Here is a 238,926-nt window from a genome sequence, read left to right as displayed (position 1 = left end):
CTTATTTATTTGACAGAGAGACAGCCAACGAGAGAGGGAACACAAGCAGGGGGAGTGGGAGAGGAAGAAGCAGGCTCCCAGCGGAGGAGCCCGATGTGGGACTCGATCCCATAACGCTGGGATCACGCGCTGAGCAGGAGGCAGACGCCCAACGCCTCTGCCACCCAGGCGCCGCAAAGATTAAAATATTTGAGAAAATTTATAATACTATCTGAACCAGGAAAAAAAATCAGCATGAAGGTGGTGAAATGCAAACTCCTAACCATTCTTATTTAGAGCGTTTTCAACGTGCACACTACCCGAGTCATTTTACATCCGAAACTCATTTAATTCTCACAATTTTGTGACGTAGTTAGTGCCATTAAACCCATTTTGCAAATGAGAAAACTGTGTTTGAGTAATTTGAAATTTAGTAGCTGAGTAATTGGTCTACTTGCCTGAAGTTACATTCTAAGTAAACCAATTTCAAAGTATCCTACTTGACCCCTATTTGATGCTGCCTACAACTAAACAAGCTACTATGGAAAATATTGCTACATTTGACTACTAGAAATTGAGAACTTATGCCCAAGGAAAACGGACAAAATCAATAGGCAAACACATGGGAAAAAATACTTGCCACAAACCTGATATTAAAAGAAGGATTAGCATTTAAGTATAAATTGATTTTTAAAAAATAGGAAAATGGGCAAAAGATATATATTTTTTTAATTGCAGAAGACAGGGGCACCTGGGTGGCTCAGTCAGTTAAGTGTCTGCCTTCGGCTCAGGTAACAATCCTGGGTTTCTTGGATGGAGCTCCACAGCAGGGAACCTGCTTCTCCCTCCCTCAAGAGCGCAAGCAGGGGGAGAGGCAGAGGGGGAGGGGGAAGCAGGTTCCCCGCTAAATAAGGAGCCAGACGCCGGCAGATCCCAGAACTCCTGGACCACATCCAGAGCCGAAGGCAGACACCCAACCATCTGAGCCACCTAGGCGCCCCTCAAATAAATAAATAAAATCTTAAAAAAAATAAATTACAGAAAACCATGGAAAATGAAAGAAATGAGGACTTTCCTAAGGAAAAAAAAAACTTTTAATCCAAAAAATGCAAATGAAACACTTGTAAATAATTATATCAGCGCAAGGGAAGATTCATTCATTTATTTATTGAACACCTTCTGGGTGCCTACTATGTGCCAAGCATTGTTCTAGACTTGTGATTAACCAGTGACAGACAGAAGTTTCTATCCTAGAAGGAAAACAAATAATAAGTTATTAAAAACAAATGAGATGATTTCAGATAGTCCTAAGTACCATGAGGAAAGTAATACAGGGTAATGTGACAGGGAGGGCCTTGGGGATAATGAGGGGTTTTGTTTTGTTTTTAAGATTTTATTTTTAAGTAATCTCTATTCTCACCATGGGGCTCAAATTCACAACCCCAAGATCAAGAGTCACATGTTCTGCCCACTTAGCCAGGTAGGTGTCCCAAATGGGAGCTTTTTTAGATTGGGTATGAGGGAAAGTTTCTCTAAGCCAGTGATACTTGACTGAAACCTGAAAAATAAGAAAGAGCAAGTCATGCAAAGATCTGAGATCAGGGGAATGATAGACAAAGACAGAAAAAGACTTAGCAAATTGCAGGGACAGAAACAAGACTCTTGTGGTTGGAGGACAGTGGGGAGAAGGAAGAGAAGTGCTTTATTTTGTTTTTACTCAAGGTTGTAAAAACAACTTGTTTTACTTTTGATTCTGATTTTACATTTAAGTGAAAGTCCTCAGATATCACTAATTTAGTTGCAAGTTTCAAAATTTCAAGAATATATATCCATATCCATACCCAACCTTCCTGACTTTTAGCTCTACTAAAAAAAGGGAAAGAAGTAGAGACGAGGGAATGGTTTTATATTTTTTATATTTTTATATTTTTAGTACCCAGTATACCTTCAGTTCAGGTCATGATCTCAGGGTCCTGGGATTGAACCCCATGTTGGGGCTCCCTGCTCAGTGGGAAGTCTGCTTCTCCCTCTCCCTTTGCTGGTCCCACCTCATGCTCTCTCTCTCTCTCAAGTAAATAAATAAAATCTTTGAAAAAAAAAGTCTAAAAAAAAAAAAGAAAGATGAATAGAAATTAGCTAACTAAGAAATAGTGGAGCGGGATGGGAGTAAGGGGGAGGGTGCCAAGATAGTAGAATGGGAAGGAATCCTGATAGAGAGAATAACATGTAGGGAGGTCTGAAGATCATTGTAGGAAAGAAAAGATAGTGTGCCTGGAGCCAAGAGAGAACTATTACAGTCTTACAGAAACTAAAGAAACATGACATTTAAATGCAGCACATAGGGGCGCCTGGGTGGCACAGCGGTTAAGCATCTGCCTTCGGCTCAGGGCGTGATCCCGGCGTTATGGGATCGAGCCCCACATCAGGCTCCTCCGCTATGAGCCTGCTTCTTCCTCTCCCACTCCCCCTGCTTGTGTTCCCTCTCTCGCTATCTCTATCTCTGTCGAATAAATAAATAAAATCTTTAAAAAAAAATAAAAATAAATGCAGCACATAAACATATAATCAGGATTTGATCTGATTTTGGGGGAAAAGTGGTTGCTATCTAGGACAGCTTTGAGACAATAAGTAACATTTGTATGTTAAATAATAGTATTCAGTCAATTTCAATTTCCTGTATTTGATAATTGTACTGAGACTAAATAAGAGAATTTCTTTGTTTCTAGGCACAGTCATGATACCTGCAATCTACTTTCAAAAGATTTAACAACAAAAAATAATAATTGGAATATAATATAAATATTGTATGTAGTATATGTAAAGAAAGATAAAGCAAATGTGACAAAATGTTAACAATGTCTAAATCTAGGTGAAGAAATGGGAATTCCTGCAACTTTTCTAAGGATCTAAATTTTTTTTTAAATAGAGAATTCCATTAACATTTCACTCTGGTCAGGGTGCCTGGCTGGCACAGTCGGTAGAGCATGTGACTCTTTTTTTTTTTTTTAAAGATTTTATTTATTTATTTGACAGAGAGAGACAGCCAGTGAGAGGGAACACAAGCAGGGGGAGTGGGAGAGGAAGAAGCAGGCTCCCAGCGTAGGAGCCTGATGTGGGGCTCGATCCCAGAACGCCAGGATCGCGCCCTGAGCCAAAGGCAGACGCTTAACGACTGAGCCACCCAGGCGCCCCAGAGCATGTGACTCTTGATCTCAGCGTTGTAAGCATGAGCCCCATGTTGCGAGTAGAGATTACTTAAAAATAAAATCTTTAAAAAAATTTACTCTGGCTAAGATATCAGAAACTCAATTTCAGGATTCTCATGGCGTCCAGTTATATGAACATATTCTTTAGGAATATTGAGGTAACTACAATAGAAATATATAAAAATGGTTCCCTCTGGAAAAAAAAGACTAGGGTTCAAAAAAAGTTAAGAAGACGCTCTATGGTTTTTTTAAATATACTTTAAAAACAAAGAAAATAAGAATATTACTGATGCAATCATAAATATGGCTGATTTAATGGGAAGTAATGGAGGCAGCAATCATACAGAAGCATTGGACTTGGAGTTCAAAGACATGGATTCTAGTCTTTTAGTCTTCCAACAAAACCTACTACCTATGTATTGTTGGTTAATAAATCTCTTTGAACTACAATTCTCGTTAATTTGGCATACCAGATTAATTTTATTTCACAAAGCAGTTGGGAAGAACAAATGAAATAAGTATGTGTCACTAAACTACGAAATACTATATAGGTACAACATAAATGCAACCTAATTTTAAAAAACTATGATTATCTTCCCTTATTGCCTATAAAAAATGTTTAAGTAATCCAGATAGTATGCACTCCATTTTCAGCTTGTGTTTTCACTCACAACAATCCTGAAGTAAGATTTAAAACCTCTTCACTCCTTCCAAAAATATTCCACTCCGGTGAGAGGTATCGATCTTACTAAAAATATTTTGAGGGGAAGCCAGGGGCTTTGTACCACACATCCCATAGCAAACAAGGGCATCAACTTTCTCTCAAGAGGCCTCCTCTCCCTAGTCTTTTCTCATGTAAAATGTTGTGGTTTGGGAGCAAACAGTCAAGAAAGAATTATTGAGATGACTTCAGTGCAAGAAGGGTGGTTTTACTAAAGCAGGGGGCAAACAGAGCTCTCTGGGGTTGTAAGGAGTGGCTGATTATACAGTTTCAAGCTGGGAGGGGTTTAGGGATAGGGTAAGTCTCTAAGGAATTTGGAAGCAAGGTTTCCAGGACCTTGAAGGGCTAGCCATTGTTAGGAAAAGGTCATTTAATACTGTCTAGTAAAACCTTAGTCATGAGACCCTTTCAGACGTATATTGGTGTGCCGCATGTTTTGAGGATGATTGCTAAACATAAATACATATATCTTGGGGGGGATAAAGGAAGTTTCCAAAAGGATTTTTACAGTGTCTTAGAGGTTGGGCTAATGTCAGACTAAGGTTGCCTGAGGCAGCTAAACTCCTTGAGGAAGGTACTTGTCAATGGGCTGTGAGTTCTAAGAAAGTTTAATTTTTGCTCTTTTCCCTTTGATCTCCACATCATTTTCTACTAAGACCAGCCAGCTTGGGCTTCACATTCTTTGTTTATCTTCTCTGGCTTCTCTTCCCCCACCCCCCAACTCTTCCTCCTAACTCTCAATCTCTTCTGTGCTTTATGTGAAACATTGAGTTTTTCCATGTATTTATTTCCAAAAAGGACCCTCTATTACCCTACCTTTGAAGGCAGCAGAGAATTATAAATAATAGATTTTTTTTCTTGCATACTTAAATTACCGGGTCTATTAGAGAACTTTCATATCTGTTCTGGTGATTAATCCTATGCCAAAGCCATGACAGCGCCCACACGGTACGCGCAGAAACCGGACAGCAGCCACAAGGGAACAGTCCTTTGGGCGCAGGCGCGTAAGGACCGCTAAGTCCCACCCAACCGGGTAGTTCCCTCCCCCTGAACCTGTGGACCGGAAATCGTTTAGCGGAAGAGGCGGCCTGGAAGAGGGAAGTCACACTTTTCTCGGGAAGGCCTGGGGAGACTTTCGCTCCGCTGCGCTCCATAGCGGCCCAAAGGGGTGAAGGGTCAGTTAGCGAGTTGTAGGTCATGGCGCTGGCCGCTCGCCTCTGGCGCTTTCTCCCTTGGGCACGTGGCGTCTTTCCGGGACCTTGGCTCTTGAGGGGTGTTGCTGGCAGCCGCGGACTGTGCTGTACTTGGAGACTCCGCGGCTTGGAGGTACCCCCGCCGCCCTGACTCCCGCTCTCCTCACTACTGGCTGGGCTCCGGGACCCCTGCTTCAGCTAGGCTACTCCCTATCACTCTGGGGAATGTGGTGAACTGAGGAAGGTACTCAGGCCAGGTGTTCCTGGAGCTCTCCAGGTGACTGCTTCGGACAGGTCTTCTCCCTTTCGCAAGGCTGCTTTCTTCTCTGAAAACTGGGGTCGGAGGAGGAATGAGCTCCCCCCTCACTCCTTCTCCGGGAATCCTGCCCGTCTTTCCTGTGTGAAAACAGAGAACTTTGGCGGGGGCGGGGGGACTTGACCGCTGTGAAAATGTTTACTTTTGGCGATACTGTACAGCACCCGAGGCTCTATTAGACTTTGAAAAGTTTGTGGTGTGATTTTGAAAATTACTACGACTTAGAAGCAGAGAGTTTGTAGTATTTAGGTTTAAAATTTTTTGAGTCCTTTGTATTATCTGCATAATGTTAACAAAGGATGTTGGATTGTCATCCCAGTTTTGGCTTTTCTATTAGACCGTTCGTGGGCCTTGGTTGGTTTATTTATCTATGAAAGGCGATTAGAGAGTGATTGTTGGCGATAGTGCATACGATACGTATTATTTGAACTAGGTGTTTAATTATTTTGAACTCTAAAATACATGTTTTTGACTGCCTGCTATGTTCAGGGTTATCGGGGGCAGTAGGGAACAGGTAATGAAAGACTAGCTTGATTGCGATCCTCCAAAATGCTTATAGTCAGATGGGGAGATGTTAGAAGATACAGGCAGAGGGATGGGAGGAGTTTTTCTTTTTCCTAAACCTTTCTCTCAGCGTGATGTCAATAAGTTGAGTTGGAGATATTTTCCAGAAGTTTGTTGAGATTGGGGGCTACTGCTGAGTAACAGGTTTCATTTTTCTGTCTCTTTCTATATGTAATCTGTGTTACAAAACACTTCTCTGAACATTTATTTTTCAACAGATTTGTACTGAGTGCTTACTGTGAACAAGGCTCAGTTCTAAGCTCTGGAGATCTAATGAACCTGAGAAATTGAAAGTTTTCCTCGTTGATCTTACAGATTAGAAGGAAAGGTAGTCAGTTGAGTAAATGTAATTAACGCAAAGTGTTGGGAAAAGAGAAGCAAAGTTATACCCAACCTTATTTTGAAGGGAGGAAAGGGAAAAGTGTGAGCAGTTAGAAATGAGATATAAAGAATGATTGGAGGTTAATGAGTAATGGGGAAGATGAGGACAAAAGAATATTCCAGTAGAGAGAGTAGCATGATACAGCCCTTGAGGTAAGAAAAAGTGGTATTTTTGAGGACCTGAAATTATGAGTGGAGCCTGAAATGGGAAAATAAACTGATACAAACTGAGGCTGAAAAATCAGGCAAGTACCATTTTATTAGTTATCTATTACTGCACAGGGAGCACAAGCAGGGGCAGTGGGAAAGGAAGAAGCAGGCTCCCAGCGGAGGAGCCTGATGTGGGGCTCAATTCCAGAACGCTGGGATCACGCCCTGAGCTGAAGACAGATGCTTAACGACTGAGCCACCCAGGCGCCCCATAAGTTTGGGGTTTGTTTTAGATTCCACAATGAGATCATACTGCATTTGTCTTTCTTGTCTGACATATTTCACTTAGCGTAATGCCCTCAAGGTCTCTTCATGTTGTCAAAAATGACAAGATTACATTCTTTTTATGGCTGAAAAATATTCCATTGTGTGTGTGTATATATATCACATTTGTTTTATACATTCATGGACACTCATGTTGCTTCCATGCCTTGGCAACTGTAAATAATGCTGCAGTGAACATGGGGGTGCATATATCTTTTTGAGTGTTTTTGTTTCCTTTGGATAAACACCCAGTAGAATTGCTGGCCATATGGTAGTTCTAGTTTTTATTTTTTGATTAACCTCCATGCCATTTTCTGTAGTGGCTGCACCAATTTACATTCCCACCAGCAGCATACAAGGATTTCTCTTCTCCGCATCTTCACCAACACTTACTATTTCTTGTCTTTTTGACAATACCATTCTAACAAGTGTGAGATGATACCTCATTGTGGTTTTGACTTGCATTTCCCTTATGAGTACCTTTTCATGTACCTGTTGGCTATCTCTGTGTCTCTGGAGAAATGTCTCTTCTGATACTCTGCCCATTTTTTAATTGGACTGGTTTTTTAAATTGTTTTGGCTATTGAATTGTGAGAATTATTTATATATTTTGGAGGTTAATCCCTTATCAGATATGTGATGTGCCAATTTTTTCTTCAGTTTGGTAGGCTGCCTTTACATTTTGCTGATAGTTTCATTTCCTGTGCACAAACTTTTCAGTTTGATGGAATCCCACTTGTTTATTTTTACTCTTGTTGCCTTTGCCTTTGGTGTCAAATCTAAAAAATCATTGCCAAGATCATCGTCGAGGAGCTTACCCCCTTATGTTTTCTTCTAGGAGTTTATGGTTTTAGATTTGATGTTCGAAGGTTTTTTAGTCCCTTTTGAGTTAATTTTTGTGTATACTGTAATACAATGGTTCAGTTTTATTTTTTTTCACATGGCTGTCCAGTTTTCTGAACACCACTTATTGAAGAGACTGTTTTTTCCTCGTTGTATATTCTTGGCTCTCATATTTTAAATTAGCTGGCCCATATATGCATGAGTTTATTTCTGAACTCACTATTTTGTTCCATTGATCTATGTGTGCGAATACTGTACTGTTCTGATTACATTAGCTTTGTTATATATTTTTAAATCAGGAAGCATGGGGCCTCCTGCTTTGTTCTTTGTCAAGGTTGCTTTGGCTATTTGGGGTCTTTTGTGGTTCCATACAAACTTTAGGATTGTTCGTTCTGTGTCTGTGAAAAGTGCAGTTGGAATTTGAAAATGCCATTGAATCTGCAGATTGCTTCAGGTAGTATGGACAGTGTTACAGTATTCTTCCAGTCCATTAGCATGGAATATCTTTCCGTTCATTTGTGTTTTCAGTTTCTTTCATCAGTGTCTTAAAGTTTTTAGTGCACAGGTCTTTTATCAGATTCTTGGTTAAATTTATATCTAGTAGTTTATTCTTTTTGATATAACTATAAATGGGATTGTTTTCTTAATTTCTCTGATAGTTCATTATTAGTATATAGAAATACAACAGATTTTTGTGTATTGATTTTGTATCCTGCTACTTTACTCAATTTGTTTATTATTTCCAAAAGTTTTTGGGTGAGGTCTTCAGGGTTTTCTGAATGTAATACCATGTTACTGCAAATTTACTTCTTCCTTTCTGATTTGGATATCTTTTCCTTTTTCTTTTCTTTTCCTTCTTTTTATTTTTTTTTAATTCCTAATTGCTCTAGCTCTAGGATTTCTGATACCATGTTGAATAAAAGTGAGGGTGGGCATTCTTGTCTTGATTCTCATTTTTAGAGGAAAAGCTTTTTTTTTTTTTTTTTTTTTTAAAGATTTTATTTATTTATTTGACGGAGATAGAGACAGCCAGCGAGAGAGGGAACACAAGCAGGGGGAGTGGGAGAGGAAGAAGCAGGCTCACAGCAGAGGAGCCTGACGTGGGGCTCGATCCCATAACGCCGGGATCATGCCCTGAGCCGAAGGCAGACGCTCAACCGCTGTGCCACCCAGGCGCCCCTAGAGGAAAAGCTTTTTATGATACTAGCTGTAGACTTGTCATGTATTGCTTTTATTTATTTATTTTTTTAAAAGATTTTATTTATTCTTTTGACAGAGAGAGCACTGGCAGGGAGAGGGAGAAGCAGGCTCCCCACTGAGCAAGGAGTCAGATACGGGGCTCCATCCCAGGACCCTGGGATCATGCCCTAAACTGAAGGCAGACGCTTAACCGGCTGAGCCACCCAGGCGCCCCATGTATTGCCTTTATTATGTTGAGATATGTTCCCTCTATATCCGCTTTATTGAAAATTTTATCATGAATGGGTGTTGAGTTTTTGTTAGATGCTTTTTCTTTTTCTTTTTTTTTTTTTTTTAAAGATTTCATTTATTTATTCAACAGAGACAGAGACAGCCAGCGAGAGAGGGAACACAAGCAGGGCGAGTGGGAGAGGAAGAAGCAGGCTCACAGCAGAAGAGCCTGATGTGGGGCTCGATCCCACAACGCAGGGATCACGCCCTGAGCTGAAGGCAGACGCCCAACCGCGGTGCCACCCAGGCGCCCCTGTTAGATGCTTTTTCTAATCTATTGAGATAATCTTGTCATTTGGGGCCTTCATTTTGCTGTGTCACCTTGATTGGTTTGCAGATTTTTGAATCATCCTTGCAGTACCCTAGAATAAATCCCATTTGATCATGATGTGTGATATTTTCAATGGATTCTTAAAAATTTTAATTTTAGTATAGTTAACATACAGTGTTATATTCATTTCAGGTGTACAATATAGTGATTCAACAATTTCGTATATTACTAAGTGCTTATAGAGATTAAGTGTACACTTATGCCCTTCACCTATTTTACCCATCTCTCCACCCACCTCCCTTCTGGTAACCATCTGTTTTGTTGTTTGTTTGTGTTGTTTCTTAAATTCCACATGAGTGAAATTGTATGGTGTTTGTGTTTTTTTGACTCATTTTGCTTCCATTATACTCTCTAGATCCATTAATATTGTAAATTTCAAGACTTCATTATTTTTTATGGCTAAATAGTATTACATTGTGTATATATACCACATCTTTATTCCTTCATATCGATGCACTCTTGGGTTGCTTCCTTATTTAGGCTATTGTAATAATGCTACAATAAACATACATGTGCATTTATTCTTTTTGATTTAGTGTTTTTGTATTCTTTGGGTAAATACCCAGTAGTGTGATAGCTGGATCACAGGGTAATTCCATTTAAAAATTTTTGAGGGGCACCTGGGTGGCACAGCGGTTAAGCGTCTGCCTTCGGCTCAGGGCGTGATCCCGGCGTTGTGGGATCGAGCCCCACATCAGGCTCCCCTGCTATGAGCCTGCTTCTTCCTCTCCCACTCCCCCTGCTTGTGTTCCCTCTCTCGCTGGCTGTCTCTATCTCTGTCAAATAAATAAATAAATAAAATCTTAAAAAAAAAAATTTTTTTTTGAGGAAACCCCCATACTGTTTTTTTACAGTGGCTGCACCAGTTTACATTCCCACCAAGAGTGCATGAAAGTTCCTTTTTCTCCACATCCTTGCCAAGCCTTGTTGCTTGTGTTTTTTATTTTAGCCATTCTGATAGACATGAGGTGATATCTCATTGTGGTTTTGATTTGCATTTTCCTGATGCTGACTGATGTTGAGCATCTTTTCATGTGTCTGTTGGCCATCTGTATGTCTTTGGAGAAGCGTCTGTTTGTGTCTTCTGCCCATTTTTAAATTGGATTATTTGTTTTTTGGGTGTTGAGTTGTATAACGTCTTTATTTATTTTGGATACTAACCCGTTATCAGATACGTCATTTGAAAATACCTTCTCCCGTTCGTTAGGTTGTTTTTTAGTTTAGTCGTTTGTTTCCTTTGCCTTGCAGAAGTTTTATTTTGATTTAGTCCCAATAGTTTATTTTTGCTTTTGTTTCCTTTGCTTCAGGATTCATATCCAGAAAACCGTTGCTAAGGCTGATGTCAGAGAAATTACTGCCTATGCTGTCTTCTAAGATTTTTACGGTTTCAGGTCTCACATTTAGGTCCTTAGTCCATTTTGAGGTTTTGTTTTTTTTTGTTTGTATGGTGTAAGAAAATGGTCCAGTTTCATTCTTTTGCATGTAGCTGTCTAGTTTTCCCAACACCATTTGTTGAAGAGACTTTTTTCCCATTGCATATTCTTGCTTCCATTGTCATAGATTAATTGACCATGTCATTGTAGGTTTATTTCTGGGCTCTCTGTTTTGTTCCATTGATCTATGTGTCTGTTTTTCTGCCAGTACCATAGTGTTTTAATTACTACAGTTTTGTAAGATATCTTGAAATCTTGAATTGTGATACCTCCAGTTTTGTTTTTCTTTTGCAAGATTGCTTTGGCTATCTGGGGTCTTTTGAGGTTCTATATAAATTTTAGGATTGTTTTTTCTAGTTCTGGGAAAAATACTGTTGATATTTTTGTTAGGGATTGCATTAAATCTGTAGCCTGCCTGGGGTAGTATTGGCATTTTAACAATATTTGTTCTTCCAATCCATGAGCATGGAATGTCTTTCCATTTGTTTGTGTGTCTTCAATTTCTTTCATCAGTGTTTTATAGTTTTCAGAGGACAGGTCTTTTACCTCCTCGGTTAAGTTTATTTCTAGGTATTTAATTATTTTTGGTGCAATTGTAAATGGGATTGTTTTCTTCCTTTCTCTTTCTGCTGCTACATTGTTAGTGTATAGAAGAGCAACAGATTTCTTTACGTTGATTTTGTATCTTGTGAATTCACTGAATTCATGTATCATTTCTGGTAGCTTTTTCATTGGCGACTTTAGGGGTTTTCTACATATAGTATTCTGTCATCTGCAGTTAGTAAAAGTTTTACTTCTTCTGTACCAATTTGGATGTCTTTTATTCCTTTGTCTGATTGCTGTGGCTAGGACTTCCAGTACTATACTGAATAAAAGTGGTGAGAGTGGACATCCTTATCTTGTTTCTTACCTTAGAGGAGAAGCTCTCAATTTTTCTCCATTGAGAATTGATATTAGCTGTGTTTCTCATATATGGCCTTTATTATGTTGAGGTATGTTCCCTGTATACCTACTTTTTTTGAGGGCTTTTATCATGAATGAATGTTGTACTTTGTCAAGTGCTTTTTCTGAGTCTATTGAAATGATCATACAGTTTTTATCCTTCCTCTTATTGATGTGATGTATCATTTTGGTTGATTTGTGAATATTGAACCCACCCTTGCATCCCTGGATAAATTTCACTTGGTGAAATTTGATTTCATTCAATAATGATTCATGGTGAATCATTATTTTTAATGCATTTTGGATTTGGATTGCTAATATTTTGTTGAGGATTTTTGCATCTATGTTCACCAGAGATTTTAGCCTGGAGTTCTATTTGGTAGTTTCTTCCCTCCCCCCAAGATTTTATTTATTTATTTGACAGAGACAGCAAGAGAGAGAGCACAAGCAGGGGGAGCAGGAGAGGGAGAGAGAGAAGCAGGCTCTCCAACGAACAGGAAGTCCTATGTGGGGCTCGATCCCAGGACCCTGAGATCATGACCCGAGCCTAAGGCAGACACTTAACGGCTGAGTCACCAGGGGCACCTCTTTGGTAGTGTCTTTATCTGGTTTTGGTATCAGGGTAATAATTCTGGCCTCAGAAAATGAATTTGGAAGTTTTCCATTCTCTTCTGTTTTTGCAAAAGTCTGAGAAGAATAGGTATTAACTCTTCTAAATGTTGGGTAGAATTCACCAATGAAGCATCTGGTCTTGGACTTTTGTTTTTTGGGGAGTTTTTTGATCAGTGATTCAATTTCATTGCTGATAATCCATCTGTTCAAATTTTCTGTTTCATCCCAATTCGGTTTTGAGAGATTACATCCATTTCTTCTGGGTTGTCCAATTCGTTGGTGTATTATTTTTCATAATATTCTCTTATAATTCTTTGTATTTCTAAGTTGTCAGTTGTTATTTCTCCTATTTTGTTTTTGATTTTATTTGGCTCCCTCCATCCCTCCCTCCTTCTCTCTCTCTCTCTCTCTCTCTCTCACTGTGTCTAAAAGTTTATCAATTTTGTTGATCTTTCAGAGAACCAGCTCCTGGTTTCATTGATCTATTCAATTTTTTTTTTTTTGTTTCTGTATAATTTATTTCTGCTCTAATGTTTACTGTGTCCTTCCTTCTGCTGGATTTGGGTTTTGTTTGTTCTTGTTTTTCTAGCTCCTTTAGATATAAGGTTAGGTTGTTTACTTGAGATTTTTCTTGATTTTTGAGGTAGGTCTTTATTGCTATAAACTTCCCTCTTAGAACTGCTTTTGCTGCACTCCAAAGATTTTGGACTGTTGTGTTTTCATTTGTCCCCTTGTATTTTTTTTATTTCTTCTTTGAGTCCCTGGTTGACCTATTCATTGTTTAGTAGCGTGTTATTTAACCTTCATGCATTTGTGCTCTTTCCAGTTTTTGTGTTGTTGTTGTTTTGATGGTTGAGTTCTAGTTTCATAACATTGTGGTCAGAAAAGATGCATGGTAATGACTTCAGTCTTTTTTTTGGTTTCTTCCAGAGGAAATTGTTTGACATGTAGCTGTAGATTTGGTGTGTCCATGAGAGGATGGGTGTTCAGGATTCTCCTACATTGCCATCTTGAACCAGAACCATTAGGGGCCATTTTAGAGGCTGCTTACCACAACCAGATTCAGAAAACCATATAAACAATGTTAAGTATTTCTGATTTTATTCTAAAGGTTATAGGAAACCATGAAAAAGTTTTAAACAGGGACATTATTTAATCAAACTAATGTTAAAAAAAAAAACAACAACATTGCCTAGGGTCAAAAATGGATAGGTTTGAGTGGATGCTATAGACCAGATAAGCGATGATTGGTATAGCACAGTGAGAAATCTGGTGGTTTGAACTTTAGTGGTAATCACAGAAATGGAAATAAGTGGATGCATTCAAAGTACATCAATGATGTAAACTTAGTGGACCTAAAAGATAGCTTTGATGTGGGAGTTGTAAGGAAGGAGTCAAGGAAGATCTCACGTTTCTGGCTAGAGCAGCAGGATGGATGGTGATGCTGTTTACTGGAATAGGACTACAGAAGCAATTAGGGGGGTGGCAAAGAAGGTGATGAGATGTTTTGGACTAGTTATGGTGACCGATGAGATAGTCAAGTTGTCATGTAGAATAGACAGTAGTTGGGTAGTTCTTCTGGTGTTCTGAGGTCTGAGCTGGAGATAAAGATTCAGGGGACGTTATCATATGGTTGTAAATGATAACATGGTAGAAGTTGATAGTACTTTATAGTAAGACAAGAAGAATGCCTAGTACTTACCATGGAGGAATTCCAATATTTAAGAGGAGGTGGAGCTGACAGGAAGTTAGGAGGAAAACTGGGATATGGTAGGGATACATTCCTTCCCATCTAGTGATGAGTTTGTATTTTGGAATTCCTTCTAGCTTGAACTTAGTATAATCAGTGTTGAAGAAAAGACCTATCCAAGAGATAGCTTATTTCTTTGGTTTAACAAATATTTTTTGAGAATTATTTATGTGAAAGGCATTGTAGAGTATTGGAGGTGCAGAGTAAAATGGCACATACTAGCTCTCTCAGACAGTTTGACAAGTTGTTAGTATCTTCAGGGGTCACTGAGTCCTGATTCTTTTAATTGATTTTTTTAGTTCTAGAAACATGAGTTTTATCTATTTTCTCATGGATGAGCAGAAAGCTGCTTTACATTAACCAAACTAGTCTGAGTCCCACTGGAAAACTGTCACTTTATTAATTTACAGTAAGAAATACAAATGTCAGCTACCCAACAGTGCATTTTCTCCCCTCTCAGAAAGCCAGAATATTGTTTATTGAGCATAATACCAGTAAAGGAAGTTGAACACTGTGAATGTGTAGTTTTCTCAAGCTATAATAGTCTGTGCAAGCTTTTCAGCCATGTGATATACCTGCCATAAAAATAAGGAACCAGGAGACTTACTGATGATATCTTAAGTCTTTTGCTTCTAAGTACCACCACCTTACATCCACACCCCCATACCTCTGCTCCTAATCCCATCTTGCTTCTCCTTGGTAAATATGAACAAACTCAGAAAATTAAATGTTAAAATTGTGATTATGTCAAAATCAGTTTTCTTATTTTGCTGTTGATTCATTTTGAATCCAGTTGTATGTAATATCTTGAATATTCATGCTCAAGAAAGTAAAGCACTCAGCAAATTGGAATATGTTAGATTTCTCATGCCTACCCTAGATCCTTATGAGAAGTTAAAATATGGGTCAGATTTGAGTCCTGAGAGAGAGCCCAGGATGGCTACAAGGTTTTTTGTTTGCTTGTTTGTTTTTTTAACCTAATAGAAGAATAGAGTTGCCCTTTACCATGAAAGGGAAACTTGTGAGGTGGGTAGAGTTAAGGGAAACAGTATCTGTTTTAGCTAATAAACATGAGATGCCTGTTGTACTTCATGTGGAGATAGATGTTGATTAAGCTGCTGGATATATGATTCTGAAGTTTAGAGGAGTCACCCAGGCTTCGTATTACATTTGTGTGTTTTTGACACGCTGATGGTATTTAAAGATGAGATCACCAAAGTGATACAAGTAGAGAAAAGAAGGCCCAAAACACACCTGGCCAGGGAGGAACCAACCAAAGAAAAGGAGCAGTTGTTGAAACCGGAGAAAATGAATGATAGTAGTGTTCCAAAACCCAAGTGAAAAGTGTTTCAAGAGTGAGAGAACATAGCAAGTGCTGAGGAAAGGGGCTGGATGTATTACAAAGAAGCATGAGGAAAAGGGGGGAGGGTTTGCAGATATCTTTATCTTGATTGTGATGATAGTGATGGTTTCATGGGTTTATATGCATGCCTTAATGAATTGTACATGTTACGTATGCACAGTTTATAGTATGTCACTTATAGCTCAGTAAAGCTGTTTTTTTTTCTTAAGAGATTTTATTTGGAAGAGAGTGCCTGTGCACAAGTTGGGGGAGGGGCAGAGGAAGAGGGAGAGGCAGACTCCCCTGCTGAGCAGGGAGCCCAGTCCTGGCCAGATCCCAGAAACCTGGGATCATAACCTGAGCCAAAGGCAGACACTTAACCGACTGAGCCATCCAGGTGCCCCTCAGTAAAGCTGTTATAAAAAATTAAACATCCAGGGGTGTTAGGGCGGCTCAGTCGGTTAAGTGTCTGCCTTCAGGTCATGATCCCGGAGTGCCTGCATCGAGTCTTGCTTTGGGCTCCCAGCTCAGTGGGGAATCTGCTTCTCCCTCTGCCCCTCCCCCTGCTCATGCTCTATCTTTCTCTCTCTCACAGATAAATAAAATCTTTAAAAAAAAATTAAACATCCATTTATAGCTTAAAAAAAAGGAAGTGATCAGCTGTCAAATACTGTTGATAGGTCAAGAAAGCTGAGAATTCAGAATTGACTATGGGAAATAGCTGTGTCCTTGGTTACCTTAACTGGAATACCATCAGTGGTGTTGTGGGGGATAAAAGTGATTTGTGTGAGTTCAAGAGTAGGAAGAGAGGAAGTAGAGACAGAGTACCCATAACTTTTTAGAAGTTTTGCTGAAAAGAGAAGTTAGAAAACGAGACTAAGGGGAGAAGTGAATTCAAGAGGAAGCTGTTTGTTTTTAAGAGAAAACTAATGACTTACAAAGATAGTATGGCTTGTTTTTATACCAGTGGGAATCAATCAACGGAAATGGAGAAAATGATACTGTCTTATGAAAAAAAAAAGGCTGTTGTAGGAAAGAATTGGTGGAGTGATACCCATATACTCCTTTGCCATCGATCTTGAGAATTCTGGCCATAATAATGAAAATTAATTTACAAATCTGTTTGGATATGCTCTTCATTTTATTCATTGTTTATTTCAAAACTATGGGTTTTGTAGATCACTTTTGAAGATATCTTTAAATCCATGTTTTTAGGTGTGGTAATCACCATATTTGATATTTTTCATCTTGTCTGTTCTTAGGATTGGTACTTATTATATATTAGTATCTCATATTTTATAATTTCATAGTTATAATATCCATGCCTCCTCAAATAAAATGTAGATCTTACAGTCCAGCCCTTAGCATGACTGTGATTTTTAGATAAATTACTGTTGTTACCCTTAGCCATTGTTAAGAATCTTTTTTTAACAGGATATGCTCTCCCTGTAATGTAACTATGTGAAATAGTTTTACTGGAGAATTTGATGAAGTAAATTTTGAGCTTCCAGTATTCTTAGGATTGATTGCTTTGGGGGTAGGAGAACGTTGTAATTTTTTTTAAGGTAATTTTTGCTTGGAGTTCCTTCACATTTTGTATTTGATAACTCTGATCATAATTGTTTCCATAGGTGATGGGAAATCTAGGAACTTTCAAAAGAAGCCTTTTATTCTCAGCTGTACCTTATCTGGGTTTTGAAGCATATCAAGTATTTTCCCAGGCTGCGGTGGTTCATGCCACAGCCAAAGGTAAGGCTAAGCTAAACATTTGGACTACTTAAAGTGTGTTTGTTATATTTTGTTAATAACTTTGAGTTATTTTTGAATAAGTAATGAAACTTTGTTCTAGGCTCTATTCTCTATTCGTCATTGAGTTTGATTTTATATATAATATATATATTATATCTGTGTGTGTATATCTCTTTGTGAATATATATATTCATATATATATATCTGTGTATATGTAATTTCTTCTAGCAACTAGAGCTCCTTCAGTGAGAAATACTCTGTTAAATACTTTGTAGTTTTGTGGGACCCTTGGGCTAAGAATTTTTTTTTACATTTTTAAGGGGGTTAGGAATTAGGGGGAGAGGGATATACCCAGAGACTATATCTGGCCCTTATGACACAATAATTCTTTTGTTTCTTTTGTTTCCTTAATTCCAAGGTATTACACTCTTGCTATAGTTAAGAAAGGCCTAATTACCTTGAGGTAAAAGTATTTTATTTACAAATAAAATGCAGTTTAGTACTAAATATCAAATAACTGATTGAAGAGTAGAAAAATTCTATCAGATTTCTTATTTGGTATACTATAGATAAATATATATCAAGACTTGACATATTTAAAAGAAACCAGTTGTGTGTGTTGACAGAGGCAAAATTTCAGTATATTAGATATATTAGTATATTAGTGTATTAATTTATGGATTAAGCTTTTTTGTTTTTTATAGTCCCCACCTTTTAAGCATTAAGAAGTGTTTGGGGAAAGAGGCAGAAATTTTATTTTTAATAGATGTTCGTATTAAAGTTGTGATAGGTGAATTTGAGAATATTAGCTAAAAATTACTAGTTATTGATTTCAATTTCCCATGAAAAGAGCAGATAAGGGGCACCTGGGTGACTCAGTCAGTTAAGTGACTGCCTTTGGCTCAGGTCATGATCCCAGGGTCCTGGGATTGAGTCCCGCATACCGTTCCCTGCTCTGCGGAGAGCCTTCTCTCCCTCTGCCTCTTTCTCTGTCTCTCATGAATAAAATAAAAATAAAATCTTAAAAAAAATAAATAGGAGAGCAGATAATTGAGAATTGCTGTGTTTTTGTTTTATCTTTCCTTTTTGTTCTTAAATGTATAATTTTTATGACGGATAAAGCAGAGGACTTGGTTCCCTAGACTCTTCATCTAACTTCATTTCTCACAGTAACCTTGTAAAGTAGTAAGGACAAACTATATTATGACATGATAATAATTTTTTTAAATGTATCAGAGATGTGCCCATTGGTTGCAGTTTTAATATTTTTCTGTGTGTGTGTGTGTGTGTGTGTTCTATTCTAGGTGTTTTTGTTTTGTTTTTGTTTGTTTTTTATTTTTATTTTTTATTTTTAAAGTAAGCTCTATAGCCAACATGGGCTGGAACTCAGGACCCGATCAAGAGTCAGGAGCTCTACTGGCTGAGCCAGCCAGGCTCCACCCATTATAGTATTAACTTTTGAAAAAGAAGCTCACAGTTTAACTTTTTCAAAGTCAAAGTGTCAGAGCAGAGATTAGAACTCTAATCAGTGTTGTTTTTTTTTTTTTTTGGTTTTTTTTTTTTGGTGTCACACTTAGTTTCAATGTGCTTTAGCACCCTTTCCTTACAGAAATGAGTGCAAAGATGTAGTGCCTTCCCTGAGGCATTTTGAAAGGCAAAGCTGAAATTAACTTTTTTTTTTTTTTAAGATTTTATTTATTTATTTGTTTGACAGACAGCCAGTGAGAGAGGGAACACAAGCAGGGGGAGTGGGAGATGAAGAAGCAGGCTCCCAGCGGAGGGGCCCGATGCGGGGCTCGATCCCAGGGACCCGGGATCACGCCCTGAGCCAAAGGCAGACGCTCAAAGACTGAGCCACCCAGGCGCCCCAAAGCTGAAATTAACTTTAGGTTTAATGGTAATAGTCCATTTTTTCAAAAGTACCTTTATTTAAAATTACTGCAGGTTCACTAAATTAAAAAACATTTTAAGGTGCTGGATCCTTGTGGGGGCCGCACAAGCTGGGCGTGGTTTTGCGCAGTGGCAGTAGCAAGCTGGGTGGGGGGTGGGGGTGCAGTGTGTTAAACCTTCAACTGTTTCTTTTCTTTGCACTTCAAAGAACTTTGATGCGGCTTTCCTCCATTCCCTTCCTACACCTCTTGAGCCAGCCGCTATGAGCTGGGCTGGGGGAGTCCTGTGGGCAAGCCTGAGACTAGGCCCTGTAGGAGCTAGTGTCTTTTGCCTAGGGATGGCCCTGCGTCCCTGCCAGGTGGCATGCACCGCCCTCAGGGACCGTTGGTCCTTCATCCCTGTCTCCAAGATGGCAACTGTCAGGTGCAAACGTATTAAGAATTTCACTTCAGGGGCACCTGGGTGGCACAGCGGTTAAGCGTCTGCCTTCGGCTCAGGGCGTGATCCCGGCGTTATGGGATCGAGCCCCACATCAGGCTCTTCTGCTATGAGCCTGCTTCTTCCTCTCCCACTCCCCCTGCTTGTGTTCCCTCTCTCACTGGCTGTCTCTATCTCTGTCAAATAAATAAATAAAATCTTTAAAAAAAAAAAAAAGAATTTCACTTCAGAGAATACCATTTATCACAATAAGATCTCTATTATAGGAACTGGCTCAGTTGGCATGGCATGTGCTATCAGCATGTTATTAAAAGGCTTAAGTGATGAACTTGCCTTTGTGGATGTTGATGAAGGCAAACTAAAGGGTGAGACAGTGAATCTTCAACATGACAGCTCTTTCATGAAAATCCCAGATATCATTTCCAGCAAAGATTACCATGTCACTGCAAACTCCAACCTAGTGATTATCACAGCAGGTGCACACCCAGGAAAAGGAGAAACACGCCTTGATGTAGTCAAGAAAATGTGTCCATCTTTAAATTAATGATTTCCAACATTACCCAGTATAGTCCCCAGTGCAAAATGATAATTGTTTCCAATCCAGTGGATATCTTAATGTAGCTTGGAAGTTGAGTGTGTTTCCCCAAAACTGTGTTACTGGAAGTGGCTGTAATCTGGACGCTGCCTGTTTCCGTTATTTTGTTGGCCAAAGACTTTGTATCCACTCAGAAAGCTGTCATGGATGGATCCTTGGAGAACATGGAGACTCAAATATACCTGTGTGGAGTGGAGTTAACATTGCTGGTATCCCCTTGAAGGATCTGAATTCAGATATAGGAATGGATGAAGATCCTGAGCACTGGGGAAATGTCTACAAAGAAGTGATAACTACTGTGGCTATGAGATGGTTAAAATGAAATGTTATACTGATTGGGCTGTTGGCCTATCTGTAGCTGATTTAAGAGAAAGCATTTTGAAGAATCTTAGGAGAGTACATCCAGTTTCCATGATAACTAAGGGCCTCTGTGGAATAAATGAAGAAGTATTCCTTAGTGTTCCTTGTATCCTGAGAGAGAATGGTATTGCAAACCTTATTAAGATACAGCTGACCCCTGAAGAGGAGGTTCGTTTGAGAAAGAGTGCAGAAAAACTTAGGGAAATTCAGAAGGAGATCAAGCTTTAAAGTTTAGAGCTACCATCCTGAAGTTATTAAAGGAGAGATAGTAGTCATAGGATTGTATATTAAACTTTTGAATAAACTTGAATTTGTGTGTGTGTGTGTGTAGTTGCTATTTGGTCTAAATGTATGATATATGTGTTTAACGTGTTACAGAAATTCTTGTTCTTTTCTTCCAGTATATGCTAATTCTTTCATTCTGGCTGGCTTATACATATGTTCATTTATATGCTGTTTAAAAAAAAAGTTATAACTTCCTCTACAAATGTAAACATAAAAGTTTATACAAAAAACTCTAAATGTTAGTTCCAGTCCTAACTCCAAATGAAACCTAAAATATAGAGATCATATTTTTTTTACCTTGGAAAATGATCCATGTTTCTATAAAACTATAATTTCATCAGTCCTTACAAGTTTTACTTTGTCATATATATCTCTGCTATTTGCTATATTGCGATCTTTATTTTTCATATTTTTTAGGAAATGGTCTTCAGGTAATTCCGTTCATCAAAACTGCTTACTTCTCTTTAGGCCTGCTTCATGCTCATTGAGAACAATATTTTCATTGAGGAAAATATTTTTTCCTTTTTCATTTACTGGGATACAATCATCTTTTGATTCATGTTTTTTAGAAATTAAGCACATTTATATATATATATATATATACACACACACATATTTTTTTTTTTAAAGAAAGCTCAGCAAGGTTGCTTGATTCAAGACAAACTTTATTTTTTAAACAGGATTTTTTTTTAAAGATTTTATTTATTTATTTGAGAGAGAGCTCAAGTAGGGGGAGTGGTAGGCAGAAGGAGAGGGAGAAGTAGGCTTCCCTCTGATCAGGGAACCCGACGTGGGGCTTGATCCCAGGACCCGGAGATCAACTGACTGAGCCACCCAGGCGCCCCAAGGGCATACATAAGTTTTGACATTTCAGTTGGATGGGGTTGTGGGGCTCTTTTTAAAAATGGTAACTTCTATATTTACCACAGGATAGGGCAAATACCCACTTGTTGGCTGTAATTGAAGAACTCCAGTAGAAAGTTTTTCATTATTTCTTTAAAATAGACAAAATTTAAAGCCCTTTAAGATATGCTAATACAGTCACAGTACTCGTGTGTGTGTGTGTGTGTGTGTGTGTGTGTGTGTGTGTATGTGAAAGTTCACTTGTAAAATGTCTAAAAGATAATTACAAGCGGCCCATCTTAAATAAAGGTCTTTCATATAATCAATTTCAGTTGTCTCTTTTCATATACTTGCACTGATTCCTCTTTGGTGAATCTACAGAACCGAGGTCAGTGCTCCTTCATCTGTATTCCTTTGTGCTACTACAGGGCATCTTTAGAGGCACTACTTCCAGTACTGCTGAGACACAGTATTGTTGGTATGAAAAATTTGCCTGAAATTTTGATGATATTGTTGCTACTTAGAGCCTTCTAGCATCTAGAAAAATCCTAGAGTATCTGGAGAATCTAGATACTTGTTTTCTACTTTGTAATTTCTGTAGGGAGAAATTTCCAGAAATAGAACTATTTTGCTTACTTTGAGGAGTAGAGTATTTCTTTTTGTCCAGATATATCTTACATGGCTAAGAAAAACGAGAAGACCAAAGTTTACTAACTTATGTCATATCAGTGATATTTTTTAAAAGTCCGAGAGTTATGATTTTGTGCATATTCATTTTAGGCTAAATTTAGATTTTATTGTACAGTTGAATTAATATTTCTGTTCATCTTGGGGTATTCATTATTAAGTTGAAAAGTAATTTACTTTAAAAGTTTAGTTCACTTTAACAATATGGTCTCTTTATGTCAGTAACATAGCTTATTTTTAAATATTTTCAGGAACAGTACAGAGCATTAGACAAGTAAAAAACCCACATAGCTGATTTGCAGATATGAGTGATCTACATGTTCCTAACCTAGTGCCTGTGTGTGTTTGTAGTATCAGAGTCAGTGCATTTGTTCCTTGTAAATTGCACACTGTATGATTTTAGAAATTTCTGTTTAAGAATCAAGGAAAAAAATATGTATTTAAAGCCTGGATATTATAGCTTATGGTACTATACTGTATAATAAAAAAATAGATTTAAGAAGTTAAGAAAGAGTAGTACACACAAAAAGGATTTAAACTATTTTAAATTATTCATTTAATTTCTTTTTTTTAAAAGATTTTATTTATTTATTTATTTATTTATTTTTTAAGATTTTATTTATTTATTTGACAGAGATAGAGACAGCCAGCGAGAGAGGGAACACAAGCAGGGGGAGTGGGAGAGGAAGAAGCAGGCTCACAGCAGAGGAGCCTGATGTGGGGCTCGATCCCATAACGCCGGGATCACGCCCTGAGCCGAAGGCAGACGCTTAACCGCTGTGCCACCAAGGCGCCCCTATTCATTTAATTTCTATATTTTTCTTTTAATTACATGGGTAATTATATGTAGCATTTCTACATCATATTAAGGACAGTAATCTCTATCGGTCTTCTGAGAAAGTCTGAGAAAAATCAATGAATAGAATTAAATGTAACTTCGTTATTTACACATACCATGTATACATTCAAAATACCAGATCAGTATATTTAATATTATATAAGTTTTCTGTCACAGCAGCTTTCACAAATTACCACAAACTTAGTAACTTAAAACAGCATAAATTTATTACCTTACAGTTCTATAGTTCAGAAGTCCAAAGTGGGTCCCACTGGATTAAAATCAACAAGTTGGGAAGGCTATGTTCCACTCTTTAGGGGAGAATCTCGTTCCTTGTTTTCAGTTTCTAAAGGTTTTCCACATTCCTTGGCTAAAGACCCCTTTCCTCCATATTCCAGGGTAGTAATCATTTCACTCTGGCCTTGTTTTCATTGTTATACCTCCTCTGACTTCTTCTTCTGCCTTCCTCTTCCACTTTAAAGGACTCTTGTGATTATATTGGGTCCCCTGGCTAATCCAGGATCATTTCCTGTTTTAAGATTAGCTGATAAACAGCCTTAATTCTAGTTACAAACTTAATTCCCCTTTGCCATGTAATCTGTACGTTTTCACAGGTTCTCGGGATTAAGATATAGACATTTTTAGGGCCATTATTCTGCCTACCACAAATAATCTTCAGGTTGTTGGGACACGTGGCTGGCTCAGTTGGTGGCGACTCTTGATCTGGGTTGTAAGTTTGAGCCCCAGGTTGAGTGTAGAGATAACTTAAAAAAAATAAAATCTTAAAAAAAAATTTTTCAGGTTGTTATAACCTTAATTTGGAGAGTCAGCCACTGATAAAAATGTACAATAAAATGGAAGCAAACTTAAGAAAATCAACCAGCCATATGAATATTGAACTATGGCACCAACCACATTGAAGTAGGATTAAAGAAGAATTTACTCTTGTCATTTAATTTTTCCAAAACTAGTTTTTATTTTTTTTTTATTTTTTTTTTTTTAAAGATTTTATTTATTTATGTGACAGAGAGACAGCCAGCGAGAGAGGGAACACAGCAGGGGAGAGGGAGAGGAAGAAGCAGGCTCCCAGCCGAGGAGCCCGATGTGGGACTCGATCCCGGAACGCCGGGATCACGCCCTGAGCCGAAGGCAGAAGCTCAACGACTGCGCTACCCAGGCGCCCCCCCAAAACTAGTTTTTAAATTACATTATGATGTTAACTTAGTAAAAAATACATAGTTATGTCAAATTCAGGAGATTTTTTTTTTCTAGTCTAGGTTTTAATTTTTCAAAAATTAAAAATTCAACCTCAAATACACTTATCAATTAAAGTGTACTAAGGTAAATAATAAACTTAAATGAATATATTGAAATGTTGGCTTATATGTAATATAAGTGCTAAGTAATACAGTACCCTTACAGAAGACAAATATGTATGTTCCTTATTGTAATAATTGGAATATTGTGAAATTCAAGCTTACTGTTTTTTTTCAGGAACTTGTCAACTTTTTTTTAGAGCATTACATTGTCTATAAGGTTTATATATTTTGTAGTAATGTTAATTACAAGTTATTGAATTCGTTGGAGCAGAGTGCCAGTGAGGTAAATTTCAGATTCTCTGTGTAGTTAAATTCATCTAAGTTTTTGATGACAAAATTTTTTTTAAAGATTTTATTTATTTATTTATTTATGTGAGTGAGAGAGAGAGCGTGCCTGCATGAGCGGGGGTGGGGGGGGGAGGAGTAGAGGGAGAGGGGAGAAGCTGAGCAGGGAGTTCGACCGGGACATGAGGCCTGATCCCAGGACCCTGAGATCATGACCTGAGCCAAAGGCAGACACTTAACCGACTGAGCCACCCAGGCACACCTTGATGACACATGTGACTCTTTCATAACAGTGTCTGTATAAGTTAGGTCATAAATAGAATCTAGTGAAACAGTGTGGTGCAGTCCATGCAAATTAATAATTTTCAGTGCTGGAAGTGGATGTTCTGTCATCATTTTCTGCAGTGGATGGCACTTCGCTACAATAACAAAGTGTTTGTGTGTTTGGAGGGTAAGAGTACCATAAATTCCTCACTTGAAATTGCTTTCTTCATTTTTAAAAATATATCATATTTCATTAGTTCCACAATAAATTTTCTATTTTTTTAAATTTCTCTGGTTTCAATAAATCACTTACTGTGATAGCTTCATCCTTATCTCCACTACACTTACATCTAGATTCTTCAGATTTTCTGATCCTTCTTTATAGGTGATTTTTATATCTAATTTCTTTTGCTTGTATTTGAAAATGTTTGTTTCTTAGAACTGTTGTCATTTGGCTTGGGAAGACCTACTTTATTGTGTCTTTTTTTCATTTTTAGTCTTCAGAGTTGAAGAAATTCTCGAACAAGCAGACTACCTATATGAGAGTGGAGAAACAGAAAAACTTTATCAGTTGCTGACCCAGTACAAGGAAAGGTAGGCAATGTATGATAAGCCTGGGTTCAACATTTTTCTTGTTTAACAATTAAAATGATTCTTGGTGCTTGAAATTTTCATAATTTTTAAAAGTTTTTACTGCAAAATAATATTTTTTAGAGTTTAATTTATAGTATGCTTCTTACAGTAAATGATTCACAGGTGCTACATGTATCTCATTGATTTAGAAAAGATGATTCTCCTTACTCATTCTAGTAGAATGTTGAAGTATTTTTTCCATTTCGTTATTTTGCTTCAGATCATAGGAGCTAGTCGTTGAATATATGGTTATCTATATTGTATATCTCTCATTTTTTAAAGAATTTCTTATTGACATAAGATGTAAATGAATTAGGATGTTTGTATGGCATCACTGAATAGTATCTGTGTATCACTTTAGAAGCAGTTTTTTAGAGAAACTAAAAATACCTCCTTTTTCTGTTTTTAGTACTAGATTTCATGTTTAGTCCAGAGTATCAGTATGCAGTCAGTTTTTTGGGAGGATGCAGGTGGAAGGAGATTCGGCCCTATAAAATAGGTTTAATAGGGCTAATTTGGCAGTTCCAGATCACAAATCTACCTATTCCTAAACTAAAAATATTGAGTCATTTTCAGCTATCTTTCTTAGATTCCTAAGACCAGTTCTGTCTTCATGACCCATCGATTTTACTTTCTAAATACCTGTAGAATCCACTCTTTCTTTTCCATTTTTCCCTTAATTACTTGTAATGTCATGTTTGGCATTTTATAGTCATTTCAATAATTACTTGAAAAGTAAGCCGTAAGATAGTTACTCCATCTTTATTTAATTATAAATATACTATTGCTACCTTTAGTTTCAAAATTTTATGTGAATACCATTTTTTGTTAAATATATAATGGGCTTAAAGGCAAACATTTAATAAAAAGGATAAAAAGGAGTTTTAATGTTTTTTATTTTATTTTTATTTTTTAAAAGATTTTATTTATTTATTCGACAGAGATAGAGACAGCCAGCGAGAGAGGGAACACAAGCAGGGGGAGTGGGAGAGGAAGAAGCAGGCTCATAGTGGAAGAGCCTGATGTGGGGCTTGATCCCACAACGCCGGGATCACGCCCTGAGCTGAAGGCAGATGCTTAACCTCTGTGCCACCCAGGCGCCCCAGGAGTTTTAATGTTTTTAAAAATATTACTAACACTTAATTGTGGTTACTATTGTGTTTATTAACCATTTCTGATTTTATATAAGTTTGTTCATATGGAAATTCTTCAGGTCCAGTGCCCTTACGTGAAATATTCCCATGCGGGGCGCCTGGGTAGCACAGTCGTTAAGCTTCTGCCTTCGGCTCAGGGCGTGATCCCGGCGTTCCGGGATGGAGTCCCACATCAGGCTCTTCTGCTATGAGCCTGCTTCTTCCTCTCCCACTCCCCTGCTGTGTTCCCTCTCTCGCTGGCTGTCTCTCTGTCACATAAATAAATAAATCTTTAAAAAAAAAAAAAAAGAAATATTCCCATGCATCATGGCATGGATGACACATTCAAACATAAGATTTGAGATTCTGTTATATTCAATCATTTATTTATTAACACATATTTACCTATTGTGTGCCAGTTACTGTATTTGGAGCTAGGGATATAGCAGTTTTGTTTTATAGAGCATGACCTGCTCTCTAAAGGTTATGGATTTTATAGTACTGTCTGAACCAGTTAGTGAGTTGTCTGAAGTGTCTCAAGCCTTAAGTTATATGTGAATTTTCTAGTGCAAGTGTTTAGAGAATTCAAATACAAAGACATTTTCTAAGGAAGTTAGTATTTATTTATTTTTATTTTTTAAAGATTTTATGTATTTATTTGACAGAGACAGCGAGAGAGGGAACACATGCAGAGGGGAGCTGGAGAGGGAGAAGTAGGCTCCCTGGCTCCATCCCAGGACACTGGATCGTGACCTGAGCCAAAGGCAGACACTTAATGACTGAGCCACCTAGGCGCCCCTATTTATTTATTTTTTAAAAGGTTTAGAGAGAGCGAGACTGAGAGAGCACGAGCAGTGGTTGGGGAGCAGCAGCAGAAGAGGGAGAAGCAGGTTCCCCACTGAGCAGGGAGCTCAATGCTGGGCTCCATCCCAGAACCCTGGGATCCTGACCTGAGCTGAAGGCAGACATTTAACTGACTGAGCCAGCCAGGTACCCCAGGAAGTTAGTATTTTAGATAACATAGGAGAGTTAATATTTATGTATAATATTGGATATTTTGTAGAAAATTTTAGCAAATAAAATTTTTGTGTGAAAATATGGCATTGTGAATAATGGCTTTTGATACTGCTATATCTTCGCTGACCTGGAAGACCATATGTATTCATTAGTGATGTGACCTTTAACAGTTGTTAAATGTGAGCTTAAATGGTTATTTTAATTTATTTCAAATTAGTGAAGATGCAGAGTTACTGTGGCGACTGGCACGGGCATCACGTGATACAGCTCAGCTTAGCGGGACCTCAGAAGAAGAGAAAAAACTCTTGGTCTATGAAGCCCTAGAGTATGCGAAAAGAGCACTAGAAAAAAATGAATCCAGTTTTGCAGCTCATAAGGTGAGGTGCTTAAAGTAATGAAACTGTTACCATGTGAGAGGTACATTGCTCTATATTTATTTATTCCTAATTTACAGAGAAAAGAAAATTTGTCTATTTTAAAGAAATAAGAGATTTATTTTTGTAACATTTTTTTGAAAAGGTGTTTTTTTCTTTGCGTTCTTGAACATTTTTTCTAACTTTTTTAGTGTGTCGATAAATTACTTATGTGAATGCTTATTTTTAAACAAAAGTCTTGTTTCATGAATTGCTTGTATCTTTATTCCTAGTAGTATAAGCACTTGACAAATGTTTACTCATTTTCCTCACATTATATTTGTTCTATGAAAGGGTGAGAATAGAGCAGCTGGACAGCTAAGACCTAGTATAACTTTCACATGTAACTCTCCTAGTTCCTGAATTTCATAATTGGTTTAGAATGATGTTTTTCAGTTGGCACTGTGGGGACACATGGGGACATTATTGGTATTTTGGAATAGGACATCACTTTATGATGTTGGACTCTCCTCAGTAGATCTGCCGAGTCATTGTGACAACCAAATTCCATCACCACTTCCAAATGCTCCCTTTAGGGGCTAGTCTCCCTTAACACCCCACTAATATTGGTTTATATTAAAAATAAAACTGATATGGATTCCTTAAATTTGTTGAGATTTGTTTTATGGCCCAGAATATGGTCCATCTTTGTAAATGTTCTTTGTGCACATGAAAAGAATGTTTATTCAGCTATTGTTGGGAGTATTTTATAAATGTCATTCAGGTCAGGTTGGTTGATAGTGTTCAAGTTTTTTGTATCCTTACTGATTTTCTTTTTTTTTTTTTTTTTTAAGATTTTATTTATTTGACAGAGATAGAGACAGCCAGCGAGAGAGGGAACACAAGCAGGGGGAGTGGGAGAGGAAGAAGCAGGCTCATAGCAGAGGAGCCTGACGTGGGGCTCGATCCCATAACGCCGGGATCACGCCCTGAGCCGAAGGCAGACGCTTAACCGCTGTGCCACCCAGGCGCCCTTACTGATTTTCTATCTACTTGTTCTATAAATTATTGAGAGAGGCATGTTGAAATGTCCAAGTATAATTGTAGGTTTGTCTGTTTCTTTGCAGTTTTATTACTTTTTGCAGCATATATTTTAAAGTTTCTGTTAGGAATATAAACATTTAGGATTATTATATTTTCTTGATGCATTAACCTCTTTATCACTCTAAAATGATCCCCTTTATTTTTGAAATACTCTTGGTTTTATCATCCACTTTGTCTGATATTAACATAGCAGCTCTTGTTTTCTTTTGATAAATGTTAGCATGTTATATTCTTCTCTGTCCTTTTACTTATAACAGTGTCTTTATATTTAACATGGACTTGTAAACAGGTGATTAAGTCTTGCTTTTATTTTTACTTATATATTTCACATTACATAAAATTCATCATTGTAATACATATACCTCAGTGGTTTTTCATATTTTCTCTGTGTTGTGCAGCCATCAGCACTAATTCCAGAATATTTCTGTTACCCTCAAAACAAACCCTAAACCTACCAGTTAATCCCACTTCTCCCCTGGCAAGCAGTAATCTACTTTCTGTTTCAATGAATTTTCCTATTCTAGACATTTCATATAAATGGAATTACAGTAGGTGGCCTTTATGTGTCTGGCTTCTTCAAGGTTCATCCATATTGAGTATGTGACAGTACTTCATTTTTTATGACTGAATAATATTCCATTTTATGGATATACCAGTTCTGTTTATCAACTGGTGAACATTTGGGGTGTTTCCACTTCTTGGCTGTTATGAATAAGACTGTTGTGTACAAGTTTTTGTGTGAACATTTGCTTTTACTTCTTTTTTTTTCTTATGGAGGTAATTCACACAGCATAAAAATCACCCATTTTATAAGTGCACAATACGGTGGCATTTCATACATTTATAGTGTTGTACAACCATTACCTCTAGTTCCAGAATATTTTTGTCACCCCAGAAGGAAACCCCATTAAGTCCAATTAAGTAGTCACTCTCTATTCCCTCTTATTCCCCTGACAAGCTGCTAAACTGCTTGCCATGTCTATGGCTATACCTATTCAGGATATTTCATAGAAGTGTAATCATACAGTATGGGATCATTTGTGTTTGACGTCTTTCACTTACCATGTTTTTGAGGTCCATCCATATTGTAGCATGCCTCAGTATTGAATATTTGTTTTTATGGATGGATAACATTCTATTGTATGGATACATCATGTTTTGTTTACCCATTGATTAGTTGATGGACATGTGGGTTATTTCCACACTTTTGGCTATTGTTTATAGTGTAAATAACATACATGTAACATTCATGTACAAGTATTTTTTTAAATACCTGTTTTCAGTTCTTTTGAGTATATATCTAGGAATGGACTTTGCTGGGTCATGTGATTCTATGTAATTCTTTTTTTTTTTTTTTTTTTTAAGATTAATTTTGCGGGGTAGAGAAAGAGAAAGGAAGCAGACTCCCTGCTAAATGCGCAGGGAGCTTGTTGTGGGGTTCGATCTCACCATCCTGAGATCATGACCCGAGCTGAAGGCAGACACTTAACCAACTGAGCCACCCAGGCGCCCCAGTGTAATTCTTTTGGAAGAACTGTCAAATTCTTCATCGAAGCAGCTATATCATTTCATTTTGCCCCGAGCAATGTGAGGGTTCCATACCGCATCCTTGCTATCACTTGTAATTGTCCATTAAAAAAGATTAAATCTAGTGGGTGTGAAGTGGTGTCTTATGGTTTTGATGGACATTTTCCTAATGAATAATGATACTGAGCATCTTTTCATATGCTTATTGGACATTGTATATCTTCTTTGGAGAAATGTCTATTCAAATTCTTTGCTCATTTTTCAACTAGGTTTGTCTTTTTATTGAGTTTTAAGAATATTTTCTGGTTATTAGTCTCTGGTTAGAAACATGATTTGCAAATATTTTCTCCCATTCTATGGATTGTCCTTTTACTTTCTTGATGATGAGCTTTGATGTACAAGTTTTTAATTTTGAGGAAGTCCAGTTTAGTTTTCTTTGATTGCTTGTGCTTTTGGTGTCATATCTAAAAAACAGATTTTCACCTATGTTTCTAAGAGTTTTATATTTTTTATCTCTTACGTTTAGGTCTTTGATCCTTAAAAGAGTTAGCTTTTATACATGGTTGAGATAGGAGTTCAAAGACATTTTTTTGCATGTTGAGATAGGAGTTCAAATTCAGTTTTTTGCATGTAAATATCTAGTTGTCCTAGCACCCTTTGTTGAAAAGACTGTTCTTTCTCCATTTTCATCTTTGATCAAAATCAGTCGAACATAAATGTATAAGTTTATTTTTGAAATCTCAATTCTATTTTATTGGTCTAAGTGTAGACCTGTAGGTCTTTGTGCCAGTATCACAATGTCTTGATTACTATATCTTTGTGCAAAGTTCTGAAATAAGGAACTGTGAGTCTTCTAGCTATTCTTTTTCAAGACTGTTTTGACCATTCTGAGTTCCCTCAATTTCCATACATATTTTAGGATCAGCTTGTAAATTTCTGCAAAGAAGCCAGTTGGATTTTTGATAGGGATTACATTGAATCTGTAGGTTAGTTTGGGGAGTATTGCTATCTTAACAGCATTATGTCTTCCAATCCACAGATGTGTGTTGTCTGTCCATTTATTTAGATCTTTTTCTTCTTTCAACAGTGTTTTGTAATTTTCAGTCTTCAAGTCTTGTACTTCTTTGGTTAAATCTATTCTTTAAGTATTTTATTCTTTTTGATGCTATTGGAATTCTTAATCTCGTTTTCAGATTGTTCATTGCTACTGTATAGGAGTGCAACTAATATTTTATATTAATTTTATATCCTGTAGCTTTGCTGAACTCATTTATTGGTTCTGCTAGTTGTTATGTAGATTATTTAGTTTTTTTCTATATTATGAATGTGTCTATAAATAAACTATCCATACATAGTTTTACTTTTTCTTTTCCAATCTTTTCACCTATTATTTCTTTATCTTGCTCAATATCCCTGGCTAGAATGTCAGTACAGTGTTGAGTAGAAGTGGCAAGAGTCGATATCTTTGTCTTGTTCCTGATTATAGGAGGGTAGCTATAGGCTTTCACCATTTACTATGATGTTAGCTGTGGGTTTTCCATAAATGCTTTTTATCAGATTGAGAAAGTTCCCTTCCATTCCTAGTTGTTGAGTGTATTTATCATGAAAGGGTGTTGGATTTTGTCAGATGCTTTTTTTCTGTGTTTGTTGAGATGATCATGTTGGTCCCCCCACCTTCATTCTATTAATGTGGTATCTTACATTAATTGTTTTTCATATGGTGAACCAACCTTGTATTTTGGGATAAATCCCGCTTGGTCGTGTTGTGTAATTCTTTTCAATTCAGCTTGCCATTAGTTTGTTGAGGAATTTTACATCATAAGAGACACTACTCTTTAGTTCTCTTTTTTCTTTTTCTCTGATTTTATTGAGAAAGAATTGACATAACATTGTTGTGTAAGTTTAAGGCATACAGCATGATGATTTGGTTTGCACATATTGTGAAATGATTACCGCAATAGATTCAGCTGATATCTATCTTCTAACATAGATGCAGTAAAAAGGAAAGAAAGAGAAAAAAAATTTTTTTTTCCTTGTGATGAGAACTCTAGGGTTTATTCTCTTACAAACTTTTTTACATAGCATACATCAGTATTAGGTGTAGTCTTCACCTTGTACATTACATCCATAATACAGTTCACCCTTGAACAAGATGGGGAGACGGGTGCTGATTCCTGTGCAATTGAAAATCTGCATATAACTTTTGACTCCCCAAAAACGCAACTACTAATAATCTGTTAACAGGAAGCTTTAATGATAACATGAAATAATCAGTACATGTTTTGTATGTTGTATGTCTCATATACTGTGTTTTTACAATAAAGTTACAAAAAAGAGAATATTCCAAAAAAAATGATAAGGAAAATAAATCCACAGTACTATATTTCTCAAAAGATATCTGTGTATAAGTGGATCTGCATAGTTTAAATTTGTGTTGTTCAGCTGTATTTATTTATCTTATAACTGGGAGTTTGTACCTCTTGACCACCTTCCTCCAATGCCCCCTCCCCTGCCTCTCTGCCTCTGGTAACCACAAGTCTTATGATTGTTTGTTTGTTTTTTTTTTTTAAGATTCTATATGTAAGTGAGATCATACAGTATTTTTATTGCACTTAGCATAATGCCTTCGGAGTCCATCCATGTTGTTGCAAATGGCAGGATTGCTTTGTTTTTTATGGTTGAATAATATTTAATTTTGTGTGTGTGTGTGTATGTGTACACACAACTAATTTATCTGTCATCTGTTGATCTGTACTTAGGTTGTTTCCATTTTGGCTATTGCAAATGTTGCTATGAACATGGAGGTGTAGGTATTTTTTCAAGTAGGTTTTTTTTTTTTTTTTTGGATAAATTCTCAAGTGGAATTGCTGGATCATATGGTAATTATATTTTTAATTTTTTGAGGATTGGCTATACCAATTGGTATTAGTTATACCAGTTTAGAATCCCAACAGTGCATAAGGATTCCCTTTTCTCCACATCCATGCCAGCATTTACCTCTTTTTGATGATGGATATTTTACCAGGTGTGAGGTGATAACCTCATTGCTGCTTTAATTTGCATTTCCTTAATGACTATTGATGTTGAGCATCTTCTGTTGGCCTTTCCTGTATCTTCTTTGGAGAAATGTCTGTTTAGGTCCTCTGCCCATTTTTAAATTGTGTTATTTGGTGTTTTGCTATTGAATTATATGTAATTGTATGAATTATAATTCAGATATTAACCCTTTATTAGATATATTATTTGCAAATATTTTCTCCATTCGGTAGGCCTTTTCATTTGTTGATGGTTTCTTTTCCTATGCTGAAGTTTTTTAGTTTGATATAGTCCCACTTATTTTTTATTTTGTTGCCCTGTGCTTTAGGTGTCGTATCCAAAAAATCATTACCAAGACCCATGTCAAGAGACTTTATTCCTCTTTTCTTCTAGGAGTTTCATAGTTTCAGGTCTTACATTTAAGCCTTTATCTCATTTTGAGTTAATTTTTGTGAGTGGTATAAAATGTGTCTAGTTTTATTCCTTTACATGTGAAAATTCAATAATCCAGTGCCATTTTTGTAGTTTGTCCTTTCTCAATTCCTAACTCCCTTGTCAAATATTAGCTGACTACATATTCTTGAGTTTATTTCTGGGTTCTCAGTTCTGTTCCATTTGTCTATTTGTTTTTATGTCAGTACCATACCGTTTTAATGACTGTAGCTTTATAGTTTAGCTTCTTCCTTTTTCTCAGGATTTCTTTGGCTATTCTGGGTCTTTTGTGGTTCTAAGTTTTAGGTGTATTCTTTTCTACTTCTGTAAAAAATGCCATTGGTATCTTGATAGGGCATTGACTCTATAGATGGCTTTTGGTAGTATTGCTATTTTAACAGTATTCTTCCAGTGTGTGAACATGGGCTATCTTTTCCATTTATTTATATCTGATTTCTTTCACATGGGGTTATCTTTCCATTTATTTATATCTGATTTCTTTCATCGTTATCTTGCAGTTTTCAGAGTAGAGATCTTTCATCTTCTTATATAAATTTATTCCTATTTGATTTTGATCCTCTTGTAAATGGAAATTGTTTTTCAGAAAATTTGTTGTTAGGTTATAGAATTGCTACTGATATTTGCATGTTAAATTTATATCCTGCAGCTTGACTGAATTCATCGATTAGATCAAACGGCTTTTTTTTTTTTTTGTCTTATGGACTTTCTATATATAAAATTATGTCATGTGCAAATAGAGACATTTCTACCTCTTCCTTTCCAAATCTGATACCTTTTATTTTTTTTCCTTGCCTGATTGCTCTAGGTAGGACTTCAAGTCCTCTGTTGAATAGGAGTGGTAAGAGTGAGCAAGCACCGTTGTCTTGTTCTTTTTTTTAAGATTTTATTTATTTATTTGAGAGAAAGTGAGCAGGCAGGAGCAGACAGTGGGGAGAGGCAGAGGGAGAAGCAGACTCCCAGCTGAGCAGAGAGGCCAACACGGGGCTCGATCCCAGGACCCTGAGATCGTGACCTGAGCCGGAGGCAGCTGCTTAACTGACTGAGCCACCCAGGCGCCCCACCCTTGTCTTGCTCTTGGTCTTAGAGGAAAGATTTCAACTTTCATCATTGAGTATGATCTTAGCTGTGGGTTAATCACATATGGTCTTTATTATGTAGAGATATGTTCCTTCCATCTCTAATTCAACTCGTTGGGAGTTACCATGAATGGATGTCAGGTTTTGTTATATGTTTTTTCTGTATCTATTAAAATGATCATATGATTCTTTTTTTCTATTAATGTGATGCATCACATGATTGATTCATGTATATTGAATTATTCTTGCTTTCCAGGGATAAATCCCACTTGATTGTGGTGAATGATCTTTTTAATGTTCTGCTGAATTCAGTTAGTATTTTATTGAGAATTTTTGCAACTATATTAGGTTTCTTTTATTGTGATGTTTTGTGATGGTTTTGATATCAGTAACACTGGTTGTCACAGAATACTTAAGAAATGTTCATTGTTTTTCTATGTTTTGGAAGAGTTTAGAGAAGCTTGGTGTTAATTTTCTTTAAACATTTGGTAGAATTTGTCAGTGAAGTCATCTGATCCTGGTGTTGGCTTTGCTGGAAGTTCTTTTGCCCACTAACTCTGTAGTACTACTTATTATTCATTTGTCAGATTTTTTGTTTATTCTTAAGTCAATTGGATTGTTGTTTCTAGGAATTTTTTCACGTTTCCTAGGTCGCTTAATCCGTTGCCATACAATTGTTGCTACTATTCCCTTATAATCTTTTTTATTCCTAGCTTTATTATTGAGCTTAGTAGTAATATATGTCCTTTTTGAGTCTTGGTTCTAGTAATTTTTCTCTTTTTTTATGTTTAGCTAAAGGTTTATAAATTTTGTTGATCCTTTCAGAGAATTAATTTGGTTTTGATACTCTTCTCCATTTTTCCTGTATTTTATTTATTTCCACTCTGATCTATATTATTCCATTCCTTCTGCTTACTTTGGGCTAGTTTGCTCTTCTTTTCCTAGTTTCTCAAGGTGAAGTTATTGACTGATAACTTTAAGGTAGCCATTTATAGCTGTAAGTTTCCTTCTGAATACAACTTTGCTGAATCCCATAAGTTTTATTATGTTGTGTTGTTTTTGTTCTTCTTAAGGAATTTTTAAATTCTTCTTGTGATTTATTGGACTCATTGGTTATTTAGGAATGTGCTTTTTTTTTTTTTAAGATTTATTTATTTGAGAGGAAGAGAGAGTGTGAGTGAGTTGGGGAAGGGGCAAAGGGAGAGGGAAAGCGAGAATCTTGAGCAGACTCCCCGCCAAGCACAGAGGGCTCGATCTCAGGACCCCAAGATCATGACCTGACCTGAAACCAGGAGTTGGACACTCCTAGGCTACCCTAGGAATGTGTTTTTAAATTTCCACATAATTGTGAATTATCCAGATTTCCTTCTTTTATTAAATATTTTCATTTCAGTGTGGTCAGAGAACATACTCTAATTTCTTTTAAAATTTGAGACTTTTTTACAGCCTGATATATTGTCTATCCTGGAATATATTCCATGTGAATTGAGAAGAATACATAGTCTGCTCTTGTTGGGTAGTGTTCTGTAGATGTGTGCTAGGTCTTATTGTGTTATAGTATTGTTTGAGTCTTCTATTTGCTGATTTTCTGGCTAGTTGTTCTACCTAGTCTTAGAAGTGGAGTATTGAAATCCCCAACTTTTATAGTTGAATAGTCTCTCTATACCGTCAAGCCTGTCAGTTTTTGCTTTATTTATTCTGGGGCTCTGTTGTTAAGTGTATATTTGTTTATAAGTGTTATATGTTCTTGATACTGTTTTTCTTTGTCTTTCATATAATAATTTTGGTCTTAAAGTTTGTTTTGTCTATTCTTAGATCATTATCTAATTCTAAATAATATCTAATACCACTTCAGCTCTCTCGTGAGTATGGTTTGCATGATAAAACTTCCCTATTTTTACTTTAAACCTATATACCTCTGAATTTAATTGTATTGTAGATAGTATATAGTTGAGTCATGTGTTTTAACACATTTTGCTAATCTTTGCCCTTTAATTGGAGAGTTTAACCCATTCACATGTAACTGACAATAAGAAGTTCTTTTGCAATTTTGCTATTTGTTTTGGATTTTTTGTTTCTCAAGTCCTCCATTAGTGTCCTTTATTTAGTATTAGGCTTATTTTGTTGTACAATTTTAATTCCCTTGTTGTTTCTTGTAGCAAATATTTTGAGTTATACTCTTAGTGGTTATCCCAAGGAATACCATTAACAGGTTCAGACTGGATGTCAACTTAATTTCAGTTGTATACCAGCTTTTCTCTTATGTATCTCTGTTCACATCCCCTTATTCTGACCAAATCAACTGGCATTTTGATCTTGGACTTCCCAGCCTCCAGAAATTGTGAGTAATTTCTCTTGTTTTAGCTACCACCCTAGTATTTTTGTTCTAGTAGCACAGGCAGACTAAGACAGATGTCCATGGTACTGATTTGGCTGTTAATCTTTTTGAGGATCCTTTGTACATCTGCTGCTTTCAAGATCATCTCTTTGTTTTTATCTTTGAGCTTGATAATGCTGTGTCTAGGTTGAATCTCTGAATTGATCTGACTTGGGGTTGTTTGTTTTCATCAAAGTAGAGAAGCCTTTGGCATTTATGTTTTCAAATATTCATTCTACCCCTTTCTCTCTTTTCTCCTCCTGGGACTCCTCTTATGTGTATTTTGGTAGGTCTCTGAGGCAGGTTCATTTTTCTTCATTCTTTTTACTTTCTGTTTCTCATACTGTGTAATATGAATTGACCTATTATCTTCAAGTTAGCTAATTCTTTCTTCTGCCTGTTCACATCCACCATTGGGCCCTCATTTCAATGTTGTGAATTTTTAATTTCATTTATTGAACTTTTCAAGTCCAAAATAACTCTTTGGTTCCATTTTATAATTTCTGTTTATTGATAATTCTCAATTTGATATGATACTGTTCTCATAGAATACTTCAGTTCTTTAGACATCATTTCCTTGTTGAACATACATAAAGTCTAGGATGCCCAACATCTGGGCTTCTTCATGCATAGTTTCTATTGATTTTTTCCTTCTGTGTATGGGTTATACTTTATTTTTTTGCATGCTTTATAATTTTTTTGTTGAAAACTGGACATGTTGACTATTACAATATGGTAAATCTGGAAATCAGATTCCCTCCTTTCCCAGAATTTGTTGTGGCTGCTTTTAGTATTTGTTATTTCTTTTTTTCCTTTTTTTTAAAAGATTTTATTTTTAAGTAATCTCTACATCCAGTATGGTGCTCAAACTCACAACCTTGAAGTCAAGAGTCACATGCTCTACTGACTGAGCCAGCCACGCCCCCTCTCTTTAGTGGTTTTTCTGAATAAATTCTGTAAAGTCTGTATTCTTTGTTGTATATACCCACTGAAGTCTCTGTTTTGTTAGCCTGGTGGTCAGGTAATGATTGAACAGATATTTTATAAAATGTCTGGAACCCAAATGTTTTCCAATCTTGGTCATAGGGCTCTGTGTATGTGTTGGGACATACCTTTAACAGTTAGCTGGGCAGTTTTAAACTGTACCTTAGCTTTCACTTCCTATTTGTGAAGAGCCTTACGGTCAACAGGTGGTAGGGCCTTCTCAGATCTTTCCTAAGCATGTGTGTCTTTTTTGAATTTTCAGGGATATTTTGGAGCTCCCCCCACCAAATTGTTTGCCATTTAATTCAGTAACAAAATAATTCACATTTCACTATGCTTTCAAAGCATGACATTTGAAGTCCATTTTATCTTCCTTTGACATATGCATTGGTAATAAAAAATAAAATGTCATGGTACAGCAGTATGTGTGGCACTCAAAATTCTGTCAGGTTATAACCCTATCAGTGTGATTCACAGGGTATGGAGCAGCAGTGGGAATCAGTTAAAATATCACATATGATCTCTCATCACAATTCAGCCCTGCCATTGTTGAGCAAAAGCAGCCATAGTCAGTGCATAAGTGATGAGCATGACTGTGTTCTAGTAAAGCTTTATTTGTGGGCACTGAAATTTGAATTGAACATAATTTTCATATGTCATAAAATATTCTTTTGGCTTTTCTTTACTGAAGCTTTTCAGAGCCCTTAGGGACATCTCTTTCCCTAACCTTTCTTTCCTCTCCCCACACACTACCCCCCCCACCCCCGCCCCAAGGCCCTTTATCACAAGGGCCTTTTCCAGTTAGGTGAAATATGTACAAGGTCAGTCTGGCAGGGAGCCACCAAACAGATCAGAACAAATAGTTAATTATAGTTCTCCATGAATGAGATCTGTTCTGATCTGGTACCAGGAATGGAGGGCTGTTTTCACAGCTCCAGCTGAGACTGGGAGTGTGGGATGGGACTGGAATAAAATAAAACAGCACAAAGTTCACTGTTCTCACTAGGAATAATCTGTTGCTTTGAATAAGCATTCCCAGGTCACTGCAAGCCTTAGGTTAATTTTGGAATTCAAAAAAAAACATTGTTTCTAACAGTTGAGCATTTTTATTTATTGCTTTGATGGAGGAGAGAATTCGGATTTCTTTACTTGGCTTTTTCACTTACACTCTCAGGCTGTCTTAATTTTAATCCGATTTGGCAATCTGCCTTTCATTTGGGGTGTTTGGACCATTTACATTTAATGTGATTAATGATATTTTTGGTTTTAAATTCCCTATCTTCCTATTTTCTGTTTGCTCATCTGTTCTCATTTTCTTCTTTTTCTGCCTTCTTTTGTATTGATCATGTTTTGGATTACATTTTATTTGATTGACTTAATGACTATAATTGTATTATGTTGTTTTAGTGGTTAAGTTTTATCGTGTACATCTTTAACTTATAGTCCACATCAAGTGATATATACTTCCTGTATTAATAACTGCTCTTTAGGGGCACGTGGGTGGCTTAGTCATTAAGCGTCTGCCTTCGGCTCAGGGCATCATCCTGGCGTTCTTGGATCGAGCCCCACATCAGGCTCCTCCGCTGGGAGCCTGTTTCTTCCTCTCCCACTCCCCCTGGTTGTGTTCCCTCTCTCTCTGGCTGTCTCTCTCTCTGTCAAATAAATAAATAAATCTTTAAAAAAATAAAAATAAATAACTGCTCTTTGTGCTATTATTGTGATACATAATTTTTTTTTTAAATACTTTATTTATTTGAGAGAGACCGAGATAGTGAGAGAGAGCACAAGCGGGAAGGAGGGGGGACAAGCAGACTCCCTGCTGAGCAGGGAGCCCAGCACGGGAGTTGATCTCAGGACCCTGGGATCATGACCTGAGCCGAAGGCAGATGTTTAATCAATGAGCCACCCAGGCACCCCCTGTGATACATCTTTGACATATGTTAAAAATCTCAGAATACTGACAGTCTAATCAAGAAAGAATGTTTAGGATTCATCCGTAAGCTTGTGTTTGCTTTGCATATAGAAGATTGTGAGATATATAAGAGAAAGGTGATGTTATCCGGTGTCATGATATGTGGGAGAAGATTAGAACACCAAATTTGAAATCCTTTGTGACCCCTCTAGTCATTTGGATTTGGGCAGCTGGGGAACTCTCAGTGGAGATTAAGTGAGCATCACCTATAGAGGTGTGTGTGTGCGTGCGCATGTGCTTATGCACATATGTGTGTTTTAAGGTATACTTTTAAATTTTCAATAAAGTTACCAAAATTTTGGTGGAGAATAGATTTAAACAGAAGTTTGTTTTAGTTAAAATCTTTCTGGTTATAATTATTAAAATCCCACACAAATAAGCTCAAACAAAAACAGGGGAGGTGTTTTTTTGGTTTTTTGTCTTTTTTTATAAGAAACTGTCTTTCACAGAACCTAAAGGCAGGGTGCTTTTTGGTTCAGGAAAAACTGGCTTGATTGCTCTGATGTTTCACTGTCTTTCCTCTTTGCTGTTACCTGCAAATCTTTTTCTCTACGGCCTTTTTTTTTTCATTCTAAGTCTTGTGACTTTTTACAGCACTTGAGTTTATGAAGCTTGGATATTTTGGATTTAGTCCTTAGGGATGAAACTCAAATAGTCTCAGTTTAGGTGTATTGTCTTAACTATGACTACAGGGACAAAGTCACAATTGACAAATGTGGCTTATTACTGTAACAGGGCAGATTGGGAGAAGAGGCAGCTTGCAGAAAAGAGGATGAGAAAATGAGTTATTCAATTGCAAATTTTTCTAAATATTTAATCTGGTCAGAAACATGAATCGTTATCTCCCCATTGTGCTGATAACTTTCTTAGACTGTTCTTTACCTTGTATTATAGTTTTCTATAAACATGTCCTGTCCTTGAGTTCAAGGGCCATGTCTACTTTTCTTGGTATATGACAGTATATTTAGTACAGTTTTTATGCTAAGTTTCTGTTGAATGAGAATGACTGTTGAGGAAAAGATACTGTTTTACCTTGTATTGAATGGAATATTGGTGGAGTATTATTCTTACATGTTTTTTTCTTCTGTTTTTAGTGGTATGCCATCTGTATGAGTGATGTTGGAGATTATGAAGGCATCAAGGCTAAAATTGCAAATGCCTACATTATCAAGGAGCATTTTGAGGTACTGATGAATTTTAGAAGGAATTCATTTTTTAAATAAATTCCTGTTTCACTTATCTATTGCTGCATAGCAAACCACCTAAAACTTAGAGGTCTAATGCAGACAGCTTATTTCTCAAGATTTTGTGGGTTAAGTATGTAGTGGTGCTCCTGATCGTTCAGTGTAGCTGAGGTCATTCATACGGCTGCCTTCACCTCTGTCTTCAGCTGGGATGGAATGTACAAGATGGCCTCTTACAGGACTGTTTCTCTCCACTTTTCTTTGCATTATGTAGTAGTCTAGCCCAAGCTTCTTTACGGCTGGCTTCCAAGAATTAGCATTCCAAGATAAAAAATCCCAGTGCGCAAACTTACATTAAGCCTCTGTTTTGCATCACACTTGGTAATATCCTGTGGACCTAAACAATCCTGTGGCCAAGACCAGAGTATGTGGGAGGGAACTCTGCAAGGTCCTATATAGCCCGAGGTGGGGTCTGGTGTAAAATCTAACACAATTGACAAACCACTCCCAATAGTAATAGTACTGTTTACTATTTTTATCTCTGTGTATTTTGTGTTTTAGTATTTCCCCTAAAGTTACTACTTTTATAGTAAGCTCTTCCTTAGATGCCAGATATTCTCCAGGAGTTTGTATATTTTGTGATGTGCCATATACACTACCTCATCGTCCTAAACAAAACTAAACAAAAACTCCCGAAAAACTGCCGCTAGAAATTCAGCATATTTATTTCTCTTTTGATATTGTAGACCATCTCAAAAATACAAAGGAAGAGAATGTGATGGAAACATTCATAGGAAAAATGCTAGATAAGCTATCTAACAGCTTTTCTGAATTTTACGGTTATAGTCTCAATTCCTGTTTTATACAGTGGGTAATAGAAAAGAACACTGGACTGGGAGTCAGGAGACCTAGCTTTTTATTCTGGCATCAGTAGTGTATACATATACATATATATTTTTCAGTTGAATAATATGCAACATTTTTCACATTTTAAGACCTTTGAAATAAGATTGTATTATAATCAGTGGTATCTTATAATAGGCAATGCTTTTTTTCTTTTTAGTGATAGATATAATAATGATGTGTAGTAACTTTCATGGTATCTTAGATTCTGTGGAAATGTCGTAATTTGCTTGGTGGCATTAAATAAATCACCTAAGTTATTCTGTGCCATAGAATGTAGAAATACATGACAAATATCTTCCAATATAAATCATGAAAAATAGCAGAAAATATATCAGTGGAAGCAGAGGCTATAGATTATTTTTTAAAAACCAATGTTTTCAGGCACCTGGGTGTCTCAGTGGGCTAAGCATCTGCCTTCAGCTCAGGTCATGATTCCAGAGTCCTGGGATCAAGCCCCATGTTGGGCTTTCTGCTCAGCGGGGAGTCTGCTTCTCCCTCTGCCTGCTGCTCCCTCTGCTTGTGTTCTCTCTCTCCCTCTGTCAAATTGAATAAATAAAATCTTAAAAAAATAAAAAAAAATAAAAATTAATGTTTTGGAGATTTCAAATGTGTGTAAGTATATTTTAAAAATGATAATATTTAGTATTTACATACTAAAAAGATCATTTATACTATTATTCCTAATTCCATTATTATATCTAAATCCATAAGGAATTACTATCTTTGGATTATTATTGTTGCTGTTTTTAGATTTTAAGTAATTTCTACACCCAACATGGGGCTTGAGCATGGTCCACTGACTGAGCCAGCCAGGTCCCTATCTTTGGATTCTTTTTGAAAACACTTTAACTAATGGCAAGAATTATAAAAGAAAGGGTTTGCTTGAGAGTAGCGCCTCTCAAGAAAATTAAGAAAATTAAATTCCCTAAAGGATACATTACATGCTATGAATTAACTTCTCTCCCTTGCATCTAGAATGGTACTAGCTCCATACCATTCTTGGTAGATTGGAGAAAATAATTATTCATAGAATTCTTTGTAGGGTTTAATTTTCTAGTGGAACTCCAATTAGGAAAGGTTGCTTAGTGTATAAGTTGTGTATACTTTAAAACATATTTTGCTATAAATCAACCACTATTTAATGGAAAAGTAAAATATAGTCAGTGATGATTCTTTTATTAATGAAGCAGGATTTCTGCTAAATCATAGTTGGCTATTAGCCTTATTTTAACTCATTAATCAGTGTCAGTAATAAATTATCTGGTACTTTTGAAAGGTAAAATCATGCTGGTTATAGAAGATATTACTGTGTTAAGTATCTCCTATTACTTGCTCATTTAATTTTTTACCACAACTCTGTAATATAGGTATATTACTCTATTGAGTCTATAAAACAGCAAACTCAGGCATGGCAAGAAGAGAGAACTTGCCAAGGGTGAAAACTTGGAACTGTAATTTGAACCCTGGTAGTCTGACTTCAGAGCCTATACTGGTAACCTACAAATATTTTAAAATGTGTCTCTCAAACATTACTGACTGAAAGTGAAAATGTGGGTTTACAGGAAAACATGAGATAGGAGTTCTCAATTTTTTTAAAAGGGTCTTTTATTTTTAATAGGATTAACATTAATCTGAGATTTTTCTCAGTGGCTTTCAACAAAATAATGGATAAAAGGAGAAACAGTTGCTTTAAAGTTGTTCTGTAGTTTATGCTTTACGTTAATTCACATAGTTCTTTCATATAGTAAATAGAAATTAGGGAGACTTTATCAGTGTATCTTATTATGTTGTACATTATTTTACTAATAAATTCTGCAAATAAGTATTTTTCCTTTGTTAAGTATAGATGGGGAAGTTGAACAAAAATATATATACAGGAAGAAACTCTGTAAAAGTATTTAGTACTTTGTTCTCCTTTTAGGAAAGAATACTATTTAATCCAATATTCATACAGAACTTGCCAGAAAGAACCTTCTTATTTGTCCTCTAATCTAGAAGAAACATTGAGAACTACAGATTACTGTTTTCAAAATTAGATTTAGATTTAAATTTCTTGTTTTTTCTCATATTGATGAATCCTGTTAGTTGCTGAACTTTATAAAAGGCTTAACTCTAATACAAGTCATTAACAGTGTACTGAAATGAATTTAACCACATTGAAGAATGAAGAGGGAAAAAAAGTTGGTGTTGTCATAGATGAACTGAAATGCAGAGTTGCCAAAAAAATTTTTTTAATCATGACTTTTTCAGCAAACATAGTAAAGTACTTATTTGTGTTTAGAAAACAAATAAGATTGACTTTCTCATTTCTTGTTAGAAAGCAATTGAACTGAACCCAAAAGATGCTACCTCAATTCACCTTATGGGTATTTGGTAAGAACCTTTCTTTAAATAAATATTTTAGTGGTAGGTAGTATGATCTTATTTTGTAGTATATAAAACAAGATGTAAAGTTTTTAAAAGTGTTTGGTATTCATGAGTGTTTAATTCATTATATTAACTAGAAGTTGTGATGTATTGTTAGAAAATACTAAATTTGATAGTGATCATATTAACCATTGTTATTCAGATCATTTAGAAATACATATTAAAATGAAAAAGGCATTAAGACTTTTGCTAGACCTTGAAAGTCCCTTTGTTGGGAAAGACTGTTCTTACTTACCAGGCAAACTGAAATTGGATTAATCTAACTATATAGCAGTACAGTTCAGTGCCCTAAGGGGGTCTTTGCATCTTCAAGGTGTGTCAAATACAGTCTGATTCATCTGAGGAATAATATAATATGACTTTCAGTATCTTTCCATCTGTCTAGTGTATAACTTATTTTGCTGGTATGAACATAGACTAATGTGTTTAAATGCTTGCTGATTTAAGAGTGTTTCTTGAGACAGGTTTGCTGCTGTTTTCTTTGGGTGTAGTCTGCAGACCTGAATATTTTATTGTCTTATAAATAAATGGTGTAAACAAGCCTGCATCAGATTCTTAAAAAGGAATTAAATATCCTTCAGGACAAAAGACCATATTAAACTAACAAAACGCTTACTGAGAGCTAATGATAATGGAGAGACAGTGCTAGGGAGGAAACATTAATGTGATACAGTGGCTAATTCAGGGAGTTCAAACCCTAGTCAAAGATGCAGTACTTTCCCCCCTCCCTATATCAGAAAGTTGTCAAGATCTTTGGATGTTAATCATTTGCCTCACTCTTTTAAATAGGCAGACTTAAATTGTTGTTTGCTATTGTTATTTATACATATCATGTTTAGTCATTTTTTTTAACTTCTCTTAGTTTTTCTTACCTAAAAAAATAGGGGTAATGATCCTAACTCATTTAGTTCTTGTAAGGAGTAGATGAGAGATAATCACCGAGCACCTGGAACAGAGTGAAGACTTGGTGATGAATGATACATACTGTGTTATCATTACCAGTACTGTTGGGTACTACTTATATTTAACCACGGAACACATCCTAATTGATGGATCAGTATAAATCAGTCTCTAGGTAATTCAGTGGGAATATTAACCTACTGGATATTATGTATAGTGCAGATTGTTTAAATGTACAACAGAAGAAGATATCTTTTATATCTGTTACGATGGTTTTTTTAAGAGAAAAAAGGTGCAATTGAGATGTATATGTTATTTTATTTCTCTATAGGTGTTATACATTTGCCGAAATGCCTTGGTATCAAAGAAGAATTGCTAAAATGCTGTTTGCAACTCCTCCTAGTTCCACCTATGAGGAGGTAGTGTGCTGTCCTTTGTTAAGTTAGTACTGATTTCTTAACTGCAGTGCCATTCTACAGTGTCCAGATCTGGAGCTCTGAGCAGTGAGGCCTTTGAGCACGTTTCTAACCATCCAGTGCAGCTATCTTATCACAAAGGCTTAATACTTATAATCTATGACTGGTGAGTGTTTGTTTTTTTTTTTTTAGGTGAGTGGCTGATGATTCTGGTATATCGTCAGCTATAATAGCTCATGCCTAAAATCTACCATTGTTTTCTGTTTGGAATCTGCACCATGTAAAAGTCATAAAATAGAATAAGAAATTCACCAGCTGTTACTCAGGATTAGTTTTAAATATGTGTTCTACACACTAACAGTCATTTACCTGGAAAATCATGTATTTGTATAGATAAAGGAAGAGTAATTTTAACTTTTTAAGAAAGCGGGGTTGAAAGGCCCCCGCTAAAATATGAGAAAATATTCTCATATTTTCAAGGCCTTTTGCTTGTCTTGTTGAAAATAAAATTTGAAAGGGATTTCTGGGCAAACATTTGGGGTTAATTTACACCAATAAAATTTTCAGAGTAAGGAAATAAGGCCGTTGAAAAAGCTTTCCTCGTACCTGTGTCATGCTCTGGCAGGTTATGGTGTAGAATTTGATACAAAAATATTTAGTTGAATAATCAGAACACAGTTGGGAAATATATATTGTTATTAAAAAGAATGTAAGGAAAAAAGATATAGTCAGCTCTACTGTAACAAATTAGTTATGTTTCTAGGATATCAGTACATTATAAAAACAGTTTAAATGGGACAAAAAGCTACAGTTTCAGACTCAGTAACATTTTATGTTGGAATTTCAGTAATAAAGGACTTTAAAAAATTTATTGGTACAAACTATCACTGAGTAAATTTAACTTTTGATTTTATCAAGTTTTTGCAGACTTAAGAAGAGAAGGATCAAAATAGCTGAGTTGCATATGATAATGTTCTTTCCTCTCTGCACTTGATGCTGGTTTGGTACAAGTTCTAAACAGCAATTATTACTAGAAGGGTCCATATACTGTAATCTGTGCTCTGATGATTTAATAATGTTCAGTTTTGCTGTGTTAACTTTCACTGTTGATGAATTGACTGTTATTTTTTAAGATGTTTTAATTTACTTCCTGACTTTTGAGGAATTTTTTTTTAATATTGTTATAACCCTTTTCATTATGTTTGGGCTCTTTGTGTTTTTAACAGGCATTAGGCTACTTTCACAGGGCAGAGCAAGGTAACATTTTTCTATTTCACATACTAGTATAGTTAAAATTGTGTGAATGCTTTATATATAATAGGAATTTTTAAAACAAAAATATTACTTATTCTAATATACTTCTTTTTGCCCTAGACATTGTTCAAACAATCTTTAGTTTTTATTCAGTAAAGATCACCAGAGTAAGAAGTAGGCTGCTACTGAATTTAGAGCTACAGTTCTGGAACGGTCCTTCATTTGATATGATCCAACTTTCTTTTTTGAGAGGAGGCTTTGACATGTTAACTGTCTTATTCAAGATTATGCAGCTGATTAGAAACATTTATTTATTTAAATGTTTAATTTTTTGGAGGTATATATAATGTTATAATTGACATGTAATAGTTTCAGGTGTACAGCATAAGGATTCAATATTTGCCTATGTTGTAAAATGATTATAGTAAGTCTAGTTAATATCTGTCGCATTACAGTTTTTTAAGTTGTTTTTCTAAGATTTACCCTTTCTCTTCAAAAAACATTTAAATGAGAAATCTTGTTTTTAAACCAGGCCAGTTTTTGCTTTGTTGCAAATATTGTCATCTTTTATGAAGAGTTTTATGTCACTCTGGCTTTGAAGAAATGGCCAGTCTAAAACTGACACCAGCCCATCCCAAGTTCCTCCTTTTTAATATTAATAGCACAAACTAGAAGAGTAAAGGACATAAGCATATGTTACTAAATACACCAGAAAAACCCATTACAATTCTATTTCTATAAAATTAGAAGAAAGTTAAAGACTATGTATTAGAGAGGCTACTCATATGGACTTGTTTAGATGCTTTTAGAATAGCAGTGTTTTTTTTAAAAAAAACATTTCTTCTATAGAATTGTGCCTGAATGTTAAACTGTGTCATTAAGTAATATATTCTGATTCGCTGTTATGATAACCCCTTGTGATAGTTTTTATATCATGAATATGAATCTGGGATAAAGTTTCCTCAAAGGGATTTAGAAGCATAATTGCAAAGTAAAAATAGGGCCTTAGAGAATTAAGGGTTTGGGGTGTTGAGAAAAACATAGTAACTCCAGTCATCCTCCAGGTTTCACCCTATAGTTAGTTCCTCCAGGCGGTCTTTCTTTATGGACCATATCCGGTTTAGAAGCTACTCCTAGGCTCTTAGTATCTGTTACTTCTCCCATCATGGCCCTTATCACTCCACAGTATGAGTATGTGAGTTGTGAGTATTGTTTACATGTCTAAGACTAAATTCAGGGATGATGCGGACTTTGTCACTGACAGTTTGCTCCTTAATGCTTAGCATAATGCTATCAGATTTGCTGAATGACTGAATTAACAGATGATGAACCCCAAGGAAATCTTAAGTACATCTACAAAACATCTCATAAATATGTTCAAATTAAAGAAGCAAAACAATTTCAGGTTAAGGAGCAAATGGAGCTAACCATAAATTATATCCAGGGAAAAGTATGCTTTAAATATAGAAGGTCCCAAGTTGATAGGAGGAATCTGTAGAAAGAATTAATGAAGTTAGTGAGATAGTCCCATGCTTTCATAGGCTTTTGTTCAGTTTTCTCTGAGCCAAGAATGGTCTCCACTTTTCTGTTAAAATCTGTTTAGCTGCCAAGGCAGCCCAGATGTAACTTCTTAGCTTAGTTTCTCTTTGGTTTCTCATAGTACTTTAAAATGTGTACACTTGTCAAAGCACTCCTTTCATTCTTCTATTACATTTAGTTATGCTTGTCTCTCCTCTTCATAAATTCCAAAAGAACAGAGTCTTCGTTAAATCTGTACCTAAGTATAACCCGTATTCAGTAAATGTTAATCAAACGTATATGTATGTGCACTTGACCCTTAAACAGTGAGGAGGTATAGGGTCCCCACCCCCTGCATAGTTGAAAATCTGCATATAACTAACTTTTTGGCTCCCCTAAAAGTTAACTACTTAAATAGTCTACCATTGACTGGAACTTACTGATAAACAGTTGTTTGAAATGTATTTTGTATGTTCCATGTATTATAGACTATATTCCAACAGTACAGTGAGCTAGAGAAAATAAAATGTTAAGAATAAGAGAAAATATAATTATAGCACTTTACTGTATTTATGGGGAGAAAAAAAAACCCTGCATATATTTGGACCTGCACTGTTCAAAACTATGTTATTCAAGGGTCAGCTGCATGTATATCATGATTTCATTCATTCATACAGCAAGTATGTATTGGGTGCATGTTATGTTCTAGGTACTTAAGATATAGCAGAGAATAAAAGACTTTATTAAAAAAAGGAAAACCCCTGTCCTTACAGATCATACATTCTATCAGGAACCTCAGTTTCTAATCTATTAAATGGAGTATTTTATAAAATTGTATGAAAATGAGAAATGTAATAGAAAGCCTAGCACATAGTAGACACTGAATAAATGGTACTTTACCAATATTTTTTTTGAGATTGGAATAGTTGAACAAAGAAGAATTCTAGGTAGCCTAATCTTATATTGACCACACAAATTTATTATTGGAATTTCGACTGAAGAAATTAAGCCTTTAAAAATAAGAGCCATTCTATTTCATCTGAGATAAATTTTTCTTCCTTATGTACAGTGGATCCAAACTTCTACAGCAAAAACTTGCTTCTTTTAGGAAAGACATATTTGAAATTACACAATAAAAAGCTTGCTGCCTTCTGGCTAATGAAAGCCAAGGACTATCCAGCACACACAGAGGAGGATAAACAGGTAAAATATCTCCAATAAATTAAGGCAGGTAGATTTCTACTGAGGCACTATTAAATAAAGGTGAGTTAAGTACTTCTCTAAAAGCATAATTTGTCTAAATGTATATTGTTGAAAACAGTAGTGTTCATTTCAAATTGAACTCATTAACATTTGTTAATTTCTGTACAGCAGTCATTTAGTTACTGTCAACAGAGGTTACGAATTATTTGCTTCCTTATTCCTGTTTGACATATGTGACGGATCAAATAAGATTTCTAAAATAAAAGGCAAGCCATGTGTATTAATGTGGAAGATTTCTCTAAGAGTCTTACCCAGTCCCTGTTCAGTTTTATTCTGACAATGTGCTATCCTGGTTTTTGGGAATGCTTAGAGACCACAGCCCACTCTATGAACTTACTAGATTTTACAGGTTGTTATGTATGCTATACTGTTTATTTATAACATTTATTTTTCTATTTTAGATACAGACAGAAGCTGCTCAGTTGCTTACAGGTTTCACTGACAAGAATTGAGAATTTTTCAGAGAAGAAAGCACATGAAATATCTAAGAAACATTGCCTTTTCATCAAATTACAAAGATAATACATAAACTATAACTGTTCTACGGCTGTTTTCTCGGTTCTTTAATATGACCATTTAACAAACGAAATATACAAAATTCTAAGTTTCTTCACAGATAACAAAAGAAATAATTACAAAAGATTGGTAGAGACTTCTCCCTGGCTCAGAGGCAGAGATATTGCACATTTAAGACACCAGCAATACAAAGTGGTGTAAGATTTCTTAGGAGGATGGTTCACATTAGAATGGGAGATCAAGAAAATAAAAAGCTTTGTGGAAGAGGTTTCATTGGGGGTGTGCATTTGTCAGACTGGACTGATGCAAAGTGGAGATCTTGCAGAGAAGGTGCAGTGAAAATTAGGAGGTTAGGATGTTGAGGGTTCTTGGTATAAAGTAGTTAAATGATGGATCTTGGAACCAACCTGCATAAGGAAAAAACAAGTCAGGAGAGGACGGAAAATGGAGTGATTTTTTTTTTTTTAATCTGACATAGTCTCACAAGTGGAGGATTGATTTTGTCACTACACAAAGCCCAGATTCTCTTCCCTAATGTGGTGAAAAGAACACAGAACTCAAGGGTGAAACAGAAATGAAGATGTTTTAAATAGGCAGGACAGTATTACTTGAGGCTGGGATGCCACCACTGCAAAACTGTTTTATAAAAAGGATTATCTTGAATGTCAGATAAATCAACAGTGCATGCATAGTGGGTTTTCCCCAGAGGATTTGGGAATTATAATGTTAACAGTGAACTGTGCAGATGTGGTCTGTGTTATCATGTATATTTTTGAACAAGAAGGAAAAAGTCCTGGACTCTATATACCCATCCCAATTGCTAATCTTCTGCTATATTTCACTGTTATGTGTGTATATTTATATATATATACGTGTGTGTGTGTGTGTATGTTTCTAAACTGTTGAAATTGTAGACAATATACTTCATCCCTAAATATTTCAGCCTGTGTTATATCAGAATAAGGACATCCTTCTAAACAAACAAAAACTCATTAGCACAACTAAAAGTTAACAGTAGTTCTTTAAAATCATCTTCTAATACCAGCCATATTCATATTTTCTCACATGTCCCAGGAATGTCTTACACTTTTAAAAACTAGGATCCAGTCATACATTGTATATGATTTTCTGCCTTACTTTTTAAAAATCTAGAAGAGTTCTCCCATCTTTTTTTCTTTTAATCCCACCAATTCATTGACTGAAGAGGCCAGTCCAGTTATCTTAGATCATCCCTCATACCAGATTTGCCTTACCCCACACTTTGAGAACCACTGTTCCATCTTATTTTCAGCAACTCTGATTGTGTGTATTAGATCTTCTTTGCCTAATTTTTTTATCATGTCTCTGATTTTTCTCTTTACCTCTTTCAGTTTCATTTTCTTGGCTCTTTGAATTTGTCTTCCATGTCTCTTATTTTTGATTGTTTTCTTCCTCAGATACATTTTATCTTCACTTTCGAGATGTCTTTTTCTTCCTTTTTTTTTTCCTGATTCCAGTCAGCAGGCATTTCACATTTTCATGTAGTTTGTCCAGTTCTGAGTTTCTGAATTTCTATTTTGATTTTTTTTGATATCTATAGTTATTTACATTTAATTCATATTAGTATATTGTGTTAAAGAATGTTTCTGGTTTGAGCATCCTCTGGAATTTTCTCCTTTTCAATTTTCTCTATGGAGTGACTTTGAGTATTTTCTGGTGGGGGCTGTGTGTGTGTGTGTGTGTGTGTGTGTATGTTTTGAGTTACCAGCAGTACCAGGTAATCAAATGGGTGGTGAAGTGAAGGGTTTGTTTTTTGGATTTGTTCAAGAATAATCTCTGTGAAGTGGTTTTTGTGGAATGAGGTATCTTTCAGTAATAAAACCTTTTATGGGAGGGGTCTGTCTTCTGGTATTTTATAGTGCTTTTAAAAAATTTTTTTGCTTTGAAATCATAGATTCACAGGAAGTTGGTGGAAAAAAAGTAGAGAGGCCCCAGAGGTAAACCTATAACTACAGTACAGTATCAAAACCACATAATTGGTATAGCCCATAGATCTTACTCAGATTTTACTTCTAAATGCTCTCACTTAATGTGTGTTCTACGTATTTTGTTACATGTAGTTTTTTTAAACTGCCGCTATAATCAAGATACAGAACTGTTCTACCAAATCATATAAATTCCTAGTGCTGTCCCTTTATGGTCACACCTATTCACTTTCCCTCCCTGCCACCATCCCTAATCCTGGCAACCACGAATTTCAAGACTGTTATATAAATGGAATCAGATTGTGTGACCTTTTGAAAATTGGCCTTTTTCATTTAACATAATTCCTTTGAGATCCATCTCAATATAGTCAGTAGTTGATTCCTTTGTACTGCTGATTATATTTCACTGTAGTAGTGTACCTGTTTATTTAACCATTCACTGAAGGTCATTTAGGCTGTTTCCAGTCATTGACTCCTACGAACATTGGGTACAGGTTATATCAACACCCAGGAGTGCAGTTGCTGGGTCTTAATTTATAGAGCTGTTATCTTCCCTTTTTTCCCCTTTTAAACTAAGGGATAGCTAGCTCCCTTCTCCAAGATGTGGTACATTCCTAAGATTCTGATTGTGTGTACTCTTTCTCTTCATTTTGACTACCCAGGAGTCTGATTCACCAGGTCTTACACTGGTTCTTGGCATTTCCTCACAGTGAGACCTATTCTGGGAACAAACCCTAGGACCCCATTATTCTCCTTCTTGTGCAGTCCCTACTTAATTGTCTGTGTTCCAAATGTGACTGCTAGTTTGAGATGCTCATTTCCCCACATGCATGTGAACAGAAGTTTGTAGTAGTCTGCCCTTGTATTACAGACATGGGCTATGGGCGATTATAATTACCTTGCCTTGTGGACAGGTTTACTTCCTTTGAGGATTGAGAATAAATCTGGATTTGGAAAGTGGCTACTTTATAAAAAATCTGAAAGCTCTCAGTTAACTTATTAGCAAAATTTTCCCAACGGAGCATTTAATCATAGACTGTGAACTAGCTATGGACTTTGTAAAAATGACTCACTAATCTGTAAAATAAGCATCATGACAACAAAGAAAAAGCAAAAGACACCAACCTTAGAGGAGTTATGAGGATGAAAGAGAATACATAAAGGATATACCGTATCAGTAAGTATTTTTAAATGCGATTATCGGTATTCTCCTTGGTTGAGATTTGGGAGAGAAAATTTGGAATTTAGGAAATGCCACTTTTTGAGTTGTACATTTTTGCTTCTAAATTATTTGAGGGGTATTTTTTGATTTCATGTGTTCACCATACAACCTATTTTGGACTGTGTGTGCCTGGGCATTATTGTACCCTAAATTTATTGGGAAGAAAAAATAAGAAGGAGCGGTGGATTATTTTGGCAAGGGCCATGAATTATTTTAATGAATGCCCTGTTCTAACCCACTGCACTGCCCTCTGAGAATAGTGAACTGTTTTGTCCTACGACTGAAGAGTATACAGTTGGTAAAAAGGAGCCTCATAAACGTAGACGGCTTCTCTGATACGGTCTGGGGTTTTTCCTCAAAACAGTTTACCTTAAGTTTGGTTTTTAAGATCAACGGATTAAGAAAACTGGGGAGTGTTCATAAGACAACCTTTGTTCTCTCATCTACATATTTAAACGAGATTTTTTACTTCTGCAATATCCACTAGAGTTCAACATTCAGACTCAGAAAGTCTGCAATAGGCTGAGAAGGCTTATTAATAAGATAGGAACCACAGCTGACCAGCAAGTCAGTCAGGACTTCCTACATTTCAGAAGATGACCTTACAGCAGCAGTCTGTGTAGCAGAGCATTCACACAGCGACAAGAACTATCATCTCCCCAGGTCACAGCTCAGGACCTCAGAAGGGACATGTAGTTATGGGTTTCCTCTGGGAAATCCAAAGGTATGGTTTATTAAGTATCTGGAGATTTCCCAGTCCAGATGAACTTATCAGTCACGTGTCATTTCTAATAGAAGCAGTATTGCCTAACGGTATGTTGACACATAACCACCCTATCTAGTTGTAAAGATAGGAGGCAGGTGATTAACTGAAGGCTGTGATGTTAAAAGGTTTTATTAACTCTTTGAGCTTCAACTGCCACTTGTAGCTGCTTTCCTGGGAAGACAGACATATCTGATTGATGAGATAGAAATTATGTTGTGCCTGTTACCCATTCACTGGGCTCTGTTCGGTGGTGGTGAGTGAGTGTCACTGAAATGAAATAATATGAATCTGTCTCTAAGCCTCATTCTTTGCCTGTTTCTTCATTTCAGGCATAGTGAGCCTGTCTAGCCCAGCACAGGACAAGGATGGGAAAAGAAGAGAGAAGGTGAGAGGTAGCCCACATCCTTGGTTTCTCTCATTGCCACCTGAGTATATGAATTAAGACATAATAAATCCTGCCTATAGGCCTGGTTTTTTATAATTGGGTTTGAAAGGTGGAAGGCCCTGAGTCCTCCAAAATAGCCTTCTTCAGAAAGCTGTTTGGTTTCCGTGGGTTCCGTGTAGCCTCAACTGGTATACAGTAATTTCTTACCTGACGTGAGGAGGGGGGCCCAGCCCCCTGAAAGCCTCCTGTTTTCGGTCATATGTGCTAAATGGTATTCTCATTCTCACCTCCACTGAATGAATGATGTCCATCAGTAACTTCTGTCATGTCATGGCAGAATTCACTGAGCAGTGATGCTTTCTATGGTATAATTTAAGTAGCCCTTTTGAAGACTGGTCACCCTCTATCACATAATGTCATATACATCAGTATTTGTTTTTAATTCTTTATGCTTCAAGATAGCCCAGGATCAGATTTGGGAAAGGAGTCTATTCAACATAGTGGATCACTGCTTTTATTTCATCTTTACTATGAACTTTGAATAGAAGTGAACACAATCTAATATGTAGAAAAATAAAATTTTGGCAAAACAAAAACTGTTTAGGGAAATTAAATTGTATACTAGTATTTTCCATATGTACTTAGCAGTTAAATATGTTACAGATAACATTGTAAGATGTCAGTGCATGGTTATAAAAAACTTTTTAACTTCCTGAAATTTACACTGCATATTGAAGTGATACAAATGGAAATTGAATTTTTTGTTATTAATAAGGAAGCCCAGTTTGCTAAAATAGCATTAATATCGTTCACATCAGATCTTAATTTTTTATACATCTTGGTAGTTCAGCAAATGCCCTTGGTAATGGAAAATTTAAAAGTTACTAGGACAAAAATAATGATCTATGTAAAAAGGGGGGTGGGGACCAAAAGATTCTTTAATATGCTTATATAACTCAGATCATAAAATTTTCATGAATTTAAGAGGAATGAAGATATATGAACACTAATAGAAAATAGTTTTCATTTGAATGTTCAAATGCTTATACAACTCTTCAGTCCATCTGGTTTTATAAAACCAAAACTCTGAACACAAGAGCAAAAATGTTCACATTACCTTATTTGTTCCTAAGTATCAAACTGCATCAATTTATTATGAATTAAATTTAAAGAACATCACAGATTTAAAAACAAAAGTACATAAGTACCTGATTCTTTTTAACTCCACAAATACCTAGCATCCCAAAGTAACATGTAAACAAACCTCTTTGCTGCTTACTGAATTCTTTCCAACCTCTAGAATAAGCTAAATGGCATCAGATATAGTGTATGACTTACATGTACGTTATTGTTTCATTCATTACTTTGACTGTATTAGTGATGTAGCAAAGAGGGAAATTTTTCAACTACTGTATTTATTTAAAACGAATTGACAGGTTCAAATGCCTGTCTTCAGAAAAGCCAGCAGCATTTTTCATACTCAAAGTAAGATTTGGCCTAAGCCCTTAATACCTTCCTGAACAGCCATGCAACTAAACACCCTCAAGAGGTGTTACATAAGGGAGAAGATCATGAAGCAATTTGTACTTTTTCTTCTGGATACTAGAAACAAGGTAAAGCAAATCCAGATTATTTTTTGAATGAACGGCTGTCATGTTTAATATACTCGGAGCTCTATAAAACTAGAGCCACTATCATATATGCTTATATAGATATATACTTATTTTTAATAAAGTCTCTTGCTTGCTTCAAATTTAAGGATGATCTTTTTCCTGGTCAGTCACTTCAAGGGAACAATAAATAAAGTAGAAAAGGATGAACTGTTTTGCATATTTCTGTGGAAGAACGGAAAACATTTATACTTTTGAGAGGTTCAGAAAATTCACTGTACAGAATGAACAGCTTATATACACTATCTGTGCAATTTTTCTTGGCTGGGGTATTTAAATGCAAGAGCTCCTCCAAGACAAGAAGCCACATTCATTCTTGTCCAAATCCCTCTGTCTCTTCTATTGCAAAAAGAAGTTTTTCCTTTAGTTGTTCATAACTCTTATATGGTGGTAGATCCAAGCGATTAAAACTGAACAAAAACAAAAACAGATGTGTTTTCAATAAAACAAACTCTAAAAAGATTTCTAATACAGTATTTCTTAAAGCACATTTGAAAAACTAAATGGAGAGGAAGATATAAAAATTTTGCCAGAAGTATTCTAACAATACACTATATTAACATATACAGATTTCTTATGGCAAGGCAAGCTACTGAAATGAAGTATTACTCATAAAAATATTTTAACATTTCTCAGAGAAAACTGGAATTACAAGTTGTTACAAATCCCCCTAACTTCTCTTGGGTTTTTAAAAGAGTCCATTTCTTTCATTCACTTAACCAGTTATTAAGAATCTATTAGATATTTTTCTGGGAGCTAGTGATAGAGTGATGAAAAACTACAGTCCCTATCCTCATGGAACTTATATTCTGGGGTGGAGAGTGCCAATAAATATATACTTTTTTTGTCTTTTCATTCCTGCCAGACTCAAAGAATTCCCTGTGCTGAGTTCAACTGGATTGCAGCTGGTGGGGTGGGGGGGTCCAGTCCCCACTCTGTCTCGTGAAGTAGCTCTACTGTAGTTAAAACCATTCTGTATTTTCTTTTCTCATAAGGAAAGTTCATTATCCAGGTTACCTTCTACTACCCCATCTGCCTTTGCCCCAACTCCTGTGTGAGAGTCAGGAAACCTGATAAGAGCCTTTTAAGGCAGCCAATTACAATGGTGTTCTTCTCAGACCATTTTATTCCCTTTGTATGAAAAGTTAAATATATTAAATGGTAGCAATTAAGCAGACTGTGTACCTTCTCCCTTACCCCCACGTCATGCTTCAAGGTACACTGATAGCAGAAAGGTCAAGAAGGTATCTTTCAGTACAGTCCTAGACTAAGACAATCTGTCACTTTCTAATTCTTACATCTTTCACATAAAGCCTTGTCAAATTCTGTCATTCTTTCTACTGAATCTCTAGCCTTCTATCACTGCCAGAGATACTTTCCTCAAAAGACATGCCAGTTTAAAAAAACCTGTGCTGTGCTCACTCTGGCAGCACATATACTAAAATCAGAAAATAGAGGTTAGCATGGCCCCTGCACCAGGATGACACGCAAATTTGTGAAGCATTCCATTAAAAAAAAAAAGCTTTGCTGCTTCTAATTCCTATGGACTGAAGGTGTGGGGGAAGGAAGCCTCCCATGCTGTATAGTATACCCCCTATCAACTAGTTTAATGTTCTCCAAGCATTCCATACGCTTTGCTGTCTTACGACATGTTCTACAGCTCTCATAATGTGGGATACCTTTTCTCACTAAGAATCAGTCCAAATGCTACAACTTCCTTCCAAGAATTCTCCTTGAACATCTTAAAGACTTAATAATTCTCCTTTCCATAAGTTCTTTTTATTTCTATTTTGGCATTTACTTTACTCTGTATTACGACTGACTGGTTTCTCCCATTAGGTTCTAAAACCCACGAGGGGCAGTCTTCCCTACTCTCCTAACATTGATCCATTTAGTAAATGTTGAGTTGAACTACATAAGAAAGTAGATTACTTGAAAATATCCAAAACAGGTTCTGTTTTAAGACATTAGGCCAAAGGATGGAGACATACTAAAATCCATTCATCTTTTATTGAGTACTTACTATGTAGATATCAGAATACTGTTTTTAAGTTTTGGTTTAGCTTTTGTTTTAGTTCCAGCTTTGAGTCAAATTTGCTACTTCTTTCTGTCTATAAAAAGGGAAGACACTAATACCTTTCCAACGGACTAAGGGAATAGTACCCCGTTGGCTTGCTATACCACTGTATATAGTCTAAGGAACCCCTGCTCTCAAAGTCGCCACCTCATTGAGCAAAGCACTGGAGATGACAGAACTCCATCTGAGAATTATCAAGACCACTTTCACCAGACTGTAGCACTGCTTACCTTAGTCACTAAAAACTCGAGCGTCTCTGGATCATCAACTGTATTCCACTGATCGAAGTAAATCCCCACCTCTTCCCTGTTCTCTACCTCAGATATTCCATTCTTCCAAACTTCTATTTTATGATTTGCAGTTTTCTACAGTCTGAATAATTCCTCTCTTGCCTTAACCAAAAATCCAGCTAGTCTGAAACATACCATTTCCCCTGCGGCCAATCATCAAAACTTCTCTGAGGCACACGCAATCTAGCTACGCAACCTTCTTTCTGAACATTTTGCTATCCTCTGTTGACTTCTTGGTCACATTCCTTTCATTCACTGAGAGCTTTGGCACCTGGTTCCTGTCCTCGTCTCATTCACTTGGATGACATGCAACAGCCACACATTCTCATCTCCAGTGATCTGTTCCTTGACCCCAGTTACTGACTTCAAGATAACACCTTGAACCTTGTCATTACCAATAAAGGAAATTTCTAATTGAAAAACTATTCTGTCTTTCCAGCTTCCTTCAATTAAAATGGCAACCTATTAGCCCATTACTTTCTCGCCATCCTAGCCTGTCCTCAGACTTTTCCTATCCTTACTTTGTACTTAATCCACAGCCACCCTTATAACCACTACCTTGCAAATCCTTTTAAATCCCTGTCTCTCCCTCTTTTGAATTTACTAGTCAAAATTCAAACACCGAATGAATTCAGCCTTTTCGTTTTTCATTCCTCGGACCTTAACAGCTGAAAATTACTGGAGGAGAGAATCCTACAACTAGACAGACTGGTGTCACTTTATAAAGATCCAAGTAGGCAATCCAATTTTGTGCAGCATTCTTAGCCATAGTTTGCTAGTAAATACTTGTCTACTCTGACAGCTCTTTCTTCTCAAAAGTTTTTACTTTCTTCATTCTTAGTCAAGTGACCTCACCTTATACTTTGAGAAAACAGAAACCAACTGGTAACTCTATAGTTTAAATCCAACTCTTCCTCTGCTTTCACAACAAGGGAAGTGTTCCTGTTTTTATCGAAGGCCAATTCCTTAGCTTGTACTCAGCATCCCAATTCTTTCTGTCTTTCTTGAACTGTCTGCTTTGGTTATGAACCTCTCCCCTGCCTCAACAGTCTCTCTTGTTGGATTTACCAATTTATTCTAGACTGGTGTTCTCAAATTTTTTTTGGTAATGATCCCTTTTTCACACTTTATGTGTGCATTTATTTTGTTGCACTGTATGAAGTGTATGAAAATTTGTCCCCACATAGATATGTAGTTTCTAGTCATTTTTTTCAGGTAATTGTGGCTATTATTCTTAGATATTGTATTAAGCTTGACAAGGTAACACATAATACGAGTTCTGAAATCATATCAAAGAACTTTTTCTACCTTCTTACATAAAACCCAATGGTTTATCTTGTACTCTGAATGGATTTTTTTTACCCATGCATGATTTTGTAACATCATACATTGGTCGGTCATTTGGAAATAATGGTTCACCGAGTTATAAAGTATTTCCAAATGTTGACACAATTATGTAATAGAAAAAAAAAATCACATTGGTTAAATACCACCAATCTCATCAGAAAAGTTTTGGGAAGCTTTCAAGCTCATGGTGGTTGGTATATGCAAGTTTTCCCAAATTTTAATTTTTATCCGAAACCTTTCATCATTGCTAACAAATGCTTCAGTCGTTTCCCCTGAAGTGATAAACTTACTTCATTGCTTTTCAAGAAAATGTCTGCCAAGTAAACAGTTTGTCAGTCATACTTTCAAGTAAAAAAAGCGTTCCATTAAAAAAGCGTTCCATTAAAAAAGCATTCCATTAAAAAAGCAAGCTGCTTCAGCTTTTAACTCAACTGCCAAAGAGCTTTCCCCTCCAGACAACCACAATTCTCTGGTGTATAGAAGAGCTTTATGCAGGCTTCCCATTTTGTCTTACAGAGTACTGAAAAGATACATACTCAAGCATCAAGATTTACTATTTTTTTTACTGCTTCATAAAGTACAATCTTGAAAGAAAATGGCTTACCCTCCCCCCCCCCTTTTGCTTTAAACTGCAGGTGTGCGATGCTGAAGAATGGAGACGGCATTCTGGTGCCACAGCCTTGATTTTTGCTAAGGCACCAGCATTTTTACCCACCGTTGTTTTTGCACCGTAAGTGCAAGTGTCAAAACAAAAAACAAAAAAGGCAAATAACTGCTTAGTATGAAAATAGTTATGACTTCCTGAAAGAACCATGTACCTCCCAAGCTATCACCATCTTTTGCCTGGATGACTCTAACAGTTCTGTTAACTAATCTCCCTGCCTTCAGTCTTGAATTGAATTCCTCCTTCCTCTGTTGCCACAGTGAATTTTCCTGAATCTCATTAGTTGCTATTTAAGACTACTCAAAGGCTTCTAATTACCCTTAGGGTGAAATTTAAGTTCCTCATAATAGCCTACAAGGCTCTACATAATTTAACCCCTGCCTACTCTTCTAAATTCTTTTTATCCCTGTCTCCCCTCATTGACTAAATACCAGTCACACCAGTCACCTTTCATTTCCTCGAAAAACAATTTCTTACTTCTAGGTCTTTGGAATGCACCTTTCCTGTTCCTTCCTGAAGCATGCTATTTATCAAACTCAAACATTATCCTTCCTGAGAAATCTCCCTGACCACACGATCTAGGAGGATCCCTCTAGTTCTTTTTTACAGCACCCTATTTCTTTTGAAGGACCTTCTTAGTATTCAAATAGTTGACTTGTCATTTGTGTTCCCTTCCCCCAGTGGAGTGCAAACTTCATAAAAGGCAGGGAGCACTTCAATTCTATTTTATACATAGTGATTATTCTAAATAATTGTTTAATCAATGGATACATTTCTTAGTATAGTAACCAAGTAGAAATCATTCCAAAGTTACAGAGTGCTATACTAGTCTGTTCTAAAAACTGAAATTCTAGCTACTTTAATGAACAGAACTTATACTGGGTCTTACATATTTAAAAAAAAAAAAAAAATCTCTGGCCTTCACCTTCCTATTTAGGATTCTTGAACTTACCACGTGTGGCTTCTTGGTAACCAGGTGTCTTTGCCAACTTTTTCAATGCAAAATTTTTGAGGCCCATTACTTCCTAAACCAGGAAAATAAGACAAAATTTATCTGGTTCTTTAAACATTTTGGTTTTGACAACTAGTTATATAATAGAACATGTCACATAGTCTTATGACTAATACAGAATACAGTGTAAATCACTTCTGCCTAGAGAAGCTTCTTACTGCTGCAGAAATCCAGCAATAAGAATTAAATCAGTGGAAAAAGAAGTAGCTCTAAAGAATTTTGCTCCCTTCACAATCACCCTAAGGAGCAAAGCAATGGCCAGACTATGTAAGCAGCTTCCATTTTTGTCTTACAAATGTACTTGATATTAACCATTAATTAGTCTTCTGGTAGATACCCTATAGAGAGCACAGAAGAATAATCCTTAGATTCAAGTCTATTTTGTGTCTAAAGGCCATTATTATCACAAACTCATCTACAGAGAAACTGCAGTAAAACTGCATTTACCCATGAGCTCAGCAAATCCTCCTAGAGGTAAACGGCAGGTTCCAGTGACAAACTGTAATAGTCGCATCCTTACTTCATTGTCTGTCTCCTTCACAAACTGTGTAACAAAATCAAATTTACTTTAATATAAATACTAAATCATCTCTAGTACTTAAAATAGTAGACACTTAAATTATTCTTAAATTTCTTCAAGAATTTATTAAGGTTAGGCATATATTAAGTACACTATGAATCTTCAGTTAATCCTCACAAGTGTACAACTGGTTGGCCACTACTATTATTACATCCATCATTATCGAGAGGAAAATTGGAGGCTTCAAAAGGTCATACCACTAAAAGGTAACAGATGTTGATCAGCTACAATATTATAGCTATCACCTATATAGGGCTCCTGCCAAGCTCTGTGCCATATGCCTTTTGTGTGTTTAGCACGTACAATAATACTTGGAGATACGATACTATCATTAGCATCCCTACTGTATATATAAGCAAACAGGCCTACAGAGATAAAACTTTGTCTTTCGCAAACTGCTAATAAGTGGCAGAACATTTGAACTCAGGTCTTGTTGAGCTCTAACGCAGTTGTCCTGACCTGAGTCAACTACCCTTCTCTCCTATAAGCTTCCAAAAACAAATGAACACTTCCCAATCACCATTCCCAATATCCTGAGACATTTTCTCCCACTAAATACTGTTTTCTCAACTCTTTGGATTATTTGTACTTGAAAACTTAAACTATGCATTTTGTTAAAATACCTGGTACATTTACTATCTTCAAAGAGGGACATAAATGTGTAATGTGGTAGAATAAAGATTTGAATTGGTCTGAGTATCTTGTAATAGAAGGCAAGTGAACTTATGGAGCAGTGTGAGAGTAGAAGTATATCTTAAAAAATAAAATTTATAAAAAGTAAAAATATACTTTAAGCATGAGACAAAAAGTGCTAATCATGCTCAAAAACATTTCTGTATAGAACTGTGCTGAGGTAACGTTTCATCAAGACACAAGAAACAGCTTATTACGTCTGGCATAACCAACCCTTTCCCTAGAAGAGACCCAATCTGGAAAACACAACTATTCACTTGGGTTTACATGACTCTAAGCTCAAGCTGCTCAGGTACACAGATACAGATGTCCAAAGGGAAAGTCAGGAAACATGAAGGAATGAAGAAGCTAGTAAAGATTCGAGAAAGGAAGATTGGAGACACCTGCATACATTCTGTATGTGATGCAATTCAGTTATTTTAGGCCTGAAAATGGATTTATTCCTACTTTTTAATTTTTTATTATTTTTTTGTAAGCTCTATGCCTAACATCGGGCTTGAACTCATGACCCTGAGATGAAGAGTCACATGCTCTACCGACTGAGCCAGCCAGTCATTGCTTGTTCATTTTTTGTAACGGGTAATAGATACACCCAGCACACAGTATAGAATTCAAAGGTAGTAAAAGGTACCACATCAAGAGCAGCTTTCACACCTCATGGCCAATTTTTTCGTCTACCTTTTCAGAGATGGTATATTCATATACAGTTGACCCTTGAACAACACGGGTTAGAGGAGCTGACCCCGTGTGCAGTTGGAATCTCAGGAAAATCCACATACAATTTTTGGCTCCCCAAAATTTAACTAATGGCCTACTGTTTACTGATAACATAAACAACATATATTTTGTATACATAGTATATACTATATTCTTACAGTAAGAAAAGCTAGAGAAAAAGTTACTAAGAAAATCATAAGGAAAATACATTTACAATACGGTTCTGCAAAAAAAAAAAATCAACGTAAGTAGACTGGCACAGTTCAAACCCTTGTTTAAGGGTCAGCTGTATCAGTATACACTTTGAATATATAGAATATAAATTGTCCTTTTAACCAAAAGCATATTATACACACCTTCTTTTTCCCTTTAAAATTGTATTAAAACATCTCATTCTCCAGTATTTTTGTTAATTTGCATTAAAAAAAGTAAAAGAATGATTACAAGGTACAGAATTACAAAACAGGTATATTATAATTTATTTACTCAGTTCCCTCCCAAAATAGACATTTAGGTATTTCAAGTCTCTATCAGTGTAACAATAATGGTGCAATAAATATTCTAGCTAGTAGGTGCCATTTTGCATATGTTGAAGTATATCTAGAAGATAAACTTGCCTTAGTGTCTACATTTCTTTAAAGCATTAATAAATAAATGACACATATCCTTATGAAAAGATTCTACTTCCGGAAAGTCTTTCTCTAGTAATAAACAAAATCCCAGGCTTTGTTTTCACTTTAAAATGAAAGTTCAGCATACGTAAACCAGTAGTCCGTCACTGAATTGCTTTTAAGTCTCAGTTAGTGGATTTTTGTGAAGAATATCCCCCTGGCCTAGAGATTTTAAATTCTCAAACACATAAAATGCAAAATCTAATAAACTGTGCTTCAAGATGAGCATGCAGCATGTGGATGAGACCACCCTATTATAGTTTAAGCTAAAACACCAAAAAAAGAAAGAAAAGGGAGTAAGGGAGAGAAAGAAAAAAGAAAAGGAATTCATTCTTGGGCATTATCCTCTAGATTATTCTAATTCCCTAGCATATTATTGCCTTCAGAGGAATTAAGTATCTGCACTGACTTTCGCATTAAAAAAACATACTACTGGGATGCCTGGGTGGCTCAGAAGGTTAAGAGTCTGACTCTTGATCTCAGCTCAGATCTTGATCTCAGGGTCGTGAGTTTAAGCCCCACACTGGGCTTCCACACCAGGCGTGGAGGCTACTTAAACAAAAAACAAAGAAAACGTACTTCCTCTTTTACTTCTAGAATTAAGTAGAAATTATAAAATACTTTGATACTACTAGAAAAACATGTTAAACCTACAGGTATTACAATTAAACTACTACTTAAAGAAGATTCTATCATTCATTCTCCCATTTAGGAAAACAATCAAAATAAGCAATGGAAACTCCTTTAACAAATGTTCGCATATTCAACTTCTGATTTATAATTCAGAGACTAAAAACCAGGTCCAAAGGCAGACTGAATTTTAAAAATGAACTGTTTTTTAAACCACTGTCTCATGAGAAAACATTTTCTTTGAACCCTCTGTTTCAAGAAAATAAAAGCAACTACCTGCCAAAACCAAATGATTTGCTTGCTGTTTCTTGTATAATGTCGATACACAGTATTTCTCTGCCAGTCTGCCAAGTCAACCTCCTGCATGCCACACAACATAACCTGGGAAATGAACACAGTAGCAGGTCACGGTACAGAGGTAGTGAAGAGAATAACTACATGACTCAAATTTGCTAATGAATACCTATGCACATGCCCAATTATGTGCACAGCTAGATGCATGACAACTAATGATCACAGTAAGCAGATCCAACAAAATTTGTAGCAGTTTAGAATAAGGATTCTTTGGTACTTTGTCTTTTCCATGTTTACTGAACTCAAACTGAAAGCTTTTAAGAGTTACTATTCTTCAAGAAAAATATCAGCTATGCTAAAAGAATCTCTTCCTAAAATATATCCCAAATTAGGTGTCCAAATTATTAGTTTCAAACAAAATTTCTGGTTCTTTTTAATCTACGCTATCTTCTCTATTTAAAGTCAAAAATATACTAATTCCTGTTATTAATTTTTCCAGGCTTTGGGAATAAAATTTTCACATAAGCCCAGTGTATACATATGGGATAAAAGCTATTTTTGGCATAATGAGATAGTCTAATACTTATTTCCTTTCTCAATTAATTTTGAGCTACACTTCATATGCAATAACATGCAGGTGTTCTAAATATAGAGTTAGATGAGTTTTGACATATAAAGATGTAAGATGTAGAATATTCCCACTGAAGTCCCTTTTTGCAGTCAAAAATACCATCTTCGTCTTTGGCTCTACATGATTAATGACATCATCACAGATTAAATTTTTGAGGATGTCATTCATATATATGGTACACGATCAACAATCTTTTCTGTTGTCTCCACCCTCTGCCTCCCTCCATCAACAAAATGTTTATGAGACCCACCCACATTGTTGTGGGTGCCATAATTTCATATTGCTGAGTGGTATTTCATTATATGACTCTACAATAATTTACCTATCCATTTACTTCTTAATGGTCATTTAGAGGTTACTTCAAATTTCTGGCTTTGATGAATAAAGCTGTGATGAACATTTATGGAAAAATCTTTGTATGAAGATCACATATTTTATTTCACTTGAGTAAATACCTAATAGTGGAACTGCTAGGGCATAAGAGGCTGATACATATGTTTAACATTATAAGACACTTTCAACATTATCCCAAAGTGGTATTTCACTTAGCTTTCTTTAATTCTTAATTCTTTAATTTTTAATTCTCATTTCCCCAATAATGAATATGTTTCATGTGCTTACTTGCCATCACAGCTTCCTTTGTGAAATGAGTCTTTGCCCATTCTAGAAAATTTCTTTTTACTGAGTTGTAAGAGTTTATATATGTATATACACATAACAATATATATAAAATGTGTGGCTAATTGTTTTGTGTTCTTCCAAGAAACTTCTGCCCATACTAAGATTTTTCTCCTATTTTCTTTTTCAGCTTTCATATTTACATTTATGTTTTAAATTAATCTTTCTTCATGGGCTAAAGTAGGGGTCAAGGTTAATTTTCTAACATATGGACATCTAGTCGATCCAGCATCATTTGTTTAAAAGATTTTCTCTTTCCCCATTGAAAAATATCAGCACTACTGTTGAAAATCATAGACCCATCTATATATTACCATATGTGGGTCTATTTCTGGACTCTCTTAGTGTTCCACTGATCTGTGTATCCTTTCAAAAATACCACACTATCTCAATTACTATGGCTTAATAATTTTTGAAATCATATAGTAAAGAACATCCTCCAAGTTTGTCCTTTTTCAAAATTAATTGTGGGACACCTGGGTGGCTCAGGTTAAGCGTCTGCCTTCGGCTCAGGTCATGATCCCAGGGTTCTGGGATTGAGCCCTGCATTGGGCTTCTTGCTCAGTAGGGAGCCTGCTTCCCTCTTTGCCTACTGCTCCCGCTACTTGTGCCCCCGCCCCTCTGACAAATAAATAATAATTAAAAAAAAATGTTTCAGCTTATCTAGCACCTTTGCATTTCCTTGTAATTTTTAGAATCAGCCTGTCGATTTCTACAAAAAATTCTTCCAGATGCGGATTGGGATTGCGTTGAATATACATATCAATTTAGAGAGAAATGACATTTTTTAATATTGAGTCTTCTAATACACATGATGTATTTCTTCATTTATTAAAGTCATCTTTAATTTTTCTGAGCAATGTTTTGTGTTTTTAGGTATAGAGCTCTTGCATGCTCTTGGTTAAATTTGTTTATTTTTTGGATGCTTTAGTACATAAAACTTCAAGATTTCAATTTCCAATTGTTGCTGGTACAAAGAAGATATACACTTGATTTTTAAATTACTGGCCTTCTATTCTGTGCTCTTGCTAAATTCACTGTTATTTCTAGTAGTTTTTTTTGGGGGGGAGTTCCTTAGGATTTTCTGGGTTGACAATCATGTTATCATCTATGAGTAAAGGCCATTTTTTACTCCTTTCCAGTCTTTATGATGAAGTTTTTATTTCTCCTTTTGCCTCACTGCACTGGCTAGGCCATCTGGTACAATGGGGAATATAAAGGATGAGAATAGACACCTTTGCACTCTTCCCAACTTCAATATGAAGTATTCATGGTATCACCAATCAGAATGATGTCAGGGTGTATATTTTTTTGTTGATGCCCTTTAACAAACTAAGAAAGTTGCTCTCTATTCCTAATGTGATGAGAGTTTTTACAAGGAATGATTGTTACATCATCTTACTTTAAACAGATTTTAACTTCTAAAGGGCCGTGACTATGTATAAATATTATTTCGAATAATGGTATGCATGGCCATTACTGTGATATTATTCATGGTTAAGAGAGATGATGAATGGCAGTAAAAGAACAACAGACTAGGAATTACAATCAACAAAAAGCCAAACAACAGAAAAGATCTATATTTTCTCACAGCTCTGTACTATGAGCTAAAGGCAAATCAGTAACCAATAAGGGCTTTAGTCTCCTTATGTGTAAAAGGAAATCATCATATGGCCCCACTATTTTACAGGGCAACGGGTGAGACAACTATAAACTCTACCAAGGGCTATATAAAAGTATGTGCCTATTCATATCCTTTTACATCTACTGTCTTAGTTTCATCTGTGCTCTAATGTTGGGCTCTGGCCATAACATCCCTCTTTCACTAAGTGAGCCTCTAAAATAGGAGCTTTTAATGGGGGGTATAGAATATTTAGGTGTATGCATTTTGAAGACACAAAATTATTTAATTTTTTTCAGATTCTTAATGAAGTCTGGGATTTAAAAAAAGATTAATAGCACTCTAAAAAATATCTTCCATTCCATTCTTTTGATGTGTTTCTGCTAATCTGCAGTCAAGCTCTTAAAAGAAAGAGACATTAACTGGATTTTATAGAGTCTACATTATCATCCAGTTTGAGAGTCCTGATTTTCATATACTTGTCAGTTTCCAGAAGGCTAATTTCTATATATGAATATTACTGTATACAATTTATAATGCTAATTTTTTACAGGCACATTTGATTATAGAACAAACCAAGTTTCTTTTTCTTTTTTTTCTTTTTTAAAGATTTTATTGATTTATTGGACAGAGAGAGAGAGACAGCGAGAGAGAGGGAACACCCCAGGAGGGGTGGGAGAGGGAGAAACAGGCTTCCCGCTGCGCAGGGAACCCGATGCGGGGCTTGATCCCAGGACCCTGAGATCATGACCTGAGCCGAAGGCAGACGCTTAATGACTAAGCCACCCAGGTACCCGCAAACCAAGTTTCTTAACAGAGAACTGAAGATAGCTAAAGTTAAGATACTACATCCAAAGAAGGCAGAGAATACCAAGGAATATCCTAACAGCCCTGCCTATGTTCTAATCTATATGGGGAAAGAAGACTTAAAGAATTCACCATAACTAATCATTAGAGAAATACGAAATCAAAACCACAATGGGATATCAACTTATACCCTATTAGGGTTGGCTACTGTAACAAAGCAGAAAATAACAAGTGTGGGCAAAGATGTGGAGAAATTGGAATCCTTGCACACTTTTGGTGGGAATGCAATATATGGTATAGCCACTGCAGAAAATAGTGGTAGTTCCTCAAATAATTAAACACAGAATTACTTTAAGATCCAGCAATACCACTCCTGGGTATATATCCAACATAACTGAGAACGGTGTCTCTAAGAGGTAACTATATATCCATGTTCACAGCAGTATTATTCACAATAACCAAAAGGTAGAAGCAAACCAAATATCCAGTGACTAATGAATGGATAAAGAAAATGTGGTATATACGTACAATGGAATATTATTTAGCCCTAAAAAGGAAAGAAATTCTTACACATGCTACAATATGGATAAACTATGAGGACATTATGTTAAGTGAAATGAGCCAGTCACAGTAAGACAAATACTGCATGAGGTCACTTATAGGAGATAGGAAGAATAGTCAAACTCATAGTAAGAACGGTGGGGTCAGGGAAAGGGAAATGGGGAGCTGTTTAATGGATACACAGTTTCAGTTTTGCAAAATGAAAATCCTCAAAATTGGCTGCACAGTGTGAGTATACTTAACATTACTGAACTGTACACTTAGAAATGTTCAAAATGGTAAATTTTATTATGTGTATTTTACTCTCTCCCATCCCCCCAAAAAGAATTTCTGATATACTTCTAACACGTCTAAATATAGTTAAGACCACTAAGAACTCCTGACCTAAAAAACTGATCTTTCAGGGAAACCCACCATCAAACCAGGATTTCATTAAGCTCCCCAGCTTATTAGTAAGGAAGGTTACACTCTCTCTTCAGAACCCCTAACAGTGGGCACTGATGAATGATTTTGTGCCCATGACATCATCATGGTTCAGAGAACTTAAGACTTATCACCCCATGCTAGGATTTCAATACCCCCTGAACACTGGCATGAATAAGAGGTTTCAAGATTGTGCCACATCATTTAAAAATATATGGACATCCTCCTATAGAAGCACAAAAATAGTTCATTCTCCCAATGACATTTCCTAAATGGCATAATAAAAGAGCCTCACCTCCAGTTCTTTCTCATCAAAGTACTGTAGCCATTGAAGAGGGACGACTTCATTGAAACCATCAAGGAAAGCTTTGGTCTGTTCCTGCACTCCTCGAGAAAAACGCCACTCTGTCATTAAACTGAAAATAAAGACGGTATTTAAAAATAATTTGTTATGTGAGGTGAAAGCTTGGAAACACAAAGTACTTCTGAAATTCTTTCTCTTTTTCCAAATATGCTATATGTATGTAACATATATATGTTGATGCTGTGTATGTAAGCAGTTTAAGAGTTAACACATGGTTCCCCATGAGGAAATCAGTTCCAGCACATCAACAGCTAAAAAGGATGCTTTTCAAAATAGGAAGTTTTTTATTTGTCAGTAGAACAGCCACATTTGGAGCACGCACTTCCTGTGCATGTGTAAACAAATAATTCCAAATATTGTGTGCTGACACAGTAAGGGAAAGGCTACGATCATTCAACAGGTTCTCCTAGCAAACCATTTGCCAAAGATTTGAGATGGCTTAAAGCTGGAGAACTGGTTCTTTACATGCTTATTAGAACACAAAGATTTCCTAACAGAATAGAAAAAATAATGTAAGATGAAAATAAAACATTCAGAGGAGACATATAAAACAGATGTAGAGGAGGGAAGTGTAATAAAGAAGGAAGGATGAGAATCTCTATGGCAATGCAGAATCTCCACCAGGGGCCTCTTACTGATAGTAGGTGGGTCCGGAGGTTCCTGCAAGGAACAGCACAGACTACTGATGAGGAGAAGCCACTGATACCACCAGAAAAAAGGAAAGGCAATTTACCCACATTCCTCCCCTTCCGGGGTTCCAGAGAAAGCTGGTCTTCTCTGCTGAGGCAAACTTTTCATCCTTGCTGCCTCCACAGCTGTTCATCAAGTACTCGCCCTCTTTTGCCCATGCCCTACCTTCCCACCCTCTTCCCATTTGCCCACATGGGTGCTCAGACTATTGCTTTCCGAAACCCTTCCTTCAACCCAGTGTTTCTTTTTAATTATTCTCTCTCCTCTCTTTACCACCACTCCTACTTAAAAAGTACTCTATACTTCACTGTCTAAAAAGTACTCTATACTTCACTGTCTCACCTCCTGTTCACCCAAATTTTAAACCACTGTAATGGTCTGGGATTTTCAACATCTCTCCCAGTGGGAAAAACAAAACAACTTTCTTCACAAATGTCACCAAAGAACTCTAAATGGCCGAGCCCCGTGCCCTCTTCAAAATTACTCCTGTTGCATGAACTTCCTGAACACTGGGCGTCAGCATTCCCAAGCCTCACATAGTTCTTCCCTGGTCAATATCACCATTCCCGATCTAATCCAACTTTGGCTACTCCTTTGTTTCCTTCATTGGTTTCAGTGTTCCAGAAATGTTGGTATCACTGAGATCTCTGCCTTTTTTTCTTTTCTCGCTATTTATACTTAAACATGATATCTATCATCAATTACCTAAGTTTTAACTATCATAGAAAAGCCAGTAATTCTTAAATTCCCAGATCCTGCTTTCCTCCTAAGATATTAAGATATAAAGGTTCTCTCCTTGGATATCCTGCTAACACATGGAACTATTAACCAATCCAGAAACCTCAAATACTTCATTTGCTAGTATTTTCCCCACCATGTGTAATTGGTCACCGAATCTGAACTATTCTATTCTTGTAATATCCTGAAAAATCCATCTCTACTGTGTCCTGTTTCAGGCCATAGATACTGAATTACTAGGAGAATGAAAGAGCCTCTTAACTATGCTCTGATCTCTAACTACTTCTTTCTATACATCCCTTCCAGTTTGTCCTCCATAAAGATGCCAGAATTAGCCTTCCAGGAACAATTCTAATCATCTCATCTTGGTTGTGGTTAGTTTTTGATCACTTTTATATGAGAGCAAAAATCCAGGTTTCTTAGACGTAAGAGTTTCCTTAGACTAATGCACAATCTGGCTACCACTCGAGGTTCCTAGCTAGCCACTATTTCTCACCATGATATACCACTCCCACAGTGCTGAGGTGGTAGATTCACAGGATAAATTAATCCCCTCAATACCTCAATTCCTCTGCTCCTGCTATTTCCTTCCCCCCAAAAGCTCTCCATCTATCAGGCAAGCTTCCATTCATCTTTTCAGACCTAGGAAGAACTTTTTTCCTCAGTCCTCCCAGCAGAATCAATGGCTTCCTTCCCACTTTGGATTCTGACAGCATTTGATTCACCTTTCTACCATTCATTTACTCACAGATTCACTGAGGTCCTACGCTGTACACTAAAAACAAAATATCACAACTAAAAAGTTATGCTTAAGGAAGTTTTGTGTTGCCTTTGTTTGTAGTGGCCCAAACTGGACACAACCTGAATGACACCTATAAGCAAAAATGACTGACGAATTATAGAGTGGATATACCATAATTGATCTAGCTATTAGAAAATTTGTTATATCTATCTTTACTGACATGGAGGATGGAAAAAGGAAGCTAGAGAGTAACATGATATGATCCCATTTTTGAAACAAGTATCAAGAACAACATAAAAATTTGAGACAAAAGTGATACCGAGAATCCAAGCATAAAAGAACATGAAAATGGTAGTACCATTAATAGAGATAGGTCAAGTGAGGCAACAGGAAAAAAAAGAGAGAGAAATTTAATTTTGACATGTTAAATTTAATACAAGTGATTCAGGAGCTGAAGAGTGGGCCAACTATGGCCCATGGGGCCAATCCAGCTTGTTTTGTATACAGCACGTGAACTAAGAATAGTCTTTACTTTTTAAAAATAATGGCAGAGAAAATATTGAAAGAATAGGTCATGCTTTGAAAATTATATGAAATCAAATTTCAGAGTCCATAGTAGTTTTACTGGAACACAGCTACACATAACCGTTCATATTCTGTCTATGTGCTTTCGTGCTATAACAGCAGAGTAGAATAGTTCCAAGAGAGATTGTAGGTGGCTCACATGCCTAAAATATTTACTCTCTGGTTCTGTCCTGGAAAAATATGGATTTACCCTGCTGGCAAATGGAAATTGTATCTAAAGTTCAGATATTACTAACAGAAAACTGAAGCCACGGTAACAGGCTATTTAGAAAAGCACATTAAATAAAGAACTGGGAAGAACATGCACGTTTAAGAAATGGAGATTTAGATAACCATCATTACAGAGAAAGTGAAGAAAATCCATACGGTGCAGGATCACGGAATTCAAGGGAACAAAGAATTTCAAGACAGGCTGTGGCGGGTACTGTGAAAAGAGTAAGTTAAAGAGGAAAAGTGAGCTGGGGGAGGAACTGAGCATCAGACTGCTGGGCACGGCCTGGCCTCCAGCCTGGGCTTCGCTACTACCTGACAGCACCCTGGGTGCTTCATCTAGAAATAAAGAAGCTGCACAGTCTTTGCAAAGCCCTTTTTTTAGCCTCACTGTTCCATAAATTTTGATCTGGACAAAGGCAGAATGCTTACAGCAAGCAGAAGTGGGAAAGTGAAGGTCACTATTTATTGTCTTATTTCAAGAACACTGGTACTGTTGAGAAAAACTTAAATAAATGTACATCAGAGGCAAGAGAAGTTATTTTAGTACATTAGAATTTCTGAGTCCTGTTAGAGCATGTTTATAAACTGAGATGAAGACTCAGTAGAGAGCAAATGACAAAAAAGGGTAAGTGAAAGGAGGAATGAATGTGCAACAGCTTCCCAGAGGAGTGAACATGGGATCAAATTAAGGGCACAGATAGAGGACTCAGTTCTGACACACTCCAGAAGTTCTAGAGATTAAGGTCAATCAGGTGTATCACCTTACCCAATATATTCATCTTTGTTCTCCTCAGTCACCAGGATATTGGAACCTCCCAACTTCAGGTCATGCGAAGTAACCTTTCCCAAAATTTCCATGTCAACAGAAAAGTACATTTCTAAGCCACATTCTTCAATGTTGTTATCTCTGGGTGATATAAATATATATCAACTAATTAACATGATATCTAAATTGGCTTCGAGAAAATGTCTATTGAAAGATAAATCTTCAAACCTTATCCAGATAAGGGAGTTATAAAATTCAGTATCAATAGATTCCAAATCCTTAATAGTCAGTTTTTTACTTAGCATACGCTTGTAGAATGGTAAAGAGAAACCAGTATCAATAAACTTCCCATGAAAAAGTGCCTGCCAAGAGAAATAAAAAATTTTACTTAAAAATCTGTAAAAATAATTTTCTTATTCAGAGCACAATGATAACAGAGAAATCATGAGGCTTCACAGGCCAAAATAAGCACGTAAGTAAGTAACCAGGATGAATCATGAAAACCAAAATATTAAAAATGGTTAAGTATGAAACACAAATTACAGAGTTAAATGACTTCAAACACTTAGTTCTATCACGTCCGATCAGTAATTGTCAATGAGGATGGTAAAAGAACAGTATCAAACCCCCACTCTTTCCGGTATATTTTATAAATTAAATTAACCTAACTGGATGCAGAAATATGGACGGAGCCTCAGGGCTCCTGTGCATGCACCTGGCAAGACCCCTTCTCCACTCCTTTCTGACCACAGTTGCCTAAGAGATTTGCAGGACTGACCCCATTTGCCTTCACTCCTGCTCACAATAGCCAACAAAGGAAGCGCCAGACCCCCTCAGCACCCCGATTCTCACCACCAACTGCCCATCCATCTCAAAATCCAATTCCATTTCTCACACCTCCCCTAACTCCCAAAACCATCTCTATGCTTTGCCTTCCGAAGCTCATGATCCATCATTAACAAAATCCCCCACAGACTCCTTCTTTGAAGATCCTTCAGCATCTTGGTTTAACAAGCATCTAGCATTTTTCTCAAGACTTTGCTTCTGCCCAAGTCCTCCCAAAGGGGTGCTGTTTCTCTCCCATCCCCCTCATGTCACCAGGCCTGGAAGTGGGGCAGGTGTTGCTCCTCATGACTAATTCCTCCTCCCCAAATCTGCCCGTCTTAAAGCTCATGGCTTTATAGAGCCCCGAGTGGCCACGGCCCCACCCCTGCCCCACTTTGCTGCCATCAGCCCTAGATCTCTGAGTTTCTCCTTGTTACTCCCTCAAAATGCTATGTTCTTCTACACTACCGTCATAATTTTAGACATTCCAACATCTACAGTGATGATTCTCTTACTACCCTGACTTTTTAGTCCTTTCAATAACCTTAGTCTCACTTAGCTACACATTCTCGACATCATACCTCAGATACTAGTATTAGCAATAACTGCATTCCTTCACAAACTCAATTTCAACCATCACCTAATTTTCTAGCTCACTGCCTTTTGCCATGGTATCTGCAATTTTTGACCCCAATGAGATCTAAAAAACACATGGAACCTTATTACTGTTTCTCAGCTTCTCAACAAAGCTATTTCTCTCTCTATTCAGTTTTGATTCCATCATCAATCATTAAAATTACTCCCGTGTACACCTTCAAACCCAGCCTCTCCTCAAAGAAATTCTGGCAAAATCCAAAGCCTAGCTAAACACAACCCTTAACCTACTCCAGGCCTGTGCCTGGGTATTGGAACATGCTAGAAATCCATATACAACCATGCTGACTAGTTCATGATCAACAACCTCCAGTGGGAACTTAGTGCTGCCTGATAATCATATTTCCCCACTGCACTCCCTCTCCCAGGTGACTATTATTCCTCAAATACTTTTCCCTACTCCTCACTCTGAGCTAATTATCTTGCTTTCTATTTCACTGAGGAAACAGAAGTCACCAGAAGAGAATTTTTGTGTGTTCCACCACATCTGCTCACTACTAGCACCTGAATCTATATACTCTATTAAGTTATCTATTACTTCTCTGTGTGCCACACATCTCTCCTACTCAAGGTCACTGCTCCCATATTCCCTATCTCTTTGACTTCATCAAATTAATTCTTCTTACTTATCATTATCTGTATGTAAATGTTTTATTCTCCTCCCATTCTAGATACTGCCCAATTTCCCTATCACCCTTTATGGCAAACTTCCTTAAAAGATTTGTTTATATTTGTTGTCTCCATTTCTCCTTCTGTTCTCTCTGGATTTCACTTCCACCAATCAATTGTTCCTCACTACTGCTCCTGAATCTTTCCCCTGGCCAAATCAAATGGTTACTTCTAAGATCTCCTCTTGCTTATCATAGCAGCACTGGACAGGGCTGACCACCTTCCCTAGTCCTCTGGCAACTGTTCTTATTTGATTCTCCGACCCCCTACTCCTCAGCTCTTTTGTTGGTTCCCTCTCATCAACTTGACTGGCAAATGTCCTTAAACTTCTTCTGTCCACGTTACTCCTTAAACAATCACATCGCCCTAACCTAGCTAGATAACCCCTAATCGCCAGACTTATATACCCAACTCCCTATTCTACATCTCCATTTGGATGTCTATAGGTATCTTAAACTTAACAAACCAAATCCAATTTTTCCCCCCAAATCCAAATTCCTGATTTTTCCCAACCCCACAACCCTTAGGAAACAGCAACTGCAACCAAACACACAGGCCATAAATTTTGGCCTCATACTTGACTCACACCGTGCATTTAAGCTCCCCAAAAGTTCTGTTAGCTCTAACTACAGAATATATCCAGAATCCCAACCACTTTTCTCACTACCTCCATTGCTAGACCACTCAAGTTCAAGCCACTATCAACTGTCACCTCGATTGTTGCAAATCATCTCCCTGCTTCCACTGTTACTCTCTTCTGCCCCCAATTACAGTCTCTTCTACACAGCAGCCAGATCATGTTACTTACATCATGTCATTCTCTGCTCAAAACCCATTAGTGAATTTCCTAGAAGTCCCACACGGTACCTTTCAACCCCATCTCCCACCAAATTCTCTCTCATATACTCTGCTCCATGAATGCCATTTTTCAATCAAAGATATAATTCCACTTTGGAGCCTTTTTCTTGCTATTCCTTATGTCTAGAATGTTATTCCCCAAGATATATGCATCATTCAATCCTTGCTTTCACGTTTCTGTTCATGTGTTATCTCCCAGAGAGTCCACCTCTAATCGTGCCATATAAAAAAGCAACACTCCTTTTCCCTCGGCACATACTTATGTGTTATTCTGTCTCCCTCTGATAGAATTCAGAACCCTGAGAGCAGGGACTCTGTCTTTTTATCATGGTCTCATCTCTGTCATACTACGATGCCACAGTAGGCGCTCAATAAATATTTGCTGAGGGGCGCCTGGGTGGCACAGAGGTTAAGTGTCTGCCTTCGGCTCAGGGCGTGATCCCAGTGTTATGGGATCGAGCCCCACATCAGGCTCCTCCGCTGGGAGCCTGCTTCTTCCTCTCCCACTCCCCCTGCTTGTGTTCCCTCTCTCGCTGGCTGTCTCTATCTCTGTCAAATAAATAAATAAAATCTTAAAAAAAAAAAAATAAAAATAAATATTTGCTGAGTGAATAGACAGAAAGTACAAATAAATACAAACACTTCTGAAAAGACAATAGTCCCACAAGAGTTTCTGCAAAGCTCTGAAAATTCCCAAAACATCAGTCAAGTGCAATTGTCATACAATGCAGATTTTCCTTTTACGCAGAAGTAGTCACACCATAATTAAGCTTTAATTTATAAAATGAAAGAACTTTTAAAGACTAAGCAGCTACATCAATGATCCTCATATTCATAATCTTGATTTCATACAGGTACTCAAAAAATATGGTCCTCTCCTTTCTAGGCAAACTTCCTTGGTAACAAAATTTGTGAATATATACAACCAAGGAAAACGTGGATCATGCTTTTAAGTCCTCTCCAAAATACTTTTGAAATAAGCAAGTTTAAATAAATAAATGAATGAATAAATAAATAAAGGAAAATAAGAACTTACCATAGCAATAAAGCGACCAATAAAACAGAAGTATGAAAGATGGTCTGGGTTAATGGTTGATGCTGGATTTATTTGTAGACAATAGTTGTTCTTGCCAGCATACTCAAATAAGCAATACATGGGGTTCAAAACTTCATGTGAAAGCAAGAAAAACCATTCTCTAAAAGAAAATAAGATTATTTTTTAGCATTCATACATACAGGAATTTAAAAACAAATCTTAAATACACTCATGCACACATCATATCTCTGCTCAACAGCCTTTAATAACTCCGCTGCCCAATTCCTCAGCTCTCCTCCAGTTAAGTCTTCCTATGATCTGGCCCTCCACTCAGTTACCTGCAGTTCCTATGATGCCAAACTACAAACTCGGTGCTACTCACAGATAACATGCTTATTTCTATCCCATACTTTTGTTTGGGTACGTCTCCTCAGTGTCAACTCAGCCTATGTAGCTCCCACTTTTGCTTTCAGTCCAATTGAAATTCATCCCACTTCAATTTTTTGAGGGAACTTTCAGCATATTTATTTGTATCAATCACTGAATACTTGGTCATACTGTGATAACAACCACAATATTATTCATTTTCCTGTACGTGACCTGCCCATCCACTAGATGAGAAGCTCCTCAAAAGCAAAGGCCAAGTCTTCATATATATTTTTGTATCCTTAACTCACAGGCATTCTAGGATCTATATGCAACAGGATTTAGTAAGTATTTGCCGGTGATACTGACATACACAGCACTGCTGCTATGGAACAGTTTTAGTTTTATTGCCAACATATTACAAATGGAACTAAAATGAAACACATGAAATCTTTAAATGTAATAAGCATTCTCTAACTTATTACCACCTATTTTGCCTCATTTATCAAAGTCTAATAATGAAATCCAACTAGATAAAAGATTAATAATTCATATTACAAAATAAACCCAATCTGCAAGACTCTCTTAAACATCAATTTCTTCTAAAGCAGGGTTCCAAGCTCAAATGCTTATAGTGATCAGTACACGTGGCTTCCTTCTCTGCTTGGGCCTCACATTCTCTACTTAACCAACAATCCCCCATTCTTCATTGTATCCCTGATAAAAGTTATTCCAATTTTAAGGAAGAATTCTTTCTAAGCAGATAATCATTGTCCTGAGATGACAGCGCAGTGGTGGGCACAGAGTGAAAAAGAGTGTATCTATCCTACAGGGCTGAATCAGCTATGCAGATTCAGCCAATTGATACCATGTCAGAAGGTGGGAACATGGGTTTAGGGTTTTTAAAGAGAAGGCAGAAATCTTGATTCTTAAACATAATCTAGTGATTTTCTTTAATGCTGTCAAGTAATTGAAAAAAAAATTAAAATCACAATGGGAACCATTACTAGGCACCTAAATCTGGCCTGGAAGCCCATTTACAAAAGCTTTTCTAAAGCTTTAAAAGATAATCTCAGAAACTGCCTGATCGAGATAGAGAAGGGAGTCTTTCCCTAAACAAAATCAACTAAGAAATGATAAACACCAATTCACAAAACTAAATCCAGTCCCAAAGTAGTAGTTGAACCAAGTGACTTCCCACTGTAACAAGAACCCCAGGGGAAAGGACTGACAGATCTGTGAGAATGTGTTTAGACACAAAAAAACTAGAAATAAACTTTCTAGTTGCTGCAGATTACTTTTAGCAAACAGCAACCCACAGAAAACTGAATACATTCAAAGGAAGAATGCCTATACATGGTATCTGACCTATATACCCTGACACTAAAAGAAAAGAAGGAAAAATTATAACTAACAAGAGGTGGAAGAGTTCACTTTCAACACATCCTTTTCTATACTCTCAAATAAACTAAAGATATACCAGAGGTTGAAAAAATTATGAGACAACAGATGAGCTAGCAGAGCCTAGAGAAGAAAATGAAGAAAATAGTAAAGCCACTAATGAAGAAAAATCACATTAGAAGCAACAAAATGTAGGGCAGTACTGCATACAGTAACATGAGGATAGGTTTGAGAAAATCAAAACAAAATGGAAAAGCAGAAAGATAAAAATAATCAGGGAAAAGATGACAGACATGTAAAACTGACAAAGAAGATTCCACATACCCATGACTGATGTTCCTGAAGAAAAATGGAACAAATGGAACAGAAAAAATATTCAAAGACATAATAGAAGAAAATTTCCCTTAAATTAAGAAAGATCTTAATATGTTCCTAAGAAAAGATATAAAACAATCAACAATGAAATTAATGAACTTCAAGGAAAAGGACTGTGTGGGCATCCAAAGGGGGAAAAAAAAGTTTCCTACAAGGAGCTGGCCTTCCACTTGACATGCTGTAACATTCAGTGCTAGAAGACAGTGAAGCAATGTCTACAGAGTAGTGGAGAAGCTAGTGTTGCATAAGCAATTTGTATCTAGTGAAGTTATTAATATACAAAAGCAACAGAAATCACATTTTCAAACATGCAAAACTAAAGGATTATACCACCCTTGTGAACCCTTGAATAAACCAAAACAGGAATACATGAATCAAAATTAAGAATTTGGGAATAAGAAAATCATGGTATGGAGTAACTGAATATATGTGTTAAAACCCTCAAAACATAAAACTAGATCCAAAAAGTTAAGGTAACTATGAGTACAGACAAACATATGAATGTTATAAAGTCAGACACTGTAAAAAATAAAACCATATTTCATTTCTAAGGTATATTTTTCTTTTTAATGTCTGAACATTCCTGAAACTGAGATAAACCATAATAGATGTGATATGAACACTTATTGTGATAGGTAGTGTTCCTTTTCTGAAAAAACTTAATAATGCACTGGAAAAGAAAATAGGCTAATTAACCAAACCTCTGATAATCCCACGTATATGCTCCCACCTATCTCTTTCTGCCTGCTGTACTGAAATTGTGATTTTGTAATTCTGTACACCTCTGAAATATTAGTTTAAAAAGATCTGTTCCTATGAAAAGAAGGTTTTATTCTTTTAAAAGATATAAAGGAATGTTCTGCTAAAAAATAAATCATTGTCAAATTAGGTTGGGCAAAGCAAAAATTTTTAAAGTTGTTCATTAAAAAATTAAAAGGATTTCCCACTCATATTGCTTCACATTTTCCACTGTTAACAATGTATTTAATGAATATGAAAAACTATTCTCAAAAGGACTCCGACTGGATTAAAATACAAACATAAAACCAACATACTCTTATAATAGCAAAGATTAAGAAACAACCTTATGCATGCTGATCCATTAATTATGGTATCTACATACAATGTAATATTATGTAGCCATTAAATAAAAGAGAGTATTAGTACCATTAAATAAAGGAGAGTATTATTAGCTCCATATAGGATATGAAAAGATGTCCATGAGATATAAAACGATAAAATGAAGTTGCTATATTGTGCATCCTGTATGATCAATTCTGTTTAAAAAAATAGCAAATATGTACTATATCACACATACATACAAATTTATACATATGCAGAGAAAATGTATAGGATAACCAAGACAGTAATAATAATGCTTACCTCTAGAATTGTACTAATATTTTAATTAAAAAAAAATAACTGGATTGCTACTGAAAAATTTATCTTTTCAAGAATACATCCATCGCATACAATGGAGACATACTTATTTCAAAGCAGATGTGTGTTTTTATTTTACCTTGCTAGACCACCATAATCAAGTCCTTCTTCTCCTCTAAATATTACATACAATCGCCTTCTCAAGTCATAGGGTTTTAATGCCATAATCTAATTAAAAACAAAAACATCATGAACATTTAAAACACTCATATACATTGTTTCTTCCAAAACAATTCAAATTTCATCTGCATTTCCAAATGACACACTTCCTTATCTCATATAACAATGCCTTTAACTCGAGATCAATTACTGTGTTCCACAAACTAGCAGAGATGTACCTTACTCTATTAAGCTTTCTGTGATTCACCTTCTAAAATCTCTTTCCTCTCTTCTACTATTAAATGGTAGTTCAACTTTGGGTTAGTGGAAAGGGAGGAAGAGTGACACAGAAAGCTTTTAAGTTTAGAAAATACTCCTTCCCTTGTCGCTCCCCAAATTTTACCAAAATCTTGTAAAAGGTGACTTGTAAATTTTTCTAACTAGCAACACTTGATGAGAAGCAAAAGAGCTTGCTCTAGGTCCTGCTTATACCACATATTCCATTTCTCAGTAGGAAAGAACTCAGCTAAAGCAAAGAATTTATATAATACATATACCCAATTTTCATAATCCTTAATGGCTTACATTAGGATTCTAGCAAACAAGCTTTACTTTTGGATAACAGTGAATTACTTCCATCACACATGTCAAAACCAAAGCCAAGACCGGCATGTCTGGTTGATGGCACAGCTCACCAGCAGGACTTCACCTCATAGGCAGTCACGCACATCAAACAGACCATGGTTCTCCCCACACCAGAGGACAAAGCAAAATAAAGTCTTTCATGAATCTGGATGTACACTTACTATAAAAAAGCTCAAACAGAGCTTAGAACAAGCTAAGAATTTATTAACTCAAACCAAAAAAAGTTTTGATAATAGCTGCAGTAAGTATCTTGCCCAAATTCCAACAGTTAGTAAAATTAAGCTAGGATTTGAACATCTCTGATTTTGGGGTGCTGCTTGTTTATGTAAAAGTCCCTGTGTACCTATATACATCATTGTAATACTTTCAGGGCGGGGGGAATGATAAAGACTTTTATGAAAAATTCTCCACATCATCAGAAAAAAAGAACTGATAATATTTTGATTTTTTTTTTTAAAGATTTTATTTATTTATTCTACAGAGATAGAGACAGCCAGCAAGAGAGGGAACACAAGCAGGGGGAGTGGGAAAGGAAGAAGCAGGCTCATAGCAGAGGAGCCTGGTGGGGCTCGAACCCATAACGCCGGGATCACGCCCTGAGCCGAAGGCAGACGCTCAACCGCTGTGCCACCCAGGCGCCCCTGATTTTTTTATCTTAAAATATTCTGCAGATGATTCAGGAAAGGCAGACGTATTTTATTCATTCTCCAAATATCTGAAAACCTGCTATGTGTAAGGCACTATTCTAGGTACTGAGCTTAACAGCAGTAAATGAAGTAGTTTGTGCTCCCATGGAGCTTACCTTCCAAATAAAATGGGTCAGATGGCGCTAAGTGTTACTGAAAAGAACACATAAAGGGCTAGAATGAGACTATGAGGGAGGTGAGCAGGGACTCCCATCTTAACTAGTGTGCTCAGACGAGGTCTCTCTGAGATCATAACCTTTAAACTGAAAACTACAGGAGGTAAGAATGAACATTAGGGTTACTGAAGGAATACTTAAATGGAATAGAGTATCCATACTGATTTAATTTTAATTTGATAGTATTATCAAGACTTGTTTGAGTTAACGAATTGTTAGAAAAGTGTCAAAATGTGTCAACTTGTTCCAGAAGCTGTTTAAGCTTCATGTGAAATGGCCATAATGATAAGAGTTATCTCAAAGGGATGTTGTGAGGATGAATTAAATGAAATGATACTTATAAGATGCCAGTGCCAAGAATATGGCAATCAGACAACACATGATGGGGTTAATTATGACTATTATTATAATGGACACTCCGTAAGTGGTAGTCATGGTTTAAAATTTCTAAGTCCTAACTCCCTTTATATATATAAAATATAATCAGACAAGTTGAACTGTTTATTCTGATAAGATCTTCCTTACCTGTTGGAAGGAATCTTCGAACAGTGTCTGCCGGGATACATTGATCTTTACATGACTGGGTAGTGCATTAGACTAAAAACAAAAATAATATCGTGATATCACGTAAGCTGTAGTATAGGCATAGTACAAAGATAAGACTAAATGATTATGAACGTAAGATTTATTTACCACTGTAGTACCTGGCACAAATAACGGAAGTGAGCAAGTTTCCACCTAAAGCTGCGTTCATAGGCAATCTGTGGACCACCTTTAGTTCTAAAGAGAAAAAAAAGGAACCATATATTAATTCAAAATAAAATTGGATATGTAATATTCAATATGAAACTGGAGTATACCAGAGTCCTACAGATGACCACAGGAAAGTTATTTGCTGGGAGAGAAGATACATTTGGTGGGCCAAGAGGCTTGTACAATGATGACAGCACAAAGAGTAAGACTGTATGTATGGGTCTTCTGTAAAGAAGTTACTTAAACGAAACATTAAAGACTATTACTGACTATTAAAAAAAAAAGTCTTTGATAATACTTAAATCTAAGGAGGATAGAAGCTCTAGACAGAAGAGTCAGGGAAGGAAATTCTACCACAATTTAAACCTAATCTCCAACTGAAAGAAACATTGCTGAGATAATATGCAAAGCAAAAGCAACTTCTAAGAACAAGTGACACCCAGGTCACATGGCTCAATGGATCAGTGAGCGAAGAGGCAGAGGGGGTGGCATGGAGGGATAGGTTTGATTCACATTGAGAAGGCCTGCGGCTTCCGCGTTTTGAGGGAGAGCCTAAGATACAAGCACAAAGATCTTTCATGATCTTAGGGAACATTTTGGAATGGATGGAAAATATTCTATTATGTTGTTAAGTTCAAGTGAATTCACTGAACAAATATTTGTGAGATATATAGTATTACCTGATGTTATTCTAGCCAATGAGAGTGTTATTTGTTAATAAAACAGGTAACAAAACCTGTTTTTGTGGAGGTTATATACCAGTGAAGGGGACAGACAAAAAACAGAATAAATAAATAAACTATATATGAAGTGTGTTAAAAGGGGATAAACATTTTATACTCCTGCTCTGCAAAAAGGAATGAGAGAGAGAGAGGAGGTGTAAAAAAGATATGGAGTCGTATGGGGAGAAGTTTAAAATTCTGAAATTGGTGAATGGCGTTGAGTTCACAGACAAATTAATATTTGAGCAAAAACATGGAGGCAAGTCATGCATATACCTGTGGAAAGCGCAGAATAAAAACTAAGACCCAGAGGTGAAAGCCCGGTGCTTGAGGGATAACTAGGGGGCCCATGAAGCTGAAGCACAGTGAATGAGGGGAGAAAACAGAGATGAAACTGAAGAGATAACAGGGGTCACATTCTGTAAGGCCGTGGAGGCCACTGTGAGGACTCTCCTTTTCTCTCTGAGATGGGAAATCACTGAGAAGTTTTTGTGTGAAGGAATGATTTTATACTTTTTTTTTTAAGATTTTATTTATTGATTGATTTGACAGAGAGACAGAGCCAGCGAGACAGGGAACACAAACAGGAGGAGTGGGAGAGGAAGAAGCAGGCTCCCAGCGCTCCCAGCGGAGCAGGGAGCCTGATGCGGGGCTCGATCCCAGGATCCTGGGATCGTGCCCTGAGCCGAATTTAACGACTGAGCCACCCAGGCGCCCAGGAATGACTTTATACTTAATAGAAAAAAAAAAAAAGTCAATCCTATTGCTAAAGGGAGAATAACATTATAGGAGGTGTGGGTAGAAAGCAGAGAGACAGAGGCACCACTCCAGCTGACCACATGGTGACAGTGGACGTGGTGAGACCTAAGTGGATTCTGGACATACTCTGAAGCTGAGGTAGCTAGAAATGTATTGTGTCAAATGCTCCTAAATCAAATGAGACAGGACTGCAACTAATCCCTGAATTAACAATTAACAATGTGGAGGTCACTGATGTCCTTAACAAGTTCAGGGTCAGCGGAATTTCCTTGTAGTCCGATTGAAAAAGAAATTAGAAACAGCTATCTAGAGACAATACTTTCAGGTACTTTTCCTAAAGGGCAACAATAAAAATGAATTTTCACTGAATTAATTTGAAAGGTAAAATGTTGTGGTTTGTTTTTATCTAGGAGAAACAGCAGCTGATAATTCAGTAGAAGAAAAACTGATGATGGAAGATAGAAAGATGATAATTGCTGGAGCAATTAAATGGGAAAGGGGGAAGATCTAGAGTGCCATCAAAGGGACTGGCCTTTGGTAAGAACAATGACAGTTCACCTATAGGATTAAGAAGGAAGACAGATGTTTGAGGTGGGCAGATGTGACAGTAGGAATTTGCAAAAAACAAACAAGCAAACAAATGAAAAACCAAACTCCTTTTATGATTGCTTCTATTTTCTTAGTGATGAAAAGATACCACACCTAAGAGTAAGGATGAAGGTGAGCTCTGTTTTAAGACATTTTTTATCTGGAAAATTCAAAAAATTCATTCTGTAGTAATGTAAAGCAATGGGTATTAGTTATATAGGTTTTCTTTTTTTTTCTTTTTTTTTTTAAAGATTTTATTTATTATTTATTTGACAGAGACAGAGACAGCCAGCGAGAGAGGGAACACAAGCAGGGGGAGTGGGAGAGGAAGAAGCAGGCTCATAGCAGAGGAGCCTGACGTGGGGCTCGATCCCATAACGCCGGGATCACGCCCTGAGCCGAAGGCAGGCGCTTAACCGCTGTGCCACCCAGGCGCCCCACTTATATAGGTTTTCTTGATCCACAAAATACAATGTTGCTAAAATTGAGGCTAAATTTTTATGTCCTCATTAAACAGCATTTAAGAACTTCAGGTTTCCACTTACACAGATGACTTCCCGTTGCGAGGATCTTTGAATGTTGTTGTTCTTGTATTATGATCAACAAAGTACCTAACACCTTCCCGAGTATACCTAATTTCCCAGCCTTCTGGCAGGGGTTCTTCATTCTGTAAGCTAAAAGATAAAGTTACAGTCACAAGGTGAACATTTCCTAGGTACTAAAAACATCCGAATCAAGGTTTACTTGATTCTATCTACAGATATACGTAAGATGACTTAATTAAGGCCTTAGTACACACATACCCTTGAGTTCTGGGATCTTCCCACTGGGTTGTTTTTGTGTTATGATTCACAAAGTACACCCTGTCGGTTGAATCCACTCTTTTTTCTAAAAAATAGAGTGAGCACAGCATTTAATGACTATTTATACTATACATATCTTCAGATATTTTTACCAACAAAATATCAGCTTACCCCAGCCTGGTGGCAAAGGACCATATGGGTCATTTTCTGCAGCTAACATTGAAGCCTGATTGGAGAAAGGGTTGGAGGGAAAAATAAAAACATTACTATAATATAAAAGCAAAAATAAACTAAATACTTGGTAGAACATTTTATAGTAATCTTCTAAAAAATATGATAAAGAAATGTGAATATAGTGATTCCAAGACACAAAGTACATTTAAAAATATCATGAGTTAAGAAGAGTCCATCAGCTGACAAAATCATTAGTTTTTCTAAGATGATTTAGAAATAATATACTGAGATCAGTATTTTAATTTTTAGCCCTTCTATAATAATCTATTAGGAGTGAAATGAGAGAGAAAGAGCATATAGAAAATTGTGGTGTTCAAATGAAAAATACTATTTGTTTAAAAGTACAATCACAGTTCTCCTTAAGACATACCTATAAACAAAACCAACAGTAAAATCCAGTCTCAACTTTATACAAGTAAACTTTTATCTTAATATTAGTATCTTTTATATATTCATAAATAAAAACATTCATGCTTACATATATTATAATCCAGAAATATATTCAGAAGAAAATAAACATTCTACTATCAATTTGAAAAGAATGATAAATAAAAATCATCACACCTGAAAAATTATGTCTTAATGATAAAGTTATGCATCTTGATAAGTATTTTATAACTTTATAATAGATGCTGTTAATTTTACCAATATCCATTTCCCATGCCTTCTTCCTTCACATTCAAACCATTGTTTTGTTCGAGGTAGCCATGTGTCCGTCTAATTCCATTCCCAGCCTTCCTCACAGCTGAGTTGGTAGAATGACCAATTCTAGCCAGTGAGTACTGGCAGAAGTCCCTGGTAAGGATATCCCTTTTCGAGTAAAAAGGCAGGGCTTTCAAGTTAAAAGCCATCTGCTCTTCTCATTCCCCTCTCCCTTTCTTCTTGTCTACACTGGGGAATGAAGTCCAAAGGGCAGCAGCTCTGTATGACCGAGGTAAGCACGAAGCATGGTAACAATGCACAAAGAATCTGGGTACCTAAGGTGGCTTAACTAAGCCAATGTATGTGTCAGCCTGGACTTTTATCCCAGACTTGTGCTATACTTAGATAATTACACCTGAACTTGTTTAAAGATGTTCTATGCAGGAGAACACACTTCTACTGCATCCCTATGACCTAATTCTGCCGTTTCCCCAAGGTTTTCACGCATACAGCTAAGTTGACCAAGAACAAAAGCACACAGTACGTAATTTCTTATTTACTATATACAGCTAAACAACGAAATCTTACTACAGATTTCTGTACAAGTTACCAAAGAACCAGCAATTGGTGGCAACAGGAGTTGCTATGTAAGCTGGGTTGGCCCACTATCTCTCTGCTGGCTACAGATCACCAGGAAAATGGGTCAACCTGCAAATGAGAACTTATTATTTAACCTCTGAAGAAAATGGAGCTGAAAGAGCCAGGTTGAGGCAGGATAATGAAAAAAGTTAAAGTTTTCTTTTTGTGTCTTTCCTAATTCCTCCCAATCTGCTAGCCTCTATGTTTTGGGTTTTCAAGTTGCCTCAAAACACTCTCTAGAGATGCCTGGTACTTAAAATTTGTATTTTCCACTTCCTGTGATCAGACCTATGTAACAAAGGTTTCCCTCTACCCCCAGTCTTCTTGTGGATGTTTGCTTACGGCAACACATGGACCATCAATTGGTCAAATTTCCAGATAGCATTAGATTTTTTGGATAAAACTATCTCCAATTCCAGGAATATCTATGGTAGGCCAAACACATGAAAGTGTTGTTTCTGAGAATCTGGGATGGGAATCCAAACAGCTAAAAAAATGGCAAAACTGGTCTGAAGTAAAATCAGGGGGTAACCAGTTTTGCTTAAAGCAAACAAAATGATTATAATTAAAGGCAGAAAACTGGGAATTAGGAAAGACAAATTATTTCATTAAGAAATTTCACTTACGAAACTGCCACTTTTTAAGACAAAAACCATACTTATGTTAGTAAACTAGAATTAAAAATAAACCTTAAAGTGCGTATGTATATCAGAAATAATTATTATTTATTAAAGATTAAATAAAAAGTACCTTACAGTGCAGTCTGTAACATTTAAAAATCATCAAAGTAGAAAAGAGCAAATGCCTGGAGGAAAGAGTTGTACTGACATCTTACAATCTGCTATTACCGAATAGAGGTATCGCTGGTTGAACTGTTGCATAGCTCCCTGCAACTGGTTCCGCTGAGACTGCCACTGCTCAAAGTTTCGAACAGACTCCATGGTAGGCCGCTGCCAGGTTGTTGTTCTGGTGTTATGATCCACATAATAAACTCTGCCACGATCATCAACTCTTCTTTCCCAACTACCACGAACAAAAGCAGCATTAATAAAAATTAAAAAGAAACTGGAAAGTATTTAGTTAACAGTTTACTCATATAATTTAAAAATCAGAGACACGACAACATAACTTTAAAATTTTGAACGTGTAACTTGCTTTTTTTAGCTAAACTGCCTTCCCATTCTACCACTACATGATTTCTAAGAACTGTCTAAAAAAGGGGCCAAAGACTGAATAGTCTCAGTATTAATCTGACTACCCTCCTTTTTTCTGGTTAAGAAGCTACTGCGTGTTCACTGTATACCTAGCAATCTGCACCTCTAGCCACTGCCCAAGTTCAGGGCTGTAACTCAGCTCTTACAGGTCTTTACCTTCTTGCTGTTATCCAGCTGCTGAACATAAGTGCAGATTCAATCACGTCATTCCACCTATTACAGCTCTCCAGCACAGCATAAAAATGAACCCAATCACCATTTCAGCCTCATCTCCCCTAAGATCTTTCAAGGGACCTACATGAGAGCCAAATCAACTACTTGCTGGTCCCAAGTGTATCATATGTTTCACTTTGTCATCTCTTTGATTGAATATTCCCTCAAAATAAAATGCCCTTTACTATTCTGCCACCAACTGAAGTTCTCCTCATCCTCCCAGGTTCAGATAACCATAAGTCAATTTGTGCCATTAACTTAGTTATGTAGCTTATTTGAGGGACAAGGCAAGCCTGGAGTTCTCCTACTTGCCCCCATCTCAGCTCCATTGCAAACACTTCTCTGTGCCATTAACTCATACAATGATTTAAGAATCCTTTCAGCAACCAATCTCACGAAAGTAACATTTCTTGCTTTGAATTTTCTGGGCTTGGAATGTGTTTTATACTGGTGGACTTTAAGTTACCTCTGTAAGGACAGATATTCTGAATAAGTAGCAAAGACAATAAAGAAAATATTGCAGGTACAGGCAGAGTGGTTTTTTGGATATGTATGTTTGCATGTATGTATGTATGTATTTACTTATTCATTTAAATTTTTTTATTTATTTATTTGAGAGAGAGGAGAGAAAGAGACAGAGCACGAGCCGAGGGGGAGAGGCAGAGGGAGAAGCAGGCTCCCCACTGAGCAGGGAGCCCGATGCAGGGCTTGATCCCAGGACCCCGGGATCATGACCTGAGCCGGAGGCAGACGCTCAAGAGACTGAGCCACCCAGGTGCCCCTCAGAGTGTATGAGAAGAATATAAATAATATAATTCAACTAGCTATCAGCACAATATGTATAAAGAGTTATGAAAGATAAGAACACAAAGGAAAAGGAAGATCTGTTTGTGAATGACTGTGAATGACAGCCTAACAGCATGAATTTATTTAGCATGTAATAGAAATGTTTTTATTCACTTAAGACCCTCTATAATTTTAGCCATAATGTAACACAATTTTACTTGTAGTAATCTTTTAAGATCATAACTTTGAACCACTCTCACCTCTCTTGTATCATTAAATCTCATATAACATAGCTTAGATCACTATCTTTGGAGAACCATACATATACATTTTCCTAAACAGGCCTTTCATTCCTTAAAAACTAATGACAAGCACTAAAACTGAACGAAAATTCCACAAGTAGTCTCAGTTACTCATGCGAGTGTTCGACAATCTCTTGAGGAAGCCCCTTCAGACTAACTGTAGAAGAGATACAATATAACAAATTTCATTTACTGAAGTTATTATTCACAGAAGTAAATGAAGGAAATATAACATGCACAATGAAAGAATCACTTTATTGTAATAAATAAGTTAAAGAAATCACATGTATGATAAAACACAAGTGGAGATGCATAAAGATGCCACATTACCCTGGAGGTAAAGGTTGCGGCCTCTCCCATGTCGTTGTTCGAGTGTTATGATCCACGTAGTAAGTTCTACCATGAGGATCTTTTCTCTGTTCCCACCTTTAATAAAAATCCAAGAACAAAAATAGAAGATAACAAACTAAGACAATCTGAAAAATCATTCCTTCTTATAATCAGGAAAATTACAAGTTTTACTTTAAAAGGTTATATATACACATACATGCAAAGTTTCTTTTCCCAATTATTAGTGCCTTTTAAGTTCTTAATTATTCCCTTTTTCTTTCTTTTAAAGATTTTATTTATTTATTTAACAGAGAGGCGGCAAAAGAAGGAATACAAGCAGGGGGAGTGGGAGAGGGAGAAGCAGGCTTCCCACTGAGCAGGGAGCCCGATGCGGGGCTGGATCCCAGAACGCTGGGATCATGACCTGAGCTGAAGGCAGATACTTAACGACTGAGCCACCCAGGCACCCCTCCCTTTCTACTGACAGTATTGGAAACTCAGTAAACATAGTTAGCAAAGGAGGATAAAGTAATACCTAAAGTTTTAAAAAGTTACTAATTTATAGAATTTATCATTAGAAATTTATCATCAGAAAAGACAAATCTAGGGGCGCCTGGGTGGCTCAGTCGGTTAAGCAGCTGCCTTCCACTCAAGTCATGATCCTGGGGTCCTGGGATTGAGCCCCACACTGGGCTCCCTGATCAGCAGGGAGTCTGCTTCTCCTTCTCCCTCTGTCCTTCCCCTGCTTGTGCTCTCTCCTCAAATAAATAAATAAATCTTAAAAAATAAAAAAAAGACAAGTTTAACCAAAAGCAGAGGAACTTTCAGCTTAATATCACACTCAAGGCACAAAATATTAATGAGGCAATATCCACTTTTGCCTGCAATTTCAAAAATATACATCTAAGAGCAGAAACTGCATTAAAGAAGTATGTGGTGACACTGTTCCACAAAAATTCTTCTATATGTATACAGCGTCTTCTTTTTGTATACAACTATCTCCGTTTTGTTTTTGGTAAAACTCCTGAGTTTATAGACATCTCAATTTCATCTTTTTCTGTTTCATCTCAAAGACTCTCAATCTCTTATTTTCCCCACTCTTGTTTTCTCCTTTGTGATTCCTGTTTCTTCCTCTCCATTCTTTCTGTAATATTGATATAGAAGAAAAATGTTAAATGTAAAATATAAAAACTTGATTATTTCTGAGTTTAACATTTTTGTTTTCAATTGAAAGGAGAATAAATGGAAGTATTTTTCTCTCTCTTAAACCCAGGGACCCAATTTAATTTGATTCCTTTGGGATTAGAGAGGCCTTTCATCATTAAACTTTTCTTTAAGAGTTTAATTTATTTTAGAGCGAGCTCACACAGAGTGGGAGGAGAGGCAGAGGGAGAGAGAATCTCAAGCAGACTTTCCACTGGGCATGAAGCCTGACACAGGGCTCGATCTCATGACCCTGAGATCATGACCTGAACCAAATCCAAGAGTCAGACACTCACCCTAAATTATTTTCTTACACAATGATTATACATATTAAAGCTATTCCCTAAGCAAGGTTTACACATATATACAGACTTACTTAAAAAAGGCATGTAAAAAAAATTAATAGTTTGCTTAAGCTGCATCCAATAAACACAAGTCACAAAATGGTTCAAAAGTAACTACGAACAATAAAAATGTCCAAGTTCACAACTGACTCAGGATCATGTAAGTTGTTAAATTTATCTATTAAAAAATTACTATTGCTCTCTTCCCTTTTGTGGCCATTGCTGAAGCATCAGCAGCTAAAATGAAGTTCAATCCCTTCGTGACTTCTGACCAGAGCAAGAACCGAAAAAGGCATTTCAATGCACCTTCTCACATTTGGAGGAAAATTACGTCTTCCTCTCTTTGCAAAGAGCTGAGACAGAAGTACAATGATCAATCTGTGCCCATCCAAAAGGATGATGAAATAGAGGTTGTGCTAGGACACTACAAAGGTCAGCAAATTAGCAAAGCAGTCCAGGTTTACGGGAAGGAATCCATCTACACTAAATGAAAACAGTGAGCGAAGGTGAATGGCACAACTGCCCATGTGGGCATTCACCCTAGCAAAGTGGTTATCTCTAGACTAAAACTGGACAAAGACTGCAAAAAGGTTCTTGAACGTAAAACCAAATCTCACCAAATTAGGAAAGACAAAGGGCAAATACAAGGAAGAAACAATTGAGAAGATGCAGTAATAAAGTAATCTTACATATGACTTTAAATAAAAAGCTAACTGTTAAAGTAGAAAAAAAAAAACAGTTGTATAAAATCCTATACTGAAACAGTCATGCTACCCTGTACTACAAAAATTAGGTATTTCTTACAAAAAAGCATTTCACTAAAAAAACCCTGAAATTTCAGATTTTATTTGCTTTTATATAATAATAAAAGTTCAAAATGGGCTACTGATTTGTATGAAAGCTTAACAGCCCAAAACAAATACCTTCAAAATGCATGAAGTTTCAAGAACTTCCTGATAATGGTACTTTTGCTATTTTTAGATATTAATTCCTATAATCAGTCTTTGGGTTCTTACTGCAACTCTGTAGCAAAACTTCTAGGTTTCCATCTTTTCTTTATAAATACTCTTTACCATGTTTAATTTAGGTTTAATTCTGATCAAAATTATCTATACTTTCACATAGTTACATACCTTCACAGTTGCATACACCTTCATACATACAGTCTATGTCCCCTTAACTTCATTTTCCATTTTACAAATGCAACATTTTCGACTGTCGTAGCCAATTCTTTCAGTATTTACCTCTTTTCATATTAATAAGCTTACTTTATTATTTTATATTTAATTTCAAACAATATACATTGATTTCTCACTGTGAAAGATGAAGCTGAAGTCTCCTTCCTGCACACATATATACACACACACACTCTGTAACACTTACTCTCCTCTGACCATTCCAAACACACGCAGACATTCTGTGTCCTTCCCCTTACAGTTATGTGATATAAAACCCTCCTGGCAGCTGAGTCATGGAACACTGCATTTCTTTTGTCTCCTTTCCTCCCATTTCCTTATTTTCTATGTATTTATTAATTGAACTCCAAATACTTTTCCAGCTGCATAAATGTCCTGTCCAAATATTCAGGCTCATCAGGTATTATCAATCACAGTTGCCTCCTGATGAGCTGCTGGTCTCGCCCGGCCAACTGTGAAGCTGCGGCACATCTGCCATCTTGGGCTTCCTTTCACCATCATGCTTGGTGATTCCTTTCCCACCCTTTCTATGAAGACACCTAAGATTTGGAGCCCATGTCTTTCGTATTCAGTAGTTAATTTTAGAGAAACAGGAGTCCTGGTAGCTTCCTAAGAAAGAATACATGGGAAATAGACTTTGGAAACTGAGGATGTCTGAAAATGTTTTTATTCTGTGCACACACTCAACAGTGTGGCTGATTACAGACATCTAGAGTGCATTTAATTTCCCTCAACATTAAGTTGCCTAATAGCTTCTTGTGTTGATTCCGAGAAATCTAATGCCATTCTCTTAAGTATGACATCTGCTTCTATTCCCTTTTTAAAATCTCTGGAAATGTTTAAATTTTTTTCTTTCGCCCCAACATACTAAAATTTTCACAACAAAGCATCTTAATACAGATTTATTTTTGCTCATTATCCTGAGTTTTGGTGAGCCCTTTTAATAAGAAAATTCATGCCCTTCATGTTTGTTAAGAGTTTTTATTAAGGATTTCCTCCCATTTTCTCTCTTTCTGGAACTTTTCTTATCAGACCCCTTTGAACTGGTACTCTAAATTTTCTATTTTCTTTCTTTTATTTTATAAACCTATCTTTTTGTTCTATTTTCTGAGAAATTTCTTCACCTTTATTACTCAAGTCTTCCACTGAATCAGATTTCTAAGAGATTTTGGTTCTGGGAGTATTCTGTTTTTACAACACCTCCTTCTTTAATGCAATGTATGTTATATCTACTCTTATGTCTCTGAGAATATTAAAACTGACTGGGACCTTTTTGTTCCTGGGTGCCAATTGTGGGACTGACTGAAGGAGTACAGAACAAGGCTATTTCATTGCAGGACAAATAGGTATCAGTATTTTTAGTCTTTTTATAGGGTGAGGGGTTTCAACAGAAGATAATTTCAATCTGGGTGAAAAGGTAAAATCCTGTTGTCAATATTCTGGGATTTGAGTAGGTAAGAATCCTTGGGTTTGAAAACTCACTTATAACTTTATTCACTTACTAATCTCCTGAAGGTTCACTTATGTCCCAATTTAGCACAGTCTTTGCCCTCAAGTGTGCCTGGTGTTCCCAAGTTAGAGAACTCCAGAGAAAACACCCACAGGCAGGATACTAGTCCTAGCTGCAGGGAGGGGAATTAAGGATTCATTTCTCAAAGTGACTTTCAATCTTGCTGTCATCGTGCCATCTTCACCACTACTTCCTACCATATCTAATGCTGCCAATTCCTGACCCTTTTAGAGTGCCAATGCGGAGACCAGGCTTGTCCCCCTCACAGGCCAGAATTCAGCTCTCCTGGGTTTGCTATGTCAGCTCCACTTAATCATCCTCCAGATGACTACAGCCTCATGAGAACCTGCACAGAAGCACACAGCTAAGCCACTTCCAGATTCCTAATCCCCAGAAACTATTTAAGATGATATGATTTGTTGTTTCAAACTGCTAAATTTGGGAATAATTTGTTACACAGCAATAATATGCAAGGAAATACTATAAAACCATTCAACTCTTGGGGCACCTGGGTGGCTCAGTCGTTAAGCGTCTGCCTTCGGCTCAGGGAGTGATCCCAGGGTCCTGGGATCGAGCCCCACATCGGGCTCCTCCACTGGGAGCTTGCTTCTTCCTCTCCCACTCCCCCTGCTTGCGTTCCCTCTCTTGCTGGCTGTCTCTCTCTCTCTCTGTCAAATAAATAAACATAATCTTTAAAAATAAATAAATAAATAAATAAATAAATAAAACCATTCAACTCTTGATCTCAGTTCTGGTTGTGATCTCAGGGACCTCGTGAGTTCAGCCCCCGTGTTGGACTCCACACTGGGTGTGGATTCTACTTAAAAATAAACCAATGAATAACATAACATAACATAACATAACATAACATAACATAACATAACATAAAATAAAAAAATAAAATAAAAAATAAAATAATAAAATAATAAAATAATAAAATAAAATAAAAATAAAAACATTGAAAAGGCAAACCTACATATTTAGATCAACAAGCTTTATGAAGAGACTGAGGTTTAAATCTGTATTGCTCATCAGTGTATACTAACAGCACAAAGCACAGTGCCTGCAGAGGTGCTTAATAAATATTTACTAAATATTTGTTGAATGTGTGAATCGTACTGACATGGACATATGACCAAGTTTTAGAAAGCACTATGAGGTATTTACCTAAAGGCTACAAAAGCACTTCGGTGGCTCACTCTGTTAAGCATCTGACTCTTGATCTTGGCTCAGGTCATGATCTCAGGGTGGTGAGATTAAGCCCCACACTGGGCTCCGCACTGGGCATGGAGCCTGCTTAGGATTTTCTCTCCCTCTGCCCCACCCACCACTCATACTCTCTCTAAAATACATAAATAAATAAACAGATTTGAAGGGATACATACATCCTGATGTTTATAGCAGCATTATCAACAATACTCAAATTATGGAAAGAGCCCAAATGTCCATCGACTGATGAATGGATAAAGAAGAGACAGTATATTTACACAACAGAATATTACTCAGCCACCAAAAAGAGTGTAATCTTGACATCTGTAACAACGTGGATGGAGTTAGAGGGTATTATGTTAGGTGAAATAAGTCAGTCAGAGAAAAACAAATACCACATGATGTCACTCACATGTGGAACTGAAGAAACAAAACAGACAAACATGGTGGGGGAGCGAAAGAGAGGCAAACCAGACAACACTCTTAATTATAGAGAACAAACTGAGGGTTACTGGGGAGGAGGCTGGGGGGGATGGGTTAAATGGCTGATGGGTATTAAGGTGGGCACTCGTTGTGATGAATGCTGGGTGTTATATGTAAGTGATGAATCACTAAATTCTACACCTGAAACTAATACTACACTGTATGTTAACCGGAATTTAAATAAAAACTTGAAGAAAAAAAAAAAGCAACTGAAAACTCTACACTGTGTAGAGTATGATCCCATTTTCTTAAAATAATTCTATAAGTGTATTCAAAACAGAAATTTACATAGCTACTCGCTAACCTCTTTACCTACTTCTTTCTATCTTTCCTCACAGAACCTGTCACTATATGACATTACTGAATAGGTTGTATGTGCAAGGCCCCAGCAGGTCAGCCTGTTGTTACACATACTTCATAGCAGCAGAGTCTTGGGCTCTCTTGGCCCTCTGAACACCCAGGGCCTAGGGTAAAGTCTGACACAGAGAAGCTCTTAAATACTTACTGCAGGAATAATATATAGACACCATTCTCTGAGTGTTTTTGTATGACTTAAATATTTTACTTGGTCATGTCTTAGCCTGTGATCAGAAACACATTAAAATATTAGGGGGAAAAATAAATATAACCAAGGGTTCCATCTATATAATAGGCTATGAAGCCCTATTCTAGTTTTATCTCAGGTAAACTACAAATATTTCCAATTTAACATTCAACAAATATTCAAGTAAGCTCTCATGTTCCAAGCATAATGTAAGCCACGGATTCTTTTTCAAGGGAGGGGGAGAGGGAGAGAATCTTAATTAGGCTCTATGACCAGCATGGAGCCCAAAGCTGGGCTCGACGTCACGACCCTGAGATCATGACTGAGCTGAAATCAAGAGTCGGACGCTGAACTCACTGAGCCACCCAGGTGCCCCTAGCCACCTATTTTTAATTTTTCGGAAACAGGGGTTCACTTTCAAATTTCAGTGTTTATGCTCCTAACAGAATGTATCTTTCTCAAACTTTTTCTGTAAAGTGCCAGATAGTAAATATTTTAGGCTGTGTGGGTGGAAAGGCAAAATCAATAGTATTATGTAGGTACTTACACGATAAGAGCAAAAACTGTAATGCCCCACCTCATTTTCCTAGCAGCTGGTCCAAGGGGAGGCAACTTGCTGAGCTGTCACTCCAAAGTGAGATTCTACCTCTTGGAGCATGGCAGTTGTCACAACTGAGTCCCCAGTGTGTAGGTGGTAACCAAGGCTTTGGGCAGCAATGATGGAGGAAGGTACTAGTAGGGGGAAGGAGAGGTGCAGAGCAAAGGATGATACTCTGGATTGGTCTGGGTGACTCACAGTGACAGCCTGCTAGAGCTACACCCATGGGTCCTATAAAAGTGGTGGGCTGGAATTGGCAAGAGATCAGAATATCCCAGTAGTGGAAATTCATGAATACTTCCCAGAGGTGCAAATTACTTGGCTGAATGATGAGACTTCGAAATAAAATTCTTTAATTTCAGGGATCTAAGTGCTAATTTATAACTGCCATACATCACTTCAACCATAACATTCTCCTTTCTAGTATTTAGGTATAGTCTCTCTGTCTCATTGGGACATTATACATAAATTTTCAAAACCTACTACTGAACAAAGACCTTGTTTAAAAAAAAGTTAAATGTGGAAGAATTTGGTGAAATATATTACAATAAAAATAAGAGAATTTAGTTACTGGTTGATTAACTACTGGTTTCAAACTTGGATAATGGGATAGATAGTAAGACTTGCCTTTCTCAACCACAAAGAACAGTTACCTCATTCTCTCCTGTACTGCTAACTTCTATGCCCAGAGACTCCTGCCCATCAGAAGCTGACTATCCTTTAAAGTCTCTCCCATTTAAACAAACAAACTTTAAAGTCTCTCCCATTTTATAAAACAAAAACTAACCCTCAATTCTTTTTTTTTTTTTTAAGATTTTATTTATTTATTCGACAGAGATAGAGACAGCCAGCGAGAGAGGGAACACAAGCAGGGGGAGTGGGAGAGGAAGAAGCAGGCTCATAGTGGAAGAGCCTGATGTGGGGCTCGATCCCACAGCGCCGGGATCACACCCTGAGCCGAAGGCAGACGCTTAACCGCTGTGCCACCCAGGCGCCCCTAACCCTCAATTCTCTATCTCCTCCTGCGCATTTCCACCAACCAAACATTCCTTTCTCTTTGTGTTCACAGGTAAAGTTTTACATACTGGTTCTCTTTAAATGTTTGTACACATTTCTACCCTTCCCATTCACTCCATCACACAGCACTCTGAAAACAGCTCTATGTCCCAGAAATTGCTTTGTCAAAGGTCAATAATAAATAATCCCTTTGTTGTTAAAATTCAATCAGTGCCTTTCAGTTATCTTACTTGAATTTTTTAGTAGGTTTTGACCTTGTTAACCATTTCCTCAGAGGAATTTACAAGCCAGGGCCTTTGCTCACTCACTCAAAATCATTTAATCAGGCATTAATTCACTTATTTAACAAAATTTACTGAGTACCGGCTATGTGGCAGGCATGGTTTTGGGCACAAGAAATACAGAAATGGACAAAATACAGCCCTTTCCAGTCCAGTGGAAAGAAAACTGACAAGACACAAATATATGTCACATGATGATTTAAGTGTTATAAAGAAAAATAATACAAGTTATGCTGATTAGAAGAACCCTACTCAAAGATTCCATTTATATTATATTATATTAAGTTCTGCAACAGGGAAAACTAATCTAGAATCTATAGTGGAAAAAAATCAGAACAGTGACTGAAAAAGGTACTTAGAGAATTTCTGGGATGATGGTAATATTCAATATCTTGATAAGGGTTTAAGTTAACCAATGTTTGTGTTTGTCAAAACTCATCAAAATGGTACAGTTAATACTTGTGCATTTCATTCTATGTAAACTTTACCTTAAAAACTTTGAACAAATATTGAACTCTAGTTAATGATATACAAGCTGAAGTACTGAGGGGCAAAATGTACTGATGCCTGCCACTCACTGAACTGCACTTAAAAGTTAGAGATGAAGAGACAGGAGATAAAGCAAACAGTAAAAGGTCAATTACAGAATCTACTAGTAGACATCGAGGTATTCACTGTCAAATTCTCTAAATTTGTCTGCATGTTTATAAATTTTCCTAGCAAAAAGCTGGGGGAAAATAAGGCAGGGTAAGTGGATGGGTGCAGCAGGGCCTGATTTAAACGGGGAATCAGAAAAGGCCTCTGGAGTAAGGTAACATTTGCGCAGAGACCTGAATGAGTCATGCAGATATCAGAGGAATAGCATTCTACACAAAAGTATGGGCAAATGCAAAGATCTCTGAGTGAGATAATGCTTGACATAACACTCCAACGTCATCTCCAGATTGAAATACTCTTCTCTCAGAACACTAGTAATTCCAGGCACTGTGATTCCACTGGTAATTAGCTAAATAGCTGAGCAAGTTACAAAGAGAGGAAACACAGGAACTAAGAAAGATTTCTGAGGAAAGAGAGAAGATGATGTAAATTTGAAAACTGCTAACTCGGGCAGTTACCCAAAGACAGTACTGCCTAAGCCAGAAGAGTTCTACTCTTCTATTATACTACTCACAACTAATTACCAGGATACATCTTATCATCACCCTATGAGACCAGTGTCCACCTTAGTGCTGGCTATTTTAATTTTTCACCTGGATTAGAAGCTTCTAAACTTTTCTTTTTTAAAGCATCTTTTTTTTTTTTAAAGATTATATTTGAGAGAGAGAGAGCACGCATGCGCAAGTAGGGTTGAGGAGCAGAGGGAGAGGGATAAGCAGACTCTAGGCTGAGCGTGGAGCCCCACGCTGGACTCAATTCCAGGATCATGACCTGAGCCGAAACCGAGAGTCGGACGCTTAACCAACTGAACCACCCAGGTACCCCTGCTTCTAAACTTTTTTGATGACAGTTCACAGAATAAGAAATATATTTTACAGAAACATCTCTGTGTGTACTAGACTGCTATTTACCTTATACACACAAACCTGCATCAGAAAAATTAACTTTCTGGAAACAAGTTTACTCTTACTACAACTAACACTCTTCAGCATTTTTTATTCCGGTCTATACCGATTTACTTCAATTATATGTTCAAATGCTGGTCATAATCTGCTAATGGGGGGCAGCCTGCAACTTGAAAATCACTTATCTAGGTTACAAAAGTCTCCTAACACAAAGATCACATATGGTGGCTACAGGCATGCTGAAGCATTTATTTGGCCCCCATAGAATTAAGTTTCTGTGCTTATTATCATTTTAAATCATAATGCCTGCTTCTCGCATTTATAAACCATCCTGGCTGCTATCCTAACTTGTCTCCTTGACTCCTAGAATCTGTCTATACCACTACTAGAATGAATGACCTAACTAAAATGCAAATAGGACAATGCCACAACCCTGCTTAAAATTCATTAACGTTTACTCATGGCTTTCAGGAAAACACTCCCACACTCCTAGAAAAGTATACAAAATTCTTCATAGGACTGTTTCCTCTTTAGTACTACATAGGTCACTTCCTGAAATGCTAAACTCAAGCCATAACAAAATACTATTTCCTGAATTCTACTTACATATTTTTATGGATGCCAGAGATCTGAACATGCAGTTGCCTCTACTGAGAATGAAGCCTTTCACCACTAGTGCCTACATTATTGCTCTGCTAACTCGTAACCCTCTTTTAGAAATCCACTTAAGGGTCATCTCTTTCAGAAAGTATTCTCTGATCTCAATAGTGTAGGCTACGCCCCTAAAAGAATACGTTCCTATCCACAGCCTGCTAAACTTATGTTTAGCCCAGCTTTAACGGTACGGTGTAGTTGTTGCTTACTTATCTTTACCCTCCCATCAGACCATAAGGTTCTTAACACCTTCTTGTATGTACGTGTCACAGTGGCAGACACATGAAACTAGGATAAATGACTAAGCTGCCAAAGGCCGAAAACAAAGGGACAAAGAGAGATTTCTGAGAGAAGGGAAGATACTGTAAGGTCTGAAATGCTGGCAGTCAACAAGTGGGGATTTCCAGAAGTAGCTGAAAATAAGCTCAGAAAAAGGTCTGGCCCGTACATACAGATTTGACAGTTACAGTGATGGGAGAACATGAGCACCAACAGAGGAAGAAAAACACAGAGGAACAAAGGCTAAAAAAGGCTGAAACCACTATTAGACAGTGAGCAAAATCAGACGAAGCAGCAAAGAGCACTGAGAAAAACAGTTCAGAAAATAAGACAGGGCTATGAACATAGTAACTGTGATGCGAAATTGAGGGCAGTAACGTAAGACCTCTAGAAGTGCAGTTTCCACAGCTCGGAGAGGAGACATGCTAAGTGCTGCGAGCTGTGCAGGAAAGCACTGTGTCCATATGTCTATCACAGCACCGTCAAACTGCACTGCATATATGTTTACAAGTCTGAGCCACCAGAAATAAACTTTTTGAAGTCAGAGACAATGAATGATTAACTCATCATCAAAGCCAAGTAAAGAGTCAAAAAAACCTGTTAAGTAAATCTGGGAGAGATGACCAAATGGAATACACACATAGAACAACTCTTTAAAGGAAATCTTGGGAAGTTGAATATTTTCAATGGGAAAATTTAAAGGGGACTAAGAATTATTAAGCAGCAACGAAACCCTGAGTTTGTAACAGAGGTAATCAGCAGAGTTAGGTGACTTTTCCCTAGATGAGAAAAAAGATGGCTATGTTGGGGGCTGGAGAGCAGACCATAAAGGAAGCTAGAGAACTGAGGTAATTATGTAGTGTTATAGTTATTCTTCTCTAGCAGTAAAAATAAACCAAGAATCAAATCAAGTGTGCCTTGCAAATTAACACTAGGCTTTTTTCTTTTCCCTTCACACTGCACATACTTCATTAGTAATTGTTCTCAGTTTTAAAAAGTACTTGGTTTGTGGCAAATAAATTTTATCAATCAGATTCCAACTTTGATTTCAAATTACTAAACAATGGAAAAACTTTATATACACATTCAACAGTCATATTATTAAAAAGTTGCTATTCAAATGTAAGTCAAATTTCTAAAAAATATATTTAACATACCCTGATGGCAAAGTTTCTGCGTTGGTATTTCCAGACTGTTGCCGTACAGGTTCCGCACACCCATCTGGCTGTCTTAATTTGGCTGCCTCAAAAGCAGAATTATTTCCAGAATTAGAGGCAGCAGGGTCTAAAGTACTTCTAGCTTCAGATCCAAGTGCTGCACTGTCAGAAAGAATACACTCATTGTTTTCTGAGGAAGTCAGTATTTCTTGAACTGGAGGATCTTCAACAGTAGTATTAGTGCAATCTGAAGACAAGGCGGTTTCTTCAGATACTACTGCAGTACCCGTGGTGGAAGCATTATCGGTTGGTGCAGATGAAGATGATTCTCCATTAACTAAAAAGAGAAAAATCAGTAAGACGAACTATCAAGCAATGACAAAGCAAACAACTCACCAGTTATACTTACTTAGTACCTAATTCACCCTGAGTAATGTATCAGGTACTGATGAAAATAAAATAAGATAGATTACATTTTTTCTTGCTCACATTTTAAAGATGAACATATAAAATTTAAGAATACAGTTGACCCTGGAACAACACAGTTTTGAACTATGTAGGTCCACGTATATGCAGAGTTTTTTCAATAAATACAGTATAAATCTTTATGATTTTCTTTAATATTTTCTCTTTATCTTACTGTATTATAAGAATACTATATATAATAGATATACAAAATAAGTGTTAATTGACTGTTTACGTTATTGGTAAGGCTTCAAGGTCAACAATAGGCTATCAGTAGTTAAATCTGTAGGGGGACTCCAAAGTTTGTACAAAGACTTTCAAGTGGTAGAGTCTGGGGGGTGGGGTGATGTCAGTGCTCCAAATCCCTTGTTGCTCAAGGGTCAACTGTCTTGTGTGTATACACACACTAATAACCTTAAGGAAGAGAGAAACCAACATGAGTATAACATGTTTTTCCTCCAAAGGATCAATTCTGAAAGTTTGCATGGTTTATATGAAAACTTTAAATGATCCCTTTCGATCTCCCTTTTCATATGCAAATGGAAGCTAATAAAAAAAGGGCAGCTAATATCAAAAATGCCAAAGGGGGAAATACACAGTGGCATTAATTTAGTACTCTAGAGGACTGCCAAAAAGATCCAAAAATTTATTCTACACTTTCTGAAGAAATGACTCAGTACTGGAATCCATTAATACAATTTTCTTAATGTCCATTTTAAATGTGATTGATGAATGTCAATTATGTGTCACTATTAAAGTGAGCCAAATTAAAACTGGAAAGAGAATAGATTATTGACCAAAACCAAAGAAAATTCCACATAAAATTCTAATTGAAATGGGGTAGGGAGACCTAATTAAGAGTAATGGTATCATCAGGTAGATTTTTAAAGAAAGAAAAAGACTTAAATAGTGGAAAGAAAATGTACTACTAAAGGAATCGAACTGCAATTACAAAAAAAACAAGAGAATGAATTAAGTTCTGTCCAAATGTGGAGGAGAGAATGGCTTTGGAGGAAAAAAAAAATACAAGAAATAAAATATTTACAGTTACCCTGTATCAAACACTGTTAGATAACACAGAGAAATGAACAGAGAATGTGCACGAAGAGACTAAATTCTGGTGTTCTGTATATGATGCTCACTTAAAGAGTTATCTCATTTAATATTTACTCTTCAACAGTGCAGAAATTAATTTCCAAAAATAGAAAAGCTTAGTCATTTTTCCAAAGCAAAATAACACTAAATGGGAAAAGAAGAATAACTGAGAAAAGATAATGTAGTCCAAGAAGAAACACTCATAAACCTTTATGCATACTGAAACACAGCACACAAAACAGAAGCTGTTAGAAAAAAGGAAGAAAATGAAATATTAAATAGCACCATTCAGTTGTTCAAGGCAGAAACTTCTTTCCTACAATAATTCAACAGCAAGTGCTCTGAGCCCTTCTCTCCATCTGTACCACTACACTTCCTGGTCCATCATTTCTTGCTTTCAATACTTCCAGCAGGCTCCTAATTTTAGTCTGCCTGCTTTTTCTCTTGTCCAACTACATACAACCCATTCTCCAAATGACAGCCCAAGAAAATCTTTTTCAAAACATGTAACAGATCTTTTCACTCCCCTAATTAAACATACCAGTGAATTCCTACTGCTACCAGAATAAATACCAAACTCTTTAACCATGGCCTATGATAAAGACTACATTAATCTGCTCCACGGCTACCCCAGATTCCTCACAATGGCTTTCCTTCTGTTACCTGAATAGAGCAAACTCCTTCCCACTTCAGAGATGTGCACTTGCGGTTCCCACAGTCTCAGGATATCTCATCATTTAGAGTGCATGCTCAATTACATCTTCAGAAAGCACTTGAGGCAGTGCTTGAGTACCTTATTTAATGCTATTAATGCTATTCTTATGTTTAGTTTCTCATGTTCTCAAATCATTTTATGTATTTGTTTTTATTTCTTTTCATTAAGTTCAGAGTGTGAAAACTTTGTCAGACTTGTTCACTCTTGTATTCCCCAACTGTTACAAAACGCCTGGCATATGAAAACAATAAATATTTGTTGAATCAATAAATTAAAGACAAATCAGAGACGAAGAAATGAACTGAACATACCTCCCTCAAAACTACGAGATTACAGTATTAGTAGAAATATTAGTTAAGCATATGAAGGATTTAATAACACAATAAATTATAGAGTTTCTTACATACATATTCCATCCAAACACTCAAAAAATTTTTAGAAAAACTGACATGTCAAAGACCAAAGGAAAATCCCCAATTATACAATAAGGAGGCCACATTCTAACTACAATAAAACTAGAACAAGCGGGATGCCTGGGTGGTTCAATCGGTTAAGGTCTGTCTTTGGCTCAGGTCATGATCCCAGGGTCCTGGGACTGAGTCCTACATTGGGCTCCCTGCTCAGCGGAAGCCTGCTTCTCCTTCTGCCTGTCATTCCCCCTGCTTGTGCGCTCTCTCTCTCTCTCTGACAAATAAATAAATCAAAAACAAAACAACTAGAAGCAAGCAATACAAAATACAACTTATTAAAATGTTCACGGAGAGTCTGACATAATCTGCTAAACACTTTTTAAAGATTATCCTATTTGGTCTTCAAAGAACAATGCTGAGACAGAGAGCAGCATGATTCCCATTTTACTAGTGAGAAAGCTGATACTTTTATGTCCATAAAAATGACAGTTCTTCCCCAATCCATAATCAATTTGCTTAGACGATAAACTAAATACTGAGTTAAAGAGGAAATAATAATGAAATTATAAACTTTAGGGAAATTAATGGCAATGAAAACACTTGTATCAAATGTTATTGGACAAAGCCAAAGACGTATCCAAGGATGTAGAAATGGTAATAAATGAGCTTAACACTCAATCCCAGAGCCAGACAGGAAAAACAGGAGAAGGAATTAAAAGAACAGTAAAACTGATCAGAATTTCCTAATTTACCTGATAAGAATCAGTTGAGATCTTGTTGAAAGTATAGATCTCAGTTCCCATTCTAGACTTAATGAATTTCTAGGGGAAATCTCTAAGGAAGAGTCTGGGAATCGTATTTTTACAAATGCTTCAGATGAATTCTTACTAGTAAATTTGGAGAAACCATTAAGTATACCTTTTTGAGTTTTATAAAGAAAAACATATGATATGAATAACATAAGAATGCCACAAACCACTTTATATCAATAAGTCTCAAATATATTAACTACGGGGCACCTGGCTGGCTCAGTTGGTAGAGCACGTAACTCTTGATCTCTTGAGCCTCACTTTAAGTGTGGACATTGCTTTAAAAAGAAAAAAAGTCTTAAAAAAAAAAAAAGCTAAGCTTTGAAATATATTAACTAAGTCAACAGAAAGAAAAATTGAAAAGACTCATCATGGGGCACCTGGCTGGCTCAGGCAGTGGGGCATGCGACTCTCTCTCAGGGTTGTGAGTTTGAGCTGCATGTTGGGTAGAGAGATTACTTAAAAATAAAATCTTAAAAAGAAAATTAAAAAGACTCATCACAGTAGAAATGAAAAAGGTGATGAAAGATCTAATATCATCCCACCAAAGAGCACAAGACTCACTTAAGTTTTCTGAAAAAATTCTATGAACCCTTCAATGAACAGATCACTCCCATGTTATTTAAAGTCGTATAGTACATGAGGAAAGAAAAAGAAAAATTGAGTTTCTTTATTTATTCTGTGAGGGTAATATAGCTCTAAGGTTGGAGCTAAATAAATTAAAAGATGGTTCAATATTAGGAAATTAAGTTAGGAAATCAACTATGCTAACACATTAAAAAAAATAGCCATACGACTATTTTCAATACAAAAAAAAAGCATTCAATAAAGCCTTGACAAAACACTTGATAAGCAGAATCACGAGAAATTAGTGAATAATCTAGATTATCCATCAGAAACCCACAGTAAGCATCATATATTAACTTTAAGACATTAGGAGAATTTCCATTAAGGTCAGGAACAAATTAAACCAGAAACAAAACAAGGAAGATCATAATCATCACTCCAAGGCTGTTGATTACTTTGACAATGCATTAAGGCAAGAAAGAAGTGGAAAATATTAGAAATAAAATGATGAAACTCATTCACAGAGAATAAGTTTATTGAGAACACTCACAAGAATCAACTGAGAAACTCTTTGTACTGTTTGACCAAAACATTTTTAACACAATGACCCTATGTAAGTTCAGCATTAAAATTACACTCAAGACCTATCTAAACAAAACCAGAAAACATTACTAAGAGACATTTTAAAACAGAAAATGGATGGAGAGAGACATAAAATATCCCTGGATGGGAAGATTCAGCACCTTTAAAAAAATAGTATTAACTCTCCTTGAAGTGCAAATACTGGTAAGGAAGCAGAGCAAGAGGAATTCTCATTCATTGCTGGTGGGAAAACAAAAGGGTACTGCCACTTTGGAAGATAGTTTTGCAGTTTCTTACAAAAATAACCATAGTCTTATTATATAATAAAGCAGTAATGGTCCTCAGTGCAGTTAAGTCAAAAATTTATGTCCACACGAAAACCTGCACATGAATGTTTATATCAACTATATATATAACTGCCAAAAACTAGAAGAAACCAAGATGCTTCAAGAGGTGAATGGATAAGCAAATTAGGGTATATCCATACAACGGAATATTATTCGGCAATACCAGAAATGAGATATCAAGCCATGAAAAGATATGGAGGAGCCTTAAATGCATATTGCTAAGTGAAAGAAGATTCCAACTACGTGACATTCTTTTTTTTTTTTTTTAAAGATTTTATTTATTTATTTGACATAGAGAGAGACAGCCAGCGAGAGAGGGAGCACAGGCAGGAGGAGTGGGAGAGGAAGAAGCAGGCTCCCAGCGGAGGAGCCTGATGTGGGGCTCGATCCCAGGACCCCGGGACCACGCCCTGAGCCAAAGGCAGACGCTTAACGACTGAGCCACCCAGGCGCCCCCCAACTACGTGACATTCTGAAAAAGGCCAAACTAGAGAGACAGTAAAAAGATGAGTGGTTGGTGGGAGTGTGGGGAAAGGGATAAACAGGTGAAGCACAGGGGATTTGGGGAATGTTAAAACAATTCTGTATGATACTGTACTGGTGGGTACATGACAACATGCATTTCTGTTCTTTTCTTTATTTTTAAAGTAGGCTCCATGCCCAGGGTGGAGCCCAACAGGATTTGATCTAACAACCCTGAGATCAAGACCTGAGCCAAGATCAAGTCAGTGCTCAGTCACACGCTTAACTGAATGAGCCACCCAAGGGCACCAACAACACCCATTTCTTAAATCTCACAGAACCTATATAACACAAAGTGTGAACCTTGATCCCTAACTATGGACTACAGCTGATAATAACATATTTATACTGGTTCATTAACTGTAACAAATATACCACAGTAATGCAAAATGTTAATAATAGGTGAAATTCTGAGTGGGCATTATCTTTGATTGGAGAGATTATTACTGATATGTATGTATCTGTGGTTTTCAACTGGAGACAAATTTGCCCCCCCACTCCAAAGACATTTTACCAATGTCTGGAGCTATGTTTGGGTGTCACAGCTAGGGGAAAGAGAGGATGTTACTGGCATTTAGTGGGTACATGTCAGGAATGTAAAATACATCAGAAAGCCATCCACAACAAAGAATCATCTGGCCCAAGATGTCAACAGTGCTTAAGTTGAGAAATTCTGATGTGTATGTACCCAGCCAGCAACCAGTGTCCTGCAAAATAAACATCTGTCTATGGTAGCTGCAAACTAAACATAGAAAACTTAGAACTTAGAAAATTAAAATGGCACATATATTATATATTACATCAGTACGTGAGCAGTTTGGGGGCTACACATTGTAATTACACAATAATATTTCTGTGGCAAAATGGACAGATACATTAAGCATGAACTATGAATACCTTCACATCAGTTCTAATCATTTTGCCATCAAAGGAGTTTACCAAAACATCCTTTTGGTTTTAAAGATTTTAGGACTCTGAATTATAAGGGATTAAAACATGTTAACATGTTATACACAGAATATGCACACTCCTACCCATACCCATACTCCAACATGAGAACTGATTTTAAAGTTCCTGATTAGAAAAAGGAATACCATTTTGGTGCTAATGCCTTAAAGATTACTTCATTCCTTGAGAAGTACCTGAATTCATCCTCCCACTAAGGGATGACAGATCACACAAAAGACATTGGCACAGTGGTTGCTACCAACAGAGGAGGTTCCGGAAGTCTTTGTAAACTGGCCAATAGAATGATGACAGATGGGACTGTTTTGTCACATGTCACCAACAATTATCAGAGGAGGTAAAAACGCAATCACTAAGTTGGATGAGGGAATATTATTTGAAGCCTATCATAGTATGAAAGATGAATGATACAACTTTGAGACACTGTAAAAATCACATACATCAAAGCAAAGCAGAGGGCACAGAGCTAAGAGAGCTAGAGAGAGATGTCAATTACAGCTCTTCTACCTCCTAGCTCTGATCTCTCTGTGCCTCAGTTTCTCCTGGGAAAAAGCGAAAGATATTAGTATCTACTTCAATTAGTTATGGTGAGAGTTAAATCAGTAAATAGACATATAGTGTTTAGAACAATCACAAATGTTAGAGATTATGATTGTCCTATTTCCTAGCAGTTACTGTGAATGTTGTGGGAATTACTTACAATGGAGCCTTCAATTCTAGTTCCTTATGTGTTTTATTTTCACCCTGAAATTTCGGGCAAGGATAAATAAGAGAAGACTGTGGGAAGTGAATTTGTTCCCAAAGGGAACGGCCTATAAAGAACCTGACAAGCTATGGCGTATAAATAAGAGATCCTGCAACAGGTGGAGCCTCGGTTAGTCCTCCTCCCTTTTGCATCAACGTCTGAATGTACCCAAATACTAAACCATGCAACTAACCAGTGGTCAATAGATACTTTCATCAATCTACTCAAACAGCTAATTATTTTAGGAAGAAAACTAACTTACCAAATTCCATAGAGTTTAAATGTAGGATGATGACAAGAATGAAACAGAGTGGTGATATGAGCCTTTCTGAAATGAGCATTCATCACTCTTTTTTTTTTTTTTAAGATTTTATTTATTTATTTGAGAGAGACAGCCAGCCAGCGAGAGAGGGAACACAAGCAGGGGTGGGGGAGAGAAAGAAGCAGGCTCCCAGTGGAGCAGGGAGCCCGATGCGGGGCTCGATCCCCGGACCCTGGGATCACGCCCTGAGCCAAAGGCAGATGCTTAACAACTGAGCCACCCAGGCGTCCTGAGCATTCATCATTCTCACGCTTTTCATGAATCAGGAGTGAACTTAATAAGTAATTGGCCCTTTATCTAATTACTTCCAAAAGTATTTTGTGGCATAAAGCCTAAGAATCTATCATATAAGTACATGCTTAGTGAAATGTACTGTTACTTCTAACAGAATATATATTTGGAATACCCTCCTAAATAATCTAGAAAAATTCAAATTATTAGAAAATACTTCAGGTATTGTGATCTTTAGATTCCTATCACAGAACTGAAGATTAAGAAAGACTGTACAGTAAGAAGTATAGGTGTAGGTACATAAAGTTTAGTTTTCATTTATAAATCCATTTAAAATTCATTTATAAATTTATAAAATTTCACTTATAAATATAAAAATGAAATTTATGAATTTCATTCATAAATCACCATGCTTACCAGTGTCATTGGTAGGCTCAGATGTAAGTGGTTTTGGAGCTGGTGTATTTTTGGGTCTGGCAGCAACCTGAGTCGGAGATGAAGGTGTGTTGTCTCCATTAACTACATATGAACGGCATGAGTTTTGAACTACAGTGCTTGTGGGTACATGATTATCTATTCCATTAGTACCTTCAACAGCCAACCTTTAAAAAAAAAAAAAAAAGATGGCTTTCTTTAATAAGAAAATCAAGTAACTTTCCATAAGAATTGTCGTAAGAAAGATTTACCAAATTCTTAATACTCAAAGTGATAGGTAGAAAGAGTAATGAACAAATGATATAGCAAGCTTTTATTACATTAAAATTTAAATTACTTTCAGTTCTAAGTGTATCCACACTGGCAGATAGCTGTACACTCAGACACACAAATACATTAAACCAAAGTGAATTCAGTCCCTCAAAGTAATGATCGTCATACATTTTAAATATTTAAGTCTAAGAATAATCTTTAAGATGCTCTAAAAGTATTTTCAAAAAGCTTATGGAACTTTAAAAAATCAATTCCAACCTATTGTAATTTTATTGAATACTGGAAAATAAGCTAAAAAGGTCTTCAAATATTGATTACAAATTATAATGTAGTGGCACTAAGATAATGAGTACATGGTAATCAAAAAAGCTAAATATTATACTGCAGAATTAGAAGAATTTATAGCACATTATATGAACTGCAAATAAATAAATAAATCTACAATTACAAAATCAAACATTTTAAATCTTACTGACAGTGGATAGGGAGTTGGGCAATATCATGTCAAGTTAACAGTGTTTTTTCAAATATACAGGCTACCCTTGTGTCCTCCACAAAGCAGCCTCAATATTTTTAAAAATATATAAATTAGGGGCACCTGGGTGCCTCAGTCGGTTAAGTGTCTGCCTTCAGCTCAGGTCATGGTCCTGGGGTCCTGGGATTGAGCCCCGCATCGGGCTCCCTGCTCTGTGGGGAGCCTGCTTTCTCCCTCTGTCTGTGCTTTCTCTCTCTCTTTCTCTGACAAATAAATAAATAAAATCTTTAAAAAAAATAAAATAAAAATAGGGGCGCCTGGCTGGCTCAGCCATTAAGCATCTGCCTTCAGCTCAGGTTATGATCCCAGGGTCCTGGGACTGAGCCCCGCATCGGGCTCCCGGCTCAGTGGGAAGCCTGCTTCTCCCTCTCACACACTCCTCTTGCTTGTGTTCCCCCTCTTGCTGTCTCTCTCTGTCAAATAAATAAAATCTTAAAAATAAACTAAATAAAATAAAAATAAATAAAATACATAAATCAGATTGTGTCCCTAAGCCCTGCCCATCTATCTCAAATCTATTTCTCTCCAAGTTCCTCCTTGCTCCCCTTGCAGCAGATATACTGTGTATCAGTTTTATTGAATATGAAAACATGCTGTAAAGTCTTCAAATGTTTATTACAAGTTACTATACACAGGCAGTACTATTATAATGATCACAGGATTATCAAAAAAAGGCTAAATATTATATTCTAGAGTTGGAAGAATTTGAAAAGTGTAAATTAACTAAAAATAAACTCAAGGTCTTTGTACTTGTTATGTCCCTCTACCTAGAATAATGCTCTCCTGTCAGAACTCTGCATAGATAGTACATTTTTGGCTTTTTAATTGTAGCTCAAATGGTACTTCTTCAGAGATGATTCCCCTGACATCTCTCTTTAAAACAGGCCCCCTTTCATTCCTGTCACCTTGCCCTATTTCAGTGACTTCATAGTTCTTATCACTATCTCCAATTAGTTAATTTATTTCTTCACTTGTTTACTATCTACCTTTATCCCGCCAGAATGCAATTTCACAGGAACAGGGCCAGTATTCTTAGTGCTTGGACTACTGTCTGGCACCAAACAGGCACATAATAAGTATCTGATGGAAAATGAATAAATGAATGAATTCTACTCTCCCTTCCTTTGTCACCTATATATTTGGAACAAGATGTCTTCAGGAAGTTTGGACAGGTGAAGTCTGAATGAAGCTCCCAAGTGATTCTTCTGATTTGCACAGCCCACCCCAGCCACCCAGTGATCCTGGAGTCTAAGTAAAAGAACTCATCTGAAGTTTTCCTGGTGCTGTAGATCTAATCTTTCATTCAAAATGTCTTACTACATGCAGTAAACAACATTAGGCTTCAGACTGGTGGTGATTCAAGCTCCTTTTCCCATCTAAAATTTTATTTCAAAAATTATAAAAACATATAATTATAGATATAGATATACACCCCACACACACAAAATATCTTAATCCACCTAATTGTCATACCCTTTTAGTTCTTAATTTTCTCACATGGACACTAAATAAATATATTTACTTAAGCCAAATATATATTCAGAAGATATACTTATCTGTTCAAGTGCTCTATAAGAATCAATTAATGTCAATTTAGAAGTAATGATGTTAGTAATTCTGTGTATTAACAGAAGCAACACTTTGTCATACACCAGTATGGTTTTTTTTAAAGTATCCCTTTTTTTTTTTTTTTTTAAAGATTTTATTTATTTGACAGAGAGAGTGAGAGAGCACAAGCAGAGGGAGAGGGAGAAGCACGCTCCCCTATAAGCAGGCAGCCCAATGCAGGGCTTGATCCCAGGACCCTGGGATCATGACCTGAGCCGAAGGCAGACACGTAACTGACTGAGCCACCCAGACACCCCTACACCAGTATGTTTTTTTTTAAAGATTTCTTTATTTCCTTGAGAGAGAGCGCGCACACATGAGTTGGGGGGCGGGGGCAAAGCGAGAGGGAGAGAGAATCTCAAGAATATCAAGACTGACGAGGGGCTCCATCCCACAACCCTGAGATTACGACCTGAGCGGAAACCAAGAGTCAGAAGCTCAACTGACTGAGTCACACAGGCGCCCCCACCAGCATGTTTTTTCAAATGTAACAAGTCAATTTTACAGCAATATATTTTTATATTTTCAGGGATTCATTCCAGTATATTTGATTATATGTTTTTATTACAATTTCAACTGTTCTAAACAGAAAGCTTTTTATTATTTACTTATTTATTAAAGATTATTTATTTGAGAGAGAGAAAGCAAGCAGGGGAAATGGCAGAGGGAGAGGGAGAGGCAGGCTCCCCACTAAGCACAGAGCCCAATGTGGAGCTCAATCCCAGAACCCTGGGATCATGACCTGAGCTGAATGCTTAACCGACTGAGCCACCCAGGTGTCCCCAGAAATTAACTGTTATCAAATGTGAATGCAAGGGAGTTTCTGAGACGGCAGGGTTATTTCTGAGGAAAGACTATAATCCATGGAGCATGTATCTTTTAGTGATCTAAAGGAAGTTGCCAATTCAGATAGCAAAAAGATACCCATCTTCCCACATTATCTGAGTCTATTTACTGATAAAAATATGCCTAAATTCTTAGCACCACACTTGACACACGTTAAGCACCCAATACATGTAAGTACTATGACAATAGTTTATTATTTCTTTTTCGTAGAAGATGAAATATTTCCTTCCTGTTATTAGGATATCTAGTTCTTACTGAAACTCAAGGTCATTTTTGCTTAGAATAAAAATATGCCACATTCTAAGAAGCTATTTCCAATAAAAAATAGTGAAAGACTGATATATGCTACAACATGGATGAACATTATGCTAAGTAAAAACAGCCAGTAATAGAAGGTGACATATTGTATGATTCTTTTCCTAAGAAATGACCAGAACAGGCAAAGCCACTGGGACAGAAAACAGATTAGTGGCTGCCAGGAGCTGCAAGGAGAGAGGAATGAGGAGATACAGTTCATGAGTATAGTCTTTTTTTAAGGGTGATGAGAATTTCTGAAATTAGATAGTGGTGATGGTTATACACAAATCTACTGAAATATATTTTTTAAAAGGGTAACCTTGTGGTATGTGTATTATATCTCAATGAAGTTATTTCTTTAAAAACCACTTTTATAAGAATTCAAACAAATGACATGTTTAGATAGAAACCTTTAAATTCTATGGCAAACTCTAAACTAAGGTTAAAACGTAAAACTTTATATATGGAAAATGTTACATTACCTTGCCACAAATACTAAAATAAAATATTCTACCTGGAAGCTGGTCTTGTTGAAGGATCTCCATTTTCATGTAAGGCATCACCATTTTGCTGTATTTCTACTGAAAAACAAGAAAGCAAGCGAGCAGGTTTTTACACACTTCTTGCTGGGTTATTTTTCCCCTTCAAATTTTAAAAACACATAAAGTTATCTTACTGGTTGGAGATGAGCTGCAGTTTGTTAGATTTTCTTGCTCAATCACCAGTCCATCGAGCACGACTGTTAATTCACCAGTTTGCACTATACCATTCTTATTTTCCAAAGAAAGTTTTAATTGTTCTTTCACTCTTTCCACTAGAAAAAAAAAAATCTTAAGTTAAAAGCTTTTGGCACATACAAAATTATGTGTTAGGAATCAAAACTACACACCAAGAATCACTCTAGTTCAGTACTTGATGGCTATATGTGTAAAGAATTATTTGCACTTTCATCAGTAGACCCTTCTATGCTACATCAGGCTCACTCCCTTTCACACCAAGTTGAAAAACTCCTTGCCCCTCACCCACGCTCTCAATGTCATCTTTAATTGCTCCTCTGCACTGTATAAGGCATAGAGAACAAATAAATATATGCAGATAATAAGCACAACAATTACCTAAACTTGCTCTTCAGCCTATAAGACTTGTGGTTAAGGCAAAATTTCTGCATGGGAGTCAGGTAGTCTGGTTACTGATTCCAGCTCTGGAACTTACTGTTGTACCTTGAGTAAGTAGTCAAACTATATAAAGCCTCAGTTCCAGTCATTATAAAATGGAGATAATAAAGGCATCAAACTAAAAAGGACTGTCATGAGGTCCAAATGCAAAATCACACAGAAAGTTCTTAGCACCACACTTGACACATGTTAAGCACCCAATAAATGAAAGTACTATGACAATAGTTTATTATTTCTTTCTCATAGAAGACCAAATATTTCCTTCCTGTTATTGGGATATCTAGTTCTTACTGAAACTCAAGATCATTGTGCTTTGACTCCTATCTCACAGAAATACATTAAGTTTTTAGCGATCCCTTTACTATCCAAAATGAAGCCAATTACTTCAGTCTGATATTCACTGGCTCTCTGCAGCTTTTGGAACTATGGAACATAGTTCTTTTTAGATTATGTCCTGAACTTTGGTCTTTCCTATATTTAACAAATTTGGGTGTCCCCCCTCCCCCATTTATCAAATGTCCAGACTAAGCATACTAATTATCCAAATACAGAAAAGACAAAAAAAAAAAAATCGGGAACCAGTATAATCACTGGACAGAAATTATTTGCAAAATTTTAAGAACCATATAATAAAAGAAGGCCTTTTAGATTATATACCCCAAACTTTATGCCCTCATAAAACCTCATTTCCACTCCACATCACAAAAATATTAATAAGAACAATTAGAGACTAGGCAAAATACAAAAGTATGGGGGAAAAAACCTACAAAAGCACGAATTTCAGCTTTACCTAGATTCTAATCATCTATACCTGAAGAAAACTACACTGGCCACCATTCTATTTCATTTTTGTGTTCACTCTCTATTTAAAGTATCTGGAATGTGGAGATTCAGTTCTTGTTCCTAAAATATTTAGCTTGAGTAGATTCTTAAAGAATAACCTTTCCAAAATCCCTTTAATCTAGGTCTCTTAGTGGTAAATTCTCTCATTTTTTAATCTGTAAATGGCTGCATTCTCATATTCAAAAGATTCGTTAGCACACTATTTTATATTGATGATAATCTCTCAACTCTTTGAGGATATTTTTCCCACTATCTTCTTCTACTACTACTAAGTCTGCAATTCTAATTTATAAATCCATTCAAATGATCCTTTTCTCTATAGCAGGTTTTTTTTTTTTTTTTTTTGGTTTTTGGTGTCATGCCTTGATGAAAGCATGACTTTATCATCTTGCTTGGGATATAATGGACCTAAGAATTTATTTTTTATCAGTATTCAAACACAGCCATTAACTCTTAAAATATCTCCTCTACTCCATCCTCTATTGCAGGGGTTAGCAAACCGTGGTTACAGGCCAAATCTGGCCTCTTACCTGTTTTTCTGAATAGTTTTATTTGAACACAATCATGTTCATTCATGTACATGTCTTCTATGGCTGCTTTCCCACTATAATGGAAGAGCTGAATACGTACGAGACTGTATGACCTGAAAAGCTTAAATATTTACTATCTTGGCCCTTTACAGGAAACATTTGCCAATCCCTGCTAATAACGGCTTCTTATAATTTATAATCTTTGATGGTGAGTTCATTCTCTGATATTAGACTAAGTCATCTTTGGGCTTTAGTACAGTCAGGGTCTGTTTCTAATTCTGTCAGTGGTTTGAGGGCACCTCCGAGAGTCTAGACTACAGGAGTCCAAGCTCAGCTCCCCTATCTGGTTATCTGAAAGTGCTATCAGCATCATCCACTATTCTACCTCCAGTCTGTAAGATTTTCCTTGTCTTTACTTTTTATTTTTTTGGAAGAAGGGGGCCTTGAAGACCACTTTGCCTCTTTTCAAAAATCAATGCCATAAAAATTTGTTCTATCCAGGACAAAACTGCTCTGCAGTGGGGTGTTGTTTACAGCAGCTAGCCTTTCACAATTCTGAACAAGGAAAATTGGGATATAACATTTCTGAGTCATAAAATTGGGAGGACTATCACATAAATAATTCCCATCTACATGTGTATGTATGTACACTGGCAGAGGGAACGAGAGTATTCTTCTAACAGTATAAACAAACCAACTCAGATATATTCATCTACTCAGTATATAAATGCCTTATGTGTACCAGACACCATACTGAGAAAGCAGGATAAACACTGACCAGCCTAAAGTAAACCTCCCTACCATTACTCCACTTATTTAACAGACTTATCACCAGAATTTGGGGGGCAGAGGGGGTTAGAGGGGACTTGACTAAACTGAAGTCTCCAAAAGAGCAGAAATTGTGTCCATCTAATTGAGTGATGTATCCTCAATACCTTCCAGAAGGTTAAGTGCTTAATAAATGTTTAAAATAAAGTATTAAGACAGGACTGTCCTCAGGGAACTTGTAATTTTACAACTTTTAATTTATAATCTGATTTTTCTTTCCTCTCAGACATTCTTTCTAAGTTTTAATAGGGCAACAGAACAATCTGAGCCTCTGAGAAGCTAGATATATGACTAGATGATTTATCCTTCCATCACCAATTTGTCAAAAACATATACTCTTTCTTTCCCCACAGAAAATAAAAGATCTTCAAAAATCTTGTTTTTTAAGGTTTCACATATTTAGATTTAACTCAGTCAAATTCTGAAGCCATTTTAAAAAACTGCTTGTCCACTGTATTATCTATTGCTAAGTAACAAATTATCCTAAAGTTTAGTCATTAAAAATATCAGTAATCATTTATTACTGCTCAGTTTCTGTGGGCTAAAAATTTGGGAGGGACTAGAAAATCCGCTTAAATGGTAGCTCATATACACAGCTAACAAGCTGGTGCTGAGAGCTGAGAAGAGGCCTCAGCTCCTCTCCATTTAGGTGTTTCTATAGGGCTTCCTGAGTCTTCACAATGGTAACTTCTGACTACATAATCCAAGACACCAAGGCAAATGCTGAAATGTCTTTTCCGACCAAGTTTTGGAGGTCCTATGCTATTACTTCTCTCATGTTCTGTCACAGACCATCTCTGATTCAATGTGGGAGGGACCACACAAGGTGTAAAAACCAGAAGGTAGGAATGCTTGGGGCAGTTTTTGAGGCTGGCCACAATACAGATTATACGACTATAACAAAATTTTAGAAACAAAACAAACTTGTAATGGGTTACAAGTTGTAATAGTCCCAAGAATAACCAGGTGTTCTAAATACCAGGTCTTTCCATTATATCACACTATGAGTCAATGTGCAATAACTCACCAAGTGCCCATCTCCTGGTACGTCACAAAATTAATAAAAATTTATAAAAGAAATAAAAAACAAAGTAATAAATGTGTAAGAAGAAAGTAGATAACTGAAATATAGGGATTGAAAAACATTCTCCAAGCATAAAAAAAATGGGAATTGGATAAACTTTAATGTCAGAAAAAATATTAAACTTCTATCAATCAAACCTAATGAAAAAGTGGTAAATGATTAGAAAAAAAAGAGCTCATATATCAGTGAGAAAACAAAGAACAACCAACAAAAAAAGGTACAAAGAATATAAGACAACCACAAATGAAATACAAATGATCGATAAATGTGACTTTTTTAATTACTAAAGAAATGCTTTGATAAAAACAATCTTCATTTTTAAAATCTATTAGTATGGCAAATATTTACAAATAGGCACTCTCATATGCTTCCTTATGTGTACAAATTAGAGTAATGTTTCAGGAAGGCAATGAGACCACTATGCATAGCTAGAGGCTTCAAACTGCTCACTCCTTCTGACCTAGTAATTTCAATCCTAAAAATCTTTCTGAAGAATAGAAATGCATTTATATCATTGGGTATGAGAATACTATTTGTTCAAAAGCTTGGTTTTAACATATTTTAGTCTGTGCTGATACTAGGTGAATTTTTAAAAAAAACTTAAGACTTAGCAAACTAAACAAATTAGTTTTAGCTAAGTAAGACTAAAGCAAATTTTTAAATAAAATAAAATTTGACTTATGCTCTGTCCTCTGTCATAAATGACACATTTTTCTGCTGTGTTTCCCTACCATTCAATGTAAAGGGATAATTTTCAAATTATCTGATTACTGTGAATCACTTGGGACATAATTCAATTTAAAGTGAACTTAATGGATTTCAAAATGCTTTCCTCAACAAAATTTAAGCTCTTGGTCCTACTAACACCATAAAAAAAAACAAAAACAAAAACAACAAAAAACCCCAGTGTAGTCCCTAGTGTTTGAGTGGCAGTCATCTGATTCCTCCCTCGGGTGTTTAAAGTAGCTCTGTCTCAAAACTGAAATACAAAACGAAGTCCTATATACACTCCGATGTGGTTATTAGCTATACTACTTTTACACTTTTTACCCATCAATGGTGACAAAGATTCCTTCCTTAAACTCCAGTCAGGCTCCTCTGAGCCATCTTCCTGACGAGTCCTCAACCTTGGCCAATAAAAACTGCAAATGCTCAGCAAAGATGATCTCATCCACCACCTCCCCCCTCATTAAAAAACCTGCACACACTAACAGAGTTCGAACAACTCAAGGATGATCGTAGACCCACTTAAAGTGCCTGTCTGAGAAAATTCAGGGCTGCTAAAAAAATTTAATGTTTCTTCCAGTCTACACCAGTAAGAGGACCCTGACTACCCTATCTTAGACCATTTACTAAAAAGAGCTTACAATGGTGAATCTTTCCTCTCTCCCTTTGAGATGTAGGTGACCCTTGAACAATGCAGGATTCAGGGGCACTGACTCCCTGCACAGTTGAAAATCCCCCTATAACTTTCGACTCCCCCCAAATTTAATTATTAATAGCCTATAGATAACCAGAAGCCTTACTGATAAAAGAAACAGTGAACACATAAAATGCTGTATGTGTTATACACTATATTCTTAAAATAAATTAAGCTAGAGAAAAGAAAAATATAACTAAGAAAACCCTAAAGAAGAGAAAATGTATTTATGGTATTGCAGCGTAAAAAATCCAAAAAATATTAAGTGGAACTGCACTGTCCAAACCTGTGTTGTTCAAGGGTCAACTGTATATGTTATCTCCTATAATTCAGGAGTGTCTTTTTCAAGGACCTGAAAGCCACTCCTTGGAAAAGTAACCATCAGCAAGGACACAGCCTAGGACTCACAGTACACCTGGGAGAACAGAATCTTAACTAGCAGAAAAAACTGGCCTAATCCCATTTATACCAACAAACTCTTCCTCATTTCTCACTTCCCTGACTCTACTTAGTTTCCACCCACACCCACCCACCTCTACTTCCTCATTCTCACTTTGAAATGCCCAGTTACCTCTATACAAATACAAGTTGAGTTCAGATCAAGCTGGACCCTCTTCCTTACTGCAACAGTATTATTAGGGATTAAAATCTGTCCTTACCATTTTTACTAATATCAGGCTTTGTTTATCTTTAAGAATAGAGGGATTTTTCCTTTGCAGTTTAAGAAATAGTGGGACTGAAAGAAATATATCTCAGATAGCCGTATCCAAGCCAGATAACATACCACATATTGCTGCAGAGCCAATTAGATAACTTCCATAATTTAGAATGGCATTCAAGTGATCTGAAAGGCTGGAGTGCAAATAAGGGCTTAAATCTACATAAACTTCTGAGACAATGTATCAGAGAACTACATGAGCAAAAGCTTTGGTCATTATCCAACTAGGTTATGAAAAAAAAAGAAAAAAAGAAGGGTAAGGACTGGAAGGCTTGCTGGGATTTAAACGTAAAGAAATGAAAGAATTTCCCTAGTAAGCTGCTGTTGGATATCTTTGGGGAAAATATAAGATGATTTTAGGTTAGTTTAGTTGTGGGTTTTATTTAAGGTGGTAACAACTCATATTACACCACAAAGGCCAAAGAAGTAAATATCTTCAAACTGGGAGATATACCTATTCACATGAATTAAGCCTCCACTCTTACTTCAAATATATCAGGAGAAGGGATAGGAAAATATGAATTTATAAGAAGAAAATGTCAGGGCCTTAAGTACAAGAAGAAATCAGCCTCATAAATTTGAAGAGGGATAACATCCAAGTGCCAAGCCAACAGGCTACATCAAAGGTACCCAAGAATTTTATCAGTTATGAGTGTATTTTAAAATTCTACAAGGCTATCTAGAACTACATTAACTTTATATTATTCTAATTAAAATTAAAAGCTAAGGATCAGAAAACAAGTGTTCTAGTCAAAACTCTGCGATTACTTCTGTTCTTGAGCAAGCCACTTACCTTAAAAGTTACTTAATAAATAAAATGAGTCATTGGAATTAATGCCATAGTATTCTTTTATCTTTAAAGCACTATGATTTACAAGCTTTAATTTTAAAAATTAATTTACTTACCTTCTGTTATAGGCATAGTTATGCTTAAGTCCTAACGCCTGCTACCTCAGAAGCATTTGGAAACAGCATCTTTAAAAAGGTAATTAAATTAAAATGAGGTGCCTCTCATCCAATAATGACTAATGTCCTTTTAAGAGGAGGAAATTCTGATACAGACACATGCACAGAAGGAAGACAATATGAAGATACAAGAAGATGGACATCTATAAGCCAAAATGAGAGAAGTCCTCAAAAGAAACCAACCGTGCTGACACCTTGATTTCAGCCTTTTAGCTGCCAGAATTGTAAGTACACTTTTGTTATTTAAGACATCCAGTCTTTGGTATTTGGGTATGGCAGCCCTGGCAAACTAATATACCTTTCAATTATTTAAAAAAAAGAGAGAAAGAAAAAAAAAGATGGACTGCCTAGGGTGTATAGGATGCTACTACTAGCATTTCTGAAGCCATCAACTTCAGAAATGTATGAATGTTTACAAAATTTTATTTTTCCTCTGAGCATATTCTGCTCAATTATAAGAGATAACTTCAAGTTTACACAATTTATAAAAGTTTCCTTTCAAAGAATATTGACATTCTGACCTTCCTACAAAATTATTTTGGCAGATAAATACAAAAATCTTTGTATTTATAATTATAATCTTTACATGAAGATTATATTATAATCTAATAAAACTGGAAACAATCTAGATAGCAATGATAGAAGCATGGTTAAATAAATTATAGTATATGATAAAATATAGCTAAATTAGCTTGCAAAGAATACCATTGAATGATACAGGGAAATGTGCATAATATTAAGAGAGCTACGCAGAATATAAAGCTGAATAAACTCCGAATTGTTATGCTCATATACACACAAAATTCACCAAACTGTTAGCAGTTATTATCTCTGGGTTGTGAGTTATGAAAAATAATTATGTGTACTAGAAAAGAGGTGCCATGCACAGCCAAAACAAGACCACTCCTTCAAGTTTAGGAAAAGAAGCTATATTGCCTAATTCACAGAAACACAGAAGGTCAAGCAAAATGAGGAGACAGAGGAATATGCTCTAAACAAGAATGAGACAAAACCTCAGAAAAAAACTAAATGAAATGGAGACAACTCATCTACCTGATAAAGAGTTCAAAATAATGGTCATAAAGATGTTCACTGGACTGGAGACAAAGGTGGATGAACTTACTGAAAACTTCAACAAAGATATAGTAAATATAAAGAAGAACGAATGTGGGTTGAAGTATACAAAAACAAACAAAAAAAATACACTAGAGAGAATAAACAGATCAGATAATGCAGAAGAATGAATCAGTGATATGGAAGGAAGGGTAATAGCACCCACGCTAAGAAAAAAGAATTTTTTAAAAATGAGGATAAGTTATGGGATCTCTTGGACAACATCAAGCAAACAAACATTTATATAACAGAAGCCCCAGGAGAAGAGGGAGAAAGGGACAGAAAACTCATTTGAGAAATAATAGCTGAAAACTTCCCTAACCCGGGGAAGGTAACAGACATCAAGGTTCAGGAGGCACAGAGAGTTCCAAAGAAGATGACCCAAGAGGGTCCATACCACAACATAATAATTAATATATCAAAGATAAAAAAATTTAAAAGCAGAAAGAGAGAAGCAACTAATAATGTATACAAGAAAAGCCACAAGGCTATCAGTTGATTTTTCAGAAGAAATTTTATAGACCAGAAGAGAGTGGCATGATATATTCAAAGTGCTGAAAGAAAAAAACCTACAAGCAAGAATACTGTACCTGGCAGTTATTAATCAGAAGAGAAGGGTTTCCCAGACAAACAAAAGTTAAAGAGTTTATCACTAAACTGGCCTAATAAGAAATGTTAAAGGGACTTCTTTAAATGGAAAAGACAAGACCATAATTACAAGTAAGAAAATTATGAATAAAAAGATGTAAAATATGATAATACATACATAAAACATGGAGGAGAGGATGAAAAAAGGAGTTCTTTTAGAATGTGTTTGAATATAAGTGACCATCAATTTAATATACAGACTGCCAAATACTTAGAATCTTATATATGAACCTCACAGTAACCACACACCCAAAAACTAATAGCTACACAAAAAACTGAGAGGAAGAAAGCCAAGCATTATCTAAAGAAAGTCATCAATTGCAAAGAAAGAGAGCTAGAGAAGAAAGGAACAGAGAAGAACTACAAAAACAACCAGAAAACAACAAAATGGCAATAGGAACACACCTATCAATAATTACTTTAAATGTAAATGGCCTAAGTATTCCAGTCAAAAGAAACAGGGTGACAGAATGGATTAAAAAACAAGACCCATCTATATGCTGCTGCAGAGACTTACTTCAGACCTAAAGACATATGCAGACTGAAAGTGAAAGGATGAAAAAAATATTCCATGCAAATGGAAGTGAAAGAAAAAGCCAAGGTAGCAGTGCTTTTATCAGACAAAACAGACTTTAAAAACAAAGTCTGTGAAAGAGAAAAGGACATTACATAATGATAAAGGGAATAATCCAACAGAAGGATATAACAACTATAAATACCTAAGCACCCAAAACTGGAACACCCAAATACATAAAGCAAATATTAACAAACATGAGGGAAAAACTGATAGTAATACAGTAGGGGACTTTAACACCCCATTTACATCAATGGGTCGATCATCCAGGCAGAAAATCAATAAGAAAACAGTATTCAAACGACACGTTAGTCCATCAATTCTAATGGACTGAAAAGATATATACAGACTATTCCATCCAAAAGTAACAGTATACGTTCTTTTCAAGTATATATGGAACATTCTCCAGGATAGATCATGTTAGGCCACAAAACAAGCCTCAATAATTTGAGAAGACTGAGACCATATCACGCATCTTTTTAACAATGGTACAAAACTGAATTACAAAAACAAGCAAACAAAACAAACACAACAAAAAAACCAAACCTGAAACCAAACAAAAAAACCGTGGAGACTAAGCAACATGTTATTATACAACCAACCAATGGCTCAACGAGGAAATCGAAGAGGAAATCAAAAAATACATGGAAAAAAATGAAAATGAAAACAGAACTGTCAGTCCCAAGTTCTGGGATACACCAAAAAAAGTTCTAAGAGGGAAATTTATAGCAATACAGGCCTACCTCAAGAAACAAGAAAAATCTCAAATAAACCACCTATCCTTATACCTAAACAAACTAGAAAAAGAGGAACAAACAAACCACAAAGTTAGCAGAAGAAAAAAAATAATAAAATCAGAGCAGAAATACATGAAAATAGAGACCAAAAACAAACAAACAAACAAACCCAAAAAACAACCACAAACACAACAGAAAAGATCAGTAAAATCAAGTGCTGGTTCTTTGAAAAGATAAAACAAAACTGCCAGCCTCATCAAGGAAAAAAGAGTAAAACCACAAATGAAAAAGAAGTAACAACCAACACCACAAAAATACAAAGGATTATAAGAGACTACTAAAAAAAAAAATTATATGCCAACAAATTAAACAACCTAGAAGAAATGGATAAATTCCTAGAAACACAATCTTACAAAACTGAAAATCAGAACAGACCAATTACTAGTGACAAAATTGAATTGGTAATCAAAAAACTCCCAATAAACAAAATCAAGAACCTACCAAACATTTAATGAAGAGTTAATACCTATTCTCAAACTACTCCAAAAAACAGAAGAGGCGGGAAAACTTCCAAATTCGTTACACAATGCTAGAATTACCCTGATACCAAGACCAAACAAAGACACTATGAAAAAAGAGAACAGGACAGTATCCCTGATGAACACAGATGTAAAAATCCTCAACAAAATATTAGCAAAACTTCATTCAACAAAGCATTAAACGATCATTCATCACCACTTTCAAGTGGGATTTACTCCAGGGATGTAGGGGTGGTTCAACAGTCACAAATCAATGTGATATACCACATTAACAAAATGAAACATAAAAACCGTATGATCATCTCAATAGAAGTAGAAAAAGCATATGACAAAATTCAACATACTTTATAAAAACTATATAGCCAAGAAAAAAGTAGAAACACAGCCACCATCAGACCAGGAAAGATATTATATGCTTATGAGACCTCATTTGTATAACCAAGATGAAATGCATGAATAAAAGCCAAGGCATAGCAGATAATTAAACTTTCACAGCTTCGAAAGAATATTAAAAAAAAAAACAACTGTGTACATAAAAATTAGTATGGCTTTTACATTTTCTTGACCCATAACTCAAGTCCAAAAACTTCATCAAAAACAGATTTTTAAATTGTAAGTGGACTTTTGTTAAAAACAGAAAAAAAAATTTTTTAAGCAACTGATTACTTAAAACATTAGCATTTTAACCTGTAACTCAGCATATCTTTTAGGAATGAGAAAATGTCTAAGGAAATAAGATGAACAGAGGCACTGGTTTGAGTAAAACTGCCTAAATGTCAAATAATATGACATTAGTTTGAATCATAAACTAGAACTCTGGCTTTTAATCTTTGGATCACACAATATTTTGAAAATTTGCTAAACGCAATGAACTCTCACCCCAGAATTATAAAAACAGGTATACCTCCCGATTTTGGCATACAATGATAGGAGATTTACAAATAACTGAAGCTTAAACCATCTTACCCAGAGTAGAAAAATGTAGTATCATGGAAACATATTCATATTAAATTGTTAAATGAAAAAAAGCAGGAGATAAACCAGCAGATACAAAGAAAAAATATGTTTGTATCTATGAACAGGAAAAAGGCAAGAGACCAAGTTATTAGGAGTGGCTATCCTTGGATAGTAGAATTACAAATAATTTATTTTCCTCCATAATTTTGTATATGCTCTGTATTTTCTATAATGTACTAGTTATACAATGAGAAAAAAAATTTAAGAGTTGGAATTTATTTTGTACAAATTATCAACCAAGTTAGAGTAGGCTCAGATTACAATAATTTTTATAAGTTTTAAAGTATATAAAAAGTAAATAATAAATCACTGGTGATCACTGGTAACAGGATACTCATGGATGACTGAGATCATTTTGTAAATCTGTTAGATGGAGAAAGGCCAGAGTATGTATTTATTTCATACAGCACCACAAACTTAAAAGCAATCACAAGCATTAACTAAAGTTCTCTTTTGTAAATACAAAACAATTTTTGCTTTTGGACTTCAAGATACTTTGAAAAGTATCTAAAATAAATTTTTAAAGAAACAAAGATCAGAACAACTTACATTTTCTATTGTGTATTAAGAGAGCTTGTTTCAGATCTATTGTTGCTCTTCCCAACAAAGCATCGGCTTTTAAAGTATAATGACTCCAAACTCGAAATTCCAATGTAGTCTGTGGGGTCACATTTCTGTAAGGGTAAAATTATGACGAAAATACAGGAGTATACAATTACTTCAATAATTTTTAAAAAGCCATGAGTTGAGTTTTGAGAAAAAATATTGTATGAAACAGTAAACTATCTGAATTATAAACAAAAACAATTATTTCTCTTCAACTACATTAGGACGTTAATAACTAGACAAGAATTCTTATAATTACCAAACCAAAACACCGGCAACAGATGAAGAGTCCTGCTGAGATTTCACAATAACACTAGTTCTATTTGAACTCCTAAATATTTAAGACAACTGATGGTGTTACTTTTAATAATTTTACTATACACAAATTTATAACATTATGTTTCAGAAAGGACAAAATTAACAGTGATTTTTCTGTCTTATTTATTTTTACAAGATGGTAACAGAAAATACAGGTGTATGGAATAATTCAATTAATAAACCAAAAAGCAAGAATTACTATGCTTCCTCTCTAAAGAAAACAAAATTAACCAAATATCTTTTCATACTTAAAATTGTCTATTCGCACTAGAAAATAACACTACTTACTTTGAAATTATCCTACAACCACAACAACAGAACAACTACACAAAGCATTGTAAGAAGCATACTCCCCCTTTTGGAAATTCTGCATTCTCTATACAAGGTACTTACACAGTTAGCTGTTCATCCCATTTTGGATTAGAAGAACTACTGGATTTTGCTGTTTTCTTAATTTCTCCATCTACAACTACTTCTGTATATATTGCTGTTCCAAACCAGTTCTTTTTTCTTTTTAGTTTGGCACTAGAAACTAACAGAAACATGATAATCACTAGGGAGTATATGCAGACAAAAAGTAGTACTTTTCTATCAATAAAAATAGAACTGTGGGGGCGCCTGGGTGGCTCAGTCAATTGAGCGTCTGCCTTTGGCTCAGGTCATGATCCCAGAGTCCTGGGATTGAGCCCTGTGTCGGGCTCCCTGCTCAGCGGGAAGAGTTTGCTTCTACCTCTCTCTCTCAAATAAAAAAATAAAATCTTTATTAAAAAAAATGGAACTGTACTTCTTGGGAAACTCAAACTCTCTTCATTGAAGAACGAAGAAACAATATAAAAGGACTATAAATAATGCCTGAGAACCATTTGAATTTTTAACAGTTTTATTGAAATATAGTTCATACACCATGTAATTCACCCATTTAATCTGTACAATTCAATGGTTTTAATATACTCACAGTTGTGCAATCATCACCACAAGCAACTTTAAAAACATATTCATCACCCCAAAAAGAAACCCCACACAAATAGTCACCATACTTCCTCCTAGGCCTTCCCCCTCAGCCCCAGGCAACTACCAATTACTCTCTGTCTCCATAGATTTGCCTATTCTGGATGTTTCATAGAAATGGATTCACACAACATAGGGTCTTTTGTGACTGGCTTCTTTCACTCAGCATGCTTTCAAGGTTCACCCATGTTGTAGCATGTATCATTACTTCATTCCTTTTACTGACAAATAATATTCCCACTGTATGGGTATGCTTTCTTTTACTGTTTCATCAGTTGACAGAGATCTGGGTTGTTTCTACTTTTTGTCTATTGTGCATAATACTGCTCAACATTTGTACACAAGTTTTTGTGTGGACATATTTTTTCATTTCTCTCTGCATATACCTAGGAGTGGAACTGTTCGGTCATATGATAACTCTGTTGAATAATGCCAGACTGTTTTCCAAAGTGGCGGTACCATTTTACATTCCCACCAGCAGGGTATAAGGGCTCCAATTTCTCCACATCCTTGCCAACCATTTGAATTTAATCCTGACCTGCATCAAACGTCAAGAGAATGGTAAGTATTTTAAGATTCAACATACCTACGAACCTCTCTACCAGGTAGTGTTTCATACTTGCCTATTGAAAATTATATAAACTTTGGCAATTAAAAAAAAATCCTTTACCAGGAAAGTTGGTTTCCAAAAAAAGGAAGTATTTGCTTTTTCAAATAAAAACATTAATTTCAAAATGTCATTTGAGAAGTTAATCATAACCCTTCACAAAGTTAATTTTATATCAAATTTACCTGATTTGGAGGAAGACCTGTTTAATTTAGGCTAAACAATTAATTTTAAACAATTTTTACAACTACTAATTCAAATGAGGAGTACAAATTTTCAGGGCAAAGTACTGATTACCAAGCAATCAAGGTCATCTCTATACTCTATTACCTATGAATACTGTGGGTCTGAGAAAGGGGAGTGCCTTGCTCCCTCCATGCCATACCTCTATCACATGTTAAGGATATGAACATAAGCTAATGTAGGCTTCTATTCTACTATGAAAGAATACTAATGTAAATAGTCACATGAACAAATCACTGAAATATGAAGTGATAAATGCTGCAGAAGTAGAAAATCTGAAATACAGTAAAGTCTTCAACTAATTTTTTCTTTCTTTCTTTTTTTTTTTAAGAAAGAGAAAGAGAGGGTGGGGAAAGGGGGAGGGGGAGAGAGAAAAAAATCTTAAGCAGCCTCCAGGCCCAGGGAGCCTGATGTGGGGGACCTGATCCATCTCACAACCCTGAGATCATGACCTGAGCCGAAATCAAGAATTGGACATTTAACTGACTGAGCTACCCAGGTGCCCTAGAGTCTTCAATTAATATCTGAAGAATAGCAAGAGCGACTCAGAAAAATACTGTATTTAAGGACTGGCAACATAAAACAATCAGAGTATTCAATGTTATGCCTGAAGGGCTATACTCAGGGTCATGGCAAAACTCACTCCCATCCTTCTCTGTTTCAAACTGCTCTAAGTTCAACACCACTGGATTGACGCAGAAGGCACAGACATCCCTCTCCCCAAAAATCCCCCAACCAAGATTCTTCACTCCAAATTAGAGTCATTTCCTCAAAATACGCAGGTCTTTCAATACACTAGAAGAAGGGGAAGGCAGTACTGCATGGTGTTAAAATCACAGGGTGTCTTTTCAACAAATGGGGCTGAAAGGACTGGACATCCAAATGCAAAAAAATTAATGTAAGCACAAACCTAACATCGTTCACAATAATTAACTCAAAATGCACCACAGACCTAAATGTAGAACACAAAACTACAAAACTCAGAGAAGATGAGAAAACCTAGCCGACCTTGGTTATAGTGATGCTTTTTAAAATACAACACCAAAGGCACAGTCCATGAAAGAAACAACTGATAAACTGTACTTCATTAATGTTAAAAATTTCTGCTCTGCAAAAGGCAATGTCAAGAGATACAAAGACATACCACAGACTGGGAGAAAATATACACGAAAGACACATTTTATAAAGAACTATTATCCAAAATATACAGAGAACTCTTAAACCTCAACAGTAAGAAAACAACCTCATTTTTTTAGAACATTTTATTTTTTTTGAGAGAGAGAGAGACAGAGAGAGCATGAGCAGGGAGAGGGAGAAGCACACTCCCCACTAAGCAGGGAACCTGACGCAGGGCTTGATCCTAGAGCCCTGGGATCATGACCAGAGCCAAAGGCAGACGCTTAACCAAATGAGCCACCCAGGAGCCCTAAAAACAACCTGATTTTTTTTTTAAAGATTTTATTTATTTATTTGACAGAGATAAAGATACCCAGCGAGAGAGGGAACACACGCAGGGGGAGTGGGAGAGGAAGAAGCAGGCTCATAGCGGAGGGGCCTGATCTGGGGCTCGATCCCATAACGCTGGGATCACGCGCTGAGCCGAAGGCAGACGCTTAACTGCTGTGCCACCCAGGCGCCCCAACAACCTGATTTTTTAAAAATGGGCCAAAGACCTTAACAGACACCTCACCAAAAAAATAAACGGAAAGCAAATAAGCATATGAAAAGCTGTTCAACATCATATACTATCAGAAAATAAAAAAACAAAACATCCATGAGATACCACTACACACCTATTAGAATGGCCAAAATCTCGAACACTAACAATACTATATGCTGGGGACGATGTGGAGGAAAAGGCGCTCTCACTCTTTGCTGGTGGCAATGCAAAATGGTGGTCACTTTGAGAGACAGTTTACCAGTTTCTTACAAACAAAACACAGGCTTACCATAGGATCCAGGAATTGTACTCCCTGGTATTTACCCAAAGAGGTTGAAAACTTATGTCTACACAAAAAACTGCACATGGATATTTACAGCAGTTTTATTTATAACTGCCAAAACTTGAAAGTAACCAAGATGTCCTTTCAGTAGGTGAAATAAATAAACATACTGTGGTGCACCCAGACAGTGGGATGTCATGCAGCACTAAAATGAAGTAAGATATCAAGCCATGGAAAAACCTAGTGCATATTACTAAACGAAAAAGCAGGTTCATCAACTGTAATGAATGCACCACCCTGGTGAGTGATGTTAATAATGGGGGAGGCTGAGCATGTGTGGGGGCAAGGACATGTACCTTCCTCTCAATATTGCTGTGAATCTAAAACTCCTCTAAAAAAATAAAAGTCTTAAAAAAAAAGAACTGGGTTTGACATATCTGTGTTCATATTTTAACTCTGCCACTTACTAGATATCTGACCTTAAGTAAATCAATTAACCTTTCTGATCCTCAATTTTCTCATTTGAAAAATATGAGAACAATAGTATCTGATTCTCAGGAGTGGTGAGTGAACGCATGCAAAGTACTATTATCATCAATGAATGCCTGGCACTCACCAATGGTAACTATTACTCTATTATTACTATATAGTATTGACTCTTCTGAATTAATTGTGGATACATTCAAAATACATCCACTGTATACCTTCTACTGGCAAAGTCTTCAATAATGTTGGTAAGGTAAGGAAAGTCATTTTTAAAAGATACAATTTTTAATTTCACAGAAAATGTATAACATGCTGGCAAAAAATATATATATAACTAAAATGTTACAATTTTAAGTAAATAAAAGATAACCTTATTAATTCAAATAAGAATTCTAATTAGTGAAATAAACAGGATAAACTTCATTCTCCCATTTAATAAGTTGCCTTTGGTGTTACACACAAAATGTCCTCTACTGTAAGATTATTTAAATACCAAAAATCTAACAGAAAAAGAGAGTCCTGTATGTGTGTATGTGTATGTAAAGAGAGAAAATTTAAGAATCCCACTCACAGTAACACCTCCCCTCAAAAAAAAATCTAGTAATAAAATGTATAGCATCCACCTGAAGATAACTATAAAACTTCACTGATGGATATAAAAGACTTGAAGGGAATGACATGAGACATTCCCGGATTTGGAAGTTTTACACTGAAAGATTTCAATTATCTCTAATTTTAACACATTATTTTTAAATAATCTAAATGAGAACACTAACACTGGTTTTGAGGGAGTTTTTTAGGAGGCATGCCAGCAGAGGAAAAGGGAAGGAGACTCTAAAATTCAAATGAAAGGTAAAGAAAATTCAAGAATAGTTAAGGTATATTTTAAAATACCAAGTAATGAGAGATTTTTCCCAATATATTTTTTAAAGTACTGTACAATGGAAAAAAAATAAAGTCCTATAAAATGAAACTAATTAAAATAGTCTGATTGTGATATAAGGACAGAAGTGATGAGAACAGAATAAGATGTTTGTATATGACAATGGCAGCATTTCATATCAATGGGGAAAGAGATTATTCCATAAATGTTGAAGCATTTGAAAAGAACAAAGTTAAATTCATAATTCATAACACTCATACAAAAATATGATGATACATATGATCACAATTTAATTTAAAAAATAGTAAGGTACTTGAAGACACAATAGCTAAAAAATTACAATATAACAGCCCATTCGTTTTTCAATCTCGAGTCTGTTTTCACATGCCTTGCACTTTGTTTCTGACCCTTTCCTGCAGAAAGCCTGAAATCTCAACTATAGATGGTACTCTTCTGTGTGCTACTATGTTTATGTACATGCTTCACTCCAGTATAACACCATATTACGGTAGGTAGCTTTCTCTTTGATCTTTTTCTGTTACAGTTTTCCTGCTTTGCATGATCAATGTTCATATTCTTATTTATTATTGCCAATCAGGTATGGGTTAAGAACAGAAATAGGAATAAAAATACATCAGCTGATAGAGTATCTCAGTTTACAGACCATAACCTGCCAGACTGCAACAGCAGAAGGGCCTTAATCATGGTACTGATTGTTTTAAAAATAAAATAAAAAAAAAAATCAATACCGAAAGAAAGAAAGAAAGAGAGAGAGAGAGAGAGAAAGACAGGAAGGAAGAAAGAAAGAAAAAGAAATCTCAATACAGAGGTCACTGTTCTCTAATATAAGGAGCAACAACTGGGAAGTCCACAAATCTTGTTGCTTTCCTATTATTAACAGAAGGCACTTAACTCTGATTCTCAGTCTTTACTGGTAATATAGTAAATATTTATTCCAAAAGGTATTGTTAAAGCATAAGATTGTGGATTTTAAGGTGCTTTGTATTTAAAAAAAAATTAGATCAACAAAATGAAAGAAAGGTGAAAAGAAGGGAGAAAACCAAGGCACTACAATCTGGAACCATCTAGCATAGGTCCAAGTTCAGTTTCCCAAGAGTATCACTGTATTTCAAAGGAGAAGAGTAACTGATACCTAAAATGATAAATACCATAGTGGCACTACCTTGGCTACTTGCACTTCTCTGGTCTACATGTATTTTCCATTTGGTTCTCTAGACTTCTGGTGATTCCATGAGCTACCTGCTAGCTGTTCAATAGGTTTCTTCTTGGCTCAAATCAGTCAGATCAGGTTTTTGTTATTTCAACTAAGAACTCACACAAAGGTCAAGACTAGGAAGAAAGTTACACATCAGACACGGTAGCCAGAGGTCCTGCACAAATAAGACTGAAAACCAAAAATGTGGCTCTAAGCCTCTTATATAGAGCAAAAGAAGAAATATTAGGAATTATGTAAGTGCTTCTTAAGTAGAGTACACATCAGAATCATCCAGGGAATTGCTTCAAAACATACATCCCCATGGTTCACAGAAGATGAAATACAATATCCCTTAAACCTGGCTCAACCTCACTCATAATGAAAGAAATTTACAATGACACTATCTTAGATACCACTTCTTACCTAACTATCAACAATCCAAAGCTTGATAACATATTTTGATAAAGCTACTGGGAAATAGGCGATCTCTTAGATAGCTGGGAATAGAGAATGGTACAGACCCTATAGAGAGGAATATGGCAATAACTTGTGATATTGCATGTGTTTACTCCCCGACTCGGCAATCTCATTCTAGGAATCTATCCTAACGAAACACGAATGATATTTGCATAAAGCTATTTAATGTAGCACTATTTGTTATAGCAAAAGAGAAGAACCATGATGTCCAACAACAGGAGACTAGTTGAATTAGCTTTGGTATATCTATTCAACAGAGTATTTACTGTGCAGCAACAAAAAGGTATATACCCTACTATAGAGCAAACTTTAGGATATTACTACTGTTAAATGAAGAAAAGTACAGAAAAGTACCTAAGAAGTGGCAGGTTGAGAGGAGATATATGAATACATATACTGTACATATCTGCTTATATTTTCAAAAAGCAATGGGAAAATAAGCCAAAACTAATAAAAGTTTACGTACATTTTTAGATAATGGAGAGAGGTGGAAGGGATGGGATGGACTAACCAGACCTCTTCAAATGTACCTTGATTTAACAATTTTTTTTTAAAGATTTTATTTATTTATTTGACAGGATAGAGACAGCCAGCGAGAGAGGGAACACAAGCAGGGGGAGTAGGAGAGGAAGAAGCAGGCTCATAGCAGAGGAGCCTGACGTGGGGCTCGAACCCATAACGCGGGATCACGCCCTGAGCCGAAGGCAGACGCTTAACCGCTGTGCCACCCAGGCGCCCCTGATTTAACAATTTTAACTCCAGAGCTATATAAATGCTTTCTTTACATGCAATAAACAAAACTAAATAAAAATAAATGAAAGCAATAAACCTAACTGATTATCCAGTTGGTTATAAAACCAAATGGAAAACTACTTTAAGTTACTTTCAAATATAGTATTCTGACTATACATCCTAAGGGTGGGAACTCACAAAGACATCTTAAACTGTAATGAGTGGGCCTGTTGTTTTTAGTAATTTCACTGTTGCCAACCTAGATGTCTAATGTTGTGTGTGTGTGTTTGTGTGTGTGTGTGTGTGTGTGTGTGTGTGTTAAGATAACACAGATATAATTATGTTACGGTCATTTGGAATTCAGATTTTTGGTCTAAGAGAAAAGAGAGAGAAATATAAAGTCAAATAAAGTAAAAATATCTTTTTTCTCCTTTTAGTGGAACATGATATTTAGAGACTACGGCTATTCTGAATTTGAAATATCAGCATGAACTCAGGATTTGTTTTTTGCTTTCTAAGAAAATAAACATTTCCTAGCTCTGGTCACTGAAACTCCTAGAAACAACTGACCTCACAGCAATAAGTACCGCAGGAATTACAGTATCTTTCTTCTTACTCTGGCTTCAATCCCACCCCTCCTGAGGCAAATATAATTTCTAATGTTCTAAGCACAGAGCCACATACACATCCCTCCTTTTTTTATAACCACATGGTTACTATATACTATGTACACTACCCTATACCTTTCACTTAACAATATTATCTTAGAACCTGGCTCCTTTGCATACATATATTTATTTCATTGTCTAACTAGGATTCCATTGCCGTCTTTTGCTATTAAAACTTTCTCCCTTCCTTCCCCCACCCCTCCAATATATATCTTACCTCCAGGAATTTTTCTATCTTACAGATATTTCTATTGTTTATATATAATGAATGAATTATCTGAAGTCTCCTAACCAAGACTCTCCCATCTTCTGCAAATGTTCCTTATTCCTCTAATGCTTTCTGCTGCCAATCTAATTTGAGATGAATTCTGACTCCTCCCGTAAGAGTTAAAAGTGTTACCCTCTGTGAGTTCTCTTACTCTGTTCTCCTGTGTCTGCAGGGCATCTCAGATCCCAAGGTGACTAAAGACACCTTCCTCTAAGTTCTCACTGCATCCAGTTAATAGTCACTCTGCATGGTAATTTTCCGTATAAAACAAACCTGTCTCAACACTATACAGTAAATTCCTGGAGAACTAGGGCCTTGTGTTTTCATACATGTAATTCCACTTATACATTTGCCAATGATTGGATGGGTGAACAGATGAAAAAGGCCTTTAGCATCCTTCCCCATCCTAATAACCATTTAAGGACCAGTTCAAAGATGCTTATTCTAATACCCAAATTCTCCCACCAAAGAGGATATATCTTCTCTGTATCCAGCACAGGTTCAATAAATATTTACTGAATAAATAAAATACTTTTAGAAAGTTTCTACCTTTAAGGTCTGTTGCAACAAATATCTCACAGTATGAATCTAAAAGAAAAGATACTTGAAGAATAAGTTTGCTGAATTAGGTATTAAAAAAATATCATCAGGGAATCACTATTTTATTATGAAAATAACTTACCAGTTACCTGTAACTGTAACCTTCCACTGTGGTTATTACTAGTATCAGACCGTGGTGAAGCAGTGGCCATGTCCCAATATTCAGCTTAAACCTATTAAAAAGTTAATTTATTCATGTGTTAGACAAGAGTGTAACTTGCAATATGATTAAAACTGTTTGAATCAATTAAGAAACCAAACTTAATACAATATTTTCAACTCATCAAAGGACATAGTCACAGCTGTCCTCCATTTAAAATTAAACCTTAGTAGTAAAAGCATTCCAGAAGAATATGGCCAATAACCACATCTCAGTCAACTTGAACAAAATAAATGATGATACTAAGAATCCAGCATTATGTGTTGATTTATTTTTTTATTATGTTCAGTTAACCACTGTACAGTACATCATTAGTTTTTGATGTAGTGCTCAACGATTCATTAGTTGCATATAACACCCAGTGCTCATCACAACATGTGCCCTTCTTAATACCCATCACCCGGCCAAACCAACCCCCACCCCCCTCTACGTGCTGATTTATAAATAAACACACAATTTTTATATGTTATATTATATACTTTATTTATTTATTTACTTGCTAGCTTACTTATCTGAACCACCTAAGTAAATTGTCCCTTCACCTTTTTTTTTTTTTAAAGATTTTATTTATTAATTTGACAGAGACAGCCAGCGAGAGAGGGAGCACAAGCAGGAGGAGCGGGAGAGGAAGAAGCGGCTCCTAGCGGAGGATCCTGATGTGGGGCTTGATCCCATAATGCCAGGATCACGCCCTGAGCTGAAGGCAGACACTTAACGACTGCGCTACCCAGGCGCCCCATCCCTTCATCTTTTAATACTTTAGCGTGTATTTCCTAATAAAAATACTTGCTTAAATAACAACAGAACAATGATCAAATTCAGGAATTTAACTAGTACATTACTATTCTCTATTATATAGCCCACATTCTGAAATTTCTTCAACTGTTCCAAGCAAGGCATTTTATCATAACTTTTTCGCCAAAGTACTTAGTTCAGATTTATATACTGCGTTAGTTATCATGTCCCCAGTAAATTTTACATGTTTCCTTTTATAGATAATTTTTTGCATGTTCTGCTCCATTCCTCCGCTTCGATTTTTACTTTTTAAATAAAATACAAAGCTGAGCTACTTTGGCTTTCTGCAGAAGAAAATATTTAAGACCAAAACTTCTATCCACCGTTAATCTACTGAACGATGAAGTAGAACATTCTGGTCAAGACTGAGAAATACTAATGAATATAATGTTTATCTTGTTTTTCCCTATTTGTACTATTTTCTATGCTCTATTTAGATCCCTCCCCTAAATTCAGGAATCTAATACTCCAGAATCGTTATACTCTCTTATTTGTAGTTGCATATCTTATGTGCCTGTATATATGTATATATGTGTATAAAAAGATAAGATAAATAGTTGTGTACTATTTGGCTAACTAATTCTAGTTAATATATATTCACAGATTGTGAGATCTCATTCAGGCCAATACCATCATCCTGCAGATGAGAAAACTGGTTCAAGGATTACATCACCTGCAAGTACATCAGCTGTCATGTGCATATGAGAAAACCAATGGGAATAGAAGCTTTAGATAATCAATGGACAATGAAGAAAATGAATGGAAATTAAAGGTTTTCAATTTCAAGCAGCTGGTATACTAAATATTTTGAAAGGTCCTTCCGGTTCAGTGTAAAAGATCCTGGATAAATTAAAACCAGTGTAGTTTTCGAACATTGCTATGTTCTAAAGAAGTGCAAAATTATCAAGCTTACACCCACCCCACATCATAGTAGCAAAAAAAAATTTTTTAACTGAGCTGAAATAGGACACTGAGTAGTAGTAAGCAAAACAAAAAAAAACAAAAAAAAAACAAAAAAAATTTAAATTAAGAGTATTGTCCTGGAGGTACAGTGCTGATAGTAGCACTGAGATCAAGAAATAAAGCATTGGGCCTCCTGCAAGGTAAGGAAGCTGAGACTCCACAAGAAGTGAAAGCCCAAATCAGCTGTAAACTGTAACACAGAAGAAGCATATACACACGCTTGCTGGAAAGCACCCCATTTTAAGCCACTGGGATTACCCAATATAACAAGCAACCAATTTTGAGCCTACGGTTAAAAAAAAAAATCAAACTTATAAGAAAACAAGCCACCACAACTGAGCAGAAACAAAAAATAATAGTTTCTGGCCCTACATGGATTTTACATATTATGAAGTATAAATATTTAAAAATTTAGTTTTAGCAATAAAAGATAAAACATGGTCAAGCAAAAAGAAAAATGGCATTGCATATTTGAAAAAGAGTCAGAATTTAACTCTTTTTTAAAAAAAGATTTTATGTATTTATTTGAGAGAAAGAGAGCATGAGCATGGGGGAGAGGTAGAGATAGAAGCAGACTCCTTCCCCACCCTCATCAGGGAGCCTGATGTGGGATTCTATCCCAGAACCCTGGGATCATGACCTCAGCTGAAGGCAGATGCTTAACCGACTGCGTCACCCAGGTGCCCGTTTTAACTCTTTATTTTAGAATAGTTTCAGATTTACAGAAAAGTTGTGAAGATAACAGAGTTCTCATATACCCCAGCTTCTCCCTACTATTAACATCTCACATTAGTATGCCACATTTGTTATAATTAATGAGCCAATATCAATGTTAACTAAATTCCAGTTTTTTCAGATGAGATAGAACTTAAGAGAGAATCAGTAAATTTGAATATAAATCTGAAAAAGTCATTTATAAGTAGTACTGAAATAAAGAGACGGAAAAAAGCAAAGAGAGGCTAAAAGACATGAAGCTTATTGGACACATTATTTCTACTCATACCCCGGAAATGAAAAGAAGAGGTCATACTAGAAGAGAAAATGACTTAATTTTCTAGAAACAATGAAAGACATTTATCCACAATTCTAAGAAATACAGCATATATATGGATGTATATATGCACACATATGTGTGTGTATATATATACACATATACATTCACATATATATGTATGCGTGTGTGTGTATACAAATAAAAAAGAGGTGGGATAAACAAAGACATTCACAGGTGGCCACAGAGCAGTGAAACTGCAGGACACCAAAAAAAGACCATGTTAAAAAGCAGCCAGAGAGGGGCGCCTGGGTGGCACAGCGGTTAAGCGTCTGCCTTCGGCTCAGGGCATGATCCCGGCATTTTGGGATCGAGCCCCACATCAGGCTCCTCCGCTGTGAGCCTGCTTCTTCCTCTCCCACTCCCCCTGCTTGTGTTCCCCTCTCTCGCTGGCTGTCTCTATCTCTGTTAAATAAATAAATAAAATCTTAAAAAAAAAAAAAAAAGCAGCCAGAGAAAAGAGACTACATACAAAACAAGAGAATAATGTGACAGTTAAATTCTTAACAGCATCTTCCTTCCATGAAGGCATGGAAAGCAGAGAACAAGCTTATCTACAAAGAACTGAGACAAAAGTTACTCAACCATCAAAACTTACTTTGGGGAATATGGAAGGCATTAAGACATTGCCAGAAAAACCAATAGAGTTTATCAACAGTAGACCTTTAAGAAAATCTGAAGAACATGTTTCATAAAAGAATAAAATTACCACAGAAGGATGCTCTCTAAGAGGCGAGAAGGGAAAGATGAGTAAAGAAGCTGGTAAGCATACAAGTAAATCTAAATAAATATTGTCTGAATAAAATAGCAACATCTTATTATGGCATTTAAACAAAACCAGTATAAACCATTAATACATGGAACAAAGGAACAGAAGCATATAGGGGATGGGCAGGGCAGGGGAGAAAAGGATAGGAGTTAACTGTGTAAATCCTTGAATTGTTCAGCAGAGGGATTATAATCTGGTTTAATTTTGACTGTACTGCATTCCCAGCAGAATTTCAAGGGTAATCATAAAATAATAGAAATAGAGTATAATTTCCAAGCTAGTGGAGTAGAAAAGAGTCTTAAAAAACCAACAACTCAATCAATCCAAAAAGTCTAGACAGAAAAAAAAAGCATAAATAACCAAAACTATCAGAAAACACAAAGAAAGTCCAAACATAGAAATAATCACAACAAATACATATGGATAAATTCACAAGATAAGAGATACTTACCAAGTAAAGATACTGAGAAGATGAAAGCAAAATATGGAAAAGAACATACTGGACAAATATAAACAATATATAAGCAAATATAAACAGAAAGCTGGGATTAGTGATAAGAGCAGACAAACAGCATTATTAAGGAGAACTAAGAAAATGCTCCAAGGTGCAAATAAGTAAGTAGGCCTAAAACTGTAAATTTGCATGCTTAAAAGAAAATGCTCCCCAACATAGTGACCTCAGCAAAAAAGATGGGGAAGACTATCTCCCTAACAGACTTCCTGGCTGAGGATGGCAGCACTGGTGGGGGAAGCATGTCTGTCCCCAAACCAGTAAGCTGGACTGATCTGGAAGATGTTTCAACCAGCGGCACAGTAATGATGACAGCATGTATAAGGAACCGCCAACTAACCACTGCTCCACAGGCCCCCTGACAACCTAGAATCAACCAGAGCCATCTTCTCAAATTGCTACTCTACGCCGCTTCTCTAGGGAACACAATTTGTGATGTGACAGAAGTCTCCATTAAGGAATTCTTTAGAGGATTAAATATCAGTGCACTGCATTTACCATTTGAACCCAGCAAGCCAGAGAGGTTGAAAGGTTTTGATCTCATGGAGTTTGAGAACCTGCCTCCCTTGCTCGGTGCCCTAAACCTCAATGAAGAGTCTGGTTAACAATATTCCAATGGACTCTCCTGATCAAGCTCAAGATAAAGACAAGGATTCTCATTCTTTTGACTGAGCAAGAAATCGGGATTCTCACAAAACATCCAAACAGACAGCCTGGATGACTATCTACCTAGAAGAGGTGATGATAGCTTTGTAGGCAAACATCATAATCATTATGGAGGCCAGGACTGCTATGATGACTAACAGCAGAGACTATGATTGAGGCTACGACTCAGGATTAAACAGCAGCAGCAGTATATGTGTTAGTGGGTACAATAGGGATAATGACTACAGACGAAGTGGGACCACCCGGAAGACCAATATGATAGACATGATGTTCAGTTGAGAAGCTCTAAAGATGATTATTCTGGGGATGATTACAGATATGATAACAGAGGTCCCTCCCAAAGAACCAAACTGAATCTAAAACTTCAGAGTACTCCTAAGGAAGATGATTCCTTGGCTGGCACCTCCCAGTCTAGTCAAGCAGCTTCTATGTTTGGAGCAGCAAGGCCTATTGACCCAGCTATAAGAGAACAAGAAGTAGAAAAGCAGCTACAGAAGGAACAGGAGAAATCGAATCATCAGCGAGATGAACCCGAACTGGAATGACAGTCTCAGAAGAGATATCCAAAGTGGCAAAGTGAAAAAACTCAGGAACAAGAATGGTCAAGGACAGGAAGTTTCTCATCTCAAACTGGGACCTCAGCCGCATCAGAAGTCAGAGCAGGATGCGCAAAGGAGAGAACCTGAGAAATCTGGAAAAAGAAGTACTCAGTACGGCAGAAGACTGTCACTCTCCAACTTCTAATCTTGCCAAACATAACCAGCTGCTAAAGGTAATTATGTCCCCTCCATTAAAAGTGGATGCTTGGGTGAAGTGAAATGGTAATTCTTATGCTTAATTTCAGAGCTCAAACAGAACAGCAATCTCCTACAAGGGATGCGGGGAAAGTAGCTCCAGCTCAAACATCTCAGGAAGGATCAACCTGGAAAGATAAAAATAAACTAGGTGGGGTGAGTGTCCAAAAGGTAGAAGTGGGAAGTCCAGCATGGCCCAAGATATGAAGGGAACAAAGACAAATGGAAGGAGTCTGAAAGGAAACATGGCAAAAGGATCAAAATTCCAAATCTGGGGGCACCTGGGTGGCTCAGTCAGTTAAGTGTCTTGATTTCATGGTCGTGAGTTTGAGCCCTGTGTTGGGCTCCACACTAGGCTTGGAGCCTGCTTTAAAAAAAAAAAAAAAAAAAAAAAAAAAGTCCAAATCTGCCCCTGAACCAAAGACACCTGAAGAATCCAGCCTGTAAGTTCAATACTGTAAGTATGCCACTCTCCCAGCTGATGGATAAGATTAAAATGAGGCAGATGACCATACAGGATAGGACCTCCACATCCTGTACTTTTTCCTACTCTCTCGCTACCCTGAAACATTCCTGAGCAAATCAAATATCTATCCAGACAGGACAAAATATCCAAACTCACCATCTCTTGGTGAGGGGAAAAAAGCCTCAAGGGATTTTTAGAACTACAGGAAGAAATTTACAAAGCGGCATTGCTGTGGGTGATTTCAACACACTCCAATTTTTCATAGGTCAAATAGATCAAAAAATAAAAATAAAAATAAAATGATGAACAAGCAGGACTTGTTCATCAGAACCTTATACCCAAATATTAGAAAATAAGCATTCTTCTCAAGCATAAATGAAGCATATAGAAAACCAATACATACTGGAACATAATGAAAATCTCACTGTATTTCAAAGAATATGTATAATGTTGTTCCCAGCTGCTAACCATATACAATTAAGTAAAAAAACCAAAAACAAAACAGTAATAGGGGGCACCTAGGTGGCTCAGTTGGTTACAGGTCTGCCTTTGGCTCAGGTCATGATACTGGGGTCCTGGGATTGAACCCTGCATTGGGCTCCCTGCTCAGTGGGGAGTCTGGTTTTTTGTCTCCCTCTGACCCTCCCCCCTTCTTGTGTGCACATGTGTTTGCTCTCCCTCTCGCTAATAAATAAATAAAATCTTAAAAAAAATTAATAATGGAAGATGAATTTTTAAAACACAAATAGAAAAAAGACTTCTAAATATTTCATGGAAATATTAATAACTGAATGATAACGAAGGTACCATATAAAAATTTGTGGGATACAACAAAGTTAACTTAGAGGCAAATCTACAGCCTTAAAGACATACTAGGAAAAGAAGAAATGCTGAAAATTAGTAAGTTAATAGGCTAATTTGTTAAGCTAGAAAGCAATTAAGAGAGTAAACCCTATGAAGTACAGAATAAGAAAGAAAAGAAACTAATAAAGTAGAAGAAAGGTAACAAAGGATTAACAAAAGGGAGCCTGGGTGGCTCAGTCGGTTGAGCATCCAACTCTTGATTACAGCTAGGGTCGTGATCTTGGAGTCGTGGTATTGAGCCCTGCGTTGGGCTGCGTGCTCAGCACAGAGTCTGCTTAGGGTTCTCTCTCTCTCTCTGCCCCTCCCCCTGCTCGCACACATGCTCGCGCTCTCTCTCTGAAATAAAAATTAAAAAAAAAAGGATTAACAAAGTTAGAATTCTTAGAAAACACTGAAACAAATAAATGCCTGGCAAGACTGATGAAGGGTAAATAAAACAAAACAAAATAGGGAGCCCCAAAAGAGACCAAGGTATGTAAGGACATCCTCATGTAGCAGATATAACAATGCAGATCTAAGGAATAAGAGGGACAGCTAAATAGTACTGAAATTACCAATATGGAAAAATTAAATTGGATCCTCACATCCTATACAAAATCAATTCAAGATGGATTAGTGATGTACATATGAAAGACAAACTTTAAAATCTTTAGAAGAAATTAGAGCAGAAAACTACTGTTTTTGTGCCCTGCCAGAAAACGATTTCTTAAACATGCATACCAACCAAAAAAGAAAAGGGTGACTATTTTGACTACGTGCAAACCAAGAACTTCTGTTTATCGTAAAACATAATAAAGCAAATTAAAAAGATAAGCTACAAACTGGAAGATATTTACAAAACACAAAGCTGATTAAAGATTAGTATTTAAACTATATGAGAACTTCTACAAAAAACAGGATAAAAATACAAGTAGACAAATAAGCAAAAAACTTGAACATCAATTTTGTAGAACAAGGAAACTTTTAAGGCCAATTAGTAAATGAAAAGATGCAGATCTCATTATTCATCAGTGAAATACAAGTCAAGACCACATAAGATGTTATTTTTAGACTCACTAGAAAAATAAATAAACTCACTAGAACGATAAAAACTAGAAATGTTGACAGTACCGAATAATGCCCCCCCCCCAAAAAGTAAAGAAGGTGGTGGCTCTTATAGACTGCTACTGGGTGTTTAAATTGGTAAAATCCTCCTGGCAGGTGTTAATATTGGTACAATTGCTGGGAAGCAATTTGGCATTATCACATAAAGTTAAAAATCTGCATGTCCTTCAATGAGCAACTCTAGGTACATAGTATAGAAAATGTTTGTGCTTGTATGCCAAAGGTAAGCACACTTAAAAATAACAACAACAACAACAACAACAACAAAAACAAAGGAAAAATACTCAAATGTCCACTGGCAGAAAAATGGTTAAATGAATTAGGCTAACTCACACAGTGGAACATTATGCAGCAGTGAGAATGAACGAACTATAGCTACAAGCAGCAACATGAATGGGTCTTAGAAACATAATAGTGAATGAAAAAAAAAATACAAATGGAGTACTGAGTATTATCATCTTCCTCTCACTCAGTCCCACCTCTAAGATTTAACATTCTACACTGAAGTCATCAAGAAATGTTTCCAACTCTTAAACACAAAGAAGAAAGAAATGAATTCTTTTGGCAGTTATCATGACCTCATCATTTCCTATGCATTTCCTTGGAAAATACCACAATTCCATGATTGAGAAAGAAATTCAGAAACACGGAGACACTGTGGATCCTGAGTCTCAAATGCTTATACAATCAACAAACAATTGAGTGAAGCCCACTGAAGAAATGCTGCAGTTCAAAGGGCAATCAAATGACAAACTTTCACTCTTCCAAGGAGTACACTGTGAAACTAATTGGAACAGGTCTGCACAAACTAAGAAAACTAGTGTATGGAAATACTTCTGCTATATTTCTATGCTCTGGATAAAGCATTTTATTTTGTATGTGGCGCAATAACCACACAGTCCAAAAATAAGTCTCCACCACTATTTTGTTATAAATTTGCACACTAAATTTTTCTTTGTATTATTTTATGATACTTGAATGTTTTCTTTGGAATGTATAAAGATTTGTAAAACAGGTTTTCCTGATAATAAGATACCATTTGTGGAAAGTTTACAAAGGCTATAAACAACAATTATTAAACTCGAAACAAAAAAATACATTTGTGGTATTATAATTTAAAAAAGAGGAGATAAAAAAATTCAGAATAGCAGTTACTTCAGGAGTTGGGGAAAGACAGGAACATGTGGTTACAGAGGTACTCACAGGTAGCTCTTCAACTGTATTGGTACTGACCTAGGTCCTAAGTGGTTGGTTCCCAAATGTTTGTTTTTTATTATTAACTTCCATATGTTACACATAATCAGGCATGTTCAAATTACAGAATTTTTAAAAAATTTCAAGAGTGCAAGGAAGGTAAGGAAGTAGATAAAATGCAGATCAATAATTCATCAAGTGTGATGTTAAGGCAGTAAGCCTACAGCCTGTGTAGGAAAAGAAGGAAAGGACATAGCTTTCAAACAGATGATGTGATTAGTCTTCCAAGAAAAAGACAATGCTTCCTCTGAACAATGGATGAGGGATCTAAGGAAAGGTAAAGATATTAATTCATTTGGAGGTAGATGAAAAGAAAATTGAGGAACTTTATTAGTCAATTAGAAAGGTAACTGCTGAGAATAAAGAAGATAAATGGGCACAGGATTTGTTATTTTGAGTACATGCTTCTGATAATCAGTAACTGCAAATTTAAACTGCAAAACATGACAGAGATGGTTCAAAAATGGCACCTTTTGCCCTAAAAGGGAAGGAACAGAGCAAATAAAATAATCAAATTCAACATACAATTAGTTCCCACACTTCATTTAATAACAAAGTTGTGTGACACTTAAAATACAATGTACTGCTATATATATATTCTTTAATCTGGCATTACAATAACGCTGTATGAGTAAGTAGGCACTATTCTCATCTTACAGATGAGGACACTGTGCCTCAAAAGTGTTAAAAGTCTACAGTCATATTTTTTATGACAATGTAGGTCTAGAGAGGTATAATTAACTATCAATATATGGAGTTTGAGTGTTAATATAATCTTAGTTAAAAAAGAAGTTGCTCATCACTTACTATGTACCAGGAACTGTGCTAGACACTGGGCATATAAAGATGAGTAAGACACGATTCCTTCTTTCAAGGAGCTCATAGTCTAGTGAGGAGACAAACCTGTAAACAAATAAATGGCTTTCAGTTTTACAGTTACTAAAACAGATGCAAAATGTAAAGTAGTACATCTGGGGCACAAAAGAAAAAGTGGATAAACCAAACTACAGGAATCAGGAAAGGGTTCACAGAAAATAACCAATCATTGAGTGAACTGTGTCTTGATGCATAATTCTTTAAGAGAAAACTACAGAAAGCATGGAGCATTCAAAGAGCTTCTGGAATGGCTGGAAAATGGAAAGTAAGGATAGCGCCAAGTGATAAGGCTAACAGAGTTTATGTGAACCACAGCAGGTAATATGAGGGGAAAACACTCAGGAAATATATGGTTTTGGGACAGCTGAGGGTTAGAAAGGATTCTGAACAACTAAAATTTCCCACTTCACTCTCTGGGTGGATGAAGTTGCCATAACCAGGATAGGGAGCAGAAGAGGAGCAAACTGTAGAGACAATACAGTACAAAGTTTAAGAGCTAACTGCTCAGTCATACTATTTTGATTTCATCTCCTATTCTACCACTTAACAGCTGTGTGACCAAACTATGGCAAAAGGAAAAAACAAAGTCTGAATTTTAACAAACTTTTGAGCAAATTAGTTATTCATCCAAATGAATTTAGGTCATAAACTATGCCCAGAGGATATGCCGAGTTATATATAAGCTGATTTTGTCCAGCTCAAGCCTTTAAAAATGCCATAGAATTGTGTAAAAGTTATTACTCAACTGCAAAGAATAGAGTCCTGAATGTAGATAATTAACTATGCTTCCAGTCCTCCCAGGTGATAGGCCTACTGAATCCCCGCTTAGAAGATGCATCTTAATTGCCTGCTTACTTCGAGATGGGTTTTTTTTTTAAAGACTTTATTTATTTGTCAGAGAGAGAGACAGAGCGCACACGCGCGCGCATGCACACACAGACACAGGGAAAGTGGCAGGCTGAGGGAAAGCAGGCTCCCCGCTGAGCAAGGAGGAGGATGTGTGACTTGATCCCAGGACCCCAGGATCATGACCTGAGCCAAAGGCAGATGCTTAAGCAACTGAGCCACCCAGGCCACAACTTTTACTTTTACTTTTACTTTCAGAAGCAATATTAAGAAAAAAGAACAACAAACCTGATCCATTTTGCATGCTATGCATAGGATCAAGACTTGGAAAAACCCAAAAACTACTGTCACATATCTATCTGCCTGGATCAATTTCACACTTAACTGACTGCCCGTCTGTAAAGTGGGCATGGCAAGGACACAAAAAAGGTGGAAGACAAAGTCCCAACTTCAATACTTAGTCTAGTTTTGAAGACAATATTAATACATAGTAAACATTTCAGTAACAGGACTGTACATAATCAGGTACTAGAGATGTTTCATCTAATGAATGTGGAACACGGAACGTTAGAAAGCTTGCATTTAAGCAAAGCTATTATATCAACTGCACAAAATTTAAAACTTAATGGAAGTGGCCAATATACAGTAGAAAAAAGCAGCTTTCCTGCCCCTAAAATATCCAAGATTTAGCAACTCTAAAGCAGAAAATAAGTATTTCATAAAAGCATAGACTACAAAATAGGCTATTTAATTTTAATTTTAATAATACAGGAATGTTATTTCTATATAGAGATCATTTACNTTAGCAACTCTAAAGCAGAAAATAAGTATTTCATAAAAGCATAGACTACAAAATAGGCTATTTAATTTTAATAATACAGGAATGTTATTTCTATATAGAGATCATTTACAAAAAGATACTGTTGATCATTTTAATTCATTTATAAAATGTGAGAGTAAACGAGAGGGTGACTAACTCATACTGATTTGCCAGAACCATCCACATTTTAGTTCTGCTCCCAGAGAAACCTCTCACTTCGGGGCACACCGGGGTATTTGGTAACGTTAGTAAACAGTATAATGGCTCTAACTGTGTAGGCAGCTTTTTAATCTCAGAGATTTTTCTTACAGAATCCTGTTATAACAATAAAGCATAATCCTGTTAAATTTTAGGTTTCTGAATGACCTAAATATTCAGAAAGGAAAAATCAACCTTACAGGGACTACAACTCATCATCAGGCTTCAATATTGCACCACTGGGACTACATGTTGGGGGAAGGGAAAAGGAAGGAGCAAGAAATTTTTCTGAGNTCAGAAAGGAAAAATCAACCTTACAGGGACTACAACTCATCATCAGGCTTCAATATTGCACCACTGGGACTACATGTTGGGGGAAGGGAAAAGGAAGGAGCAAGAAATTTTCTCAATACCTAGTGTCTTTTAGCCCTCAGAATTGCTTACTTTTACCAAACTCCAAATAATCACCTCTGTGGTCTCCTAAGGATCCAAAGGCACTTCCAACTTCCTGAATAGCTTCTTAATATTCAGGCCCACTGTTTTTCCCCCACACCACACCACCATCCTTACTCTTGTCTCTGCATGTGCGCCAACAAATCCATGGCTTTGTATCCCACTGGCCAATCACATTCCCTGACCAGCAGCACTGACCCCAAAGTTCTACCACCGCACGTTCCCTTTACAATCTGTCCACTTAACTCAGGGTCTCCAGTCCCACCAGCTCTTCTTTGTCCTAGCAGCACCTAGTGGCAATATCATCACTACTCTATGTTTTCCCAGCACTTCGCAGTTTCAAAATTTCACAGACATTTCTGTTTGGGAGAGAAGCTAGCTGATTTCTTAAGTTTACCTGTCCACATTGACCTAAGTATCACTGATTAATCCTCTCAAAAGCAAAACGCAGGAACATCACCCTCCTGATTTTTACAAGTGCCACCGGATCAAAAAAATAATAATAACACTTTTAAACTCTGTCATTTCAGTGACTTATAAAGCACTTGCATTATGTACCAGACAAAGGACAAATAAAGATGGGCATCTACAGGTACTCTAACTTCTGACTATGGTTTGGGTATCTATCTTAATCTAAAAATGCCTATCTAATCACAGGTTCTAATAAACTCACCTTTCCTCCATCTTTCTGTACTTTCAGTCAATTTTAAAGTTACCTTTAGTGACCTATACTACGGCACTTCAGAGAGGGAGCACAGGAAGTTGTTTTTTTTTTTAATGAAAAAAAAAGTATTTATCTTCAAAATGCCAAGTTTCCTAAATCACTATCTCCAACTCTTACTATTTATCTCCACTCAGTTTCAGATTTTCAACAAGAGGAGGTAAATACATTAATTCTCTCCAAACCTTTTGGTTCTGTTTTCACTCATCCTCCAATTTTTACCTCTACTTTCCCAGCAACACAAATCTAGACCTCTTTTCTTGACTTTTTTCTTAGATATATTTCACATTTCCCCTTTTATAAATTTGCTCTCCCTATATTTAAATCTCACTTTCTTGTATACAGTGAGTTTATATTCAACTGTATCTTTTAAGTATTATTCCTCTCAATTACACAGAAAATCTGCTTTACCATGAAATGATCTGAAAATTTTCCTCTCTTTAATGTTATCTGCTGCCACTTCAAACAAGCAAAAATAAATAAAAATCTTACACTGAAATACATCATACACTTCACAATTTTAATTTCCTGATAAGCACTGAATCTTGATAGATCTGTAGATTCCCTTCTTATCGCCAATTTTAACCTTTTCCAAACTATGTGAACTCCTTGCTCTCAAAATTACTCTATGACCAACTACTTCTTTCCCTTCCTCAAATCAACATTCACACTGTTACTGTATATCCTTACTGAGATAGTCAAAAGCCTTGCTGAATTTAACCTGTGCCTCCTCACATTACCATGGCACACACCCTAATGAACTGCTGTCCATTAAATTCCTGCAATTTACTTCCTCATTGCTCTTCACATAAAATTCACTCTGTTGACAAGAAATCATGTCCAATAGCTAGTCAAGATATTTAACTCAATTCTCTTTCTCATTCTAGTTAGTTGTAATCAAGTTACTTCTTGATTCTGGTTACTTCAAATTCCATCTGGTTCCCTGCCTTCAAATCAGCTTTGCATCACACCCAGCAAGACTCCAGTCACAGCACAAATATGATCACAGTAACTTAACTTGCTTTTCTTATCAAGGTGCTTGCCCTCAGTTGATGAGAAATAGTTACAAAATAGCTACCTATCCAAAGCAAAACTAACCACCCATCCTTTCAAACAAAATGTGTTTCTTACAAACTTCCAGCCAGCAAAACTTCTAGGGTCTGCTGGTCTATACAGAAGGTAAATTCCCTCCAAAAAAGGTAATAATTAATAATAGAATTTGGACAGTAGACTAGAGGCTCAACCAGCAATAACGATGACACACGGAAATAAAGGCCAGTCCAGAGGATCAAATAGCAAAGATATTTATATTCTGGGCTGACACAAGTGCCGGTTTTGCTCTTTTCCAAGTCAGAACTCAACAATTAAAAAGAAAAAAAATTACACTTACTGCAAACTTAATATAAGCCTCTAAACATCTAGTAACACAAGTCAAGCCCTGTCAACAACTAAACTGTCACTTATAGAAGCCTTTCAGTCTGTTTGGTGGTCCAATTATTTCTAATGAGGTGCGGGAAGTAACAAACTATTGAAAATAAGAAACTATTCATTTACCAAAGTCTAGTTTGAATTTGGGTTTGAATTTCTACTCCCATATTTACTAAGAGGCAGCGTAATAGTGGTTAAGAGCGTAAATTCTGCAGCCAGACTGCCCAGATGCAAATCCTGGCTCCACCTGACTACTGTGTTCAACTTTTGGCAAGCTTCTTTACCTTACACTGCTTCAGTTTTTATTTTTTTTTTATTTTTTATTTATTTTTTTTTAAAGATTTTATTTATTTATTTATTTGACAGAGAGACAGCCAGCGAGAGAGGGAACACAAGCGGGGGGGTGGGAGAGGAAGAAGCAGGCTCCTAGTGGAGAAGCCTGATGTGGGGCTCGATCCCATAACGCCGGGATCACGCCCTGAGCCGAAGGCAGACGCTTAACGACTGTACCACCCAGGTGCCCCCTGCTTCAGTTTTTAAATCTATAAAATGAAAAAGTACCTACCTTATGAGTTAATGAGTTAATACTGACAAAGCGCTAAGAAAAGTACCTACCACACAATAAACAAACTACATATTGGGCATTTCTTTTAGCAATTTTTCTGAATTAAGTCATTTGGCATATATATATACACCAGGTAATGTGTTAAACAGTAGGAATACAAAAATCATCTGAGATATGCTCTTTGCCCTCAGTGAGTTTATAATTTAGCAGTGGAAACAGACAAGGAAAAATCAGCAGCTTTAAGCTCACTGACGGGGTTGTGCAGAGTACTACAGAAATACAAAAGAGAAGCACCTACATCAAATTTGGTGGGAAGAGATGAAGGAATGTCAAGAAAAGCTCTGAGAGGGGCACCTGGGTGGCACAGCGGTTAAGCGTCTGCCTTCGGCTCAGGGCGTGATCCCGGCGTTATGGGATCGAGCCCCACACACATCAGGCTCCTCCACTATGAGCCTGCTTCTTCCTCTCCCACTCCCCCTGCTTGTGTTCCCTCTCTCGCTGGCTGTCTCTATCTCTGTCAAATAAATAAATAAAATCTTTAAAAAGAAAAGAAAAGCTCTCAGAGATGATAACAGTAAGACAGGTAAAAAGAGAAAACTTACCGACAATATGGATGCCAGCAGGCCCTTAGAAAGGGCAATTTTAATAAGAGTGGTAGGACCAAAAGCCAATGGCTTAAGAAACCTCTGTTTAGATGTTTGACTGTAAAGGAAAAGACAGAGAATTAAAGGGAGGTATTCCTAGGTTTGTTTTTGATGGAAGATGGAAGAGACTTGAACATATTTTCAGACACGAATAAGCTGAAGTCATAGAAGAAATGATGATTACTAAGACAAGATCTCTGAGAAGGCAGGGTTAGTTGAGATTTAACAGAGGTATAGACATAAACAGCCCATGCTGAGGCTAGAAAGAGAAAAGAAATGGGTGAGAATGCAGATTATCTTAAGTGTCTGAGAAAACGTTTAGGAGGTTTTACCTACCAACTCAAAGGAAGCAACCTTTGAGACACTGGGAATACAATGGGCAATAAAAATAGACAACATTACCTGTTTCAACAGGTAGCAATATGGCTAGGTAAGGAATCTGAGACAAAAAGAGCAGAGACTTGGGTCCAGGGGAGTAGCAATACCAATCCTTACAGACATGTGAATTTTTTTCCACTTCATTTTTAATAGTTCATGTTTAGAAGCAATGACACTAGTCCCACATCAGGCTCCTTGCTCGGCAGGGAGCTTGCTTCTTCCTCTGCCTACTGCTCCCCTGCTTGTGCTTGCACGTTCGTTCTGACAAATAAATAAATAATCTTAAAAAAAAAAAAAAACCCAAAGCAATGACACTAATTGGTAGAGCGTTCAGAGCATAGGTTCCAGAAGAGAAAAGGGCATACTATCAAACTACTCACGGTTATTCAAATGCATCAGGTATACATACACTCTCTACCACCTTCATTCATTAAAATTCAGTTAGAGAAAATAAGATAATTGGTATTCTCCAGAAAAGCTCTTTACCCAAAGCTCACTAATGACACATTTTCTAATCCACTACCAGTTTTCCCCAATCTGGCTGCACGTCAGAATCATCTGGGGAACTCTGCTGGGGGGCTCGAGGTGATTGTCACAGAAACATTTAGGTTCTCTCAACCCCAATCTACCTAATTTCTAATCATGATTCAGCTCAAGTGTCATCTCTTCAATCTTTGACTAGTTAGCTGCTACATGTTTCACAGCACTGTAACCATGTTTATTTATCCCCCTTATTACACAGTAAATTTCTTTATTACAACTCATCTTTATAATTCCAGCCCCTAGCCTTACTTACTAAATACTCAATAAATGTATGTTCAATGAAGATTCACAATTAATAAAACATTAACCCTGTAGAATTGGTTAGGGTGGTTAGGTAAAAAAAAAAAAAAAATACCACATAGCACAGAACTAAAACTTTAAGATATTGTAAAGAAAATCCTGTAAGATCTTATAAACCACCTATACCCATTCCATCTTTACCCACTAATTCTGGGCTCCAAGTCCATGTCCACCTTACCAATGTGATTTCATTGCCACAGCTCACAATAACAGCACAATACAAAAATATCCAATACAAAAGTAAAGCATAAATGTTATCTAAAATGCTCATTTGACTTATTAAATACTTAAACATCCAAAAGTATATAAACAAGAGAAAGCCCGCTTCAAGTTTAAACTTGAAAACTTCTTAGCCCTAATTAAATATTCAAAATAATTCAGAAGTCATATGCTAATGTCCAAATTATATATCAATTGGACTCTACAAGTCTGGGGGGGAAGTTGGCTGCTTAGAACACAGTACAAATTTTCCCACAGAAATGTTATAAATGGTGGTAAGATAACAAGACCAAGCCACAAACGCCTACCAGACCCATAATAGCTGAATCACTTGTGCTGTACAAGGAAATCTATTGCTCCATAGAGATGTTTCTGAGCTTCACACACACTTATTTGTGTGCATATGCACTGTTACTGCAAAAATCAAAGCAAAATTCCAAAATAAATTTCTGACACTGAGAAAAAGTCCCGAGAGCATTCTGCATGGTGCCTGGCACACAGTAAATACTCAAAAAATTATAGCTATTTTTACCCAGAATCCTTGATTTTTACCTTTTGTGTTCCTCAAAACAGCTTTATTTTTCTCACTGCATCTGCATTCTAGACTGTAAATTCCAAGAATGCAGGACAAATCTTCACCATTGTATCTACCCTGCCTACCAAAAAGCCTGGCACACAGGAGTGTTTAATACTTGCTTGCTAATGAAGGTTAATTAGTATCAACCAAATCTCAAAAACAATTGCGTAACCCCAAGCTTAAAACCAAATAGCCTTATTTAGTTTTTAGGTGCTCTTTTAAATGAACTGCTGTACTTCTCGAATTGACTTTTTTTTCCCTTTAACATTTTGTCAAAATGAAAAAAAGCGTAAAAAATTCATGTAGAAAATATTCCTCTAAGAGTCACCAGCTTAGAAAAGACTGGTCAAGGCAACAGTCTCACTAAATGGCACAGTGAGACAGGGCATCTGAATTTCTCTGGGCTTTGGTAATCCTATTAAATGATACAGCACAGAACATATTGAGATTTTCTAGCTTACAAATGTTTGTCTAAAAACACTGCATATTTCATGAAAACATAAAAGAGTAGCAATCAACTATAATCTTTGCACCAACCCAACCCACAACTGTTTTCATTTTTATAGTATTATTTTCCTCCAATAAGCTTTTTTTTTTTTTACAAAGTTGCAATTCAAGTATATAAATCATTTGTTTTCTACTCCCCTCCCCCATTTACAGTAAGAGCTGCCTATTTATATAAACTCGACTGAACCCTTGGACAACATCAGAGAAAGCTTACAGTTGTAAAAACAGTAGTAAAAAAGTGTTGCCACTTTTCTAGAAGGCCACAAGATGGGGATATTGCTCCACAAAATGTACCTTTAAAAACTAGATACTTACATACATTATACCAACTTCCCCAAAAATGAACTGAACAGTTTTCCTCTACTGGAAGTAAGGTATATAAAAAATGTTTGCACTTTGTTTACTAGAAAACATTAGTGAGGACAAAAACCTATTCATGAAATTTAGCAGCAATTATTCTAATTAAGCTAAACAGTTATATGGTCCTTAAAAACAAAAGAAAAACACAGGACTTTGGCACTATTACTGTATCTTTTATCATACCAATCCTTCCTTCTCTCCTTGCTCCATCTTCTTTCTCCTCAGGTCATAATAAAAAAGTGAAACACATTTTTGCCTATGCATTGACTAACTTTATTTTTCATAATTATTCTTAATTCTGGGAGATGGTTCTTATTTTTCTGTTTTAAAAGAATTGACACTAAGATTTATTTACATCAACAAAGGAAAACTACACCAAAATGATATCAGTAATGAGAATGAGACAGTGTCTTTTCTAATTTGCTATAATTTCTCGGTTTCTTATAATATGCACTATTATGTTTACAATAGCAAAATACCAAAACTTTCCAAGCAAAACATTTTTGTATTTGATAATTTTTCCCCACGCCTTAGTGGATATCAAATTTCCCACTCCTGTGCTGCATTACTCAATTAACAAAATTCAAATAACACCAAGCATCTTAAAACTTAAGTTCCAAACTTACAGAATCAACTTAACAGTAATAAAAAGGGCTGTGTAAATGCTTCCTAAGCAAAGTCTAAGATGACAGAGTATAACTACCTGGGGCCATCTGCACTACATGAGGTGTCTAAGTGACACAGAAACATAGCCAGTCTTAAACCTGGAATCTGAATCAGGTCTCTGACTCCAAAACTAGTTAAGAATACCATGACCATCTATCGGACTCCTATTATTTATCAGTCACGTTACACAAAAAACCCATCTCAAATATTTTCGGTTACCCTTCAGAGTCGATTATTCCTACTGACAAATGAAGAAAATTAGGTTTTAGGAATTTAAGTTTTTGTGGAGGGCCATAAAACCAGTCAAAGTCAGGATTTTGAACCCAGATCTCCTGGGCTCAAAGTCAACGCTCTTTTTACTATGTTTCACTATAAAAACAATATAAAAAACAAAATGCTAAGCTAAACCTATGCCTTAAACTGAGCATTTTGCTGGATCAATCTGACAGTACTATTCTCTTATGTTATCACTTAAAGATTAAGCAACTTCATAGTAGGGTGGTTTGTGGGGCTTTTAAGCTAGTCATTAAAAATGCTTTTCCTAAAAATTGAGAAAGAACAAGTAATCTAAAAAAGATAATGTATAAAACGTAAACACGCTAACAATGAAAGACGTAAGCTATTGGTATCACGATTCATAAATTCTGAGGAAAACATCCAGGGGGCATAACATTCTTACCTTTGCAAGGATCAACTTAATGTAATTATATTATGTACAATCTCATGTTTCAAAATGACACAAAAATTTCCATAAATAACTGGTTGTTTGTTTCAAAGTATGGTATTTTAATAGCATAATACTTGCTTTCCAGACTTTTTTCCTTTGAATCCAGTAATTTTTTAACATTTGGTATTCTTCAAATACACAGTATCTGCTACATCTCTTCAAATAAGTTTAGAGTCGAAGCTGAGAGGTGATTAAGAGACTTTATTCAGGTACACAAAGCTTCTTAATGTCACGCCAAACCCAGGCCTGCTGATGAGGCCAGTGCTCTTCTGTACTGCACCACTCACTAGGATATCATAACCCAAAGTTAAGTTCATGCCAAAACATTTCCTGATTGTTTAATACATGAAAGATTCTAATTTACTAGCATTTAAGTAGCCATGGAAATTTGCAAATTCTTCAATTCCAAAGTGCCAATTTCTAGTGCAAGAAGAGCATGTTGGAGTAATGTAATATAGAAAACATCTTTTAGAGTCAGACAGACCTAGAGCTAAACTTCAACTCTACTATTTGTTTATATTTAATCTCTGAGTCTCAGTTTTCTTATCTGTAAAATGAGGATACAAAAATGAGTTTTGAGAAGGGGAAAGGAAATGTTAACATTAACTCTAGGAAACTAGAATTGTTTTTAGAATCTGGAATATAGAAGGTGTGCAATGAGTATTCATTTCCTAACACTATCCCATAACCACTCCACTCTAGCCACACTCTCAATACTCTGAGGCAGATACAGTATTTTTCTACCATCCTTCCACAACTGTAGAGGACAGCAGGTTAAGAAAGACAGTAGGTTAAGAAAGGCATTTCAGTCACATGGCCATGCTGCAAAATGCTACACAGCAAAAACCCCCATATCTGGAGTAAGGATCAGACCAAAATAACATTTAAGTACTTGAGAAGAATATGGTACTGCTAAATGTTTTGTTATAAATACACAAAATTTCAGGTTTTTAAAGCTACTCAAGTAACTAATACACAATGTTAATTTACTATTTACAAATATTCTTCCTAAGAATTTAAGCAGGCTACTAAGTACAAATGTTCACTAGATAGCCTCACCCTTAAGATAAATATCAGAATCCAAAATACACAGAAACTGTCCAAAATGAGAAAATCAACTAAACAGCTAAAACTCTACTCCTAGAATAATGTAATTCTCCTCAAGTTTAAAATATGGTAAAAATACAGGACCAGTCATTTATCCACAAATCCAAAACCCAGAAAGCTATAAAGATGTAGTTACTTCATAACTCATTTGGTGGCAAAAACTAAACTGACCTGGACTCATGTAACAGCAAAATCTGACTGATGTGTGGCTTTTTATAAAGCCTTATTTATAACATCTGCCAAAGACAGTACAGGGTGCTGCCACAGATTTCACTAGGGTTTTACCTAACATAATATATGGAGTGCATTACCTTTCTAAATTAAAAAAATAAAATAAATTCTGAAACACATCTGACATCAAGGTATTATGAACACATCCCAGTGAATATTCACTTAATTCTAAGCGCCAGGTTTAAATCACACAATAAATCTATCAATTAGGTATTATTACTACTATTTTACATATGTATTCTTAGTTTACATATGATGAAATTAGGGCTTAATCCAAGGTTAATTTGACCAAGTTCACTTAGCCAATAAAGAAGTGTGGGAACTCAAATATAGGTTTGTCTTACTTTAAGGTCTAAGCAATTAAAAAACCAATACTTTAGAGGAAAATTAAATCACAAAGAAAGTTTAAATAAGTTACTACTACCAAAACTTTTAACTTAAAGAAATTCCTGAGTATACTGTGCGCTTTCCATCCTGGGTATTCAAATCTAAACACTGACACCATATTTCACAGCTCATAAGACAAAGAGAGATGAGTTTATTGTTGTTTTTCTCCCCAAATCACTAGCCACAAAGTCAGTGAAAACAAACACAAAAGCAATACGCTCCTCAAACAAATGCCAACTAATCATTTCCACTCAAATTTGGAAAGAATCATGGATCTGTTTTTTTTTTAACCATTTTTACCAAAATGTACTAAACACAATACAAATATAACATAACAACATAGGTCAAGTTTTTCCAGGAACAGGCCAAACGTAAAGATCTGCTGTTCCACTTTCCAATGTCGTCACAGGACTGGGAAAGGTTTAAGTGACACAGACCCAAGCTGTCACCATCACTGCCCTAAGAAAAGTTAGAGAAAATAAGCATCAACTTTTTTTTCTTGATTGATCCATTTGAAATTTAAATCTTTTCTCACAATGTTTTTCACAAGTCAATGCCCTTAAACTAAGCAATGGCTTTTCCCCAAAAGAGACAGATTATGTCCCCCATCCAACCTACTTTCTACCCAAAGGACCAAATTCTAAAGTAGACACACTTCAATCAGAATCTCTATTTTAAGTAGGTTATGTAGCTAAGTGAAAAGTAATCAGATTATCTGATAATCACAATATCTAATTTAACTGTTTCAGCAGATATTTTTTAAAAAAGAAATACCTTTACTCAAAAGAATTTTTTGTTTTGTAGAGGCCTGGTGGATGCCTCTTGCAGGGTTACTTCTCCTGCCTACTCCTTATATAATCACCCTGTATCAGGTTTCTATAGTTTGTTTGGATCAAGTCCTTGGCAATTATCTTAAGCCTCTTTAAACATCTGAAAGGTTCAGATGTTAAGCTCTCTTTGTTTACATTATACATGTGTGTTTACAGAACACTGAGCTTAAAAAATGGACTCGGAGAACACTAGAACCCCAAATGACTGATTCAGTTTCCACCAGCAGTTCTCAAACTAATATGTATAAAATCATCTGAGATATCTGTTAATAATGAAGATTCCTAAGCTCCACTATCAAGGACTATACCACAGTTCTCAAATATTCAGGAATCTTGCTATTCAACAAATATCCCAGATGACTGTGATGCAGAGGCTGCACAGACTGTTCTATACTGTAATTCATCTAATAACGGTGTGAATAATTTCTAGTTCCCAAATTGCACAGCCAAACCATTACCAGCTGATAGACTGCCAGCCATGTTGAGTCAGTATCCTTCTCAGATTCAATCCTAACCTTCCTGCTTTACAAACTTATTCCAATTAATCCTTACAAAAATTCAGTAAGAAAAATATTCTCCACATTTTACAGAAGAAACTGAAGTAACACTGTTATTAAGCAGCATTGACAGAAGTCAGCTCTGCCTGACTTTAAAGCTACAGCTCTTAACACATGCCAGGATGCCTTTAATTCTTAAACTTTTAGAGTGCAGTGGTCTAGTTTATTGCTTCTATGGTAAAGTATGTCCTGATTTATATAGACCACATTCATTTAACTAGTTCTCCTCCCCACACTAAGCACAAAAAGTAGTACAACTTGACAAGCAGGGGCTAATATATGACTGGAGTATCCTACTTCAGGTTAGGACTCAACAGTTTGCTTCCACCCATTCTATTTAATCATAATTACGGGTATACTAGACAGCTATCAAAAGAACTTGTTTTCCTTAGTTAAATAAAAAAAAGGCTATCACACCTAATGCTAGTACATTTTTAAACTACCCTGTAACTACCATGTAACTTAGGGCAGGGAAGAGTCATAAGGAAACACCCTGGGGTAATTCTATCTGTCCCCTTGTTTGTGCCCTAGCCTTTCCTATTTATATAAATCCTGTTTCTCAGTACATTCAATTACCAAACTCCTCCCCAAAACAGCCAACATGCTATTTTCCAAAATTTGCAAAGATATTTCCACTGAACGTAGGGGTTCATTTCTCAGTATATATGAAATGCTTCAAATCTACCTGTATTCTTTAAATGAAATACACCGATTTATTATTCCACTCAGAAGCTATAATGTAGTAATAATGTAATATTCATCTTCTTCATTCCACAGTTAGTCATAACATTACACAGTAGATAACTTGGAAAAAAAAAAAAAACTACTGAGACTAAGATAAACTGACAAAGGTAAGTGATGAAGATAAAGTGAGAGAAACCCGGCTAAGCAATCAAAGAGTTGACCTGTTCCTGGTAAGGATGAGAACTACCTTATGCCTTACATTTCCTTAAGGAGAGAGAAGTTAAATCCCAGTCTCCACAAGGAAAAAGTATTCTCTTCACAATGACTCCTCTCTCCAGGGAACAGTGGCTCATCCTAACCTTTTTCTAAGACACTGCAAACAGAAAATAGTATTTGTGAGGCACCAGGTTGCTCAAGGCTTGTCAAGGTCAGAATGACTGGCCAATGACCTCTGCTACCCTACGTGTCATATAATCGTAAGGGCAAGGGGGATGGGCCTCTGCCCACCCACAGCCCACTCTACATAGAGTGCTGATTGGGACATTTGTCTCAACCAATTTGTGAGACTTGGGTAAATCACTGCTTCAGAGCAGCCTGGGCTCTGGGTCCTGCACTTTTTTAGACCTCACTGCCCCCAAGAACAAGTCAATCCTGCCCCATTATGGTAGCATACAGGGTGAAACCCCAGAGATTCAAAATTTTCTTTTCTACCCAAGGACAGTGCCAGCTACTTCCATCTATATAATAAGCCAAATATGCTATTATTTGCATTTCAGACTCCACTTTCCCTCTGACAGGCCTAGACTCAAAGTACCAAAAGTACTAGGCAGCTTAAATCGCAGCTTCATAAAGAGTTTTCCAGGTGCCCCATTTTGGTGTAATACAGCTGTTTGGCTTAATCTTGGGCTTCACATACTTGTCTAATCATTTCCCTCGAATCTGGGATGGACCTGTGAATTGCTTTAACCAACAGAATGTGGTCTGGTTGCTTCTTCTTTGCAACAGAATGTGGTCTGGTTGCTTCTTCTTTGGACTGTTGTGAGTCCTAAGCCACTATGTAAGGCCAGCAACACTGCTGGAAAGGCTACTTAGGAGGCGGGGCCCTGAAACTATAAGAAATATGGAGAAAGAGAAAGAAAGAGTAAGAGAAAAAGAGAGAGAAGACCAGCTCCCAGCTGAACTGCAGCTGAATATAGCCTTTAGAGTGACCACCAGCAAAACCCAAACTGTTCAAATGAGTCCAGCCTAGGAGAGCAAAACTATAAGCAAATAAGAGAGTTGTTTTAAGTCACTTAGTCTTAGGGTTGTTACACAGCAATAAATGACCAAAACAATGTTTACTTGGTTCCTTGTGTTTTTGCATAATTTGTTCAAAACCCAGAGAAAAGGAGAGATGTAACTAATCATAACCCCAAACATTCATACAATCTCAGAAAATAAAGTCTTATGCCCTTCTTAATGTTAGTTACCAAACTCTGAGTTCCAAGAGGACAGGCTTCATGTTTGTCCTCTCAGCACTGTACCCCAGCACCCAGCACCTGGCATGTAACAAGTACAGAAGGCTGTGTTAGAACAAACAATAGTTTTAAGGAATGTCAAGACAAATGTTAGTCTTCCTTATAACTTAGGAGTTATCTGGCATATGGTTTTACAAAATATGTTCCAAAAGTTGTTTAATCATGTGTAGCTAAAGTGTATACTAAGAGCTTTTTAACGGCAAATCTTTTTTTTAATGATAAAGTTTTTTTTTTTTTTTAAAGATTTATTTATTTGACACAGAGAGAGACAGCCAGCCAGAGAGGGAACACAAGCAGAGGGAGCGGGAGAGGAAGCAGCAGGCTCCCAGTGGAGCATGGAGCCCGATGCAGGGTTTGATCCCAGGACTCCAGTATCACGCCCTGAGCCAAAGGCAGACACTTAATGACTGAGCCACCCAGGCGCCCCAAAGCTTTCTATGTAATAGTAAAAATCATGAAATATCATGATATATACTTTCAGAAATCATGTCCTGATTTATATGCTCCAAAAATACAAATTTCCATAGACTAGGCTTTTATAACGGGAGAACAAACTTCATCTGTAAAAGCAGCTGAACGAAAAATCAGCAAATTTTCAGAAGGAAATTAATACCTATATTTCACCAATGTGCTTTTTCAGACAAAAAAATCAACTTCTGCTCTTTCCTTGACAGGTGGATAACTATTTTGTGATAAATACTTACAAATTTCAAAATTACCCACCAACAGCCACTGTAATGAGGTTACCATTTTAACACAAAGGAAGAATTAGACAAGTTCAGATCTATACAATACAAAGGTTTAACACAGATTCCAAACAGGTAAATTCAAACTCCTCATATATCACCTTCAGTTAAATTTCCATTGTAGATGAAGAGTTAGAGAAAAACAAACAAACAAACAAAATTACTGACCTAGGAACAAAAATATGGGTTTTAGTTCTAATTCTAATTTTAGCCACTTACTAGTCATATACTTGGAAATTTTTTTCAACTTCTTTGAGCATCAGTGCATTCATCTAAAAAAAAAATGATTATCTCCTGACACACCTGCTCAGCTGTCATGAGAATCAAATGATAAAGTCTATATAGCCATTATGGAAAAATGTCAAACGCTATACAAACATAAGATACGATACTCCTCTTAATGTCAACAAAGAGTAGAAAAATCATCGGTGTATGTGCTTTTGCTAGACATTTTTCCTCCATTAAGTATTAGCAACTGGTTCCTTCAACACTATTATAAAGGCCAATTTATTGGTTTTTCCACTACTTGTTATTACAACACATTTTTAAAAAAGAGTAAAAAAGACCCCAGTCTTTCTAATAATTATGAAATCAAAGTATCTAGAGCTATAAAAGATACTAAATAATAACTTGTTCAGGTTCCCTACTAGGCAGATAATCTTATAGGTGGAGAAAAGTCAATTATTTACTAATCAAATTATGCTTTAACCATACTCGGGAGAGTTAGCTCCTAATCTAATGAAGAAATGCAGTGACTAGGACCCTACACTTCATCTATTTTGTAAAGTTTCCATTTTTACTTGATAAGGCTTCATGAATGAAGTGAAAGGAGTATTCTTAAGTAAGGCATACATGAATATAGAAAATAGAATAAAGATAAAAACTCTTAAGGTTTCTTATTTCACTTCTCCCCCTCCCCCCAAACCCAAACTCAGATACAAAGGAAATAAAAAAGTAAATGATTGGTTTGTTATTGCTATCTGCTCTCCACACACCCAATTCATGTCTCCTCTCACCAGCTCTCCTGCACATGGAAAACAAGAAAGGTACAGAAAGTCCAATGAAAATCAAAAAACCCAAGAATCACAGAGTGTTAAAAACTGAAAGGAACCTCCAGGATTTGTCTTACTGATGAGGTCACTTAAAGTCATTAACCATATGCAACTGATGATAAATCACACCTCTTCTTACCAAAAAGAAAACAACCATTGTCAATCAGCTTCTGATTCCACTTTACCCACTTGCTAACTGTAATACTTAGGGCAAATAATTTAACTTCTTGGGCTAGTTTGTTATATAATAGCAAATAACGTACCATAGTCAAAATTCTCTGTAAACCATACACCACATCACAAATGTAAAGAGATATTGTATTTAAGTGTATATAAGGTATGTCTCTACAGTAGCGGTTATCAGCAAATGGAAGAATTTGAAGATTCTATTGTTTTAAAAAGCCTCCAGTAATTCGGAGAGCTGCTCCTGGCCCAACCCACTGACTACGCATTTACGAGGGAGCTTCAGGTGGGTTCATGGACTTCCCTAAAATTATATCCAGAAAGCACAGGTGCATATGGAAATTTTCCAGGCCAGATTTTTCTTAGTTTCACCAACGATTAGTAATCACCAAAAGGTTAAGAACTACTGCTGTTAAAGTACATATATCTGCTGAAGACATTGCTCAAAATGGTACCATTATTTTTCCAACCTGGATCAGAATCTCAGTTATTTTTACTTTCTTCATTTTCTCTCATCATCATCAAATTCTCTCCATTCAACTTCCTTCCTCCTTTCCATTCCTAATATTACAGCCATAGTTCAGACACTCATTACTTACAACCACAACAATCAAGGTCTCTCTACCTCCAGATTTCTACTTCCAATTCTCACTACACATTGCTGCCAAATTAATCCTCTGAAAACAAAAGTTTAATCATTTCATTCGCAACTCAAAAATCACCTGTAAAACCCCTAACGCCTATTAAATCCAAGGTCATTAGCCTGGCATTAAAAGCAATCATAAACTGGTTCAAACTTTTACTTCAAGTTTTATCACCCCTTATGTTAGTACAAATACTTTATGTTCCATCCGAATATAATACTTGCCTCTCCCCAAATGTATGAACTCTGTGCTCTAATCTCTTAGTCCCTTATCTCTGCTTCCATTACCTTTCTCAGCTTATCAAGTCACAGTCATCCTTCAAAACAAAGATTTCAGAAGCCAGCTCTATGAATTAACCCTTCCTACCTCACCTTGCCAAATAAGATGTGAGCTCTACCCCTTCTGAATTTGAATTCTATACGAAACTTAACTATGTATTAAAAGATAAATTAGGCATTTGTTTATAGTCCTACCTGCCTAACTATTCTGGGAAGGGAGAAACTAATACAATCCTTTATATTCCTCCAAATACCTTGCACAATCATGCAGTGGATGCTTAATAATTGTGCAAGGAAGTAAAAGAAGTTTCAGCCTTCGTGGGGTAAACAGAAAAGATTACCATGTCTTTGAAGGCAGAGAACTAATCTGCGAAAAACTCTATCATGCCAGGCTTCCAAAAAACATAACCCTTAGTGCTTTTTAAGTTCTGGTATTGGATGTCTTAAAAACAGTTTTTAAGGGAAGAACTATTTGAAAACCTTAATAAGCTACATACCAAATAACTATTCTACATACTTAACACTTCTCAATTTGAGTAGCTCCCAACACTTGGCTACTAAGTTTCCAGTTTAAAAAATACTATTTATGAGAAGTGATAATTTGCAGTCACAGCTAATTCACCTACTTTATGGCCAAAAACAAGTCACATGAATAAAATAATGCCTTTATTCTTTTTAAAAGGTGCATTTTGCTTTAACAGTACACAGCGCCTTAGTGAGACCAGTAAAGTGGATTTATACATAAGGATGAATTCTTTCAGAAACCCGCACACATTGTACACCAGGCACTTCAGGTAAAAACACCAAAGGGGGCAAAAAGCGAACTTTGGACATTATTCTTTCCCACTATTACCAGTAGCTTTTAAAAGCAGACACTCAAATCTTTTTGAACATTAGCCTACACTAAAAGATAAAAACTTACCAAGCAGAAAAAGACAGCCACATCAAGCCCCTAGAAAATATTTTATCCTGGAAGAGTAAGAATGTCAAAATAATAGATACTCATTTTTGGTAAGGAAGGTTGCATATAATTACAGGAGCATAGGACGCTCAACTCCAAACGACAGAGTAAAGAAAGGACTGATCATTTAAGGGCTGTAAAAACAATGGGCAAACTACAAAATTAAAACTTTTTTTTTTTAAGATGAAAAGAAAAGGGCCAGGTCACAGACGAGATAAGGACTAGTAAAAACTGCAAGGTCACTGGGACCTACCAGGTCACAAAGGTGGAAATGGGGGTTGTGTTGGGGGGGAACTGCAGAATCAGTAAAGAACCGGGAGTGATAAAAACACGTCAGAAAAAGACGTTTTAAGGCTGGGAGTCCTTGGTTTCGGACGGCGAAACTGCGGCGAAAGTCAGGGCACGGGCAGTAAGTCCATACATTGGTGTTTTTTGGAGAGATGTTAGGGAAAGGAAGAGAAGGTGGACGGAACGCTAAGAGAAGGCTAAGGAAGCTTGAGAACCGCGGCTGCAGAGTCACGGAAACACCTCGCTCCAGTATCATTAGCTCGGGCCTGTGCCAGGGCCAACTCGGGGCAAGACCCGTTGACCCCACCCCATAAAATTCCCGGCCCCTGGGCTGCAGGAGACAGCCAGAGCGGCGCGGACCATCCCCGACGGCCCCTCAGAGGGTCCCGCCCCGGGGCGGACCGTGCCGGGCTACCGGCACCGCCGCGAAGGCTCTGGGCCCGCGCCCCCACCCCACCCGCGCCACCCCCACCCCGGCCGCGCCACCCCCAGCAGACCCCACACCTCCTTCCTCAGGAGCGCGCTGCGTGCTCGCGTCGTCGGCGCCGCGCCGCGAGCGCGCGCCTCCCCACCGACCCCGCACAGTGCGCTGCGCCGCGGCCGCCTAAAACCAACTCCGGACCCGGAATCCGGCTTCCCGCGAGCATGCGCAGCGAGGGCGCCCCGATGATGCTTTTGGAAAACTCCGCTCCTCCGGGTCTTCGGAGCGGTCGAGGAGAAGTGGAGGGCCAGCCAATGGGAGAGGGGGGCGGGGCCCAAACCTGTGGAAGGGGCGGGACCGCCGCTGAGATTTGGGAAGAGGCTTTTCTAAACAGGAGGTGGGTGCTGCTGACTAGACTTTCCGGTTTGCGGTAGAACCAGTGAATGACCTCAAGTAAAGTCCTCGGGGCACCGGCGTTCTTTTTTTGAATGCTTTACAGCAAAAATAGGCTGTTAATAAATACCCCTTGACTTAACTGAGTATCTGACCTAGTACCCATTGCAAGAGTAAATATTGTATTTAACAGATGGCCATACCAGAAGACTTCCACTTTATTTTTGTTAGTAATCAAAACGTTCAGCCCATCTACTCCTATGTAAGTACAATGATAAAACTAATACTAAGCAAGTACATGTGTTAGCGCAACAAAGTCACACTGCAACGCCACGAGAAAGGGTCTGTTATCCCCATTTATACAAACGAGTCAACTAGTTTCTGGAAGTACTGTTGGTTCTGTGTGTTGTTTTAGAAGAAAGGCCACCCTGCAAATAGAAATCAGTGATGACCACATGACACACCAGATGACCTGGTCTTCTACTTCAGAAATGATAAAGGCTGTCAAGCATGGCTTTCTAGAATGTAAGCCCAACCGCCTCAACCAAGCCCCACAAATTACCTACATCCACACCCAAGCTTATTAGTTTTCCTTCTGTCTCAAAGGCTGTGTCCCTACTCATCTCCAAAGCGAACCTCTTTACTGTCCACTCCCTCCTGCGCCTCCCTCAGCATGATCATGTTTTATTTTTTTTCTGTCTTAAATTTTTCTTTGACTTTAAAACCTTTCTAATTCTTTTCCATCCTAATTAAGCTTTTGAAAGAATTGTGTACTAAGAACAGCATCAACACCCCATGAATAATTGTAAGATTAAATAAATAACTCTTTTTAAAAAGATTTTATTTATTTATTTGAGAGGTAGAGTGAGGGAGAGAAAAAAACATGGCGGGGGGAGCAGAGGGAGAGGGAGCTGGATGCCGGGCCTCATCCCAAGACTCCAGAATCTGACCTGAGCCAAAGGCAGACTCCTAACCTGAGCCAACCAGGCACCCCTAAATAAATAACTCTTACTTGAATGAATGTACATTCTCTTCCTCTCCGTTCCGTCAGTTTCTGCACTCTAAAATCAGACCAGAGTTTGATGGCACACCATATCTACTGTGATTATTCTAAAATACGCATCTGAGCATGTAACTTCACTGTTTAAAATCTTTCACTGGCTCTTCAGAGCTTTCAAGAGAAAAATTAACATGATCTTCAAGGCCTCTATACTCTTGCATGCTCAGTTCCTCCGTGTTCAGGGTTCAGAACTGTCTTCAGAGTTCCCTGATTGTGTTCACTGATCTCTGTTTTAATGAGTACTGTTTCCTCTAAACTTCTCCTCACTGTTTTGTTTGTCCACTCCCTTTAAAAATGAATTCAAGAACATGCTTACAAGTGTACTCTCAGATATTACACACACATACCCAGCAGAAGTCCACCTGCCATCTCCAGAATGCCTACAGACCTCCTTCCACTTCCTGCTCACTTTCAGCTCTCCTGAGTCCTCAGTTTCCCCTCAGTTCAGTTCCATTCCGAAGCTCCTAATAGTCACCTAGGCCCCTAAATTGACAGTCAATATTGAGCCGACTTTTCATTATTAAATATTTCTTTGGTTTCAAATGAATACTATTATAAATAAATATCTTTTTATAAATCATTGTCTGTGTCCTTACATACTGTCTTAGTTTAAATCCTTAAAAGTAATCAGAGGAGTGAATAATTTTAGCCCTTTTGAAACATATTGGCAAGTTGCCTTCCAAAAAGAATGAAGGCTTAGGTGTCACATCGCCTGGGGTCAAAATGCAGCTCTGACACCCAGGAAAGCCACATTCAGGCTTTCCTGGGTCCCAGATGCCTTTAGCTTTGTAGGACTCTTCCTCCATAAAATAATATTAAAAATTATATTTATAACTGCATTGATATAAAGACAAACATATTAATATACAGAAAACATTTTCTTCAGCCATTCCCTTCTGATTTTAAAAGAAATTAAAACATTTTTATGGGCCCCAAAAATATGGTAAACCTGAGGCACTGTGCCTACTGACAATTAGATAAGTCAATTTTGCTACCACCTACAAATTATGAGATTTGGCCAAATTCCTTAATCTGACAGTGCCTCAACCAGAAAATTGGTATAATGCTACTACATGATGTAGGGAAAAGCAAATGAATTGCTACAAATAAAATATTTAGAATTATGTGGCACATAATAAATTACTGTTGCTATATTGTTATTATCAATTTTCCTACAGCACTGTTTGAGAGTATATGATTGTCCTCCTTTATGGTGCCCAGGTTGTCATGGTATATTTTCATATGTTCAAGTATGTTATCCTACTGTTGTTAGTCCATTGCTCATTTTCTTATTGGGGTATTCACAAAAAACACAACTTATAGATATTATAGATATTGATCCCAAGTGAAATGATTGGCCTTTTCCATTTTTTGGTTTTTTTCTATTATTCTATGCTTCACAAGTCCTTTCCCATCCTGAGATCATATCATTATCTATCTTTATTTTTTTCTATTTGTTTGGTAATTTCACTTTGTTTCATTAAATAATGTAATCCTTTCAAATTTGTTTTGGAGTGGTGATCTATTTTTTATTTTCTCTAAATAGTCTGTGATCTTCCCCAGCTTGTTTGTTGAAGAATCCTTCTCCAGCTATGATGATTTTAAAATATGCCCACAAATTTGTTCATAATCCTTCCTTTAAAAAGTAGAGACTAATTCCCTCCCAAGTGAATGTGAGTTGTACTTAGTGACTTGCTTCTAATGGATACAATACAGCAGACATGACAGGCTGTCACTTCCAAGAGAAGGTATTAAAAAGGTATTGTGGCTCCTCCCTACTCTCTCTCAGATCACTTGCTCTGGGGAAGGCAGTTACCATGTCATGAGGACATGTCAGGTAACTTTATCAGATGCCCACATGGCAAGGAACAGAATATTCTGCCAAATAACAGCAAGGATCTGAGCCTCCTGCCAATCTCCATGTGATTGAGCCATCTTAGAAGCAGTTTCTCCAGCCCCAGTCAGGCATTTAGATGATGCAGACATTTTGATTTCAACCACATTAGAAAAGTTGAACCAGACCCCCCAACTAAGTCACTCTCAAATATCTGACCCATAGTAACTGTGAGATAATAAATGTTATTGTTTTGAGCCACCAAATTTGGAGGATCATTTGTTACGCAGCAATAGATAACAAATACACTAAGTCAGTGGTTTTCAGCTGGGGACAGTTTTGCATCCCAGGGGACATTTGGCAATGTTGTGAGATATTTTTGATTGTCACAACTGATGGGGAGATAGGGGGAGAGATTTCCATTGCCGTCTTGTGGGTAGAAACCAGTGCACAAGATAGTACACACACATATCCCTGCAGTAATGAAGAATTATGGCAAATATCATGCCAAATGGCACAAATGGCAATATAGTGCCGAAAGTGAGGAACCTCATGCTAATTTGTTTTCCCTGCACCATAGAATTTCCCTCTTTCACATGTACTTATGAAAAAGGTGGGTTTGCTTCATATCCTTTGTTCGTTTAGGTGCTGCTTTGCCTTGTTTTATCCCTGGCTTTCTGCTTTCTACCACTGGATAATAATTTTACTTTTTCAAGGACTTGCTATAAATGGAATCATTTACTGTGTACTTTTTTGTGTCTCGCTTCTGTAGTTAAGCATGTTTTAGAGATTTGTTCCTATTTTTGTGTGTAGCAATGTTCCTTCTTTACTGTTCACTGCTATTCTATTGCATGGATTTGCCAAATTTTTTTAATGTTTGTTCTATTTAACCTTATAAGAAATTGCCAACCTGCTTTCCAAAGTGGTTGCACCATTTCACATTCCTACCAGCAATGTGTGTTCTGGTTGTTCCATTTCCTCTCTAACACTTGGAAATTTTTTTTAAAGATTATTTATTTATTTATTCGACAGAAAGAGAGATAGCCAGCGAGAGAGGGAACACAAGCAGGGGGAGTGGGAGAGGAAGAAGCAGGCTCATAGCGGAAGAGCCTGATGTGGGGCTCGATCCAATAACGCCAGGATCACACCCTGAGCCGAAGGCAGACGCTTAACTGCCGTGCCACCCAGGCTCCCCAACACTTGGAAATTTTAGTCCTTCCTGCTCTTAGCCATTCTAGTGGATGTGTATTGGTAAGTCATTGTGTTTTCTCTTGTATTTCCCTGAGAACTATTGATGTTGAGCATCTTTTCATTTGCTTATGGATCATTTGTATATTTTCTCTTGTAAGGTGTCTGTTCAGATCTTTTCGCCATTTCATATTGTTTTTGTCTATTCTACATATAATTCTATATACCAATCCTTCATGAGATATATATGTGTAAAATCTTTTTTTCCAGATTGTGACTTACTTTGGTGGTCAAACTATATATATAAACTATATGTCTATCCAAGATGAACCCCATTGATCATGGCCTCCTGGTATCAATACTCTTGTAGAGCCCCCTCGTCTATATAACTGACCTGGGTGACCAAGAGGAAATTTTGGAAGTGATGGTATGTAACTTCTGAGGCTAGGTTATAAAAGAGATTGCAGCATCAATCTTGCCCTCCTTGAGCGCTTGTTTTAGAGAAAACCAGTATTTTGAAAGACTCGCACAGAGAGGAACTAAGGCCCATTGATAAACAGCTAACACAACTTGCCAGCTATGGGCTGCACCTTGAAAGTGGCTCCTCCAGCCTCTGACAAGATTTCAGATGACTGTAATCTCATGTGACACTCCAAGCCAGAAATGGCCAGCCACACAAGTCACAGATTCTTGATCCACAAACACTGCGAGAGATAATGGTTTATTTTTGTTTTCAGCCACTATGTTTTGAAGAATTATTTTACACAGAAACAGATAAATTTGCATTTTCATTTTATTAACAATGTCTTTTAAAGAACAGAAGTTTTTGATGAAGTTCAATTGAGCAATTGTTTGTTTTGTGGCTTATGTTTTCTGTGACATCTTTAAGAAATTTTACCTGCTCCAGGATAATGAAGTTTTTTTTAATATTTCTTCTTGAATTTTATAATTTTAGCTTTTATATTTGGGTCTATAATACATTTAAGATAAATCTTTGCATATGGTGTGAGAAAAGAGTCAATGTTTATTTTTTTCCAAATAGATACACAGTTGTTTCAACACCGTTTATTAAAAAGATAATTCTTTCCCCATTGAACTACTTTGGCAATTTTAGTAAAAATTCAATGTCTATCTCAGGACTCTCTACTCCATTTCATTTAACTATATGTCTGTCTTATGCAAATTTCACACTATACTGATTAATTGTAATTTTTAGAAAGTCTTGAAAATCAGGAAGTATAAATATCCCACTTTTGTTCTTTTTTCTCACAATAATTTTGGCTCTTCCAGGTTCTTCGTTAGAGAATCCTTTGAGCCTCATGTTGGGGGTAGAGACTACTAGAAAAATAAATAAAAACTTTAAAAAAAAGGTAAGTTCCCAAAGAAAGATGAACACTTTAAAAGACAGAGCAAATAAGCCCAAAATAAGTCTAAATGTGGCAATAATAAAGATGAAAGCTAAAATAAATGAAACAGAAAATGGACAAATTAATGAAACCAAAGCGTTTGCTTTGAAGAGATCAAACTGAAAGACCTTTAACTAAACTGATGAAATGAAAAAGAAGACATAAAGTAGGACATAAATCCTAATGTTAGGATTAACTCAATAATTTTTTCTTAAAACATACCTTGAGGAGTTTCCTTGGGATTGTGAATACATAGATCAATTTAGGAAGAATTGCCTTTTAACAATATTTAATCTTCCAATCCCCAGGCATAGATCTCAGTTTATGTAGATGGCCTCTAAATTCTCTTAGCAATATTTTGTATTTTTTATAGTATTGGTATTGCATATACTTATCCTTAAGTATTTCATGCTTTTGATGCTATTATAACTGTTAGCTTTTAATTTCATTTTCTAATGTCTCATTCATAGTATATTAAATTGATTTTGAATATTGGCCTTGAACTCTGAGACTTTGGTAATGAATTTATTAGTTCTACTAATACTTTATAGATTTCTTGAGAGTTTCCACATACACAGTCATGTCTTTGCAAATAGTTTTATTTTTTCCTCTTCATGCTGTATGCTTTTATTTCCTTTTCTTGCTTTATTGCACTGACTAGCACACCCAGCACAGGCTGAACAGAAATGGTGAGAAAGGACATCTTTGCCTTTGTCCTGACTTTAAGGAAATCATTCAGTGTTTTACAATTAAGTATGAAGTTATCCATAGATTTTTTTTGTATATGCCCTTTACCAGGTTGAGGAAGTTCCCTTCTTTTCCTGTTTGCTGAGAGTTCTTATGATGAATGAGTGTTAAATTTTATCATATGCTTTAGGAGGGAGCATCTGTTGAGAGGAACTTTTGATGGATTCATCTTGATATGAACCCATCTTGATTTGATGGGTTAAATTGATTGATTTTCAAATGTTTAAACAACCTTACATTCTTGAAATAAACCACCTTGACCATGGTGTATTAAACATTTTACTTATTGCTAGGTTCTATTTGCTAAATTTTAAAAGACTTTAAGGAACCTAAGTTCATTAAGGATATTGGTGTAGTTTTTTTGTTATGTCTTTGTCTGGGTTTGTTATCAGGGTAAGGCTGGCCTAATAAAATAAGCTTGGAAATGTAACCTCCTTATTTACTTTTGAACGAAATTATGTAAGATTTTTATTATTTATTTCTTAAATGTTTGAAAGATTTTACCAGTGAAGCTATCTGGGGCAGGAGTTTTCTTTTTGTGGGAGTTTAAATTATGAATTTAATTTTGTTTGTAGATAAAATGCAACTTAAATTTTCATATCTTCTTGTACTGGTCTTGGTAATTTGTCTTTCAAGATAGTCTTCCATTTCATTTAAGTTGTCAGATTTACTGACCTAAAATTGTTAATAATATTCCCTTATTATTCTTTATTATTATTCTTTAATATTTGTAGGACTGTAGTGATGTCTTATCTTTTATTCCTAATATTAGTACTTTATGTCTTCTTTTTCACTTTATCAGTTTAGTTAAAGGTCTTTCAGTTTGATCTTTTCAAAGCAAAAGCTTTGGTTTCATTAATTTGTCCATTTTCTGTTTCATTTATTTTAGCTTTCATCTTTATTATTGCCACATTTAGATTTATTTTGGGCTTATTTGCTCTGTCTTTTAAAGTGTACACTTTTCTTTGGGAACTTACCTTTTTTTTTTTTAAGTTTTTGTTTATTTCTACCCCCAACATGAGGCCAAACTCACGACCCTGAAATCAAGAGTTGCATGCTCTTCTGACTAAGCCGGCCAGGCACCATGGGCCCTTACTTTTTTTCTAGCATAAGCATTTAGGGCATAAATTTCCTTCTGAGCATTGCTTTAGCTTAATCCCCCAAATTTTGATATATTTTATTTTTGTTAGTCCTACATATTTTCCGATATTTTATGTGATTCCTTCTTTGACCCATGAAGTATTAGGAGGTATGTTGCTTAACTTTCAAATATTTAGGAACTTACCAGATATCTTTTTGTCATTGTTTTCTAATTTAATTCCATGATGGTCAGAGAACATGTTCTATTATTTCCATCTTTTTAAATTATTGATATTTGTTTTATCCCCAGGCTTCTTGGTGAATTTTTCATTTGCACGTAAATAGTATATTTTCTGCTGTTGTGGGGGAAAATGAAAATTGTTCCATAGATGGTTATTAGGTCAAGTTGAATGATAATATTTTTCAAGCCTTCTATAGCTTTAGTGAATTTCACCTTCTTGCTCTATCAATTACTAAGAGAAATATTGAAGTCTCTCACTGTAATTGTGAATGCACCATTTTTACCTTTGCGTTCTGTTAGTTATTTATGTATTTTAAAGGTCTGTTATTAGGTGTATATACATTTAGGATTGTTTTATCTTCTTTATCTTACAAAATTTCCCTCATAATTTGTTAGTCTTATTTGTTTTGAATTAATAATAATATTAATTTATCCACTTCAGGTTTCTTATGATTAGTGTTTGTGTAGTATCTTTTTCCATATTTTACCTTTAATGTATCTGTATCTTTATATTTCAAAGTAGTTTTGTTGTAGACATCATTGGTTGAACCTTGATTTTTTTATCCAGTCAGGACAATCTCTGCCTTTTAATTGGAATGTTTAGACCATTTAAATTTTATGATTATTGATACAATTAGCTTTACATTTATTTGCCTTTTAAAACTTCTTTTATTTTTGTACCATCTCTTCTTGCTTCTTTTTCTTTTTTTTCTGCATTGCAATAGATCAGATGAGTATTTTTTTTTAAGATTTATTTATTCATTTTAGAGAGAGAGACACTAGCGGAAGGGGCAGATGGAGAGGGAGAGAGAATCCCAAGTAGACTCTACACCAAGCACAGAACCCCATGTGGGGCTTGATTCCATGACCATGAAATCATGATGCCACCTGAAACCGAAAGTCAGACGCTTAACCGACTGCCCCACCCAGGTGCCCCTAGATGAGCATTTTTAATGTCTATTTTATCTCCACTACTGACTTATTAGCTATAGCTCTTAGTAGTTTTTTAGTATTTGTTTTAAGGCTTATGGAATGCATCTTTAACTTACACAATCTAATTCCAAATAATATTATACCACTTCGTATTTAATGTAAGAAACTTACAGCAATGTACTTTAACTTCTCCCTTCTTTTTCTTAGTGCTCTTGTCATAAGTTTAAGTTCTACACATTATATCTTCTATAATACATTATTAGCATTTTTACTTTAAAGAATCATTCTTTTAAAAGATAAAAAACATTTTATATTTACCCACATATATATATTTCCAATGATATTCATTTCTTGTGTGGATCCGAATTAGAAGTTGATTTCAATTTCCTTCAGCCTGAAGGTCTTCCTTTTATATTTCTTGTAGTAAAGTTTGACTGATAATAATTATCTCAGATTTTATTTGTCCAAAAAAGTTTTATTTCACTTTCATTTTTTAAGGATTTTTTTGCTAGGTGAAGAATTCTACTTTGATTGGTTTTTTTCCTTTGATTCTTTAAAGATGTTGTACTTTGTCCTTTAGCCTGCAGTTTCTGATAAATCTGAAATAATTTAAAATTTTTGCTTCTCTGTAGTAATACACCTTTTCGTTGTTGTTGGAGGTTTTTTGCTCCTTTTTTGTTGTTATTGTTCCCTTTAAAATTCTTTTTTATCAATAGTTTTGAGCAATTTGATTAGTACATGTCTTTATGTGATTTATTCTCCATGAGATTCATTGAGCTTCTTGGATTTGTGGGTTTATATGTTTTATCATATTTAGAGAAGTTTAGGCTGTTATTTTTTCAAATGCTTTTTTCCTACCTCCTGTTTATCCCTCTTCCTTCTGGGACTCCAATTATGCATATTGTAATTAAACATATATAACATATATTACATTATTACTGTTTAGTTTTTTTTTCTCCATAGGTCCCTGAGGCTCTGTTTTTGTTGTTGATATTTTAATTTGTTTGTTTTTAGAGACTTTTTTCTGTTTGCACTTCAGTTTGAATGGTTTCTATTGCTCTGTTTGAATTTTACTTATCTTTTCTTTTGTATACCTAATCTACTATTAAGACCATCTAGTAAATTTCTTATTTCAGATATTTTGTTTTTCAACCCTAGATAGTACATTTGGTATTTTAAAAAATATCTTCTGTCTTCATTATATTTATTTTTCCTTTAAATTCTTGAACATGTTTATAATAACTCTATTATCATTCTTATCTGCTAATTCCATCATTTATATTATTTCACAGGGTTTTTTTTTTTCTATTGACAGATTATTCTTCTGGTGTGAGAAACATGTTTGTGCATCTTTGCATGTCTAGTAATTTTTTACTGCCTGTTGGACAGTCAGTGTGTGCTTGCTGAGTGCTGGTTTGCTTTTTAAAAATGCTAAATTTCAAAACTTTGTCATATTAACTAAGTTACTTGATAATCAGCTAGATTCTTTTGAGTCTTGTTTTTAAGCTTTTTATAGTGAGCTGATTTAGAGTAGACTATACTCTGGGTATTCAATAAGGGTCATAGAATCTGGCTGGCCAGACTCAAACATCTCCAAGCTGTTTGTGAACTTTGCGAATTATTCATTTTATAGCTCCCTGGTCCATTTTTTTTTTGTCCAGCCTTGAAGAGTTTCACCCTACACATGTGTCAGTTGTATTCAATAGCAGTCTCAAGAAGGCACCAGGTAAGATTCAATATTTTTTCTTCATGTTGCTTTCTCCTCTCCAGTTCTCCACTCCATAAAATCCAGTAATCTTCCCAAACTATATTTTCTGTCTCTTCAATTCAGGGGGTTAATTTCACCTTAATATCCATTCAGTCTTTCCCTACTACTACTCCTGAAGCAGTACTATTCCCAAGCATAAGTTGTTCAGTCTAGAGTAATGTTCTGGGTCCCCAGAAGTTCCATTCATGTTAGTTTTTCGTCCTCCGAGTCTAGTAGAATTGTCTCAGAAGGTGGGGTGAGCTTGACACTCAGTCTACTGTGGCCATGAAAACTCTAATACCTTCACTTTTGGTGGCTATTTCACCAGTGTGATTTACACACTCTTAAATCTTTTTATAATCCAGAACATGGATATTAGGTCAGTCTCACACAAACATACATTTCCATGCATGCATGCATACACATACAAACACAAGTATGCACATATGCACTCATCAAGGACAAAATTTATTATCGGAGCCTATAAATAAATAACTAAAGCATTAATTTAGTAATAGTGACTAACTCTTTTTGAGAATTTATTATGAGCCTGGAACTGTAAAAAAAAAAACAACACTGTATATGTATTATCTCATTTTCCTCTTATAAAGTATGAACCTTAGAGAATTTGGGTAATTTGTGCAGTCTTTTATCCAGTAACAGGTGAAGTCAAACTTGAGTACAGGCAGCCTAACTCTAGAGGAGGGGTTGGTAAACCATGGCCTGCAAACTGATACCCATTTTTGTAAGTAAACTTCTATGTCAAGATAGGCATATGCTCATTTGCTTTTGTATTGTCTGTGGCTACTTTTGAGCTACAATAGCAGAGTTGAGTAGTTGCAACATAGACTATCGGATATACAAAGCCTTAAATATTTATTAACTAGCCCTTTGCAGGATAGGTTTGCTGAGCCTTGTTCTAAAACACAAATTAATTACTCCATAATTTCAAGGTCATCTTCCTTGCTACCTTGAGGTAGTTTTTCATGTAATTTGGTGACCATGTAAGTTCTCTTCATTCATTTTCTCTGTGTTCAAAGTATATTTTTCAGCATACTAAAGATAGCGCATCACTAAGATGTATGCCCCTCACTTTAAAAATGGCTGTCTCCATCCTCTAGAATGAAAGGTTTTTAAGAGCAGCTGTTTCATATACTATGTTCACTACTGTATCCCCAGTGCCTGAGACAGAGCCTAGCATAGAGTAGGTCCTAAGCCGTGTACCTCTTAATGATGATCCCTTGACTATTCAAATTATTATCTGATTAAACTCTAAGGTAAGACTTTATCCCTCCCTAGCTAAACCTATAATAAAAGGTGGGTTCTTTCCTTCATTTATGCTTTCTTTTCCCACTGATTCATAAAGCTGCTTTTAAAAAATTATTATTATTATCACAGGCTGAATTACTACATGTACTAGTTAACCCAGTTGTCAGTTAGGTTTGGCTTACCCTTTGATATGTAAATAAAATTGGCTCCAACCCCTTAGTCAACATCCTATGAGAAGTCCAATCTCCCACTTACAAATTCTCTGAATCTCCAAGAGAATATATTCACATGGTCTCTTATGGCTTTGTGAATCAGCGTCTAATTAACTTCTGCTTTATATACATCTCATCCCATGTGGCAGGCTTTTTCTCTGCCTCATACTAGACATGAATTTCAAGACTCTTTTTCTTGGATTCCTTCTCACTACCCCCACCCCCTCAAAAAAGAAAACCTCACTCATGGAAGTTATTCTCTGTATGTAACATTCTTCACTGAGAGTTAGAGGGAGACAAAGGGGATTTTCATGAAGCATTGCAAATGCTTTAAAATTGATCTTAAGAACCACAAAATTCTACTACTGACACTAATATTATACTATGTTAACTAACTGAAATTTAAATAAAAACTTAAAAAAGAAAAATTGAATAAATAAAATTGATCTTAAAAACTCCCTGCTGTCAAAAAGCTTCAACCAATCTACAGCCAGCAATTTCTCACGAGCCACCTCTCTCCACAAGCATGAGATTTTTCCTCCATTCACTCTCTTTTCATACAAATTTTTCATTTTTAATTTTTTGGGCAAAGTAGTTTGTCTATCTTTTTGTTAAATTATCTTCTCACCTTTTACCCTTGTGCAATATATTAAGTTATCTTTCTCAACAAAAGGATTTCTTTCCCAAGAGAAATTCTAGTATGAAATATTAAAATTAGATTTTTTTATTCCATTAAACAATAATCTATTTCTGGGCCATCTATTCTCTTCATCTGTCTTTCTATTTTTGCAACCATTAGTATCACACTTTTAAATACTATAGCTATAGTATGTAGTTTAATACCTATAAGCAGGGTTAATATACAAATGCTTAACAACTGGTAAAGCACAGGTGTGAACTAAATGAACTAAGCAATCATAACAGAGGGTTGACACACATCACAGGATATAACCATAGGGTGTATGTACAGGCTATCTTTAAGGGAAATGTTCTTCACTACTCTTCCTTTTCAAAATTTCTAGTTTTTTTCTCACATGATTGTTATTATCAGTTATATTAGTCATTTTGTCTAATTAAAGAAAACCCCTCAAGATTGCAGTTGGGATTGCACTAAACCTATAGATTAATTTGAAAACAAGAACAACAGAACATTCCCCTGATCTCTGAGAAGGGCAGAGAGGCTGAAGGTTGAATCAATTGCCAATGAGTAATGATTTAATCACTCATGTCTATATTATGAAGGCTCCATAAAAACCCAAAGAACAGGGATTGGAGAGCTTCTGGGTTGGTGAACACATGAAGATTTGGGGAGAGTGGCACACCTGCAGAGGGCATGGCAGCTCCACATCCCTTCCCATATACCTTGCCCTATGCATCTCTTCCATCTGGCGATTCCTGAGTTATATTCTTTTATAATAAACTGGTAAAGCGTTTTTCAAAGTTCTGTGAGCCATTCTAGCATATTAATCGAACCCAAAGAGGGAATCATGGGAACCTCCAATCTCTAGCCAGTAGGTTAGAAAAACAGGTGACAACCTGGACTTGCAAATAGCACCTGTAGAAGAGCAGGGGGCGGTCTTAAAAGCCTCACCTTATAAACTAGGGGATTTGATCTCCAGGTAGATAATTTCAGAACTGAGTTCAATTGTCAGATACCCTGTCAGTGTCCCCTGAGAATTGGAGAATTGCTTGGTGTTGAAAATAAAACTACACACTAGAATTGTATTAATAAAGGTTTCCTTATAGTGATATATCTTTGCATTCCTGGATTCGTCTTTTCTTGTTTGTGGTGCTTTTATATTAGACAGTCTATTGAAAGCGCTTGACATTTAGGCTACCCTCTTCTGAGAAGCTGCAGAGTGCATGGAATACTTACAGCCTCAACCGAGGGATTCATTTTTGCCCAATAACACTAACACTGGCAATAGCTGAACAGAACAATGATGGGTTCTGGAGCCACAAATACTCATTTAAAAATTAGTCTTTAGCTTAGGACATGGCATAGAAAAAGCGCTTTGCCAACACCCTCCTGAAAAGTGATGGCAGAATTAGACACTCAGAGAGATACAGGTAACAGGACGGCATGGAAACAGAGGGTCTTTATAGAAAGACACAGTAATCCAAAGTCAAGACGTAAAAGTAAAAACAAGTAGAGGGAAGTGACAGTGAGATAGAAACAGTCATTGCAGAAGCAGAGAAAAGTTTAGCCATATGGGAGAGAACCTAGAGTAGAAAGTAGCAGTGCTTGCTACCGAGGGACAACAGGGTGAACAGGAACCCCGGCTGGATCACTGTAGTTACAGAGACACTGAGCACCTATGTATCTTGAATGGCATTCCAGTTTTTCAGGATGCCTGACCGTATGACTGTTGAGAGACTGTTTTTGCCTATGTCCCTGCATATCAACTGAAGTTACCTACATATGGCTTTTTTGCTGCCAGAAAAACCTAACTGACGCCATTATATTCTTAAAGCATTGCTAGGTCCTATTTTCTAGTTTAAGCAATTTTTTTTCAACATTCATTCAGAAGATTTGACTAATATTTCACGAGTGTATGTGTATGTGCTTACGTGCACGTGTACACAATCTTTGTAGGTTACATATTTTCCTGTTACATCTTATTTCCTTCTTTAGTGGACCCTCTCTATTATCTGTCTTAACAGTTTTACTTTGCTGGATTTCACAATATCACTTGTAGTTCATGATTGCTATTATTGCATAGTTTTCCTTTACCCTTATATTTGATAAGAGTATGTCAGATGGAGAATATATTTTTAAAAATCTATAGCTTTGTGAAACTGAATGCCAAATTCCAAATAAAATTCAAAACTTTGAAACATTGTAGTTAGGGTGCCTGGGTGTCTCAGTTGGTTAAGTGGCTGCCTTCAGCTTGGCTCATGGTGTCAGGGTCCTAAGATCAAGCCCTACATGAGGCTTCCTGCTTCCAGGAGTCTACTTTTCCCTCTACCCCCCCCCACTTGTGCATGCACTCTCTCTCTCTCTCTCTCTCAAATAAATAAATAAACAAAATCTTAAAAAAAAAAATAAAACACTGTAGTATATTTCTTAGAGAATTCTACCTTCTGAAATACCCAGAATTCATTATATGGAAATGTCATGCAATTTTTCTTGCATAGGTTTTTAAAATTTAGTATCATGGTAGGTTCAGGAATCCAGATGCCCATAGATTGGTTGTGTTAATGACCCCACTTAATGACTTATTTGAATACACAATGTTTTTACTATAATTTTAAAGTTCCATCTCACCCTGACTCTGTGCTTGGGCTTGTGACTTGTTTTGGTTACTAGGATGCTTACCAACATGACACAGAGGCTTTATTGAAAGGTGCATGTGCTTTTTTATTGCCTTCTTGCATGATTGGGCCTGCTCACTCTTCCCCTCTGCCCTGCTATGAGAGCATGTCCAGCTGGTCTACAGGAAGGATATGGCGGACATGTGGAACAAGGCTAAGTTGTTTCAGACATCTGAGCTTGGGCCACCCTGGTTCAGCCAATTGCCAGCCAGCCCTCAGATGTATGAGGAAATCCAGATGAGATCAGAAGAAGCTTCCAGCTAAACCTATTCAATATCGACAACCTGTAGTGAACTAAATGAATGCTTATTATTTTAAGACACTGGGTTTGGGTGGTTTGTTATGAAACATTATTGTGGCAACAGATAATACAGATATACCAACGTAATAATTAATCAATGAAGGGACCTCACTATGTATCTGAGGTACCAAGTCAGAGCTAATATTCACAGATGGTATTTTCATATATTCATAACTCTTTTTGTATTCTTCTGTTTCTGGAGAAATTCATTTATTATCCCAGGAGTGGCAGTGGTACCGAGAATGTTCCCCTGTGGCACTTCAGCGACACTTTAGACACGAGACTTGCCAAAAATAGTGTGACTTTGCTTATTATGCAGTCTTTTGGTGCTTCAGGTATTAAGAAGATAAATGGATTTTATGTGATCAGGATGGTAAAGATACATTACATTCTCTGCCTCAAATTCTCATGTGGATTTAAGTTGTTGGTGAGATGAAAATGTAATCAGGTTTGTGAATGCTTGTAGCTATGATTTTTCCCGATGACTAGTAGATTGTAGAATGCCTTTTAAAGAAATCTTGGAAATACATGCTGTCAGGTGAAGTCCTACTCTTATATTCGATAGATACAGGTTTCTAAATAGAAAATAGGAGTTTCAGCTCCAGTCAACAAAGATTTATGGATCATCTATTCTGTAATAGACGTTATAAATACAAAATCAGTGAAAATTAGCCTCTGCCCTAGAGGTCCTTAGAGTTCAGAAAAGAGACAGACAAATCATGACAGACAAATAAATGCTATTATGAGTACAATGATGGGTCACACACACAAAGGTGGTTGAGGGGGTATCAGATGATGGGTGAGTGCTGTGTTTGTCCAAGATATTTAAAGGATAAGTAGATTTGGAGAAGTAAAAGAAGGCCTTGAGTGGGAAAGGATTATAGCAAGGAGCAAAGCATGAACAATGATCTAGAGTATGGAACAGCATCAGTTATACAGGAAACCACAGAACATAATGTGGGACCTTAAGTTACACATATATAACCAAAATATATATGTATGCCAAAATATAATCAAAGACTTGTTAGGTATTTGCTTGTGTTATCAAACATGCAATTATTTTTGGTAATAGAGATTTTGGTTTTATTTTACATATTGGAAGAATAATCTTTGTGTCTTTTAGTACCTTCCACATATCTGTAAATTCCGTATGGACAGAGAACAAGTTTATCTTACTCTTCTGTATCTCAGCACCCAGTACAGTGCCTGAAATTTTATATGAATTCAGTACATATTTGTTAAGCAAATTACTGAATTCTTGAACCTGTCAGCCTTTGCCAAAATCCAATAGAAACTTATCTTTTAAATTATTCTTTTTAAATTTACTCATAGAGTAATCTTCTCGAATAATTTGTCTTTCTCAAATTATCTTCAATAAAAGCTTAATCTTCTGTTTTATAATTCTCCCCATTTTTGGATTTTAAAATATATGCTGTCAGTATTGTTTTTCTCCCCATACATTCATCTATGCATTCATCCAAGCTATACTTTTTGAATACTTGATTATGTGCCAGCATTGTGCTACACCACAGGGTGGAGTAGTAACAAGCCAGACCTGGTCTGAGCCTCAGTGGGACTTCCTTTACAGCGAGGAAAACAGACTAATACTGAATTGATAATTTACAAGCCCATTGGGTGTTACATATAAAATCGAATAGTTTTATAAGAGTGTGTAACAGCTTCTTTTGGCTTCTATTAAAGATGAATGATTTTATGATGATCGTAGAGTGTGTTTACTTTATGGTATTTTTAGTTTGTGTTCTCTACTTTCTGTTTTGCTATGCCACAGTTGTAATTAACGTGTGGTACGTAGAAAATACACTATAAACATTACTTGATGGGATGCATGAATGAAAGAATAAATGAATTTTATTAGAGCCCTGATCCATAGTTTATTGGTTTAATTTCTGTGTAAAAAAAAATGAGGTTATTAGTCAAATCTATTTGGTTATTTGGTTTTAGTCAACAAATATTCATTGAAAGTTCATATAAGGTATGCGGCAGATGTGGGGAATTCAAAGAAGAGTAAAAAATTTCCTGCCCTTTCATAAATTGCAACTCAGGGAAACAAGATAATAGCATATGAGAAGCTAAACATTTAGCACAAGAAAACATACATATCATGTATCTTCGAGACACATAAGTGTGCTAGGTAATGTGAAGAATAAAAGAAAAGAGTATACCATGACTTCCAGTTACTTATAATTTAGCTGAGGAGACAAGACAAATATATTTACAATAAAAATAATACCAAACAATAAATGATACATTCTGATGCTCAAGATAATAAGAATCTCAGGACTTCAGCTGATGGAAATCTTCCAAAGCGCTAGCATGTTTTCTCATTCAACCAAACATTAGAACAGTTACTCCAAAGTGAGGTATATGTACTTCAGGGGAGCACCAGGCTATTCATTGTACTTTGGGAAGAAAATATTGAAACTTCTACTTATTTAAAAATAATTAAAAAAAAAAACTAGTTCTTACTACCATGTAATAAAAAATATTGACAACGAGCCATCACAGTCTGTAGCCCGTGAATGTCTGGTGTTAGAATTTAACATGGTATCACATGGAAGCAAAGGAGTGGGAATTATATTTCCCAGAACAAAGGAGCACCTCCTCCCATTTCTTCATCATGAGGCATTGAGGGTTATCTGAGTTGTTTTAAGTTCTACTTAAACTAATCTTCACGAAATGGACAAATGACTTAAAAATCCTCCAATGGAACAGCAGATAAAATTAATAATACAAGCACAATTGGACTAAAAAGAAAATTTTAGCTGCGAGCTTTTTGACAATTACAGTATTAAAGATTTATTCAGATATAACAAAAGGTCACCTCCCCTCAGATTCAAAGTTACGATGAAGCTATTTGAAGTGTGGATTTTTTGTGTTATTATTGTTAACGAGATCCTCATGTCATATACTGTGCCTTGAGAGAGCTCATGACTAGCAAGAGATTAAAAAACTAAGCATCCAAAACATAAGGACAATCTTGCGCAATTTTTTCAGAAGTTTTTCAAAAGTTTTCAGAAGTTTCAGAAGAAACTGAAGAGTTACTTAATCTGGCATTTAGTGACGCTTTACTAAACTCAATAACAAATATTTAGAAGTTTACTTATTAAAAAAGACCACTTGGGCTTTCCACTCCACACAGGGAGGGGTCCATATGGCGTTGTCTTAAATTAAAAGGAATCTTTCACAATATCCGGAGCCCTTGACGTCCTGCAAGTGAAGGAGGAGGATGTCCTCAAATTCCTTGCAGCAGGAACCCACTTAGCTGGTACCAACCTTGATTTCCAAATGGAACAGTGCATCTATAAAAGGAAATGTGATGGCATCTATATCATAAATCTGAAAAGAACCTGGGAGAATCTTCTGCTGGCAGCTTGTACCATTGTTGCCATTGAAAACCTGGCTCCTGTCAATGTATCATCCGGGGAGACTGGCCAGTGAGCCGTGCTGAAGTGTGCTGCTGCTACCGGAGCCACGGCTATTGCTGGCCTCTTGGTTCCTGTAGACATCACTGCCCAGATCCAGGCAGCCTCTGGGAGCTGAGACTTCTGGTGGTTACTGATCCCAGGGCTGACCACCGGCCTCTCGCGGAGGCGTCTTATGTTAACCTGCCTACCATTGCTTGGGTAACACAAACTCTCCTCTGCGCTCTGTGGCCATTGCCATCCCTTTTGGCAACAAGGGAGCTCGCTCAAGGGGCCTGACGGGGTGGATGCTGGGCCCAGGAAGTTCCGCGCTTGCGTGGCACCATTTCACGTGAACACCCACGGGAGCTCACGCCTGATCTTTCCTTCTATAGAGATCCTGAAGAGATTGAAAAGGAAGAGCAGGCTGCTGCTGGAAAGGCTGTGACCAGGAGGAATTTCAGGGTGAATGGACCGCTCCAGCTCCAGAGTTCAGGGCAGCTCAGCCCGAAGTCGCAGACTGGTGTGAAGGTGTGCAGTCGCCCTCTGTGCCCATTCAGCAGTTCCCCGCTGAAGATGGGAGCGCCCAGCCAGCCACTGAGGACTGGTCTGCAGCCCTCACTGCTCAGGCCACTGAAAGGGTAGGAACAACCATTCAGTGATCTTAAGCTGCTCTTCCACAAAGGCAAACAAAATGGAAATAAGGTTGAAGGAAAAAAACCAATTTCTAAAAAAAAAAAAAAAAAGTGCTTAGAAAACTTTTTTCTTCCAGAGTAAATAGACTGGAATAATTCGTGAAGCAATAAGCCACAAACTAACATCCATTCCTTTGTCACTAGTGTTGGAAGACACATAGAAAACACTGCTGAAGCTGAAGACTTTGAGAAACAGGTAAGACAAATTATTTAGCATTAGAATTTATGTAGGGATAGAATCCAATGGCTATATTGGCATTTCTATTGTGTCTCAGATTCTATTTGCTAGATCGTATTTCAAACAGAAAATTCATGATGGATCACAATTTTGTGCCTCTAAAAGAAGAATTTACTGTACACCTGAAGTTAATATTATACTGTATGCTAACTAACTGGAATTTAAAGAAAAACTTTAAAGAAAAAGAAGAATTTACTGAAAAAGGTAAACTCTCAGCAATAAGAAAATCCTTATCGAATTTCTTTTAAAAATATTTTATGGGAAATATATATTATGATGGAGCTGAGGCTTTGCCAGCAATTGAAAATTCAAAAATATTCTAGGTAATGTTTTTATGTGTGAAATCTCTTAACTGCATCATTAATACTCAAGCTTTTCTTTCATCAGAGAAACTGAAGCCAGAAGTGCATCAACTTGGGTTCTTAATTTCATAAAAACATGAGCCTTTAAAATATTGTCAAATATTTACATGACTTAATTAAATAGGAAATAACAATGATAATATTTGAGAACATTGAGATTTTTACTGGTTATTTCATTGAAAAATACTTAAAACTGCTGTGGAATTTAAAGACAAATTAAGCTTTTTATTTACAAAAAGATGTTTAAAATTTGCTGATCTTTTCACTGATGACAAAAGATTTATCAATAAAGTGCTACTTAGCAAATATTTAAAAGCAAGCTTGCTTATTCTTTAGGTATCATTAAAATAAAGCAAACTTTTTTTCTGTAAATGAGAAAGTAAATAATTTGGGGGAAAATGGTATTATGGAAAAGGTATTTGAAAAACAAGTGTTTGAAGATATTTTAAATAATATGTGATATTGTGGCTGAAAAATGATACAAGTATGTAATCTATAAGAATGCTTATAGTTGCAAACTTTACGACCTTTTTTATTATGACGTATAATTGACATACAATATAATATTAATTTCAGGTGTGTAACTGTGATTAGACATTTGTATACATTGCCAGGCGCCAGGTGGCTCAGTTAGTTAAGCGGCTGCCTTCTGTGGCTCAGGTCATGATCCCAGGGTTCTGGAATCTGGAATCGGCTCCCTGCTCAGTGGGGAGTCTGCTTCTTCCTCTGCCCCTCCCCCCTGCTTGTGCATTTGCTCTCTCTCTCTCAAAGAAAAAAAATCTTTAAAAAATTTTTTAGACATTTGTATACATAAAATGATCACCACAAGAAGTCCAGTTACCATACATCATACAAAGTTAATACAATATTATTAACTATATTCCCCATGCTGTACATTATATTCCTGTAACTTATTTATTTTATAACTGGAAGTTTGTATTTCTTAATCACCTTCACCAATTTCCCCCCTGGAGCACCCTCCCCTCTGGCAACTACCAATCTGTTTTCTGTAACTATGAGTTTGGGTTTTGTTTTGTTTTGTTTGTTCCGTTTTTTAGATTCCACATGCAAATGAAATCATGTGGTATTTGTCTTTATATGTCTGCCTCCTTTGCTTAGCATAGTACCCCCTAGGTCCATCCATGTCACAAATACAACTTTTGAATAGAATTTTCTACCCTATCTAAATATCTTCCAAAGGAAGAGCTTTGAATCCTTTTACATTTTTTTAGAAACACAGTGCCTACATCAAGGTGACATCACGGAGAACTGACTTTCCTGTTTGAATTTCAACAAAAAGTTTTATATAGTTAGTGCCTGGGCATAAAAAATGAGTATCGTAATGCTAAGTGAAATAAGTCAAGCAGAGAAAGACAATTATCATATGATTTCTCTCATCTATGGAACATAAGAACTAGGATGATCGGTAGGGGAAGAAAGGGATAAAGAAAAGGGGGGTAATCAGAAGGGGGAATGAAACATGAGAGACTATGGACTATGAGAAACAAACTGAAGACTTCAGAGGGGAGGGGGTGGGGGAATGGGATAGACTGGTGATGGGTAGTAAGGAGGGCACGTATTGCATGGTGCACTGGGTGTTATATGCAACTAATGAAGCATCAAACTTTACATCGGAATCTGGGGATGTACTGTATGGTGATTAACATAATATAATAAAATAAAAAATAAAAAAAATAAAAAAAAATGAGTATCGTAATTTAATAACTGAAGACTAAGATTTACTTTGTCCCTTTGAAGTATTTTTTTCATCTATGATGGCCATTAAAATTAAGCATTGCATCAATCAAATCTAGAATCCAAGCCCTCAAAATATTATATCACTAAGTATTATGGCAAGATTAAAATAAGATGATCCTACAAAGTATGAGCAAAAAAATTTTTGTTATTGATAAACATAATAAAATATCACTTTAGTTTAAAAATATTTGCTTTATTATTACCTAATCTTTCTCTTTTTTCCCTTATGTTTGTGAGCATACATAAAATACCAATATAAAAATACATGCATTCAATTTGTAAATAAATGTGTGTAAATGTATACACAAATTTACTCTAATTTAGTAGAGGTGTGGGCTCAAATATTTTCTACTGATCAAGATATGTGATCAAAAAAATTTGGAAATCATTGGATTGGTAAAAGGGATGTAAAGGGCCTTCTAGAGATAGTTAATCTGATGGAGTAACATGATATAATTGGGGAGAAAACAGAAGCAATATAAAAAATTCTAAATACTATTTTATAAAATAGAAAAAAGTGGGAATAATTTAGTATAGAAATTAATAGTTTTACACTTTTCAAAACCCTCTTATAACGCCACTATGTTCATTTAAGTTCAACATTTGTTGGGTACCTAGTGGGTTCTGTGTGGCCCTGGCAATGAAAAAAAAGAATAAGATGGGGTGTCCTTTCCAGACCTGCCCAGTGTCAAATGGGGAAAATAGCAGTGTGTGACCATATGAAGTAGTGGAATCATGTGAATTAGCAGGTAATTTTCATAAAGTATTGCAAGAAGTATATAAGGGGGTTCTATGAATAATATAAGATGATATCTAGTGAAGTCTGATGGGATAGGGCTAGAGAAGGCTTCCTGGTGAAGGTGGTACCTGAACTAAGCTTTCTTGAGACTATATTAGAAAATAGTATAATTGATTCAAAATGAGGAATTTGAATAAATTAGAAAGTATTCATGATGTTTCATTTTGTTTAATGAGACAGAAAAATCTGTAAGACAATTTATAAAGATTTCTGTCTTTATAAAACATTTTAAGTTTTGATTGCTGGAGGTATAAACTTCAATTATCTGGAACATTCTTCAGACTACACTTGTGCCAAATCAATAATACACTTTCTTTTACTCTTCCTCATTCAGTCGACAATTCTTGAATATCGACTCTATCTCAGGCACCGAGCTAGATGCCCAGGAATTCTTGCAGTCAAGTAAGACAGTGTTTCTGCCTGTAAGGGACTTAAAGTAGCATTGCAGACATAGTGTTGTAAAGCAATCCATGTAAGTTAGCGTGAGAACTGTTGAAATAAAAATTGAAACGATATGCATGTTGCATTTGATCAAAGAAGAGACTGATGATCTTTGCCTAAAAGAGAAGAAAGTGGGCCATGTCAGAAAAGCCTTTCCAGATGAAATGGTGATTGATCTAGGTCTTGAGGAATGAGTGAGACTTTGCCAAGATGGTGGAAGGAAAGACATTCTAGGGAGAAGAACCAGCATATGTAAGTGCAAGCAAGTCTGCCACCATTTTCTAGTCCCTTATAATTATTTGCTATTCACATTCTTATTCACCATTACTTCACAACTTCTTGCTTAGTAGATTAATTCTGTTAGATCAAGATTTACAAGATGTCTATCTTCAGCATGTCTGCACCTGATTTGCCTTTGGAAAGTGGAAATATTTAGAACTACATTCTCACTAACAATGGACAATTTCAGCATTCATATAAGTTGGAGACACGAGATTCTTTATGGTCACTGGCCTGGAAAGTATGGCCTCATTGATAGTTGTGGGTGATGACTGGACTTTACAGTGTCACTGGATCTGTTGGCTAATCATTGCCTATCTCACCCTGCCTTCCATCTAAGAAAATCTCTCCCCTGACCACACCCATGGTTGCCATGTTTGTAGCACAGGTCTTAAGATCCTTAACTCTAGGGTCTCACCACAGCCGACTGGACAGATAACTCAGAGAAAAACAACTCAAAGCACATCTGGGCCAAATAAATTCTCTTTCTGAGAATCTGAGGTTAAGATGTTATGCTTTGGACACTTAGTGGTAGAGTCTTGAATGAAATATCTGAACTCTGAGCCTGCTAGGTGGCAGAGAGAAACTACCCATCAGTACCAAAAAATGTCAACTGTCTGAGAGGTATACCTATGGGCACAGGTCAAGGTAGCATGGGAATAACTCCCCAAGACTTACTGGGCCAGGGCAGTGATCATTATACCAAAGAATTCAAGATACCCTGAAATGACTATGTAGCTTCTGACTCCACAGATATTTGCCTAGGGTGCTGAGAAAAACTTTCCAATAGATCAGGTAAAAGGGAGTTTATTTGAAGGCTATGTGAGAATCTCACATAATCCAACTATAGATAGTACTGCTAGGCCTCATAACTGCTGGAAAAAACAACTTCAGACAAACCACCTTTTTAAAATTTTTTCTCTCAGGCAGCACCATTTCTCTTCTCTTCATCTTTCTATCCATACCTATGTTTCGTTCTCCTTTAGGCAGCCAGGTTTATTTCAAAAGACTCTTTGTTTCTGTTCCTGAATAACTTCACTCTAACATGAGCTTCTGCCCTACCCTGAGCCATTTTGGCACAGACCTGACGCTACTGCTCCAGTAACCACTACTGCTTTCTAAGTCAGACTTTTTCTGTCACTTAGTTTGAATTCTTGTGCCCATAGGTATGCCTCTGAGACAGTTGACATTTTTGGTATTGATGGGTAGAGTTTTTCTCTGCCAATTAGCTATCTCGGTTTGGATATCTTATTCAGGACCCTTTACTACCAAGTATTCAAAGCGTAACATCTTAACCTCAGTCGGCAAAATATCCTAGATAGTATAGATTTAAAAAGTATTGCTAGAGCATTTGTGAAAATAGGCAAGTTGGCAAAAGTCCTGGGTTCTGGCACGGGGAAAGCAAAGACTGGGCTTTGCCAGGATGTCATCGTTGTGGGGCATGTCAGTAGCATGTTTCATCCAAGTTACAACTAGATAGACTTAGTCTCGAGATAGGATTAGGCAAGCTTGCCTTGTTGCTGAAAGAAAGCAGGATAGTCTAGGTAGGGCAGTAGAGAAAGGAGGTGAGGCTCAAGGTTAAGTGGCATTTGATATCAACAACATTAAGGCAATCAAGAAAACTAAGCCGGCCATAAATCAGGGCATGCTTGGAGGGAGCAGTTATTTTAGTCAAGAGCATCTGCTGAAAGAGGCCTATAATTTCAGAGCAGCTCAGAGCTATTGGACAGCAGTTGCTTCTGGATCATGAAGAGCCTTTTGTAGCCAGCGTAGGTCTAGGACCAGTAAGGAGCCTTTAGGGCTGTTGTCCAATAGGGATGAATACACTGTCTTCTGCACAGACTTGGATTTTGAGTGGTCTGTAATCCCCATGGGGGCTCTAATGGGTCACACCCCAATGGAGCCAGTCTGGCACCTCGGAGAGGATTTTATTCTACTGATTGTCAAGGTCACTCCCTATTGCATCACCTTAGTTTAGTTTCTTCATGGCACCTATCATCATCTGAAAATTCTATTTATGTACTTATTGTCCTGTCTCCGCCCAGGTAAATGTAAATTCCTTTAGAGCAGAGACATTAATCTGTTTTTTTTTCTTTTTTTTTCCCATTGCTGTGTTCTTAGCACCTTGAACAATATTTTGCTCTTGATATGGTCTCAGTAAATATTTGTTGAGAAAATAAACAAAAGTCCATGAACTCAGTGACATGGTCATGGGCTAAGGGCCTGGACAACAGTCCAAGCCCTGGTGATCCTAACAGTCCTTGATTAACCTGTCTATGTTTTAAACACACTTGGAAAACTTAACTGGGTGCCAACAACTGTCACCAACCTCCCACCACATCCACACCCAAATTCTGTCCTCAAGTTTGATTTTGCAAATGTTCTGAGAAGAAAAAATGTGACTCTACCATTCTGGTAAGAGTATGCCTCTACTTGTTTCTGTTGAACAAGCTCTTAGCCACAAACATTTTCTGTTTTTCAGCCTGCTTCTGAGATGACTCCCCAATACCTACTTCCCCTTCCCCCATTTTCTCTCTTTCTTCTCAATAAAACAAAGTCCTCAGTTCTTATAGGCCATAAACAATCTCTTTATTGGGAAAGTGTGAGTGAACATATTCAGCTGAAATTTCTCCATGTACTTTGCTTTTTTGAAAAGCAGCCACATGGCTCAATATGTGTACAGCACATATTTACTAATTAACAAACAGCCTCCCACTGAGTCAGCCTCCTTCCGCTCCCTATTTCCTTTTCCTTTCTTAGAAAATTGTTTGCAAGAATACAACCTGGTCCGGCACTTCTTGACATGTAGTGTGACTATGCTTGTTAGCATGAACACTGTCCTCTTGAAATACACATTTCTTTAGATGGTGTAATCAAAGTGAAAACAGCAGTCTGTTAACAAAAGTAAGTTTTGTAGACACTAAGAGATCATGGACTTTATATGATGATCATGATGATGTGATCTCTTTCTTTGAAAGCAGGATGCTAGAGTAAATTTTATTAAGTTGCAGAATGAAATAATCAGCTTTAAGATCCAGTAATGAGATTTTCATTAGTGATTGAGTCAATCGACAGATATTTATTGAACATCTACTATATAAAATGATCTGAGGTGTATAATCAACATACAAGGAAACATGAAAGTATCCCAGACTTGGAAGATCTATTTGGTGAAATAGGCTGGTATGCTACCTCATTGGCATCTCAAACTTAATATGTCCAGAAGTGAGCCACTTGTATCCTTATTAGAACTGTTTTTAGTGTTCCTTATTTCATAAGTGGTTCACAATCTAGCAGAAGAAATAGATAAAAATCAACATTTATGAAACAGTATTAGTGCTTTCATGGAGTTAGGCACAAGATATATATTAAAGAAGAAACATTAAATGCAACTAAATGCAATGAAATGTAGAAATCAGTGTTCTTCATCAGAGGAGAATTTCCTGTGGTCATTTAAAAATAAATTAAAGCATGCATCACTGGTGATTCTTTTTAAATATATTTTTTCTTCTCTGCAGCTCTGTGTCTATCTTATGGGCTAATAGAATTATCCCCTCAATAACATGGGTCATTCTTTTTGATGTTTCTGCCTGAGAATTTAGTGCCTTTCTGACTCATGTATTTTTCTGACAAAACTAAATTGAACTGCCACCAAAAAGGGCCAGCTGCTTTTATTATTCACAAAGTTTAAAGTTTCCTCTTAGCCAAATAATTAATTAATTAAAAATTAAAAATTAAAAAAATGCTGCAGTAAAAAAAATTTAAATAAATGAATAAATAACAAAGTTCCCTCTTCTCTAGCTATGACTGAATCAGTAATTACAGTGGAAATCATTTTGATTAACACATCTGTCCACTTGCTTTGATAAATTATCTTTACTTTGCAAATCCCCTTTGGACTGCACAATTAGTGATAGGACTGTTAAAACCAAAGAACAGTTTTGGATGTAATAGGCATTATAATTTGTCCTCTGTTTGAAAAGACAACTTTAGTTCTATAATATTGAAAGAATATATTCAGGACCTCGATATAGAGAATTATTTATAATTCAACCAATTGTAAAACATATAGTGATAATGTAGTCTAGGTCTAATTTTCCAGCATATTGGTGTGTAGCATATATAAGCCCTATTCAATATAAAGTCTCTGTTATTCAGTGCAGAATATTTCCTCATGAGAGGGGAGATGGTTCCTGGAGCAGTTAGGCAAAGATCATTATGAGTCTCTTGACTAGAAGATTAGTTTTTATTTTTGTGGATTTATTCATGCATACAGGTGAGATTGAGAAAAAATTAATGAGTTGCTAATGAAATAGTATTGTGAAGTATTCCAATAGTCAGTTTCAGATTAAAGGGTAATTAGTAGAATAGATAACTGCTCGTGAAGATTAAGATCTTCTGTCCCTCAGACAACAAACCATCTCCTATCATTTTCAGTATTTTGTCTTCATTCTTTTGAGACTGGGAAGCTTTTTGGTAGTCAAAGTCTTGATAGATATGAATATTTGACAGGAAAAGAATAGGATCAATGGGTTTCTAATTATAGAAAGATAAATGTGCAAAAATCTAGAGGCCTGAAAAAAGATATTTGGGAAAAGTGATTTTATTAGGTATTGATTCAAAAGTAATTTAATGGTTAATATTTGTGACATGGGTATTATATACCAGACATCACAAAAATAACTTTACATGGACTATCATGTTTAATCTTTATATAAATCCAAGTTTTAAAGATGATCCCCTTTCAAAGGGAAGAAAAATAATCTTTGAAGTGTGGAGGTTTGAACCAACAAATCCTTTGGGTTTTGCCTTCAAAATATTTCCAGAATTGGGCCACTTTTACCATATCCGTCACTGTTGTCTAAACCATCTTCATTTTCCACCTCACCATTGCAATAGCTTTCAAACTGGTCTCCCTGTTTCTATTTTTGCTGTTTTATAATCCATTCTTCACATTGCATTCAGAAAAAAAAATTTTTTTTTAAAGATTTTATTTTTTTATTTGACAGAAAGAGAGACAGCCAGTGAGAAAGGGAACACAAACAGGGGGAGTGGGAGAGGAAGAGGCAGGCTCCCAGTGGAGGAGCCTGATGCGGGGCTCGATCCCAGGACTCCGGGATCACGCCCTGAGCCGAAGGCAGATGCTTAACGACTGAGCCACCCAGGCGCCCCCAGAAAAATATTTTTTAAATTGGTATAAGATCAGGTCACACTTTTGCTCAAAACTCTCCAAAAATTTTCCATCTAAAATAAAATCTAAACTTTTTACCAAAGCCTACAAGGCACTACAAGGTTCCATGCTTTAGAGGTGCCCCCATATTACAAAAGCACAAAAATAGATTTCTAAAAGGACACGCAGGTAATCTTTATCACTGAGGAGCCATTTCTCAGAACCGGCACAACGCAGCCCCATCCTAAACATACACTCTTAAAACTTACATGTTCAGGCTCCAGGGAAATGTCTGTCCGTATTTTTTACTTATGTCTTCAAAATAAAAGGCAACTTGTATCCTGTGAGTGCGCTGTGAATATTTGCAGATTGTGCTGTTGCTAACATCTGAGATTGACATGACTTCAAAAGGCAGTGGAAGAACTTTAAGACTCATTAACTTCTCAAATCCTTTCTCCTGGATAGCATGAATACAATAAATTCTTGCATAATGAAACACTACCTCCCAATAGTGTCCTGCACCTTTTTTCTGCTCCAATTTATGGCTCAGAAAAATGACATGTGGGACCTGAGGAACAATAATTGCATGTGGGGCCTGAGAGATATTTTACAATATTAAACAATTTATATTTACTCCTAAATTTGTATATAGAGCTGAACATAATTTACAAAGCATGATACTAGTTCTTTCCATTGGCATTAGACATAAAATGTAAAATTGCAAATAGTTTTCATTCTTTGACAAAAATTTAATAAGATTTCATTAAAACTTTGAAAAATAGAATTCAAATGTTAGCTTTATTTATGTAATATTAATTAAAAATTTTATTTTCATTAATCGTAATTTTGAATTTTGCCCTTTAATGTTAACGGATAATTCTAAACATTTTAGAAAAAATAGAACACTTTTAAAAACATGAATGAAAATAATTTTAATTTTTATATTTATTATGTTTTTGGATAAAATATAAATTCAAATTATGGGTACATTGAATACAATTATATATTTTTTATTCTTTAGGTCTTTAAGAATGAGGACAAGTTGAAAGCATGATAGAAATTCAAAAATACAAAACCAATTCACCAAAATAAAAGGAACCTGAAAAGAAAAATGAAATAGGAAAACTCCAAAGAAGCAGACCGCTTAAAATTTTAAAACCTAGAAACAATGAGTCAAGTACAACCCACATAAAATTTATGAAAACACATTACAAATTATTTAATAAAGACTTAATTAATGATCAAAGCAATAAAAACAAATAAGAAAATTATTCTTATCAAATTCACAACTTATACATGTCATTAATCTGTGTGACTTCATATTCTTTGCTAAATGAAGGTTTAATTACTAATTAAAACAAAGGGAATATAGGTGAGCCTCCCTTTGTACTCTTGCTATGGTTTCATAAATGTTCATAAAAATGGTTTCATAAATGTTCATAAATGCTAGTGAAATATTTGTTATTTTTCCTCACTGAACTTATCATGGAATGGCATATTATGTGTCTACTTATTTATTTGCTTATGGTATGTTTCCTGGTAGATTTTAAGTTCAACGAGAGCAAGAAATTTTTCTTCATATCGCCATCTATTCATAAGTCCAAAACAATGCTTGTCACAAAGTTTGGGTTCAAGAAATTTTTGTTTAATGTAGAACAGTCTTAACTACTAGATATACTGCATTCCTTGGAGAGGGTTATGTAATCCTCTGGGAAGATATTGGGGAAAAGGAAAACAAAGTTCAAATCACAATATTAGTTGGTATTACAGCAAACCTTTTAGCCTATCCTTCTGTTGTTATTATTAAAACTCAGTGATCACTAACTGCTTATTTAGTCTTCTCATTAACTTCGTACTAACTATGTGCAAAATTTTGTCTTGGGTGGTGTGAATTTAAAGAGAAGGAAGACGTGAGATACATCATTGTTGATTGTATTAGTGTCAGAATACTTGCTGTCCCTCCTTACTGTATCTGTCTTGACAGGGGAAGTACACTTCCCAATCCACTGACCTCATGCTTGCTCAAGTGATGTGCTTTGGCCAATAAAATGTGGGTAGCAGTGACTTATGTCAATTCTGAGCAGAATCATTGAGTCATCCCATGGCTACACTCTTAACTCTTTTCCCTCTACCACTAATTGGCCTGTCCCAAATAAAGGCAGCCTTTTCAGCCTATATCCTGGGATGAAAATGACCTTAGGCAGAATGGAAGCTGAACTGCAAAAGTTATGTAGTGTGAGCAAGAAATAAGCCTTTGTTGTTTAAAGCCAGCAGTGTGCGAGAGTTGCCTTGTACTGGCTTGTGGGAAATGACTGTATGCATCTCCTCCCAATTCTGCTTTAGGTGATGCCAGTATCTTAAAATTGGCTAAGGTGAGAGTATTTACATTATGGAAATTGCCAAATACTACAAATCAAGACTTTTATTCCTGGAGAGCCTGTCATTAAATATTGATCAATACTCCAATATTTAGTCACTAATAGTCGAGGTTGTTACCTCTTCACAACTTTGCCTAAGTTGTCTGATGCGCTGTTCTCAAACAGTTTGTAACCTGTGGTAGATATTAATAGGCCAAAATAGAATAACAGTATAGTAACAGCTACCTTAAGGAAAGAACAAGATTTTGTGGGTGTCAGAAACTGTGAATGCTCTGAGATTTTACCCTTTCTTGCGGGCTCACAGATTAGCCTGCCAATTTCATGGATGTTGGCAGAGGACATGAGACTCCTGGATCAGGGACAAAGGACTGTTACTCATAGAAAAAACACAGCATAAACTTCATGTTCCTGTCTGTTTCCCTTGTTCCCAAAGTCACCAGGGAAGTGGAACAGCCCAGGTAGATGCAGTACATGCAATGAGTTTGTGTCACTGCTAAGGAATCTTTTTAAATGCACTGCAAACAAACCTCCCCAACTTTTGCCCTGAGGGAAACATTATCTTTATTATATTTGACAATAAGCAAACCTGCCTTCCCTTAGAGGAAGACACCATTTATATCTTCCAAGGCTGTTTGCTATACAGAATTCTTTTTTTTTTTTTTAAAGATTTTATTTATTTATTCGACAGAGATAGAGACAAGCCAGCGAGAGAGGGAACACAAGCAGGGGGAGTGGGAGAGGAAGAAGCAGGCTCATAGCAGAAGAGCCTGATGTGGGGCTCGATCCCATAACACCGGGATCACGCCCTGAGCCGAAGGCAGACGCTTAACCACTGTGCCACCCAGGCGCCCCCACTATACAGAATTCTTGAAAGACAAACCAGAACAAAAGCCATCAGTGGCTCTACACACAAGGGCAGAAATATGAGAGACCCCTAGAGAATTGTCTCCCTGAATGGATACAATGAAGAGCACCTAACTCCGACAGGAAGGTTTTCATGGTCCCCATTTTAGCATATTTCTAGGGTCTCTCTTTGAGAGTAACACATGGTGTTTTCCTCCCCCTCTTTTCTCTGCTTTTCTGTGCCCTAGACCTTTGTTAGATCATCAGATTTATCCAGTCATTGAACTTAGTGAAATAAAAATTGAGGTGTTGGGGTGCCTGGGTGGCTCAGTCGTTAAGCGTCTGCCTTCAGCTCAGGGCGTGATCCCAGCATTCTGGGATCGAGCCCCACATCAGGCTCCTCCACTGGAAACCTGCTTCATCCTCTTCCACTCCCCCTGCTTGTGTTCCACTCTCGCTGGCTGTCTTTATCTCTGTCAAATGAATAAATAAAATCTTTAAAAAAATAAAAATAAAAAAATAAAAATTGAGGTGTTAATAATGGAGTGTGTGTGTGTGTGTGTGTGTTTATTGAGCGATAGTAAGTTTTATTGAATGATGGAGTACAAAGCTCCTGAAGAGGGAGGGGACCTAAGAGGGTTGCCCGTGGATGGGGTTTTTGTTGTTTCTCTGAGTGACAGTATAAATAGGGCTAAGTAACTGCTCAGACTCTGCTGTCAGGTCCACCTGAGGAAAATCCCAGACTTTTCACTCACTAGCCATTAAAACCATGGACAATCTTAAGTAAAATGATGCCTATGTAGTGGAAGAATCCTTGTGTAGTATTAACAGAGGCATTCTGCATTCTTGCTGTTTCCTGGGATTTACCTACTTGCCCTGGGCTTCCCCCTTAGAGTCAATATAGAGATGGAGGATTCAGCCTAGATTTACAAAGTATTGCTTAACTTTAAGTTTTTGAATGGTCAAAGTCTATAATAGAGACAATAACCTGAGAGCCCGAAAACCAGGCCAGAGAAACTGTACTTTCACAGTGGAGGCCTTTGAGCACCACAGGAAGGCCCTGAGTTGGGCCTATCCTCATCTCACACCACTAATGGAGAAAAGATGAAATCAAGGGGGAGCTTGAAAGTTTACACTGATCAAGATTAAATTCTGAATTTACTTCTTTTAAAATTAGAAGTGCCTGGAATTACTTTGATTGGGCATGTTTATATTTTTCCTCAATTAGTGGACATAGGTGCTTACAGACTGATTCATATTCAATTTTAGAAAAATGAATGAAGCATTTTTGGAGCATCTGAGGGCATTTTGACTGGTAAATTTTAAATCTGCTACTCACGTGAGGGGGTGGTACATTGCCACATAGAATGTGTTCAATTAGGTTTATTTACTGTTACTAACAGTATTATGCATGTACATTTACAAAGTCTTGGGAACAGCTGACAAGTGTTTAAAATCTGGCTCATGTGTACCCTGCTTAGTGCTTTCCTTTAGTGTGGCTTCAGACTTCTCACTCTCTTATTTAGTAACTAATTCTCTCTAAAGTGTTAATTGACAGATTAACTCTTCCCAGGAATGTTTTCCACTTGCATAAGACAACAAAACACAAAAGCCCCTCAGGATCCAGAAAGAATGCACATCTAATTATGGGGTGCAAAATCTGAGACTAGCCATGGAGATATTTTGGGGTAGAGGAAAGGGCTTGCTTTTCTCAAATTATATGTCAGAAGTGTCTGCCTACTTTGTTTCTTTCCCCCAAGAACGCACAGTTCAGTGCAGGATTCTCAAAGTGCAATATCAAAGGAGAGAGTAATAGTGCAGATTTATGATTCTGCTGGCAGACTTTAAGGAGAATTATTTTGGCCAGGTATCCAAATTTCCTCTCTACACTCCACCATTTCACAGGCCTGAAATTATACCATTTGGTGTCGATCTTGTTCAACCATGAGTAACAATAGCTGTGAATATATTACTTGTGTTTTTCATCATTGATGCTTTCCTGCCTTGAGATTCATCCAATGAAACATACTGATACTTACCTGGCTCCACAGGAACTCTCATAAATGATCATTCTACTTTGGTCAGGAAAATGTTTAACATTATTGTCATAGTTCCAAAAGAGGGACACTGCTTCATCAATCTAATTCTTAAATGTTAATGTTTGGACCAATATTCCTTAAAAAATAACCTATAATTCTCTTTAAAAATTAGTATTAGCCAGCAACTTAATATTAGCTCATTTTCCCCCTATTAAATCATTTGCTACTTCCTCTATCTTCAGGAGAGGAGACATAAAAAGGTATCTGTATTTTGATAAGTAGCATTTTTTGAAAACTGTTTTTATTCTACTAGCGATAATGACTTAATTTCTGCTTGGCTTTGATCCTAATGATCAAGTCTTCATAGATACATTTTAATCTTTGTTTTTCTCCTTTTTCTAGATTTTTTTTTTTTGGTAATTTACTTGAAGTGTTTTCAATTTTATTCCACTTAGTTTGGAAAAATCACTTAATATTTAAAATTACTATTGAATGCTTTCCTCTCTGAAGTGCCTGGAAATGAATTCTCCAAATTCTACATAAAGATAAATCCTTGGTGAAACCATTGGTGTGAAAGCTCTATACACCTTTTTTTTTTTTAAGAGTGAGATTATATATATATATATATATATATACATATATATATATATATATATATATATACCTAAATCTTGTTAAACAGTAAAATTCGACTGAGTATATTTGAAGATCTAATAGATCTAATTTGAAGGTCTAATTTATTCAATGATTCATGAATTGGGCAGCATACCATCCAGCAAATAGAAAGGAACTCCAAGGAGCTGTACAAAATGGAAGGCTTTTATAGGCAGAAGGGGGTGGGAAAAGGGAGTTTCTGGCACAAAGTGGACTGATCGTGTCAGGCAAGGTCACCTTCCTATTGAGGACAGCAGTGGTCTACCCAGCATATTTCCTCACTGGTGCTGACCGGGTAATTCCAGAATGACTAGTTAAAGGTTACATTCCTGGGAGAGGCAGACAATTAATTAAGTTAGGTATTAATTAATTCTTTGTTTGCTGACATGGGGCTTAGTGCAAGTGACTCCATTTCGGTCCTGTGGTCCTCTTTGGTTTTAACGATACATAGTGCCAAGCATATGGTGGTAACAGGTATATTTTTAAAGACAGCACAGAATTTATACTTAAAAAACACTTCCTTTTGTTAAGATGGAGATCAAATACCTTTATTCCCAGGACTGCTCTTAAGGATGTGCAGGTTAGTGGGGGTTGTAATCCAAACAGCTGGCACGCACATTTGCTTTGTTGCCCACAAGTGAAGGCTGCATCTGCCCAGAAAGGGTGCCTCTTTTATGGTACAGACCTTCCATTTTCATATCTTGGTAAATTATAACCTGCCTCTCCCACTCGTGTTCTTTCTGTTCTCTTGCCCATCTCTATTAAATCTATACAACACTCTTAATAAAAGTTACTGAAAATAAAATCTTATTCTCTTTCCTAAAATCTATTTTGGGCCTTGATTTCCAGTTAAGAGGACAACTTCATTTGCTCTGTTGGCTTGTTAAATTTCTAGTACCACTATCTTAAATCTTAATTTATTTTGTTCTGTGTGTATTTCCTGGTATTCTTATATATCTGAGAAAAGCATTACTATGTATACAATTATAAATACAATACATAAATACAATTATAAATAAAATACATACTTAAAACTATTTTATCCTTATAGATTATGAACTTTAAGCCCCAAATTATTTTGTATGATATCAGTTGCATAGTTGCTCCCATTAATTCAACATCAGTTTCAGATTCAGACGTGGAAGATATTTAAATAACAAATAAGAAGAGTTAGAGTGAAAGTATCTCAGAATGAGGAGGATGGTTACACTTCTATACACTTGTATAGTTCCAGTGATGAGGAATTCTCTATTTTCAGAAAATTGCGAAAGCTTGTAGCTTTTACATTTCAAATTGGTGATAAATTGGTGAGGTCTGATGACTCTTTTATTTAAATAGTTGAAGGAAATCATTGTCACGCTCCTTAGTCCACATTTCTCTAGGCTAATCAAAATTTAGGCAAACCAAAAATTAGGCAAACCAAATTTCTCTGTAAAATGTCTACTTTGGATCTGATTTATCAACCTGCTCAATTTTCTTTACTTCATACACTTTTTAAATGTGTCATGCCCATGAATGGATGCAATTCCTTCAGATATAGTCTGACAAAGGAGGTGTAGAGCAGGATGGTATCTTTGCTAATTCTAGATATTAAGGGTATTGACCCTCAGTTCATGTATAGGTTCATGGATTTCATAAATCTTTTACCAAATCTATAGCCTGATGATTAAATTAATCAAAGTTAGTATATAAGGCCACCCATGGAATATCTTCTTTCAGAAAAATATAGAAAGATATTAGATAACCATGTCAGAAAAGAGAAATATAAAATTAGTATTGGAGGGGAGTAAAGTAAATTTGCAATCTGAATTGTCTATTGTATTTTAAAATAAGACTTTACAGGAAGTTTGTTCAGTAAATTTGTTGTCTTCAAATTCTTTCTGTTACCTGAACATTTATGTTTGTTTAGGGACATAATCTACATGATTATGTTGAGTGGTGTGAGGTTTGGAGCCAGGATTCTTAAATACGTATCCTCTTGAGGACCTGTGGGAAGAGATTTAATTGCTACACTTTCCAAGATGGGGCTAATAGCATTTCCAGCAATACCCATGTTTGTTGTGTAGATTACTCCACTGATGTGTGTACCATGCTTTGAAGATAAAATGTAACAGACACCCTGACTCTGGGGTAAAGTACATCTTTAATGACTGGTTTGTCAACATGCAATAAAAAAAAAAAAAAAAAAAGAGGTGATGTCTTGTGAGCTTACATTTCAATATTGGTTTAAAATTGTCCAGGGAGAACAGAATTGGGTTTTCCAAGTTTTTCAATTAAATTCCTCATTTGTTGTTGTGGATCCCCTGGTGTCACAGATGCTTGCCTCCATAGGCAGAAACTCATTGACATAATAGAGTTTGGACTATAAGTGAAGTGAAAGATTTTAGACTCAGACTAATAAAGGAGTATCATTACACACTCTTATCTGTTAGTGTGATTTGATGGCAGCCAACAGAAATTAACTCCAGTTAACTTAAGCAAAGTCAACTTATTGGAAAGATATGGGACATTATTCTGAATGACTAGACTTGAGAATGGGCAAGAACTGAGGCCACACATCAATGGGCTTATGGCAGGAATTGTCTTGTCAGGATGTTATTGACCCAATGGGATCCATAGTCTTCATTTTCAGAGTCTATGATCCTCTGCTCAAGATTCTGTTTGGAATCTTATATATGGAAGAAGTAGGACCCTGATCACTATCCTCTAGATCAATAGTTCTCAAGTTTTTTGTTCTTAAGAACTCTACACTCTTACAGATTATTGAGGACTCCAAAGAACTTTCGTTAATATGGGTTATATCCATTTATATTTACTGTATTATAAGCTAAAAGTGAGACATTTTTAAACTTTCATTTATTAATTTATTTAAGATATCAGTAATAGGCTTATTACATGTTAACATAGATAGCATACGCTTATGAAAAACAATTATATTGTCTCAAACAAAAAACGACTATTTACATTTTTGAAATATCTTTAATGTTTGGCTTGACAGAAGATGGGTGAATTCTTCTATATTCAATCTTTTGCAGTATATTGTCTCAGTTGAAGTATATGAAGAAAATTTGGTTTCGCACAAATAGTTAAAAAACAGAGGAGTATTTTTAAAGCTTTTTCTAGTTAATTGTGGAAAAAACATGTTAAGCTGTATAATAGAGACAATAATATGGAAGACTGAAGACTAATCTAGTGAAGCTATACCTCAGTGGAGACCTTTGAGGACTGGAAGAAGTCATTGGGATGGGATACCTACTCCTCATGTCCCTTCTGCATAAAGCTATATAAAGCACCCCCTTTTACCCATCACCATCTTTCTCACACCATTACTGGGAACAACATAAAACCAAGGCAAATTTAAGAGTCTTGCACTGGCCAAGATTAAATTCTGAATTTACTTCCTTTAAAATCAGAAGTATCTGAAATTGAACATGGTCACGTGGAGGGTTTTCCAGTCTTATACAGCAAACCCATTCTAGTGTGCCCACTTCTCTAAGCCTTTCAGTCCCTTCTTTCATTAAAATGACATGACATATCTGGCATCTTTTGTTGGTTTAATATGGGGCATCTTTTTTTTTTTTTTTCCTAAGCTCCGAGGAATTATCCCAGTAGCGTACTGGAGCACTTACCCATGGCCCTGACCAAGATGTTTAGTCCTGCATTATTAAAGAATGTCTGCATATTGATAAACACCCATATTCAGTTTTATATTCCATCTCTCTTGATCCAACACTCTCCAGATACACTCACTTTCTCAGTTCCTGCTGGAATATATTAGCCAGGTCTTATAGCCACTTCAGCATATACTCTCTCTCCACCCTCAGCAGGCCTTGCACTTCTCCAATCTGGTCTATAGAGATTTGATCCTAATTATGTGTCTGTAGCCAGGGAGGTGGAGGCAGATCTTGAGGAGGGCAATATGGTAGTCTAAGGCTTCTGCCTCGTGTGAGTCCTCCACATAGGCTTCAAGCAAGGAAGTGAAAGTGGATTTATCTTCCAGTAAGAGAATGTAGGTCAATTCTGTGGGCCCAAAGGATGAAGGGAAATTTAGAGGTTCAAGGTTCTGAAGTGCATCTACCCAGATATCCCCATCCCAAATTTTGGTTCTACTTCCCCAACAGACCAAGACTTTGTCATAAGAGATTTGCCAGAATGAGAATTTAGCCTTCTCTGTGGCTCTGCCACTTTACAATCAAATCCTGTATCTGATTTTCAATGGTTCAACAACAGGAAATGAAGTTCTTTCTAAAGACAACCAAGGAGGGGGGTGTCTGGGTGGTATAGTTTGTTAAGTGTCCAACTCTGGATTTCGGCTCAGGTCCTGATCTTGGAGCTGTGAGATCGAGTTCTGAGTTGGGCTCCACACTCAGTGAGGAGTCTGCTTGAGATATTCTCTCTCTCTCTCTCTCCCCCTCCCTGCCAAAATAAGTAAAAAAATCTTTTAAGAAAATGACAGCCAAGGAGGTCCTCTGAATTTCATGTTTTGCTTTAAGTTGTTGATTAGTAAATTTGACACTGTTAGGTTTTCTTTTCAATGAATTGATAACACTTAGCAATCCATTTTAATCTTTTCATCTGCTGTTTCTCTAACGCTTCTCAAATGCCCAAAACATAGCAACAGCTTACATATGCCTTTACAAGTCTTTACAGTTTACCGGAGGTGAAACTTAACAATTGCAGAGCTATAACAAGCCAGTGACTATGAATACTTCACATGTTATCCATGATGTGTCCTCATTGCCTTTCAGCAGGGAAGTGGTCCAACTCCAGAATCTCATCCTTAGAGGCAGCTTCTTAGGACCATATCCTAGAACACAGAGCCTGAGTCTGAGGATCTTACTAATGTGATTTACTGCAGGAATATGGGGAAGGAAGGAAGGAAGGGGAAGGAAGGAAGCAAGATAGGGCAGGGGATAAAAAGCTAAGCAAAACTGTGGTTTCAACTTCAGTATCCCCTAGGGGAGCTCTAGATCAGAAATTGTGTCATAATGTCTCCTTTTAAAAAATATCTTTCTAGGCAAGGTGGCTCTAGATTTGTTGAGGGCAACACTCTGGAGAATGAGACAGCCATGAGTTGTTATCATCCAGTAACAAAAATTAAAATGGTTATTGGCAACAATATTTACAAGTGCTTGGAAAGCACAATACTGCTGAAACCAATTACAGAGAGGAAAAACCTCTCTGGTTTTCTATGCATTACAATTTTTTGAAAAGTCATCATATTTGATATCTTCAGCTTCTCCATTTACTTTTTTCCTCCCACTCTTCATTGCTGTTATGAACACCTTTGCAAAAAAACTGAGCAAACTAAATGTGTTATTTTATAAACATTCACAGTATTATATTTTTGCACATCACGGCCACTTTCACCAAAACATTGTTATCAACCCATACAAACACTTCCACTCTGGAAGAACTCCATGATCTTTTATTAGTAACATTAAAGAGAGAAGAAAAATTATTTAATAAACTTTTTCTTTCTCACTCTCTTAACCTACTCCTTTCTTCTTTTTCTCTCCTTTCTTTTTCCCTTCCCTTCACTCTCCTTTTCCTTTTCTTCCTTCCTTCTTTCCTTTATCCTTCTATCTTACCCTCTAACTTTAAATCTTACTTTTACTTGGTTCATTCTATGATGCAATGTGGCCATTTTCCATATATAAATGTTTTTCCCCCAGGTGTTTTCTTTCTCGCACCATCTGTCTTTGTACCAGACAGGTATTTCTGTCATGATTTAGGAACTCTTACCAGCATGCTATGAAACAGATGAAATAATGGAAGAATTTCCAGATTTTCAACTTCAAACCACTTTCTTTGAATATCTCTACTGGAGAAAGTAAATTCTTTTTTGGAGTATATGCTAGCTATTACAATTAGAAATTTTTAGTCCAAGTCAAAATGAAGGGATAAGAAAAAATAAGGTAACTAACTGTTATCATTTAGAATTTTTTTTCTGAAATTAAATAATATCAATACCTTATATTTTAATCCCATGGTACTGTACTGGTTTGCTAGTCTGCCATAACAAAGTACCACAGACGGGGTTGCTGAAACAACAGAAAGAAATTTAACCAAGGAGGTAATAGATCTGTACACTGAGAACTGTAAAATATTGATGAAAAAAATTGAAGAAGATACAAATAAATGTAAATCTACTCCCTGTTAATGGGTTGGAAGAATGAATATTGTTATAATATCCATACTACATTAAATACAATCTATATCAAAATTCCAAAGACATTACTGTAGAACAAATAACCCTAAAATTTGTATGCAGCTTAAAATGACCCTTAAAAGCCAAAGCAATACTGAGAAAGAAGACCAAAGCTTGAGATATATTTCTTGATTTAACTATACTACAAAGCTACAGTAACCAAAACAGTGTGGTACTCGCATCAAAAAAGATGTATAGCTCAATGGAGCAGAAGACAGAGCCCAGAAATGAACCCATGCATATATGGTTAATTCTCAACAAAGGAGTCAAGAGTATATAATGGGGAAAGAATAGTTTTAAATAAATAGTGTTGGGAAAACTGGATAGCCACACGCAGAATGATGAAACTGGAGTCCCATTTTACATTCTACACAAAAATTAATTCAAAAGGTATTGAAGACTTGGATATAAGACCTGAAGCCATATAACTTTGAAATTTTTTTTTTGTTTCATAAAACTTTTAAAAGAAAATATAGAGGGTCAGCTCCTTGACATTGGTCTAGGAAATGATTTTTTTTTGATTTGACACCAAAAACAAAGGGGAACAAAAGCAAAAATAAGCAAGTGGGACTACCTCAGACTACATATCTTCTGCACAGAAAAAGAAACCAACAACATGAAAAGACAACCTGTGTAATGGGAAAAAATATTTATAGACCACTAATTCAATAAGGGGGTTAATATCCAAAATATACAAGGAAATCATACAACTTGATAACAAGAACCAAATAACACAATTTCAAAAAGGGGCAAAGGATTTGAATAGACATACAAATGGCCAACAAGTATATGAAAAGGTGTTCAACATCACTGATCTTCAGAAGAATGCAAATCAAAGCCAGAATGACATATTACCTCATACCTGTTAGGATATCTAGTATAATAAAAGAAAAATAACAACAAATGTAAGGATGTGGAGAAAAAGGACCTCTTGTACACTAGTGGGAATGAAAATTGGTGCAACTACATTGGTGCAACAAATGTAAATTGGTGCAGTATGAAGTTTCCTCAAGAAATTAAAGGTAAAACTGCCACATGATCCAGTAATCCCACTTCTGGGTATATATCTGAAGGAAATGAAACCATTAGCTTGAAGAGATAGCTGTACTCCCATGTTCATGGTAACATTTTCACAACAGCCAATGGAACAACCTAAGTGTTCACCAACAGTTGAATGAATAAATCAAATTTGGTATATATACAATGGAATATTCTTTAACCTTAAAAAAGAAAGAAATCCTGGCTGTACCCTTCTGAGAGGTAGGATGGGCCTTACCTCCTGCTCAGATCCCACTTTTCAGCATCCTTTTTGCCTTCTTACTGCACCCACAGGGATAGGGAGACCCAGCTTTCTATCTCCACCATCTTCCTCTTGACTTCCTGGCTGCCCAAGTCTCTGAAGAAAGCCAAGTGATACTTCACTTTGCCATCTGTATTTTGAACACTTTCTCATAATGGAGTTCCCTGGTTTGAGAAAGCATTGCTAAACAAACAAACAAACAAACAACCCAAACCAAAAACAAGCAAACAAAAAAAACCCCCTAAAACTCTTGCAAGCAGCTAGGATGTTCAGGTCCCAACCCACTTTGTAACAGTTCACAGTAAGGTCTGAGGATCTAATGTATAAAATGGTAAGCATAGTTAATACTGTATTGTATAATAAAAATTTTCTAAGAGAGAACTTTCATGTTCTTACTAAAAAAAAATTTGAAAAAAATTACTATGGGCGTTCATGGAAAAGAATGTTCCTTTCCATTTGGAGAAGGCTTTATGGAACAGGTGGCAACTTGAGCTGAGTTTTGAAAAATGATCTTTAAGAGATCGTTTTAGCCAGAGCAAACAATAGAAGTGAGGCTGTGAAGACAGGAAAAAACAAAACAAAACAAAACAATAGGATGTGTACTGAAATTGGCATTTAACCCAAGCAGGCTATAATATAGGACATCTATAACGCCAAGGAAATGATTAAAATCCTGAAGGAAGTGTGCGATGAAGGAGATGAAGGGAAGATGACATAGGCTAGGGAATGCTTACTCTTAAGATACAGGTCCAGTCAAGACACTAGACAATTATGTTCAGAGAGAACCAGTCTAGTTCCATGAAGGAAGGTCAAAGGAGTCACATGCCACAGAGAAATTAAAGAGGCTGAAATAGGAGGAGGGCATTTGGGATTGCTGTGAGATTACTAGTGATCTCTGAGAACGAAGGAGAAGGAAGCCACATTGCATGGATTACATGGTAGAAAGAAGGAGTTATTTTGTGACATTTGTGATGAGAAAAAGGCATGATAGGATGGTAATTTGAGGGGAGAGCAGAATGAAGAAAACTTCCATAATAACAGTAAATCTTTCTAGCTGCAATCAGAGCCAATTTCTTCTTGTTCCACTGCTAGATGGGGCAGAATGGAAGTCAACATCACTTTCCCTAAAGACCGTTTTAGAAAAGTTATTAACAGGCAAGTTATCCTCTAGTCTGTTCCCCACTACTGCTATTTCAGTAGGAATGAATCTGTCAGCGAGCTGCAGTTGGAAAAATGTCAGTGTTCACTGTTGGCATGGGTGGCATTTTTCATTTGAAATAAAATGTTTCCTGTACAAGGATAATGTAAAGGCAGTTTGGATAGAAATTTTTTTTAAAAGTACATTTATTCCATTGTCCCTTAGGTTCAAGCTCTAAGGATAGATGATAATGTTTATTCTCCTTTATTAACAACAGTTCCAAGTTATTTCTTCCTACAAGTTTGCTCTTAAAAGATTATATACTGAAGATTAATAGAAACACAGGAAAAAATCAGTAGTTTCTGATATTCTTGTGGATATTTAATGTAAAGTCAGTTTGAAAGTGCGTCTTTAAAATAATGACAATTGGATAGAGCAGTGTTTTAGAGTCCCTGTTAAGTAGAGAAAATGGACAAAAAATAAGAATATGCACCATAAAAATCTCAAAGGTAAGAACCAGTATTAAGAATAAGAGTAACATATCTGAGGAAGATAAGGAAATTTGGAAAAGAGAAAGAGCTAAGGAAGTAGGAAATTAGTAATTTCCCAAAACAAACCCATTAAACTTCATTTACTTATCTACTATAAACACTGAGAGCAAATTCCTTTGAATACATGACTACTACCTCTTCAGTGAATGTTTAAGAGGTTTGAGAAAGTTTATGTGAGACTCCATTAAAGATTTTTAGTTTTATCTCTGTTCTTAAATTATGTGAAGAGTAGAAGATGTTGGATTTTAATGATCTAGCCATGCTGGGAACATGTTCAACTAGACAAAAGCAGGATTGATTTTTCTGGTAACAATATTTAAAAGCATTTATGTATGAATGATTATCAATTAACTTTCAAGAAGAATGAATTGTGAATAGGAAGTAATTTTTATATAGTACCAGAGTTTTATTTGGATGCAGAAACCCTATAAAGTATAGTGAATAAAATGTGGCATATGTTACCTTTATTTAAAATGCCTACTCTTAGACCAATTTTGGCCATACTTAAATTTTTAGAAGTTTAAAGTATGGTCTTTGAAGGTGACTGGGTGGCTCAGTTGGTTAAGCGTCTGCCTTCAGCTCAGGTCATGATCCCAGGGTCCTGGCATCAAGTGCCGCATTGGGCTCCCTGCTCAGTGGGGAGTCTGCCTCTCCCTCTGCACCCCTCCCACCTTGTTCTCACGCTCTATCTCCCTCACAAAAATAAGTAAATAACATCTTTAAAATCTATATAGTCTTTAATTCTAATTCTAGATGTTTATTAATTCATTATCTCTATTGAGTACTTTCTGTGTTAGACACTTTTCTAGGCATTGGGGATCTCTAAGTGAAAAAAATAGATTAAAATCTTTGTTTTCAGAGAACTTACATTTTAGTAGGAAGAAAGGGACAATAGTGAATATGGCAAATAAGTAAATTATTTAGGGTATTAGAATATGTTAAGTATTATTTTTTTAAAAAGAGTGGATGAAGGGTATGAGGAAAAAGGACAAAGCTTGGGTTACAGTTTCAAGTGGGGAGGGGTCGTAAGAGGCTTTATAGGGAAGGTGACATTTGAGAAAAAGCTTCAGTGAGGTAAGAGATGAAGTCCTATAATTGGGGAAGAGTATTCCAGACTTAGAAAACAGCCAGTGCAGTGTACCTCAGGCTGGAATGTGCCTGGAATTTTGAGGAAAAGAAGGAGACAAGTGTGGCTGGAACAAAGAGAGTAAGGAGTAAAAAGGCAGTAAGTACTAAAGAAAAAACCAGAGGGGCACAAAGATTTATTTGCATTGATGCCCAATGATGGGTATTATTGAAAAAATTAGGGTATCAACGTGTGATGGAATATTACACAGCCCATTTATGAAAAATATTTAATGACCTAATAAAATGCTCATTACTTAATGGTAACTGAGACATGCTATAAAATATATATTTATATATTAATATAAACATAGATATACAATAGATTTACTTATGGATATATAATTGCACCAAACTTAAGAGTAATGATCTGCTGTTCATGTTATTATGGGCAATTTTTATTTATACTGTATTTTTAAATTATTCATACATCTTTTTCTTATTTTGGAAAAGATATTTCCAATCTAATTTTTTCCAAATTTAAAAAAATGCTGGAGTGAATGTTTTCAAACAACCAATGACATCAAAGAGCTGTGAATGGCAGCTATAATGTTGATCGAACTAGTCTGTGGTAATTTGTATAGTTGTTCGCAAGCACTCACTCTCCTCCCCCTCACACTCTAGGTGGAGTATACTTTGGCAATCTCCGGATATTGGGCTTGGCCTTGTGACTTGCCTTGACCAATGGAATGTTAGTAGTCATGATGTGAGTGGAAGCTTTAAATGTGCTTGTTTCTTAATTTGGCTTGGTCCTGACATTCCAGTTATGTGCCATGAGGGGAGCACGTCTTGGGTAGATGAAACATGTAGAACAAACCTGAGTTTGAACCCAAGCCAGAAGCAGAGCCACCCAGCCAAGCCCAGTTTAAACAGATGAAATGCAGGTGACCTGTAGATCTTTGGGCATGAGAATAAGTGCCTGTTTTTGAAAGCCATTGAATTCGGTTTGGTTTGTTATGTAGTGTTATTACAGAAATAACTAATACATAGTGTGCTTTTCTTGATCAACTTACCTAAAGCTGTAATAAATAAACAGAAGATTGAAAAGAAAAGACACAAGGTTATTGTTCTTGTGGATTTTATATCTGGCACAGAATCTGAACTGTGACCTGTTTGTTCACACATTGTTTCATCAATGGAATTGAATATTAATCCAATACGCAAGTAAATTCTAGTAGCAAGGATAGGATAGGTTAGGTTACAATAAAATTGTGTAGAATCATTATGGTTGCCAAGAGTGGCCTGGATACCAATCCTCTTAGCATCAGAGTTCAACTTCTCCCTCTGCCCAGTCTGCTTCCGTGACTCTCCCACAGGGGCTGTTCCTGAGATCACTCAGCTGTGAACCTCCTGCATGCAAATCTCTATCTCGAAGTCTGTTTCCCAGGGAACCTGACTTAAGGCAAACAATATGTGTAGTTTTATCTTCTATATGTAAACAACAGTGAGCCGACGTATGTTTTCTACATACAAATGTACATACTTGTACATGCCTAGAAAAATTCTGAAATGATATAATAAGAACTTGCAATGGAAATGAGAATAAGGGGATTGTCAGTGATAGGATTTACTTTTCTCCATACCTTTTTTCTTTGAAATTTTCTAAGAGTTTACATTACTTTTCTAATAAAGCCCTTTAAAGAAGATTTCCTTAAAAAACAAAAAGCTCTTGAAGTCTCTACTAGGGTAAAGAGATGAATAAATATCTATTGGCTATAAACCAATTATTTTGCCAAAGGCATGGTGTTTGGTCTTATAAAATCCCTTAATATTCTAACAATAAATATACCTAAGTATATAGTACCCAAAGATACCTAATCTAAGGGGTGCAAGAAACAATTTTCCTTGTTCTTATGTAATATTATTTTTATTTTAATAACACAGATCAATATAAAGAAGTTAAATATTGCAAAAAGTTAAAAAAAATTAAAAAAATTTACTGCCAATCCTGCTGTATAAAAATAACTTTACCCCAGATGTCTTTCTATACACATATATACAAATGGAAGCATAGGTATATAAATTGGTGGAAACAAGTTTTCAATGAGATTATAGTCTAAATTAAAATATTAAATTTAAATTTATTTGAGTTCAAGAGAAATGAAATTGATGGGATATTATATTCTAAAAGATTTCTCTAAGCTTACAAGAGATAATAAAACACATTAAGAAGTTGGAGTCATTCTTAAAAATTACTTATTTCCATTTTAAGCAGTATCGATTGAAGTCCTTGCTATGGGAAATGAGGTCATTACTAACAATAGCTGACACTTACTGAATGATTACAATGTGCCAAGCACTATTCTGAATGCCTTAAGTGTATTAAATCATATCATGCCTATAACAAGCCTGGGGTAGAGGTATCATCCCCATTTTTTAGATGAGAAAACTAAGCTAGGAAAATTCACATAATTGCCCAGAGCCACACTTCTAAGAAGGCAGCAAGGCTAGAATTCAGATTGAGCCCAGAGCCCTGGGTCCTAACTCCCACTTGTCTCCTTTCATATCGGTGCCTGCTTTCCCTTCCTCCCCCCACGTTAGTGGAACTTTTTGTTTTGCACGGTCAGACTGTATATTACTTCTACTGTTTCACCTGCCATCGCTTTTTGACCACGCTAGTTTAGTATTTATTCCATAGTTAGGAGGGTTTCATCCCATCCCCAGTCCTTCTACATGGATTTTTGTCTCTGAGTTCAGTAATTTGATGATGATGATGATTATTATTATTATTATTTTGCTGCTTCTTCTTCCTCTCTCACTCTCTCTCTTTTTTTTTTTCCTCTTAGTAAGAGCCCAGGAGTCCTATATTCCCAGAATTCCTTCAAATTTGTACGGTCTGTTTGATGTTCTGACACCTTGGTTAAGTGTAATCTCCTTGGGCTGTATTTTTTTTTTTTCCTTTAGAAATTTTCTTCACATATTTCTCCCCTATGTTTTGGCTTGGGTCATGCTGTCCCTTAATTTTTTTTTTCTTTTTCCTTTCCAGAGATTTTTTGTTTTCTGCCCGAGGACTAAAGAATTTCTTCTTTTCCTAACTTTTCCTTTCTTTGTTTCTTTCTCTACCCCCATTTTTCTTCTGTGTTCTTTATTTTTAAAATATAATGATTGTACTAAGCTCTGTCTTGATTAGTGCTAATCATGTGTGTTCGGTGTCCTGGAATCATTCTTTATTTGAGGGTTATTTGTTGGTAGTAATTCTTTGAAGGCTTTGGTTGCATTTGTTAAGTTCTCTAGGTTCAGGATGCCTTCTTTTGCATTGTGGATGTTTATGCTTCTTATCTATTTGTTTATATTTGGTTGTTTCAATACCCACCAACCCTTTCTTATTTTTTTTTATCTAGTGATTGATTTTACTGGTGACTTGCTCAAATATTTTGTCTATTTCAGTAATTCAATTTTCATCTCTCTCTGTTTCTAATTCATTTGCTTTATCTGTAATGATGCTGTTTTGGCTCTCAATTAAAGTCTTATAATCTCTTGTTTATTCTCCTATTCTCTTATCATGTTGTTTTTAGTTCTTATTTTACTCACTAACATAGTAGACTGTCTACCCATTTCTTTTCATCTTACTCTTGTTTGGGTAGTATTGTTCAGAACTTATCTTTGCTCTATTATATTTAATTCTTGATTCTCTTTCCCTGTCCCTAAGAGGAGTTGACTCTCTTTTCTATGATACAATTTAGAGATGCTTTCTACAGCACAAGGCATGCTAGGAGAAAGAGATTACTCAGAGGAAATGGTATCCAGAATTTGTAACAATACCTAGGCTGTGCTCTCATATCTTATGTTTTCTTAATGTTCTGTACTGGGCTTATCTAGTAGGATATGCTATCTTCTGTAAGAAGTAATTCTCAAACCTTGGAGACTTACTATAATAAAAGTTTATAATAGTTCACTTATGTTCTAGTCCAATGAGGATATTGTGGGGAAAGAGGACCATAGTCATTCAAGGACTAAATTCTTATACTTCGTGAGCCTATCATCTTCAACCTGTGACTTTTATGGTCAATATGGAAAGGGAGGAGAAAATAGAGGATTTCATATGGGTCTGGAAGTGGCATTAGTAATTTTTGCCCATTCCATGGGCTGAATCTCAGTTTCATGGCCCCAAGGTAGTTGCAAAACTGGCTTGGAGATGCAGAGAAAATGTGCATTCCAGAGGAACGGTAGATGGATTTGGTGAACACAGGTTCATTCCCTACTTTAGTAATCATAAAATAATTGTAAAGAATGAGTACCATCAGGCTGCCTCTTCAATCTGGTGTGACTCATTGTGGTTAGTTTCCCCTATTGAACCAGTTTCTCCTATCACTCATTTCTATGACAAAATAAGATGACTCACTTAGCTTTACTCCAAAAACTAAGTATTGGAATATTACAGAGAATTCTCAGATATTTGTGGACTCAATAGTATAGAGGGGTAAGACATAAAATTTCAAGTGCTTTCACAACATGCATGAGACCCAAAGGCCTTACTGTGAGTTCTCCTACTCTCGCCAGCAGAAATGCCTCCCACCTAACAGGAGAGGCTTCCTACCTGACTAGTTCCCCTCTCAGCCTGACCATTTGCACCACACCTAGGCATCAACCTAATGAATTCTACTTCCATGTTAGTCTGCAAAATTTTTCAGCCAATCACATCCTCCAGTGGGAAGCAGAAGGCACCTCATCCACTTGTTACTACAAAGCCTGACTTCCATAGGTCTTGTTGGCTCCCTTGCTCCTGAGTGTAATCCCCGTGTGACCCTGCAGGGCATGTGGTGTCCTCCTCCCCTGGGGTGTGCGTTACATGACTAATGAACTGCTATCATTCTCATCTCTCCAGTGTTGGGTGTCATGTGTTCAGCCATCTCACACTATTTAGTGTGAAACATCCCTCTTTTACTAATGGGATGAATAGGAAATGGTCAGAACAGGAGGGTTAGGAGCCTTACCACACAGGTTTGCCCAATTCTGCTTCAGCACTTTGTGGGGTTTTTTTCCTTCTCATCATTTTTGTTATGAACACAATATTAGATGGCACATGTTTCATTGTCTGGTTTAGTTGTGTGGCTTTTTTTTTTTTTTTGGCTTAACTTGTCAAATGTTGTGGAGACACAGTTTTGAAACTACTTTGTTTGTTTCAAAATTCTTTATAGACAATGATCTTGCAGAAAAGTGTAGAAGGACAATGTGTAGAAGAAGTAAGGGTATCCGGGGGCAACCAACGTCAATATCATTATTGGGCATGAACAGTAAGTGAGAGAGGAGGAAACTCTAAGTAAGAACGAGACTATTTGTATACTGCATTAGAAAGAGAACAAAAATACCTCATAAGCCTTTAAAAACTGAAGTGAAGCCATCAAAGTATCTGAACCATATGATGTCATTTTAATTTCACCATGCTGAAAATTTTTATATTTTTATGAAAGGACAATATGTTGATGCCATCAAAGACAAACTAGGGCTACTGAATTCCTCAGAGCACCAGACAGAGCAAACACACCTCCAGGGAAACTCTGTATCCTAGGATCTAACTCTGCTTCTGAAGAACAGTTATGCAGCTGGTCATGCATAGAAGTGTGAAAATGCATTAATGGATCACTATTGAATTAGCACCCTGTATTTCTTCTTAATCATATAGCAAGTAGAATACACACCTTCTTAAGTGGTGCTCTGAGAACTCCTACCCCAAAATGTCAACCTACCAACTTGTAATTTCCATCTTAGCCTTCTTACCTTAGGATCTGCAAAACTGTTTGGTCTTCAGTGCCTCAAAGGATAAGGAGAATTTCAACAGAAAGAATGAGTGGGTAACAATGGTTTTATTACAGAGAATTATTGGTTAAAAAGTTCTTGACTTAAACTATTTAGGGCAAGATGCTCTGATTATAAGCTTGTGTCAAGTACCTAACATAATAATAATAATAATGCTAATATGTATGAGGCAATTACAAAATATTAGGTTTATTGCTAAGAATTTAACATAAACTATCATATCTAATACATCAGCAAAAAGTTAGATGCTTTTATTATCTATATTTTGCAGATAAAGAAAGTGAGGCTTAGAGAGGTTGACTAAAGAGCCGTGGGCATACAACTAACAAGTTCTGTGACTGAGAATCTAACCTTAGATTTCTGACTCTGCAGTCAGAGCTCTTAACCTATGCTCTATGAGTATTCTGGCCTGTAGGAAAGAACACCTGGAACAAAGATTACTTGGGTCATCTACTTCAAAAATGGTTTATCTCAAATTCTAATTTAATTGCTAATTTATTCATCCAACAGTTACTTGTTGGCCACTAACTTTGGTCTTGGGATTTTGTTAGATATTGTGAATATAAACATGAATGGAAGAAAATCCCTTCCGTCAAGTAGTTCATGGCCCAATGGAATGCTTAGAAAATAAAGAATTGAAAGTACAGCATGGTGAGGATGACATAGGGACAAGCAAAGAGTGCTAGGTACCCTACAGCTAGCACTGGGGAGGTTTTTATGTCTGGCAGTGGGGGGCACTACACTATATGATATGTCCTTCTTTAGAAATTCTAAGAGGTACAGTATTGTCTCTCCCTTTCTTCTTTGCTTTTCTTTGTCCCATTCCTTCATCAAATAGTGAACATAATTAAATAAAAATAACCAGGAAAGCCACACAATGGTTAAGAGTCAAGTTCACATTAATTTGGACACATCCGCCCCAAATTTCAAGTGTTCATAGAAAATGAGAATATTAGGAGATCCATTTTCTTCCTTTAGGAGGAGGAAGAAAATGTATCCCTAAAGACTGTTAGCAAGGGGAAGGTAGGGACAACTTGGAGTTGGATCTTCTTTTAATTGAATGCGACCTTCAAGAAACTTTTAACAACCACAGAAAATAGTTTTATCTAAATAGCTTCACTGTCTGTCACCTGTTTTTCAAAGAAAAAAAATCAACCCTGCAATCACTTCTTGGAATTGTCCTGATTTTTCAGCAATTTAAACTCTAACGTAGTCCTGTGCAGAGAATGTGACTATAATTTGAGTGTATACGTGTGTAGGTGCTGATAATTTTGCATTTTATTTGGGGGTAGAAAAGGAAAACAATTCAAGCTGAGAAAATTCTTAGATATTCATTTTTAGAAATTCTATTAAACAATTTTTTTAAACCATTGTCAAAAAAATACTGTGTGACTTTGGTCTAGTTACTTAACCTCTCAGAACTTCATGTTTTCTCACTTGTACCTCTTAGGTTTGCTTTAAATATTAAATGAGATAGTGATATTGTTTTCTAACCATCTTTCCCTTTATTTTCAACATAGCCTTTACCACCTATTGATATATTGTTTACCAGCTTGTTTGACTTCTCCCCTATAGTATATACATTATATCCAGGAAAGCCGGGATAGTATCTATTCTCTTCATTATTATAACCCACATAGGAGGAATAGTATTGGACACTTAATAATTGGATAAATAAATGAATAAATGACAGGAAAGCACTTAGTACAGTGTCTAGCTCATTCTACACATTCAATAAAGATGAGCTTTCATGTTTACCATTATTACCTGACATTCATTTGCATTTTAAAAGTGGCAAAGCTAGCCTTAGTTATAAGGGAGAATTGTCTTGTGTGACCTTGTTATCTTCTGCCCAGTCCTGCTTCTTTGTTAGTCTTAGATTTGACTGCCCTAAAACGTATTAGGTGAAAGGTTTACTTTTCGCACTGATATTTAAGAATTAAGAGAAAATGCCTGAACACAGAACGATTCAAGAGCAGAAGGATAAGCAGAAGGATAAATCCTTAATTGTGTGGTTTGAGATTAGCGGGTGAAACAGTGGCGGCGGGGGTGGGGGTATTTGGGGGAGAGGAAGTAAGAAAGCTCAGAACTGGCTGAGGGAATTGTTGGTGCAAGCATCTATTTTATTCTTCACTCCCCACCACACACCTCTTAAATCACACCAGTAACCCGCTACGTTCAGACTGTCACACAACTGGTTGATGTCTTACAGGTTTATAACCTGAACACTTCCTAGCATGAGATTTGATTACTTGTGTTGCCTTGAACAAAATCTCCTTAAACTACATGCTGGCTAGGGTAGCAAGTGGTCATAATCCTGACACACACGTGGGGTTTGATGACTCACGAGTGCTCCTTCCCTTTAACCAAAATTCTGACAAAGATGCCCTTGGAATCATCCCCTTTTATTCCGTTTCATTGTACAACCGCAGAGGTAGGTTAACCTGCTTTAGGTCATTAACCCAGATGCTGTTTTCTGTATCATCAGAGAAATATGCAGATATCTTTTTATGCGTTTTCAAATCTAAAGTGTTCATATATTTTGTTGTAGATACCAATGATCATGTCTCCATATGATCTATGTATAATATTTTCCCTATGGGATATATTTTATTTACTTTCAGTATTCTTTCAATTATATTTCATCTTGTTTTGATGAAAATAATTGATTTATAATTGCTATCAAAAGTTTCTTTATCTGATGTAGCTGATGAATTTTTACAGAGCAGGAAGCTATAAAACAACAACAACACAGCTTTGTGAGGATATCCGGTCCACATTCCCAATAAAGATTAAATGTCTGCTAAATCAGTAATGGTGAAAATACTAGAATACATTATTTCTGAAATGAGATACTATGTAAATGTGCTTAAATTCATACTTTGTCTACTGTAGTTTCATATTATTTTAAATAATATGTATCTCTGTAATTTAGATCTGCATGATTGTTTCATTAAATAAAAAAGTTGCTCATATTTGGTCCTTTCTTTGTGTACTTTCTCTATTGAATTTGTAAATTATGTTCAATTAAGAGGAAATAACTGCAAAAAATAAAATGTTCTCTTCAGCTTTCCTGAATATTTCTACTGATACTATTTTGAAGATGTCCAATCAACATTTTTTCTCTATTTTATTCCTGGGAGAAGCCTGATATATTAGGATATTTATCTCTATTTTTTCCTGTGTGCATTAAAAAAAATTCTCAAAAGCCTTATAGAAACAATGTTATTTTGTGTGTGATTCAGTTTAAAATAACACTCATATCAATTTCCTGTTCAAGTACCATAATTATATGGCAAAATTTGATTTTTGTGATTTCAAGTTTGTTGTTGTTTTCCCCATTTTCGCAGATTCAGCCTCACGGCTTCAAATTCACAATGTCTGGCGGCTATTTAAATAACAAATGAGAATAATCATAGAGCAGGATTATCATCTTTTTAATTCTGGATATTAAATTCCCTTAATTGCTTTAGAAGCCACATAAACCATTGAGTCCCATGTAACATTGTTTTACAAGTAAAACACATTATTCTTTTACATAAAATTGTTGTTCTCTCTCTCAGATCACTGGCTCTGGGGGAGCTGGCTGCCACGTCCTGAGGAATCTTCAGAATCTCTATGGAGAAGTCTACATGCTGAGGAACTGAGGTCTTTGGCCAATAGCCTGTGAGGACTGAGGCTGCCTGCCAACAGTGACATGAGTGACCTTGGAAGTGAGTCCGCTAGCCTCAGCCAAACTTTCAGATAACTGCAGCCCTCCTGACATCTTGATGGAAACTTCATGAGAGACTGTGACCAACAACTACCCAGCTAAGTTGCTCTTGAATTTCTGACCAACAGAAAGTTGAGATAATACATATTTGTTGTTTTAAACCACTAAGTGTTGGGGTAATAAGCTATGTAGAGAGATGACTAATGTCGTCTAGCTCCAAGAAGTGGCTTTGATAGAAATGGTGTTGTGGCATGTTTGAACAAAAAAGAGCGTGAGCTAGTTCGCCCCCATGCCCAAATCTTTTTGGTTAGGAACTAAGATCTGAGAGAGGAGCCCAGGGCTAAGGTTATGGAGCCTAGAGCAGGGTCTGTGGAGTGGACTAGCCATGCCAAGGCAATAGACACCGTGTTACACCAGCTGAGGACAATATGGAAGACAGTGGAGATAGAGGCAATGCCCAATGTCAAGTAGCCTAAGCTTTACCCTTAATGCAGTTACACCTGAGAGAGCTCAGAACACCCTTCCTCTCCCATAGGCACAAGACAAATCTCTAAGGAACTTATAAAATCCCAAAAACTTTACACGGGGGTGGGGGGAGGGGCCTGGATGGCACAGTAAGTTGAGCGTCCAACTGTTGGTTTCAGCTTAGGTCATGATCTCGGGGTCTTGGGATTGAGCTTCACATCAAGCTCTGCACTCAGAGTGGAGTCTGCTTGAGATTCTCTCACCCTTTCCCTCTGCTCCACCCTCCCTTCTCACTCTCTCTCTCAAACAAATAAATAAATATTTTAAAAAAGACTTTACACAGGGGTAAAGGAGGCAAAGGAAAAGAGAGAGATGGGAGTCATAAGAGACTGAGTTTTAAACTGAAAGTGATTAAGTTACCTTGAATTGGCAAGAATGAACTTTCCACCAAAGAGGCAAATTAGGGCTTGAGGGTAAAATTAATTTCAGTTGTGGGGAAATAAAAGTTATTTACAAGACTTTTGCAATATTTGTAGTTACAAATCTTCACACCCACTATTTCACAATTGATAGGGACATCTCTATTCCAGAGCAAGATAAAAGAAACAGATCATTAGTGTCACAGAAGAGCAATGCCAATTTTCTTGGTTCAGAGAGAATATGTAACTGAATTATTTTTGGGAAATAAGTAATTTTGGAGAACATGATCTCTTGCTTTGTGCTGATGATGGCTAATACTTGTGATGTACTCACAATGTTCCAGAGAGTTGTTCTCACCGTTTTACAAACATTAAACTCATTCTGTACTAACAGCAAATCTATTCAGTGCTTATAACCATCAGTCCCATTTGAAAATGGGGAAACTAAGGCACCGGAAGAGCAAGCAAACTGCCAAGGTCATAGCCAGTCTCGTTCTGGAGTCTATGAACTTAAGCACTGCCTTCTCATGCTCCTCAGGATGTATCTTATACTTCTTCAAAGACTTTATTTCCAGGACTTCAAGTTTATGTTGAACAATTTGACTAAATTGGAAAAATGTAAGATTTGAACTCAGGTTTACTGTGGATCCTCCTGGTGACACTAGACAAAGAGCTTATTGGCTGGTCTCTAAAATAGGATTAATTGAACTCATCTACATGCACAGATATTTATGGAGATTATTCCATTAGTATGGGGATTTCACTTTAAAGGTGAATAGCATTAGGTGTCCTGGCTGTTGAGTGGAGAGCCACACAGATCTTTAAGGACTGGCTTGTAAACATGTAATCAGAAGATCTGACTCGGCCTGAGAATCCAGAGCAGGTTTTAAATAGCTTCCAGAGAGCTCAGCTGGTCTTTCCAACTCCAAGTTATCAAAAATAGTTTCCTAGTTTATGTGTGTGACCTTCCCTGGCCACAGACACTGAGACATTAAGACTATTCTGCCTTTGCCTGTCTCTGGAGGCAAGAGAAAACTCACAACTTTTTCAAATATGAGCTATACTTTAAAAATCTAGATAATTACAAACATGATGTGAGCATACAGCCCTGTAAGGCCCATGGATTTCCACGGATTCTATGGAATCACTCTTTCTACAAAATACCTCTAAGGTAAAGAACAAGGCCTCAGTGGCCAGGTCCTGGCTCCATCAGAATATCCAGCCAGAAACAGAGACAGCCATTGAGAAAGGCCTGAAGATTCTTCTGTAAACAACTTGAGAACCTCTAGTATTGTTCATTAACTCGTTTCACCTAACTTGTCTAATAATTTCCTGGAAGAAGCATTAATATGATCCAATGGCTTTGTTCCCTTCTTGTTAGGCCTGGAAGTTTGGTTCCAACATTTCTAAATCTATTTTATGAACTTTCCCCCCGAGAACAGTTTTGACCAACATCTGTATGTGAAGCCAGTGGAGAAGAAGAAAAATGATTGCAATGCTGAGATATTTTCTAGAATGCTAGTCATGTGGAAATATTGTAAAACATGAAGAAGAAATGAAATAAAACTAGAGGATAAATATTCAAAATACTTAGGGAGCCACATTTTGGCACTATTCTCCACTTAAAAAAATAATGCTATTTTGGTCCAGAAAAAAGATATTTCAGGGTTCTTTTCTATAAAGGAATTTCTAAGTTGCCGCCTGTTAGAACTTGGTATATTCACATGAAATACCAGGTTTTGATCTTCTAATAACATTGTTAATCAGCAAGGGACTTGATTTCCTTTTCTAGGTGAGTTGGTTGGAATTTTACACTGTTTATTTTGCCAATAGATACTTTCCTGGTAGACACAGATGTTGAAAGAAAGTGAGGTTTGCAACACTAGGTGTGATTGGCATTTTGGGTACAATACAAAGTAGGAACCTAAAAGTTAACCTACTTCCTTGAATGTTTAGTTGTTTTGAAACAAATTTCTTATAATTTATTATGGAGCTCTTGAACTTGATCTACTTCATAATTAGGATCTTAGGACAAAGAATTAAAAACAGATCTTAAGGGGCGTCTGGGTAGTGCAGTCCTTAAGCGCCTGCCTTCGGCTCAGGGCGTGATCCCAACGTTCCGGGATCGAGTCCCACATCCGGCTCCTCCACCAGGAGCCCGCTTCTTCCTCTCCCACTCCCCCTGCTGTGTTCCCTCTCTCGCTGGCTGTCTCTCTGTCAAATAAATAAATAAATAAAATCTTAAAAAAAAAAACCAGATCTTAAAAAACTATTGCTGACCCAATAGTTGGTTGGCTGAACCAACAGTTTTCCTACCCATTGAGCTGGAGAATTTTCATGAATTTTCTTGATTCTCTAGCAAAAGAAACATGCGAGGCCGCACTGCCATTCTCCTCTTCCTCTTGCCCTGGTTTCAGGTGCTATGCCTAAGCTCTACCAGCCATGTGTGACTGGTAGGAACCATAATGGACGTAAGCCCCAGAACTGATGTCTACCTCAGTTTTCCTCTGATGCAAGAAAAATGATGACTATATTTTTAAAAGCCACTCAGATTTCCTATGAGTTGATTTGTATGTAGTCCTAACTCGTACAATAAAATATAATTATACCAAAGACTTAGAGGATGATGATATTGAAGCCAAACTGGACATTGTCCCATTTCCTTCAATGAAAAATTTCAAGACTAATTAAAAAATTGAAAAGCGCATTTACTAGTTTGCCATTTCCCCTTTCCATTTACCATCTTTGTCTTTATAAGTCTGATTTTAAGTACCACCTCATATGATCTGGACAAATTGTATTTATTTTATACAAAAAGTGGTCTTTATAAATTGTCCATTTCCCTTAAAACATTACTATAGATCAATATAAAAACTTCTACTTTGAAAGAACTCTTGAGATTTGAATAGTACAATTTAATTAATAGCAAAAGGATAAATTAGATCTCCTTTCTTTCCCCATCCTTTCTTCTCTATTTCGTTCTCTACAACTCTTTCCTTCCTCTCAGTGTTTTTCTTTAGTCTTCTTATTCTCCATGTTTCTTTCTTAGATTATCAGTGTAATGTGATATATTTTTCATAAAGAATATCAGTGTTTTTCTTAGTATTTATGTACTTTTGTGGCAGTCATCTTTTCCTTACGCATTTTGTGGGGGATTTTGCCAACATGTTACACAACAGAGCCAGTAGTGGAAAAGTTTTTTAAATTTTTAGTTTCAAATCGTTTTCCCCCATTTTTTTTTTCTGTAGAAATACAATCCTTGTTTGAAGTACATGCTGTAATGTCACAGTTGTGGATTTTTGGTCTGAGCCAAGATATGAGATCACAAATGATAATTACATTGGATTATTTGCCAAAATTTTTCCAGTTGCATGTACAAAAATACTGTGTATTTTAATGTTATACCTACTGACTAAATGATGTAACTCTGTCAGGGTCTGAGAAACAAGGTAGGATTATATAACATAATTTGGTATGTTTAAATGTTTTAAACTGATCCGAAAACATGCCTAATACTGAGTAAAGCATATTGAAAGCAAGCCTATACCATTTCCTTGCATAAGAATGGTCACTTAGGCAGTATATTAATAAGGGAAACAAAACAGAGCACATTTTCCAGTTTTCACCCAATTCAAGAAAACTTAGAATAATACATTGAAACAATGTTTCTCTGCCCATATTAATCTGAAAACCAGAGCAGACATTATTTAACCAGAATCCAAAGTTCAGGGGCAAGATTGTTGAAAGATCTCTAATTTTAAAATCACCGTTTGTAGAAGTAAACCTTTGTTCCCAGTCTGTAAATTATTAAAATGAGTACATAATGAGTTCCCAGGTCTCCTCATTAAATCTTCTTGTACATGCAATGAGCTATTTCCTGGTGCGTCTCACTCTCTGGTACTTCATTACTAGTGATGGTGCTGGCACTCTTAAAATCTATTTGCGAAGGATACACAGGGATTCAATGAGTGCCAGCACTTATCTTCATGCAAATTACAGGCCAACTGTTCTGCCACATTCTCTGAAAGTTAAAGTTTGAGAACCTCAGGGGAGGGCAGAGTTCTTGCTTTAGAAGCTTCTTAAATGTCCATTCCTTTATTGTCTATATAATTCACTTTGATTTTTGTCTGAAAGTTCTTATTTTGCCTGAGGCAGAAATCTTAGTTTAGTCATGTCGAAGTAAAAATAAATTCAGTTATTTTTCAGTAGTTAATTTTGAAATTTAATTATATTCAGGAGTCCCCACCCCCTTGCTGATTCAGTGTTTTCTTGCTATCCTTTTCCCTGGGTGGATTTTTCAATTTTAGGGGCTTAGGCATCTGCTGCTGTGGGTGGTATGAGAGAGGCCTGATCTCATCCAGTGATTTGTTCACTCCCAAACTGGATCCTTACTTTCTATATAACTTATCCTATCAGATTCATGGCAAAAGCTAGGTATGATGCTTTCTCAAACAGCAACCTCGGTAGAATGTGGCCTTTTCTTGGCATCTACTCTGCTTCATAGCACTGGCTATTCCTTGAGCCCATTCTTTTTTCTTTTTTTTTTTCAAAGAAGGAAAGCTTTCCTACTCTTTTTTTTTTTTTTAAGATTTTATTTATTTATTCGACAGAGATAGAGACAGCCAGCGAGAGAGGGAACACAAGCAGGGGGAGTGGGAGAGGAAGAAGCAGGCTCATAGCAGAGGAGCCTGATGTGGGGCTCGATCCCATAATGCCGGGATCACGCCCTGAGCCGAAGGCAGACGCTTAACCGCTGTGCCACCCAGGCGTCCCCCCCTTGAGCCCATTCTTATCACTTCTCTTTTGAGGCTGGTCCACACAGGCACTGTTGGGTATGCCTCTCTTCATCCCAGTTTTGGACATCCACAAAGATAACTATGAGTTAGCTTCCATGCTGCATATGGGGCCCAAAAGAACTTTTAGACCCCCTTCTGCACTCTACAGGTGCCATAGGTGTCCTAGGACAGTGTGTATGTCTCTTTCACTTCTAAGTATGCCACACTGCCATGTCTAGTTCCCCACCCTTTCCTATCTCTTTGAGGGTGCACTAGGCTCCTGACTTTCAGAAATCCCAAGTAGCAACCAGGGCACAAGTTTCTTTTATTCTTGGTTTCCGGCCAACACCCCTACACCAATCCCCCAGGACATGACTTAGAAGGTGTGAACTAAAAGTAGGGTGACCAAATCCCCAGATTTGCCTGAGAATAAAAGGATTTCCAGGATGCAGGACTTTCAGTATGAAAACACAGGAAGTCCTGGAGCTGGTCACCTTACAAGAGGCATGTCTGCTACAGTGTGTATAGCACTTTTTTTCCCCTCCAAAGCCTCCTCTTTTTTTGCTCAAAAGATTCCTTATCTAATGGGGGCCTGTTCAGGTCACTTTTTCTCCTTTAAAATATTTTTTGCCTGGAAAGGGTCTTTGCAGCTTAGAAATGAAGAATTTGGCATCCATTTTTTCCCCCTTCACCTTTGAAATCACTTGAAGAAATACATACTTTTTTCTGCATGTAGTTATATATGGGAGGATCAGTAGGAAACCAGGAGAGAGAAGGGAAAATACAAATGAATACTTTAATATCCTGCTACCATACTTTGTTTTTTTTTTAATTTCATTGAGGTATGTATTACATATCATAAAATTCATCCATTTCAAGTGTACAATTCAATGGTTTTTAGCCATTTTACCAAGTAGTGTTACCATTCCCATAAAACAGTTATAGAACATGTTCCTTTTCTCCAATAAGATCCCTCATGCTTATTTACAGTTCATTCTTTTTCCCACCCTTAGCCCCTTAAAACCACTAATCTACTCTCTATCTCTTTAAATTTGTCTTTTCTAGACGTTTCATATAAACAGTATCATACGCTATGTGATCATTTTTGGTTTAGCATTTCATTTAGCATAATGTTTTTGAGGCTTATCCATGACAGACCATGTGTCGGTAGGTTCTCCTCTTCATTGACGAATGGTATTTCATTGTATGGATATATCACATTTTTTCCCTACCTGCATACCAGTTGATGGACACTTAAATTGTTTCCAGTTTTGGTTATTATAAATGATGTTGCTATAAACATTTTGTGCAAGTCCTTGTGCAGATATATATTTTCCCACAAGGGAATTCAAATAGAGAAGTGCATTACTCATAGGTCGTGGAGGAGGTACACGGCATACCTTGAGGGGCCACATGAAGTGGCCAAGGCAGAGTGCAGGCAAAGAGTGGCAGGATATGGGCAGGATGCTTATATTAAGGTCCAGAGGTGGACCTTTGGGGTTCCCAGGTTATACTCAGATTGGTCATTTCACACCAAAACAGCAGGGTTTTGGTAAGATACATGGTATCTCATCTCAGAGGTACACAAGGGGAAGGCCCTGACAGGCAGGTGGGACTTTATCAAGAGGGCTACTGGGGAAGCTGTATCAGGAACTTACATATTACGTGTGACTCTGCAGGGTGTTATCTGGGGCATGTGCTTCCACCAGGGGCTAATGTCAGTTTAAGGCCCCTGAAGGCCACTTGGCCAACAAATTGGATGCCAAGGCAGCAGTACCGTGGAGTAGCTTAGTTCAATTTTCAGCAGTCATATAGTTGAAATCACGCTGTACGTAGCCTTTTTAGGTTGGCTTCTTTCACTTAGTAATATTCACTTAAGACTTCTCCATGTCTCATTTCTTTTAATCACTAGATAATATTCCGTTATATTAATATACTACAGTTTGTTTATTCCTTCACCTATTGAAGGATATTTTGGTTGCTCCCAAGTTATACTAAGTTATGAGTAAAACTTTGTGTATAAGATTTTGTGTGGCGGTAAGATTTCAACTCATTTGGGTAAATACCAAGGAATTCAATTATTGGATCATTTGGTAGGCTATTGTTTAGTTTTTAAAGAAACTGTCAAGCTGTCAAACTGTCTTCCAATGGGGCTGTACCATTTTTTGCATTCTCACCAGCAGTGAGTGAGAGTTCCTGTTGCCCCATAACCTTACCAGTGTTTGGTATTGTCAGTGCTCTGGATTTTCGCCATTCTAAGGGGTATGTAGTGTTGTTTTAATTTGCAATTCTCAAATCACATATGATGTGGAGCATCTTTTCATATGCTTATTTGCCAACTGTATATCTTATTAGAGAAGATATCTGATCCGTTCTTTTCTCATTTTTTAATCGGATTGTTTCTTATTGATGAGTTTAAAGAGTTCTTTGTATATTTTAGATACAAGTTCCTTATAAGATGTGTGTTTTGCAATGTTTTCTCCTTAAGTTAATTTTTGTGAAAGGTGTATAGTTTCTGTCTGGATTCTTTTTTTCTTTCTTTCTTTTTTTTTTTGCATTTGGATGTCTAGTTGTTCCAACCCTATTTGTTGAAAAGAGTCTATTTTCTCTATTGAATTGGTTTTGTTTCTTTGTCAAGTATCAGTTGGTTATATTTGTGTGGGTCTATTTCTGGACACTATTCTGCTTCTTTGATCTATTTGTCTATTCTTTTGCCAATACCACACAGTCTTGATTACTGTAGCTTTTTTCTGTTTTTGATTTCTAATTTAACCCTGTTTGTATGACTTAAATCCTTTTTAATTAATTAAATAGTTAATTAATTAACTTATTTCATGGCTTAACATATGTTCTATCCTGGAGAATGTTCCAAGTGCAGTTGAAAAGAATTTGTATTCTGTTGTTCATGAGTATTAGGTCAAATAGGTTGATGGTATTTTAGGTCAAATAGGTTGACAGTTTCTTGCTGATATTCTTTCTAGTTTTTCTATCAATTTTTGAAAGCAGAGTATTGAACTCTACAACTATTGTTGAATTTTTTGTTTCTACCTCCAATCCTGTCAATATTAGTTTCATATATTTGGGACTCAACTGTTAGGTGTTTATAGATTATAATTATTTGTTTCTGCTAAGTCGATCCTTTCTTTCATCATTATAAAATGTCTCTCCTATCTAGTAGCAAGTTTTTCTTAAAGTCTGTTTTGTCTTTTATTAGTATAGCCTCGCCAGCTCTACATGTTTTTTTTCAATTTTTTTTACTTTTAACCTATTTTTTTTTTTTTTTAATTTAAGGGGTCTTTTATAGACTGCATATAACTGGATCATGGTTGTTTTTTGTTTTTTTTTTTTCTTTTTTTCCTTTCCTTAATTCTACCTGTTTCTGCAGTTTGGATCAGAGCAGTTAATTATTTACATTTAATGTACTACTGATAAGTTAGGATTTATGCTTGCCATTTTGCTATTTGTTTTCTGTGTGTCTTTTTTATTCCTCTGTTCCTCCATTACTTCCTTCTATTGTGTTAAATACTTTCCAGTGTACCATTTAAATTCCTTTTTGTATTTTTAAATATTTTACCATGCACCCGCAGATGTAGTACATCTGGTGGGTTGCCACCATCCTCTGAGGCAATGGCCTGCCAAGGTCCTTGGTGCTGGGAAAGAGCCAGAGCTGTGTACTTAGAGGATCTGTGGTGAGCTGGGACATGGGGATGCCCAGGAGCTGAATATGCATTGCCCTACAACCTCTTCCATGGTCTCTGCTCCACTGATGCTTTCCTGGGCTCCCTGGCCTAGCCTTCATTCAGTGGACCATTAGAGGACATGGAGCTCAACCTGGCCTCAAAGGAAGAGGATGGAGGAAATGGCAAGGTTAGCTTCCCCTACTCCACACTTGCTCAGAGACCAGGGTCATATAGTACCTCTTTTACTCCTTTTTTTAAAGTTATTTTCTTAGTGGTTACCTTGAGTATGATAACTAGCATTCTAATTTAAAGTGATCTAGCTTAAGGGTGCCTGGGTGACTCAGTCGGTTAAGCATCTGCCTTTGGCTCAGGTCCTGATCCCAGAGTCCCTGCTCAGTGGGGAACCTGCTTCTCCCTCTCCGCCCCCCCCCACTTGTGCTGTCTCTTGCTCTCTCTCAAATAAATAAATAAAATCTTTCTAAAAAAAAGTAATCTAGCCTAGATTAACATTAGCTTCATTTCAATAGTATACAAAAACTTTGCTTTAATACAACTCCATTCCCTCCCTTCTCTTATGTGATATTATTGTTTTACAAATTACATCTTTATACATTATAAGACCATCAATACAGGTTTATATTAATTGCTTTATATAGTTGTCTTCTAAATCAGATAGGAGAAAAAAAGCTACAAAATTCATTTGTACTGTTTTATGTTTATCTGTGTAGTTATCTTACTGATAATCTATTTCTTCATGTGGATTTCAGCTACCCCTAGTGTTTTAGACTGAAAGTCTTCCATTAGGATAGAAATGATGGTTGTGAATTCCTTTAGCTTTGGTTTATAGTGGAATATCTTAATTTCCCCCACAATTCTGCAGAATAGTTTTGCTGGATGTAGAATTCTTCCTTGGTGGTCTTCCCCTCAACTCCCCCAGCACTTTAAATATGTCAACCCACTGCCTCTGGCCTCTATAGTTTCTGATGAGAAGTAAGCATTAATCTCATTGAGAATTTCTTATTCATGGTAAGTTGTTTTTTTCTCTTGATGCTTTCAAGATTCTTTGTCTATGTCCTTCTACAGCTTAACTATGACGTGCTTAGGCGTGAATCTCTCAGTTTATTCTACTTGAGGTTCATTTGTTTTTCATCAATTTTGGGAAGTTTTCAGTCATTATTTCTTTAAATATGCTTTCTGCCCATGTCTCCTCATTCTTTCTAGTACTTCCATTAATATATATGTTAGTATGCTTACTGGTATCATACAGGTCTCTGAGGCTCTGTTCATTTTTTAAATTATTTTTTTTCTCCTCAGATAGTATAACCCTACTGATCTATTTTCTACGGTTCTTTTTTCTGTCAGCTCAAGTCGGCTTTTGAGTCCTTCTACTGAATTTTTCATTTCACTTGTTTTACTCTTCAACTACAGAATTTCTATTGGTTCTTTAATACTTTATATCTCCTTATTGATGTTCTCTATTTGATGAGATATTATCATACTTTCTTTTTATTTTTTAGATTCAGTTTCTTTTATTTCTTTGAACATGTTTTTGAAAGCTGATTTAGAATGTTTGTCTGATGTGTCCAACATCTGGGCTTCTTTAGGGGGATTTTCTATTGACTGCTTATTTTCCTGTGTATGGCCATACTCTCTTGCTCCCTTTATGAGTCATAAAAGTTTTTGTCAAAACTGGACATTTTAGATAATATAATGTGGCACCTCTGAAAATCAGATTTTCTGTTCCCATAGTTTGTTGTTGTTATTGCTGTGTGTGTGTGTGTGTGTGTGTGTGTGTGTGTTTAATCACTTTCCTGGACTAATTCTGTAATTCCTTACAGAAGTAATTGATTTAAAATGAGGTCTGTAGGGTGGACTCTAATCCAATATGACTGGTATCCTTTTAAAAAGGGAAATTTCTTTAAAAAGGAACAGAGGAGAGGCAATATGAAGAGCAGGGCAAAAAGAGTATGTGACTGGAGTCTTGCATCTATAAATCGAGAAATGCTAAGGATTGCCAGAAATCACCAGAGACTAGAGGAGAGTAGGAAGAATTCTTACCTAGAGTTGTCAGAGAGAATATGGCTCTGCTGAGATCTTGATTTGGGACTTTTAGCCTCTAGAACAATGAGACAGTGAATTTATATTGTTTAAGACATTCAGATTTTGGTACTTTATTACTACAGCCTTGGGAACCTAATATAGTCTATATTCCCTGTAGTGCACAATCATGGCATTTTCTATTGTGCAGGCTCAGTAGTCAGCTAACAACTGATCCGAGGTTTCCACAAATGCTTGGAAACAGTAGTTCTTCCACTCTTTGCCAAGGAGCTCTGTCTGTGTGTTGAGGCTAAGGCAATTCACCAGTCTGCCTTAGGCTTCATTTCCTGTTTGCACTGCCTCACGGTCAGCCAGAGGTAAGGGACTGGGGCCCTGTCAGGTCTTTCCTGGGCTTTGGATAGGCCTGAACATGTACATGGCCTTCTAGATATTCAGGAATATGTGAGCACTTTTCAAAAACCCTTCTGGACATTTCTTCTTCCAGATCTGCCTTTTAAATTTTAGGCTGGGATTTTTTTCACTAAACTGGCATTGTTGCCTTACGCAGTGGTTGTGTTAATTAACTGCAGTTGATTGTTTCAGACAAATGCTGTGCAGATAGGGATTTTCCCAGAGCAAGCTCTGAGTAATGTCAAAAGCCCTGCAAATGGTGCTTTTTCAAAGACAAGAGATATGTTAAGCGAGAAGAATGCATTGGAGATGGTGCTCTTCCAGGTGCTTTTGGTCTGTCCCTTTTCAGTGGCTGCAGTACTGCTGGTTTTCACAGCTACCATGATAATCGGGGCTGCTGGTTTTCAAGGCTACTTTGGAGGATGGGAGTAGGCCAAGTTAAAAAACTCATAAAGTTAAGACATTTTTCTTTTTCTTTTATTTTTATTTTTAAAAAAATATTTTATTTACTTATATGAGAGAGAGAGAGAAAGAGGGAGGGGGAAAGGGCAGAGGGAGAGGGCGAGAATCTCAACCTTGCTCATGACCTGAGCCAAAACCAAGAGTCAGACACTTAATAAACTGAGCCACCCAGGTGCCTCCAGACATTTTTCTTGAATAAATTCTCCTCAGATTGTTACAAGTCTTATATTAGTTTCTAAAGTAAAGGTTGATTTTGACAAACTTTCCAGCATTTTGCTGCGTTTATTGAAGAGCAGACAAGTGGGGATCCTCAATCTGGCATTGTGGCTATCAAAGTTATTTTTTAAGTCAGGGCTACAAAAAGTAGGGTTTAGACATTAAGATCATGGTCTCTGGAATAAGATAGAACTAGAGGCATATGAATTAGAAATATTCCTGAACTTCTATAAGCCTTTTTTTGCCTATCTATACAATTGAGTTAATGGTATACGCTCAATAAGACTGACACCTTTTGATCTGCCATCATAACAGATCTCTGAGTAGATGAATTATAGAAAAATAAAAATAAAGATAAAAAGGAATAACGCTCAACCCCTTGAGGGTGGTACGTTACTGTAGGATTTGATGTCTTTCAGATTATCTCCTCTGTGGTTCCCAGTCTCCTGTTTCTTAAATTACGTGTAAGAAGGAACGGGCATGGCATTTTCTCATTTAGCCTTCCAGAGTTTCTGCCTAATGGCTGAGCTCACCTATATATATGCTGTGTGGAAGATATTCCTTTGGGTTCTGCAGGAACTATGTCAGTGAACCTAATATTGGATGATTTGCACATTTTCCCTTTTGATGTAATAGCAACACATAGAATTTTCAAGTATATGCCCTCAGACCAGAGGTACTGTTTAAGGAGTGCTTCCCCTGAGTTTGGAGAATCTCTGATAGTCTTGAGAAAGTCAAAATGGGGATTGATGCCTCAGATCAAGTCTCTCTTGTTTCACATTCTTCATTTTCAGAATCACAGACGTACTTTAATACTGTAGGACTCCAGGCATGCATGAGATGGCATAGTCTTTTGCTTTTTGTATCAGTCAGAGCAGCAGCACTGCTAGGAACTCTACACCTCTATCTTTGTCTATTTACCTATATCGACGTCTACATCTGTATCTACATCTATGTATATATCTATTTATCTTTATTTTTTTATTATTTTTTTAAAGATTTTATTTATTTATTTGACAGAGATAGAGACAGCCAGCGAGAGAGGGAACACAAGCAGGGGGAGTGGGAGAGGAAGAAGCAGGCTCACAGCAGAGGAGCCTGATGTGGGGCCCGATCCCTTAACGCCGGGATCACGCCCTGAGCTGAAGGCAGACGCCTAACCGCTGTGCCACCCAGGCTCCCCTATTTATCTTTAAATCTTTAGCTGCACCTATATCTGAATCTCTATCTAATTACATACCTTTATAATTACAAGGATTTTTTTGTTACGGAGATTCGACATTATGCAGTTGTGGGAGCTAATTAATTAGTCTCTATTAAGGCTATTGTCGTCAAGTCTGCTGCTGGGAAGTTGAAGTTCAAATAATTCAGAAGGAACGAGATAGGTGTAAAAGTAGGGAAGAACAAGAACAAGCTGGAACCTACAGGGGTTCTCTTGGAGCTCATGAGAATGAACTGAGATCTGTGTCAGTTCTCATCACCACTATCCTTGATGGTGTGGCTATCTTGCAGAAGTTGGGGCCCTTCATCATAGAGCTAAACACACACCTGACCCTGAAGTTGGTGAGGCTGGAAGAAGTTCTTGGTGAAGGTGGAGCACTTGAAGGGTTGGTCACCACCTCATACCAGTGAAGTAAGCTAGTAGATACATGATAATTACAGAAATGAGGTAGCCTATTGTATATAAGACAATGTATGTTGTAAAAGAAAAATTGCACAGAACTTTTGTTTGAAAATGGCAGGACAGATTGTATTTGAGTTACTGAAATAGAGGAAAGAGAGACTTCAGTCTAGAACTGAGCCTAACCCCAAATACAGCAGAAAGAGCTGGGCAGAGTGAGGGGGGCCAGTGGATAGAAAATTACTAAAAGGAATTTGATTAGATATCAAGGGTGTGGGCATTCTTGCTAAACTGTGCTGAACAGGCCAGGGATGCAGCCTAGTTGAGAAGAGGGCTCAGTGGAGCCTGACTGAAGTTTGGTCAAGTTCCTTGTCAATATGAACTATCAAAACAACTGCTATTGCACTTGTGTACTTCAAATCTCATACAAGAATTGTCCTTATGGTCCATTCTAACTGAGAAATTTGGCAAATGTAGTTCAGCCTAGCCACAGTGACACACCACAAAGCTACCACACTCTTTTTTGGAGGCCATGGTTCTTCCTCTGGTCTTATTTTCTTGCTGTGAGATTCAGGGCATGAGTAATGGATTCCCTCACTGTCTCTCCTGAAAGTAGCAGGTACTGCGAGATTGATGGGCAGGGCATTGGCTAACTCTGCTTTCTATTCCTACTTTGTTTTTGTTTTTTCATGAGTTAAATTATATTTTACTCTTTTAAAAAACATTTTATTGTGATAAAAACAATTAACATGAGATCTATCCTCTTAAAAAATTTCCAGCATGCATTACTGTTGACCATAAGTACACTGTGGTACAGCAGATCTCTAGAGTTTATTCATTTTATTTAGCTTAAATGTTACAACTGTTGATTCGTAACTTCTCATTTTACCCTCAGCCCCTGATAACCACCATTCCAGTCCTTGATTTTATAAATTTGACTATTTTAGATATCTAATATAAATGAAATCATGTAGTACTTGTCTTGCTATGTCTGGTTTACTTCTCATACTTGGTTTCTCTCTTAAGGTGAGCTTTCTGGTCTCCTTCTCTCACAGGCCTTTGTTCTCTGGGATGGGATGAGAGGCATGGTTTCATTTGGGAGAGGACCTGGTCATGTTTATTGAGATCTATACAGTATTTTCAGTGGATTTTCTTGGATGCAATCTGCCAGAAAATAGCCACAACCAAAACAGAAACATAAACAATTTTGTTTTCATTCATTCTTAGAGGATAATTTGGAAATAATCTATTTCCGAGGTTGATGGTGTACCCCAAGCTTACAAGGCTTTAGAGATACGCAGAACAATGCTTTGCATTGTAAAATCAATGTATATAAGAGCTACTAAGGCCCAGGCCTTGCTCAGATGTTCAGAAACGTCCTTCCCTCTGTCTGTGGGGTCAGGCTTTCTCTTGTACTTCACGTTCACATCTTTCCTGCGTGTGATCCAGGTTACCAAAATGATGGCTGGTTAAGGGACAGTCTTATGTTGCAGGGTATTTCATTCTCCCACCTTATTAATTGGCTTCCATGAGCTGATGGAAGGTAAATACTTTGTTTCTTGAGAGTTGATAATAAAAAATGGGGGGAAGAAGAAGTAGGTTAAGTAAGAGGAAAGTAAGTGAGTTGATTCCACAGTGTTTATGGGAGGAAGTCAATAGATGCTTTCCAAAGTTGAGATATTTATGAATAAAAGTCTTTTCATATTATTTAGAGTTATGGAGGCAACTACCAAAAAGAACTAAAACCATACATAAATGGTTTATTTCCAGAGAAAAGAACTAGAATGTGTTTAGGAAGGAGTGAAATCGAGTTAAGAAGCTCCTGTGTTTTGTGGTAATAATGTTTTTTGAAATTCCTTTTTTCCATCTGAATGTATTATTTTGATAATAATTAAGAAACAA

The 238,926-nt window shown here is 36.4% G+C and overlaps 2 protein-coding genes and 4 pseudogenes across 15 annotated transcripts; 5 read left to right on the top strand and 1 right to left on the bottom strand.

The window, feature by feature from the left end:
- Positions 1-4,982: 4,982 nt before the first annotated feature.
- RMDN1 (regulator of microtubule dynamics 1) lies at positions 4,983-58,687 on the top strand. 7 transcript variants are annotated; one of them, XM_034668272.1, is made up of 12 exons: positions 4,983-5,232; positions 17,189-17,306; positions 25,608-25,704; positions 28,111-28,270; positions 41,870-41,959; positions 45,183-45,238; positions 46,524-46,611; positions 47,835-47,865; positions 50,450-50,583; positions 51,045-53,135; positions 55,441-55,496; positions 58,032-58,687. In XM_034668272.1, exons 1-10 carry the CDS (start codon positions 5,104-5,106, stop codon positions 51,093-51,095), a joined length of 954 nt encoding a protein of 317 aa, XP_034524163.1. In that variant the 5' UTR covers positions 4,983-5,103; the 3' UTR covers positions 51,096-53,135; positions 55,441-55,496; positions 58,032-58,687. The 7 variants fall into 7 exon arrangements, with proteins under 7 accessions (XP_034524163.1, XP_002916943.2, XP_034524164.1 ...); XM_002916897.4 differs by having other exon boundaries at positions 51,045-55,496; XM_034668273.1 differs by lacking the exons at positions 55,441-55,496; positions 58,032-58,687 and having other exon boundaries at positions 50,489-50,583; positions 51,045-51,187.
- LOC100476201 lies at positions 17,319-23,026 on the top strand (annotated as a pseudogene).
- WWP1 (WW domain containing E3 ubiquitin protein ligase 1) lies at positions 43,406-168,577 on the bottom strand. Of its 8 annotated transcripts, none has more exons than XM_019797159.2 (25): positions 154,136-154,815; positions 148,434-148,529; positions 138,312-138,402; positions 129,492-129,630; positions 128,724-128,848; positions 116,659-116,796; positions 116,497-116,563; positions 112,406-112,590; positions 104,213-104,549; positions 92,176-92,271; positions 90,179-90,353; positions 87,987-88,041; positions 87,816-87,900; positions 87,558-87,686; positions 84,895-84,970; positions 84,716-84,787; positions 82,664-82,752; positions 79,003-79,162; positions 75,189-75,322; positions 74,961-75,101; positions 71,158-71,278; positions 66,124-66,228; positions 63,004-63,100; positions 62,497-62,569; positions 43,406-43,424 (listed from the first exon to the last, which is right to left on the bottom strand). In XM_019797159.2, coding segments are annotated over exons 3-25 (2,670 nt in total). In that variant the 5' UTR covers positions 138,382-138,402; positions 148,434-148,529; positions 154,136-154,815; the 3' UTR covers positions 43,406-43,423. The 8 variants fall into 8 exon arrangements, with proteins under 8 accessions (XP_019652718.1, XP_019652715.1, XP_034524157.1 ...); XM_019797156.2 differs by lacking the exon at positions 43,406-43,424 and adding an exon at positions 50,997-51,566 and having other exon boundaries at positions 154,136-154,816; XM_034668266.1 differs by lacking the exons at positions 43,406-43,424; positions 154,136-154,815 and adding exons at positions 51,192-57,576; positions 168,424-168,577.
- Positions 58,581-58,681, top strand: LOC117803943 (annotated as a pseudogene).
- LOC100475705 lies at positions 93,965-94,643 on the top strand (annotated as a pseudogene).
- Positions 142,627-168,774, top strand: LOC105236549 (annotated as a pseudogene).
- The last annotated feature ends 70,152 nt before the right edge of the window (positions 168,775-238,926 follow it).

The sequence above is a fragment of the Ailuropoda melanoleuca genome, chromosome 9 (assembly GCF_002007445.2).
Source record: "Ailuropoda melanoleuca isolate Jingjing chromosome 9, ASM200744v2, whole genome shotgun sequence".
NCBI lineage: Eukaryota > Metazoa > Chordata > Mammalia > Carnivora > Ursidae > Ailuropoda > Ailuropoda melanoleuca.
The sequence above is the reverse complement of the archived record's forward strand: the minus strand, read 5'-3'. Positions and strand labels throughout refer to the sequence as shown.

Bases quoted from the DNA above. Each gene is read 5' to 3' on its own strand.
- RMDN1 (XM_034668272.1), top strand. From the start codon at position 5,104: ATGGCGCTGGCCGCTCGCCTCTGGCGCTTTCTCCCTTGGGCACGTGGC. The intron at 25,705-28,110 runs GTAGGCAATGTA...ATTTCAAATTAG, and splicing joins CTGACCCAGTACAAGGAAAG to TGAAGATGCAGAGTTACTGT. The intron at 45,239-46,523 runs GTAAGAACCTTT...ATTTCTCTATAG, and splicing joins ATTCACCTTATGGGTATTTG to GTGTTATACATTTGCCGAAA.
- WWP1 (XM_034668266.1), bottom strand. From the start codon at position 138,381: ATGGCCACTGCTTCACCACGGTCTGATACTAGTAATAACCACAGTGGA. The intron at 92,272-104,212 runs GTATGTTAAATA...TTTTTATTAAAG, and splicing joins GCAGAAACTTTGCCATCAGG to GTGGGAACAGAGAAAAGATC. The intron at 57,577-62,496 runs GTAAGTTCAAGA...GTTTTTGTTCAG, and splicing joins TTACCAAGAAGCCACACGTG to TTTTAATCGCTTGGATCTAC.